Genomic DNA, 282,729 nt, shown 5'->3' with positions numbered 1-282,729 from the left:
ACACCTTGCCATACATGCTTTTAAATTTTCTGTATTTTCTAAACCTTTAAGACAAACACAACAGTCAAGAAAACAGTATAAGCAGGGAATGTGCTGCAATCACTGTTTCTGATGTGCTATTTTTCTTTTTGTTTCCTGATGCTTGTACTTGACTGCTCTCCCTGCCTTGCCCGCTCTCAGAGCTTCCTTCCCCACTGATGGAGGACCAAGCACACAGCGGTTGCACTGTGGAGCTGCAGCTCTTGCTGGACGCACATCAAAGGGTGATGAAAGAGGCAGGCGCTCGGCTGGGGAGCTGGAGGCAGAATGGACACTGCGTCCGGATAAAACAGAATTTCATGCTTCTCCTGCGACTTGCAGGGAACACAGAGGCAGGTCTGGGGTTTTGTGGCAGGACCTAGCAAATGTTTCAGTGCAAAGGCCAAGAGGAGCTCCACGCTTGCCACCCCACACCCCTGTAGGTTCAGCCCTAATTCAGCTGCAGAGCAAAAGGTAAAACAGGAACCAGTGTACTTTTCAGTGCTGTGGCAGGGCACAGCTATCGGAAATGAGAAATGCCAGCATGAGGCCTGAAGGGAAGTGCATACAGTGCATATTTTTAAATTCTATTGCCACCTCGTTAACAGTACCAAAGCCATGTTTCAATACAACCAGGACCCACTTTTCAAATATGCTGATCATCTCCCCTGCCTTGGGTGGAATTTGGATGTTCGCATCCCCAAAAAGTCAGTTTACTACATGCCAAAACAGGAGTTAAGCTTTAAATTGAGGCTAACTCGAGACCCTTAGCTTTGATCATTTTGACTACAGAGTATTAACCCGAAAAAAAATCATGGATGTGCAGACTTGGATCAGTAGCACTGTGCTGGGCTCTGATGAAATCCAAAGGAGTCCGCAGGAGAAATAAACAGCCAGAGGTTTACTCTGGGGTGTTATCCCACAAGTCAATGTTCCTGGAGCAGCAGCACCCATAAACCTGGATCCCTAGAGATTTGTGTCTTTTCTCCTCTGACCCCCACGCTCCCCGTTAGCAACAACAATGTTCCTCTCCCCGTCCTTGCCCCCCTTCACCACTCCTCTGCCCCCAGGGAGGAACTGTGCAGGTAAGAAGTAATCTCTGCTGAAACCAGTCTGGAGGCAAACACGCTTCCCAGCAAACGACTCCCACAGAACAAGTGCCGGAGTTCAGCCTGCTTTTTCCTCGGGGACTAATCTGGGTCTCTCCTTCTCAATCTGATGCCAATTTTTACAATTAGCTTGTGGAAGCATAATTTTCCTTCTATCTCTATTTCTAAAGTTGCCAGCTGGTAACTGGAGAGGAAAACGACCTAGCAATAACATACATATTGTTTCTTTCTTTCAGGAGCTAGCTTAAAAATGAATTTAAGATACAGAATTTTTCACTACTGTAGATGAAATAAAACAGAAGATATATATTATGGGAGCACAAATGCGTGCTGAAGATCAGGTTGCCTCATTGCTTCCATTATGAACTCCATTCCCTGAGCTGTCATCACTTCTTCACTGAGATCTTGTTGCCTACTGAGACTTCTACGGTTGGAAATAAGAGAAGCAATACTCCCCACACAACTTACTGCAGGGAAAGGAATGAGACAGATGCCTAAATCATTTCCGGCTGGCCTGCTAATTCCTTCTTCTCTTATCCTACTTATGGGACCCCATGTCACCTGTGCAGCTACTGCAGTCTGAATGGTGGCTTTGACTTCAGTGACATCTCCTCTGTTTTCAAAAGCTGACTGTACACGCTTTCAGATACAAAATACTACTAGCTTTTTAGCTCTGCACACAAAACCCTTTACTTTCAAAATGCTCTCTCACAAATCCAGCAGTTCTTTCTCTATCAAATTTCTAACCAATTCAGCCTATCAAATTTTCCAGTTTCTCTTCCGTGAGCATCACTTCCCCACTCCCATTCCACCACACGCAATCAGACATTCCCGGCGCTCTTCTCCACACCCTGCCAGTCCTGACGACCAATTCACACGCCTTGGAGAAAAAGTCATCCCTTCTCACTAACAATCCTTACCGCTTCACCCTCTGTCAGGACACAAGTGTTACAGAACAAAATCACTAACATCATCCTGGTGATCCGGGATTTCCTTATGCAACACCAACAGCTATGGCTAGGTGATGGAGAATTCCCAGGAGCTGCTTTGAAATGATTGTGCCACGTTACCTGGTATGTCAGCTGGTATGTTTTTGTGACACTTTTTTTGCTTGCTTCCTTCAATACTGCAGTCATTAACACACTAGTCCAAAGCATGCACGTATGCACACAGAGTTATACTTTTATTTCTAGTTTATGTTTAATGAATGAAGCACACTGAAGTGGACTGGGATTCAACCTATCCAAATAACTTGCTCTGAGGGTGCTAGTCTGAGCTTCAGCCCCTTGTGCTTAATGTTATACGAGGGATTACTTGTAGAAATACAGTGAAGATTGCTTCTTAATTGTGACTTCTTTTCCTTTCACGTACAACATTGCCATTCAATGTGTGTTTCCTTCTTCCATTTCACTCCACTTAACTCATAATATACAACTAAAATTTCAACAGGTTAAAAGGATTTAATGCACTGTTTTTTATTTGCCTTTTTGTTCCTTGTTTTAAAAGCTTGGTGTTTCTCGATGAAATTCATCCTGTGAGCAGGAAGATGCTTAAAGGATGGGCAGAGTTTCAAAAGCTCCAAGGCTACAACTGGAACTACACCAGGGAGTATTATTTATGCTAAATATTGCTGACTCTATTTGGTCTTTCAGCCAAGGCTGATCTAGCTCAGTTCACCGCTTCTAGGACTCCTGCCAAAGCAGAGCTTGCTTTTCTTCAATATACTTAGTGTATTTTTATTATCACATTGATACTGTATCCTTAGCCCTACTGGGGAGCTTTATTTCAGTACCAGCTTGTTATTTCCTATGTACTGCTGAAGGTGGAAACCAGTTATTTCTTGATCAACCATACAGGATAGCAAAATGAAAGGACAACTTTCATTGCCCCATAGCTCTTACTACAGTAGCTGAGTAACTGGTTTCAGTGTCAAAAGACCTGGGCATTTGATAATTTATTGGTAAATAGTTTTGGTGGTCAGTAAAATGATTTTTTGGCTACAAGCCCATGTTACCAGCTGACACAAACACTACAGCCCCAATTCTTTTTCCTTTACTGTAAATCAAGAACAACAAAAGTAAAGGCAGCAGATCAGCACAGAAAGTGGCACCTGAATCGAGGTCTATTTTCATCCAAATGATAAATCCAAATAAGTAAAAATTTAACTAATTCTTTAAAATCACATAAGTCTTCCAGGTAGCATCCTCTCCATCTCACTTTTCTTTCCCCATATATCAATTCTAAACAGCATATGCCAGATACATACATTGAATAAGATTCATAATTACCTTCTATTCAGAGCTCCCTGTATGCAAGCACCCTAGACATGTTTGGACTAAAATTATAAACTAGTATTGATGAAACAATTTACTTTAGCTTTTATGTTCACACTCAGGGATGGATGAAAATAATCTCTAATGGTCAGATTTCAAAAGAAGTTGGTGTGAGAGCTCCTGCTGGGAACAATGACAGCAACTAAATGTGCAGCTCCTTCAGAAATGCAGACTGATGATATCCAGCACTGTGTATCCTTCAGAACAGTGTATTTTCTTCTTTTTGCCTCCTTTAAAACTACATAAGCCTGTGTTTACTAGCCTGTTTACAGTTTCCTCTACAATGTACTGTGTTGTCTTCTGGCCAAAATCCATGTAATCATTAGATGAATTACCCGAGCATTGAAATAACTGTAGAACAGATGCTGCTCCTTAAAAAGAAAAAAATACCAACCCGAAACAACCAAAAATCCACATTGCTACTGTAATATAATACACTTTCTTTGTGTATCTGTTATTTTTGTAAATACTGCTGGAACAATAATCTTGCATTTGCAGTGCACCTTTTTCTTCAAAAAAAGCAAAATAAATTGTTTTAAAAGGTACTGAAATCTATTTCTCTCTTGGCTAAAATGCTGTTAATACCTGGTATAGAAGAGGTCAAATAAAATGGAACATTCAGATTGTAAATAAAGAAAATATGAAGAGTAAAAATTTTAAAAGTGCTTGGGGGACTTAGGTTATGGACCCATTTTCAAAACACCTTTGGCTAGATCCCCCTTCCCAAGGGACTGATGAGCAATAGCAAGATACACCCTGCTGGTCCTCCGTGAGAATTGGACCTTTACAGTTATTATTTTTTTACAATTTAAATTTTCATGCCAAGGCCAGTTTGCAATAATCATTGCTGATGAGAAAGCTGTGTTTAATTTGCTTTGAAGATGGCAACGACAACAGTACAGGGATCTATCAAAAGGTCATTGTGGAACTCTTACCAACAAAAACAGGCACCTTCCCAGACATTTCCACACACTGCGCCTCCTTTTAGTCATTTTTGGGAAATCTCACAACGTGCTGTTCCTGAAATGTTTCATTCAAAACATGTAGTGTTTAATACCTGGGGACCTCGTGTTTCTCACTGTTCTACGGGATTCATGCAACGCAGCAATCAGCAAACGCAAAGAAGCCCTCTCTCTCTTTTTATTTCTTTTTCCTTCTATTCTTGATGGGTACACTATTGTAGACAATAAATAGTGATATTAGCCGTGAAGCCTTGCTGAAGTAATGTCAATCGCAGGTAAATCACACTTGACATTTTTAGAAGTTATGTCCTTGCTCTAGCAAAACACTCACTAAGCTGGTTGGTTTCTACCCCAAAAGATTACTAGGATCTGGCTGCAAGTGGCTTCCAACAAGATTGTGTAATTTTGTTTCCTTTTCACTTTTTGCAAAGTGCTTTTAAAAGTCAGTTCAACAAGAAATTCCACTGTCTAACGAGCCGTGACTGTTCATGATAGGATTTCATTTTAAATCCAGTTCATTACGCTGTCATTAGGGAAGATATGACTTGTCTTATTGCATCTTATCATTTACCACGATTTTTATGTCCATTATTAGTTTGCATTTTCAAAGTAAGATACTCACTCAGCACCTGATTAAATGCACAGCATAAGTCAAAGAGGAAGATGGATTACCTTACGGCAAAAAAAGCAATGAACTGAATCTCAACAAATGTGGTCATTTTCAAACTCTGCCCCATTCTTACTCTGAACGTGTTGTTTTACCCTTCGTGGTAAAGCTCCTTGTCAAATGCAAAGACAAATACTGCATCAGTCTCACCTTTTAGCTGATCATTTGAGATTTTAAATTTTTCAGGGAAAAGTCTCTCCCCCTGCATCACGTGCAACATGCAGTGTGGCAGAAACGCAGCCTCGCTAAGCCTCTTGAGCTGTTCCAGCTCAGAAAGGTCAACAGCAATGACCAGGTTTGTATTGCTTTACAGCTTGGTCGTGCTCACTCTTTACCTGCTCTTCACAGACCATTCACTTCTGCATTACTTCTTTATTTCTATCAGAATGGTAGAAAATATGAAATTTCAGCTTTATGGACTGCCTTTTCTTCCTATGTCAGCCATCACTGCAGGATCTGACCACCCTCCCCTACTGAGACCACTGCAGTTTCAAGGTCAACTGCACTTCTTCTAAGCAAGCAAATGCTCCCTTAAAAAAACTGGCTACTGTCACAGTGTCAAGGTAATCAATGCTATTTCAAAAATACAATGTTAAGTCTCAAGAGATCTTATGGAGAAATTAAACTTCTCTTTCTGTTGCACTTTTAGAACACAGAGACAGCCAGACACTGTTTACTTAGATTTATGGCGGTGCTCAAGCCACAAGAAAGAGATAACAAGAATGGACTATTTAGGAAAGATGCTTCACAGATCTTTAAGTCTCATTTCGGTGGCAATGTCCTCTTAAAGCTGACCAGTGTATATTTTGTTGTGGCTGAAAATGTAGCTTACTCACCAAACTTTTGAATAAGATTTTAAAAGCAACAAGACATTAAAGGTTCTATGCTCCTTTTCTTAATAGGAGAGTAACAACAACATTTATCCATCTCCCACCAGCTCTGCCAGCATTCTTCAAGGTGAAGGTGGGCAGACTATGTCTAAACAAAAAGTTAATTCATCCCAAAATAGTAATTCAATACAGCCAGCTAAAGCTACTTGCAAAATCTGATGAAAACACAAAATAATGTCACAAAAAAGTGGATTTTTTAAAAACACTTGAAGATTTTTCAGCTTTTCATTTTTAAGTGGCATTTTTAATTTTAAAATTACTTTTTTTAAAATGTTTTAACAAAACTAAGCCAACCTGCCATGAAATTCAAGTATTTTAATTTGCATTGAACAAATTGTTTCAGGTTAACAAAAGCAAAGTTTGTCCAAGCCTGGTTACTACTTCTCCGTTCACTGCAAAAATAAAAAATATCAAGGATAGCCACCTTGCTTTGATCCAAATTGATTTTTTTTCCCTTTAGTTTCTATTTTGGCTGAAACACTGAATAAATCTCCACATTTGGCAAGCTCTATTCAAAGACAAAGGATACGGCTGAGTGCTCTGGAAACCTCTCTAGGACTCTGGAAGATGAGAAGTGTATTTGTTTGTACATGCCGTAACAGAGTTGGTGGACACCACATTTCAGTATCACATATATTTGGGGTACTCAAGGATGTTCTCCAGGCAGTTGCTGAAGCTTGTTGTGGCTTTTGAAGTATGTGAGGCTTTTTTTTATCAGGTTTTCATGTATTAGGATTGAGGTATCAGAGCTAGAAAAGACGGAGATTTGTTCAATGCTGAACTCTTTCAAAAAATCTGATCTACATTTCTTAGATGATGAGCTGATACTGCAGAAATATTCAGCGCACCAGGCACTTCAAATGCCATCTCGCACAAAACAGCAGATCACATCAGTATGCTCTTTTGGATCTATTACAGCAATATCAGCAGTCCTTGATTTCTCAGAATGGTGCTATTTGTGCAGGTAGAGCAAGCTGTCACAGTTTGACAGGTTTAGATTATTTCATGGGGGACACCCCACCTCAAGGTGCAGACAGTAATTGATTCATTTCTCCCCACGCATGGGGCTCACCAAACTGCCGTCGCACGAGCTCAGTGCCTTGCTCGCTGCAGAACAAAGCTGGTTAATGCAAAATTAAAAGTTACCATCTTTGTGCGATCTTTATTCACAAGCCATAAATATAGAGCAAAGCCCCGTTTATTGTTCTAGTTTGCATTTTAAGTGCCTTACTCTTTTACTGCCAATTAAAAAAAAATTTTGAGGGCTCTAAACTCTAAAAAAACCTGTGCTTCTTTATTCCAAAGCAATCCTACATATTTTAACCATGCCACATACTGAGCTGACTCTTCACTTGAAGAATCAGTGGGTCGAGGCCAAGCACAGGCAAGTACTTGACACGGTTTTGCCCCCCAGTGATTAATTACCACTTGTGCCTCTCCGCTCCCGTCTGGGCGAACGATGCTCCAGGATTTTGTCTGCTAATTAAAATTTCCACACAACTTAACTCTCGTAATAATGATTTTCATCCACCTTTTTTCCTGCATTTAGATGTTGTTAAATCACCAGAGAAAGACACAAAAGGATCAATAATGACAAATATCTGTGCATACTCGTGCACACGCACCCTCCCACGTGTGTGCACAGGAGAGTGCATACCTGATTTACTAGTTTTGCCCAGAACATCTAATATCATTTATATTATGACACTTGGGTAAGTGATGTTCTGAGATGTTGCCAGCCAGCCCTACTCCAAATAACTACCCATCGAAGGAAAAGGTTTTATGCAGGATCTTGATCTTCAACTAGACCCTCAAACGAGTTTTGACAATCGCATTCAAAATGAATAGATCACACTCTTTTAAAATAACCTTTGAGAAACATAACCTAAGGTTTTGCCTTAATTGTTTTTTCTAGTGTGCAGAAAGCGTTGGTGTTCTTCATGGCTGTGTTTGTCTCCTTCACCATCTGCAATGGGCCTGGTTTTAATTGTTTCTGTACCTCTGTGACTGCAGCTTCCCCATTGCTTTGGGGTCTGTTTTTGATTTTTCAGTGTGACTTGTGTCAGACAGCATGGAGGAGAGAACAAGAAATCTCCTGGGAAACCAAAATACATAGGCCTATCTGGAACAACTTCTATTGATTAATTTTATGAAGAAAATTAATAGACTTGTACTCCCAAAAATGCTTTCACTCCAGCATATAATACCGTAAACAAAAATCATTTCATTTGTCTGACTTGAAGAGAGCAAATCAGAAATGTTTTTCACCTGCGTTTACAAATCCCTTAAATTCAAAATCTAAGGCATCTGAAGGTCAACAAAGAAAAAACCTCATACTTCTTTAAAAACAAAATCCTGGACAAATAGTTCCCAAATGTAAATAAATATGACAAAACCTTTCACCCACATGGAAAACCTGCATTGTGCCTAACCACAGGACATACTGAATGACGACAACAGAAGGAAAAATTATCATCTCACAGCTCAGCCCTGGAGTGCCACCCCTGAGAATGGAAAACTGCTCATCCTCTGACCCAGAACTCCTCCACAGTATTTGGCAAGCACTCATCTCACATGGGACCACTCCTGGTTTCCAGCTGCCTGGGCTTGGGCACGGGCAGTCAGATTGGCAGGACGTGCTGAGTGCCATCCGCTGCAGCTGAGATCAATCAGAGCTATGTTTTAAATGCTAAGATGTCCTCAAAAAAAAAAAAAAAAAAGAAAACTAAAAAAGATCTCTACATTTCAGTCTAGAAACCCCAGATGGGGTGACATTTCCTACAAATTTAGAATTTTAGACCTGACCTTTCTGGGCTTCAGCTCCCCCGATGTAAAAAAGTAATGTCACCTGCTACTCTGAAAAATGTTACATGTTCATTTATGTCCATAAAAGCTTTAGAAATAATATTGAAAACACTAGAGAAATGCAATGAGTAAGTGGTGTTTTAGCAATGGAGCATTTGGATAGCTAGTAAAAAGTCAGTTTTCAAGGCCACACACTGAATGTGGGGAGTGGAAAGAAATATTGTGTGAATCCCCACAGAACAACATGAGAGCAAGTGGAGAAGGCAAGAAGCGATATTTCAGCAAAGACCAGAGACAGTGCAAGCCAGGAGCTGACCTGAAGGTTCATGTGCAACCTTAATTCTGAGCTTTCCCATCTAAATATTTGACTTCTCATAAAGCATTCTTAAAAATGCTTTTTTTCTTTTAGTACCATAAAAGCTATTTCAGTCAAATTGACTGAAACAAAACAACTTGAGAGTAAAAATACCACATTATGCATGTCAGGGAAGTCCAGCTACTGTGGACATGATTTATCACCAATTACTATGGAGATGATTTGTCTGAGACTGAGGTCTCTCGATCAGGGAAGAAATGCTGGTGTAATGAGCAACAATAAACAGAGGAACAAATCCATCAGTGGCTTCTTGGAGGCACTTCCAACACTGCACTGGAGTTTAAAGCTTTGATGCCAGCTGTTCAACCTATGATGTTTCTTCAGAAAAAACTCTTAGGCCATGGTCAACAATTCTTTAACTGAGCATAAAAGAGATTCGGCTGCTGCTGATTCTTGGTTACATTAGCAGGGCGGGAAGATGATGTGACAGTGAAATACTGAATGCGCCCCGCTCTTTCCTGCCTTTCACCCAAGGGAACACTCAGCATGTCATGAGATATGGTTTGCTCTACAGGTCAGACGACTTGCAGTCCAAGTACATTTCCAGTTTCTGTGCTGAATAACAATTACAGCAGTGACTCTCACCCAGGCTTACGGCAAGCACACACCCTAAAACAGTCACACAATAGTACCAGGTGCCCTTGCTGCTTGTGTGCTTTTGACATTGTATTTCTCCCATCAGAAGTTTACTGAAGATGTGCTCGAGCATGCTTATTGCCCCCAACAGTTTATAAAAATCTTCACCTCTTCTGTCCTCAGCTCCCACCTAATGTTATCAACTACACATCAGATACAGTCGTTTCTTTTAGTGGGACCATCCAGAATAGAATTACAAGTCCTATCACACATCTGACATTTAATCCAACAGAAAAGACAGCAGGAATACCCCTGCCTTTCTACTTTTGCATGGCGGTGTTGCCCTGTCCCTGCACCACCAAAGCTCCGCACAGCTACACTCTTACAGTTTATATCTGTGCCACTCTGAAGACAATGGAGCCCAGTCTGAACACAAGTATGTCACTGAACCCTGGGCCAACATAGCACTATGTGGGGGAAAGCGTATAAATTTGCTTACCGTGTCCCAGTAGATCTAAGCCTTCTACCATCCTTCAGAAATAGAGTTGGATTTGCAGGTAGGCAATGAAGGTAAACAAAACTTCAGACACTGGAAAGACAAAAGTGGGCCTGAAGAAAGCAAAAACCACAGGTGATGTATACAGATAAAAACTAAATATCAGTTGCTTTGCAGCCTAGATACATTTAATCTGCCAATCGTAAAATACAATAAATGCAGAATTTCATTTTGCCTCATTTGCAGACCCACTATTCCTAACGCAAAAGCACTTCAAAAGCAACTTATACATCACGAAAACCTGAAGCTTTGATGGCTTCTTGCCAAGATAAAGGCAGCTAAATGTCATATGATTTATTGCTTTGAAGGAGTGGCTTTTGCCTACCACACTCATCACATCAAATAACACTTAGCATTGTTGATTCCGGTGAGTGTTTTCACAGCGTGTGGGACCATTACACAATATCTGACTAAGGATGACAGCAACAGGCACTTCATTATTTCATGAGATACACCGACTTACATCACTGTCTTGTTTTCAATCCAGAGACTGGACTGCAGCTACTCCTGACTAATGCGTGCACAGCAGATTTCCTTCCCACCAGCCTGCCTGGCAGATGTAAACAAGCAGGAATTATTGGGCACAGCTGAAGGTTAAATGAGACTTTTCCCTTCCTCTCCCATCACCATGGACTCTGCATTGTGCCTTGTGGAGGCCACCCCAAAGCTCATTACTGACCAGTGTGAGAAGAGGCATGAGAGCAGGATGGTTCTTACGTCCGTGCTGTGTGGGACAGCTCTCTTCCACTCTCCCTCACAGGCTGTGTTTTTAAATGGTTCCTTTTGCCAAAGCTCTCGTTTGACTTTTCTCTTTAGAAACCTGGCTTAGCCCAGATAAAATCAAACTATACTTCAAAGCTGTCTATTTTGGTTTTAGGTTATATTCTCTTTTTCAGTGAGGTAGAAACACATGAGCGGTTCCATATCTTAAGGTACCTGGTTTTGTCTTTTGGATCTGCACTGGCTTCTTCCTCTAGTGTGGCACAGATTCTTCTGCGTTTCTCCAGCTATGCTTCTGCTGAGAAGTCAAGCTGCCTAACCACAAACTGCAGAAAGTTTTAGCTATAGACCCATCACTCCATTGAGCAAATCTCCTTGGAAAAGACAACACAATGCGTCTTTGTGTGTTTGATGTATTGTCTTTTTTTCTAAATTGTCATGGTTTAACCTGGCAGCTGGCAACTAGGACCATACAGCTGCTCACTCCCCTTCCCAGTGGGATGGGAAGGAGCATGGGAAAAAGTAAAACTAGTGGGTTGAGATAAAAACAGTGTAATAAGACAACAAAGGAAATAATACTACTAATGGAATATGCAAAACAAGTAATACACAATACAAATTTTTCTCACCACCTGATGGCCACTTTTCAACCAGTTCCCGAGCAGCGATCATGGAACTCACAGATTTCATGCAACTAGCGGGAAAAGACCGAACTCGGGGAAAAGACCAAACTCACAGAAAAAGAGAGGTGAACTCCTGGAAAAGAGATTTCTTGCCCCCCAGCCGACCCACATTTATAAACTGAGCATTCTGTCTATGGTATGGAATATTTCCGTTGGCCAGCTTGGGCCAGCTGCCTGCTGTGCTCCCTCCCAGCTCCTGCACACCTGCTCATTAGCTGAACACAGGAAACTGAAAAAAAAGTCCTTGATTTCTTAGCAACAACTGAAAACATCAGTGTATAATCAACACTCTTCTCATACTAAATCCAAAACAGCAGCTACTGGGAGGAAAATTAACTCTATCCCAGATGACCAGGACATAAATCAATTTGTGTTCCTATCCTGGGGTCCAAAAATCCATTAGTTACCTTCATTGCAGCAGGGCAACAGATGCTTCCACACACCTTCCATCAAATAGACCTTACAGTATCGTCTGTTCATTCTTGCAGTGATCCAGGGTGCCTAATGGCCAAACCACAAGACTCTCTTTCTCCCCTCTTACCCAATTACATTCTGGCTCAAAACTGTGCTATTCCTAAATTATGAATTCTATCAATTTGTTGTTTTCTTGTGAAGTGATTGTTTTCTTCTTTTTTTTTTTTTTTTTTAATTCTAAACACTGTTTGTTGGACTATTTACCAAAGCTACATGGTCTCCATGGTCACTGTTTCATTCCAGCCAACTGGTATCAGAGCAAATTACCAGAATTGGTGCCATATGGGCCATATAGTATTAGGGCCATAAAGAAGTCTTTGCTTCCTCTAATATTTTATCAGTCTAAAATTTGTGTTGAGCTTTGGCCAAAGTGCAAGAGTGCTGAAATTTTATTTTATTTCTAGAAGAAAAGAAAATAATCCCCCAAAATGGTTTACTTTATGGCATGGCATAATTTGCACTAGGAAATTGAAGAAGTGCAAAAATGGCAATTGACCAAAGGATATGGAGACATTGGTCAAGGTAGCAGAGATTTCTTTCTAAAATGTGCTGGCCTGGAACAGCAAGTCCTTTTTCTAGTTTTTCAGAAAGCACACAAACAGTTCCATAACATTTTACTTCAGCTGAATGTCCCTTCCATCCCCTGCTCTGATAGCTATTTTAAGAGCAGCTTTGCTGTGATACTGTCAGTTTTTCTGTACCACGCCTATCATACCCATATTTCAATTATCATGTTCCATAGGACAGCAGCAGCAAACAAGTTCAAGCAGCTTTTTCCAGCGCAGTTCTGTGGGCACACACAGGCACAAACAGTGATGACATCAAATTCATTCACACTATCATTGTGTGCGACGAGAAACAAAACTCAAGGGGACTCAACATGGAAGCGAATGCATTAATTGTAATCTGTACCCCTCCAAAGAACTGAACGTTCTTAATATAAAAAAAGCTCTGACAGAGAAGAGCCATATTGCTATTATATTCAGTGTTAAAATTCTGACTGCTACTGGCACATTACGGTTTACTATCTAAATCCACTATGCTCAGAAACCTCTTCCTTTCTCATCTGTCTCACTTTATCACTGAATTGCTCTCCCTTCCATTGCTGAAACGTTTTTTGGATAAATTATTCTAAACAACAGGATGGAGGACATCCAGACAGCAAGTGTCTGACAACAAGTTCCTTCCTGCATTAATTGTACAGATATTAACTTGATCTTATTTGCACAGTATATCATATGCTCAATTTCTGATTCATCATTATGTCCTCATAATAAATTATGCCTGACTTTTTAAATTACATATTTTATTACAAAACCATACCTGGTACACATAGCGTTCCCTTTGCAATAAAAAAACCCTACAATTGAAAAGCTGATGCTTTTCCATTGCAACAATTTTTGGTCATGGCTGAAAGGTTTGCATTCAGAAATAAGCCTCCAGTGCCAACAGAATCACAGAATCCCAGCATGGTCGGGGTTGGAAGGGACCTCTGTGGGTCATCTAGTCCAACCCTCCTGCTGAAGCAGGGTCACCTACAGTAGGCTGTAGAGGACCTTGTCCAGGCGGGTCTTGAATATCTCCAGAGAAGGAGACTCCTCAACCTCCCCTCTCTGACCTAACATTCATTTTCCTTCTTGAACCGTGATCAAAGACTGTCAGGATGTAAACTCACATGGATGCTTAGTAGGGAAGGAGAGCAATGTGTCTTGGAGCACAAGGACTCAGACTGAAATCCCGAAGCACCAACAGAACCCTTGCAAGAAGCTCTTCTCAGATCCAGATCAAAAGCCTTTGGCTGAAAACTGCGCTATTCAGTCCCATATTTCTCATTCTCAGTTTCTTTTTTTTTTTTTTTAAGCAGGTAATTATGAAGTCCCAACCAACATTAGCCTTGTAAAGAATATGAAGTAATTTTGCACTAAAGTTGCCGGTAAGATAAAAGATAAACAGTGATTAACTCACAGCTTAAATAAGCACTGCTGGTGCTGCCTAGGCTCTGGTTACCTGTTGAACTTCCCCATGTTCTGGTATCACCTGAGCTATGATAAAATGTGTACACCAGCCCAGCAGTGAAATTTGGTCTCTACTCACCTGGGAAGGCACAGTACTGGAGAGGGAAGTAGCTTTGAACTAAGGAAAGCAAAATGCGAATCTTCATTTCTAAAGGACTAGTTTGAAATGAACTATGACAAAAACCCTCCCATCTGATCTGCCAGCCACATTCTCCATACTGCAAACAGTACTGTTGGATAAAACAAGCCAATACTGAGCACACTGCTAATCCACTTGGTGCTGCAGCCCAGCAGTGCCACTATCCACCTTAGTGCTTTTAGGTAACACGAATCAGAGGGATATGCCATACAATCTGGTCCAGCAGTTGCACAGGCGGTGAAGGACTGGCTCCAGCCTGCACTCCAGCTCACTCAATATCAAGTCCTTGTTCACAAGTGTGTCAGACAGTCTTTTGGAGTGTCCCACGTGCTGAAAGAAGCCAGTTATTTTCTCCCTCAGATAGCTTTTTTTTTTTTTTATTTCTGGTTCTGGCAACCCTAACGTGAGGTTACCCTTCATTCCTGTTTCAGCCTTGTGTTTCCACTTCCCTCCCACACGTGTCATTGCTGGCTGAAGTGTTGCCATCCTACATTACATAGAGTCATAGAATATTTTGAGTTGGAAGGGACCTTTAAAGGCCATCCAGTCCAATCCCCCTGCAATGAGCAGGGACATCTACCACTCAATCAGGTTGCTCAGAGCCCCGTCCAACCTGGCCTTGAATGTTTCCAGGGATGGGGCATCTACAACCTCTCTGGGCAACCCGTGCCAGTGTTTCACCACCCTCCCTGTAAAAAATTTCTTCCTTATATCCAGTCTAAATGTACCCTCTCTTAGCTTAAAACCATTAACCTTCTCCTATTTCCCTAACTTTTATTCCACTACGAGTCTAGCATTTGTGGAGATACACACACCAACTCTCGTCTATTAACTTTTACCCAGTAAAAGTCAAGAGAACCCTGAGTCCATCTGTGCTGCATCTCCCATACTTATTTGCGAAACTATGTCATTTATCCTCCTTCAAATCCTTCCTGAAATTTCCCTCTTCACTCCCTGCACCTCCAGCGGACCGGGAAACCACCTGGCTGGGCAGCAGCCCGTCCTGCCATCAGCAATGCTCCTGCTTTCCCGTATATCCTCATTTGTCTTAGATCATAGGATCTTTAGGGATGATTTCTGTTATGTATTTATAGCATGTCCAACATAATGACTGCAGTTCCTCTGCGATACCAGGGGCAATCTATGTGAACATTTATATTTTCTTTTCCCTTTAAGTTTCAGTTGGTTGCTTGATACTTCCATTATATAAAATGCTTCATACACCCCCCTGAAGAATACTCTCTTTGCACAACTTTCTGTTTCCTTATTTAAATGAGTCAGTGCTGATCTCCACAGGAATAGCATTTTTTGTAAGAGAAAGTAGGAGGGTGAAATCCACCTTTACGCTGCCATCCCAGAATGACCCGATGGTCTTTTACCAAGCTTTTCCTAATGTCCTCATCGCAGCCTCTCTGCCAGGCATACTGTTTCGCCTAAGGAAACAAGTAGTATGTGACCACTCTGGTCATCAACTCATGTGACCAGCTCCTATCACTTGCAGATCACTTACTCTCCTCTTGCGCCCCAGCTCCTCACCCGGAGCAGAGGACCTGCAGGCAGTTAGGACCTCAGATGGGCAGCATTGATCATGAAGAAATCCTTCTTTCCAGCACTCATCCCCCTGAGCAGTGGGGGGTTGCAACCAATCCTATAAGCAAAACAAACACGGTGTTTGATTGCATTAGCAAAAAGAATAGAATTTAAAGCCACAGGTAACTGGATTTAAAACAACAACAAAAAAGTATCAATTTCTAAGAAATTGTGTCTATCAGTTCAATTATGTTCTTATGACTAATAAAAGTAATACAAAATGGAACAAGATGTAGAGTACTCTGTCATAATTCCATGGAGGTAAGAAAAATGAAGTACTAAGCTAATTTAATAATGCAGTTGTAAAATATCTGTGTCTGGGTGTGCAAAGGGATTACCAGGCTCATAGTGACAGGAAAGCAAGAAGTCAGCAGGACATTTGAGGAAAAGGAGTGTCATCTTCTTTCCACAGCTGCACTTTTTGGTTCATTGGGATGCCACACTCTAAACTGAATTATTATTTGTGTCACTCAGTAGGAAACATTTCACACAAAGAATTTTGCTGAGATAAACCTGCCAAAATGTAGTGCCCTGATTTGTGTTTTTAGCTATGGATAAAATGATACCCTAGAAACTCAATACCAATTTAATATGTTTATATAAAGGAGGAGGGGGAGGTTGGTCAGAGGAGTCCAACAGCAGCAAACTCACAAGAAACTATGAACTGCAAGGAACAGGTGATGTGAGTTTTAATAAGTTACGTCAAACAAGACACAAGCACTTGGGACTAAAGTAGCAAAGTGAGGGCAAACAGAGCACTTCCATTTCCACTCTGCCACAGGTCATCACACCTGCAGCTTGGTGAGACAGAAAACATTTGGTCAGGGTCTCGATTGCCAAGACAAGACAAGACTAGCATCGTTTTCCTTCTTTTAAAGTTGTGGAGCTTGTGGTCAATTATTAGAAAGCAAAACATGGAAGGGAGAATATAGGTGCATGCTAGTGCTAAAAGGAAGGTCTTTTGGAGACTAAAATTTCTGAGACATACAAGGTAGATGCCTTTAGTTCATGTAAGTAAAACCATCAGTTAGAACGACAAGCAGACACACAGAAGATTAAACTCCCCATAATGATGCAGACTTTTTCCTTCCTTCCATTTTGCTGTTCATAAGGATCTTTTTATATTGCTTACTAGGAAAACAGTTGAGAAATTATGTGTAATAAATATTTCCTTAAATTGAGCTGGAAGAATCTATTTCTTCTTTTAAAATATATTGTTCCCAGTTTACTTATTACTGTGTGCTGGGACTTCCCTCTTAAAGAGAAATATTGCTTCAGGGTCCACTCCTCATTTAAACAAGTGCTATTAAGCCAGAGTATGAAGATAGTACGGAAACTACCGAAAGGCTTCTCTGGCTGCACTAAATCAAAGCTAATGGCTTGAGATAAAGTAAGTGGAGTTGTTCTTCTGTTCTTTGTCAGTATTAATATTTGAAGTTACAGCTCCTCACTAGACTCTCTCTGCTTCTATCCCCCTTCTTTTAGGACAGGAATTCCAGAAGTCTTCTCTTAGGCACAGGTCACACTTTTATTCCTTGTGTTTGGCCATTGTTTCCAAACTATCTCAATTGCCTGACATTTACTGAGCTTGGAGTAGTGCCCACGTGACATTCAATTTTTCATCTGAATGCCATGTTAATCACAAGCAAGCACCGGGCCAACTGCAAGTGCAATTTACCTGGAATATGTGGTCTGGTAAACCAATTAGGGCAACATGGAGTGCTAATGCCCTACTTCACAGAGGGTAATAACATCAGGAATGAAGAGCTTTCAGGAGCTTTTGCTGTTGAACTACAAATTATTTCCTGACCTTTAATTATTTTTTAGCCTTGCAACAAGCACGGTTTCCATCTCCGTAGCCCACATCTCTCTCGATTGCACCCTGGAGTTAAGTATTCTCATGACTCTTTCCCACTCTCTTTAACAGGAAAAATCACTTCAGAGTTTCTTTCCTGAAAGCATTAGATGGCCTTTTTGGCTGTTTCTGAATAAAGGATTTTGCAAAGACCACAGAAACTTTCCCCCATATATTATAGTGCGTCAACCATTTCCAATAATGCAATTAGATCTGCGTAAATTCTTTTCAGAAAGCAGTAAAACCATTAGACAGTGTGGCTTTAGGGGCACAGAAATACTCATAAATTCATTTCCAGTTTAGGGAACAGATTCTGCCAAATTGAAAGAAAGGAGACATTTTTAGAAAAGTCTGAGCACTAACTTTCATAATTTGTTGGGCATCAAAATCACCCAGTTTGGCAGGCACCATGAAACAGTTGCCTACAGTGAGCAGCTCTTGACTCTTGGGTGGAGGGGAGGAGGAGAATGGAGAAGATAGACCATGGAGACACAACTGTCAGGAAATGTCTATGGTGTGGCTGAAAAAATAGCAGCGTCATGTAAGCATGGGAGGAGGACAAGCCTGGACAGTTTAAGAAAGACTTGAAAAAAGAGAAGTGTTTAGAGATAGAGCATTTTCTTTTTTTCCTTACATAAATTATTTTAAGTAGTTAATGCTATAGAGAAGTTACAGATAGCAAGAACCAGATGAGATGTTTATAGTAGAGTCTAAAAGAGAGTGTATGGACAAAATCAGAGAGACCAAGGCACACAGCAAGATCTAACTATTAAAATATGTGAGGAACAACAAGAAATCACTCTAAAGAAACATCAGGCAGAGAAGGAAGACCAAAAGAAAGAATTTGAGAATGATGAACAGAGGTAGGCTATCTACAGAGGGGAGCCCTGTGATTTTGGTGGCTTTTCTGAATCAATCTTTACTCAAAATGTCACCTTGCAAATAAATGATCAGCACAATTAATGCTCTTGAGAAATGAGCAAACTTTCAGACAGACATGGCCTGATGAACATTACCGAGGGTGCTGAAAGAGTTGGCTGAAGCAATTGAAGACCTATTAGCATTCATCTTTTCAATCCTATAGAGGATAGGTAAGCTACTGGAAGACTGAAAAAAGATCAGCATAGTGCAGTTCTTTACAGAGAGAAAAAAGGCATAGCTGGGAAATTTATAAATCAATCAGATTAACTCCAGTTCCTGCAGAAACAAACCAAACCATTTGTCAGAATCAGGAAGATAATAAGGAGATGAGATGCAGCTGGCAGTAGATTTGTTAAGAGGAAAGCATGCCAAAGAAAGACATTCCATTTCTACAGCAGGTAACAAACCTTCTAGAGGTGAGAAAGGGTAGATACCACCAATCTCAAAGTAAAGCTTTCAACACTGTTTTACTCACCAGTCTCCGAAACAAACTAGGCAAAAAAAAATCTTCTTAAAACCTTTTCCATGTGATAGTGTTGTGGTTTAAGCCCAGCCGGCAACTAAGCACCAGACAACCACTTGCTCACTCCTTCTACCCCCCCACCGTGGGATGGGGAAGAGAATGGGAGAAAGTAAAAACCTGTGAGTTGAGACAAAGACAGTTTAATAGGAAGGCAAAGGAGGAGATGATGACAATAATGATAACAACAGCAGCAATAGTAATATCGACACAAAACAAGTGATGCACAATGCAATTGCTCACCACCCAATGAACGATATCCAGCCCATCTCCTAGCAGCAATTGCTGCCCTCCGGCCACCTCCCCCAGTGTATATACTGAGCATGATGTCATATGGTATGGAACATCCCTTTGGCCAGTTTGGGTCAGCTGCCCTAGCTGTGTCTCCTCTCAGGTTCCCATGCACCTGGCAGGCCAGCATGAGAAGCTGAAAAGTCCTTGATTATTTAGCAACAACTAAAAACATCAGTATGTTATCAACACTATTTTCATCCCAAATCCAAAACACAGCACTACACCAGCTACCAGAAAGAAAATTAACTCTATCCCAGCCAATACCAGGACAGATAGGTAAGCAGATGCTGACAGGATGGCTGTATTCCAAAGAGTGATCACCCATGGTACGATCTCAAGAGGATATGCTGATGGGTGATGGCCTGTCCCAGGCTGCGTATTGTTCAGTATTTTCTTTAATCATCAACGTGAGAGAATGGGGAGTGCGTTATTAATTTTCCAGGTGAGAGGAAGCCCGGAAGGACTGCAGTCATACTGAATGACACATCCAGAATTCAAAACGATTTCAAGAAATAGGAAAAATTACCTCTGGCATTCAACCAAGAGATGTACAGTGTTCCTTACCTTAGGCAGGAATAATGAACCGCTGAATACACTTAGAAATCCTTTAAAGAAATGAAATCTAATGAATTTGAGAGTTGTGGATTATCAGCTGAAGATAGGCTGTGGAAAAGCAAGTAGTCTGCTGGAAGAGTGTAACGGGAGGACAGTCTGCAAACAGTACCCTGTAATCATTCCCCTCAGTACCTTGCTCAGCATTGTTTAGGTCTCAGCTAGAGCGCTATGTCCACATTTGTGCCATATGGATACCAAATGATTAAAGGTCAGAGGAGATACAGAATAACAAAGAGCCTAAGAAAAGCACTCCACAAAGACTGGACTACATGAAGCTTTTTCATTTGAAGAAGAGCCTGCTCTGCTGTGGATAGATCCAGGGGTAATAGATTTAAATCACAGCAAAGCAGATTCATGTTGAATATTAAAAAGCTCTCCAATGGGAAAAATAAAACACTGAAACAGACTGCTAGGGGAGCTGCAGTCTTCATCACTGGATGACTTTAAGGCTGTTAGACAAACTCTGTAAGGAGTAGCACTGATGGAGCTGATCTGCATTACGACACGGGTCATGAACTAATCAACCTGTTCTCTGGATTCATTTGCCACAAACCTATAATCCAGCAGGTTTGCTGTCTGAACACACACACATGCAATGAGAAGAGGAAAGCAGAACCTCGCTCACGCCCTCCAAGCTGCGCACTACAGGCAGCACAGAAATGCAGGGGCAGGGGCTCCAGCTCAGGGCTGCAACCCCCTTCTCGCACGCATGGGCTGTCACTTTGGCAAGGTCATACTCCACTCTCCACCTCTTTCTTCTTTTATGATAATCAAATTTCCTCTTATGCTAATTAGGTAAGACTAATAGAAAGTAGGTTTGTTTCAGAAGCTCCTAGTTGAGGCCGTAACACGGTGAGTTCTCTTCTGGTTGCTGCCTCCAGGTATTATGAAATATAGATAACAGTTATGCCTAAGGCCTTGGAATATTATCTAGAGACACTAGGTAGAGCAGGTGAGGATGCCTCAATACCAGGCCTATAGACCAAGCAGCACCTCCTCTGAACTCTGAGCACCACATTCATTTTATGTCCTACGCGCTTTTTGCAGATGATAGTCCCCCACCGTATCAGTGAAAGAGCACGTCACATTCCCCTGCTTTGCGCTAGTAGCACCTGAAAGACTGCAAAAATCCTACAGAAATATCAAATCCTCAAATTTTTCCTTTTGTTTTTTTTAAACATAAGTAGAGCATAAAACAGCACTGACCTGGGAGCAAAGCATTTCTCTCTCTCACTTTGTTCAAGTACCAATTGCATTTCCATGTATGTTGCTGCTGTGGTCCCCAAATCCCCCATTTGCAGTGATCCTCAGCCTCGTCTCAGGTGGTTGCTACAGCCCAACGACAATTTTTCTTCTGGGAGATGCGTTTGCTGTTTACTCCAAATTGATAGAAAATAAGTATGTTGATTGAAGACTAAAGAAAGCAAAAGATTATTGGAAAACAACAAAAGAATTTTCAAGAATGCAGAAAATTTGATAATACTGAGATTCCAGACACAAATAAAGCAACCAGAAGAAGCACAAACTCAGCATGTGACCTGAGCTGCTGATGTGTGAAGGACATACGGGGCAAAGGAATTACTTGATTCTGGTATTGAATTACTTTCTGATATTGAAAGCAACTAAGAACTGCCTAAAACCTGATTCCAAGTCTTATTATTCCAAGTCTAGTATAAATTACTAAAGCAGGAGAGCAGCGTACTAATCCTCCCTTTTATATGAACAAAGAACAACTCCTGAAAGCAAAGTCAATGGCATAGATCTATCACTGGGATACGTGTTATCCTGTAGCGTAAACATGAGCTAAAAGGGATGAGCATCACTTACAGCCCTGTCCTTGCTGGAGACACCAGGTTCCATTTCCCTGCGAACAAGCTCTCTCATGTAAAGTAGGTGATGATACCACTTATCTCCTCTGAGGAAAGTTTTAGTCTTTTTCTCTGAAGTATTCTAGGCTTTGCTCGCTGCAGGTAGTGCCACAGCAGTGCTGTCCTGGTCGTGGTTTGCGCCAAGGGAGATCTGGTGTGCCTGAAAAAAGCATTTTTAGAATGTGTCCAAACCAGCCTAAGCTTTGAAGCAGAGCAAAATAGATCAGCTTCTTTGTGGATCCAAAATTTGCATACAAATGATTAAGCTGAGACACCGAACCCCTTCCGAGTTCAGAGACATCTATGGTTACACGATTGCTAACAGAGATTTTTCACGAGCTGGAGTGCAAACTTGCAACATCCAAGTCCCAGTTTAAGCTTTTTTGGCTCTACCGAGGAGTGAAAAATATCTGGAGGCGTTTTCACAGCTGCATTTCCACCACATCCAGCTCAAATACAGACCACACTGTTTTCAATGTGAGTGCGTGCTTCGACACTAGCACACACTTGAATTCTGCTTCACCAGATGAGACCCCTTCCCCACGCTGGCATTCCCACCTACTGCTCAGTTACAGAAAATTTAAAACTTCAGTGCATACCTATTAAAACCAACAATATGCCTAAATGCAGTTGAATAAAACAGCTCTTGGTTTGTGTCACAGCTTGACACTGCCTAGTGTTAAAGGACTTATTTTTCACAGATGCCTGTCCCTGTGAAATCGAGCCACCAGGCTCAGCTGTGCATCACGAACCTTCACCGCTTCAGCTACCAGAGGTTCTTCTTGATTTACTGTTAGAGACTCAAGGATTCGGAGCACAAAACTTCAGCTGCTGCTACAGCAGAACTCAAAATGTCACGGAGCAAACAATATGACCAATGGCAGCAAAATTACATGATATTTATGATTTGCTGTGCAAAGCAATAATTCTAACCAAGCATGAGCACTCCTATTTTCCTTTATGGTCTAATCTATAGATTCTTGTGCAGGAACACCAAGTCAGTAACTGAAAGGTATTTGAAAACAATGACTGTGTATTTTGTTTCAGATGAAGAAACGTCTTTTTGTTTATTTTTTATCCAAGTCTCCAGCTTGGGAATTAGCTGTGAGAAAAAACTTTTAAAGACAAATGACTTCTTATGACAATAAAGTTAATACAGTATTGTGCTGCCTTCTGTTGCCAGCTGGAAGACCAGCTCAAAACACAGAAAATGCGATGCTTCAGAAGATAGTGCATTGGAAATGACTCCAGGTTTAGCCTGTTCACATTGATGGGAAAGCCTTTACACATATTTGAAAGAGCCTGAAAGAGAAATCCTGTGGGAAGTAACACAGGACTATAAGAAACACTGAAAGTTGTCCTAAAGATCTAAAAGAAAATCATTGCCGCAAAACAATATTCTTCTTCCTAACAGGTTTAAAGGAACTGTCATTATCTTATTAAAGTGATCCCTCTGTTCCTTCAGGACTGGCTTTGTGGCAGTGCTCAGGATTCACGCTGATGTTATGAGGTGCAGTCTCCAGTATAAACCTAAAAGAAAATAGCCACCAAAAATATTTCTTCAGCAGTCTCTGAAAGATGTGCTCAGACATTATCATACGGAGGATACTATCAGCTTTAATATCACTGTCTCCAGCCTGGTGGAAGGGTGCATCTGTGCAAACAGGGTACCACCAAGAGATACAGCTGAGAAGCAATTGAAAAAATACTTCAGAGAAGTTGCAAAAAAGCATTGAATCCAATATCAGACATGCTTTTGGCAATTTCTCACCTTTCATAGCACAAAAGTCTCAAGAATCTTAGCTGGTAAAAACAGAGCTTTGGAGTAAGATAAACCCACCCAATGTCTTCTCTGGGCCAGATTTCAAAGGAGCTTTCTTCACCGTAGCATCGCAGGTATCTAGGCCACTTGTGAGATCCGGCCCTGAGTGTGATGCTTATATGAGAGATGGGCTCTTCTCCAGACCCTGTCCATTCTGTGATTCTGTGTGATTCTGTAAAGCACAGGAGCATACTTGTCTTAACACGACTGAGATAAAGATTGGCTGCAGGTTGCAAGGTAATGCTTACTAGACTCTGCACCACACTACTAGAGTAAAAATCCATTTAAACTTCAGTCTTCAACTCTTTTAATCCAGTAATTCAAGTTTATGAGTCAAATTCTTATATCCCTAAATTTAGGTGGGGTATAGAAATTAATATTCGCTGAGAATCTGGCCTGGAGATGGGGAGATAATCAGTCTCTGAAGAGAGCACCATATGTTCAGTCAAACGTTTTGCATCTCCTTTTCAGAACCTTTAAGTTAACACTGAAATCAGAATTAACCGAGGTGCAATGGTGCATGTGGCATGCAGGACAGTGCGTACCTGCACTCCATGAGCCAGCCTGCAGGTTCAACAAGCATAGTTTCGCTGGTCCTGGGAACCATTAATCAGACAAGTCTTCCCTCCAGTTTGGTTTCTTACAAACAGCCTGACTAAGCCAGCGCTAAATACAGCACACTTGCAGCTATGACAGCCCTCTCCTCCTTCAGCACAAGAAAGCAGGACAAGACAGGCTTCATGAATTTAATGGTATCTTTCTATGTGAAATGCTGAGCTTGTATGTGTGGACCCTCCCTACTTTAGACGTCTGCTTCTTCTCCACAGCACAATTCCCAGAGGCCTTTCAGTAGCCTTTCCAAGTCTTAATATCAGCATAGCAGTTATCTTGTTACACGTGAAGGATAATGCTATAATAGGGAGTTGGGCTTAAAGGAAATTAAATGTGAGTCTTATGTGTGCAGAAGAGAAAGGCTTTTGTTTGATAAGATGCACACTGCACTTAGCATTGTTAGTAAGCAATTATTTTAGAGGCTCCAGCAGCCTCGTTTGTCCTCGGATGACACAGCTCAGTCAAGTGTTCAGCATCAGGCTTACATTTAATAGCAGGATTTTAATTTCTTCCTTCCAACCTATTGTCAGTGCTAAAAGCAAGAAGCCCCCTGCACTTCCTTAGAAGAAAAGGGGCCCAACATGCTCCTTCCTACCGGGGACTCTACAAGTGCCAAACCCCAGTACTCCCCTTGCGGTACCACAACCAAGGCTTAGCTACCCTCATTCAGACCAGAGTGATACCATCCAACCAGCACACTGCTCTCTGTATTTAGAGATGTGTTTCCGAGTCTCTGTCCATTGCAGATGTCTTCTGCAGTTTTGGGCCATTCCTTTAGGACGACGAGCACATGTAGCACACCTATAAAATAATGAGAATAATACCGTTACACAGGACATTTATCCTCCTAAAACAGTAAAAATTTTAAGCAGATCTAGTGAACTAGAAAGGAACCCAGTTAAACAGAACGATTTCATTATCAACAGTCTCTTGATGGGGGGACAATTACAGTGAAATGTAAGAGAGCATGAATTAACTTTTCATTATGCTTTTTTCTTTGTAAATATCTTTACTATCTATATTTATTACATAGAAAATCATGACATTATCTTTCTTACTCTGCAATGCAATTAGCTTCTGATATTAAAATCGCATAGATGCATACTCCTGTCCTGTGGTCTGCAATTCCTCATTGCTTCCTGGAGCACGGCTATCTACAGACAGCCATTTCCTTCTTATCGTTGCCTTCAAGATAAGAACTATTTTAAATGCTTAAGACTTCAGCTTACTTACTAACAAAGATTTCTGTGCCAAAGCGAGCAAGTTGGCCAGACTGCTCAGATCCCCTATTCCCATCTCATGAGACTCGTGTCTTTTATAATCCCAGAAGTGCCAATCTAATGCACCTAAAACTGGCAGGCACTTGCACTTCTGCCTGCTGGCATCCATCTCCTGTGGGAACCACGTGAAACAATGTTTGGAGGTAGACAGGGCATAATAGAATATCCTTGGTGAACGGCAGTGTACTTAGGGTGACATTTGGCCCTTGGACTTTCCCGCTGCAAACTGAGATATCAGCTTGATTTATTTTGCTGTTCTTCCATTTCCCTCCTGGTCGCGAGTACTCCTTTGGTTTCACCAGCAAATGAGTGTTTGGACTTTGATTTTACCAGGGACCAGAAATTCAGTGCTTGCCCTGACTGCTCAGCTCTGTCACTCAAGTGTTCAGAGAATATTAACCTTTTCCAAGTCTCCCGCAAGAAAATCTTACCCGGGATCTTGGCAGCAGAAAAGCTATGATTTGATTAATACTAAGCATGGAGTGGCTATGGAAGGAGCTTTACTTGTAAGGAAAATCATCTCTTTCTTGTCAGTAAATGAATGCTAATACTCTTTCCCTATTAAGGCAGACTCCTGCTTAAAAACTATTATGTCTTCCATATATCACATTTTTGGAAGAAAGTTTTGCTATTTAAATAGCTGCCAGGGTGTTACAGGCTTATATGATTGCAATTTACAGCACTTCATAAATCAGCAGGCCTAAGATGCATTGGATAGATGAGACTTTAAATTGACATCCTGTCTTTTTATGAACATTAAAAGGCTTGATCTCAAGACATATTTACACAGAAGTATGCCTGCTGCCTCGGCCAAATTGTTCCTAAAGTATAAAGTACTTTACATGAATGAACATAACGACAACCTGAAGCTTTGCACATTAAATTGTCTAAGTGTTACAACTAGTCCAGAGGGGTTAGCTCAAGACCAGGAAAGATCTCTGCAGTTGCTCCTACATTAAAATGGTCCTTTCCATAAGAATCACATGCAGGAGTCCCATGGGCCAAGGTGACCTTGGAGACTGGACGAAATACATCCATCTTCACTTAAATAAGAGCTTGTAGAAGGCTGGGGCATCCTATAGATAGGACCAATGGACCAACTCCCAAATCAACACATTTTGGCATGGCACTATTGTGATTGATAGATGCAGACACGTCAAAAACAATGGCATACCTGAGCCATGCCTCCCTCTCAGCTCCCTCAACCACACAAAAGAAATCTCATCTCCTCTGACTTCCTAGGTGGGGTTTGCCACTGCCTTCAGCAGACCCTCAGCATCACCAGCCTCGCCGAGGCACCATTCATTTCCTGCACAGCCTTACTCTGTACTGATGCTATTTTCTTACAGCCAAAGTGGAAAATTACGGTAAAAGTTCTTCCCTCCAGAGAGGCTGAAGATGACTCTGCGAAGACACAGCACTGACAGGAATTATTTTTTTTTAAATAGAGTGAAAAGGAATGTGTAGAAGTGTTCAGCTGAAAGAAGCTGAAAGGTCTAGCACCTCTGACTTGAGGGTGAAGATGTCAGAAGCAGTGGAATATGCCCTAAAATAAAACATTCACGCTGAAAAATAACTTCTTATTCTTACCCAAAATGTTTCAAATAATCAGACTGAATTTCCATATGAGAATGATTTCTTGATACTTCTGGAATGCCTCTGTGGATTGACATATGTGAGGAGAGTTGACCTTGGATGCTGGGGAACCCCAATTCAGGTTTACTCAGCTTTTCCTTCCTGGGTTATTTGAATGAAGAGGAAGCGGTACAATTGCAGGGGCCCCCCCCAAGTAAAAGGAACAGTGACTCACATCATCAAAACACATCTTAGCTATGTCCAAGAGCCAAGTATATGTGCTCTTTTTCTAATTTACTTGGATCTTCCTGGATCTCTCTGCAGTTTAAAAGTGCCTTTTCTGCCTCTAGATGACAGCATAACCTGTGCAAACATCCCAGGTCATTGGAAATGCACAACCCTCTGAGGCTTAAAAGACCGCATTTCAGTGCAGAGGCATAACACAGAGCTGGACGTCATCAACCACACTTCTAGTAGACTAAGAAGACTTTCTTATAAAGCTTACTATTTTGAGAACATAGCTTTGGTCAATGCTCTCGCCCAAATCCTCCAAACACATACAGACACAAGTAATTTCATCTAGCTACGAAGCTCTGCTGAAGAAAATGAGATTACTTATATGCATACTAGCCATTTTAAGAAATATGGGTTTTGGAAAAAAAAGGATGGTGACAACCACAGGACAAACTCCCTTGGATCAGAGTACACCTTGAAGTTCATGGACACAGCAACTTCCCTCCAGGACCACAGTTTATTGCATGCAATTGCTGGGAGTCATATCATTTCAGGCCTTTGCCTTGAAGTCGCTTTTTTTGGGCAGCTCTGTGGAGCCAGAGACTAAATGTTTACAGACTGGGATTACCTCAGAAGAAAAATAATTTTGAGCCCCTCAGCATTCAATTTACCCACTGATCTATCTGATACATTTCAAGTGGAAACCAGAGTTGAACATTTACATACCACTAGCTCACTGGACTGGCCATATTTTAATTACTACATATCTCCCAGTGAAGACAGAGCCAGGTATTTCGGAGCTTCTTTCCAATCAGAGGGCAACAGTCCACTTCTCATCACGAAGAAAAATGAGCAAATAAGCCAGGAGAAAATCATCACATCATTGGAAACAACCCCAGGAGGTAGACGACTGCCTTAAATGATGCGACTCATACTGGCTGTCTGTGAAACGATACCAAAGAAATTATCTGGCTATTAAACAGCACCAAGCAAAAGCAACCACCCTCTGGACTTAGTTGCCAGCTCTAATCAAATAAACATTCATGCATGTCCCTTATCACTCAGCCACACACTCTAAAAGCTGAAAGAACAAAACTAATCAACATTAATAACAAACTCTAACTTGCTCCTGGTAAACCTCACTCATTTTTTTAGTTATACTTCCCCACTCAAAAAAGTATTGCTTAAAGAAATCTTCTCCTCCCTCTTCCCTCCTGCCAACAAACACTGTTTACAGAAGATGTGTAAAATATTACGGCTATCATTATTGTCCTTGTATGAGCCAGCCGTCCTGAAGAGCTTCCCTTCCCTACAGCAGCAGGGCTGAACGGTTACAGCCAAGAGAGGAGAGAAGAGCAAGCTCTGCTATTAGTTACGCTAGTGCAAACGCCAGCAGAATCTGAGCTTGTCGTTAACATCAGTGGAATTGTTGTTACAACCAGTTCGTCTCAGTGTCAGGGTGTGGGTTCATTTCTCTAAGCACCGTGGAAAAAACAACTCTTGCTCACAGCCTCTTCACTGACGGTGATGTGCAGAAGTTGTACAGCATCACGGTACACCTCAGTCTCAAAACATGTCTGAATTATGGATGAGGGAATTCAGGCGCAGAGATGCTGGAAGACTTAAGGTATCCAAACGTACAATGAGAACGAGACTCTTAAATATGAATACATTTATCTCCCCCACTCTCCAGTTGGGTAGGTACATCTGCATTGCCTCCACTACACAGCAAAACTATGGTGTAGATGAAAAAGGACAATGCCTTTACAGGTATTTTTGACATGTCAGTCTGGGTCTGCCCTACCTAGTCTCAGGCACCTGGTTGAGGGTCTTAAATAGTGGCTATCTGGCCAACTAAATCCCCTCCACAGACACCCATCTCCCTCTGTTGACCACAACGCTCCTGACCGCAGTCACCCCTGTCACGTGTCAACGGTTTGATGGCAGAATATCATCCCTGACTTCCCCAAATGCAGTCACATCCTAATTACCCCGAGCTCAGCCAAGTGGCCTTGCCAGGACTGAACGGGAGCCAGGCTTGAGCCCGCTCCCAGCCACCTGCCTGCTGAAGGGCTCTGCCCCAGCACGCAGTCCTACCCAAACATCCCGCCCGCCAGAACAATCTGTTTTCTGCCCCTGCTGTCCATTTCCACCGGGCAGCAGACGATGCAGCAAGGTGGCTCACATCATGTTTCACCCATTTGCTACTCAATGAATGTAATATTTGCATTCATATATTTAAGTAATCTCCGGATAAGGCATTAAAAACATAAACTCTAATGCTGAGCATGGTCCCAGGCACACCTATGTCATCATGCTCTTGCTCACACCCCAAGGAGAGCTTTTTTACAAAATTAAACTTGGCAGAGGTGCAAAAGGACCTTTCTTTCCTATAAATATGAGTTCAGACAGCAAGTATAAGGAATTATAATTTCAGTAACAAATACACACCCTAAGAAACAGTAGAATGAGTGAAAACTCAGTACATATTTTGGATAATTCTGTAGCACAGAGGTAGCAAGCAGAACAGAGAAAGTAAGAATACCAGTGCAGTTTCTCCTCACCTCGATATGGAAACTCAGCAAGGCAGTCAGTGCACACGCTTTTTGTATTTAGCGCTAATTAGCAAGGTTCATCCAAGATCTATCTTGATCTTTCCAACTGCTGTGAAGTACCTTCATTGACTCTGTAACAGTTTACAAAGCATTGCCAATATTCAGTGATCAAAATCTTGACTGCAGTTGCCCCAGCATCACAGTACTATCTTTAAAATCACGAAGTTAAAAAAAAAATTAAAAATAAATCAATAAATAATAACACGATTCAACAACCGTTTGTGGATGGTGTTTGCTTTTCTGGGTAGGAACTAACTTCTGATCTTTGAAATGCAGGGTCATATTTGCTGAACGTTTTAAACTTTTCTCTGGCTCAGGAAGAAGACAACCTAACCTTTTCTTTTCTTTTTTTAACGAAAGTTGAGATTTGCCTAAAATATTGTGATTACAGCAACCAGACTATTTTTTATTATTGGAGTATTTTTAGTTGCTAGACCAGGTGATATGGCTGCAGCAGAACCACTTCGGTGGCCCCTGTTCAGTTTATGTTGTTGCGTTACAGTCAACAACAACCATGTTACTGCTGATTTACTCTAAAGCCACCTCAGTGACCCATGGCTGATGTCAGGTCCCTGTTCTGCTGTAGCCACACATAGTGGCAGCTGAGTTTCTGTCCCACAGGGACACAGCAGCAATAATGCAATGTAATGGGAAGCTGGAGAAAAGACATTTAATTCCCTCTTCGTTCCTGGGAAAGTATGGCACAGCAAAAAAATATTCTGTGTCATTATTGAGCTCTGCTATCAAATACGCTGTGCTCATGCTCAGAAGTGACCGGACTCAGGTTAGCTCTCCAGCCATGGCCACAGAATGTTTGCTTAAGCCCAGCATCATGTCCAGGTCTGAGCTGGCTCCCAGCTAGGCAGATCAAAGTTTGGGCAGCATTGCCTCGCAACAGCCCACCCCAGGCTGTGCTCACTGAGGAGCGGGGACTCCTGCCAGACAAACTGGCACTGCTGCTGGCATAAGCAGGGGCAAGCCCACAATGCTGGGAAGATCCCTCAGCACACTCCTCTCGGCTAGGTGCTAGCCAAGCTCTGCACATGGAAGGGCTGGGAACACGAAAAATTGCCAGCAAAATGCCTCTCAGTGTTACTGTGGGAATATTTTGTCCAGCTTCTCAAGTGAGCGTTGCTGTAGCTCTGCATCCGTTGTTCCCAGGGCCATGCTGCATGTGTGCAACCTGCCGGACTGTGACCATTGAGCCCACGGGTCTCACTCCAAGTGTGACACTTCTTCTCACTGGAAGTGTCTTGCTCTGATCTTCAGAGGCCTCTCCATTGAAAGGAAATCTTGAGGACAGGAAAGCAAATATTTCCAGGACATTCTCCTCTGCAGCTGTCCTGAAGGGGTTCCAAGAGGGATACACGGACGCTGAACTGCCCTCAGGAAAGCCAAAAGCTAGATTTCCCCTCTCAGCCAGCCCTGAGGGCACAACGGTGACTGATGGGGTCCTCGCCCCAGCACCAGCAGCCCTTACGCCTGGTTTCAGACAAGCCAGAGCAGGATCCTGCACAACAGAGGAGCCCTGGAGAAGGTCAAGTTATCTGTGTATACATTGCCATGAGAAACATTCACACAAAGTAAGTGCACTCACAAGCAAACTCTGAAGGGCACTTGCCTGAGCTCTGTTTCTCTTCTTCCCAACACTCCAAGTTTATGTCCTTCTGACAATCAGAATGGGCAAGCCTTTTGTCATTCTAGTGCAAACTTTATGAAATTAAGTGGTTTACATAGCTACAGCCAAAGGTTAAATTCACATATTTTCCTACTGACTTCACTAGTTTTAACCTTTGAAGTTTGGTTGTGAAATTCCCTAGCCCATCCACATAAAACAAACAGAAAAACTCAGAGAGCAGTACTATTTGGAATTACTCTGGGATGTTTGAGAAGGTATTATCTTTGCATCTCTCAAAGCGCTGCAAACATGGTTTGCCTCCCTGTAAAAAAACAACTTCCCTTTCCTATGTGCTCGCAGGAGAGAAGGCCAATGGTACCCTGGGCTGCATCCCAGCAGCGTGGCCAGCAGGTGAGGAAGGGGATTCTGCCCCTCTGCTCCGCTCTGGTGAGACCCCCCCAGGAGTCCTATGTCCAGCTCTGGAGCCCTCAGCACAGGACAGACCTGGACCTGTTGGAGCGAGGCCAGAGGAGGCCACAGCAATGATCCAAGGGCTGGAGCACCTCTGCTGTGGGGAAAGGCTGAGAGAGCTGGGGCTGTTCAGCCTGGAGAAGGCTCCGGGGAGACCTTAGTGCAGCCTTCCAGTATGTGAAAGGGTCTACAAGAAAGCTGGAGAGGGAGTTTTTACAAGCACATGTAGTGATAGGACAAGGGGTAATGGTTTTAAATTAAAAGAGGGTACATTTAGACTGGATATAAGGAAGAAATTTTTTACAATGAGAGTGGGGAAACACTGGAACTGGTTGCCCAGAGAGGTGTAGATGCTCCATCTCTGGAAACATTCAAGGTCAGGTTGGACGGGGCTCTGAGCAACTTGATCGAGTTGAAGATGTCCCTGCTCATTACAGAGGTATTGGGATAGATGATCTTTAAAGGTCCCTTCCAACCCAAACTATTCTATGATTCAATGATAAGTTTTGGGGTATGTCTTCAGTAGGGGAAAATTTGTTCTTGAATCATGTCAACAAAACAAGCAAAAGCCTAAAGTCTAGACTAAGGTTTCCATGGTATTCATGGGGCCAAACGTAAGCCTAGGAGGGAGCTGAGCATTCACAGCTGCCTACAGGTTCTTGTGAAAACTCTGTGCTGCCCTGTCCCTCATTAAGGGTCTCCTCTTGCATCAGCTCAAGAACATGCTTGTGCTAATAAAGATAAGGTCTTGCATGCTGCATGGGATGAGCAGCAGAAAGGGACAGAGCTCTACAGAAAGGGCGTTTTAAGAACTATGCCTCAGAAGAGAGGGTCTTGGAGCAGGCAGGATTGTAGTACATCTAATTATATTTTATATTCTCCAGTGAGGGCTGCCATTCAGAACAACAAATGCATTTTTTACCCAGTATAGTTGCATCTGTCTCCTTAATTTTCAGCATTTTCCTGTCAGGAGCATCAAATGCCTACAAAATCAAACATACCTGAAATCTGCAGAGATCTGCAGCATTGAAAGTTGAAGGCAACGTGCCCCATGGTCTGGATCTGTGCGAGTGCTGGGCCCACTCTGATACCTGTGCAGAGCTCGAGCAGCTTATTGAGCTGAGAACAGCCAAGGGCATGAGTGTCACTGCCTTCTGCTCAGAAAACATCCTCATTATGGAAAACGTCAGTAGCAAACAATCAATTAATAGAACAAAGAAGGAGTTCGGAGCCAGGACTAGAAACGCATCTGCATCTGTTCCTCTTTTGTCATGAGTGTCACCTTGTCCTTCCGGAGGGTCTGATCCTGCTTTAGATGCACGAGCACTGGCGAGAGCTGCATGCACATGGCAAGGAGAGAGTGAGAACCCGTGAGCAAAATCACTCAGCATCGCTGCAGCACATCTCGGGCTGATGACAATGCACAAAGGAAGAGATGCAGAAGCACACCCGTAGATGCAGTAGATAGCATATGTCCACGTCAGCGCTTCCCATGTTTATGAAAAATTTGATTGAATAAAGGGCCCAGCAATAAACCACATGAGTGACTCCAGATTGCAGCACGCATATCCATCACATGCCTTTTCTCCCCCAGAGTATTATATTTCACCAAATTGGTGACATGTGTTAAGTGCCGCAGACCGTCGACCACCCACACAGAGCAAGGGTTCCCTCGCTGCTCGCCACTGCCCCTTCCCAAGAACAGCGATTCCTCCAGGTTTCCCAAAGCCACCGCATTTCACATAGGTACCTTCCATGGCCCTTGGCGGGAATGCAGCTCAGGTACATGAACCTGTGATAGTAAAACATAATTTGTTCAGATCTTTGCCTTCAGGGTGAACACTAAGATGCTGCCATCAGCCAGAAAATTTGTGATCTAATTTAGAGGCAGTGAGGCATGCCTTTTCTCCGAGGCTTTTGGAAAACAGCTGGGTTCCCACTTTTACATGATCCAGCAAACATTTTTTTTTTTTTTTTTAAGAAGTGCTAAACAATGTTCGTCTTTTTTCCATGCAGCAGCAGGCTGAGACAGAAATGAAGGCAGGCCACAGAGGGGCTGTTTGCTGGGGGTGCAGCCCCATGCTCCAGCCGTGACGGCAGGTCCTGCACTGGGACGTTGAGTTTGGTGCTGGGGTCCCTCAGCCCCGTGTTCCTCAGCTGCTGCTGGCGATAGTCATTCACAACCACCAGCAAGGGGGAAAAGTGAGGCGTTTGTTGGGGTTTGTGATTTGTTTTTGTCACAGCTGCCCCATTAAGTGTTTTAGATGGCTGTTCTACAATTTTCCCTGTACCTTCTCCTTGGCCCTCAATTGTCAGGAGCGGTGCAGAATAATACAGCTGTAATGAGTGATAGGAGGTTTCAGCTGCAATTTTAATGCACAGCTTCCCATCTCACCTGTTTAACCCTGCGTCCTGCAGAGTGTTAGAGATGGGCTTAGAAATATCACACAAACAGGCCAGGGATCTTTTTTCTCGTCTTTTAGAAAATATCTGGTTAAAGTCTGCTTCTTCCAGTCAAGCTAAAAATACTGCGGAGAAAGTCTTTCATTGTGAAGCAGCACTTGGAAAGGTTTCCTAGAGGTCACAGACTGGGACTGAGAGTTTGAGCTCCTGAGATTTACACTTAGCTCTTGCACTTAACTGTTATGTGTTATATGGCTTTGCTCTCCTTGGCCCCTGGTGTACTCGGACAAGTGAGAATCGCAGGGTCGGAGATGCCAGCATGTCCAGCTTGCCCATGCCCTGTCCGGCTGCAGCTGGAGCCCCAGGTACCACCACACAACCCCGGGACAACAGGCTTGCGAGGGAGACATCACCTTGGCCCCTGGTAGTTTGGATGAGGAACGTTTTTCTTGGGGAGGGCTTCCAGGGGTGGCACCGCCTCATCTCCAGTTCGTCTCCCATGTGATATCTTGTTCCAGCTCTGTCCCCAGGAGACAACCCAGTAGATGAGCAGTATGGAAGTATCATTGACAGCAGAAAGCACTGGATTTGGGCCAAAGAAACATAAAGATACCCCACATCGTGGCAGATCCATCCCTGCTCCTAACAGGAAAAGTTATCCCCTTCCACCTTTTCTTCCCAGGAGCAGTTCCCTAGGGGTACCAGGAGACTTACCAGCGAGCTGATGCGTGTCATCTTTGCTCACTAAGGCAACACTGTATGTTTGGCTGCAGGCATCTCCCAGCTGCACCTGTCACCAAAAGACTGGCGTTTCACTTAAAATCCTTACCATTCCCCCTGGCCCTCCCAAGACGCCTGCAAGAGAAAGCTGCAAGAGGACCTAATAAATGCTTACAAATATCTCAAGGGTGGGTGTCAGGAGGATGGGGCCAAACTCTTTTCAGTGGTGCCCAGTGACAGGACAAGGGGCAACGGGCACAAACTGAAGCAGAGGAAGTTCCACCTGAACATGAGGAAGAACTTCACTCTGAGGGTGATGGAGCCCTGGAACAGGCTGCCCAGGGAGGTTGTGGAGTCTCCCTCTCTGTAGATATTCAAGACCTGCCTGGACGCGGTCCTGTGCAGCCTGCTGTAGGTGACCCTGTTTCGGCTGGGGGGTTGGACTGGGTGACCCACAGAGGTCCCTTCCAACCCCTACCATCCTGTGATTCTGTGAGACATGCAGATCCAGGGCCAAAACCAAGACCCAGAGAGCAATCTTTCCCCAGCTCCAGTACAGCTCCTTGCTCCCACCTTGGCCGAGCGTCAGGAGTTCCGCACCAACCTCACTCTGCTGGGGTAGGGACAAGGCTTTGGCCGTAAGGTCGCTGTCTGACCAGAGCCCAGCTGCCATGCGGGAACCCGCGCCCCTCTCCCCACGCTCGGCACAGCTGGACACCAGCGACCGCTTCGGCGTCCCCCGTTCGGGGCTTTCAAGCCAGGCAGGCATTCGGTGGATTTGGAAAGCAAACGCCAAACCAAGTCTCTCCCGCGAACACCGGTTTCCAGCGAGCTTCCTCACTGTGCAACAAAAGGGTTTTCCAGGCTTTTTTACATTCCTCCCCGCAGTCCGGCAGCAGCGCGGGCAGGAAGGCAGAGGCGACTCTGGGCAGCGCAGTGCGGTAACGCGTTGACCAGCGAGAAGCCAGGGTGACCCGCTCGCTGGGCAGACCCCTTCCAACAGCCCCAGCGCCCACCGCGGGCACCCACCGCCCAAATACCCTCTGCGCAGGCTCCCGCGGCCACGCGTGAAACCGCGGCGGGAACGCGGATCCGCGCGAAACCCCGCGGAACAGGGTCCCCGGCAAAATGCAGGAGCCCTGGCTCCACCACCCCGCTCCGCGCCTGCGGGGTGCCCGGGGGGGGTTCAGGGGCTCCGCGCCCGAGGGGTGCCCGAGGGGGGCGGGCTCAGGGGCTCCGCGGGGCAGTGCGCCGGGCGGGCGGGCGGCGCGTCGGCGGGGCGCGGGCGCCACCTGGCGACGGCGGCGGGATCCGGCCCCCCTCAGCGCGCCGGCCCCAGCTCCCTTCCTCCTCCGGCCCGGTCTGGGGGAAATTCAGCCGGAATCGGTGCCCGGCGCCGCTGGAAGCCGGGGTACCGGCCGCGTCCCGCTCGAGCCCTCCTCCGCCGCCAGCTTCACCTCATAAAATAAGGGCAAAGGCCCCGTAACTGCTTTTCTACAGCCGGGGCCGCGGCAGCACCGTGGCTGCAGCGCAGTCTGCAGTCTCCCCGCAGCACCGGCGAGGCCAGCAGCCACTTACCCACCTCCCTGTGTAATAATTTATATTGCTGCAAATAATACTAAGATATCAAACTCTCCCATGGAGATTCTTGCCTTTCACAGCCGCACAAGCCAGGGAGGCCCTGGCAGCCTCCAAAGAGGCCTCCTGAGAGAGGCCGATGTCACCGTCGGCTTGAGCACGCGGGGTCTCGCTGCCGGGATGGACGCCTCGACGCCCGGAAGGGCCCGGACCGCTCGCGCTGTGCCTGCAGACGCTTCGCCCGCTGGCTGAGCGGCTCTCCTGACACAGGGCTCTGCGCCCAAGCCGCGGCAGTGGGCTGGGACCGGCTCCTTCAGCCCCACCGGCCACGGGCTGGCAGGCTCGGGAGCAGAGGTGACTTTGGGTGTTGGGGCTTCAACACCTCCGCTGGAGAACCAGCTGCGAGCCAAGGCGGTGAGTTCAAGTGAGCTGTGTGATGCCCACTTGTTCCCAGCCAACTTTGTCTCATCCAGAAAGCACCAGGATAAGAGCTGGCAGAAGTGACTGTTGCAGGCATTTATGTTCAATTCCTGCTCTGCAGAAACTAAACTCTTCCAGCAATTAAAGGGAGTCAGCAGTATCCTGGATAGCGTAAGCATTTGCAACCAGTAATTACAGATACCCCTTCCCCATCTGAGCTGCTGAATGACTGCTGCCATCTGATACCCCTCCACCCGCTCCACTTTTCCACTTCTTATAAAAAAAGAAACCAAACATTTTGCATTGCTTGAGCAATCACAACCTGTCATCTGAGACATGCTGGATGGTATCAGTGTTTAAATCATATCAGGAAAGACAGCATGAAAGGTACTGGTTTAAGGTACTCACGTACAATGGTGTTGTCCTGTTCCAAGGGATAGAAGAATATATAGTCCTCAACTGAAATATCTTGACTATGCAGCACGGTTGGCTTTTGAGGTGAGAAGAGCTGGAACATAAAAACGGAAGACCATATTTAACTCTCAGCCATTCCCTGACCCTCCCCTGTCTGATCTGAGACCCTCCCCAGCACCACAACCTGGACATACAGATGAGCTGATCCACAGGGTCTGGAGTGAGTACTGATGATTTGGGGTGAGCTGCCCTGTGGCTCTGTTTCCTAACCATGATGTGGGATGACAGATGTCCGCTGCAGAGGCTTGTGTGAGTCTCTGATACATGTATTAAACCAGTCACAAATTTTTCCCTTCAGCTTCTCACCCATCTCAGGGAACAAACGTGCCACCGCAGCACCTTGCTGCAGCCTGAGAGAGCACAGAGAAGATGCAGGATATGCCCAGGAGCAGCCTGCTCCTCACATTGGCACAAGCTGGCTTGCAGCTGGGAAGACATGAACTGGCTTTCGCAGATGTGTTGAACAAACATTTACATTTGCCTGCAGACCCCATTCGTACTCATTCGTGTATTTGAGCTTTTGTGTTCTAGCCAGTTGGGAGGGAAGAGGGTGATTCCAGACCTCACAGTCCAGTGCCACTAGTGCTCCAAGCTCACAACCCAAAGCAGGATCACAGCTAGTGTGGGGCCAGGATATTCAGCATCACCGGAGACTAAAGTGAGCATGAAGCAAACAGGATTCAATGCTACATAAAGGTCAAGCTGTATACTTCAACAGTGCCTTACCTCAGAATTGCTTTTTGGGGAGTGTTAGCCCAACCTCAGGGCCTCCAGATGATGCTCCGAATAACCAGTGCTGTTGCTGTTTGAACAGGCGGCTAAGTGAGACACAGGCAAAAGGACTCACCCAAATATCACTCCACATGTCCCGTCAGCAAACTCCACACCAACAGTCCCACCCAGGAATTCTCAGGCCCTAAATCTGACTTTTATTCCAGCTGTTTTTCACCAGGGAAGGCAACTAAAGTACTGAAATCTCACCAAAGGAGAGTGACAGAGGGTTTTCATGTTACAGGAAAGTTTTCATCCGATACAACATGAAAGCTCTCCAGAAAGCTGAATTTCTGGATTTCAGAGGAAATACTGATATCCCAAAATTTATTTTTAATCACTATTAAGAGAAAAGCAAGCTCTTTCATGAGACAGACACAAAATTGTTCCGTTTCCACAATGTTGAAGCATTTCATTTCAATAATGTCAAAACATCCTAAAATACTGTCTTATGTAAAAGAGTAAACAGATTGACCATTATAATAAGCCAAAATGAAATTAATTTACACAAGCAAGTGAAAATGATTTGTTTTGAGTTCCTTCTTTAAAAATTGTCAAATTGCCAGAAACCTGAGAGTTCAATGCTAACAGTACTGCCTTTCCTACAAGGTAACTCTTCCAGCCTGTGTTTTAGACCAGCTCTGCACAGAACAGCCAGACTGAGACGGACTTGAGCCCCAGCAAAACCCATTGCTTTACTGGTGCATGGTCCAACTCCTACTCTTCTGGAGCTCCTGGAAGGGAGACAAGGCTGCGGCGACAGAGCTGACCACAGTTAGATGTGTACGACACCCGTGCTGTACCCTTGGGGCTGCCTTTGCTTTGCCTTCTGCAGGTCCCAGTGGCTGAGCGGCTAAGACTAAAGAAACTGGCACTCAGGTGACAGCTCGAAAGAAAATTGTAGCCATCAGAAGTCAGAGCCCGGAAAATAATCATTATCATCTCTGTGGAATCACCCAGTGCACATACGGCTGAGACCGATCACTTCAGTCTCGGCTTCTAGAGCTGTATCACACCACTCAGACTGTGCTAATTTGTAATCACAAGTGGGTGATTTATTGCACATTGAGAGCCTTGTAAATCAAGCTGAAAAACTGGGCCTGTCAAAAGCTGTCTGTTAGCATTTCCATTTCTTTCTATGCTTACTACTACCAAAGAAACTTCAGACTTTGCTATTCCAGGTCCCAACTTTCTTCGGCATGTCATTTTCAAGTATTTCACCTCCCGTGAAAGGGCTGTAAAATCTTGGTTTTGATGCTATGGATCATGGCCCGAAATACTCCCCCAAAGTCACTTCCTCCAGAGAGCACAAAAAACACCATGCCCTTCTACTGCAGTTGATGTCCTGTGTTTAAGGAACGCACAAAACTTCAAATACGCTTAGAGATGAGCTGGCTACAGCTCCCAAAAGCAGCAAGGGCAGCCAGCTACAGCACAGCACGGGCGCAGAAAAATGAGAGAAAATTTTAGTTTCCACAAAACTGCTTGCCAGTCTGTCTGCAGGCAGCCTGGCTCCCTGCACACACCACACGAGTTCCCCACAGTGGGTTTCCCCAGGGTGCCAGCCATTGCACGCACCACCTCCCCTGTCTGAACTCACTGCTGCGCTGTTACGAGGTTTTCTCCATCTATCTTGCAGAGAGACAAAAGAGAGATCCATAAAACACGTGGTTAATACATTTATACCAGGTAACTTCTCCTGCCAGCCAGTCTGGTCACCTAGGCTGGTCGTAGGAAGGACCACAAAGGTCCAGGCATCTCTCCCCTGTTGCATAGTCTTCTCCATGCAGAGCAGCATGGCCTTTTCCCACTTCAACACTGTATTTTACATTTCAGGAAATTTCTTCCTGACCCCATCAAGTTGTGCCCTCAAACACAAGAATAGATAACTTTAGAGAGGACAATCTTGTTTCAGACTCCATTTTTTGTTTTCGTAAATGTCTCCTGTTCAGCGCTCTTGGCTGTTAGCATACTAAATAGCCTGCCTTCTTTTCACTTTGCCACATCTTTGTATTATATTATTTTTACAGCCGACAAGCTCCGTTAGACTATGGGAACGCTGTAGTGTCAAAAGCAGATTGAATTTGCTGATTGCTGGAGTTCTTTGTGCTGCTCGCACAAAATTTCTTTCCCCTATAATACATCTGTTGTTTGTATATTCGATAAAGTTAATATCTGTGAAATCAGTCATTTCCCCTAGCTCTAAATTATACCACAACAGATAGAAGATCGACTTCACCGTATTGACAAGAGAGAACTCTCAACGCTTATTATTTGTGGTGACTTGGAGAGACTACAAAAGCACACCGAATGGCTTTATCAGGGGACTATATTTCTATGAAAGCTGATAAGGTGATGTATGCACATTAACAGTGGGAATAGTTAGTTTTTAACAAACTTCAACTTTTCTAGCATTTTGGTAAAGAAGAACTAAAGAAATAGCACAAATCAATGTGTCATTCCCTTCCTCTCTTCATGCTCGTATCCTGTTTAACACTGATCTCATGTGCAATATTTATGTCTACATAAATAACTCAGGAACTAATTAATCCAATTCTTTTATAATTACCTCTTATAATGGCATACAGCCTAAATCCCAGCAGCTTAATTGCTACTTAATGGAGGTATTTATGACACCAATACTAGTAAAGAATATAGGCGCTCTCACTTATTTCAATTAGGGATGAGGCTTAAGCTGCTAAACTCCTGATTTGGATTTCAAACACCTCTGAAGTTCTGGCATTTGAAGACACATGTTTTTTTCACTTCAGAGCAAGAGGCTTCAGCAATCCTGTTTCACATGTGACTGTGTACTGGGGCACAAGAATTAGCACTCGTTTACTGCAAGGCAATTTTCTTGTTTTTCACATGCAAATACAAAGTTTAATAGCAGCGCAACCTTGCAGTAGGTGCAGGTAGCAGCTTAGCAAGTGTGTATGATAGTTACCTGCAAGAAGTGGATAACCAGCTTTGTCAGCTAACAGTAGACTAGAAAACACTTGGAAAAGTAAAGAGCATATAAAGGGATCTTTCAGGGCATAACCCTGTGGAGCTTTTGCTCTAGTCACATCTGTCGACGTCTTGATGTCTGATTTATTTTATGGGGTCAGGTTAATAAGGGATTAACATCATAAGAAGAGTCCATGAATAATCAGGTGTCACTGGTCACGTCCTCTTGTTGTCATTTATGTCTCAATAGGGGAAAACTGCCTTGATTTAGAAAGAAAAGGAAGGGTAGTTCTCCCTGTTTCAGCTTAGCAGGGCTGCAATTTTTCCCACCATCCCTTTAGAGGAAAAAGTGAGAGAGAAACCTTGCAAAAGGAATGAATGTTTAATGGGCTATCTAATTTGGTAGTCATACTCTTAAATGGGATTTCAAGTGAGTAGGATATTTCCAGAGTACCGTTTGACACGCACTGCCTGCTATACGAGCATCTTGTGAGGTTGTCTCACACATCACTTAAAATAAACCTCCTTGAAAACACGAGAGCATTCCTTGGGGTGCCATATAATCAAATACGTGGTGCCTTTTCCCTTGCGTACACTGCACGTCTCTCGGGCTGGCTGTGCACGTGCCCCGGCGCAGCTCAGCATCCAGAGCGAGGGAAGGGGAAAAGCCTGGAGCCCACACCCTGCCATCAGGGATGCCCCACCTTCACGGCCTGTTTTAAGCAACATGTTACAAGCTCAGCCTGGGAAAGGCGCTGGTATTTGGGTAGTCAGATGCGAGTGTGGCATTTCTGAGTAAGCTTTGTCTGTCTTGGGTGGCTGCATCAATCTGGTTTACTTCAGCCTCAGAAACAATGAAGTTCAGGCAGTAGAAACAGCTACAGCGATGTATGCATTCTGCATCCAAGGGACTGCATTTAGTTCAACTTGAATGAATTCTCAATTGATTTAAATTAAGGGAAAATCAACAGTTCTTAAATGAAAAATGAACACCCACAAGTTGGCTGGTGCTGGTTTAACTATACTCACAGAAAAAAGAAATCTCTCCTTATCACAGTGCAATTTTCCCATTGTGAAGGAGTTCTAAAACGTTAATGGCTTTCAACTTACAAAAACACAATGCCCTGAAACTTTTCCCTGTTACTTGTAAAGTGTGCTGTACCAAAAATTACTTGATAATTAAAGGGAATGTGCTGGTGTGAATACAGAAATCTCATTTTAAAGTATTTACAAGTTTAAGAATACAGCTTCAAACTGAGAGTCACTTAGTTTTTATGATTGCTTTTATCTTTACTAGCAGCTAAAGACATCCTCTGAAGTCTTTAACTAGTCTGAATTAAATGTTTTAGTCAGTGTATTTTCATGAGACCTGGCAAATTTATTCCATTATGCTGCTATTAACTGGTGGGTATTTATGCATCAGGATGCAAAGGAGCGACTCCTACAACTAACATTTCACTAAGGAACATTTTGTAATTACACCAAGAGATTGGGAATTAGGATTCCTACATTTCTTCTGAGTTGTGGGACAGACACAATGTGCTGTCACCTCAAGTGAGTCACTCGGATTCCCTTATTCCCTGAATGCACGATAATGTTGCTAAGAAATCACTGTGAAGTGTGTCAAGACATGTTCAATAACAGGCTGACTTTTTTGGCATTTAATCCCCTCACCTGCATGCTCACTCTAGGGCATTTTACTGCTGGTAAGGCTCTTTGAGATTCTCAGGTGAAATGCACTGTTAAGGGTACTTTTATTGGTGTTTACAGGTGGGTAATGAATGAATCCCTTTCTCCCTGACCTGAGTCACAAAACTGGGAAGCTGAATTCGAACGAACAACATGGGATAAGAGGCAGAACAGAGACTTTTACCGGAAAATTAAAGAGAAATTGAGTTGTTACTGCAAGTGTTTTCAAATAAGCCCTTTTTATTTGGAGCGAGGATTACATTTTTCCGGAACTATCCAACTTCTTAGAAAGAAAATGAAGCCACCTCTACTCTAAGGCCCAAAGATTGAAAACCTCTATATTTCTAATAAAATCTTCCAGCTTTGTTGTTTTCAATAAAAAAAAAGAAAACCTGACCTTCTATGTACATGCTGCTAGATCCTTCACTTCCAGCGCTTGATGAGCAGACAGGGCAGACAAGGATTACAGATGCCCTGAAGAAACACCACGCAGCAGTGAGCAGAGGTCTCAGAGGGTCACCGCTGCGAATGTCTTACAGAAATCCTAACAGGTAGCTTAGAGGGAGCTGGAGGAACCCTCAGGTTTCCTCTCCTGTACCTGCAGAGAGCTGAGCATACAAGTCTTGCCAGTTTTTGTTCTAATCTTAGCCTCTTGTTCTTTGTCTATTTCTAATAAACTTGTCCCCAAAGACAAGGATGTGAACAAGGCCCTTGGAGAGTCCCATATTTTTTAGCCTTATAAGCCTTGATTGCTACTCGTATGAGAACTTCATCACCAGTGGGACTGTGACAGGACTGTACCGTACTAGTACAGTCTTAGGGGGCCAGTGCTGATCTTCAGTGTCCTGGCTTGTCCTAGGGACCAAATAACCACTATAAAAATTCAAGATATGTGAACAAATCTGAGCCCTGTCAAAACCTTTCATGCAAAACGGGGAGAATCCCATTCCAGGACAGCTTTCTGCTGGTCTCCTCACTGCAGTCTGCCACGTGCCAGGTGGGCAACCCGACGTTTGACTGCCACGTGTGCCAGTGTAGCCTCGAACGCAAGAAACCGTTGGGTTGACATTTTCCACTGAAACAGCTCCATCTGTCTAGAATGTTCAACAAAACACTTTGCAGAGAAAGATATTTTATCCAGAAGAATGTCTTGAGTTTAGTAACTCCACTAACTTTGGTGGAAGAAGTCTCCTTTCTGAGCTGACGGTGATTTATCTGCTCTATTAAGTCCAATGACAAAGTGCGCGGTGCTTTCGAAGGGACCAGAAATTACACCGTCTGAGAAAAGGCAATGGACGGAGGTTCCACCTGAGTTACTCTCATTTAAATACAGAGAAGCTCCTGTGACTTCTTTTGTGTTATTTCAGCTCTAAAGGAACGAAATGGAAAGCAGAGCTGCACCACAATTGCTTCAGCAGAAAATAGCAAATAGTTTAAGCAGAAGTATTTTCTTTTATCATGGAATTCCCAAGTATATTTGGGAAATTACTGATTCATTTTTCAAAAGTAACATAAATTCTTTTCATTTCATGAAAAGAAAAACAGCAAATGAAAAAGCCACACAAAGCCCTTTGCCACTTCTTCCTTATTTTAAGGATATTCTTACCTGGACACGCATATCTTATTCCCACATTTCTCTCAAGGTGCAATTCAGCTAATAATAAATACCAATATCTCATCCCCTGTATTTAACAAATAAAATTCTATGGTAATTTCACAATCAACAATGCCTGGTGTTAAGGATTTCATTATTAAATCTGATTGAATATGATTAAATATGGCTCATGCTTTCCAAAATGGGTTGCATGATAGATTTAAATGAACTCATTAGTGGTTAATGCAGCAAAGCGCTTTCTAAATGTTAATGTTTGGCTGCCTTTGGCTCGTTAATTAATTTGAAGATTGTGTAATTATCAGAGCTTTCGATTAGCATACGTCTACTTCTTTTTATTCCCAAATGACAGTTGTTTGCGTGTAACTATGGGAAATTCAATTATATTTATAATAAAAATAGAACATCCAACTGCCCAAACAAGCACACGCTGCATGGGAACAGCATCTTTTCCTTTAAAGTCTTTTTTTATTACTGTTATTTTCAAAAAGCACATAGGCTCAGCAGCTTTCTCTCAGCACAGAGAAGGGCTAGCAAAGTACATGGCTTTGCCAGATAATTACGTACCTCTGAAGAGTTGTGCAAGATGCACGAGGTCTGAAAAGGGCTTGGAAAGAAACAGGAGCAGAGCCTGGCTCGCTTGCTTTCTCTTTTTTTTTTTTTCCTTTTTATTTTTAAAAATTTACTTTGTAGTTTAAAGGCCAGTAGCCATGAAATGAGGGAATATGGCACAAACGCCCCCTGCAGAACAGATGAGCTGGCGTGTGTGTAAGGACACAGCACAAACCTGGGTTGCTGGTGGATGTGCAGGACCACGGGGCCACAGGCTTCCGCGCAGGCTGGGAGAGCGACACCTGGGAAAGAACACTGTGCTGGTACTTAGGGCAATGGACGAACCGGCATCTCTCCTTGAAGTAGTAGAAAAGCACAGAAATAAAACAGAAATAGTCTCTTAAGCAGATATTGAAGACAACGATGGGGCCACAAAGCAACAGAAACTGAGAACTGAACAAAGTCTTACAGTCAAAGCTTGTAAGAGAAAGACGTGGGCTATGAGATACAAGCACTTCAAAAGCATCAGGGTGGACTCACGAGAGATGCCACAGGGATTACTTGTGTCCAAGTTTCCTGGAGATATAAAGCTCCCGGGTGGAAGAAGAGAGCCTTATCTCTTCCAGGCATTTTGAATGACAATAACTAAAAAATCAGATTAACTGTCTGGATCGTTTCTCCCATGCCTTTTACAAGCACGTCTGACTTCTGTAACAAGCCTTATGCCTTTTAACAGGCAAAGTTTGTCATCAATAGATGTTGTTTCCACTAAACATGGGATTCTCTGCTGTAGTTATCCAGGGCCACAAACAGCTGGAGTGGCAGCACAAGTGTACGAGCCAGCAAAACAAACCTTGGTGTTCGTTAGCACGCGTGCCATCGCCTGGAAGGAGCCCTTCTCTGCCAGCAGCTGCAAGAGCAACAATACATTAACATAGGCAACAATTAAGCCCAATAAGTAAGAATTACATTTTCTGGTGGAATAGAACAACTTCATTCTCTCAAATAGTCACTTTGTGTCTCAAAGAAAACAGACATTCATTACTTAGATAAATCATCTGATGAGTTTGTTTTTTGAATTGCTATTAATCATGGATGTTCATCCTGTGCACTTTTATATGGATACTTATTATTAAAAAATAAGCAACTAGGCGTGATTAAGTAGATAGCACTTTGTACCCCCCAAAACACCAACCCCTCCAATCCTTCATTCAAGGGAATAAGGCAAGGAATGATTATCAAGCAAAATGCGTCACCCTTAACTCCTAAGCTATTGCTTGTTTCAATGCAAAGAATTGGTTAATTCTTTGGTTTTCACTAGAGTAGCTGCCTCGCCACACAATTCCTCTTTCAGGCAGAGGTCTACCTCAATCAGTGGCGGGGGGATTAAAAAAGATAGGGCTTGATTCTATTAATAATTTACAGTGAAATAGGGATGCCGAGATGGATATCTTAGAGAAAAATCGCACTTCCAGTGGATGCAAAGGCCTGTCGCCATTTACTGTCGTACGGCAGCACAGGCGTATCACCGGGCAGGTCACCCCGTGCTCAGCCAGTTTGATTAATGCCTGCGAACCCCCTCAGCGCCTGCTTCCCGTCCCCAAACCACGCACACCCCGGCGCTCAAAGCGTGTCCTGGAAGACGGCAGTGACCCCCAGCAGCAGCTCGCTGTCGGGGTCTGCTGCACGTGCAAAGCCGCCCTCTTCCCTCAGCCTCCGCCACCAGCTTTTGGGACAGCAGTCACAGACAGGCCAAGGCAAAAGCCCACTCGGGAGCAGAACACGCAAAGACCAGCTGGCTGGGCTGAACGGCTGCTGCTTCCCCCAGCAGCCCCCCTCGTCCATTGGCCTGCCAGGGAGCCACGAGGGTGCCGCAGAGAGCTTCAACAACACCGGTCTTAAGGCCTTGACCACCTCCGCTGCAGCAGCGCGTTGGTGTTTCAGGCATGAGATTACGAATTCAGTCTTAGAGATGAAGTGCTGCACAGAAATGTCATCTCTTAAGGCAGCTGGAAAAGAGAAGCACCAGCTCAGCAGGCGTCCAAAACCAGCAAAATAAGCAGGAATATGAACGGGCCCATCAGAGAAACAGGACAGTGAAGAATATTATTGCTGAAGGGTGCGGGGACAGGCAACAAACAGAAAAATCAACAGGGCTTTTGCCGCAGCCTCTGACGGGGAAGGCAGGGTGCGAGGAGGAAGGAACTGCGCTCCCAGGCATCTCCTGGCACCTGTGAGAGTCTCCTGGGATGATGAAAAATAGAGGAAACAAAACCTAAACCGTGGCATTGGGCTGAGGGAAAGGTGCAGCACAGTTTAGCAGGACACCACTGAAAAATGACAGGAAAGTAGTGGATTTTAATGAAGAACTGCAACCGCTATCTGAGGCACAGGTCGCGCCAAATGTCTGTCATGAATATTCAAAGCCAAAGTCACAGACACAGGGATGAAAATTTTGCTGTAGTGAAGTTCCCAGATTCGGCTACTGACTTACATGGCGCCGGCAGCCACCCTAGAAATACCTGTAATACCAAGATGGAAGCTCCTTCCACCCTCCTGGTGTACGACATCTACGGATGAGAAGGGTGAAACGTGGCATTGCTCAAATACCCTTCCCAGTCGTTGCTTGGGAGACTGCCTCTGTTATTAATCACACAGACATCCCTTCAAAGCTTGCGTTTAATGCTCGTGGCCGTGGGCTGTGCCCCAGGGAGCTCCAACAGCGGAGGCCGGCAGCGCTCCCACACGACACAGGGATGCAAGGGACCAGGAGGAAGGTCTTTCAGCACACAGCAGCTGACCCTGATCTCCAGCGACCACTGTGCCTGTGGAAGGCCCTCCGTCATTCTGCAAAGCTGACACCACGGTGCTCTTCATGAGGTCCCACCCTTCCCTCCCTTCCCCTGTGTACCTCCACACACGCATGTGTGTGCTGTAACAGCAGAGTTCGCTTCGGGAGAGCCCTCCACCCACCCGGCAGTTGCTCGGACCATGGTCCCAACACGTCACCTGTGATATCTGCCTCTCGGTTTCCGTTTTTCCTCTGCTTGCAGCATACTCCGGCATCTCCACTTCTGCAGATAGCAAAGGCCTCTACACTATTATTTACTCAGCGGACGATGAATCTGACAGTCTGATCTTAACTTCTTAACAGCTGTGTTTATTTACTAAAGTAGCAAATTGTTTCCTCTAAAGCACAGAGGGGTTGGTTTGAACAAACTAACATCTCTGCAATTTGGTGAGATTTGGTACTTGAACACGTTCTCTTGAAACTATACATTTTTCTATCACTGAAGTAACTGAATTACAGGCAATCTTGGGATCCAATCTTTGTTTTAATGACTCCTCTGGCTGCTGCTTTGTGCAGAGGAGCAGGAAGGCTAGGAGTGCAGTAAATGGGCTCACAGGAAGTGGGGAAATTACACCTCTTCTGCTCTGAATCGTACTGACTACATTTGCTCCCGTTCCAAGACACGTTTCTGTTTCCTATTCACAGTTTAGTTCAGATGACACAAATCACAGTAGCACCACGTGGCTCTTTTAGCCTGTTTCTGCACTTACACCACCTGGACACCTGATAGTTCAACAGAATCACAGGGGTTGGAAGGGACCTCTGTGGGTCATCTAGTCCAACACCCCTGCCGAAGCAGGGTCACCCAGAGCAGGCTGCACAGGACGTTGTCCAGGCGGGTCTTGAATATCTCCAGAGAAGGAGACTCCACAGCCTCCCTGGGCAGCCTGTTCCAGGGCTCCGTCACCCTCAGAGGGAAGAAGTTCTTCCTCGTGTTCAGACGGAGCTTCCTCTGCTTCAGTTTGTGCCCGTTGCCCCTTGTCCTGTCGCTGGGTGTCGTTGTGTGTGAGCAGCAACGCTCCGCGTCAGAAGGGGTGTTAGGAAACCTTAATGATTGTCACACGCTTGCACCCTGAGACTTAAGCCCCAGTCCTATTAGTCCAGACGAAGTTGCTATCAGAGTTTCTGGGAATGGCCTTCAATACGAGGCGAGTGTTGCCGGGGTCCCTGGCAGTAGCTGTTGAGCTGCAGTGCTCGGCTTGCACCGCTCCGCCAGCTGCTCTGCTCTTGCCCCAGGCCTGTGGCTGCTTCGGAGCCTGTACAAAGCACAGCTACTGCCCTAACACCGGGGAAAGGAAAAGAAGAAAAAAGCCTTGCAGCTTATCATGCACCAAGATAGCATTGCTACAGCAATCCCAGCTGGAGTATCAAGTTTTGGAAAACAGTGGAGATGCAGAAACCTAATGGGAAAATAACACATCCCTCTTGCTCAGCATCACCAGTAAAATAATGCCAATAAAACCTCGTCTTCTAGTTTGCACTTCTCCTTGGGGATACGGAAGCAGCTGAGAGTACAGTACATACCTACTCGCTCCACCACCACGGAGACTGCTGGATCCTTAAAATTTCTCTCAATTAGGGCCAACTGATAAAGGAGATGCCTGTTCTCCTGACTTACGCCCCACAGCAGCAGCAGTCATGCGCAGGCCCCTAAGAGGAAGGGTTCAGGCTGCTCTCCCAACACAGGCAAGAGCAGAGCAGGTAATAGCCCGAGCTAGAAGCGATGTGCATACCAAAAGAACAGTTTGTACCTCTTCTCCCTTTTTCAGCCATTCCCCACATACTCGTAGACACGAGAGCACCCTCAGGTGCCCATTTGCAGGAGAACACATCCAGAAATCTCAGCACACATCAGGCTTTCGCTACGGGCGCCGGCAGACACGGCAGCTGCACTGGTCTGACAGCCCACCCTGCTGCTGGGCGATCCCGCTGCCCCCACCTCTGCTGTTCCACCCTGGAAAGGGAAAAATGCAAAACAAAACCAGCCAGTGCCTTCCTGCTGGGTCAGTGAGCTGAAGCAGCTTACAGAGAGGAACCTTCTCTCTCCTTTTGGGAGCTTTTAACCGTTTCTGTACCCAGGAACACGTGCTGGATGCTGTCTTAGCTAGGACTGGTAGATGCCATGTAAGTCACAGGCCTGGAGCTGGCTGCTCTGGTGGGCTTCCTAGGGCTGCTTCACAGTGGTCAGGGCTGCAGCCAGCTGCGACCGCTCAGCAGAGTGCTCGAGAGAAGTTGCAGACACCCGATCTTTACAACTTCAGATTTTTTCCTCAAAATCTCCGAGTTGAAATTTTTTACACACAGTTTCAGTTGAGCAATGACATTGTGGTTAGTTTGTAGGCATTCGGGGTTCTCCAGTTCTAGAAAGTGGTATGTGTTTAAAGCTTTTTCTTTGCAATAGATTTGGTTATTTTTGAATCTGTGTGACATTGGTCTATTTAAAAAAGAAGCTCTTTGGGAGACAAATAGCTGTGTGGTCAGAAATCAGGAATACGTAGGTCTCCAAGAGACAGAAGCAGCCTTGACTGAAATATATTTCTATCACATTAGAAAACATTTACTACCTGAAAGCATGTTTACTATAAAGCAGCAAAAATTCTTTCTCTCTTTCTTAGTACTCTTACCAAGTGTATCAGCAGATCCTTGGAGCATTTTATGAATTCACTTGCCTGTTTGGTTTCAGCGCGGGCATCCCGTACATCTCCAGTCCCCCGGGTGCCCTTCCCCATTCTCATCCATTCTGGAACATCTTTGTAGCAGTACTCGTTTGGGAGGTGGGTCCTAGGTGGAAGCCATGGGCAGATACAGCCCTCAGCCTGGCCCTCTGTCCCATTTTGGGGGCAATGCCTTTGGAGTAGGAAATTTTATTCCTATCTTTGCTGTAGACCTGGTGGGCAACTCGGCATGAAACCTGTCACTAGCTGAAAACCAGGAAGGGGGAACAGCGCAAACAAAGGCTTGTGGAAGAGAAAAAAGGTGTTTTATGTAAAACTTCCATGAACAATGGGGTCCCATCTTTGCTGGGACATCAGTAATACAAAACCATAAATTATTGAGCCATTGTTCATATTTATTATAGCAGAATTGCAAAACTGGGAATCGTATTTCATTTTCACAGTTCCCCCCTCTCTTCCTCTCTCGTGCCAGAGACCGTATTTCTTATAAACAAGATTCTTATTTCAGTATTCATTAGATTGTTTGTCAAGAAGAGCAGCTGGTGTTGATGAATTGATTAAGATGCACTGAGGACGGTTCAGCCTAAAGAAGAAAAGACACAACAACAGATTTCAAATACATAAAAGGCTGCCATGAACAACAAAGAAACATCTTTTTCTCCATTCCCCCCCCCCCCCCCATTCAGGGTGGACAAAATAAGTTTTTAATTGCAACAAAGAAGATTCAGATTAGACAGAAAAGTGCTTCAGCATTAAGGCGCTCTCAGTATCAGAACAGATTGCTCAGGAAAGCCTCTGAGACCAGACGAGCAGCTGTCCGTCAGGAACAGGGCGTGCAGCCTGTCGGACTGCGAAGCTCTCTTCCAGACCTCCAGCTGCAGCCGTTTCCCCCTGCCTTCCTCATGACGTGGTGACCCCGCTGCTTTCAAACTTTCAAAATCTCCAAAAGCAAAAATATTCAGTTTGATCCTGCTCATCGATAAGTCCTTCTAAACAAAGTGGAAAAAAATGGCTGAAAAGCTGGAGGCAGAACTCTCCTAATTCCCGTATCTGTGCATTTAAAATTTGATCCAGCCATGAACGACACAGAAATCCATGCAATGGGCTGATGTGCAACCTAACAGGGCACCATGGGCACAGATTTCCTTATTCTTTCTTATTTCTGATCCATTTCAGAGGCACAACTTACCTGCAACAAGAAAAGCATCCGATGGAAAACACCAAGTTGATTTGCCCACCCAGCCAAGCAAACAGCAGCAAGCCAGGAGATAAAGAAGTCAATGGGTCAACAAGTATTGCACACCTGAATGCTCCAGACAGGTAATCACACAGGTAAAGCCAAGCTCAGAGGCACGCCCGCTGTCCAGGCAACCGCAGCACACCACACCTCTATGTAACTGACATTTCGAATGGGTACCGAACAGGAAATTTCCCTGCTTTAAAAACACACAGCGTAAAGTTGGAATTTGTTCTCTATAAATGCTATATTGAATGATTTCCTGTAAAATTAGCTGCAGGAAGTGAACATTTAATGGAATAAAATAACAGAATATTTAATTCAGCACTCAGAGCAAGATTTACTTATTTGAGCACGAGATGGTAAACAAGGCAATTGCAACCAACTACACAGACTCCGACTTCTTTGTCCTGGGAAGGGGCTCCTGGCTTCGGCTTGCTCACTACTAGGAAGCAGCTTCTTCCTATCCACCTCATCAGCCTCTGACTTTGCTGCAGTGTTCAAGCAAACTGAAGATAGATGAGATGTGGCAATAGCAAGTGAAAGCACTGCAAAACTTTCAAATAACAATTTAAAAAGTAAACTAAGCATCAGTAATTGCAATCCTTCACTATTTTCCTGAGGTGGGAATTTCTTACCTTACAAAATCATTCACTTACAAGAAATTAAGTGATATACGTCAGGATCTACTGAGGTTCTCGATTTCAGTATTAGGAATGCCTGGTTATTATATCATAAAAAAGTCTTTTTTCCGTATTGATAAAGTGCAAAGCCACAATGCAGCTCAAGCGTAACCGCCAGCAGACATGAGGCTCGCTCCTAGCAGCTTTTGTCATTGCAGATGACACAGCGCCACAGCTCTGAGGAAGGAAGGGATCGTAAAGGCCGAACACAGCTTTGCAGAACCAACAGCCATGTTCAGACAACCCACACCCCACCTCTGCGCCTGCGCCTGGCATTTATTGAACGTTGACACCTTCAGATGTTCTCGTCAACAGAAGACATCTGCAGCAGGGACAAAGGAAGAAATTAAACTAAATGAGGCCTGCAGATTTAATTTTTGTATCAAGGTTGAGTTAACATGCAAGAAGAGCAAATGGTGCCTTAGATATGTTATATCTATGTTTTGACATAGTGGAATGGGAAACATGGTCTTTAACAGATGGATTTTTAATATTTGTCAGAAAAAAACCCCCTTCATCCACCAACAGTTCTTTTCAGAAGGGCTGCCCGAGCTCTGCTTGCACTGAAGCCCCTGGAAACTTCTCCTCAGCACCGCTGTGTGCAGGGACCTTTCGTTCTCTTAACGGGAAGGGAGAACACTCAATCCGAGCTGTTGCCAGACCAGAGAAGAAGTCTTGAAACATTCAAGAACACATAATTCCAAAAGCTCGAAATGCAGTGCTCTCAAGGTAAGAATCAGGGTTCTCAGCATCTAGAACAGGTCAGAAAATATCTGTGGGAACAAGAAAATAGTCTGTTCAAAGTACCTGACCTCTATTGAGACTTCTCGACGTCTTGAGACCAAAATCTTCGCTTGGTATCTGAAGAATGAATCCAGGAGCTGCACATGTTCACATTACGTCTGTAAGAAAACCTGCGTCTTTTCCAATCCTTCAAACAATCCCTTTCAGTACCAATTTTCAGTTAGTCAAATCAATAAGAAAGCCTCTGCACTGCAGATCTCCTGGGTCCTTAAGGACACGTTGTGCTAACTGGAGCATCATCATTCTCTACAGAACCACCAATAAATCCCTCCTGAATTATTATTCTGTAACAGCTGCCCTCTGCTAACATCAGGGAACCAAAGATGTTGCTTAGACTTCCATTAAATCATTTCCCTACGAGTCAGGGGACTTTGTAATTCTGTAGGAACTGGTGATCTCAGGGATTCATAAACACCAGATAGGTCAGTTACCCTCAGGTTACAGCTAAGGCACCCGGCCATCTCCTCCTCGCAGAGCAGAGGTGGGCATCACCACCACGCAAGCGTACAGTCTGCGCGCTGCCACAGCGCTCTGTGGTTCCACATCTTGGGGCGGCCGCGCTCCAGAGGCGAGCGTTTGTGCTGGCAAAATGTCAAGACACAGAAGCTTTCTGTATCGTGACATTAGTTGGTACAAACAGCCTGTCTCAAACCTGTGAAACTGCTTCAATATCGCGCTCTCAAAATTCACATAACAGAGAAATCCCGAAGTGCACTCGGGCTCCAGGGGAACCCAAGACTGGTTTTACACTTGTAAAATAAAATACAGTCCCTCCTGCATTTTCAGTCCACTGTGTATGCTTCAACAGCAAGCTTCAACATATTAAAATGAATTGACTCTGATAATATTACTGAAATAAGAAAGCTATTACTTTTGCACATATTATAGCCAATAACTCGTCTACGCGAAAAAGCAGTAATATCACCATAAAGTTCTAGTGACACTGAAAACTCATCCAGGTTCGCTCTCTTGGCTCATGACATGACCCACAATTCTAAAGGAATTAAAACATCATTATGTATAGACGGATGCATATTATTTCTGGTGCAAACCTAAATGGTTTCAAATGTCTGAAATACAGGAACACAAACAACATTCCTTTCCATAACCAAACTGAACCGCTCCGTAAGAACGGACCGCTCTGACACGGGATGGTGTCACCACACAGGAGCCTGCTCCGAAGTCTTCTGTGCAGCTGGGGGTAGCTGTGAGTGTCCCCAGGCTCAGGTTCTCTTCCACAACGTACGGGGAAGGAGAAGGCGAAGCACTTAAGAGACACGCATCAGAAATCAGTTCGTCTACACCAAAACGCATGGCGGTAAATAAACGGCGGCAGGGGATGGCGTCACTGTTTCAGAGGTTCTACTGGGTGTTCACAGAGAGTACACAGCTGCACAAGGCACCACCTCCCGCTGCTTCTTACATGCTGCCTCACGTGAAAACGTGCCAAAAGAAATATTAAACCCAGTGTTTCGTCTCTCACTTCCCCAACTTCATCATCTGTAAATCTTCTGTACCAAGCATTCAAAATTACTGCTATATAACATTCAGCCAGAGTAATATCAAAATATATTTTATTCTGGACCTCTTTCAGATCTGATTCAAATTACAGTTGTCAAAGCAATACAATGCAAAGGGAAACTGCAACAGAAAATGTGCCTAGAAGGGGTATAAGGGCCTTGGGGACAAATCATTGTGATGTAGAACCAAAATACATCATAAAGTGTAATTAACATGGTCCAGGACAGTATAGAACATCTATATCAGTCTTCTTTAGACAATAATCATGAAAAACGAACAATAAAAGTCCTTTAAACAAGTACAAAAAACTGTCATGGGCTGGTTTACACTTTTACAACAGTTGTAATTTAACTGGATAACTGAAGAAATGATGCAGACATTTTAATCCAGTGCTATAGGTAGGCTCACAGAATTAGACCCAAAGGATTTGTAACTCCAAATGAAACCATTACAACTACAATGTCAATGTCAGGAGAGAGAGAAAATTACTTCTGTATTCTAGAATTACTGTTCTGCACACCGCAGTCTGTTGAGGACAAGATTGCAAAGTACACTGGACTAGCAACAACATGCAGACTGTTTGCTTGGATTTACCCACAAATGTCAAAAAAAGTTATGAAGTAAAAATGGTTATTTAAAAAAAGAAATGAAAACAAAAACAAGCCTCAAGTTATTGTCAAGCTTCAAACTTAAAGGCAGAGAAAGCGAATTACGTACTCGAAACTACTGATCTGAAGCACTATTAACACTACGTCTGCAACCCGCCAGAACCGGCAGATTTCCCTGGCTCGCCTGCCGCCCGTCAGCCTGACAGTGAAGACAGCCACACCGGCACAGAACGGGGGGTTGTTTCGGGGCTTTCTCCCGAGGGAGGAGTGCAGACCGCTCCACGGCTCGCTCCCTGCGCAACACGTCAGGGATCTCGACGGAGATTTACTGCTGTCTCCCCAAGCCGTATTTGCTTCTAACATGCCACAATGTTGCTTCTGCTTTCTTCAGACTTCTGGAGGGTGCAAAACCGAGCCCCACCGGGGAACGGCTCTACGGGACTTTGTGAAGGGAGAAGCTATCGCGCTTGTCAACAAGAATGGAACACCGGGCTGAACCCGGCGCAGCCCCGCCGCGGCCGAGGGCAGCCACAGCTCGAGCACGCCGCGGCTCGTTCCACCCTCGTGGCACAACGCAGACCCAACACCTCCAGCGCTTGCTCTGGCAAGGCTTGCTCACAAAGTGAAAGACAACGGGGTTTCTAGTTAAGTAAAGATTGGAAAACAAAACTGCGTCCCAAGGCTCCTCTTTGCTAAACAGACAAAAAAACCGTACAACCTTCTATTTACAAGCTGAAAAACCCAGTTTGCGAATTTAATGAAGTTCCTTCATTCCACAGAACCAAAAGCGTCGGCTGCTACGATGGCTCCGGAGGCAAACTGGCACCACTGCCCTCTGCCACCTACTGTTCTTCCTAAACACACAGAACACTTTGAAGGTACAATGTCCCATTAAATACCCTAGCATGAGGTAAGCAGTGTAAGGAAAAAGGAGTGCTTTTTTTAAAATTAAAATTAAAATTGGTAGAAATCTTTGGCCTTTCTCTCAAGATGCATTAAAGTGTCGTGAAATCAAGAAACGTGCTTCCAAATGCCATGTCATTCTGACTCTGGTAACTATTACCTCCCTCCACCCAACCCAGAAAAAGAGGCACTTTTAGTGTTTCATATAAGATTTCCAATCATCTAGTAGACACGCTAAATAACCCTGCACAATTGTAGTCCCAGAATAAACTGACTTTATCAACACTACAAAGAGTCTAAAAAAGCTTTTATGAGGACCTAGATATTCTCTTAACTACACTAAAAAGTCCACTGGTTGGGAATGTTTACATCAATTTAAAAATGCAGAAAAAGGTAAAGTGAAAATAGAAAAAGAGGAACTCTGCAGAAACCTGGACCTAATTATGCAGAAATGATAAACACGATTCTGAGATGGATGCATAGAAAGACAGCGAACTTAAAGAGCAGTTCCGTTCTGATTCCATCATTAATTCTGAGCCCAGTTTTTCTCCCTCCTTTCATCCTCTCTTTGGATATCCGCCCATTAGCGTGTTGAACTGGGAAAACCAGGAACTGTAATGTATGCAAAGGCTTATGCACACGTTTGCCTTTCCAGCTGGAAAACAGGCGCGACGGAATTACTCGGTACGTACGACTAAGCATGTGCATACGTTTACACCAAGTTAGGGTCTTACTGACACTTGGCGTACTCAATTTAAAGGAACAATTTGGACAGACTACCTCACTATTGAACACGAGGCCTTTGTGCTACAAAAGATTACAATTAATGTGTTGGTTCTTTTTTTTTTTTCCTTTTTGCTTCACAGAATCACAGAACCTAGCACACCTTGCATGCATGCATGGACAGCGTACCAAACCAGGGGCGAGCAGAGGTGTGAGCAGGAGCAGCACTGTGGCATGCTAGTCAAGGACAACAATAAAACATCTACCGGCCAGCTCCTTCACGAGTGGGAGCCGGCACCGTCCCGCGACAGTGGGGCACTGCTGGTTCACGCCAGGCTGGGGGTCTCCGCCTGCACGTCCAGAGCACTCGTTCCAGTCACCGGATCTGACGGTCCGGCGGGACTGCGCTGCCAACACCTGAAAGCCCTGGACCCGCGGTGCTGCAGCTCCGCTTCAGCTACTTCTGAGCATGTGATACTATGCTTAAGCAACTCGGATTGCAACCAAAACGGCTGATGATTGAGAAAGAGGAAAATGGCAATACCCTAAAACACGGCTGTGTGGTTTTGCAGCTATGTCACAGAATTCCACCACGATTGTTTAGATTGGCTGAAAGAATCATCCAATAACTTTTATGAAAATCAATAAACTGTCCATATTAAAATACAAAAGTACTATCAAGAATCACTTCTGACTTTCAGATTTAAATTCAGTGCAATTGACAAATGCATTGCTAAACGAAAAATGCAGCTTAAACATACTCAAAACATTTGTGTCTATTCCTGGGAGCACAGTTTAAAATTATTGCACAGAATTTTTTTTTTTTTTTTTTTTTTTTTTCATTAAATGACAGAGGTCAGCCACAGTCATGGACCTCCAGCAATAAAAGCAGTATTTCAAGTGCCAGACACTCAATATATTAGGTTTCCTACATACTGTAACTCACAGGGTAATTGCTCTAAACACTTGTAATATGTTCCAAAACCCTAAAAATAGCTGGCACCGAACCACCGCGGATGACTGTCTTTATGGATATGAGTTTTTCTTGGTTTTAAATGCTGTGTATGCTAGTATTATAATCCTGGGGTATATATAAAGAATGCTTTGCTGACTTCTCTTTACCACTGGCAAATTGCTACCCTACCTTAGCCAAACTCAGACTTGCTTCAAGTCGTGTTTATTCCATGGAAATAGCAGAAATCAATGCCTAAAGAACAATGGTTAAAATGTCAAAGCTGCATTATCTCAATTAAATCAATTTATACGTAACTTGGAGGGGGAAAAAAAACAAAACTAAAAAAAAAATAAAAAGGTTAGAGACTAGCAATCATAAGCCACAAAATTATTTGTGATTGAAATAGTGTTATAAAAACTGATAACTTTGCAAAGCTCTGTAATATAAACCATTCCTTAAGTAAAATGCCTGTGACATAAATTTGACAACCTCTCTTTTTATAAATTTACACTCTTGGAATCTTATGCAAGACATGATGCAACCTTTTCGACTACACATACGCGTAAACACAACCTCATGCTACCATTTACAAATAAAATCACTATCAGTATACTTTTAATCACATGAGCAGAAAAAGGTTTGCCATATACATCTGTCATTGTAAGAAAAATACTTGATATTGTAAACAGAGTAAAAGACACTATATAGTAGTGATTATTAAAAAAATAGCAGCTTACATCTACCCTATATTTGGAAAAAAATGTAGTCACAAGATACAATAAACCGCAGGACTGGAGCAGCAGGGGAATTAGTGCAAGTATTCATCTTAAATAAGCTGAATCACTGCTATTACAATAAACTTGAAGCAAGTCCTCTGTTTAAGATTTTTTTTAAATCTAAGGTAGTAAACATTTTGCCTCTTAATGGCAGTGTTATCAAATATATGCCAAAGATTTTATTTTTAATAACGAAAAATTACATGAGATACTTTTAATACTGGAGTTTGGTTACAATTATACATCTAAGCTCCTACAAATAATGATGGGCAACTCTCAGAGAAGCTGTGGTGTGAACTCTTGTCCAGAAAGATCTTAACCTCTTAAAAACGATCCCCCAGCTATACTTTGCTCCTTTTCACAATAGTGCACAATTTAACCATATTTTAGCTATGGTCTTAAAGCAACAGAGATGCGTTTTTTTCCTTTTTTTTGTATTTTTTTTCCCGCATCCCTGTGTTTTTCTTTTCTGTATTTTTGTGCCCTTCTGTTCTTGAGTTTGGCAGAATTATGTCCCAAATAAGAAACTACTGCATTTCAGCCATGTCACCAGAAAATAAAACACAGCATTATACCCATTACTGTCATACTTTGTAGATGAGCAGGACGTGAAGTATCACGCCTCGAAGAAGGATTTTTTTTTTCTTCTCTCTCCATAATCCCTTCTCCACCCTCCCTCTGTTCACAAAATTGTGCTCTGGGAGCCACAAAATGTACCAAACATTATCAGATTCGATCTATCTCTTCAAAGAATGCATTAAAATATGTTTCAAAGAAACGTTTTTTCCCAAGGTGAAAAAAATATAAACAAGAAACTAAATCACTCCCTTACTTCATGCATCCGTAAGCTTAACCAAAACAACACAGAAAACCCAATGTTTAAAAGCAAAGAAAAAACTACTGCTGCAGATTTCTGTAAGTCCATTTTCTCTGTACACACAAACTGCTCAACTACTGAGAAGGAAAACAAAAATACCCCACAATCCATTGTCATAATGGATTTAAAGGGGGGAAGGGGTAATGAAGGCTGCCATTAGTATCTTCTGAATTTGGTATGTATATGGGTCTGCTCTTGTACACGGTATATTTCTCTCTCTCTCGCTCTCTCTTCTGTTTTTCATATCCAAAACCTTTAAATGTTATTTTGGGGCACAGCAGATTCCAGCACTTGGTGAACAGGATTCACAAGCTGTGACAAAACTCTGTCATCCTCTTCAGGGTGTAATTTTTTTTTTTTCCTCTTTTTTATATACAGTATATGTATATATTTCTTTTACGTTTGGCTGTAGTGGACTGGCCATGGTTCAATTGGGACTATAGCAGTACATGGGTCAGGGACAGTCATTTTGGCTATGTACACATTCATAGTCGGTCCATGGCTTCCAACTAGTAGCGCTATTTCCGTAGGTCTAATACACAAACCTGTAAGAAAAAGAAATACAAATACAGAAAGGGCACATTGCACAATATTCCACATCTATACAGTTCTGTGTGAAATACCTGAGCAAAACCTACGAAATGCATTGTGCGAGCTTGATCTTGTATCTCTTCACAATAGATTGGGAGGAAAAAAATCACCAGGTGAGCACTTTGGTTACGAGCACCCAGCCAGACCTGCCAAAGGCACTGCTGCCTAATGAATCACTATCAGAATATTAACAACTAGTTGATGTTCTGGTTCTAGTTCTGTCAGATGCAGAAATCTACTAGTAGAATACAACCATGTGCCTCTATTTGCTTAGTTATTATGAGCTATAAGTATATTTAAAACGAAGGGGATGAGGAGTGCTTTCACTAGCAAACAATGTAAAACTAAATAAACCCAACAATTTCAAAAGAGCGAAAACTAAATGAAAACCAATCTGTTGCAAGTGCAATTGGCCTCTTGGGTCAAATTACCTGGAAGACTGGAAAGGTTACAGCACGTATATAAAAGGGTCATCTAGGGTGGAATGTTTATGTGTATCTACTCAGGATATGTCTTGAGCTTTTATTCTTTTATGATATTGTCTGTACTTACAAGACTAAAATGATATGAAAGACCTATCAAAATTTATTCTCTAGAATTTAGTCTACTTTAAATTCAGAACTCCCTGTTTTCTGTTCTGCACCCTAACAAAGCGATTTCGCTGCAGCACAGAGCATGCAGGACAGGAGAACACTCAGGCACCTGTGTTAAGATACTACCCGAGACTCTGGACTACAAAGCGACTAGGACTGCTTTTTGCTGACATTTGTTACTTTAATCTACAGCGTTTCAAAATTCAATTCCTTTACTACTCCTATTTTATTGTAATTTTGCTGTTCCTCAGGCTCTCTTCTCCTTTCTTCTAAAACCATGGCAAAAGAGGTGCAAGCAAAAAGAGACCACTGTACTTGTTATGAAGAACCGCATGCTAATATTTCATTGCAGTACTTCGCAGGACAGTGTCAGGAGAGCTACGAGGTGATGCTACCATAGACTGCTACGAGGTGATAGAGGGTGCACTCATGATTAGTTAACTATATGATTTAATTCCCTGCTTCTTCTAAGCAAAGTAAGGAGACTGGTATTTACATATAGCTCCTGCCATTTTTAGGAACTTCTTAAGTCTGTTTTACTGCTCTTCTGCTAAATGCAATGCAGAGATATTTCATTCCCATGCATTACAATAGTCAACTGCACTGAACATTTTCACTGGAACAGGGCAGAGAGGCAAAGCCAACCTTGATTCCAGACTGTAATGAAAAGACCAGCCACAATGAACACATTTCCACGGTAAGCCCCAGTAGGGGCAGAAAATTTAAATGAAAGGCATCTTCACTTTCTGAGATTTCTGGAGGGTTTAGAACAGTAACGCATTAAGCTGGAATACAGACATACTCCCCTTTCAACACTGCAGCACCCTGCTATGGAAAATCTATAGGTGAGCTGGCTGTATTAAACTTCAGCTAAAGAAGGAAATTTTGTCTCCATCGTTAGACAAAAGACTTCCAGAAGATGCTTGTTGTCAGAATGTCAAACAAGTCAAGCAGCACTTACTGAACCATCTGAAGCACTCGCTCCAACTTTGTCTCCTGCTGCATTCCAGCAAACCTCAAAAATCCCTCCTGTTCCCCGATAACTGTGAACTAGGGCACCTGTCTAAAAAGGGACAAAACCTGTAATTAATATCACAAAATTCAAGTAAACAAGTAAGACTTCTACAACACGTAAAACTTCTCCGCTGCTTTTGAAAGCTGAAATTCTCAGAGGAAACGGTCCAGATGAGACTCGTGGGCAATCTCAGCAGCGTGTTAAAGGACGTGACAAACACAATTATTGTACCTTCATCTCTTATATTTGATAGGCAAAACTGAGGACGGTCTACTCCTTCGACTACTCCCCATTACTAAAATGAGCCTTTCAAAAACTAATATCCAATTACCAGTAGCCAGAGCTCACATTTTGCCTAACAGCGTCTTTATACTTTCATTCACAATCAGCCCTTTTTTTGCCAGAAATCCAAAACAAATAATAGTCTCCATTCATAGAAAGTTATGCAGAAACATTTTGTCGTCATTGTCACTTCACATTCTCTTGTTTTTCAGTGAAATTCAATGAAATAGCTATCAGATTTGTGTGTCTACATCCAGTCATCATTTTTCACAGCAAACCTGTTTTATCAGGAGCTATCAGGGGTTTAAAGTTCAGAGGTTACAAAGACAATTATTGGATGCAACACGTTATCGGAGACACTTTGTTGAATGCGTTTTGTTGTTGTTGTATTTTTGGTTAGGGGCTTTTTTGTTTGGGTTTTGGTGTTCCCCCCCACCCCCACCCAGCAGTAAAGACAATGTAAAGACAATTAGTACTTCACCACAGGCAAACATTCAAAGAGAGAAATTAAATGTACATCCATTAACAGAAGTAACCTTAGAACAAAGAGAAAGCGAATCAGCATCTTAGGAACGGCAAAGCTCTTTGTGGCCGAAACACGATGGAGCAACACAGTTTGGCAGGGTGCTGACGGAAAATACCAAAACACAAACTTCTACGCAGACAGAAGAGCTATACCTGTGTATTCCAGATGTGTACACATTTATCAAAGGAGCCACTGGCCAGGTACCTGCCATCAGGACTGAAAGCTACACTGTACACAGGTTCTTGATGCTTTGTCAGAGTATGAATACAAATTCCTCTGTCTACATCCCATAACCTAACGGTAGAATCAAAGGATGCACTGTTGAGGGAAAAAAACCAGATTAATTACATTTCAGTTTGACACATTTTTGTTTCTAATACAAACAGACTATGATAAAGTATATTACATGCTTCAAAACATTCTGTGAAAATAATGCTTAATGGGCATTTAAAAACAGGATTAAATAGTACCTTGCTAACATAAGATTGGCATTTGGATTATTTGTTCCCGGTCCTGTAGGACTCCATTTGATAGTATAAATTTCTTTGTTGTGTGCTTGTAAATCATGGACACAACTGTCTTGTTTCATACTCCAGATCTATGATAAAACCAGAAGAAAACATCAAAGACATTTAGCGCAATGTTGTACTAAAATACATTTCACATCTTTCTTCTTTATCGTTTGCAGCCTGACTGCTGCCTTTTTTAGGCCACCCAAAACATTTGATGACTGCTGGGTTTCTATAGTAATTATGACAAGTATTACTCCAGTACCCACCGCTCTTTGAGTTGTAAGTACCCAATGGGGTTAACGAGTAACAAAGGTGCTGTCTACAGAAACCAACCTGCGCACGTTAACTACGAGCCCCTTGCAAAGTGCAGGGATGAGAACAGATGCTAAAATGAGAAAAGCAGTACGTATATCTTCATGTTTGAGTTGACAAAATATCACAGTCCTATTTTTAAATGAACTACTTGCTACACAGACCGAGTGACATAAAGGGATAGTTGGCAAAATTTGTGTTTTAATACAAAGCGATTGATGTGCACTGCAAAAACCACTCTGGCATTTTCCTGGCTTACTAGGATTTGCATTGCCAGGTGTTTGTTCAGTACTTCACACAGTTCCTCAGGACTCCAACTCCTGCATGATAACCTTCAACAAACTAACTTTATTCAGAGTTTGTATTGCCACTACAGAAGGGATTTTGAAAGGCTTTTACACCTTTTCCTAAACGTGAAACTTGATACGGTAGCTAACCATCTGAATGCATTTTTTAATGGTATTTGTTTCAGTAGTGCTGTTAGCTCACCTTTTGTTAGAAAACAGGAGCATGTTTAAGCCCAACTGTATTTAAGAAGTAATTGAGCTGTACGTTTAAATGAATGATGCTTTTCAGAACTGGTGCCTCACTGAAGGGGAAATTGATTTTCAATGTGCAGACAGAATTAAAATTGTATTTTCATTTTAAATTGATGGGATCAAAATCTACCTTCTCTTTCCAAAACTAGTATAGATGAAAAGAGTCCATATTAGCTGCCCTAGAGAATATCAAGTCGGCATCACAAGACAGAAAAATAAATCAATCAATCACTAGGCATCTTCCATATGCTTCAAAATCTGACATTCAGTCCTACTGCCACTGAAAAGTAACTGATCCACAAGTGATTAGTGATGCATAGGCTTATCTACAAGCAATTGGTCTTCCAGTTAATCCTGAACAAAATGATAAAATTCTTTCCAGGCCAAGCTGAATTCAAAACAACACTCAAGAAGTTAATTGCCTGAGCCCACAAATGGTGACACGTTCCCAGTTGTCACCTCTCCACTCACTGAGAGGCAGCTGCAACAGCTTGAGCTCTAGATTGGAATTCATCTCACCTGAGTTTGAGCTGCCTAAGTATCAAACACCCAGCTTAAGCTGGCTATGTTGACTCCATCCATTGCCAGCGGAGAATGACTGATCCTCTCAGGGATTTACTCATCACGCCTGACTTGGACACTGAACTTCGGCAAGGATGAATTGCTCTTCAGTGGTGCTAGACACCCTGTTGACTAAAGATGTCTAGACACCTAGGTTTAGACTGGAGGCTTAATGCTTAAATGTTTATATTTAGATAAGGTGATTTCCATTGCAAGTGCCTGACTGTGCCAGCACAGGAGGGGATATCTGGCTCCTCATTCAGCTGTTCCCTGTCTCTGATTAAACAACAGTGAGCCAGATGGAAGTAACTGTCCCATGGGCTACCAGTAGGACAGTGCTGTCAACATAAAAAACCGTATCCTGAAACTTTACCAAACATAGTGCTAAAACACCCACTAACTACAAAGCAGCATAGGGGTAATGGAAAAGCATCTGTAACATGGAAACAGCACAGGCCTGTCACACGTGAACAACCTCATTTCTTCTGGCGCATCTAACCTGGTTGCATTTTTGTCTGGATCTTTAGTGCCCCTTGAAGTCACAAGTTACAGTATCCTCTGCATTCACAAGTTTGCCCCAGTTCTACAAGAAACTATGTTGCCTTTAATTATTTGGAACTGCAGAAGGACTCCTGCTGAACTTGAAAAACCAAGGAGTACACACCGTCTCTTAAGCAACAATATGCCAAAGATTTTAACTAGAAAGGGGAAAAGAGCAGAAAACCAGGCAGGGAGCTAGTCACCCGTTCTCGTATGTGTTACATGACCTGCATTCCAACTCCTCCTTTTAACCAAAAGCAACCATCAAGTGTGACAGCTTAAAGTTTGATGACCTGATTCTGTAAACAGCTAAAAGCACCTAATAAATCACGCTCCAGGTCTCAGGGTGGCAGCCCATAACAAGTTCTCTGGACCAAAGCTTGGCTCTGAATTAACAAGGATTTGCTAGGATTGCCTAATCTTGCTATATTAAAAAAGAACAAATATTAGAAGACACAGCAAGTACAGTGATAGTGCTGGATTGCCCGAGCTAATGGCGTGCACTCCAGAGTCCTACAAAAACAAGAGCCAGTACCAGAACTCCCGTTACCTTCAGAGTCATATCATCAGAGCAGGATGCCAGAAGATTACCAGTTGGATCCCATTTGATTGCGTTTACTTCATTCTAAAAGTGAACAGTGAGAATAAGTTGGAGTCTTCACTTCCATTACAAATGACAGCTTACGAAGGATAAAGTTGGACAGCAGTTATCAGCATTTGTATAACTGTCATATTTTAACATTTAGTTTTCATTTATTTTCATTCCTAGCTTTGCCTTCAATATCAACAACTTTTTGCTACCTGTTGATCACATTTCCCATGCATGCTCTTACACAACACAGGCTGCGCATAGCTAACTCTTGAAGTTACGTTTCTTCTTCTAAAGTTCACTTTTGCTACGCCACGTAGGCACCGGTAAGGAAAGCTGCACGTAGGAGTGATAACTGTTCTAATAATGATAGAGACTACAGCTGCCATATGACCTTCACCACAACTACCTGCCTAGGCACATCTACTGCCTGTTGCCAAGACCAACCACTACATAAGTGCTGTGGACTGGCAAGTATACTGGGATGCCAGCTAATAAAAACATTGTATAGCAACCCCCAATTTTCCAGTACTTACTGTGTGACCCTGGAAGGTTTTGATAGGCCTGTCTTGTCCTAGTTTACAGACGTGAATACACATGTCTGTACTGCAAGAGGCAAACGTGTTGTTACTCTGCCAATCAACATCTAATGCTGGTGCTACAAGAAAAAGAAAGATATTTTAAACTATCGTATGTATTCTGCAGGAGTTTGATTTGCAAATTTAGCATGCACCACCCTAGAACAAATGCCATTAATTTTACAGCAGTTGTGAAGATAATCAAACACTATGAACAGTGAGAAATGCAGCCAAAACCAGTCTTACACAAAGAAATTAAACATAATTTAATAGGAGTCGTCGTTAAAACATGGAACGTATCTGAAACAGTTATACAGTAGACAGTGCAGCAGGACAACAAGCTGTCGTTAAGTCATCTATAAATAAATCTCAAGAGTCAGCAGGAGGAACAGGTTCCCACAACTTAACACATCGTCATGCATGAGCTCGTCTCCACTAACAGTCCATGCTTGTGCTGATAGATGGCAGCCACCAAAAGGTAATGATTTATTTCCTTTCTTTAATTCCAGCATTATAAGGTGTGGTAACTTGAAGCTTAATCATGGGTGACATATTCCATTTGATCGAGCCAAGATATTTATGGCAGACAGCACACAGAACTGCTCGGAGTAAATCAAGAATTGATGTTTTTGATTGTTGTCATGCCACTGAAAACGTAGTGCGAGCAGAATAAAAAGTGGAAAAGAGACACTTTTCTTAAAGGCCTTTCCATGACAGGTTCGTCATCCTCTCTTTTCTATTTTCCAGCTGATTCTGGCAGGCTTGCACAGCATGCAGCCCACAAAGCAATTTGTCTGACCTCAGGAGAGGCTGTGCTCCCATCCCAGCTGGCCAGGGAACAGCCTTTCAGCTGGTTTGTGGCCAACCAAACTGGGGACAGCGCAGCAGGCAGCGCGGAACAACGGGACGCGGAGCTGAGACTACTGTAGCAGGAAGATGACAAATGCCGTCCTTAGCTGATAAACACAAATCCTTCGTGGCCCACCCACCTGATTTGTCTGCCACTGTACTACACAAAGCCGGTAATATTTGGATTATCTCTTACGACTTTCATAGAACTGCAATAAAACTGTGAGTTATGAAGTTATAAAATCAGAACAACCCTAACTTCGTTTGCATTCTCAAAATTCATAAGACTACGAATACGGGAGTCAGTATCCAAAGACTGCCTGTAAGACTTTAAAAGGGTGTAAATAAGCTCCATAAACTTCAGATTCATTTAGTTTTTTAAATAAATAAGACTTTTTTCGTCTTTTCAGATGACGATCCCGAGTGATCAAAATCAAGACTTACCAGAATGAAAAGGAAACTGCTGCTTGGCTTCGCCAGTGTGGGCATCCCAAATAATTGTGGTCTGTATTAAACAGATAAATAAACAATAAACAAAGGTGTACAAATTTCTAATTTCTCCATAATTATCACCATTCACATATTCCAGGCTACCTAGCCTACTCCCCACAGCCCAAACCTACTCCCGATTACATATTTCTAGTGCTTTACCCAGTACTAAAGGAAATGGTAGTAGATATGCTGACAACAGTAGAAAACCTTAATATGCTGTAATATTAGAAAGGTGTTTAATCACAACATTTTGGCATCTGGAGGGAAGAAGGGGGTTGTGGGCTTTTCTTTTTATAAATGAAAATTAAGTAGATTTATCTCCTTGATCCTATTTATATTCTTCTAATCCACTCCATGCACCTTTTTTAATTTCAAATACTTGTATATTCAAATTGTAATCTCAAATACTCACTTGTCCCTAAGGAGATCTTTATAAACAAATAGTCTCATACTTCAGAACCTGAAAGATTTCATTTAAGAGTGTAATTTTTTTCTGAGCTTTTCTCTGCCAATACTTCTGATATCTTTCTGATGAAAGAAATCTTACATGACAAAATTAGTATTTTATAATCACTGTATTATATGCCAATATTCCTGACCTACCTCAACGATCAATGACAATTTTGACATTGAATCAATGGAAGCATGAACTGACCACAGAAATTATTTACGGAAAAGAAGCATAAGGCTGGGTCAATCCTTCTGCTAATGCAGACTATTTTTCAAAGCGTAATACCAGTTGCCTTGTCCAAGGAGTTTTATTGACTGAAATGAGGCTTCTATCTCAGGAATATTTTTCTGCAAGTTAAAGCTGTACCTCCACAAATACTTAAAAACTGGCATTAGCCACCACAGTGGCCAAAAGAAGGAACCCATCCTTTCCACACTTTAAGACATTTACTTTTCCTTCCTTTGTGCCAGCACAAACATTTATAAAGCTGGGCACTAAAACAAGGTTAAATGTGCGTAGGAAAAATCAGCCATATAAATAAAGGAGGAAATCTACTACTTTAGAGTGGCACTGCCAGTTTTAAGTATTGTGGGCCTGTGGTTTTACTGAGCTTACAGTTTGCCAGTCTCACTAAGAGAAAGTCTGTGTTCACTTCTGCACCTTGAATCAGTTACAGGGGAAAAAACTAAACTCTTCTCACTCTTCGAATTTGTTGTGTTTATTCTTCATCACTACGTGCCCCTCCTACCATCCATAAAATCTCTCACGCTAACAACAACTTTGAATTTAAAGACCTTGTGAGTCTCTACGTTTGTTTAGAGACGTGAAATAAAACACAGTTAAACAACGAGCTTCACGGCGTTATACTACCGGCACCTCCCCAGTCAGATATATTGATTTTTCTGATGTTTCAGCTCTAACCTATTTAATCATTCTCAGGCTTGACCGATACCGAAATCAGCCTAAATCTATTCCTCCAGTACGATTTTTTTCTGAGGCTTCACATAGTGCTTCACTAAATTTTAGATGATCCAGTTTTACAAAGGTTTAATGCACCTGTGTTCAAAACTTACACTAACCTGATGGGGAAGAGATTCAGAGACACTGAATTCTAATAAACTAAAATATCTCAATAAACTACTATACAACACAAGGAAACACAGCTTGCGTAACACGTTCTTTGTAAGTATGTATTTATGTCCCGTGTCTGTAGTTTAATTTACTTTCTTTCTATAGCTCTGTTATTATGCTTACAGTTAGATTATAACGGTGAAGGAAAGAATTTTAATTTTACCAAAGATTATCTCACCTTGTCCACTCCTGCACTTAAAATGAAGTTTCCTTTCTTGTTCCATTTTAACGCAAATATAGGACCTTTATGTTGCCCTAAGGTGCTGGCAAGATTACCTGAAAATTTATATTGATATGAATACATTAAAAAAATAAAAAACTACGCTGTGAGCCACAATACAGGAAAATATACTGAAAATGAGAAGTATTTCTCTTACCATCTTTAGTCCATATCCTCGCAAAGCCATCGTAAGACCCAGTTGCTAGAAGTGTACCTTCACTCTGCCAGAAAAAAGGTTATTTATTTATTTTTGCTGTAGAACTCGAAGCTAAAGAGCACAAAGCAAATTTCAGTATAATACATCTGCGTAAGATTGGTGATGTTTATTGACTACAACTTACTACAAAGAAGTCTACGAAGTACAAGAAGTCCCCCAAATACAAGAAATTACAATGCAACTCAAAACCAGCAGTATTCCAGTGGTGTAGCACCGGATGCACAGTTGCCGTCACTTCAAATGTGACTACGCAAAATTACAGGTATAGTTTTTCAGAGTATTCTGAGCACTGCCATTTCTACTTACGTTCCAATCCAGTGATGTCACGTCTTTGTTGCTGGGTACATCCTGCCCTCCTTCTCGTATACAGTGTCGAAGTACCAGCTGCGTCGAGCCGCTTGTGCTGTTTTCACTGAGGTTCCATATCCGTGCTGTCGAATCTCCAGATCTACAGAACAGTTAACGAGAACATAACCCTTTCTCTCAATGAATTCCATTTAAAAAGGTGTTCCTTTCAACAGAGCAAATTTCGTGGCATTTCATGTAGAGGGCACTGGGGTAGGTATTACTTTAACTTGTTTCCATCAACATAGAGGTATGCCAATGGGTGTTGATACTCCCTACACACATCGTTAACGCACATACCCTGAGGCCAAAAGGTCACTAGTGGGATTCCAGGCACAGATGAATACTTCAGATTCATGGCCACGCAACACCACTGCCTTGTTGGGAGGGATTTCAACGTCTCCGTCTACTTCCATCATGTCTGTGTGATTATCTACATTATGGGAAACAACAGTAGAGAGAGGTGGATTTTAATATTTTGGGACAATACACTGTAACTACTGTATGGTTCATATTCTTCTGGAACGACCACAACAATTAATTCACAGTTCACGTGGCTCAATATTTTACAAAGCTGCACTGTTTCTTTATTTTTCCAGTTTCAATTTGTGAAGTACTACAAACAGATGGGGAGTTTCAAAAATATGAGAAAGCTCTTGGCCCTTCTAAACCTCAGCATCCAAATGGATTTAATTTTGAAACTTCAAAATTGAGGCCAAAAGTTAATTTTCTGCTATGCTAAAAAATGAACGCTGATGTTAAAAGTACTCGCAGTTTTTCTGGCACTATACTCCACAGTACAATATGGTAGTAGTCTATCTTGTGCTTTAAAAATACACTTATGAACATTCATTTTCAAAGATGTCTTTTTTTCACCAATTACAGTCAAACAGGTTTTAAAACTACATCTCAGTTCACTTACAAAATGGGTTTAATTAATATAATAACATTTGGCGATACAGTAAACTGATAACAGAGCTTTTTAAACTGCATCGGCAATTACCGTGGAGTTGTGGCAATACATAGCTTTCTGCGTGGAAGTGATGTTGAATCCATATTGTTCTGTAAAACATACTGGGGGTAATTCAACTGACAAAACAGTTTTCTTGGCAGCTACCATCAATCATATTCTATTAAAAATACATTCACACTGAGTGTAAATGCGGAATATAAAAAATGCCGAACAGTTCACCTGCTCCGTATTTATTCACTGTCGTTAAACAAACCGTTTCACATCTATTGCTTAATTGAACACTAAGGGTTTCTGCTGCTGTTTGTATGTGTGAGAAAACAGAAAAGGCTATTAGAACATGCATATTTTTAAAAGCACCACATAAAACATTGCTTCAATCAAAGAGAATCAATGCCAGTACAACTTGGTGTACCAGCCAGTAGGGGTTGCTGGTGTATCACATTTAACGGTGGCTCAGATCCGACGTTTATGCTTACTCTATCCAGCTCACAGTTAACAAGTAAATATTCCTTTAAAATTTTAAAATGAAAATATATAAGCCAAATATATTATTTCCAGTTTATCATATATAACAATGAAAAAACCTAGTAAAATCCATCTGTAAAATGCAAAACTTGTATACGGCTTGATAGGAATATCCTCTCAAAAGTGTTTCTTCTTCAGCTGTTTTTGCAGCAAGAGCTGTAACTCCCCCTCTCAAATGTGCAATTCAGACTTCCAGAACAGTATTTTCAAAATCACATTTTAATGCCTGAGCTGAACTTTTCTGTATTAAGACTGATTGTAAGGTATGTCACTTGGACCAGGGATGACAAATAACACTCACTTGTTTCACCAAGCACAACTGAAACGGAACCAATGACTAAACCAAACCTGCAAGCAGCTGCATCGAATAAATCTGAATAGCAGATCATGAAAACTGATACTGTTAAAGGAGACAAATGACACAGGATTTGTCTCAGCAACCACGATGATCTCAGCACGAGAAGGAAGCCTGTCCTACAGAGAACTGTTTACAGCTCTCCAATTCATGGGGTTAGCAGAACCCGTCAAAAGTAGTTTGTGGAGCTTCACAAGCAGTGTTCAGTTTTAACCAGCCGCGGACTAGCTGACATCTCCCCTTCCTCCTCACACGAGGGCCAAAGCTGAGGAGATGCAATATTTGAAGAGCTGTCTCCAATTTTTTTCCTCTCTTTTTGTGCAAGAGGTCTCAGAGGGTCCTATGAAACAGTAGTGGAAGTGAGACCGGTCAATGGAATATTGTGAATTAACAAATTCTGAGATATGCATCTCCTCCTGCAATTCCAAATATCAAACTAAGGACAGTCCAAGGTGAGACACCATCTGTTAAAGCATCACCTATGACAAAGGTATTCTCTGCAAGCTGAAGGGTTACATTTACATCGTTGTCTACTAGCTCACACTACGAGCTCATACTAGGATGACTGACAACGAAATGACGTTAACAGACGTTAAGGTCATTTCTGTCTCAACTTACTTGCTATAGTATGTGCTCCATTCTCTTCTCCATTTGCAGTATTTTCTCCATTTTTCGCTGATCCCTGTTGGTTCGTCGCAGCAGCAGCTGCAGCAGCTGCTGCCTGCTGTTGTGCAAGTTTATCTCTGTAGGCCTGTTGTCTTGTCTGTACCACATCAGGCATTACTGCATCTATCAGTGAGAGAGACTCTATCGGCCTACCGTCAAACAAGGTACCATCCTAAATTACAGCAGAGGGAGAAAACAAAAATAGACAACACCAAGTACAAATTAATATTATGGGCAAAAAATCCAAGGAAAACTAAAGCAAAAGTTTTGATTTAATACAATAAAACAGTTCACAAATGGTGCTGGAAGTGATATCTCATCATTGTTGCCGTTAGGATCGGAATTTTAGTCTAAAGTTAAACAGCCACCATAAATACGCCAAAAAAGCCACTGCAGGCCTTTGGCAGAGCTTCTAGAATCACAGCTTTTATGCTTTGAGTTTGCTAAATCATCTGCTAAAGCAAAAAAATACTGTAAGCTATCTATGAATATGATTTCAAACATGAGTGGCTGCAACAAAATCTAATGGTTTGTTTGAAGAGCTGCAAACATTGCAAGTCAGGTCACTGGCTCGTGAAGTTATTCTACCTTATTAGACTAATACTTTCCATAAACATATTATCTGGAGAGCTGACTAGTTTTCTTCCTTTTTTTAAACAGTGCTGGCATGCTTTCAAACAACAAGGAAGAATTTTATCCTGAAATGGACAAGACCCAGTTAAAAATACCCTTATACATATGCTAGGGCTTTGTAAGGATCTATTTTTAGGAGCTAGAAGGATTCCTTGCGATAAATATAGGGTTTCCTTCTTCTATTCCAATCACTGGCTTTATTTTTCTGAGGCTTCCTAAGGGAAAAGATTTGCTTCACTGGGACTATGAAAATGACACATAAACAGAAGACATAAGGGAGACTGGAAAGCGAGCAGAATTATTTTAAAAAAATTGTTTCCTTCTGTAATATAACTGACATATACCAAGGCTGCTAACCTTCCAGGCATAAATGAGAATGGAAATTGAGGATGAGTATCTGCAGCATCCGACAGGAAGATACATGGCTTTCTACACTGCCGAAATAACCATTTAAACATCAAATTTAATAGATCCTGCTCAAGATGAATTAGCCAGCAGAGGCAAAAAGCAAATTGGCATTTACCTTCACCCTTCCTGCCACAAACTGAAACCCTCTCTCTATGTGGAAACCTTGCCTTTGGGCTCTCGTGACTTTATTGTAACAACACCTCACCCAAATGAGAGCTGCATAGTGCTCTCCCACCTCCCTAGTGCAAGTCTAGGGAAAATAAAAATTAAGCGGTTACTTGTCTCAACGATTATCTTATTGCACTTGTCTGGATTTACTACAACATTACATTAGGGTAAAAACTCCACAGACAACGGACCTTTAAGCAATGAGCCAGAACACCATGCCTGGTGTTGTGTGGCTGCACTGGGCAGAACCCCTACCCAGTTATGTCACTCCACTCTGGTTCCACCACTGGAGTCATGGTGAACACCAGCAGTAAGGAATCTGAAGTAAAAGTAAATAAATAGGACACAAGAAAGTTAAGAAAAAATACTAACATTCAAACTTACTGCAAGCAAGGACATAATGCTCCTGCAGGCAAAGCCTCCTTACCTCATTAATACTGACTTCTGCCTCTACATACTGCAGACCTTTCTGGATGATGGAAATCAGAGCAGCTGGTGGCACCAGAGCACCGTTTATATTAGACTGGCTGATATGGCTCTCTATACCAAAGGTAAATGCTGAATGGGAAAACCCTAAAGACAATGCAAAAATGTCAGAATTGATTTATAGACAACGCTATTTGCCATACTACTGTAGGATCTTCTGCTTACAAGTCTAAGCAAGTTATACACAGTTATAGCATGCCTATGAACTAAAAAAACCCTTATCAAAACACCTCTGTTGCTACCCTCTTCTATGTTTCTAGTTTAAACGTACAAAAAGACAAAAACTAAGTTTATATATAACAGCAATTATTCATTATGGTGTCACTGGTAAAACATTTGTGCATAAGCAAATATAAAAATATAAAATAATCAATATGTAATAGTATTTGCATATATTTATATATACTAAAGCTATATATAGTATTGTATTTAATAAAATACGTATCTCCAAGACACCAAGATTCACCTGTTATTTTTACTCACTGATTTGTTGTCCATGAAAGTGAAATGGATCTGTATGTAGAACAGAATCCACTTTGTGGTACAGTGCTGTCATAACTGTGTATGATTCTGCACTTAGAACTACATCAGTATTATGCACTGATTACAAAGTGGCAAGCATGTTATGGTGCAGGACTGGTAGTTGCTTGCTACTTATTTGATGACCCTGAAAAGACGAATTTAACCTAGAGAACAACAGTTGTTTCAGCAAGTTAACTAAACCATCACAGAATTTTTTCTTAAACTTTTTTTCCCCCCTTCCGTCAGGCAACCAGGAAGCTGCCTGCAAACTTTCAGGTGAAGATAAAGCAATTGTAAGTTTGGTTTCTGTGACAAAAGCAATCAGCAACTGGAATAAGAATGGATAACAGTTCTCAGTAAATCCAGGTGGAACAATGAGTTTCTGCTTTCATCTGATAAGCAGAGATCGAAAAACTCTGCCATCCACCAATGCTTCTGGTGCCTCTTTGTCTCAGTCTGAAAAGTCCACCAGCAGTAGACATAAGCTGTGGGTAGATGTTGCATCAGTCAATGCATTTTCAAGCAGCCCGAAGTTTGTTTCCAAGTTCGACAATATTCATCTGGCTTTTGCTCTTCCTCCTAAGAAGCAGTAGGCTTTGGCTAGCCTAGCACTGAAGAACAAAATCCTCCAAGAAAGTGTCCTGCAGGGAGGGAGGCTTCTAAGAACCCAAGAGTCATTGCTGTAAAAAAAATCTGTTCATCTATGTTTAGATTCAAACGATACACAGGTCATCTGGTCACAGATGCCACTTCTTCCTTTGAAATACAGCAACATCTGTCCTGCCACGGTCACACTCAGGCCATGCAACACCAGCCTGCAGGAGCACCATCACTCCAAGAAAGAACAGGAAAAAACAGTATTTTGGTGGTCATCCTTTTTTCTTCTTCGAGTAGTCCCAAAGAAAACGCTGCAAAGTGTCATTGTCAACCTGTAGATAAAAGTGATCTCCAGGAAAATGCATCTCTAGCAATCGAGTGAGTCCTTAGCTGGTTGACTGCCATTTGAAAACTCCAAATGACTAAATCTGATTAAATTACAGAAGGTAACTTGGCAGGAATTCATTCTCTTGTTGAGAGGAAATACCAAGAAACAGTTCAGACAGAAGCACATGCCTACTGGCAAAATAATTAAATGAGTCTGCATTCACTAAAGCCAGTTGCAGATGAATACGAAATAAATTATGCATTGCTTAACAACCAGAATTGTACAAACTCACCTGACTCTTGCAAGTATCTATATACCAGGAAGTTAACCTCATCACTGCTTATACTCATCTTTATTCCCAGTTAAACCATGAGGTCACAACAAAGGACACAACCCTGGGGAAAAAAAAAGTAGGTCAATTAAATATTTTTAGTACCTAATACATATTTCTCAACACATGCTATATTTATAAAGTAAGTAGCTCCCTGGCAGCATAGACAATGGTTTTATTTTATAATGCAAGTAAGTCTACTGTAGTCATTAAAAAGTCATTTGACTCACCACAACATAAAGGTCAGTAAATTAAACGTTGAAGGGCCAGATTCTCAAATGATGCAAATTCGTATGGACTGGGAACTACGCACGCCACTTAATACCGGTATTAAAAAGGCCTCATTTCACAGGTTTTTTAAAAAATAATAAAGTAAGTTTTATCTAATTAACTTTATTGCTATGGAACACATTTTTCAAAATGCGGATTTCTCTCTGCCTGGCTAACAAAGACTGAGAACTTGGTTGCATGTTGGTATCCAGACAAGTTCTCACTTTTACTTTCTGATCTACTCCAATTTTCAGGTACTTCTGCTCTAGTAAAAAGGTGCAATATGGGCTATAACACTGTATCCGTTCAAAGAAAGCCCAGCTATTTCCACTAAAAATCAGAAAATGTCTCAGCCACACACTTCAGCTTTGCAAAAGGAATTCTTGAAATTAAAGATGAGCTTTAAACAGAGCATTTTTACTAAAATTTCTCTAGACTTTCAATCAATGCTTTAAAAATATATACACAATTTTCCCTTGATTTTATGAATTATAAATATTTAGCAAGACAGACAATGTATCAGACTATACATACTTCTGATGACAAATTTTGAAAACACGAAGCAGCAAGAGTCTTTAAAACACGAAGATGAACAGACAGAACACAGTACTTTTTCAAACTTCAGACCTCATTTTTGAGAATATTCTCGTGCCTTATGAATGTTTGAAAATCCTGATCTTTCCATGACATCTAGTAAACAAGTAAAAACATCAGCTTCCACAAAACAGCATGAAATAAGGTCCACCTCCTGTTGCCAGCAGACCTTCAAGGCTTTTACCCAGCTGCCCACCACCATCGTTTTCTTCTATGGAACTGGAGTGTGAGAAGGTAAGCAACTTTCCTACTGTTATCTGACAAAGTGTGACCTGGATCCGATGTAAAAAAAGGGAGAACAGGTCCTCTTGTATTGTTCAAAACAAAGTTCTTGCTGTTAACGATCAGCTACATGGCTGCATGGTCAGGCCACTCGCCACTGTTGCTTGAAGTGAGAAAGTGGTGAACGCAGCAGTAAGTAACAACTAAAAGGTTATGATCGGCATTGTAAGGCTGCCAAATAGTCACAGGCTTTACATATTCTTTCTAAGCATCTTTTCCTAGCAGGATTTCGGAAAACAGGAGAAAATGACCACTCTCTTTCTTATCATCCAACATTTGAATTTTACTTGTCAGATGCAATTAGATTTGACAGTGGGAAGAGCTCTCCGAGGACTGACTTTCCTGCAAGTCCCATAATGTTGTAAAGGAAAGACCCAGCTACACTCCTCAAGAGGAGGAGAGGCTACAGGATGGACTCCGATGTGCAAAAGAGCGTGTTTGCCCGCTGATGGGCATGTGGACACCCCCAGAACCGCCCCAGCCGCCCGCCCAGCTGATGGCCGGGGGCAGGAGGGAGGGCAGCGCGCAGCCCCTGCTCCATCTGGGGAGGGCACAGGACCAACGACGCAGTCTGAGAGCTGCGCGGAGAGGGTTCAGACCCAGCCTGGTCCAGCGGGACCCGAGTGGGAGAGCCGGGGCTGTCCTGCATGGGAAACGGGGGGATGTACACGATGCTGGATGCGCCCACAGAAACTCAGATCTTGTGCTTATCGAGCAGCTCGAGCACCCTGCACTGCCAAAGCGTGGAAGATCGGTTTGAGATCGGAATGTTCTTGATCAGACTTACAGGCCACGTTATTCAGTGGGTTCTCCAGCAGTGAAAATAAGAATAAATCAGCTGATAGGAGAAGCTTAGCACAGCATGGACATCTTTAACTCCATTTAACTGTTTAATTTCACACAATCATAGAAAGGGTTGGGTTGGAAGGGACCTTATAGATCATCTCATTCCACCCCCTTGCCATGGGCATGGATACCTTCCGCTAGACCAGGTTGCTCCAAGCCCTGTCCAACCTGGCCTTGAACACTGCCAGGGAGGGGGCAGCCACAGCTTCTCTGGGCAACCTGTGCCAGGGCCTCACCACCCTAAGCGTAAAGAATTTTCTTAAGGAAATAAATAAAAACACAGACCTACTTAAATCCTTCTCCTTTCTAAAGGAGGAAAAAAAATTTGCTCCAGTACAATAACTTCTACTGCAACACAACTTGCAAAGAAACGTCCACTGGCACTAACCCTACCCCACCCAGCCCCAGCGATGCCTGACGCAGCGGGTACACCTGCCAAATTACAACATCCTTTGAGGGCTCGTTTCTTGAGCAGTGTGTGAAATGAATGTCATTTTTAGCCATTTCACATGTTAGCAACGAATTCTACACCATGTGCACGACCAAACACTAATTTTATTCAGTTATGTTTTGTTGTCATACCTGGCACAAATCATCTTTATTTAAGACTGCTTGTTACAGAGAAGTTCTGCAGGAAGAGGAACAATATTCTCCTTAAGCAGAAAAGGTAATTAAATTTAAAAAGAGTTGTAAAGAAGCCTTTTTACATTACACACACAAACAGTAGTATCTGTTTCATGGGTTTGTTTGATTTTTAAAATGTTGCTTTACCATACAGAAAGATCAAAATGCAGAAATTCAATGAAAGTGCTATTTGCTGCATAGAGACGACCTGCGTTATTAATACAAAGAGGTCTCCCCGCTCAAAGTGGAATTGTGGAGATGTCACACATTCACCTGTTCTGTCGCTGGATAGCTAAAGCAAAAAAGCTAACATCCGGCTTGTCTGTTGAAAGCGTTAGTCACCCTACCCAAGCCAAACAAGTACCATTTTTCAAGGCTGGTCCAAAGTGTTTTCCACAAGACGCCACGGCACGGCCAAGCGCTGCCCCGTGCCGTCCTGCCCGGCTATCAACAGATGGCACTGCAACACTGGCTTCTGCGCCGCAGCAACCAGAAAAACACAGAGATGTGCTCAACAAACACACGGCTTGCCTGATGGGACATGAAACTGAAAACGGTGCAAAAGGTTCCAGCTTTTTACCAAGATATTGCTTTACCCAGTTTTTCAGTGCTTCTTTAAATTTTCTGAAAACTCATTTCTGTATTTAGAGACAACCAGAGCCCGGCCAAGGGACGTGAGGAACGGCGAGAAGAACAAGCAACACTAAACAACCTTCCTTCCTATCCCAAAAGCCAACTGTCGCATTAAAGAGAAAATATAGCAGAAGTACAGACAGGAGAGGATACAATAATTCTTTTCCTTTGACAAATTTTGAATTGATGCCGGGCTTGACTCTGGCAAAGCCAGCCACCGCCCAGCACAGGGCTCTGCAGCGTGGCCACCTCCAGCCTCGGGAGCAGGCTCTGCAGACAGCCGAGGAAGCTGCTCGGAGCTGCGTGAACCCCACTGCAGGCGATGGAGAAGCTGCTGCCTCCCTCCGCCTCGCTCATAGCTTCCCGGGAAGTGACCAGCGGGAATGGCCCGAGGCAGCAGCAGCGAAGGAGCCGAGGTGGGATGGGGAGGGGACCCATCGACCCCAAAGCCACCGGCCGTGTTGCTCTCAGTGCTCAATGCACGGCCACCCCTTTGCTTCACGTCAAAGTTACAACTTCCCAAGGATGTCTGCCAAAGAAAAACAGGACTGGGAAAGAAAATAAACCCGCTAACCTACGAATCACGTGAACTCCATTTTCCCTAATGCCCCAGCATGGCCCCAGGGCTTGTTTGGGAGGTGACGGAGAAGATTTCCTACAAGTGGTGCCATGTAAATGGAAACGGAAACACGAACAGAGGAGCAAAGCCTGAAAAGGACAAAAGCAGAGGAGAAAACAAAAATTCACCTTTATGTGTGCACTCGGCCATGTACACGCACACACCACATGGTAACAAATCCACTTCATTAATGCTGGTTTATTTCCCCCAAATCCACTATCTCCACATGCAATCGACTTCTTACTTTGGGCACTTAATATATATTAATATTGCTCTTTATTTTACATACAGCAATTAAATAACCAAAAAGAGACAGAAAAATGACCCAAAAATATGTAGAAATGACACATAATTCCTACCAGTCTTAGAATTCAAGCCTAATTTGCAAAGGGCCCTTTAAAAATATCTCAAGATATTTGCACCTGTATGTCCCAAATCTATTCTGAAAACGTAACAAGATCCTTGAGGCTCTTTTATTCTGACACTTCTAAAAATTCTAGGTCTTCCTCAAAATATTCTGTAGATTTACAGGAAATATGGCAAAGTACGATGCACCCACACTACTGTTTCAGCTCCTAAGTGCGCTTTTAAAGGAAATCTCTCCCACCTGCCTGTATTTTCGTTTTGCACCTTTGAGCAGTCGCAGTGCATGTGAAGTAGATTCCTTACTGGTAAAACTAGGATTAAATAAAAAATATTAAAATAAAAAAAACCACAACACAAAAAAAAAACCAACAACAGGTAAAAAAAGGCTGTGCACGAGGGCTTATGAACCATCCCCAAACTGCTCACGGGCTTCCAGTCCCTGGGACCACACCAGGACTGATATTCACTGCTCATAAACAAGTCCACTTCAGCACGTCTCTTCTCAGGCTCTCACCTGTCCCTGTGATGCTCGGCAATGCCGTAGTGCCAACGAACCTGCTTTACGCTGTAGATAACCCGTCACCCTGTTCTTCCTCAATCACCCAAAACCACCAAAAGCCACAGGCCCTGCTTATCTGTAGGATCCCCTTCCTGGAGGATGAGCCTGCGGTTTATAACACCGCTGTTCAATTAGACGCAGCGTAGTATCAAGATATCCCAGGTAATTTTTAATGACGTTATAGAAAGTCCCTGAACTCCCAAAATTTATCAGGCAGAAGACACATCAGCCATAAAATAAAAGTCAACCATCTATACAGACGCTGACCTCCAGACCTGCTGAAGAGGGAAATGTGCCACACATCAGGAACAGGCAAGGCGCACGTCTGTGCTTCAGCCAAACTGACCCTCTCATTCCAGCTCTGAGTCCACATCAGAAATCACACACAAGTGATTCATTTGGGAACTACCTTTTTCAAAGGAAATGAGGTTTCTTGTCCCAGAGCCAACACACCAGTTCTGACTTCACTTCCCCACAGGAAAACTGTGCCTGTATCTCTGTGATGTGCCTACCGTCACCCAGACACACCAGGGTGCAGGGTCTCACATGGGCTGCTCTGCCTCTGGCGACCACGCACACGCTCTCATACTTTGGGTAAAATTTACAACTAAAATCTGTTATAACGAGATTAAGTTCCACTATCATGAACACCGGTTCTGCAGGCTAATGGGTGCCCGACGGTACGAATCTGATTGTGGTTCTGACACATTATCCTTCTACTCCGCACGTTTATGCTAGCTTTGTACACTTCTTCCAGGTTCATGCCAAATGCTAGCGAACAGATGCTGCCCAATATGGCTCCTGGCCTAATAGGGTAGTTTGGTTGCAGTCTTTTTTTTTTTTTCTTAAACAAACCTGAACTGGCAGAGAAAGTTTACACATCAGATTAGCACTTTATCTCTTAATCACAGGTTTATAACATATAGTAGGTTAGCTACAGTTAGATTTATTGTATCATCAAACCACCGCCTAAGAAAGCAATATTTCTGCAGTTTTAGGTGGGCTCCAACACATCCTAATTAGGTAGGATAACAGAAAAACCTGGCAGGCTGCTGTGAATAATAATTCCCCCAAACATACCAATCATTAGTTTGATACCAAATACGATACGTTAAAGGGAACAGCTAATGCTCTGGGTAGCTCTGAAAAATGTTTAATGTTCAGACAGAAACAGACTGCTACATTTATCCATGGAAAACAGAAGTCTGGCTACAGAAACAATAAATCTCCTACAACAGAAATATTGTCACTAGTCCTTTTGGTTTTTCCTCTTCCACAAGAAATCCGGACAAATATTTTGCCAGCATGTGTGCACATAGACAGTGATGCCATTTTTAATTGCTTCTTAAGAATCTTCCTTTTTTTAATGACCATGACAGTTAAAAAAATAAGCTAATTATATGACCCAACCTGGGAATGCACAGCTTTTTAATTCCACACAGAGAATCCGAAGGTGCGTACAAGTCCTTTGGAAAGTTTTATTACAATTCTGCTTCACATCTGTATTACCTCTCTTAAAAATAAAAATCCAGTCCTGCGTGTGACATGCAATTCCTCTTCATTATGCTTTGCAGCCAGCACTGGGAGTCCCTCAGCCTGGCAGACCCACCTGCTGAACTCGATAGTGATGTGACGGCTGTCGCGGCGGCTCAGGGGACAGACAACACCCCACAGCCCAGGAAAGCGCCGATCCACTGAGCTCCACCACTCCTCCCACTGCATCCAGTTCACTGGAGGCACCAATGCCACCAGGTCTGCTTTGATTTATCAACTCAAGACGTGCTGAAGAACGTGAACAGGCTGCTGTGTAAATCCAACCACTCGGACCAGGCAAACTGCTGGATCCCTGGGGTTTCAGCAGGACTTCATCCAGGACAAATCCGCCGTATGAGCAGCTTGCAGACCTGGAGTTTCAACCCAGGGCTCCACAAAATGCTGTCGCTGGTGGCTGCTGTTCTACTAAAGCATTCTCCTAAGGCTCTTCCCCAAGATGTGGTGGGTCTGTCCCAAACGGCTGCTGAACCCAGTAAGACTACATCCACAGAAGACTTACGTACAGCCCATTACAAACGGTTTGTAAAGGAAAACTCATAAATTAGCAGTTCCTGTCTGTCAAGCATGCAGTGTACGACCAATGTTGTACATTCTTCTGCGTAAGAATTTATTAAACACCAATTTCAATTAAAATGAACATTTTCTCATAGTTTAAAAAGAAGAAAAAAAGTTGAGTTTTCTTGAACTGTATCAACTAATTGCTCTGAACACTCCTGTTGGCTCTTTCACACCTTCACTTGAGACCGGGTCCAATATTGTATTGGGCACAATACAAATGAGCCCTTATTAAAGTTCTCCTACCATCTGACAATCTGCAATTCAGAATTCTTTCTAACATTCTGAATTTAGAGAAAAACTTTTTTTTTTAATTTAAATGCATAAGCTTTGTTGCAATATATTTCAAAATGAAAATTGTCTCATTTCCTGCATTTTTACCTGTGTCTATAAATTGCTATTATTTAAATGTGCCCTTTTTTATTTTAAGATTCAATAATATTTCAAATGTGAACTTGCATGAAAAATTATCTGTAATTCTACCTAATGAACCTTCTTACTGATTTCCCATATGATCAAGCTTTGCTAGTTTTCCTTCTAGCAATTTAAAATAAGAGGGCTTCTCATGTTCATCTTTTAACTCTACTGCTTTTAATCTCAAGAATACAGCTTCATTTCCAAATACTAAAAAAAAAAAATAAATAATTTTCCCTTTCCTCATCTGAATTGTTTTCCTTAGCTCAGGCAATAAATATTTGTACCCTGTACTTCAGTTTTAGTGACCTAATTTATGGCAACAGTCTCTGTCTTTCCGTGCCAATTTGAGAGCATGAAGCATACAAGATGACAAAACCAGTTTGAAATTTTCTGAAGAAAAAGAATTACAACCCTGAAAGGGAAGGGGGGGGGGGGGGGAACAAACCCAAAACCACTCAAAACCTTCACTAAAAATAACAGTTACTCTCTGCTTATCTGAGTACTCAGTCCCAGAAACACCAAGAACAGTCCTGTGTATTATTACAAAATAAGCTGCAGATGAAGCCCATTTGTTGGTTTTGCCTGGAGCAAAGTAGTATTTAATTACTGAACTATGAATCTCCTCCCCAAAGTCATATGCTGCGTGACCCAGGAGACTGGGATTCCGGATGTTACAGCAGAGAGGCAAGCGACAGCATATTCGGTATTGTATTTCCAGGGCTATGGCTACAAAGCTACAAACTTCTGTGCTTTCTAGAGTTAAAAATACATCTTCCTGGACAGCCATAGGGCATCTCGCAGCGATTCTTGGCAGCCATATTTTGTAAATCCCTAGGCTGACTAAAGAAACAGGGCTATTTCTGGTACTGACAACCTGATTCAACACTCTTTAGGTTCTCAAACCTCTTTTCTTCCTTGCTACAGTGCAACACAAGAAGAAATTATGTGTTTGGGGGAGATTTTTCTGCTTATTTCCTATATCAGATTAGCAAAAAGGTATTGTACATTAGTATTCTAAAGACTTACCAACTGCTTGGGGAACAATGAAAACAGGCATCTCTACCCAGGCACAACTTCTCTGCGTGATAACAACAACCTTGTCGAAATGGAGGTAGTTCTGATACATCCTTCTTCATGAGCAAATATGTTTTTCCTTCAAAACTTGAAAGGCAAAGCCAGCTGCTCAGAACACGCACCCATATGCCAGTAACACCACGAACAGAAAGTCCTACCTCAATTTTACTACTTCATGAAAGCCATCCCTCCACAGCTCCGCACAAGACCCCAAGTCCAAACACCCCACCTCGCCCCACCGAACGCCGCCAAGGAGAGGATTTTTAATCACCGAGCTCAAGTCCACCGATGCAGGCAAACTAGGATTAAATGAAAACTGTCCAGACGCAGTAGCTGAAAAGTTAAATCACCACCCTCCTTCAATATTGAAATAATTTTCAGAGCACGCCAGGAAATATAACTAAACATCATGAAATTCTCCTTGATCAAGTGCCTAATCCAGACCAAAGGCATTATTTGGAAAAGAAGCACCTGTGGCTTGATGGGATGACCTTCAGGGTTACACTGTCCTACCTGCACACTAGCTGGGCAGATGCCTATAGCAGTAAAACTGGAAATGCAACATTTCTAAAACTGATCATGAACAGATAGCTTCTGACTGATGACCAGAACTAGTACATTTACCTGGGGAAGCAGTAGTATACATTTGCCCAGTATGGGTTACTTCACAAGACGACCTGCAAAGTCCACCTTCTAGGCTCCATAGGCTAAATATATTTAACTCCGTAATGGAGAGGGAAGTACCAGACAAATGCTCATCATTTCTCCAGGGAGAAACGATGTCTGTCCCCTAAAAGAGAAAGTCTTTTTGTTGGAGTGGCCATCACAGGAACAGTTGTACGGACAAAGAAGCTGTAGAGTTTCCATTTTTAGGTCGTTAGAAGGATCTCCCTTTAGACAGAGCTACAATCCTTCAGGAATGCCGACTTTAAATAAGACTTTTGCAATCAAACTTACAGACCCTGTCTCAAGACGGCTTTGTAAAATTGTTAAAAGACTTATATTAAGTGCTAAAATAATGGCCTACTAATATTCTCTGGGTCTAGACGCAAAACAGCGGTAAGTTGCTGGAATCGAGTGCAAGACAGAGGAAAACCGGAAGAAGCATTATCTGCTACGTTGTTTAAAATCCCATGCAATGTACCTCTTTGGCATGTACCTAGTTTTAAGCATGCAACTATACAACTGCTAATCTCTCGTGCTGCATTAAAGCCTTAGCAAAAAATTAATTATAGATGAATGTGGGATCACACCCATTAATCCTCGCTTGGATCACGCTGTGCAAAAATTTCAGAGAAAATAACTGATTGAGAAGAGCTCCTGAGTCAGTCAAAATGAGCCCTATTGAAAGCCTCTGCTGAGACTAAGGTAGGGGAGGGGCAACATCCAAAAAAACGAAACGTCTTCTGTTTGTGACCACACATCATTGAAAATAAGCACAGGTACTACCATACAAGCTTCTTGATCAAGAATCCACCTGGAGTCCTCTGTTCAGCTCTGGGGCCACCAACATAAGAAGGACACGGACCTGTTGGGGTGGGGCCAGAAGAGGCCACAGCAATGATCTGAGGGCTGGAGCACCTCTGCTGTGAGGAAAGGCTGAGACGGTTTGGGCTGTTCAGCCTGGAGAAGAGAAGGTTCTGTTGAGACCTTACTGACACCTTCCAGTACCTCAAGGGGCCTACAAGTAAGCTGGAGAGGGACTTTTCACATGGGCATGTAGTGATAGGACAAGGGGTAATGGCTTTAAACTAAAAGAGGGCAGATTTAGATTACATCTAAGAAAGAAATTCTTTACTGTGAGAGTGATGAGGCCCTGGCACAGGTTGCCCAGAGAAGCTGTGGCTGCCCCCTCCCTGGCAGTGTTCAAGGCCAGGTTGGACGGGGCTTGGAGCAACCTGGTCTAGCGGAAGGTGTCCATGCCCATGGCAAGGGGGTGGAACGAGATGATCTATAAGGTCCCTTCCAACCCAAACCTTTCTATGATTCTATGAAACTTAACAGTTAAATGGAGTTAAAGATGTCCATGCTGTGCTAAGCTTCTCCTATCAGCTGATTTCTTCTCATTTTCACTGCTGGAAATCCCACCGAATAACGTGGCCTGTAAGTCTGATCAAGAACATTCCATTTTTTCCAATATGTTGTTCCTGATGTTCCCACAATAGATCATTCAGGGCTCTAAGGGACTGTCTCGACTGAATTGAATGATGTGGTCGCCTGCTGGTACATAAATGCAAAGGCAAAGCTGTGGGGGTTTATTTTCAAAACAGAAGACATTGATCCTGTGACAATGTTCCATTACCCCGACCTTATTTCTATTAGAGACAGTGATTACATCTACATCAATCGCTTGAGCTGATGGATATTGGTGCACTAACAGTGACACAGTTTTTCACTACGCTGCTGCTGCTGACCTGCATACTGATGGCTTACAAAAAAAAGATTCATTCTGAGCTTGGACTAATGCTATTTATTTGTCAATGAAAAACTACTGAAGTTGAGGCAGACTTTTGTAATCAGTCGATTTTCAACTGTTTGTGGTTTGGAGTTTTTTTTAATGTTCTGGAAATCTTATTGTGGAATGGTGATTAGTGACAGTGTAGCCTGGCACAGATTCTATTTGTTATGATTATAAAGTATTTATATTACTACCTGATGGTAATAAAACAGCATACGCAGTTCTTAGAAGTGTCTGTGGAAAGATATCTCTGCACTTGGCAATAGCATCCCTATCCTGACCAGGGATTTCTTCACATGGGTATATGGACTCCACTTCCATTTCCCTGTACCATCACCCTTTTACAGCTTTTATCTGCTATCAGTTTCTACTTGCTATCTTTCCCGAGCTGGTGATCCATCTTCTGGCTTTCATCTCTTGATCTGACATACGATCTTGAGCCAGTGGTCACGCATTTGCCCTGGTTTTCACCTCTTCGCCATGCACACGTTCTCTGCACTCTTGAATTCATCTCTCCAACTGCTTTCAAGAGCACTGACTTTATCTGTACTTCCTTCAGTCCTTTCTTTTTCTACATTCTTTTTACTACTTTTCCATTACAACATATGAGCTGCTAACATTTTACACAAATAAACTTTGGTAGTTGAAAAAAATTCAATTCATCTCCAACAACAGAGATTTCTATTCCAGCTAAGCCCTCTTCATTTTATTTGTCCTTGTTTGTTTAGCCTTGTGCCCTGAGTCACGTCCTGAAGTGCCTGCAGGAGAAGGGCCTTTGTCTGGCTCGCTTCGGTGTATTTACCGCAGCGGGTTCCCTCCTTCTCATCAGGAAGGTCTTTTTAATGCTGCCATAACAACAACAAATTGAGGTGATCTCGAGTTATACCTACGCAGAGTAACAAAGCACAGCAGAGATGGCAGTCAACAGCATCCGAACGAGCGCCGAACCCGGGCCAGCAGCACGTCTGCCCGCGGCAGCCCCCTGCGCCGTGCCGACAGCCACAGCTCATGGCAGCTTCAGCCCAGGCACCTCCTGCCTCAAGTCCACTCCATACCGCACACATCTAGAATTTTTCCCTAACCGAAAGTAAGACAAGACGACCCCACATCTTCACCTGCGGTGTGTGCTGGCACTCGCAAGGCTGAGCCTGCAGGGACCCTGCAGCCCTTGCCGAGGAGATCCCAGCATTTGGCTGTACAGCAGTGAATTTCGCTGCAGTCTGAAGTCTTGAAACGCTCATTAGAGGCCACCGCTGCCTCATGGTTTTGGATTGGGTCCTTTTTTGTGAAATGCTAAGTTTTTATGTTTCATTAAGGTTGCTGCTGTTACTCAGGTAATTCCTGCCGGCCTCTGGGGCCTGGCTCGCCTCTCCCAGTGAACAACCAAAGACAAACTGAAACCAAATGCACCTACGTTGGTCTGGACACAGCCAGCTACACGAACGCGACCTTCTCCAACAGAGGATCCACTCACCCATTCACCCTGTCCTTGGGGCATGAGTCTGAATATTCTCATCTCACCTTTATAGCACCTACTAAGCTAGTATCACCAGCAGGTTTTACTTTCAGCACAGAAGTTCACAGAACTACCCTATAAATAATAATTCTTATCGCACAAATGGAGAAAGAGAAGCCTTGCCTGCAGTGGAGGACCCAGGAGAAGGGGTGCTCGCTCTGTGTGTAAGCTTCTTCCCCAACTCCAACATTATTTTAGAAAAGTTCTTGGATTTTCAGGCATAGCACAGAACTTGCGCAGTGTTGGGGATATAAACATGCGATTTGATGGGGGGGGGGGGGGGGACACGACACAGTAAGAGGTGCTCTGTTCACAGAGCAGGTGAAGAGGATTTGATCTATTCTAAACACCAATAAAACCAGCGTATTTCCCCACTGTTAAGCCTAGTCTTCTGTGCCGTTCTCATGAGAACAGAAGTTTTGGAATTATGTTCTCTGGCTGCATCTAGTTTGGGGATAACAAATAATTTTTCTGCAATTCCTTTTTGAGTGCGTGAAAGCTGCCAATTTTTTCCTGAGGCAGATGTTTGGTTGCATACTAACAGCTCCAAGTCCACTGTTTCTGAAAAATGAAGGATGAAACGTAAAACCCCTGTGAGAAAATATCATAATGGGGTGGGGAAAAAAAAAAACACCAACCCTAACAACCTCACAGGACACAGAGAAGATCCTTCGGTTACAATTAATTACAATTTCAAGTCAGGAAAACATAAACTGTTAACAATGAAGGATATAATCTCCAGCCTTAGTGGCCATTAATCAAGAGCCAAATACATCAGAACCTGCTACTTACTGAAGAGGAGGCCAGGTCTATTTATTTATTTATTAAATCGGGATGAAGAAAAAGCAAATGGTGCCCTTTGGACAGGGAAAACAATGAACCAGTTATATAAGAATGCAGGGGTTTGTTTTGGTTTTTTTAAATAAAAAACCTGACTACTTCTGACTGCTTGGGAGAAGGCCAGTATTACTAATGAGTTGTGGCCTGACGGCAAACAAGTAGATTAGCACTTAGGAACGCTGACAATAGAAATACACCGTGCTTTAGACATGTTTTTCTCTATTAACCCAGATATTAAGCATGTTGAGAATCTAACTGCAGTTGGACAGCAGAATTTGGTATCGAAAGTATGTGCTAACATTCATCGTATTTAGTGTTCAAGTTCTCTGCAGCCCGGAAACATATCCTAAAGCCTGGAATAAATTAAATGTAAACTGTCAAGTTCTTTCTCGCTCCACAATGTTCACCTAAAAGATTTAAAGATGTGTAACTCATGATTGACTGCAGCATTATGCATGAGTGGAGAGTTTTAAAGGAGGCTTAAGGCAGTTTACCCTCAGATTAAAAAATCAAGCCTTTCCTTTACCCAAGCATTTTCACATCCAGCCCTGTTTACTAAAGCAGCCTGAAATGAGCCTGTGGGAATCTGCAGGTAAATAACCATTATGAGATCAGGACCTTAAAAAACAAAAAAACCCCCCACCTTTCACAAAAGAAAAAATAATAGGTAATAGGTTTCTGCAATTGGTCATTATGAACGTAAAAAAAGAACAAAGTGTGAATCTACGTTAGATATGTCTACTGCCACACTCCTCCACTATCCCTGCCTTATTAGATTGCTAATCTGCAAAACAAGACATCCTTTCTTCATAACCACTCCACCAATACCACCTACAACATCACTTTCTTTTATTCCCAAATGAAACCAAATGCAACAACAGTACTAAAAAGTGTAAACCGCAGCTCTGAGTCTTTAGAAGCTGTCTTTTGTTCAAAAATAATCAAATAGCAGTGTCTGAGCTTAAAATGCCAGAAATCAGTTACCAATGCAAACAAGATCACCTGCAAAAGGATGGCATGAAACCATCTTCACCTAGGCTCTTCTTTTTTTTTTCATTAAAGACTAATTAGCAGGAAGAAATTATTAAATCAGAGCATTCTTCAGAAAACAGAGATGTAGTAATTAAAACGAATTTGATGCTTACAAATTTATTTTAGTAAAAGGACCACTGAAGTCGATCAGAAACCAACTGTACTTTCTTTACCATCTCAACATTTAACTTCAGGTCAACTTTGAAATTAGGTAGCTAAATTTTCCAAAAGCACCTAAATCACTTAGAAGCCTTACTGGAACTGACTTCTAAGGAAGAACAGGATGTGAAGTACTTGGCTTTTCTAGGTACTTCCTAAGACCAAGCTGACGCATCTCTCAAAACCCATGAAATAAATTCAGAAAAAAACTGTCTGACAAACATTATTTTTGGTATTCAAAGAGGCAAAGCTCTTCTCATCTGTTAAATTTAAATCAAGTATTACAGTAAGAGTTTAATATCCATGATCTGAGCCCTCCTAAGGAGACCGGGCATGGCCACTCATGAACATTGCCGACTAGCCGCAGACAGCACGCAATGACTCATTTGTCTTGGGCCATGACACAGCATGATCAGCATACTCGTCTTATTTTCTATTTACAGCCTAAAATAACAAAAATGTGAGACCAATGTAAAATTCTTCTTGCACTGCACTATACACCAACCTGCAATATAGACACGATCCACTGAGAAGTAACAGAGAAACAAAGCAACAGCAACCCAAGCAACATCTCGGAGATGCTGCACCAGCCAAGGCAGCCAGCCAAGCAGGACTGTGTGCCTGAGACCGCTCTGGAAATGGCAGCCCAGAGGCAGGTTACAAAGGCTGCTGGTGCAGGTTGTAAGGGCAGAGCACTGATTTGCTTTTACCGAAATAAAAAACTGGGCACTTCTGGGCCACCATTCTGTCATCGCTGGTCATTGCCTCTGCCATATACGGCTGATGATGAGGCAGCAAGGCAACAACCAAAGAACGAGGGAGGCAATGAAGGTACGTGCATAGCCCATACCCCTGCTTCCACTGTGGGACTGGACACTCCACAACTCAAAGGAGTTGAGCCGAACACAAGACTCTCATGGGGACACGGGCAGCTCCGACAAAAACACCTCGCCCCCAGTAACTCTACAGCAAGGGACAGATGGTTTACCAAGCCTTCAAGTATCTCTTTCCCTAATTCACACAGTTTTTAGTGTCTGCTATAAGAACCACCTCCAATGCAGGCGTTCAATTGCCACATCTCTACATCCCCCTCTACCACATCTCAAAGTTTGACTGTGTAAGTTGTCATGAGCAAAAGCCTGTGTAAGGTGCCTAGGCCTTAGTGCCATGTATTTTGCCAGAGAATGTCACCATTTATATTCATTATATCAAAATTTCCATAAGAAATCGTATCGATTTTTCCCTTCCTGTATATACATCTAACAAAAAACTCACTCATGCCTCCAAAGGTTGTCTAGACGTTAAGCTGGTCCCCCTTCCTACCTTCAGCATCTGCTTATATTTCTCTCTAAATGAAGCTGTATCAAGGGTCTTTTGGCAGATTATTAAGAACAGCGTATATGCTGAGATGATATGCCTCTAACACATAGAAAAGACATGCAATACAGTCCTAATCCTTTACCAGATTTTCCATACCCTGCAATACACACTTTTTTTTTTTACTGGGAGCTGTTCCAATATCTGAATCATCAAGAGCAGTCTTTTCTTTTACAAAATGCCCTAAAAAATAAAAACAAGCTTCTTTCCTTGTCTGTTGAAAATGGAATATTTTACCTAACTCAAATTATCCTAGACTAAGGCCAACTTTGAATGAATGCCAAGTTCTGATACTCCATCAGTGTTTAAGTCTAGAGGCATATTTATACTACTGTGAAGGAAAAATTCCCAGAGCTCCGATGAACATGCCTGCCATAACACAGCCCCAGACGGCTCCTACACATTGTAGAGTCACTTGCATCTGTAGAAGTAATTGCATTGTTGATCTCAGAAGATTAAAGAATCGCACCAAATGTTGTTCTTGCTAATTTGGCACTGTACAGAGGATCTGACTAGCGAAAGGAATCTGAACACACCTGTAGAGGGATAAGCAATGAGTTTCAAAAAAATATTAAAAGACAGTTCAAAAGAACACTCTTTTTGCTTTTCTCTGTAACACACGGGATATAAAAAAGCTATACCAAAGCAACGTGTTGCATACAAAATTCCTGTTTTGTGAGGGAAGCCATCCTTCAAAGCTGTATGCAACTACTTGCATGAGTGCCTATACACACACAGGATAACCTTACAATTTAAAACTGTTGGCTTTGTACAATAGAAGCAGGAGAGTCTACTGAAGAAACTCTTATCAAATGGGCTGAAGGTCACAAAGGATCTAATTAAGATAAAAAGTTCAAACCCAGGACATTTCCTCTTTCTTTCTGACTGCTTAGGGCAACATCAGACATCTGTTCTCACTAATTTTTGAATTAATTCTTTAGAAGCAAACTATTCAAAAATCTGAAAATACATCATCTGACCGATAAGGACCCCCCCTCCATTAGAAGGTGCTGGAGAGGTGGGCCTGTGTGAACCTCATGAGGTTCAACACGGGCAAGTGCAAGGTCCTACACCTGGGTCGGGGTAATCCCCGCTATCAATACAGGCTGGGGGACGAAAGGATCGAGAGTAGCTCTGCTGAGAGGGACTTGGGGGTACTGATAGACGAAAGGATGGGCATGAGCCGGCAATGTGTGCTGGCAGCCCAGAGGGCCAACCGTGTCCTGGGCTGCATCAGAAGAAGCGTGGCCAGCAGGTCGAGAGAGGTGATTCTGCCCCTCTACTCTGCTCTGGTGAGACCTCACCTGGAGTACTGCCTTCAGCTCTGGAGCCCTCAGCACAAGAAGGACATGGAACTGTTGGAGCGGGTCCAAAGGAGGGCTACAAAAATGATCCGAGGGCTGGAGCACCTCTCCTATGGGGACAGGCTGAGAGAGTTGGGCTTGTTCAGCCTGGAGAAGAGAAGGCTGCGGGGAGACCTGATTGCAGCCTTTCAGTACTTAAAGGGAGCCTATAGGAAAGATGGGGACAATCTTTTTAGCCGAGACAGCAGTGACAGGACGAGGGGTAACGGTTTTAAATTAAAACAAAGTAGGTTTAGGCTAGATATAAGGAAGAAATTCTTTACAATGAGGGTTGTGAAACACTGGAACGTGTTGCCCAGAGAGGTGGTGGAGGCCCCATCCCTGGAAACATTCGAGACCAGGTTGGACAGGGCTCTGAGCAACCTGATCTAGTTAGCGGTGTTCCTGCTCGCTGCAGGGGGGTTGGACTAGATGACCTCTAGGGGTCCCTTCCAACCCAAAACTTTCTATGATTCTATGATTCTATTTTGAATTAAACAGTCTCCTCTACTGGTACAGTTGGGCACATGATCATAGCTTTGTGCAGAGAAAACAGTTTTGCTTAGTCAAGTTAAAACATCAGCAGAGATGGAAATACACCACGTCCTATAACTGCAGGCTACTACTAGACAGGCAGCTGCACTGAAACAGTCCTCAAATTGTCCCACAAACGACCTGTACTCCATTTTCTGCAGAATTAAGCAATCACAGTAACTACTTCTGCTAGTTCAGATATAAATAAATTAGATAGGATGGCTTTTCAAAAAAAAAAAAAAAAAAAAGGAAAAAACCCCCACCATGTTAGGTTATCTTTACCTTACCTCACACATTAGAACAACCTGAAAAATTCTGCTTGCCCATTTCCAGTAACAGAAGCATTATTTGAAAATAAGGAGATGAGAGGAAGAAGTCCATGACTTCTCCATATGACATTATACTTTAATAAGTACTGCATAAATTGCTCACAACATTTTGAAAAATTTTCAGTATTTCTCAGACTCAAGAGCTCCCATCATCTTTCTTTTCTTACAATATTTATAAAGCTGTGATGTCTTTACTTTGCAAAATTGCCTTTTAACGTTTTTGAGTAATGCTACTCAGAACTTCACCATGCTATTTCTCTCACATACATCTGAAAGCCCATTTTCTTCCACTCCAAGATCTAGAAACTCTAAGTCTACATGCATGATTTGTGCATGCTCAAGGTTCTACATACCTATAGAGCTGGAAACCATACAGTGTGAATAGCACACGCCCAGATATTTCAGATAGACCAATCTAATGCAATGACAGCAGAGAAAATGGCTTCAGTCTTTACACCAATTCACTCATGTCTTCAAAGAGCATCCTTTCGATTCCTTAAATTCATCAGCTTCCAGAGCCTTCTCAAGCAAGCCTCTTCTCCCCCCCCCCCCAATACCTCCAATACAGAAAGACGTACTGCTAGTTCCTTAGGTTGACTAGAGAATCCCATTATGAAGTCCTAGTGCACCTCACCTTGTTTTCAGAAAACCAAAAAAAAGCTCTTGTGAAAGTATACAGATCAATCCAGAAGAATATTTAAACATATTCTAGCCCCATTGACTTCAATTATTTAAGTGATTTGTTGGAGCAGAGCCAGTCCAACAGTTCCCTGAAAGAGCAGGGCCATAAAGAACAGTCTGCAACATCCCGCTCTACCTTCTGGGGCTCTACTCGCAAGATAAGGTTTGCCAAAACAAACTCCCTCTGTCTGTAAGTGCCCTCTATAGACCTAAGACAGTACACAGAGAGCTTGCTAAAAACTTTAAGGGATTGTGAGGTGTTTTTTTTTAAAAAAGGGGAAAAAAAAGACATCTGCTACACCCACAAGACATTTGTTAAATTATGGCATATATTAAAAATTCTACAGATACAAATGTGGTATCAGTTATCCCCTGCTGAAAGAACAAACACTCAGTTGTGCTCTTGCACAATACTTAAGCATGGCTGTTAGTAGACTGGTTCAGAATGAATTTTCCCTTTATTAGAAAAAGTAAGGCAACCTCGTCTCCCTTGTAACTCTAGCCATGGAGAAGAGATAAAAAAATATGTTTGAGGCAAGTATGCAAAATCAAAAGAAATGATAGAGGAATTGCAGTTACTTAAAGAAAACAACTGCAAAATCGTGACTGCACATGGTCTGGATATTTGCCCTCTGAACAACATATTCATATTCTCCTTTAGCAAGCCAAGACTTTAGTACTTGAAAACAACATACTATAATCCAAACACAGTAACTTTTACCCCTTTTTAAACAAATGATGCACGCTAGGCAATAGTGACTCCATGCTTCAAGCAGACGTTGCCGTTTTTACAAGGTGTTTTGTCAGAAGCTCTATTTATTAATATTTCCATGCTGTGAATGGACGTGTTATATCACAACAACTCTCAACGAAATGAATATGGATTTACACGAGACAGTAAGAGCTCCAAAAGGAGCTGTTAGAGACCACTGAATAAAAGAACACTTAATGTAAAGATTCAGTGGACTGCAGAAACCGATACCTAACAAATACTGTAAATGCACGTAATTGCAATTACTAAGTTGTTCCAAACTATCAGTCCACTTTTATGACAAACAAATAGATAAATCATTGAGTGTCCTTACCAGAACTACTCTCTGAAACCCCACAAAATTGTGATGTGGCAGCAGTACAGCCCTTGGTATTACACCACCTGTAACACAAACCATATTATGATAGTTTCTATCAATATTGACTTTAAAGGATGAAAAAAGGATAAAAGCTATTTTTCTACCAGTCTTTTTACTGAAAGCATTAAAACGACATTGTTTCCTACTGATTACAATATATGCTTAGGCTTAATAATAAATGAACAAAAATTAAAGACCATCTTCTGATTACTTAAATGGAATGTATTAAAAAAAAAATTACAGGCACAGTTTAAACTCTATCCTCTTCTCGCTCTTCGTTGAAAACAAAACCCTACCACAGAACAGAGCATTCGCTTTAAAGGAATTTCTGGTCTTTTTGGCCCCCCCACATTGACAAAGGGGAACTTCACAAGAATCCAGATGAAAGTTAATAAATGGCTAAGTATGGATGCAGTAACTTTCTTCAGTGTTAGCTAAAGTATACAGCTAAAATGATTCAATAGCAAGATGAAAAATAGGAAGCACGAGGCCATGATCAAATCCCCCAGTGTTTTCAAAATTGACCATCTGGGATCTGAATTTAACACCAACAAATTAAAAAGAACATGTTACATGAAAGAATCGTTAAAACGTCCTCATGGAGCTAATTTCCACAAGTGACTTCAAAACTTAAATGCTCCCTAGGAGTTAAGTATGTTATACACCTGTGATCAGAACAATTTCTGATCCTATATTTGTCACCAATATTAATTACAGATTAATCGTAAGAGAGTGATTTTACGCAAACTAAGGGATTAAGGAGAAAGGTTTGAAGGTAAGAGTGCAGGAACACTGTCTGGGCACCACAAGAAAAGAATCCACATATCAAAAAAATAATCTGTTTGAAGCAGGACATACTTAACAGTAAGACAGACAACCCTTCCCCAAACAGAAGAGGATCAGGAAAACAAAGAACTATTCTCCAAATACCAAATTCCAGCCACGAAGGCTCACAAAATACATTACAAGTAACACTGAAACTTCCCAAACACCTTCTTAAAACAACGACTAAAACCAAGGAAAGTAACATGTGCCTTAAACAGCATGTAGCATGTAAGACTTTCCATCATCTTAAAAATAATCATTGACCTCTAAGAAACGCTCTGCTATTTAGTCTGTTACTAAGTTGAGTAAGACTTAAAAATGTTTTTTCCTTGTTTTGACTGAGGAACTACAGAATATTTTGGTCAGCGATCATTTTCCATGTTTAAATTCCCAAGGGATTAAAATAAACTTCTCCTCCCTCCTTCCCACAGAGCCTCCATCAGCTGAGTGGACATCGGTCTCCAAAACCATGGGAAGCGCCCCAGGTGAGAGAAGGGAGAACGCCCTGAACACTGATGGCACTACACTCCTCCACATACAGGGAAAATGCAGCAATTGTTTAATTAATATTTAATTATTATTTAATACTTACATACTAATGGTTCTCCTTTTCAGAATGAGAAGATATAAATACCATGACCTAGAGGTGCGAGAAGTAAATGCTACAAAGCATCACTTGGAGATCATCACCTTCCTCATAATAAAAGTCAGTTTATTCATTACTACGTTTCTAAGAAAAACACTCCAGCACCAGCACCCTGGACTTGAAAAGAGTCCTGGTCCTGTTCTGTAACAACACTTACTGACAGCAGCTCACAAGACAAGTGAGAAGGTCCTGACCCTATATTAATGTAATTTTAATTCTCTGCTAGGCTATTATGTACTGCCTTGATTATTTCTCCGAACTTGACTGTATATATCAACTGTATTGCTAAAATTTAATTAAAAAAAAAAATCAGAAGCAAAGTTTAAAACACTTAGAAAATTTTAATTCCAAGATGAACGATAGCGCAAAAGGTCATTAAAAGGGAATGTTGGCCATGCTGGCTGAACAAACAAGAGGGAGCAATAAGTTTCAACACTTACATGCTTTGAACTTTGTGCATTCTATGTCTACATTAAGTATTATTCATTCATTTAGAGTAAACTCTCTTTCAGGTATTACCCCCAAAATGATGCCAAATAGGAGAAGGAACCAGGAGGCCCTTCGGGAGAGCAGCGTGCTGCCGCACCTCACCAGACGCTGCTTTAGGAGGAATTCCTTTCCTCCCCACCACACAGCATGCAGAAAACCACTGAGCACTAGAAATCCACCACCGCGTTAGCCTCCCTACAACAGCAGCAGGCAACCTGTTCACAGTGAACTCACTTGCCCTGGGATGGCGAGGGCTGAGGGGCGCACAGCAAGAATCAAACACACGGCCCAATCTCACAGGTCTTCTAAGAATGATGAAGTGACAAAAGTAATTTTTCAGGCAGATCCCAACAGCCAGCTACTTCTGCAGTCACGTGCATCACATAATGTGAACGTCACAGAATCCCCTAAATTGTATTTATCCTGGAAACATTTTCATCTTGTTTCACATTAATAAATACAAGTTCTTGCATGTGCTGCAGAGACTTACACGTTACATAGAAAGAATACGTTCACTTTTTTTTTTTAATATAAATTAGTGACGTGCACAGATTTGCAGCACGCAGGATAAAAATTTCACATTTAATTATACCCCCACCAAGCAATGTGATGAAATGGAGCACATCACAGGGTGCTCACTTATAACCAATTTCCCTTACTATATCCACTTTTCAAACTTTGATTCTGCAGTAATTGTCTGGATTGCGTCGTAGTTACATGCTCAGTCTCTCCCCCTCTCCCCCCTCACCAGATGCCTATCTACATTTTAGAGAATCTGAAAAGAATCAAACTGCAAATCTACAGTCTCCAGGAAAAAAATAACAGTTGAGGAGGAAGGGGAAGGCTAAAGAGATTTACCAGCCTCAGGGAGAGGACAAGAACAGAAAACACTGCAAAAATGTGGATGATTTTGAGAACCCAATGTTTTACGTGACGCTAACTGGCAAGTTTAACGACTGTACCCGTTACTAAAATGCTCACACTCCATAAGAATGTGTGCATCATCAGCATGAAATCTTTCCCTCTGCAGCTTAAAATATCTATGTATTTAAAAAGCACATACAAAACTATACACTACTTCCCCACTTCAAAATTAATTACAGAGCAGGAATTTTACCACACTATCACCACTACACGTGATGATGCCACATGTAAACAGATTGCACTTGTTTTGGCACAGGACAGCAATAGAAATGGTAAATTTAAAAAGATTCTGTGCAAATGTTACTCTCTTTCTCGAAGTAGTTGATTAACATCGGTGAAGGAGGAGGCCGGGGTACCCGAGACGGCCACGCTGGGTTCACCTGCCACTGGGGGTGCTCCTTCATCAGCATCAACTCCTGTTCAGCCATTTCATGGGTGGGGGGCTTTCCCCACCACCGTTTTCATTTTGCTAACTGAAAGAAATACAGGGAAAAGCATGTCTTGAACTTCTCTAAAGGAATATAGCTATCTAAACTAGACTGACTCACTCTCTTCAAATGGTAGCTTTGTTCGCAGCCCTCCCAAGCTTTTGGGCAGCGGTTTCCATTGTAGATTCTTCTCTTCCATGACTTGCAGTTGAAATCCTTACTGCTATCAGACTGGGACTTCTTAAGTCAACACAATTTTTTTAAAAATAATCAAAATGGATTTTTAATAACCAAGTAACATTTCTTTTTTGAATTATTATCTAGGGGTTTTGTTTGTTTTGATATTAAATCATGTATAGTTACGGAAAAAAAGACAAAAAAAGTAAATTATATGCTCGTAAAAAGTACTGGTGCACATTTTATAAATTGAATGTGGCCCATCAGGGAGAGAGAAATGATCTGCTTTCAGGAAGTATTGTTTACTGCTGTCCTCCCCACTGGACCACCCGTTAATACTATTTGACGTTGTTCTCTTTCTGTATAATGAGTACGACTACAGCAAAGACTGCTACCAAGGCGATGAAATGCGGGAGTACAGAAAAAGAATGCAGTATAAACTGACATTAAACAAAAATGTAAGTCTCTCTCTTGAACTTATAGCAACGCACGTGTTTGGATCTTCAGAGAGCTCAACGCATGAATAAGGCCTTATTTTTAGTCGGGCCTCCGAGCACAGCGTTAACTTCTGGTCTGCTTCTTCCTCTATTTGCATAAACCCAAATGTTACCTCCGTGACACTTGATCTGCTCGCTACCACTTATTCCTTCTAATCCCTCTATTTCAAAGAGCATCTGACCAACAAATGTCACCAGCAGAGAAAGTAATCCAAGTAATGCGTTAATGAAACAAGGGTTGATTCATCTACAAAAACAAGATTTGCTTTTTTCCATTTTGACTCTGCAAACAGCACCACAGATCCCTTTTTGCCACACCTGAGAAAAATGCAACTAACAGGAGAGGTGGCTTAGAAAAAAAAAAAAAAAATCATGGGCTGAAAAATTCACATTGGCCTCTTAGAAATGCTCTACAAAACGTAAGCAAACCTGTATAGTTTTCAAGTAGGATCGCACTGATTGCTAAATATGATGTTGTAATTCAGAACCTTACACACAGCACAACCAAACACAGCATCAGAAGCTAAGCTGACAATAAATCATTTATCACATGCAAAGTTTGAAATCGCAATTCACTAAATAATATTTATGATCACAAAGTAAACACAATATAAGTGGCATTTCCTTAGTAACAGCAGACACAGTAGTTTCAGGAGAAAACAGAAATGCTCATAGCAGAGTAAGACTCCAAAACTGCTAACAATCCTCATCCCGCTGAAAGGCACTCTGAGCGACACTACTCAGGTACTCAAAAATGTATGCAGGGAAGTGTGAGCATTACAGAAGTTTACAAGTCTTTGGGTCATAACCATACTCAACCAAAAAAAAAAAAAAAAAATCCAGGAAAATTTTATCCCGTAAGCTCACAGCCCAGACAACTAACATTTTCCATGAAGCTCTCCAGGCAGATGACAACCAGTCATGGATTAAAACACGACAGACAAGCAAAGCTTCAGCTGTATTGCATCTTCACGTGTAATTACACATTACTTGTTAGTAAAACAGTTATTCCAGGTTCTGAAAATGCAGCTATGAAGTTTAAGGTCTTTATCTGTATAACACTAATGTTCTGCTACCTCCAGACAATGTCCCAACTGAACGCCCATCTTTTCTTCTCTTCCTTTTCCACTGTCATTTCCATAGTTCATCCTTTTAATGATGTAAAAAGTCATACATTACCAGCGCAGAGGATATTCTCAGAGTGCACTGATGGTGCTCAAATTGTCTTGTATTTGACTGGCTGCTGAGGGCACACCAGGGAAGAAGCAGTGTGTACATCTATATGAGCTCTGACTGGTGCGTATACTGAGCAGACAGGTTTTTGAGCTTTATTGTGTTGTGCATCCTTCAGATGAGATATGTCTTTCAAACAGTAAATGGAAACAATGCAAGAAGTAGAGAACTGCAGCAAAGTGATTTCCATTTCCTATTGTCCCATTACTCTTCATGCACAGAAGACAGGCTTTTTTCCCTTCCTTTTTTTTTTTTCTTTCCTTTAGTATTTTGTCGCATATCACCTAGAAGCTGACGCGTATTGCTGTTTTTTTATAGATTCCTTATGTACTGTCTGTCATAGGACACTACATATACATTTCAGTAAGTTACTTGTTCAGACTGTCTTGGAAACAAGACACTGAAATTCTCATTCTTTCTATTTGAGAGATATTCCAATTCTTTTTTTTTTACCTTGCCATTCTACACACAATCTCTAGCAGCTTACCTCACAGCATCAACCATCATCATTGTCACCATTCCCAGAGCAGAAGGCTGCTACGTACTTTGTGCCTGCTTCTTAAATGATGACCAGAGGTTCACCCACACCACAAATACAGAAAACGAGCAGCCTTCATCTTTCCATTTACCCCCATTACGCCAGTGCCACCATATTCTCCCAGAGGAAAACTGCAAGAGCTGAAACACAGCCAAAGACACTCAGAAAAAAGGTCTGCCCTGGCTGTTCTTAGACTGTGAGAAGGGAGGAGCCAAACGGCCAGACAGTGACCGTGTCTTGCAGGAGCCTTGGTTCCTTTTGAACAAATCTCAAGTGGCACTTCTGGGATGGAGCACACACCTCAAACTGGGCTTTCATTTGCTTGGATATGCATGTAAAAATAGTGGGACTTGGTCCTAAATTTGACTAAAAGCTGACTATATCACAATTATTTCATATCTAATTAAAGCCCATATCACTAAAATAAGATACTTGCCAATGTAGAGTGTCATTTGGCAGCCACAGCGGTTCTCAAACCTGCAGCTAGAACATAGCTCAGGACATGAAAGCATAATAAAGCTCCTGACTGAATATCCCAGTTTCTAGAATTTAGGTAGTTTTTGCTTTATTTTATAGCATTGTAGTAACACTTTACTAGAAGGAAAGACAGGTTCTTCGATGTCAGAGTTCCAATTCAACAGGTGTATGGAGTTACAACATAGATAGCTCTTGCACTCTCTCAGGAGACTCGAGTTAAATTCTTTGCTCAGGTTTGTAGTGAAAATAAACAGGCAGCATTAGTCACCATTTATTCATACATTACATTAAAAAAACCCAAACCTTAGTTTACTAAATGCCAGTCCAAATGACACTGAACACATCGGTCAGGACTAACAGCAAAAAACAAGGTGCCTGACAAAGCCTTTAAAGTAACTCTTATAATCCGTGTATCATTACTCATGGAGACAAAAATCATCTTGGGACAGACAGATTCACAAAGTCAACTGAACAACTCAATCCGGGTTTACCAATATCTGCGGTACTACTCTATGGAAAAGATTTTGACAAGGAAATAAGAGTCTATTTTTCTCCAATTTTGGAAGCATTGCAGCTGTGTATTGCTTAATAATTTAGTTTATTAAAGGCAACAACTGTCAAAATCTATACAAACTAATTTGTCATGCAGCAATTTTAGATTATTGGAATCTTGTTATAATCTGACTAATGCATGCTATCGCTTTCTAACCATGCCTATAATTGGTTTCTTGGCTGTATTGGCCTAAAGACAGTAATCCAAAACATCTTCCAATTACACTGAAAAATATCCAAGTTACATTACTTGATTAAAAAAAATGCTTGCAAAGAACACTAATTTTTGATGCTATTCAGAAAGTTACATGTTTGTGTAGGAAAATACCATCTTGAGACCTGTAAACACTGAAAAAGGACGTACTGAGATACTTACAGAACACGAGATGAACTCAAGAAAAAAAGGTAAAAAATTCATTCAGATGGAAGAATATATTGCAAGCCTATAAATCCAAACCAAAGAAGAAACCCAGCCATTAAAAAGTCCGATACCTCAAACTTTTGTAGGTGTGGCAGTTACTCATGAACTTGCTTACTTCCAACACACGCACCCGTCCATCGCCCTTGCCTGCAATCCTTCACGGGGCATTTGGAGTTACTTGAACTTGTTGGTAGGCTGGCAGCAGTTCAATACACAAGAACTTTATACAACACTCATTGCTTAGTATTCCCAGAGCACGGTATTTGTTAGATACTTTCACTGCAGTACCAGGATTGGCATACAGGTAATTTCGAAAATGCTTCAAGTGTCGTGCCCTGCTACATTAGTACTTTGACAAATACAGTTTACTGCTTTTGGTAGAAAAGATTAACAAGTAAATATTACAAGGACAAGCAGGATTGCCCAGATGCAGATATGCTTCTTAGCAGGGGAGAAAACCTGGAACTTGCCACTTGAAATGCAAGATGTGTACTTTAACATATTAGAGACTTTTTTTAACTACTACAGTATCTTGAAGTTTGTCTATAAATCTTGGCAGATTAAGTGTGTACCTTGTGACGGATTCTCATGATTACAGTGACATCAACAGGACTACATTACATACAGGACTATACACAATAAGCAAATGGATAGAACAAGTCTTATGGATAGAATGGATAGAACAAGGCTTACGAGGAGCGGCTGAGGGAACTGGGGCTGTTTAGTCTGGAGAAGAGGAGGCTGAGGGGAGACCTTATCACTCTACAACTACCTGGAAGTAGGTTGTAGTGAGGTGGGTGTTGGTCTCTTCTCCCATGTAACTAGCGATAGGACAAGAGGCAATGGCCTCATGTTGCATCAGGTGAGGTTTACATTGGATTTTAGGAAAAAATTTATTCACTGAGAGAGTGGTCAGGCATTGGAACAGGCTGCCCAGGGCAGTAGTGGAGTCACCATCCCTGGAGGTGTTCAAAAAATGTGTAGATGTGGCACTTCAGGACATGGTTTAGCAGCCATGGTGGTGACGGGTTGACAGTTGGACTTAATGATCTTAGAGGTCTTTTCTAACCTTAATGATCCTATGATAGATATAATATTCCCTGAGTCACGTGGAGCTGAAAATAATAAGTACTGCCATGCAAAAAGTCAGAAAAATATACAGAGACAACAAGTGTGAAACAAACCACTGACAGTCACCCCCAACATGCCTCAAACTGGATGTGACATGAGAGAAATCACGCTTCAAGTGTCCTGCAGAGTTTAAACGTGGGCCTAACTATCTGCCTTCACATACAACTCTCATCACTGGAGCAAGTGAGTGCTTCAGCAGTGTCGGTTCATCCTCAGAGCACTGTGAACCCGACCAACACCACCAGCTGCGGTTTATCAATGGAGAACAACTGAACCTTAAGCACTTTTTGAAACGGCCTGGATCCCAAGCGATGCCTGAAACACCAATGCCTCCAGCTAAGCTCACCGTATCAGTAACACAGCAAGTTGTTCTCGTTTGGTTCTCTGCCCAGAGCTGTACCGTGCACAGTGAAGTACACAAGAGCCAGAAAAAAAACACCACCTTAAAATTGAAATCTTTGGATATCTGCAAGAAAATGGAAGCAAGAAGCTTGCTGCAAAGAGCCTGTCCTTCACTACTATGATGCTATGAACTACGCTGAAACACATGCACCGACACAGCTCTGGGGAGACCAGCCGCAAAGACAAGATGCGAAGAGCTCATCACCTTTGGGAGGGCACCGGCAGTTGCCAGGAGGGCTATGGAAGCTCAAAGCCCTGCACTACGCTTCTTCTATCATCAACAATCGTGCCCTCCAACAAGCAAATAGCTGTAGCACCCTCCCCTCCAAAGTACACAGTATTAAAAGGCAGAAAAGTACATCTGCCCATTGTTAGACACCTGGCACTAACATGGGTTTTTTCCTCACTCTTGCAACAAATGCCGAGAAGACCTTAATGCAGAAGATGCAGTGCGTGGTCGAAGGTACAGCTGATGCTTCCACTACCAGGTGGGTTTCACAGATAACAGCCAGGAGAGTTTTAACCCAGCAATAGCAAACGCTTTCCAGGACACAGCTGAAACCTCCTAGGACAGCCAGCTAAATGAGTAACGTAAACTCTATAGATAATGGGGAAACAATTTTTTTTTCCCTGTGAGTTGAGGACTCACAGCAAGTTACTCTCACAGGAGGGACGAGATACAAAGACACCGTACACAAATTCCACAGCAGTCACAGCCCAGTGTATCGCAGCACTGCTCTATCAAGTCTGCTGAAATGCATTTTAATATGTTTGGATATACGACAAAACAGAACTAAAGCCACAAAGCACATGCAAAGTATAATGCATCTCTCATATAATCTTCCTGCCTTATTATAAATTCATGTAAAATCTCATTAAAAGGACACGTATCACACACAGTTATTAATTTACAGATGACTAAGTGGGAGAGAGAAGGCAAGAGGCAAGGTGAATAGGTAGCTGAGATGCAAACCTAGGTGGAAATTTTTCCCATCAAAGCAAACCAGAACATAACATCTCTGTGGTACAGTAACACGTGCGCTGTGAGAAGTGATGTGCGCTTGAATGCTGTGTTTCACTCTGATCCCAAAAGATCAAGCTCCTTGTGAAATGTCTCTTCTTATTTTTATTCCTCTTCAGTTTGTCTATGAGCTACCCACTTCCAACAGAGGCCTAAAAACTGCCCTGTGTTTTACTGTATACACAGGAAAACACATCGCACAGGTGCTGATTCAGGACTCACAAATTAAGGTGATATGTCAGCAACGCACCATCGCCTTTCCTTTTAGGCCTTGGTGCGGGAGGGAGGCTTTTCTTAAAGTAGTTTAAGTGCCTTTACTTCAAAATCACCATCCTCAGAAAGTGGTTTTGAGAAATACAGCCAACTCTGCTTTCAAGCTTTTGATTGCAAAGGCACATAAGCGTGCCCATTACTGAAGCAGAAGTTTCAGAATTAAACATGTATGCAAAGAAGGATACACAGCACAGATGAATAATGAATGCCTATAAATAAGCAGAAAAATAGACTTAAAATATCCACATAACTATTAATTAGTTATTAATATTAGATCTCTGGTCTATTTCCCTTCAAATTAGCAATTAGCCACCCACTAGCAAAATGTCAATTGCAAAACAAGAGGCTGTATTTATAGTACAACCTACTTTGAGTTTTGAGAGACATGTCAGCTACTGCTAAATTACAATACCCCTATTGTGTGCCTTCCCAAATTAACACCTAACTTTCATTACAGGCAACTATACGTACAAAAGTCATACTAGATTTTAGTTGTCTTTATTACATCACACGAGCTGGTGCAAACATTCTTCCACACAGAAGTCTACGCAGAGAGAAAGAAAAAAAGAGTAGTGTTAAGTAATTCGTTGGTACAAAGCCGCGTCGGACACTGGCACAGCCGTAGCTTAGAAGGTCCTCTGCAGCAGTGATGCTGGGGGGAGTGAGCGTCCAGAAGACGGTAGTAAGAAATTCTTAATCTGATTCTATTATTTCCCATCCAGAGACTAGTTTTGCTTGCTAGTATGACAAGCAACACACCGTGAAATGCAACACAGCACACCAGTCCATCTTTAGCCTGTATTCACACGGAAGAGTTGCCAACAAAGAGCAAACAACCTCTCTAATAATCTATCTTCTCAGTCAGTGGGGGAAGGTGTACACACCTGCATACGATACCCTGCACAAAACCACGCTGGGCCCAGCTCAAGTGCCCCGGTGAGTGCCAGCTCCCCGCGGTGGAAGACGCCCTTCACACGTGGCTGCCTACCGAAATGCAGAGGTGCCTCTCCGGCTTCTCTTCCACATCAGAAAATGCAAGCAGAGTACAACCTGTGCGAGACACCTCTTCCCTGAAGCTTTTGCAAATGATTTAATTCAGGACTTTTCTGGCAAAACTAGACCATGTTGCGGATTTCAGAGGAAGTCAAAAGTTACTGCAGTGAGAGTATGGCCTATTCCACCCAGCTTTCTTCTGGTTTGTGTTCTGTGATTTGCTTTGAAAATGGTTCTCCTTCCTTTCCCTCTCCAGACACCTGACTCCATCTGCAGAAAAAGCAGAAAAAAGAGCACCCTGCAGAGGTTCACCGAAGATGGCGAGCTGGCAGGAGGAACTCTGGCAACACACACTAAATTGCCTCAAGCCTTCTCCTGAGAGAAGCAGGACTCATTGCTTTGGGTATGTCTGCCATAGCGAAGACATGGAAATAGAGACAGAATTACACAGGAACGGTTCTCTACACAAACTTAAGTCTAAGGAACCTCAACAAGAGGCGACCTGTGCTCACATTTTGGTGGATAATAGTCTATTTTACCATTTCATAGCAGATTAATTTTGAATATTCAGAAATGTCTGACAGACAGACTTGAAGAGAAACAGCGTAATCTTTGCTGACCATCTTTCCTCTTGGTATAAAATCACACCGGTTTCCATCAGCTTGCAGAAGCAGAATTCTCCTAATAATGCCTTTGACAGAAGTTCCTTCTACAGTTAGCTCTTTTATTCTTGAAAAAAAAAAAAAAAAAAAAAAAAAAAAATCCTCCTAGCCTTAAGATTTGCACAAAACCAGGGGCCCTGCGCCAGCTGTTTAATTTCTTATGTATTTATGCATACCAAAGTATTTGTGCAAAGAAATCAATTGTAGCTGCAACTAATTTTGCACGTTGCCGATTCACCTTTAAATCCGTGGGGAGTGAAGAGAATCCTGAATTATTGAGATCATCATTTGCTATCTGGAAATAGGATTATCTATGTCTCTCCACTTCCCAAATTTTCCTTTTATCCTAAAATTCACTTTAACACTACAACTATTAAAAACTAGAGAAGTCAAAATTGAGAAGAAGAAACGAGCTGCAAGAAGAAAGAAAATACAAAACCAGCTGGGATCCAAAGCCACTTTCATCACATGGGATATTTTTATGTCTATTGTACATCTTATTTTTTTCTAATAACTGTCACACATGTAAGCAGAAAAGCTGCAAGGTACTTTAGAAGGAGATAAGAAAAAAAAGAACGAGGTCCCATCCATCCCTTGCTGTGCTTCTCCTTTACATATGCTGAAAATATTTAAACCTTAAGGAGATAATTCAAAAATTTTCAGGATTAGGGTGGGCTTGACCAGCTAAGTGAAAGTCTCCACTATCAGCAAATTTTATTTAAGCAATGGCTGTGGGGATCTACATGTCTTACAGCTATGAATAAAAACTGGAGCCCAGCTATCAATAAGCAAATTTGCCTCTGTAGCTGTAACACGGCAATCAGTCTCACACTGCCTGCTTTATACCAAACCAGCACCAAGTCAAGACCCAGTTCGTATCTTTTGATTTCTCTCCTATTCCAAATCAGTTTACCACAACAGCTGATCTTAAAACCTGCACACACTATCCACAGAAGGAAAAGATTATTTTCATTTTGAAATTATTTTTCAGTTACACTTACCCTAGGCAAAGCTGGTATTGCAGAGGGAAGGCCATTTGATATGATTTTTGACAGTTTAATTAATCTTCATAGAAATAGGGATAGTGTTGAGAGGTTTGGGTATGTTGTGGAGATGAAGGCGAGTGGTTTGCTGGGAAGTCTTGGCTCATACAGACCACTTCAAAAATCCACAGCAAAAACCTCTCCAAACCACAGAAAAAGAACAAGCCAATAACGGACACTTAACCCCCATTGCTGACAGATGAACACTCATTTCCAAGTACCATGCCTTCAGACGATTACTGCACAGCCCACGGGTTCCCTGCCACTGACTGCTCAGGGCTGCTTTCCACCAGACAAACCACAGACTTCACAGTCAACCTAGGTGCATCTCCTGGTAAGAGTATTCCCCCTCAAAGGTGCAACTGAAGCTGCCTTTAACCAAATTAACTCAGTTAATAAATTGATGGAATTGAAATTATTACAACTGAATACTCTGCCATATAACCACAGAAACAATAAATTCTTTGCCATCACATCCTTCACCTGAACTGCAGTTAAGAAGAGCGCCAGATCGATGACCCCGTGCAGTACAGCAAGACAAGCAGGCATGGTTATTCACTTCTACAACCTCTGTGGATAAAAAGCAGGGCAAAAGCATGATTCGGGCTATGGAAGGCAGGCAGAGGCAGAAGCATGAGGTAGCGCTGTCAAGTGATCATGGACTTTAAGTTCAGCTCCTAAATCTTCTAGACTCAAAAAAGCGTTCATAAAAATATATCGAAAATGTTATTTTCTGCCTCAGGTGAAGCAAACTTGTCTGTCTATTTAGAATAGCAACGCTCAGATGTGAAAGAAGTTCACTGTAGATATGCCACAAGATATATTACTGGAAATAAAAAAAAAGAAGAAAGAAGCTAATTTTGTCAAGAAGAAAACTGAAAGCACTTCCAGGTAGTTAAAGGTTTGTAGGGCTTTCTAGACTTACTGTACTTTACATTTATACATACATACATACTATATCTTTGTAAGTGCTAGAAAAAGGTAATAGCAGATCCATTTTTTCCCTTTCATACTGTGAAGCAAGCTATTTAAGTGCTAACTACCCCTGACAATGCAATTAAAACCTGACCTAATTTCTAGACACAAACAAGCTGCGTTTTTCACAGCGTGGCCATATGTAACCGAGTTCATCCCTGTTTACTCTGCCCCTCGATTACGTTTGTAATACTGAAACCTGAGAAAAAACTCAAGGCTACTACAAATCAGCGCCTTGGAAGAAAACGGGCAGGTACGTATGCAGGGGAGTGGGCGGCAACCCACGCAGGCGTGCTTCGATGACTGGTAGAGAAGGAAAAGCCAAACGAGTCCACGTGCAGAGTTTGTATCACTTCTCTGCACTGCAAAACAGACAGCAAGTAAATGACGAGGCTGCAAGGCCTCTGCTAGCCATCATCATTACTATCTAAGTGTAAATCCCAACATGCGCTGATACAAACCCTTGTAAAAACTCTGATGTGGTTAGACACACTTGGCTACAACGGAGCTCTATAGAAAAATCTACAAAACACACACACTCAATTAAAAAGCATCACATGCAACAGATCATGGGGTTTTACTTATTTCACTTAAAATTCTTCTGTTCTATTTCAGGCACCTCTCTTTTTGCTCAAGGAACCTTCACAACAATTAAAACCAGACATTATGAACATTATTATTATTACCACTATTTATTTGAGTAGCAGCAGTATCCAAAAAACCCTTTTTCAAGATGGGGGCCCCATTGTGCTAATGTTGCATAAACATGTAAGACTTTGTTCCTGTGCTGAAGAGATTGTAATCTAACCAGAAAGGGACGATAAACAACATAAAAGTAAAATGTGAACAACTACTACAAAAAAATCCCCTGTGCAGGACTTTTGTTGTTTTGTTTGAATATATTTTCGTTAGACCATCTGCTACTCTTTCTTACCGACCAAGGTCCTCCAGATAGTCTGCATCCCTGCTGGTGCTGATGCTGTGCTCCTAGCACATTGCATTTAAAAAAAAAAAAAAAAAAAAAAAATTTCCTCCTCTGTGGGAGGCAAAAAACACTGAAGTGTCTTCAAAGATAATGAAAGTGCTGAGATGTAACATAGCTTTTCTAGCTGTTCCTGAAAGTGCTAGTTGTTTCTGAGTTCGGATAAATACAATGTTGAATATTGCCAACTTTATCTAAATTCAGTAACTTCTCTGGTCAGTGAAATGAAATGTTCGTAGTACTGAACAAAGATTAAATGCTAGCCCTTGGTTCATGTGCAAAAAACCTAGATAAAGAGCTATATAACAAGTCTATTCTGTGTTTGGGGAAAAAAAAAAAAAATCTATATACAGCTAGTACTTTTTCTGTTCTTGGCCCTGGCTGTCGGGCTGACTGAGGGAATGCCTTATTAAACAGCTGAAGCTCTAGAAATTTGCAGCCATTATCCCCAGTGTGAGGCAAAACGTTACAGACGCACTTCTGCCTAAGATTCTTTCTTCGTTCAGCAAATATTTAGTAGATTTAATATTCCCAAAGCAAATTATTTCTCTAGGTGTTACTAAAAAAATCCATGCAGCTTGCTTGGATTTGGTTAGGAGTGATAAACAGATGCATTTCCTACAGTGAAGTCCACGCTTTACAGGTCCTACAGTCGCTTCTCTCATTGCAACTTCGTACAGGAGAAAGGAAGCAAAAACCCCTCTTCAGAATGCTCCGTTTTGGAGGATTTTTTGGCATTCACCTGTTACTATAGAAACAATTGTCCCCCTCCCCCTTTCAGTGTATTCCTGCTTTTTGACAGCATTGCTCTTCTCACGTAACCCAAGACGTCTATCATGAAATTCTTCTAGGAATACGCAGCAAGTCAGGGAATGCTTTACCTTTTGACAAATCCACTATACTTCAGGAAAATAAGTGCTTCCCCCACCCAACTCTTCAACTAAGCTTCCCAATTATAGCACTCTTATCACAGGATTTCAACAGATGATAGCAGAGGCTCTGTATAGCACACTGAATGTAAAGTGGATAGCCACAAAATTGCTCTTCAAACACACTAAAACCATGCAGACGGTAACAGCACACTCGTTTCTACACCTTGACACAGTGTGCAGCAAGTTGCTTGCGTAAATGAGCCACAGCGTTATCTTCCAAATCGTCCCCAGTGATAACTCATCTCCCAAAAACCAGCCAAGGAAAGGCTACCAACACCCCTCACCCGGCAGTCGCGTTCCACTCACTTCTGTTCCCAGACAGGCCCTTTTAGGTGACCTCTCGGCAATTTTCATGGGTGTAGCCACAAGAGATGTGTGAGACAGGACTAGATAATTTTTTTTTTTTTTTTTTTTTAATATCTAACTACTCTGACCTGCATTCATTTTCCAGTGGAAGATTCCCAGGGAGGCAGCGCTGTTCAAAACACAAATGACGTGCTGCCAGGGTGCGAGAACAAGGAAGCAAGCATGTTTTTCTCTGACCCAATCTCCTCCTGGGATCTCCAAGCTCCTCTCCCTACCAACCGCTGTGCATTTTCCACTGGATGAGTTATAAGTCACAAAAATACGTGGAACAATTAACTCTGTTTAAGCTACAAAGCTTTTTTCTTCAAAAGCAAGCACTGGGGTTCCTAACTTACGAGTCTTGCATAGCTGAGATCTTTTTAAGCAGATGTCACCCACCTCAGCTGTAACTTGGCACTTCTAGTAACGCTCTCCTCAAGCTTTGCCTGTGCTGACGTTTCTCCACTTGAGCATTGTGCAATGAGTCCCAGATCAGTCTTGGGGTAACAACAGAAGCTTAGGAACGCCAGACAAGTATTTTTTCCATAGGTTTGCTATGTATAGATGCCATGAGCTCTCCTTAGAAGGCTTCAGACTTTACACACGTAACACTGCTTTCAAAGCATAAATTTAAAGACATTTACATAACAGATTAATGTAAACTGTTTTCCACATCAGACAAAAACATGAGTCCAAGACCTATTTCACGCTTCTGAATTTGCTGAACTATAATGTTCGTATTCATTATACTGTCTTCTCCCAGCCGGCAGTTTTTGTCCTATGTCCCTAACAGCAGGGTGTGATTTACTTCTAGACGTGTCAAACTTGCTAATCTGGCAAAACAGAACACAGCTGAAAGATCGCTGATGTTCTCTCCAGCTTACACAAAATTAAGCTTTCTTATCTTTCAAAACCAAAACTGTTATCCCACAAAAAAACTGTGCTTGTTCGGAAGGCGACCGGGCTCGTCCCTGGAGCCCAGTTTCTATTAACTAGCATCCGTCTCAAAACCAGCAAGGCTATCCTGCCGCCCATTATATTATGGGAAGATTATCCCAAAATCTTACTCCTCTGATGGATAAGATCTGTTTTCTAATTTCCAGCCTAAGTATAATCCTCGCTAGGATATGCACAGTTCTTCTTGTCCCAGTGCTGTCTTCAATCTAACATAGGACATAGTTGTACTCACTCCAGCCTTTATCAGCCTCTCATGTATTTAGAGAAAGCAATTGCATCCCCTCTCAGACTTGACTTTACTGGGATAAACCAACCTCGCAGTGTCCTCTTGCAAGGTGGACTCAGCTCTTCTGTCACCATTTCCATAGTCCTCTTCTGCACCTGCTCCACTTGACATTCATCTCTTTTGAACGTGGGCTACCACCGCAGTTCAGTGTTACGCACAGGGATTTAGCAGTGCTGCCTTGCACTTGAGCAGCATTAACGCTTTCCTGTTTCTACCATTAAGTACCTCTTCACCTCACAGACCTCAGGAGCACCTTTCTCAGAGCTGCACGGTACTAGTGAAAAGATATCCTTTGATTTTACTGGCTAATATACTCAAGTCTTCTGTCATTTTCAAGAGATGAGCACCCAGGTTGGGGCAAAATTCACACCTGTCCAGAAGCGCACAGCCATGCATCACGTGCTACGCAATTTCAGTCCACCTTTTCCACTTGAGTCCTGAAGATCACCCAGCTCTTCCTGTAGGATACTCAGTTCCTCATCTGTACTGACAGCACCTCCCAACTCTATGTCACTGGCAAATTTTATTGCACCCTCCTACTTTTGGTGCCAAGTTCATTGCTGAATACCTTAAAGGCAGCCCAAGACCAATTCTTCAGATGACCAACTTCCTTTAGGTGCAGCACATCCCCTGCGAGCACGAAATGATGCGACCTCACTGTAACACACTCCTTATTCACCTCACAATGCCTCTACAAGATTTTGTCAGTATTTTAACAAATAATTTCCAATGCATTGCTGGAGCAAGCACCATACCGCAGTCTAGACAGATTAGCTCTAATGCATTCTTTTGTCTAAAACAAAAACTGAACAACTATATGAAAGAAAGACAACACAGATCCCACTATAGGTGTCCACGAAGTCTATATGCTTATGTCTTGTCTATTGTGATTATAAATATATATACACACACACAATACAGAGTAGCAACCCCTCCTCAGTTCCCTCCCAATGCAAAGCCAGAGCTCCCGTGATGTCCAGACACTGGAACATTAGGACTAAGATATTTCAGAGGATTGCAGTTACGTTACACCGTATAACATTCATTGTTTTTCCAAATACGCTACAATCACATCCGACTGGATGGCTGAAAAGCAGTCTGATGAAAATGAGAAGCAGTAAAAGTCCAAGAGCTTTTGTCAATCTGAACAGAGTAATCCCTGCAACTGCCATGACACAGTCACATTGCACAACAAAAATCGGTAGTTTATTTAGTTTCTGTTAGGAGAAAAAAGAAATTCAATTGAAATATGTGGACCACCACAGAGACAACCACAGCACGTGTGAATAATAAACAAACAAAAGATGCACTGCTTGTTCCTGTAGGCTATGAGCAGGTAGATACACTGAGAAACTTCAGCCAGCTTCGGCAAAGAGAATGGTGGAACAAAACTGGACGGGTCAATGAAAGTGACTTTGCTCCACAACAGTCGATTCACCACAGCTTTCTGCCTGCGCCAAAACCCAGGACACACAAGAGCCTGCCCACTGACTGGGCTGGACTTTGAATTGGGAATCTAGGAAACTGAAACAGCATAGAGAACATCTTAGCAGTAACTAAAATTGAAGGCTTCAGCACAAAAGAATTAATTTAAGTTAAATATAAAAGAAATTGGGAAATTGGGCTGGTGGAAAGGTATGCCAACAACCTGTTCTAAAATGCATTCACATGCACAAACTCATCAGCAAACTAGTTAGTTGCTTATTGTAAAAAGCATGAAATCTGTAGGAGAAAAGGCAGTAATGATCTTGCCTAGAGAGCAGCACCATTTGCAACGTTTGTAATTAACAGTCACCTCCCCACAGCACTTCCTTGGGTTCAAATACCCTTATCGACTCCCCAGGTTACTTCCCATTTCCCAGATGGTCAGTCTCCAGAAAGTAACTTCTGCACCTCAGCCACTTCTTGGTTAAATCCATTCTGATGGCTCATTAGTGGAATAATTTATCAACTGTTGCAAGAATAGCTGTTATAAATTTCTTTTCGATGTAAATCAGGTTCCATGCAAGTAGGATGGAATTCCAGCCTTTTCAAATGCATTTTAATGTGAAATGCTGACATGAAGTCTTAAGTTCATTTGATTTTTTTTCTGTTTATGTTATTAGTAATCAGTTTTTCTGGCACTCTTTTCTGTTCCAGTTCAATCACTCAGTTGAATTGCTTGAACTCCTGGTGAACTGCACCAAAAAAAAGGAAAATTAACTAATGCCTCATTTGATCTTGTGACCATAAAACTTGTGTTTTCATTCCCTCTTTAACCTTTGACCATCTATTTTTCCCCTTAATTTGTGTGTTATGTACCTGATAGTTTTAAATTTGTTTCTTTTATTCATGAAAAAAGAATCCACTCTGACAGCTGGTCTGCCCTCTATTCATTCTAACCAACACTGACTTTATTCTAGTTTCTCATTAGTAAGCACACACTTAAAATCACTTCTTCATAGTCCATCACACATGCATGTTATTTGGCTTACTGTATTCTCTTTACCAGAAGAGCATGGCTGTTTTCACAAAAAAAAAGTGGCGACTATGCTAACAGAGAAAACAAGTGTGCAAACAAATGAAATGGCTGATTTTGTAGAAGCTTATTTGCCAGTTTATTACTTTATTAAAGTCCTCTACTTTTCATATTGTTATGATGGACCTGAACTCAATTTATGCTACTGGGTTTGTCCTTTTTTTTTTTTTTGAAACAGATGTCAAGTACCTGAACACCTGATAAAACATTTTTAAAAGACACATAGGCCATAACGAAATATGGTCCATCTACAGCCAAAAGAAATTAAATGAAAGGGGAAAATTCTATGAATATCACTAATGAGGAGAAGTATTCCAACTGTGGCTCACATCTGACGTCAGTACCCTCCATTTGTGTGAATATCAAATTTATGGATATCGATCCTACAGACATATGCTCAGTATCAACCCCTGAAGGATTTAGACCCCTTGTCTTGAATAGTTTTTTATATACGTTCATTAAATCACAGCAGGAACACCACACTTGACCTTCATTTACAAGCATGAGTGCACTAAGCTAGTTACTATGGTCTTTATTTCTACTCATACGGTGAACTAGAGACTTGGCATGTAAGTGCAGGCTTCCAGATCTGGCATCCATGTTGATGGCCATGCAGATGCCAAGTTCTCTGGTCTCTGGTGGCCAGCAGGTCTCAGCTTCTCCCGAGTAAATAAAAGTTGGTATATTCAGCATCGCTTCCCCCAGCCTACAGACTTCCTGTTGTTCTGCAGCAATATTCACTATCTCCCAGCATCAACACCACTGAAACTAAGGGCAGCTTTTACTTTTGTTGACTTGAACTAGTATCAACTGTCTGTTGACAAGAAGGAAACCAGCATCAAAACCTGATGACACAAGTGTGTCATGGTTTAACCCCAGTCGGCAACTCAGCACCAGACAGCCGCTCGCTCACTCCTTCCAGGTGGGATGGGGGAAGAGAATCAGAAGGGTAACAGTGAGAAAATCGTGGGTTGAGATACAGACAGTTGAATAGGTAAAGCAAAAGCTGCACACACAGGCAAAGCAAAGCAAGGAATTCATTCACGCCTTCCCATGGGCAGGCTGGTGTTCAGCCATCTCCAGGAAAGCAGGGCTCCGTCACATGTAATGGTTACTTGGGAAGACAAACGCCATCACTCCGAACGTCCTCCTCTTTCTCCTTCTTCCCCCTAGTTTATATGCTGAACATGATGTCATATGGTACGGAATATCCCTTTGGGCAGCTGGGGTCAGCTGTCCCAGCCATGTCCCCTCCCAGCTCCTTGTGCACCCCAGCCCGCTCACTGGTGGGGTGAGCTGAAGAGCAGAAAAGGCCTTGGCTCTGTGTAAGTCCTGCTCAGCAATAACTGAAACACCCCTGAATTACCAACACTGTTTCCAGCACAAATCCAAAACACAGCCCCATACTAGCTACTATGAAGAAAATTAACCCAGCCAAAACCAGCACAAAGCGATGCATTAACATGGTCTTTTGCAAAATCTGCCCAGCTCTCCTCCGGATGGTAACACTCGTGGGCCTGGACACACAAGAGTCCATCCTTAGGCTTTCTCTACAATATCCACTTCATGTACACCTAATACTCAGTTTAATTTTTTAAATATGCAACAAACAGTCACTGAGAAGACCATTTAACACTGTATTTCTAATTCTTTCATATAATTGAGCAGGAAAAGGGTCATTTCAGGTTACGCAACTTCACCACAGGCATATGGCAGTGAACCCAGAGCAGAAACACAAAATCTCCCTCTCCTCTAAAGCAGATGGCATGCTGATCAAGTAAGATACAATCTAATGCTAGCTGCACTACTACTGCTGCTATTAACTGTTGAACCAAAACCAGTATAAACCTGTAAAGACAGAAAAACCCAAGGCAGGGGACACGAAGGAGGAGGAAGAAAACAAGGGGAAAAAAAACCCCACAGAGTAAAAAAGCTGTAACACAAGACAACCTACTGCAGCAGAAACAGCCTCTTCAGGCACATTTCAGATTTAAAACCTAGGAATGGCGACAGGCAAGGAGCAACAGTGGCCCTCGCCCTGTCGCCTAGGACGTTCCCCTAGTCTGAGATCCTGGCCCAGCTCCCCTTGCTCTGGCGACTGCACCGCACTGGGCACCTGCCAGGGGCCACATATCCCGGCTGCTTAGGTAATTACATATTTATGATTCTGCCGAGAACTCTTAGTCAAAGCTTATTTCTGAACTGTCAAATGCTTAGAGAATCAGCAGAAAAAGTTCTCCGACAAATGCTATGTCAAAACAGAGACAGCACTTCTTAAAATTTTTTAAGTAGCTTCCCTTTCAGTTGATTCATTCGGTAGCGAACTTCAACAAATTAGATAGAGAAAGGTAGCAAGAGGTGTTTTCCCTCTGAATCAGAAAGGGATCTTACTAGCGTGTTTAACTTGCTTTCTGCATAAAACCAGAAAATTTAAAAAACATCAAAAAAAGGATCAGAATGCAGTCGTACATGAAATTTTTAATGCTTAGCACAGTATGCACCCTACCACTCGACATCATTTTTCTTCTATATCATATTATTAGCACATCCTCTTCAACACATATACCACTAGATCAGCTAATTCACGCTCATCCAATAAACAGAATTATGGATGAACACTCTGAAATATAATTGTTCCGCTGTAATCAATTATCAGACAAAATACATTGCACTGCACCTTCCCTCATTGATAACAGCACCTGTTGATTTTAGAAGGAACAGAACAGTCCAAAATTTCATGTTGTCAGAGACTAGTTCAGAAACTGCTAGAAATACCTTTTTTCCCCCCTTTTAAAGCTGTACTCCATAAACTGCACAACCAAGAGCCTCAACAATAAATTTCATGAGCACTTTTAGGTCCTACTGTTGAAAACACTTTCAAGCTTGGTTAGCTTTATGCACGCGAGTACTCCTTATTTATATCTCAAAAGACCTATTCCTACACTTCAAGATACACGGATGCACATGCGTATGTATTTCAAAAATAAGGGCGTTAGTCTTGCAGGGTTATTTATTTTGAAGCAACTATTCATGTCTCTTGCGGCCAGCATTTGAAGTACTGCCAAATTTCAAAAACCCATGCAAGCAGGAGTCCCTGTTCTCTGTGTAATGAAAACCAACCTCCAGCTATACCAACTTGCAAAGGTCTGCTCACCCACAGATATTTTCTGTACATACTTCTAGCTGTGAGATGACATTCAGCTCCTGTTGAAACAAAGTCAGCTTTACAATTCCAGTGCAAACCCCGGAGCTAGTGGCACGGACCTCCCGCTGCCCTTGGCAGGCGCCAGCAGAGACAGGGCTTCCACACCAAGCCCAGCTCCTCCAGCTCTGGCTGCAGGCTCCTACCCCATCCCTTGTTTGCCTTCCTCTGCATGAAACCATTTTAACATCACAGACTGGCAGAAGATTAACCTGGCAGATAGATCAGCATTTAGATGGGTTTAGCTGTTGTGGAACCACAGGCTAATAGTTAGATTCATTTCTTCCTTCAGCTGTCTTCTAAGGAGTGGTAAGGTCATAGGACGACACCACAGAAGGCACCACAAAGGAGTTCAAATAAATTGTCTTGCAGAAGTTTTTGCGGACATCTTCCAAGCCCTTCCCCGAATGTCTTTTTCTGTGGAGTGACTTCATCCTCCCCAGCTCCTCCAACCATTCCTGCCATTTCTGGGCTAAATCCGCTGGGTAGACAATCACATCGAAGTGCTGTACCCGTGCAAGTTCCTGGCCCAAGAGGTTCAGCGCCTGCAGAGTTGTTCTCCTACAACAAGTCTCTTACATGTAAGAGCAGCTGACGTAACACATAATGGGCGTGACAGACCTTCAAAACACAATATGAGATATTCACTTAAAAGTAGACAGCATTGAAAAGAATGGATTTAAAACACCTACTTTGTATTCCTCTCCAGAGACTACAAGGACATGACTTAGCTGTTGATGACCTTGCTTTCCTGGAGACAAAGTAACTTCGTGCTCACTGCCTATCCTCAGACTTTGTCTGTGTCAGCTTATAATAAATGGTAACATCCTCTGTTCTCTTCTGCAGGAGACCTTTTCAATCAGTGTGTTGATCTTTGTCAACCTAACCACATAGTAAAAGACAGAGCAGAGAACCCAGGCACAGTGTTTTTCAGGACGCCTCTTGGAAGGCCACCACGTTGCCTTTCTTGCTCAATTCTTCCATAGCCCTTTTTGGTTGCTTCCTGAGAAATGAAATCCATCACAGCAAGCTGTTGTATGACAATCACAAACTGATACCTCCCAGCTCACTGTAAGTTCCTGGTTTTTGCACATTCCTTTTTATCTATGTAGACATACAGATATATGTATGTCGATACAGGCACACACACCAGCACACCCACATACAGACCCACGTATTTATGCACACACACAGGCCTGCCTCTATGACTTGTAGGAGACAAAGGCAAACCGTTTTGCTTCTAAAACTCACAAGAGAGGCCTTGCAAGGTACGACGGAAAACCTCTCAGGTAAGCCACCTGTTCCATCAGACAACAAGAAAATTAATTTGCTAAAGCCTTTGCAGAAATCCTGATGTGACCTTTTGCTTAGGCCAAAGGTTCAGGACTTCCAATTTTTATTTCCAACACGTTCATTAATCCTTGTGATGGTGGATTAAGTACCCAGTTACCAGCCTCTAAATGAACCTTCGAAATCCTAGAAAAAGTAGCTCTATATGCCTCATTTTCCTTCACTTAACAGGCCTTTTTAGTTAAGCCGTTGCATCTTTCCTTTGAGACTCTGAGGAATGTTACAGTTGACTGGAAGAATGGGAAGAAGAACTTACACCAACCGGACACAGCCATACAGTCTGTTAGCAGGCTATATCACACTATAACTATTTTATCTAAAAAAAAGCGAACAATTACAATATGTTTTTAAGGAGTAACTGATATTTTACACTATTTAGTTATCAGTGAACATATCATATATGATGCAAAAAAAAAAAGCATCTTTTAATTACCTTCAAAATAGAAATAATACTAAGAAATGGAACTGACAATCATGATTTAAAAACTGATCAAAAACGCTAGTATCATTTCTCAAGGGAATCAGAAATGAATTTCTGATTCAAATATATGTATCAAACATGAGTAGCCAAGTTAAACCAAGTCGTGTCTGGAAGATGAACACAAACTGCTTTTTCAGGTCAAACATCAGACAGAAAAACAACATAATAAAACCATATAAAAATCTTTTTTACTGTAAAGCTCCCGGGGGGAGCCCGAAACACAGGCCTTCGAACCAACAGGCCTGCTGAATGACGACTGAGACCATCAGACCTCTAGACAGTTGCACCCATTCAGCAGGAGCGTACACAAACAAAACAGTTATGGTGACTTTTGGGATGATGAAGAATGTGTCTAGCTTGTCTTTTAAATCTACATTCAAATTGCTTCAAAGTTAATTAAGAGATGATTAATTGTTTAGAAATCTCTAGAATAATAAAATATAACAACTTATAGCACAAAAGCAGCCCTTAAAGAGTGGGGACGATTTCACTTCACTATAAGTAACAGTTGAGTATGTTTTATGACCACTGTAACAACTAGCATGCCCTTGAGACTGCAATTCTAAATTTCTGATACAATTTGTAGGGGGAAAATTAGGACAAAATGCAGTAACACTTCAAGTACAGTCTCTCACCATTTTAAAATTTTATGAAGTATAAGGACTAGGTTAATATGGAATGAGTCATGTTTTTAAGAGAAGTAGTAATACAGACCTGTATTTTAAAAAGTAACTAAAAACATGCTCAACTAACACAAAATAAAAAGAAATCAGAGTAGATTTTTGTTGGAAAAAGGTCAACAACCACAATGAAAGTTTAGCAAAAACAGAAAAGGCCATGAGCACTGCTAGTTTCAGGTTTGGAAAGTTAAGATACCAGGCTAAGTGACCAGGTAAGAACGATGCCTTCTTACTTGACAAATCCATTCCCACCAGCTGAAACTCACCCCAAATCAATATAAACTTTACACACATCAACTCTAAACATCAGGCTACGCAACGACATACACACCCGCTGCAGATCGTCTGATTTCGGAGTTATATTTGCTTTACTTAGTACCGAATATACACTGCATTACATTTCACTCCATGATGTCTTTGAGAGTCAACAGAATTACCACATTTCAAAGTAAAGCAGTCACATCCAAGCAAATTCTCTAGGAGTGCCATTTTCCTCACAGGGCAAAGACAGCGGAGTTGCAAAGATGTAAGCGAGGCTATAATTTATTTATGTATTCTTTAGAGCCATGCCCACATGCAAACCAAAGGAACCCAGCTCAGCTCACAGATCCCAAATTGAGTTTTCAAAGCTAGTGGTTAGAAATACTATAACTTCTGTACCGAGCACAATGATCTAGAGATGCTTGAAATACAAAACTGAGGCTGGCACTCGATGCACTTATTTCTTTGGGCTAACGCTGCAATTACCACTCTTGTACACCTCCCCTGTGACAACGCAAGATACCAAAAATGCTGAAAAAAAGATTATGTGATCAAATCTGAAGCAGTAAGTTCCAGTCCTTGTCTTTAGACCTCACCTCTGCTTTCCAACTGCACAACTATCAGAAAGTACAAGAAAACCATAAAACCAGCCTGCAAATACTAACTTCGGGTAGTCTATCACACTGAGTAACATTCCAGAGATGGAATAAGAAGATCGCATCAACCAAGTCCCTTCCTGCAGGAGCTAAGATCTCAGCTTCACTAGTCTTAGGACATCACATGTGCTGACGCAAAATACGCCTGGGGCTGCGTAGGTTTTTCGTAGGAGAACCTGTCACTACAGAAAGAAACCACAGAGGGCACCCAGCTGGTGCAACAGAGCACTCGGCTCGGCTACAGCTTGCCCCAAGCAGGCTTTCAGCCAAAAGAGGAAGCAAAACCAGGTACCAACAGGGTGAGCTGTGTTATTGTCAAGTCACGCTTCGCGCTTCAAAACTGACATGCTGCCCTGCTTTCCACAGGATAAAATCCAGATATGATTTTAACATTTTTATCAAACAGAATAATGGTCTAGATGTTTATTAAAAAATTAAAATAATCCACTCGTGTACTAAAAAGTAATTATTCTAAAAATATTGTTTGCAATACAAGACAGGTACGGTACGTCTGCAGGAAGGAACCACACCACCTTCAGTCAGTTAAAAAAGGTGCTTACCATTGGCAGTGCATTGATATGCGGAAGTTTTCCTTTCAGGTGCCTCTTGCCACAGAAGAGTGATGCTGGCAAGGAAATAAGGAGACAAAATAGGAAACATTAATATTTATGATTTTGAAAACAGTGGTGTTAACACGATAGAACGTTATCAAGCACGGGCCTTCATGGCTCTTGCAGCCTACTCCGTCCAAGGAGCCGAGTGCTTACCACCGGGTTTGTACACAGCCCGGAGCACCAGCAGCGACGCGGCACCGACCAGCACGCAGAGCTGGGGTTGTGCATATATCCTGTCGCTACCCACATCACACGCTCGGCTCCTGCAGGGAGCCCAAAACACAGACCTTTGAACAAACAGGCCTGCTGAATGATGACTGAGACCATCAGACCTCTAGACAGTCGCACCCATTCAGCAGGAGCATACACAAACAAAACAGCCTGCGTGTAAAAATCCTGATGGCTGGGTTTTGCCTGAGCTCTCCAGAAAAGGCTCTGGGAAGTTAACCAGGCAACAGCGGCAGCTTACAGTATCTTCTGCCCATGCCAAATTTCTTCTGGAAATAAACATCAGCCACTGACTTCTAAACACTCTGAACAGCCCCAAACAAAAATCAACATTCCAGCGGTTTAACTTCCAAAATGGTTACATCCACTCAAAAGCAGTTTAAAAAAAAAACAACAACAACGACAAAAAATCTGTTTCCCTAACACGTCTAAACTAAATAACTCCACTTACATACACAGGTGTGCCCATGCACCCAGATAGTTACCAACTCCTGCAGTGATCTCAGTAATTAAAAAAACAACAACAAAAAAAAAAACACCCAAACAAAAAAAACCAGCTCATACTAGGTGCTGGCTACATTTGATAATATGTACATAATAGAAATCTTCCTAGGGCAATATTCATGAGAAATCTTTCCCATCTTCAAAAACTGAATAAAACCATAAATCCAAAAAAATCCATGGTCTCCTACATTTTAGTAATTTTCTTTACATATCAATAATAATTTTATGCATCTAACAATAGAACAGTTGAGTATAAACTGACACATTTTGATGTCCAATGCCATGCACAGTGATATTCATTTTTATTCACCAATGACAGCAATTTTTATTCACTCTAATATTTCTGAGTGATCGCTCTCCATACAAACACTTGCCAGACTACTTCTCTTGTTAGGAAATAATCTAACCGCCCACTCAAAGAGCAGAAAAGGGGACAGATGGACATGAGTGACTAATAAAGTATTATCCGACTATTTTTAGATTAAACTATTTACAAAGCATCTGCGAACTGTGTTCAAAATCTTTTACTAAAGAATAGTAAAGATAGTAAAGAACAACTATCATTTTCAAGGCTCATGATCAACACAAAGTTCTCGTGTGCAAATTTCAAGCTCAACCAGTAGGAAATGGTTTATTATAAAGCCTTTTTTGGGCCCAGCCAAAAGAAGAGCTGCAGCAGTTGGGCTTATTCTTAGCAGATGCCAGCGCACCACCAACACCGGCAGAAACGGAACCTGCACAGCGCAGGCGAGAGACGCTGCCGAGGACGCTGAACAACGCTGGAATGCTGGGAATTGGAAGAATCTGCAAACATGCTCTTGTTTCCTTGCTTAGTTGGACTGGTGCTGCAGAAATTATGTAAATAGACCGAGGAAAACTCCAGTCCTCAAGTGCCACGGTTTCCTATGTGGAGCTACTCAGAAAGTTTGTTTTTTCCACAGCCGGAGTTGCAGACCAGCAGAGAAGAGAAAGCTTCATCACCCCGCTCGGCAGAGCCCATAAACAAACAATACTCACTCACAACAAGAGTCTTCCTTAAAAACAGAACAAAACACCAACCAACCGATATTCTTTTGAGAAGAGACTAAACTGTTATAAAAGCCACTTGTAGAGAAAGGCAAAGGAGGGCTCTGCTGCCCTGTCTGAGTGTGATGCTTGGTTTGGGTTATTTCATTTGGGAAGGAACATGGCAAACATAAATAAAGGGATGACTGCACAAACATAAACCACCTTCTTCAATGAAAAAAGGCTTTCTTCAGTATACACTGCCCAAACTGCCTCCTTCCAACACCTTTGCCCTTGTGCAATCTTCCGAGTGCTGTACTTATCGTCAAAGCCAGAGAGGGAAACCTTTCCGTCTGATCCATGGAAGAGGCTTCTTGTCCTTCACTTTACATCTAAATAGGGCAGTGACACGGAAAGAAGCTGGAAGCAAAGACTCAAGAGAGCAGAGAATTGAGAAAAGAAAGGGTTCACTGACTCCGCTTCATTCCTCACTCCTGTTAATTGGTCGTAGGCTCCAGTTTTAAATAAGAGTGCTTGAAATGACACACAAACATTTAGAAAACTCTGCCATGTCCTTCTTCAGAATCAAGTACTGAGTACAAATGCCTCAGCAGCAGCTTTTTTCTTTCAAAATCTATCCTATTGGATTTTGCCATTTTGTCATGCACCTTCAAACAATGCAGGTGATGGCTCTAATTCATTGATTTTAGACTATCTCTTGCCTTTACATACTGACCTGTTACAGTGACGTAAACGGGCAACCAGGTGTAGTAACAGCTACACTACGTGACTCTTAACCATAATCCACCAGATGCCCTTGAAGCTGACAAAGCACACCCAGGGAATGCACAGTAGCTTGTGAGTTTGGATCCTTCATTTGGGACGGGCTGAGGGTTCACCATCACTGACTGATGCCTTCAGCGCTGCCTGAATACTGCTGCCCTCCTCTTAAGAGGTGAGGTTTCGCTGCGTGTGTACTGACCTGCTCCCAGACAGTGCTCCCCAGCTTTGCCCACACCAGGTTTTTCTGCAGAAGAAGGACACACCCGATGCCCACGTCCCCAAACGCTCGGCACGACGCCCAGCATCACCTCCTCAGGAGGAGCACCCCGCCGCAGCGCACGGGGTGGCAGCAACGCCTGAAGCCATGACGCCTCGAGACCTGCCTGCACGCAGCGGTGCCAGAAGGGGCCAGGCAAACAGGCGCCTGGGGACGGGCAGCTCCCATCGGCAGGGCCAACACCGACACCCCACACCAGCGACCGAGAAAGCAAACACCGATCCGTGCGGCTAGCACCGACCGGGCTGCTGTTATCAACAGAGCAGTAACTGTGTGGTACGAAGACGAAACCACAGATAAAAACAACCATGGCACTGCGCAGTGACACACCTGGTTATAAACACACGTACACGAACATTACTCCCTACCTGCTTCCAAACATAATCAGTTCAAAACAAGGATTTCTCTAGAAGCTATTTACAAAAATGCTTAACTACCTGCTTCTAGAAACACCATCATTTACACTGTTTTCTCCTACCCATCCATTACACAAGGAATTACACTGGGTTTGCTCTACGGCTAAAACAATGTTTTCTGCGTGAGCTTTGACTCGCTTCTGTTCCTCATGTGAACTTGTGTGCTCATGTTTTTCTTCTAATCCTCTTAGGATCACAGTGTTTATACCACTTTCTGAGATTCTGGTGCTATTTGAGCTTTAATAACAAATCTAGTCATTAGATGTGCTCTGTGAATTACAAAAGCCTTCTAAGGACACAGTGTCTTTTCTTCTCAATTCTCCTCCAGTATCCTGCTTTTATCTAGATTCAGTATCTGGAAAGATTGTCCCAATCAAAACAGAATTAAAAGTAACTAAATCCTGGATATTCCCCTCAGTAACTAGGCTGCAAAAAGCATCAGACAATAGCTTTAAAAACCTAAATTGAAAACTAATCACTCCATTGAATCCTTCCTTTCATTTGGTTAATAGGCACATACTAAACTAGCGGTGATTCTACCACTGCCGTGCTCGGAACATAAACAGAGAAAATGAAAGTTATTTCTTCTAATCACAGTTCCACAGCGAGTGTGGCAATTTTGTAAAAATAATTCAGCACTTCTACAATAACACCTGCTTTTCAGATCTAACAGAGAAGCTGAACTGAGACAAACACCAACTCAAAAAATTCAAGAGAAACACGAGTGGAGGAAAAAAAAAAAAAAATCAGAACCACACACAAGGCAGCACTAAAAACTGTCATTACCTCCAACCAGTTGGTAGCAACAGGGCTCCTAGTGACAAAGTGAAACCCACAGACTGCTCCAGCACTCCGCTCGGAGAGCGCAGCACCGGCGTGTGCTCGGATGGAGCGGGGCATCACCAGACAAGCGTGTTTCACATGAAGCCGCAACAGGGAACACTCAAAGTATCTGAGACCTGCCCAGGAATACATTCACCTGTGTTCCTAAACTCGAACTGAAATGGCTTTTCTCTGTCAACTGAGAAATCTTTATTTCCTAGTCTTTGTTGTGTCTTTACGCCTTTAATACATCAGAAACATGGAAATATCTGGGCGGTTAAAAGAAGAAATGCTTAATGTATATATTTGTATCACACTAAAGTTGCGCAACTTTCCACACATCAGAAATTCTCTTTGATGTACCGAACGCCTGTATATCTATGGACACACACGAACCAACTATTAAAACATAATATCCGAGGGGATAAAGAGAGAACTGGGTAAGCAGACAACACTATTCCAGAGAAAAGATCGTCTGGACATAGGAACCACCACTCTTCAAAAGTGCACAGAGCGAGGATTCACTGTGGAATGAGAAACACCAGAAAAGTCAGACCAGCGCAAAAGAAATTGGTGGCAGCTACGTGCAAGTTGAAACACCAGTTTCTATACAACCAAAAATTGAGGCAATCGCAGAAGACAGCTTATAGCCCACTGAAAAGAAAGGAAGCTAAACTGCTGGAGAGGAAACCATCTTAGCCAGCTCTATTAAAAACACATAACACACCAGAGTAATCTTGTCAATACCAATTAGTTTGTACCACTGGGGAAGGAAGGAGAGCGATCCATGCTGCAGCACGATTTCACTTGCAAGGCATTTAAATGAAATTCATTAGTAAGTAACCCAATTCACATAAACTGAAAGCTAGAAGAACCTAAGGAATGAAGTTAAATCCAGTCCAGAGTAGGAAAGAGTACAAACAGTTACTACTCAAAGCGCTGAGTGTCACGAGAAGTGACTGTGTCCTCTAGAGTAGTCACAAAACCCCACCTTCACAGACTGCTACATATGGGATGGGGGAACCAGCTATGGAAATTGAAATTAGTTTCTAATTTGTGTTGTTCGTTTGTCTTTTGAAAATAGTGGCTGTGATGACTAGCGACATATTAATAATAATAGTAGCATATTGATAAATCATTTTTTGTGGTTTTATTCTAGAACTGAGTTTTAAATTTAAATTCATCACTGCAGGATTCAGAGAACGGACTGAGAATAGCAGCCTATCAAACTGGGTGCTCTCAGCAGAGTCACCTCAAATCGGAATTAGCAAAACAAAAATTTTTCATTGTGTAAAAAAAAAAAAAATCTGATATGTAGCATTTAGAGACCATTCATTCTCAGTAAGTTTATTACAGATTTCAAGTACATACCTAAAAATTGAACAAAAACACAAACAAGATATATCACTTAAAAAAAAAAAAAAAATCAGAATACATTTTTTCCATTCCCTTTCCTCAAGGTAGGAAGAGCTGTATTTCCCGTGGTACTAATTCAGCCTGCTGCAGCCTGCCCAGGGGACCCAGCCGCAGTGCCCGGTGACCAGCCTTCCCCTCACCACGCAGAGCCCGCAGACTCAGGCGAGCCTTCAGGGTTGACAGCAGGCAGGTACCCACTCTGTCAACACGGCAATGTGTTTGCACAGAATCAACAGTTGCAAGGTTACCAGGACTTTTAAATCGGTCTCCAATTTGGAGATCTGGAACCAAGCTCAAACTGTTTCCCTGGGAAAAATACTTTCTTCCCTTTCTCTGCTTCTGCTGACGGTGCCTGCCCTGTCTGCGTTTTTAGACATTCAGGATGAGAAACTCCTCTGCCTTGGGATTAATGGTGGCCTCGCAGAAGAACCAGTCCAGACTATGGCAAGCATCAGGGACCGTTACAGTGGGGCAAAAGCACAACTGTACACGTTTCTTAAAGAGCTTCATTTACTGAATTCATTAAAATTCTGTCTCAAATGTGCCATGCTTTGGGAGGTGGGATACAGGTTTTAAGTAGACATCACATCTGGATCTGAGCTTGAAATGTTCAAATAAGGAAATCTTGGAAAATAACAAGAGGCCATGACCATACTGTATTATTTTCAACCCTAATGAACATAACCAGTATGCAAAACCTGTCTGTGTTCCCTCAATATCAGCACCAGTGTCACCATTACTTTTTTGGGCAACTGAAAGTCAAATGAGGCATTCTTTCAGAGTAAAAGCTCAATCCACATTTCCGCTGAGCCAAGCTAATGAGCTGCAGAGGACATTTAGCTGATGCAGCTGGACTTGGGTTCCACTACCAGACGTGGCGCCTGCAGACAGCTTGACGTCAAGAGGCTCAAGAAGTCCGGCTGCGGCCACTGACCCTGAACGCGAAGTACACCCAGTGTTGCTGAAGCTGCGGCTCTCTCACTCTCTGAGAACATGTTAGGAAAGCCAGTTGCCTTCCGTCTGCCTGCCGCAGGAACGCCTTGCGGGTTATTCGGCCTCGCAGCAAAGTATCAGGTTTAAAAACAGATATATACCAAAACGTTCTAAAAATCCACCTTACTCGTGATATTGGGCATGTAAAAGTAATTGCGCAGTCTGAAGAATGGGATCCAAGTATTCTTTTAATGTAGCCCTCAAAATAATGAGTTGCTTTTAATACTCCAAAGCACTTAAAAGTCCATAGGTATGAGAACAGTTTTCTGAAAAGTTAAAGTCATACCAGAGGTCAAAAGTAAAGTTTGTGATGGAGCTTAGGCTCATATACTCCAGATGTTCCTGGGATGCAGCTCCCCTAAAATAAGGTGTTTTATAATGTGTTCCAGATCCTTCCTAAAAATATTATTACTACTACTATTTTGTGCAAAGCCAGACAAAAACGTAAACCTCTCATGCTGCCAAAAAAGGTAACAACGACTGCCCTGAAATCATCCATTGAACGGACCAAGGAATAATTATTTTTTTCCAAAAATACGGCTCATCAAAAGCTGATGCACTTCAGCTTACAGTCCCCTCTCATTGCCCCAGAATTTTTCAAAACTGGGTGACATTTGGTGCATAATGTACTCGTGCAGTAGCACAACCTTTCTATAAAAATTCTGTTTCTTGGTCGTATTTTCACACAAATAACGTACAGATTAAGATCTTTCTATACGGTTAAACCCTGTGATTAAGCAGGGATTCACGTTGCTAAAGACCAAGCAACACACAAGGCATGTTTCCCTTTTCCAAATCTCCACACCCTACCACCGGCAGACAGCATCATCTTTCCTACTCGCCCTCCTGCCTCTGCCCTTCCCAGCCTCGCGCCGTTTCTCTGACGGGGTAATTTTGCGGCACTATGTGAGGGCTCTGACTCACAAGGAGTTAAAACCTACCCAGAGAGGGCTGCTGTTGTTCACGCACTGGTTGTCCAGCCATCCCTGCTAAAAGGACAACTTACTCGAACAGAGCAGCTACTGAACTGTGACAAATCGCAGACTAGACTACAGGAAAAAAGACTGCCTCTCATTGCCAGGGCCAGCCTTCCCGCTTCACCGGCAGGTTAAGCCATCCCCACAGCAGGGGTTAAAAGCTTTGAGCCTAGAGGAACAGCACACTCGTTCCTAAACAAGCTGCCTCTTGTCCGGAAGAGCTCAGAGGATGCAGCTCATCTGAAGGCTTTGGTTTGGTTTTATTCTCAAGCCACACTCCAGCCAAAACCTACCTGCTATTGCTCAGTGAGACCTCGGTACCCCCATGTACCCACTCCCAGCTGGGAGTTCTCGACACCTCCTATCCTCTAAAAAATAGAAATTAATTGTTTTCTACCACTCAGCTCCCAAAGCATCTCGCTGCAGGGTCAGAACAGGACAGAACTGGCTCAGGAGAGTAAGAGGAAACACAGCCCTGAAAGGGAAGAAATGCGGGAAGAGCACTGCCCCGTACCTCCGTCGTCAAAATACACCTCTGTTTCCAAGGGATGCCCGGTGCCTTGGGCGACAATGGGGATCCCAGCACAAAAAAACTCACAGGAAGAACGGAACGATGCATTAGGTAATGGGAGTCATACCAGAAATAACACAGATGCTAACTGTATTCAAAAATATTCTGTTGTCTTTTCAAACCATTCAGATAACAGTGCTGAGAAGCTGTGTCTGTCACACTCATTGACTAGGGACATACCTGCATCGATATTAGGCTTATACATGCAGTAAGAGACACCAAAACCTGTTCCAAGGAACAAGCAGCCTACAGCACAGATAAACATAGCAAAATATTTACTTTAGCAGCCTGGTCAAGGAGAATAGCATTTATTAAATAAATGGATTAAAGTCATTAATCAACAGCAGCAGTAGACTAATCTAATCATGCCACTTGTTCTTCACCTATTTATTTTTTTAAAAGCAGGACCTAAGCGTGATCAAGGAAAGCAAATACATTTGATTCATCAATGACAGCATATTCAAAGGATTTGATGAGCATCAGGAAATGAAGCTACAGGACAGAGGTCTCGCATAAAGACCGTCACTAGGCTATGATTAATTGATAACAACCTAACAGCGCCCTTCAAGTCTGTCGTTAAGTAGTAAAGCGGGGCTTATCTACATGTCTACAGTTCAACTATTAAACCATGTACCTCCCACCCTAGCTGGTCTATTCTGAAATAAAAAAGCTTTTCTGAAAAATGCTGTTCATTATGTTAATTAACATTTCAATTATGTTCGGCTTTCCTACTGTAGGAAAATGTTTTTCCTTATTGCAAATAGGTGAAGAAAAAAAAAAACAAACCCTAAGCAAATTTGATTTGTTGCCAAAATGAGTGAAGTCAGTATTTTTATTTCATTGGAAAAATTTTGTTTTGAATTTCCTACGGTCATTGCAGCTGTATAGCTCAGTTTATAGCTTCTTTGAACTAATGCACTACATGTAGAGCAACACATAGCAGGTGTTTGTCCTACAAACAAGCGTGATTACATAACCTATTATGCCGCTTTGCAAACAGTTAGAAAAAGTGAAAAAAAATGCTAACGTTAGTTCCCCAGCACCTTGCACTTTTCCTTTGTACAAGAGAAAAGATTCTATCCAAACTAAACAGCAAGGGACCTGACTGAGACCTGCAGAGTGGGCACACCGGATCACGCCAGCGGGCTCCCCGGCCCATTACCCCCTCTCCAGCAGTGACCCACAGGCAGATACCCACAGGGAAAGTGATACCAGCACCAACACGATCTAGTCCCCTAAATAATCTCCTAGCCTCCAGCTATTTTCAACTCAGATGACTTCTCAGAGCACTATTTGTTTGGTTTCTGTGTATTTAGTAATCTCAGAGGAATTATCTTCCATTAACGTTTTCAGTCTCATAAATATTTGCCATCTACCTCTTCTGGTAAGTAGTTTTCCAGGTCCGCTCCCCGTTAGGAAAAAGAATAGCTTGTGTCTGTCTTCACAGTTTTATGTATCTGCCTCTTCTGAGTTTAACGTGACATTCTGGTAAGAGAAAAGGAACCTCTGACCCCCATTCGCCCTCTCCACAGCTCTGGTGACTCCTCAGACCTCAATATACCCCACTCCCGTGTCGTAACTACTCCTTAACCAGCTGCTGCATGGAACAGTGACCTGGTCTCTATATTACGTTTTGATATGACAACTGCACACTTTGCATGCAATTAACTGAAGTCACCTACGGCACTTCCAACCCTCCTGCCCTTTCTGATCTTTCTAGCATTACCATCTTGATAGGGCGGTCAGTAATACAGATCCCCTTCTAAGGGCCATTCATATACTACACCCCCCCACCCCCTCCAAAAAATAAAGGAACTAATACATTGTTATTGAAGTTGCTCATCTATAAAAGCGTTCATCTAGGGAGCTGAGCATCTAACACAGTAAATGTTAAAATAATGCCATTAAAATTCAAGACTATTTTTGAAAGAGCATCAGACAATACATGCTCATCAGCATAAGCTCACATCTACAAAAGAACTCAGTTTCTTACATATTAGTTTTTCACTCAGGAAGCTATTAACTTCTAAATCTTATCTCCACAGTAATCTGACTAACACTCTTCTCAGTGTCTCACCTTTCCACTCTTATTTTCTCTTCTGTTCTTCAGTAGAGTTCCCTGTAAACACGGTAAATAGCACGCTGTTTTCTCTGTAATGGGTATGTCCTAATAGTAACCGTAAAGGATGTGTCAATGCTATCAAGAATGACTTGAATTTAAGCTTTCTTAAGCTTTTCTGAAGAACCGACACTAAATTCACCGTCTTCAAAAGTACCACAGGAAAAATGAGTTTTGTCAAGCATGTTATTTATCATTTTCAAAAATCAATACAAAAATGGTACTAGTTACCACTCTCTGCATTAAATGTCTTTCTATTCTCAGTGAAAGTCTACCTGATAACTTGGAAAGCTGTTAATGGATCAGGTCACAGGTACAGGTAAGTAAGATCTCCAATCAGGAGAAGAGACACAGCAATTTAACGAGCAAGAAAAGATCTAGGTTTTAGATAAATCTACTGAAGATGGTGTAGCTGGAAACGCACTTTAAATAACCAGGAACAACTTCCCCAAAACAAAACCACGCAGCTGAAGAGTAGTTACAGGAAACAGCCTATGCTATGGGGATCCTGGTATTTTAAGCAAGAGTAGTAAGGACTCTGGAAGGAGTAATTCTGCCTAAGGAGACATCTAGGGCACAGCGTTTGATCTATCAGGGCTTCTCCCTTTCTTTACTTCTTGATTCTTATCTTGATTGTTTCACACCAGGAATGTGAAATTGGCTGAGCCGCCCAACCTGCAAATCTCCTCATCCTGCACATCTCGCTGCTCAGACTAGAACAGGCTGAAGAGAGGATTTCACCATTTGGGAATTTCATTTACAGTACTCTCCGCAACTGCTGTTAGGACTTCATGATAAGGGCGGGTTGGCAGGTTTGGGGCTTCTTTTTTTTTTTTTTTTTTTTTTAGTCAACTCACATTTATCAATGCAATCTACTAGACTGATCAAAGAAAGTAAGAAAGACTCAAGTCCTCTAGTCTTGGTCTTTCGAAAAAAAACCAAAAAAACAACCTTCTTTAATCTTCCAACTTGTGAAGGATATAAAATTTACCCACACCGTAATTTTAAGATATGATAGATAGCTACCATCATTGAAATTACTTGCTCCTTACTGCTCCAGTACAGATTTACTGAAGCATCCACAGACTAGTCCGGTTTTAACTTTTTAAGAAGAAAAAATAGTGATGAATGTCTATAAATTAAAAAAAAAATGAAAACAAAAAAAAGCTCTACCTCTATTTTCAGTTTGAATATACAGATATTTAGTTATTTTTATTGATTAAGCACAAATTGGAGGTCTGTACATTTTGCTGCTTTCTTTTGTGATCGTGCTAACACACGCTTGTTAACTGAGGAAACAACTGACAAATGCTCGGGTGAGGAATATCAGACAAACACATTTGTCAAAAATACTCCACCCAGCAAAAATATTTCCCCTCAGTGTCAGACATGTCAAATATTGGGGTCTGGCTCATCTCCAAACTGAACACTGTAGATATTGTTTTAGTCACGCCTAGTCAAAGGCTCTTCTTCCCCCTCTTTTTTTAAACCTGATTTTCAAGCATGCTTTTTTGCCATGATTTTCCAAATCAGCAGCAGGAATTTAAAATGAAAGAATATGATGTATTTAGCACTATCTAACAGATACGCAAAAACTATATACCACTATGTAATAAATGCATGGAACTTGACAGCCCAATAATGTATCTTCCATCAGCCCACAAGTAATAACAACCTAGGTTTACAAGCTGCTGCACTTCAGAAGATTGTTTACCAGATCAGATAAAAACAAGGTTCAATACATATATATTTTGTTGCATGGCACTGTACAGCTACAATCATTCATCAGACTTTCTTGTGTCTTATCATTCTTATCACTGCCTAAGGAGCAAGTAAAATCTTGGACTTACAAAAATGTCTCAAAAACCAGCACTTCTGACCCATTTAACACATAGCAATTTTTTTTACACTGAATTTATCCAGAAATAAATCCACTTGCCATATTCTCACAGGAATACTGCAACTAGACTGATTCTGACGCCTTTTCAGAGAAGTCTCATTTGACCCTCTTGGACTGTACACGTAGCAGGCTACGTGTGCACACCACAGACATGCCGACTCTCCCCCTCCCACAAAAATGACAAGGATGCTATTTTGCTAGCGACATTTGTAGACTAAATAATCTAAGTTTAAGAGCATTTAGCAGTATTTGTTCTTTTGTCAAGTTAAGATAATTTCCTTGGGGCATTTTTAACTAAATAATTTGTTAATGCAGCGATTGAGGAAACATTGCTATCTTTTTGTTCCTAGTAATATCCTCCTGTAAAGTAGTCTACATTCATTTATTTCAGCCTGCATGCGAAGAGTTATTTTTTATTACTTCAGTGTGTGAAGACTTCACTACAAAATTCTTACACAATTTGGACTATTGCCAGTCCTCAAAATGACAGGTGCCAAAGACTCTTACCACATTTTGAAGCTACTGGCTCCACAGACCCGCCGCAGACCACCTGTGGCCTCACAGGGCGAAGATGAGTGTGGATGAAAGCATGCAGCCAATGAAGTGCAAATCTTTTACACCAGACAAGCAACAATAGTGTAAAACGTTAGCAATACATGTATGGAAGTGATCTACAAAGCCTCCCATCACTGCGTAAAACTCCACCGTCCCAGCTTATGAATACAGCATTTCTCTAGCCATAAACGGTAAGATAAGGAAACAGCTGTGAATTCTAGCAACATGGCGTAACGAAACTCAGCGTATGCACATATATGACGGGAAACGTAAATAGAGAGAAGTTTACTTCTTGGCTTGCAGTTGCAACCCAGGGATTCAGCTTTTCACTTTTGTCAGCGGGTGACAAGACTGCCAACAGGGCAATTTGATTTCACATGTAACTCTCCATGTAAAAATCTCTCATGACGTATTTTAGAAAGAGAGATGTATTTGCGAATTATTAAAGGCAATATTTGCATTTCTTTCGAGTAACAAACCAGAAAGGTACTACTGAGGATCCAAACAGCCCGCTCATCCTTAGTTACCAGCAGACTTGACCTGGTGAGGTCATTTCAGCAGTCATATCTGAGGCGCTCCACCCAAACCCTCCTGCAGGTTTTTTTGTTTTATAAATTAACCATTTCTCACTGCTAACTATGAACCAACCATGATATAAATCAGGTTTAAAGGAAAGCCATTTCTTAAGTCTCCCAGCAGGCAGATACAGTACTGCCATTGCCCCGTCAGCTGAACAGAACCCCCACGATTCGGACGGCATTCGCTGCGGCTGCCCGCAGCCTGGAGGTGCACGGCAGCGTTCCCAACGCACCTCTCACAACGGAAAGGTACATGCACTGCCAGAGATGGCGGCTGAGTTATTCACAGCCAGAGAGACCCAAAAAGCCAGAACTGAGGTATGGTGAACTTTAAAATTCTGGTAAAGATAGAGCATAGACACTTTTATGATATCAATATTATTTCTGTTTAGAATTAACAAGGTTTAAAATACAAACCTTACAGATACCACACAATAAATTTTAAGCCCCGTTGTTTATTATTTTAACCAACTAGAACAAAACAAAAATAAATGATGGTACATAAACAGAACTGGAGCGCAGTTAACTCCAGCTGCATCTTCTGCCCGGTACCACTGCCTCGCCAGGGAATCACGGCATGAGGGGAGTAGAAAAGAAGAGGGAACACCACAGAAACATTTCTGTTTGTTCTTTTTAAAGAGTTATTTTTTCATCTTTGCCAAAAAGTTCTATTAAAAAACATGAAAAAAAAATTCATTACTCTTTAATTGAAATTCTTCACTGTGTTTTGACAACAGCAGAACCCCACTGCAGCATCTTTGGTATGCGTACTATTATTCTCTTACGAAAACAAAGTTTTTGCAATGATACAGCTTGTCTTGGCTCGTATAATTTCACGGTTAAAATTAAAAGACATTGGCCAATACCAGATCAGGGAGAAAGAAAGAAATCCAAAAATCTCACTGATGCCCTAAAACAGCTGGCCGAGTCGGACGGAGAGCTGGCATGTGCTCTGATACACGACACATTTCTTGTGAAAGCTCCTTGAGGGAAAGGCTGCATCGGGTCACACAGAAGATCCTTCAAGCACAGGAAAACCTTCAAAACTCAGGAACACAACCCCAATTTACAGGAAATCAAAGATCGCTATTCCCACAGAGTAACATGGACTGCTAGAGACAAGCAGGCAAAAACTCACTCAAAACCCTCTCTCTCATGTCTTTGAAAAGTAACGATGGTCAGAGTACAACCCAGTATCAATTTATTTACCGGTTCAGAAGTTAAAGTTGGTATTTCAAACTGACCCAAAACCACAGACAGAGGCAACGCACTCAGGAAAGCTCTAATTCACGCGCTCAGCAATGCCGTACACTGGGACCACTGACCCACACACCAGTTCAAGGCTGCACAGTAGGGCTGGCAGAGGGTCAAGGTGTGTTCTAAGGATGTACCATCTGTTCACACGGACTTTAAAAATTTTAAACTCAATTTCAAATTTTGGCAACCCATACCAAAATTTAATTTACGCCACTACAGTGATTTCAGACAAATGAAATATTCAAGTAATGCACTGAGTTTTAAAGAAAGCTAAACCACTGATGGAACTGCTGGAAATCACAGGCATAGCGTTCCCTAAGAGCACTTATTAAAAGTGTTAAGTGGCAGGCTTTTACAGTGGCATAGAAATTATTTTTAATGCCACAACTAGTTTGTATTCAACTAGCTTCAGTACTTTGAATGTACAAAGTACATTCAAGGATGAGAAGTTTATCTGCCAATCGTAACAGGGCAAACCCCCACTAAATCCGCAATCCTGAAGAACAACATCAGTTCATTTCACTACTTACAAAATAGTACTTTTTTCTAGTTTTAAATGCAAAAGTTTATCCAGTACACTGCAATAGTAAAAACAAGTGAAGATTTTGTGCATTAGATACTCACTTCCATCTAAACGCAGTTTGACACAGTAAATAAGAAACACGCAATTCAACAACTTGCAACTTCATAAAGTCATGAAAACTTGAATTATCTGTGTAACGAAGGCTAAGTTATGTGCATTAAGAAAAGCAGAGCAAAGCAGTAAATCTGCCTGATTACCAAAAGAAATAACAGTTTTACTACAACAACTCAACACTAGCAGCAAATCAAACATTTTAATAGATAGTAGCACAGTTATTTTCTTGACAAAGTTTGATTTCCCTAAATCCAAAACAAAATTACAATCAATTACTTGAAACAATTACTTGAAACAAGGGCTTCTGTATGTTGATTAAATTGTTTTCAATTTGATCCACCCTGGGCCTAGCAGACATTTCTTTTGGTATTAAGTACTCAAAGGTGTAAACTAAAGCTTGAAAGACCTCCTTAAAGCAACAGCTATAATAAGCCTCAATATTCAAAGAGCAATCGAATACTTCCAAAAGAGAAAGATTTTAAGTAGGGTCGGAAGAGCACGCAGCAATAGATAGTCTCTCGATTCCTGGATGCAAGCCCCTGAAAATGGATCCAAGGAAGACCCTAGCAGGACATACTCCCACCCTGAGGTGCCTGGGCTCCTTCAGAGGTAAAACAGCGAGTACCAAATGATTAGGGAAGTTTAACTACTCTGTTCTGACAGCCAAGAGACAGATCAGGAGCTCCAAGATGCTGATATTCTGGAAAACTCTAACTTCTACGCTGCTGAACAAAAGAATGTAATTTATATAGTGACAGCATCTATTACAATTATTTGTACTGTGATGGCACTGGGGTCCCAAAACAAAGATATAACGTCCTATAAATTTTAGGATAAAGGCAAATTCTGCAGCGAGCTGTAACAGAAGGAGCACAGAGCCACCCCGGTGAAGCGAACGTGGCAGCGAGAGGTACACGGGAGGCGATACGTGCCCACGCCACACGCCGATGAACTCTCGGAAGCCACATGGGTAGCACGGCTGCTTCTGCTTCTCAGGTCAGCCCGGACCTCTCCAAACCGCCAGCGCTGAGCACTGCTGCCAAACTCGGGTTTAAACTCTTTGATGTAAGGGCAGCCGATCTCTCAGCATCCCGTACGGCGGGCAGGTCTAGAGGCCACGCAGAACAGAAAGGAGAGGGTCCTCAGGGAGGGCATCGCTGCCCTCCTGTGAGGTGACGTAAAGGCCATGTGCCATGAGCCTATTGATCACGCAACGACAGGGCTCCCGCTGGGACTCACGCTGAAAAACAGAGAGATTCGGAACATCCTCTACGCGGTCATGTTTACGCTTGGGGAAATCAAATCAGTACTTGAAGAAAAAGAGCAGGCACTGAACATTACACAGTACCTGCAAACTGGGTTCGAAAGTTCTCAAGGGGTGGAATTGCTCCTCCTCCTGTCCTGGTACAGTGCTGCTTTCTATATGAATTTTAACATCTATCAGATCGAACAGCCACAATTTATAAGCCTCATCTATTTTGCAATAGTCAATTCTGCAGCCTTATTTTCAGTGATTTTTATTAACACACCACAGATCACAAAATTAGAAATACAAAGGTCAATATTTAGGCATTACCGATAATCAGGAAAAACAGTCTTATCTTCTTCACTTTTTTTTTTTAAGTTTAGCTTTATCATTTAATTCCAATACAGCAAACACTCAACATTTAAATAAAACACAAAATTGTATCCACTCTACAGTAATCTTCAAGTAATTACACTGAGAAAGAAAAGGAGGAGAAAATAAGAGGGCAGTTGCCACATAAAGTCGCCTATCTTAATCGTACCCGCTATTATTTTTGTATTCTGTATGCATCCAAACCTAATCTTTTTCTACCTCACTTCGATAATTCACATGCAGCAGTGCTTCTGTGGGCAAGCACTCCCCAAAAGTTCACTTCAGTTATCATACAATCTCAACTCATCAACAATTAACTTGTGCGCCTCATCCAGAAGTTTCTTTACAACTCCTCCTCTGTATCCCTTCTGGAACATCAGTGAGAAACACACACCAGTGACGAGAACAAGAGGATTGATTTTAACTACAAACAATGTCAGAAGAATAATTAAGTTGCTCCTATTTGCATGGTGGCAAACAAGGAATCAATAACAATATAAAGTATATACGTCATAGGAAACCTCAGAAGCACCCTTATGAATTTAGGTTCCATTCTTTTATATACTTCAAAAACACGACGGACCCTGAAAGATCAATACAACCTATAAGACACTACAGTGAAGAAATCAATACTTTTTTTTTTAATATGGTAAATTGTATGGTAGCAAACACTGAGATAAACCAAGCGGATCTTCACACAAGAAACAAAAGAGGTTATAAATCAAACATTTCTAAACCTCCTATATCTTCAAATAGTCAATGTGGTAAAAAGAATTTATGCTACAGAAATTATTTTCTAGTGGGCATTCAGGTTTTTCTCATTTCAAGTTAGAACTTTTATTAAAGGAATGAGATCTCTAAGGATTTATCTCCGCGTTCCCCCCCTCCCCCCTTTCTTAATTTTTAAAGAGCTTTCTGAAAATGCGCTTTGCATTATGTATCCCCGGTTGGGGATGCCACAGGAACAGGGCAGTACCCTTTGATCAGCAGATACAACCCTTTCGCTAGTTTTGGAAGGATTTTACTTACAGTAACTCTAAAAACCCTTAGACTGCAGCACCAGTCTCCTTTCAGATCATTCTTGGTTTGGAGACATTGGGGATTTGTGTTCTGCCAAGTCATTCCTTCCGTGAAGTAACTGAGCTCAGACACTGGAGTCCCTCAGCAGAATGTGCATAAAAGGATCCAGCAAGACGGGGCTGGCATCTAATTGCCACTCTGGCTCCATCAACTTGCTGTCGGATTCACTTTTATTCAGTTCAGTGCCCGAGAGATTTCCAAACAAGGCAGAACGAATCTGCCAAACCCTGATGTACGCCCACACCACACGGACACTTACTGGACTGTTTCTAAGAATGGGACACCATGTGGGAAAGCCAAGAAAAGAGCTCATTAGAGCACCAGGAGAAAATCCTTTGCTCCCAGGACACTGCTGTGCCATGTAATAGAAAATGCTATTAAACAAAAATGATCGACTGCAAACAAACAGGGATAATTTACTGAACAAAAAATACCTTGCAGTTAAAGAGACAATATAGATTATCATATGTGGACAACTAGCATGCCAAAAGGGCAGGGGGCTTGCTATCCCACAAAAATAAAGCAGCAAATGCAGAAAGATGATCACTGACTATGTTTTGATTTTAGCAATACAAATTTAAAATAATCCAAAATTGAGGAAGTAATTGCCAAAAGGAAGAAAGAAACAACACAGAAAAAGAATAATCAAGACTGGAGAAAAGGAGATTATCAAAGGCACCTGCTATCACAAGAATAGAAATGAGATCTTTAGAAGCCCTGAAGGATTCCTTACAGAAAAGAAACAAGAAAAGCTATAAAAAACCCCAAGAAAGCGATCATTACTGATTTGCTCATTTTGGCACACAAACAGAGATGTTCTAGAGATGGTAGACACTGCCAAAGGGAACAAAAAAAAAATGGGGGTGGGGGGTGGTGTCCTGTGTTCATGTTGCCTGTGCCATGCTAGGCACATTCCCCATCTTTGCCGCCTGCATCCAAACCCCTGCAACCTGTTGGCTCTGCGGCAGGGGCATCGCACTCACACTCCACAGCTACAGTGCTCCAGGAAAACAAAGACACCGCGGTGTAAACGTCTCTGTCCAACTAATGCATCATCTTCTAAAAGACTTCCACCGACTGCACTGTTGATGGCTCCAGACCCAAGTCAGCGTTATTTCTTTAATTCTAGCAGAAAACACACAGCGTCACAACACAGCACGAGCTTCACTGTGCTTTTGCGCTCAGACCAGAGCGCAGTTTATTCCAGCCTTCCCCCTTGCCCCCACAAGCACTACCAGAGTACTCCGCTTGCCTCTCAAAGATTACGCTCCCAGAATACAGGCTGATCAAACATAGCGAATGCACTACTGACTTCCACAAATTAAACGTGTGCCTCTAAAACCTAACAGTTTCTGTAAGAGTTTTACTTACAGAACTTAAAACTCCCATAGCCGGAGGATCCTGTTTGATGTTTGAATTCTCTACTGTAGAAGACAGTAGAGATACAGTGTAATACAGAATACAGTGCAGCCACCTACCCTGGGACCTGGTCCATTCAATGCCTCTATCAATGACTACAGTGAGATACAGAATACTGAGACACAGCCTAAACACAGCTTTAAATCAAACAGAAATTCCATATATTTCTACTCATTTGCAAGATGATCAAAACCAACGAGAAGTTCTAAGGAGAGGACTTCAATTTTGTTCATTCACCCTCTGCATCTATCAACTCTTTGCGCTCACATAGGAGCTCCCAAAGCCTTTGGAAAAACCAGATAAGCCCGCTGGGTAGGGATGAAGAAAGCACACATTATTTAACAATCAGAAACGACGTACAAGAGACCTTTCTAGTTTGATTTTTAGCACAACGTATCTGTTGGTCAAAAGATTGTATTTTAACAGTGGGAGGAATGTAATGGGAAATTTATTTTAAGCATACAGTTCTAGCAGGTCATAAAGATTGTATCATTATCCTCCTCGGACAGTAATTGGCAATAAGAATACACGGTCTTCTCTTAGTCTTTGTTTCATTGACGAGTTGTGAGGAAAGAGAAATGCTGTTCATCCAACATGCTGTTTATTTAATATCCAGCTTTCCTGAACTCTTCTTATGCAAAGCACAAATGTTGATGATCAATTATTTTAGCAATCATAATTCAAGCTGAAATTTTACACTCTGTAAACACATCATCACGACCACCACATAGTGCGTTTGAGAAATTCCAGTTGCAGCAACCCATACAAATGAACACACCGCATCAGATTTACAGTAAAATTCTGTTCTGGCTAGACGTACAAGGGTCTTTTTCATAACAGTAAAATGAATGAAGCACACATATGCCGAATATTTTTCTATGTGGTGTACAAATGCGTACATTCATACACTAAAATATTCATACACTTGCTTTAAATTTTAAATAAAAATGGAAAATATTTATACTTATCTCTAACAAGAATTTACTTCAAATATTTGATTTTATGTTTCTAAAACAGGAAAAAAAAAAGATATGATAGAGAAGTCAAAGGAGAGCTGCTGTCCTTTTTGCAGGAAAATGTCCTGTAAACTTCATCAGGTTGATGACAGAGAACCAAGTTTTCCTGAAGCAACTGGTAGATTTTTGGGAGCAATCTAGAATGCCCTCACACTTTGTGGGTGGCCTAATACATTCTGAAATGTAAGTCTATAATTAAGTAAAAATTTGCAAAATTCCATTTAGACTTTTTAAGAGAACACTTAGCACACATATAATCGGGGTACATGTAACACATGTACTGCATTACATCTCACTGACAAACCATAACTTTTCAAATCAACTTTTCATGAAAACGCTTAGCAAATAGTTTGACATTTAATGCTGCAAATAATATCAGAAGGCTAAACAAGGAAGAAGTGGGCCTGTTGCTGAAGGAGGTGGATGGCATAGTGACAGCAGATGGAGATAAGGCGGAGGCTCATATCAGGGATTATTTGGTACAACCTGACTCATGGGACAGATGGGTTGCATCCAAGGGCGCAGAGATTCAGTGCCATAGCAAGGTCACACTCATATTAGAAAGCTTGTGGAGATCGAGTGGGTCTGCGATGGCTGCAGAAAGGCAGGTCTTGCGCCATCTTCAAAAGAAAGGAGAGCAGTAGATGCTGTTACCCAGACTTCAGCAAGGCTTGACACTGCCTGACACAATATTCACATATCCAGCTTGGGACGTTGCCGTATGGATAAGAGACCACTAGAAACCTGGTTGGACGGCTGAGCTCAGTGGGCAGTGGTCAATGGGTTCTTCAGTCACTGACCCAGAGGCCAGCAACACACGGGATTCTGCAGCCACCTATCCTGGGACCTGGCCCATCCAATGTCTCTATCAATGACTTGCAGAAAGCCGGGAAGCACGTTCCCATCAAGCTTGCAGATAACACTGGTTTGGGGGCAACCACCAGCTACGCTTGAGGGCAGGGCTGCTGACCAGAGGGACCAGGAACCCACTCAGATGCAGCAAGGACAAGTGCTGAGTGTTGAGCTGGGGAGGGACGAGCCCCGGCCTCGCCGCGGGTTGGGACCGATGGCCAGGGAGCCGCTCCACCAAGAAGAGCCTGCAGGTCCTGGCAGGCAGAGGGCTGAGCACCAGCCAGCGGCACGTTGTACTTGCTGGCCTTCTTGATCTTACAGTGCTTTATGCAGTCTATTCACACTGCCTTCTGAGCATTTGACTTTGAAACCTTAATAACTTTATTTCAGCAGTTCTTTTATAAAATAAAGTAGCCCTGGTAGAGAGCATGACTCCAGCACGTCCACGTCCAGCAGGTACTGCCAGTTGCGGATTTTTTGTTTCCATTTGAGAATGTGCACTCTCTTCATAGACAGCCAGTGCAGAGGCTTCAGCAAAACAACTGGAAATTGTGATTCCTGTGTCTATAATGAAGCCACGATTGGCACTTTAAGGGGCACATTCAACAGGGCTTGCTGCAAAAGTAAATGCTATATACACGAAAATTGCCACGTGGTGACTGCAATGAGCATCTATGCTCGTTTGACAAAGGAATTCCTTGAATTTGTATTTAACTCTGACTCCTTATCAAGCATGTTAAAAATCAAGCAACTGCAAAGTCCCATAAATACAAGTCACTATCTGAATTTTCATTAATATGGTACTTAACAAGCAAAACTAAATTAATTTATTTCCGCATGCAAAAATCTGAATGCGTTGGAGAGACAGCACATGCTCACACACGCTTGGAACTGAGCAAACTGTTACAAATTTACTGGAAAAATTGTATACTGGGCATATGTAATAGGCAATTTGTGAACACATAATTGCTATTTCTAACCCAAACCAAAGCAAATCCATCCAAGCCACATGTTCATATAAACACATTCTTTTATGTATATATGTATGTATGCACACACACACTTTTAAATATTTTCTATGGAAGCACATTTTGAAAGCATGATAAACAAAGCAGAGTGGGGACAAAGAGCCCTGCTTCATTTCCCCTAGACGCAAGGCGAGCTAAGCACGTGTGCCCATACTGTAACCAGTGCCCCCACCGAATTATCTTCTGTCGGGAAACAGAGCAGCAGCTGCGCAAAGAGAAAGCTAGAGGTTCAACCGTGAGCATCCGGAGGGAAGAAAAAGAGGCAAGAAACTTTGACATTAATGTCTTCCCAAGCTTGAATAGCAGCCCTACCTTCAATCCATTCCATCTTGCTAATATTCCAAGATATGCTGTAACATTCATCATACAAGCATGCTGAACTGACATATTTTAATTGTATAAGCACAAGGCTTCAAACATTTATGTAGATAAAAATCAAGTTCAGAGTTGTTAAAAGGAATTCTCAAAAACTAAGGTTTAAACCACAACCTGAGGTTAAAGTAGATTTAATTTGACAGGGTGATGTTTATAGTGTTCCTAGAATTTTTAAATACCTGAAAAATTCCTCTCTTTCCTCTTTAGGTAAATATCTGCTTAGTGTAGAATTTCTTAGCACAGTAAAACTCAATCTCCTAACATAAAAAAGAAAAAATACCATCAACAGTCATAAATTAAGGTTTAAAAAAAGAGCCTATGACATGTACCTGAGCAATACTTGGCAGACCACAACATACTCTCATATAATAATCACTCTGGAAGAACAAAGGTTAATTAAAGCATATACTTGGAGTATTAGCTGAAAGGCTGACATACACTACCACTCAATTTCCATCACTCCTCAGCAGAAATCCTCTTAACTAAGCCTGGGCAATTAGAACATCTACCCCTTAAATAATCACGAAGAAAAGCGAGACCATTTTACTTCTTGAAGTCTCAGTGTACTTTCCAGGGCTCCTTATACTTTAAGCAAATAGCAATAAAAACCAAAAGTATTCTCATTTTCAAAATATTTTTGTAGGCGTAGAGACTGTGATCGTACATCTTCAAAATGCTCAAGTATATGCATATACACGATGCAACACATCAGTGCCACTAATTAAAAAACCCACACTTTTTTACTGGTCTATATGCCTCTATATAGACTACAGATTTCAGTAGGTTATATCTAAATTTTGCAATTCTTTCTGCACAGCACTTCTAAAACGTGGCCTATTCCATCCACCCAACTGAAGTTCTCCTCCAGACTTTCATTATCTCATGGCTGAGCTTACGCTGGTCCTGGCAAAAGCAAGCTTGCTCCACTCAGATCCACTCCAGATCCTTCTGAAAAGATCATTGTCTTTTGTCTTGCCACATCTCCCTGTACTCCTTCACCAGCTTCACTTTCTAATACCTCCAACATCACACACTTACCAGGCTTCTCTTTTAACGGCCAAGAAGGGCATTTCCAGTTTGCTTATCACCGATTTGCTACCAAAGAGCTAACTTCAGCCACCTCCAAATGGCTAATGATGCACTTGATATATTTTCAAATGAGCATCAGCGTGCTTTCTCACACAGCGCTCATTATGAGATGTGCTCACAAATTCACGTCTCCTTTGAATCCCTTTTCAAAAGTGTCTTTTTCCACGTCAGCTACAAAAACAGTGTGCTCAGTAGCTCCAGGTGAATTTTTATTCCATGAATATATACAATGGCTTTCTGAATTTTCATATTACTGTGTTCCGAGGCACAGAACTCTGCAGGAATACTCTAGGAAAAAATATCTAACTGTGTTTATTTTGGACATCACTTTCTAGTTTCATTTGATGCCTTTAGTCTTTTAGAGTAACAACAATCACTCCCTGATTACCTTCACCATAATGCTCCTGATTTTACAAACCTCTCTCATCACCTCACACAGCCGTTGCTGAGTTCCTGCCACCCAAACTGGAGACTACTCATCCATTTAATGCAACCCCTCCTCTGCTGATTCTGACTGCAGAGATGACCTTACTTGCAGACCCAAGCAGACACTTCACTAAGTTTCTATCAGAGACTTAAAAAGAGGTAAGTGTGTTTTCTCGTTAGCAGAACAGGCTTCTGGAATTGTTCTACCTCAACGACATAAGATGCTGAGTCCAGTATACAAAGAAAGGTGTCAGCACTACTAATTTGTGCTGCCAGGAAAAGAGAGATGCTCTGTATCGGCCATGGCAGCAGATCGGAAAGGACAGCGAGGGATCCTTGGAGGCTGTCAAATCCTCCCTCAGCTGCTATGGTTATTCAGTCTCCACACCTCGTCTTACTACCGTGAAAAAAGAATTAGATTTTCTCTCAAAGGTTGAACTTTACTGTGGATGACAAGGTAGCTGTGACGAACCAGAAACCTGCAGGGAAGCCACAGACCTGGTTCCTGTGCGCTTTGGTAGCAGCTCTAATGCAACTGTTGTTAGAGCCTAATCTGCCTCCTGGTCCAATTCCTTATTCTGCAAGAGCAGGAAAACAGCGATCAAGCTCCTGCTATAGGCAGCAAAAAGGAATGGCTGTGTAAGAAGTTCAGCCTGCATGCCTCCATTAATTCACCAGACGAGCAACTTCCTCATCATATACACAGCACAGCAGTTACATTCTAATAAATTCATATTTTTAACTTTAAGTCAGGAAATCCATTTTCGGTACAGATTTGAAGCTGACTGAGACATAAATTAATGAGTTCTCTAGTACTGGTTTTCTTTCCTTTAAGCGTGAACCTGTTAAGAACTTTTTGGCCAACACACTGAAGGGTTTTATGGTTTCACTGCTCTATGGTTAAACAATTTTATATCCTTTTCTGAGATGTCTCACATCTGTTTAAAGAACTACTGCCTACTGAGTCACAGATATTTCCAAAGCCCTAGCCACACTCGACCACTACTTTTCAGTCTCCAAAAGAAGCAAGATATTCTATGCTCGTTAACTACAGCATCGGGGAAAACAAAATCCATGCCACTTCACTAAGTTAACATTGCACATCCAATAAAAATAATCACTTCAAAAATTATAAACTCATTCAAACAATTTTACCTTTGACGTTTTCCATAGTTCCTCTTACTACACTTTACCATTTTTTCATGTTTCTCTTAACAAGGCTTGCATGAGATGACCTAGTTTATTTGCACTCCTCCCAAACTGTGAAGTAGAATGTGTTAACATAAACCAAATGGTCCCAGTCATTTTGAAACAAGCTTCTCCTCTGCCAACTACTCACCCTCTGCCACCTCTACTGACACTTTCCAGCCATTTTTCCTCCCAGGCCTTTGCTGCTGTCTCCTTATCTCCAAATCTTGCCATCCTGAATGCCTGATACCTCCTTGATTCTTTTTTTCTTGGGCTGGTGCCACTTTCTTCTCCCTCATAGGCAACCCTGGGCAGTTGGGTTCCACCTTACAACCAGCTGCTCCTCACCCCTAGCGTCAGCAAATGTCACCATGCAGGCGTCGGCAGCTCAAGCTCCTGTGAAGCCAAGAACTGCTCATCAAGCACAGGGTGGCCAGCTCTGCCCACTGTTTCAGTGCACGCCGCTCGCTTCCCAGCCACGCAACCAAGCACAGTCCAGCAGCCACCACCAGTTAGCACCACCACTCCCCATCGTGCGCCCGTAGAGAGCGATGGAATGCCTTAGGCATGGGAGAAATCCCAGCCTGGATTTAGTGCCAAAACACAGCAGAGAGGTCGATGTATCACCGATACCGCTGCTCAACAGGAGAGCGAGAGCTTCAGTGAAGGTGTCAGTGCCATTCCTGGCATACGGTATTACTCAGGCTACTATTTTCATCTTCGCTAAAGCACTCTCTATGGTAAGGTAACAGCCCAAAAATTGCATAATATAACATGAGGGGAAAAAATAAAATAAAAAAAGGAACAGACAAGTAACAGCAGTGAGGAAAAGGCCTTTAAAACTTTTGTATTGTTGTGGCTTTGTTCTGCTATTCAGAAAAAAAATAATACTAAACCACCTTGCAATAAGCTGCCTGAAGCAAGCTATTTTCGAGTTTCCTCTAGTTTAATGACTACCCATTTCCTCGCTCCAGAGGCATACCTACAAGTGCCACAGGCTGTATAAGAGCAAATAAGCGCCTGGGGTAGTTAGGAGGAGAGTAAGCCGTGAACACTCGCCCATTAAGTGCAAGCCTGAAGGACAGACTGCGAATTGCCAACAGGGGATCCAACCAGCAAATCATACAGAGATGTAAGAGTCCGCCATTCACACAAAATAACTTTCATTTCTTTAATAGCACCTTAACTGTGCAATCCTCTGTCAGAAGTTCACATCCAGTAAACACTGTGGAGTTTGTTTCTGTATTAAGGAAACTCTCCTCTCACTTATCCTCAAGTTTAATGGAAGTTGTTTCAGCTGTCGTGAAGTTTCAGAGGACACCAGATAAATCCACAGGAGCCTGGAGTCTTGGAGCCCAGCACCACAGACTACCACCATGCCAAGGGCACAGAGGAACCGTTCTAGTGTGCATGACCCACGCTTGTGGCTGTAAAATACATCTCACCCAGCAGCCGCATGAATAATACACCAAATCCACAGCAGTAGACTGGTCCACCATAGAAGGACTGCAAGGACAAACTTCAACATGCATGTCCATTTTACATCTGAAGACTGAATGGCTAGAGAATGATACTAGAAAAGTATGCCTTATTCTAGTACTGGCTACCAGAGAACGTTTCCCCTCACACTTTGCACTGCAGTAATTTGAAATTCTTACAATGACAAATACTGTTCCTTCTATCACAAGGTTTTTTTACCACAAACATGAGCCTTTTCGTATTCTCCCTGCACCCACGCTGAGGACTCCAGCTGAACCAGGTCAAGGGCTCTTTCAACTGAACATGAAACACCGCAGCAAACCATCACACAAGACAAAGTGAGGAGCTGGTACAAAATTATGTTGCCAGATCGAATTTGCACAAAAAAAGTAGCCCAAAAAGAGCAGCTGCGGTCTGGCATACGCCGGGTTTGATCAGACACTGCCTCTCCTCTAAGGCAGCGTGTCGGTCATGTCATGCCATTGCCAATTTCCTGGAAATAAGACGTTCAAAAAGCAACTGCTCGCTCGTGCATTAGCATGAACATGGAGCCCTGGCCTAAGTCTAGTTTTGTTTCGGGTTTTAGGCAGTTTAGGTAACTTATCTGATCTCCACATCACACTGAAACAGAACAGATTAGATAATGCAGATAGGATTGTCATTTCTAATTTGGCTACGTACTAAGAGCAACTACTGCAAGAAGCTTTACCTGCAGTGCACAGATTTGGGGTTCTTCAATACCTACGCTCTGAAACTGTACAGCTGTCCACAGTGGTTGCTCAGGATAACTAGAAAATCCCGAACTCCCCTACTGCCACTCAAAGCTTATATTTCCAGGAACACGCAGCTCAGTGAAATACAACAGAAGTCATTGCTGATCAAAAAGCGTCCTGCCTCATGCCCAGCCACACGCTGCTGCACAAGACAGCCCGGAACCAGAAGTCACAAGCCAGAAAAACAAATTCATTCCCCTCCACACATACACAACACCCTGTGTGCTGGACTGAACAAGTCTGGAGATCCAGAGTCTCTCTCGGTTACCACACTTCTGCCACGGCTCTTCTCTTAATTATTTGGGTAAACTGACCCCTCTCGCCCCAAGCCATAACTGAAAATTATAATTAACAAGATGATAATATAGGAGGAGAAATCTGGTCTCAGTCAGTACTGAATTCTTGCATTCTTGCTCGTTGAGAAAGGAAGGTAAATTTAACTCTGAATTTTGCACCAATAACTGCAACCATTTCGCATGGCCTCCTGAGACTTTGCTTTGACTAGCATGACATAAAAAATGCATTTCCTAAATGAAATAAAAAATTAAAGGAACACTCTAACGAATGGGAGCTCAAACTGTACTGGCAGGTAACCAGGATAACACAAGATCATGCTGCAGGCTCTGAATCTGCACTGACTTCCCTGCAGCTTGTTCCCCACTTTTGAGGGGAAGTCCAGTGAAAGCAGCGTGCCTTCGCGCAGAAGTACAACTCTGACCACGCGTTCTGTGAAGGATCACGATTGTAACGCACCTAGGTCTGAAACTAGACATATAAATGAAAAATAGGCTATGATCAACATAGGTATAAAATAAAAAGCACCAAGAATTCTCTCCCACAAACACTTATTTTAATCTCATATAAATTGAAGCATGGTACTGCCATCATCAATACTACTATTTAACTGCTGCTGTTAAATAATGCAACACATTAGCTCCCAAATAGGATTACATTTTTTGCCTTAAATTTTGACTATTTTGTCCAGCTCAACAAGCATGAGGACAATGAAAAAGCCTCCAAAACAGCAAACAAAAACTGCCACCCCAACTCACTATCTCCAGAACATACTCCAGAAATAGACTCCTCTACAAGAGAAACCTTGTCTTACAGATTGTCTGAAATTCTGACAAATGGGCAATCTGTCCCGGTTTCGGTTGGGATAGAGTTAATTTTCTTCCCAGTAGCTGCTGTGTTTTGGATTTAGCGTGAGAAGAGTGTTGATAACACACTGATGTTTTTAGTCGTTGCTAAGAAATCAAGGACTTTTTTCAGTTTCCCATGTTTGGGTAACGAGCAGGTGTAGCAAGAGCATAGCCAGGCAGCTAACCCAAGCTGGCCAAGGGAAATGTTCCACACCATAGGCATCATGGTCAGTATATAAACAGGGGTTGGCTAGCGGGCAGAAACTTTTCCAGGAGTTCGGCCTTTTCTGCGAGTTCAGCAAGCTCCGCAAAATCCCGCAAGCTCCGCGATCGCCGCTCAGGGACGGGCTGCGCAATCAGTTGTCCAGCGGTAAGAAAGACTGTAATGTGCATTGCTTGTTTTGCGTATTTTCTATTACTATTCCTTTCTTTGTTGTCTTGTTAAACTGTCTTTTCTCTCAACCCATGAGTTTTACCTCCTGTCCACTCTCCCCCCCATCCCACCGGAGGGGTGGGAGAAGTGAGGGAGTGGCTGCGTGGTCCCAGCTCCCCACGGCTGGTTAAACCACGATACAATCTCACACGCCGCCTCTCAGATGTGGAAGATCGCTCTTTAAAAATCCACTAGTCTAAGCCTAACAGTGAAACTACAGTGTATCCTGTAAACCCGTGTTACCCAACGTCATCTAGAAATTAATGGGGTGAATTACATTTAAGCAATATTCCCCTAGCTCTCAACAGTTTTCAATGAAACCATTCAATGTTCTTCTCAGCGGAGTCCACTGTGAGCAAACACGTGCTGAGAACTTACCCTTCCCTTCCCACTTTGAAACCTCTGCACCGGGTATTACTTAAGTGCCGGACCATTCATTCTCAACTATAAAAAAACCCGAAACTGGCTATTAAACAGACACACCCTCTGCAATCCAAAAGGACAAAAAGTGATTTCCTTCAATTGTGGTGTAAAGATAAGGTACAAGTAAGAAAACACTCAAATACCATTTAGTTTAATGAAAGTAAAATGTTTCACATATCCTCCAGCAATAACCCACAAAATATCAATCTTCACAGCCTTTACTTGAATAATTTCTCACTGCAGGGCCGTTCCCAAAGCCAACTCAATTCTTCTCATGAGCTATTTTCCCTTCAGTGATACCTACCCTCTCCATGCTCAAAACCTACACCAACTGGTATTTCTGTCAATTCCAGCCTGACCAGCTATGAAACACAAGAAACTGTCTCTTATCAGATCTGCCCACAAGCCACCCAAACCGTTAGAAGATTTTCTCCCAGTCAAGGCTGGGATCAAAGCCAATGAACTTGGACACAGAGGAAGTCAATACAAGATGGGACTTCTGAAGCTATGACATACATCTCATCACAACGAGCAATAAATGAAAACAGAAGTCCTTTCTCCTTTGGGAGCCACTTATTTTCACAAGAAGTGAAGTCTGATTTTAAAAGATTGCTCCGGGTCACGGTCAGATCTACACTTCAATATATGCAAGACGCTTAATATCAGTTGAGGACAAGACATTATTCTGAGCTTCAGAAAACACAGTGATGCGAGGAAACTGGACCTGGAGACACTCGAGAAAGGCACGGATCTGGCTATAGTTTAATGTCTCACCTATGACCAGCGTCCTACAGAGCCTTCCTTACTCCTCTGTGTATCAAAAACCAAGTACGAGTTCACTGCATAACTCAAACCCCACCTTGACGCTCTGAGTTTGGATTCTTCCTTGCTGAGCACGGGGGATCGGAGCTGCAGCCCTGCCCGACGCCGAAGAAGAGTCAGTCAGCTTTCTGACCCCAGCAGTTACAGATTTAAACCATCTGAAGCCTTAAATCTAGGCAGCAACGAGAACAGTATTCTCTTCTCCAGGCATTTCTGAAATCCTCACGGTCTCATTACTAGAAAGACAATCCGGGTTATGTTTCTAACGCAAAGCATCGCTCCGGCTGCTTGACCCAAGTTGCCGCTGAACTTCACGCTGAACAGAGTGAAAGCAGGACACAAGCAAATGCAGCTGAACAACACCGTCATGAGGACTCCGCTTCGGGACACCGATGAGAGTCCAGGCATTTTAATTACCTCACTCTTATAGTTCCATGCTATTTAAATAATTATTTGCATATAATTTATTTAAATTATTTGCATGCTTATCATAGGAGTTGGGACATTTTATGAAATGGTAAAATAAATAGTATTTCACACAAAGCAATTTTATAGGAACCTTGTGGTGAATTAATTATAAGCCCATATAACGAACCACAAAATAAAAATTACCCCATAAATAATGAAGTCCCTCAGTCTTCCCATGCCACCTCCATTCCAGTAATCATACTGGTTCACTAAATACAAGAATAATTGCCACCATTCAAATTAAACAGAATGCAACTATTTCATTTACACACACAAATCAACATCTGTGTCCACAGAACATCAAAGCAGACATCCAGCCTTCAGTTAAAAAGTCACAGTTTCCTGGTTATGTTTGGACAGCATCCAAAATGTTACATTTTTTCCACTTCAAAATACACATTATAAAAATGTATCCTTTGAAAAAAAAAAGTTCACGCTAGAATGAATCACGGATCAAAAAACTTCTTGCCCTGCTCCTCCTGCTTGAGCTGTTCACAATCAATTTTTTATTATAAAATTTCTAACAATAACCTTAAAAAAACAAATAATAATACCAACTAGGGTCAGAACATAGAAACTGGTGGATGCCTCACAAAGAATCTGGTTTGGTATTAGACCTGGATAAAGCTGAATGGGTTGGGGAAGCTGGTTGTTAAACTGCAAGGGGATGAAGAATGGCTTTTTATTGAGGAAATCCAACATGAGAGAGGGAAGGGACAGATGTTGAGTTAACATTACTATCATCAAAACCAATTCTGCTCAGGTAATAAGGAGGAGTTTGAATGGAAAACAGCACAGCATTATTTCATGTTTGCTAAATAAGCAAAAAAAATCTTGAATCCAAATTTATGAGATGAGAGATAGATGGCGGTCAACAGAATAAGATGCAAATTTCAAGAGACAGATACAGCAGACAAACACCTAGTGGTATAAACTGAGTACAAGACATGTGAAACCATGAAAGAAAGAGTTAGGTACATCTTAGGGTAAAAAAAAAAACAAAACACAACACAACAAAGCAGTGATAAGAACTATCAAACCAGCCTGGAGTAGACCTGGTATAATTTCTAGGTTTCTCTTAATTTCAACCAACTGTTATATTAACAAGAGAAATACTTGCATCTATGTGTGGAACTACACTATGTGGTAATTGCATCTTCCGTATTTCTCTTGCTTCAATTGACACAACCATTGATCCTGCAAGAACACGCGCTCAGTCACACAGGGGACACTATCACCTTGCTCAGGCCACCAGTGACCAATTCAGGAGAGATTCCTGTCTATGTATTCCAGCGAACTTAGCTTCAAAACATAATTGGGATTTTATTTGCTCATGTTTAACAGCTTGACAGCATAGACAGGTAATAAATTACTCTTACTTTCAGATTTAAACCTAGACTATGACTCGGTTCCTCAGTAGCTTAGAACTGCACTACACAAGCAGGTTTTTTGAGAATTCTGTTGAGATGCATTCACTGTTTAAAAATAAAACAAAACCCCAACTAACCAAACAAAAAAAAAAGTCACTGAAAAAAAACCAACTCCCGCTACATCATAAGCATCAATCATCTTTCAAGCCCATATCCTGCAGATGTGCAAGCAGGACACATAAAAACCTTTTCTAATTTGGGAATCCCCGGACAACTGACCCAACAGTACCGGGAGCTCCGCACTGTTCGGACAACACTTGTCCTGCAGATGCAGCTCTCACTACCACTAGTCCAATATACATTAATCAACTACAGGAAAAAACACAATTAATGGCCTGATGCAAGGATTTCAGCAGTCATGTTTATTCTGTCACGCCCTTTCAAAAAGCACAAGTAGATAAAATCCTAAAACACTGGATATTCTTATGAACTACCTCCTTATGAAAATATATTCGAAAAACTCTCCCATCATTTGACTTCCACTGCTCATTTCATTTGCCTTGCTTCTACCCATCATTCCACTACTCTCCTTCCTACTTCTGGGATTTATTAACTTGAGTAAAAGTGATTTCAGTATTTCTACTAAAGCAATACTCAGCAGATGCCTAGTATCTATATTTATACAACTCTAGAACTAGTGATAAACATGATTTTTGTATTGCCACACTACATTTCTTTAATGAGACACCATTCCTTGTCTCTGTTTACCAAGAATTACACTGGCCACAACTGAGTCCTTATCCCAGATTATTACACCATGTAACAGGAGCTTGGAAGGCTGAACGGAAACTTCTCGTACTATATGAAGGAATGCTCAATGGCTAAGGATTGGTGTTATTCTCCCCGTGGCTGTGGACAGCAGGGCTCCTCAGACGTATGCAGGAAGGTATCTAAGCGGAGGGAGAGGCCTGGGAAGGCACCAGGCATAAACGCTCAGACTTTAGAGATTATTTCCATCCAGATCCCAACCACAGTGACTTTCACAGGACTGTGCCAAAGACAGTTCTCCAAGACTGAGTGTGTGGTTCCTAGATGACGTCAGATGTCTGGGCAGCCAGCCAATTTCCTATGGAAGTGATTTCAATACTGCTGAAGTTCAATCTAATTGTGTTTATCACATGATTACTTATGTAAGGAGCCATCAGCTTGCATAGGTAGCCTGTATTTTTGAATCTAATAGAATAAAATATGTTTTGAAAATACAAAGAAAGAGAGAGATTGAGGTAAACAGAAATCATACTCAAATTGCATGCCTTGATCTAAAGCCACTTATTCCAGAAAGGAACAGATGTTAGCCAAGACAAATACCATCCTGGCTCAGCTGGAACGTAGATAGCCTATGACGTGAAGCAGAGTATTTTCTCACCTGCAAACTTACAGTTGTTCCATACCCACAATTATACCGTAAACGTAAAGCCTTGCCCCTTCTGCTCAGGCTTCATAATAGGTTCTCACTGCCCCAAGGCTCTTCACAAAATTGTTCCATTTTTTCCCTTTGAGACCTCTCTCCTAAAATTTTTCTCTGACGTACGAAAAACTCTATCCAGTCAATCAAAAAGCCAAGCAAGCTCAAAGACAGTTGTGCTACAGCTTACTGAAATTACCGTTCCTCTTCCCGGACAATGTAACATCAGTACTTCCACACACACTTTCATATCTCTGTATGTGTCCACCTACCCCCTCGTTTTTTTAACTGAAGTCATAACCGCACACAGTCAAGCACAACTAAGCCCTGCCGCGTGACCAGAGCGCTGATGGCTCGCTGTCCCACAGGCAACAGGCAGTACCACGTCAGGTGGCAGTGCTCTGTAACGCACTCATGATCATAAAATAGTTGGTTGTTAACAATCAGAAACAGGAAGCTGGAGAAGCTGCGCCCATGTTAAAGCAGGGCACCGAACTTCATGTATTGACGTAATCAGCACTCGGAGCATTCTGAGATTAATATGCTCTGAAATATGATTTGAAAGAGAAGAGAAAGACGCTGGATTAATGCAAGTCCTCCCCTTCCTCTCTGTTCTTTCAGCCCCAGTCTCCTCTCCCAGTCCTCAAAAAGGAAATACGCATTCGCAACGCTCCAGTTCAGATTTCAGATTCTGGCAGAACGTTTCCAAGGTCTTTGGTGTCCTTTCTGATCATCCCTCTCTCCTAAATAACAGCTCAGAAGTTCAGTGACAAACAACAACAGAAGGACAGCAGACGCAGAAAAGGCTCTGTCCTTCAGCAGTGCCTTCAGGACTCACTGTGTGTCTGAAGGAATACACTAACCACAACCAGTTTCCCTTTCTGTTCGCTGCAATTTCACAACTTTTCCATGGAAATCTCCAATTTGTCTACGTAAATTAAACTTGGATCATTCTCTAAAAATTTAAATAGAGCAGACAAAAAATAAAATAAAATAAATCAATGAATCTTTTCCTCTGTGGCATTTTCTGCACAGGACATATTTGCAGTGCTGTTAATCACTCATCATATGAAATATATTGTGCAAAGTGTTTGAAAGCATTCTGAAATTTTGGAGAAACTGAATATAATGTGTCCATACAGGTATGCAATATGCGAAGTTTGAGTTCTTCATTACACCAGCTAATGGTTAAGAATCTCAACCCTTTCATCTTGATTAAAAAAGTTCTGTTGCAATTTGTTATGTATGTCAAATGTTAGATAAACATTAACATATTTTATTTCAAAGCTTATTCTGCTGTCTTTACCCTTTTTCTTGTGTACCAATTAGTGCTATTTCGTCATTTATAGCTTTTTAATAATATTCCACACAACCTCTCTACAGGAAGTGATTCACTAGCCTGGACAGCCTAATTTTTGCAAGTCTACTGCAATAAGGTTGCCTCTGTCCGACTTTTGTTTTACAGAATAGCCCCACCCAATGCTAAAAAAAAACCAAACCAAAACAAAAGAAAAGCAAAAATTGCCCCATCCCTGACACAAAGGTCACTTCTTTGCCAAACTTCAAGCACATGTTCTCCAACAGGAAATAACGCTTTTCAAGAAAACCTTTTCATAAGTAAAAAACCCAACTTGCTAGTTCTCCTTGCTGTTGTCATCACAACAGCCGACCTATTCCAGCTAATTTGGCAGGAAACGGAGCCTACTTGATACAAACCTTATCATGAAACATTTCAGCCTACTTGTATAAAAATAAACGTGATCAAATTTCTCAAGCTTAGCTGTTTTTACACAGCTTTTCCCCACTGCAGCCACATTTCCATTGGGATCATAACCCTAAGCAAACACATAAACAATGGAATTTCTGCAAGGGCCATGACCCCACGCGCAGCTTCCCTCGCCCGTCCCAAGTGACCACCTCTCCCTAGGAAAGCCCTGTGACATGGGCAGAGGGATGGACAACCCTACGCACAGGAGACCTGGGCATTCTCCATGTCAAATATCAGGCAACAAAAAGTATTTTCAAGTTTTGTCAATGATTGCCAAGATTAGGCCCAAATCAAAGTCCCAGACATAAGCAAAACCGAAAAGAGTAGGAATCAGGGTCTACAACTCCGGACTGGCTTTTACCCAGGGAAAATGCAGCTGTGACAAGCCTTATTTTGGCAAATTCTAACACAAATCGCCACCTCTAGCTGAGCCCATCTTCAGTCACTTGCGGTTATTTTGGTGCTGCTAACGCTCATGCATGGAGTGGATCACACACATTTATTGTATGATTCTTCCGGTAAATTAGTAAAAGTAATCCCTATATAGTGGAACCATCTTTTATAATAAGCATCAATAAATAGCGCCTTACAGGATTCCACATGATGAAAATAGGATACCAGATCCAAATACTGTGCTTTTAAAATACTTCTTGGCTAAATAAGATGTCAAGAAAAATAGGCCATGAATACAGTCTAGAAATCCTGAACTGCCTCACAACACAACAGTCACACAAAGGATGCCTCACAGGTAAACACAGAACAGCAAGCATTTCAAAACTTGTCCAGTTTGGTTTACAGTTGATTTTGTTAACCCATATTTTACTTTTGACTTAGCCTATTTTGGGACCACAGTTACGCAGCAAAAAAAAACAGATGTCATTTTTAGCAATTTATAGCCACACAGATACACCCTCCTTAAGAGCAAGCCCAAGGCTGTACGCACAGATTTGACTCTGCTTTCTCCGCGTATACGTTATGCAATGCAATGGGTTAAATACACAACCACGAAGTCACAGACTATATTGCACACAGGATACAGTACTCTCCAGTGACGCAGGAGCAGGCAGGCTACATCATGTGCTATCTGTGATTCTTTTTTTTTTTTTCCCTCCCCCATTTCATTTTCAAAATCATCCAGCACTTCTTTTGCAGATTTTTTATACCATCTCTTCTCTAAGGTATGTAAATAATTTAGTCAACAGTAATGCATTATGCAATTTATTTTGAGCCAACAGTCCTCGTTAGGTGCAATTCATGAGAAGAAGCAGTTAATTATGGTAATTCATCTGCAGACCTAGGTGAGCAATTTCACTGTTACTCTGCTATCCTACTTAATATGTATATTTAAATGGCAACTTTCAAAACTGACATCCCAAGCCCTGATTCTGTATCAAGCTCTGAACCCAGGCTTTAAGGCAGAGCTACAGTAAACACCGCTTTTGAGAGGCGAAGGAGTCCATTTACACATAATAACTTGCAAAATCAGGGTTTACGGTAGTCTACTGAATAGACCTCTACAAAATCCTAGAAATAATTCTATCCTATTGTATTGCACTATTTGTGGAATGGTATGTGATCATATAATTAGAGATCATATATCCACACAAAGCATACTTCAGGGCTTGCAAAGGGGGGGGGGGCGCTCTTTTAAAGAAGAAAATTACATTATCTGGAAACGCAGAGCTAATCTCAACAACTCAGAAATGCTACCAGAGAGCTTTTTCCTTCACAAACTTTAGAGGAATACATTTCAAGTCTGATGTCTGTCTGAGGAAGAATTAGTTCCAAACAAAAATCAGCTGAGGTTTTCAGTCATTAAGATGTTAAAAGTCTAAACAAAGTATTTAGGAAAACAATCTGAAATATGTGTCATTATTAAAAAAAAATATAATTTCTAAACTGCAGCTCTACGATTGCAATGACAGGGAGAAAAGATGGCATTTGGTTCAGAACCAACACCAAAAGAAGCGCTCCGGACAGGTGCAAGAAAAATACCACGGGTTTGGTAGCTACATCAGAGGAGAGGAGGAAACGAAGGGCAGGTCTCCACCAGACCCTAGGGAAGCTCTGTGCTCAAGCACGGACTGGGTAACCCCTCTCTCTGATGGGGCAAGGCTCCAGACTCTTCTCCTGCTGACCCGGGCTGGAGGCCATCCAGACCATCCTCCCTGTGAAACGTCCTTTGGGGCAGCTCCAGCAGCACCAAAGAACTTCTTCACTCTGAGGGTGACGGAGCCCTGGAACAGGCTGCCCAGGGAGGTTGTGGAGTCTCCTTCTCTGGAGATATTCAAGACCTGCCCGGACGAGGTCCTGTGCAGCCTGCTGTAGGTGACCCTGCTTTGGCAGGAGGGTTGGACTAGGTGATCCACAGAGGTCCCTTCCAACCCCTACCATGCAGTGATTCTGTGAAACACCCTGACCCAGCACCGGGCATCTCGGCACATGCCTTTTGGCAGCCTTGGAAGAAGAGTCCTTGATTTGGGACTCTTCTTCACAGCACCTTGACTCCACCCTTCCATAGCCTGCCTGCAGACTCCAGAAACCGACCGCTGAACAATCCAGCCCGCGTCACTCTGCAGGGCACGCAACCAGGGAAGGGCAGCCCTCCGCCAGCTCCCTGCCCTCCCCAGCGAAGCACACCAAGCAGCTCAACATCACCAAAGGCCCCCTGGCTTTGCAGGACGGGCAGTCAGCTCGTCAGGTTTGTACGTGCAGTGCTGGTTTTCAGCCATAACCCAAGCCTAGAAGCCTGTAACCCCCTGCCCAGTTAAAAGCTGGAAGTTGTAGTGACTTCAGACAGTCACTGCTTCAATGACAGAAGGCACAGAATTTTCATGGGAGAGTCCTGAAGGTCTCGGTGGAACACGGGCCCAAGAGGCACACACACAGACAGACGTTCAGACAGTTTTAATTTTAACCTTACACGCTTTGATACAGCCGCAGGACTAAAACGTCAGTGCTCTCTAGCTTGTTTATGACTGACTACATATGCTAGATCATGTTTTGCCAAAACTCCTAGCTAAAACGTTCAAACAGCAGAAAACTTCATACACCAAATAAACAACACACTATAAATATTTAACGCTTCCAAGCAAAGGCTACTTCCATAAATTTCAACATTAAAACTGGCAACAAAGCATTTCAGACACTGAAACAAATTACTGGCTAAAAAACACTACCCCATTGTCAGCATCATTTTAAACGGTTAATTTTTCTGTTCTCCCAAAAGACGCATGGCACTCAAATTATAACTGAACAAATGTACATACCCGTAGCTATTTAAAACAAAACAAAAAAATTGGAAACATTAAATCTAAATCTTTTTGCTTAACCCAAGACTAGAAAACTGTCAGCCCCGAAAATTAGTTTCGGAGAGCCTTAATGCATCTGAAAATGGCTTACTTGCTAAACATGACAAGCAAATTCCGAAATAAAGGGAAACCCTTTCCCTCAACACGCACACTAATATTTTTCTTTCCTGAAGGCTGGATCGTTTCCAGAGAACCTGAATTGACTTCAATGGAGTGAAAATATATTTCTTATGAAGAACATGTAGACTGCCTGAGAATACAAGAAAATGGTTCAACTAAGGGCTTCACTCAGCTCTTCTAAAAATACCCACAGATCACTTTTAAAAGTGGGGGTTTTTTTTAACGATTAGGGCTTGACTACACCAACAGCTGTATCTGCTGATGTATAGACATGTATTACACTAAACAGGAATGAGACACTTTCATTCTGAAGTCATTCCAAAAAAATGCAAACGCACTGTAAATTCATGCTTTTAACTTCCAGCCATGCTACCTAGCGAGTGTAAATACATTCTTGTCAAGTTTAAGGGATTTATTAAAGCGCTAGCAGAATTTTCTTTTTAAATTAACCAGAGGATACTTCTCAGTGTAGAATACGGTGAAAGTAAGAAAAGTCACAATATAAACACACAATTTAAAACAGCAGAACCCAAATATATACAACTTTAAGTCCTATTCCCAAACCAAAGAGGTTTCCCAAAATTAAAACACCCCATAAAATTTAATTTTCCAGCAGATGAAATATTTCCAAACAACATACAAAACCAAGACAATGTAACAGCAAGCTTGTAATCATCTCTATCACCAGCACAACTGTACTCGCTAGGACTGCGATGTGCTCTAGGAGACACCTATACTGCCAGGGAAAACTCTCACCAGAAAGCAACATCCTATGTTTGGACTGCACGTCTTGCGTAAACTTTTCTCATGACAAGAGCTGCAACACTCTATCTGCCCGGGGCACGCAGCTCTGACAAGGAAAATACCACCAGTTCTCAGTAAAGGGCACAAAAAAAGATTTTCATACAAGCTTATAAATTTGCTGAACTATAAATTTATAAACAAGAATCATTTAGGAAGTTATTAAGGAAGACTTGCCCACATTAAATTGTAAGCACATGACAAAGATCATGTCACCACTTATGTCTATTTTATATATGGACAAATCCAAGCAGTCAAGGCAGTCTGAGTAACACGATCACTACATACAGAAAGGCTGGTGTCAGGCTACCTTAGCTATCAGCTGGCCCACCACAGTCTGTGAAGATTTTGTCTGATAGCAAAGCTGATACAAGAAGTTCATGGCCCACCCTTAGCTTTTATAGATAGGTTCATTCCCATGGATAAGCTATAGTTTACCGCCACCTCCATGGTAACAACGCAGGCGTTCGTGGAATCATGCTGTAAATTGGTTCAGCAAAACCACTTAGATTTTAATATCCCCCCAGAATAGCAGTACATTTTAATGCAATCCTTCCAAAGATGATGTTTGCAGGACCAATAAACCACTGTATCGGCATGGTGGTGAAGTCAATAAACCGTGGCCAAGCACAAAAACTAACTTTCCAGACAGAGGAGTTCCCAGAGCCCCACTTGCAGCTCTCATCCCGCGTCCTTCCCTGTTCCACTGAGAGCAGGGGAGGCTCAGGGGTCCCTCCACCCCCCGCTCCCATCCCCACCACTGTGCTCCAAAACCCACCCCTCAAGGGGCTCCATCAAAAGACTTCAGCCTTTTGCCTACCCCCAAAGAGCTGCTGGGGTCTGGAAAAAGTGCGGGAATCTTATTACGTCACATAAGGTTGCATTTCCACGTTACTAAGGACACAAACACACCTAACTTTATGAATCACGTAGCCTGCTTTCAACGTGATTCTTCATCACATACAGGCGCTATCAGCCAATATTTCCAGTGTGAAGGGCCATGTTTTGTCAGACATAACAGAAAAACTAGCAGACAAGCACAAAAATCTACTAACACAAAAGGAGCACTTGCCTAAACTAAAAACTTCAAGTAAGCAGAGGCTGAAAAATAAAGCAAAAACCACTTTACACTGCTAGGCAGGCAGCCATGCACCAGAAGATCTCAGGGCACTGAACTGGTTTGAAAAAACTACCAGTAAGTATTAAATCACCGGTGCATGGGTAAATTTGTTAATCCATTTGCTAAGGTCACACAGTGGCAGAAATAGCAGATAATCCTGACACCAGCTTTCTGTCCTAATCGTTATGCGGACAGAAAATCTTCAGTGATGTAAACTAAAAATAAATACTGTTATCTGTTACATACATGTGTATTAGGCCAACCCAGAGAAGCAAAACTGTGGGTGTGGGGATCCACTGCAGATCTGGACAAGCCCGTGAAAATTTAGTGTGAGAATTTATAACCAGACAGTAATTCCATAATTCCCTCTATTCAAGCAGTCCCCATGAAGGGACTATGGAGACAAACTGCAGCTGTACTCAAAAAAATAAGTCTGAAAACCTTGAAGAGTAACCCACAGGATATATTCCATTACTGTACAGTACCCGTGTACCAAAAGCTTGCCATTCATTCTGTACTGAAATTAAAGCAGTATTTTAAAGATTGCCTGTAAGCTACCAAAACTAGGGACATCTTCTAATATCAGAGGGCAGACAGACACACAGCTGACATTGTCGACACACAGCCAAGAGAGCTATGACAATTTCTACCAGCTTTAGTGCCATTACACATTAAAGTATCCCGGTAATACCCGCTACGGAGCTCTGACAAGTCAAGACCACTTTGGTGAATGCTCTTGTATTGGCATAAAATACATTGCAAGCACCAGTTTCCGAAGAGGAAAAAGCAAACCCGTGAGCTGACAAAAAGAGAGAAACTTATTCTACAAATTAAAAATACTGAACCAGACAGTGAGCTACATTGGCATTATTAAGATGTACTAAAAACAACAACATAATAAAATCACTGTAGGCAGGGAAGACTAATCTTTCTGTTCTTCCTCAGGCAAAACTCACAGCAATTTCAACGGGATTCTCCCCCAGATATGGCTGGATGACTACATCCACAGCCTCCACGCGCTAAGTTTGCTCCTGCAGCCAGTCTCTATTGCATCCACCTTAGTTACACTACACGTACCCTGATTACAAGGATTTATAATCAGCAAGGGTAATTAAGAGGTGATCCACAAAACTGCGACTTCAGTAGAGACGAGGTTCGCTATTCTGATCTCAAGTCTCAACAGTTTTGCGGCAAAGGACTTTGCAAGACTTTCAAGCAAAAATCTTTTACTGACTTTCTCAAAAAGACATCTTGCATTCTCTCTGTCCCAAGCACATCTATTTCAGAGCCAGATCACAAGCCTGCTATCCATCTGCTATCACAAGCCTGAACAACAAGGTGTGAGAGAGTTTACGATGCACTAATCTCTTCCGTTTATTTTCTTAGGTTTTGGACAAGACACCAAATAAAAATGGTGTTTAAATACCAAGCAACAGAGTATTCCACATACTACGCAGTTCCTAGACGTGAACTCTCTCAAGTCGATCTCTCAACCCCGGCGCCGCAGTTCCGCATGCCCGTCGGCGCAGCCGCACAGGACAGAGGTGCCCGTACCAGCCCGCAGCCTCAAAGCACTGCTTGTTCACCAAGAACAACAGGGCATCTCACTTGCCAACCCTGCCCACAACAAAAACAGTAAGATAAGGTTGCCACTGATTTCCCAACAGCTGACTTCGGTTTTGCTAATTTTAAATAATGCCAATAAAAAAAAACTGTTGTATGAAATCCCTTAGTTTAAAAAGACCCGAGCGAACCTCACAGCGCGCTGACGTTTTCACTCAGACTTCCTCAGCTTTTTGCACTCGTGCTGAATACCCAGGCCAAGTCCCCCCGCCACCTCCCTCCAACTTCACCAAGAGTCGGATCAACGTTTTACGCCTAAAGCCAAGAGTGTTTTTATCAGATACAGGCACCGTCAGCGCTTGTCCCCTCCGTCGCCTGCCCAGCCACCCCTCGGCCCGTGAGCAGGTCCCTCGCTCCCCAAAAACGAGACCCCCTCGGCAGGCCGGCAGGTCTCGATCTGCCACAGACCCCGGCCCCACTGCCCAAACCCACCCTACCCCTCCGGCTCAGGAGGGCTACCCTGGATCAAGCCCTGCATGTAAACTCAACTAAAGCTAGGGGAAAGAGGAAGAAAGCAGAACAAACCCAGAGAGCAGAAAGAAAAAAGCACCAAGCTGGTTTAAAGAATGGACAAAACAACAGACAGGGAGAATGCAAAAGAAAGTCCAAAATTACAAAAAGAACTGAGGAAACCCAAGGAAAAAAAGACAGTTGAGGGGAGAGTAGAAAAGTCAAATAAAGCCTTAGGAAGGGATAATAATTAAATGCTGCAAACTGCCAGGACTGAGACAAAACACCCCGGTAGATGACATTAGTTTGCCACGTTCATGCTACAGCACGGACGAGGCAGCAGAGTCGAGCGGAGGAGAGGGCATGACCACACTGACCGTTGGGAGGGATTCATTTTAGGAAGAAAAAAACCAGCACAATCTCACACCATTTCAAATTTCAAATTTTCTCACACCATAAACAAATTAATTTGTTTTAATTACGCAAAGGAGGGGTTGGGGGGTTATTTAAACACATAGACCAGCAGTAGGCCCAACAGCACCAGACTAACAAAAGTAGGTAACAACAGGCACATGGAAGTACATTACTGTTCCAAACTTTCACCATTTACAGTAACGTTAATGCAAATGAAATCTGACTAATCTGATCGCTGAACATGTGTTTTTAAAAACAGTGCCTTTCTTTCTTTTCATCTTGAAGAAACCCTGTTCCACAAGCGGGTTGTTACAAACCACAGCTGGGAAAGTGGGAGGCACATAAAGCACACAAATAGGATTTTACATATTCTAACACCATCCGTGCAGCTTTCTGGAGCTCTTCAGCAATGTCCAACATGCACACAAGCCTTGCTGCTGGCAGTCTCGGCAATTTAAAACAACAGAGAATCTCAGCCTACAGAAGGGACGTACTCTTAGCCGGAGTCTGACGTTGCATTTCACATGCCCTCCGAGTCTCTCGTATGAAGTCATCCACCATGTCAAGGAGCGAGTCACAACACATCAAAAGTGTTTTCCATGGCTATCTCTCAAAGTTTTCATCCCTTTACCCTTCTTATAATTTTTTACATTCTTCTTAGCATTTCCATCAATGCACACAGGATCTTCAAACGCCCAGTTTCGTTCCCCAGTACATACAAGAAAGCAGTATCTCTCTAAATGGGATGAGAGGAGACTGATGGGAATATTCACTTTGGTGCTTCCTCCACCAGCCACAGAAATACACAGGGAGCAGAGGTTTCATTTTTAGAACACAAGCAATGCCCATCTATTTTACCAGAAAGTAATATATCTTGGAGGGCCTGGTGCCCAAGCACCCCAACGGGATGACCAGATGGTCAAGGAAGCTTTTCATTTGTTTTCAATGGAACAGACTCTTAGAACTTAATTTCTAACATATTTAGTGTGCACTACATGCACTGTAAGAAATTACAAAGGGCCTTGATGAACTAGAAATAAATAATCCATATCAAAATAATCTTGCATGTGTAGGCAGTAGAGGAACCAACTAACATGGACTTTGCCAACAGTAAGATAAACACACTGATATTTCTAATGTAATCAACAGCCATTCAGAATCTGCCCTGAAAGACAGTCAGAAATACAAAGTATTTTTCTTACTACTCAAATAATTGTGACAAATATTTACTATAAGGGTGAAAGCTGTTAAAAAAAAAAGTTGGTTTCTATTAATCAGCTACATTTAGATATCCGTTCTTGCTATCAGATTAAGCTCACCAAAACTGCTTAGTAGGCTGTTTCATTGTGTTTTTGTTTAAGTTTTATCACAATTCAACACACTGAAGTTTCATATTCCTGAATTTTTTCATCTTGCACAGTGCTAGAAATTTACAGTCTACACAAGACACACCAGATTGTGAAATTCAGCTGTGCACTTGAAATAAAATGAAAAGCCAGGTACCACATCTGCATCAGCAAAACATTCATGTTATATAGCGAGTATGGACCCTGCTGCTCTAAACCCCAGATCTGCTGCATTAGCCATGAGAAACAGCTATCTTTTCCTACACAAGATATGTTTCTGGCACGATTTATTTGATGTCAACACTAATAGATGGTTTGACAGCACTGTTCCTTCCTTTCCTCCATCCACATCTGTGCTAACTTTGAACCCCAAAGTAAATGTGTTACAGATTCACAAGTATCATCATGGCAAAAATCCATATTTTTACAAAGCACTTCCTAATTAAAATTTATCGCTAAGAGTCTGTATTTAGGAATGCATATTTGTGTTAATATCCAAGCAAAAATTTTCTGCACTAGAGAGGAATGTTGACATCCATACAAAAATTAGCAGTGATTCATTGTTTAACAGTTGTCTTCCCTTTACAGAACACTGCAGACTGAAGGACATATTGCCAAACTGAAAGCACCAATACTTCCTTTAACCTAATATAGGACAAATAAACACACTTCAACAGCTTCTAAATTTTGCACGTCCTACTTATTTGACCCAGATCGCTTGTTATTTCCCCCATAGGTCTATGCAATATCAAAACTATTTTTTCCCCGAAATTTAGACTTCACCTAAAAAACAAAAGTTCTCATCATTCCTGGGAGCTAAACAGACCTGGAAGCGGGGGGGTAGGGAAAACAGACAGATTCATCTCTGTCAAGATCAACTGGTATCTTAAGGTTAAATTAACACTTAACACTTCCCCAACTGCTGAAACTAATGGCAAAAATTCTCTGTTGTTCCAACAGGACTGTAAGTTAGACCAACATCAATGATAAACGACAAAATAATGAGATCTTTTAATTACTATTTTTACAAGGCAAAAATGTATTTTCAGAAGTCATGCTGACTCTCGAGCACTAATCAGCCTGTCCAAAAAACACAGAAGAGCTATAAAACTTGTTATTCCTCTCCTCGGCCAGCCTGGACAACTCCTCCCAGGAAATCCAGCTGCCTCTTCTTTGCCTGGTACTTTCAGGGAACCATCAGGGTGTTGAAAAACACCTCACCTGTGCTAGCAATCATGCGAATTCCCAGCTCAGGGTTTGCCGGTGACAGGTCACCCACATGAAGAGCCCAACGGTTCCACACAATGTCAAACGGACGCAACTTTTAGGATAGGTTATATTTAGGGCTCTAAACCTCGACAATTTCTGTGGTTTTGGCACTGGGCACAGTATTTAGCACTCCATTTTCATGAATAGTAAATATTTGACCCTTCACTCATAAACTTGGAAAAATGCTCCACGAATAGGCTGCACAGAGGTCTTCTCTGTATGCTCTACAGCCGCTGCCAGCAGGCACGTAGCTGCGTACGGAACAGGAAAGCTTCCAGAGTCACTTTCACAGTCCTAATTCACAAAAATCTACCACCGGCCTGACGTCAGTGGGAGCTCTGCATGCAGCTGGGAAGCGACGGAATCGTTCCCCAAAACCACCAAGGGGTTAAAAAGAGCACTAGCATTCGCTGCAGAGACAGCTGCTTGCCTCCCTGGCCAGGTTGGCAAAACTACTGCCCCGCTGAGGGGGAAGGGAAGGCCTACTACTCACACCACAACAACTAAAACTTCTAGTAACACACCTCCAGCGATCTGCAGTAACACTCTGTACATCTGCATATGGCACACAGTTGTAGAGAGCGTCTCTGTAACACAGGCTTATACTGAACAGAGACAGAACTGATTCTCAGATCACAGGAAAACAACTTAACTGGTTTTTCTCTGGATGATTTTGATTTTTTTACTGCTAGATGTTACTAATAAACAAGATTGCTCCTTTGCAACACAGAGACTTAAGAACCACAACAGTAAACACAAGTACGAGTACACAACATCGCCTTTTACTAACACTGCTCCCAGAAAGAAACAGAAACTACACCCCAACGGGAGTCTGCAAAAGCCAGCAAGCCACACGCAAGGCTTGACTTTCAGAAGCGCTAAGCACACACCGCGACTGCCAACCTCACACGCAGCGGCAGGGACTAAGCATCTCCCAAAATGCGACGGTATTGACACCTCGCTCCACAGATGCGGGCCCCAGCACACACACTTGAGCAGAGCCACGCTCGCACCACGCAGCCGTGCGGCCCGACGCCGGGGCCGCCTGCCCAACCCTGACTTGCTCAGTACGTATCTCTGCGCCACACAGAACTGCGGCACATACCCTCGCGTTCGAAGGCCGAGAGGAGAGTCGGTGAAAGACAGTTCTGTAAAACTCCTCCTCGCCACTTCCGATGTTCTTCCAGTAGGTTTTTCCAGAAAGCTACACCAATTCACCAAGCCTTTTTATTATTATTTCTACAGGTCAGAAAACATTCTCAAGTGTCTCTCCAGCAGTCATCCCATCCAAGACAGCAAGCCAGCAAGGGTAAGCTGCAACGCCGGCAATTTCGCTCCTTGGCTAGCCAAGCCAGCTAGGTCCTACGCACCCGGGCAGGGCGTACACTTTCCCCCGTGGTTACACATCCTCTGGCGCAGAATGACTACTTATTTCTTATCAAGGAAGAATTTTTTTTTAAGGCTCCTTATCGATATAAAAAGGAGAGTCTAAAGCATGTCACAGAAAACTACGTGGTAAAGTATTAAAAAGCAACATTTCATTGGGTAAGTTGAGTTACGGCTCTAACTCAGAACCAAAGGAAAACTCAACTTACGCCCAAATGCAGCCGTTAAGACTTCAGGCCATTTCGGATAAACGATTTCAGCCCTGTTTTCATTACAAGAAGGAAGAAAAAGGGCCTTCTCATCTCGGATTAGATACCACAAGGCAGAACCCTAACGAGGAGAAGCAGTTCACAGTTTTCACACAAACTGGCAGAGTGATTTCTAGACCAGACCTCCACACTTTTTCACTCAACGTATCAACTCTCATGAAGTGACAACTATGCTGCCCCGTCTTCACTACTTTTTACCTCAAGTTAGCTAATTCAATTTTGCAAAATTAAAAGAAAGCCACTATATTCCCCTACAATTTCATGTGAAGAGATATTTCTTATTCTTCATTTCATTGTCATACTTTTATCTTGGAGGAAACCAATTACAAGACGAATAAAGCAGCCTCCATCTATTCTGCTTGGGATCACCAGATGAACCTTGCTCTAGTAACGTCACTCTTTTCATTAAGCTGCTTTACAGAAATGAAGATCATCTAACTTCATACTGCAGTGCTTCGAAAGCTGCATGTATTTGGGACAGGGGTAGCCAAATCAACAGCAGGAACACAGGAACTGTTTCTTCATCACCCCTTAATTTGAAGGTATTACATTAATGCTGCAATGCAACTCAAAAACACTGAAAAGAGCTGTCAATCATAGTTCCTCATGGAAAACTTCTGCCACTTCTTCACCTAACGCACTCAAATTTATATTTAAAAATGAGCATGCAATGAGTATATTCTCGCAGTAGTCGCTTTTTGTGGGAGCTGAACATGCATAATTACAGACCGTGCACACATACTTTCACTTCTCTTCCAACCTGCAGCCACTCGCATGAGCTGATGCTGAGGGCTTTAAATATAGTCACTATTACACCCTGTACTCTGTGTGTATACGCATGCGTAAACACACACACACAAAGGATGGCCACTACACAGAACAGTATCACAATTCTCAATATAAGCACAAACTAGATTAAAAATGAGTAGTACTTCAGTACGGTACATTCCGGTACCACAGCATTGCAGCCCTGACACAACACAGCCCTGCAGTACAGCCTGTCCTTGCCCTCCTCTCCAAAGCAGAGACTGGACCACTTTACGACCTCCCCATCCCGGTCCAGAAGGGGAAGAGCTGGTAGCAGGTTCGCATCACTCTCTCTTCTCCGCTTGCCAGCAGTGTCCTCTCCAGCAAGGTGTCAGAATTCACCGGGCACCACAATCCCGAGCGGCTGCGGGTCCGGGGGGAACCAAAGAGATAGGCAACTCAAGCAAAAACCAGGAGGGTGGCTACCTCTTGGGCCTGCCATTGAGCAGAGCCACAGGATCAGTGACGGAAAGGCGTCACGCCTCCCACTGCCCCAGCTTTCCCCAAAATGCTTAACAGCGCTGTGATACCAAAGTAGTTTCAGTGTCGTGAAAGATTCACATCCTCTTGCCCATCGCTAATACAAAACACAACTTCTGCGAGCGGCTTCACAGACATCTGCAGAGCTTACTCAACCCAACCAGACCACTGATGTTCAAAGTTGTGTTTCTTTACAGGACTTCCTGCCTTCTGCATGATTACATCCTTGTAGGATGTGGGTCTTTACTGCCACTACAAAATTTGTAACAGCAAACATGTTCTGACTCAAATGGGAAGTCCACGCTAAATTAAATTCCAGAACCAAAATCAAGTTAGGTAAAATAACTCAGTTTGCTTTACATTATTCAGATCTGTTCTTCCTTAGTTAAAAAAATATTACCTGAAAACAACATTATAAGCAATTTTGACCATTTCCCCTAATCCATCCAGAGCCTCTTAACGCTTAGGGCGGTAGCACTTCTTAGCATCAAACTCTTTCATGATGGGAAAATGACTATGAAGTTCTGCTGTCGGGTACTTAGCACTTATACCGTGCCTTACAACTTCAAAGCATTACACAAACATCAATAATTACCATATATAGAGTAAAACTGAAAGAAGTATTCATATAAAGAAACCTCACAGGAAAAAAAAAAATCATAACTACCTGTTTGACGGGGGGAAAAAAGCTTAAGCAACAGAATCTCCTGTAATTATTGCATTCTTTATGCTATGCACATGCATCATGGCTATGCACATTGAAATGAACAAAAATCAAACTCTTGCAGTGTTAAAAAAAAAAATAAAGTTTAAAAGCCTAAAAGCCAACCGCCAACCCCTTTCACACATTTAAATTACATTTCCTTTCCCTTTCCTCACGGAGTGAGAACGAAGCCTTCTTCAGGTGCTCGCAGCACCAGTCTGGGAGGATGCCACCACGCTCCCAAGGCACAGCACCACACGAACCCTGTTCTCATGGAGACAAATCCACCTTCCCCCAAGAAAACTGAAGACAGCAACAGCGCTCGGGTGACCTTAGGTAAACAGTGCGATGCATTGCTATTCCATTAGGTCTGAACCAAAAGAAAAGAAAGAAGAAAGATCCCTGCGAGGAACCACAGAAAGTTTGCTGGGATAGTTTACAGGGCACCACCTGCACCCCAAGCACCATCAGAACAGCGCGGTCCGTTTCCTCCGTGGCTGAGAGGAAGAACCCTTCCTAGGCTCATCCACAACCACGCACCCACTCGCTTAAGCTCAAGGCCACACACAAGAGTTTGCAGGGTCGGTCCACACTTGAAACGCGCTCTGAGAAGACGGCGAGCACACCCGAGTCCCAAGGCAGGCCCCAAGCCCGGCACCGGCCACGCGCGGACCAGCCTTCAGGTCGCTCAGAGGGAGACGAGGGCCCAAAAACACCCAGCACACCGAGAGCTGGGGAGCACCTCCAGCCCAAACGTCCACCTCGCCAACGGTGCCCTCCCGCTCAGCGGGGCACGAACCGCAGTGGGCACCCAGCGCGCGGAGACCGCCGACGCCAAAGGGCCTTGTCACCACGCTCCACGTGCTCAGACAGTTGTTCTACCACCGCAGCAATCAAACAAGCCCAGAATATATATATATGTGTGTATTTTTTTTGCACAACAAAGAGGTGGTTCTCCTGATCACACCTCTCACACTGTAGTAATGAAGAAGGAATACGCTTTGTGATCTCCCCCCCCTCCATAAATCAGTTAGGAGTCCGATTTACAGAGACAGGAAAGGGAGGAAGCCCAGCACACTGGAGAGCAGTAAAAACTTCACCAGCCAACTTCGCGTCCCTACGCGGCGACCCACAGACCCAGCTCTGCTCCGGCCTCGCGCGCAGCCACAAGCCCCAAAGTTTGCTGCTCGGGGGGCAAAGCCAGGGAGACGCGGGGGGAGAGGGGGGGTTCATCCTCCCCAGCTGCCTTAAAAGGAAATGCGGTGATGAAAAATGAAATTCACCTGGAAGAACAGGAGGGGGTTTAACCCTTTCGGGGGCGCAGCGATCCCCACCTGGCCCCCCCGTTACTGCGGCACCCCCGCGCTCCACCGAGACCCCGCGCCGGGGCTGCGGGCAGGGTGAGCCCTGGGGAAGCCCCAAAAACCCGGAGTTTTCCCCCAAAGCGGGCCCGCTCCCCGCCCCCAACTTGGCGGGCAAACTGGTCGGTAACTGGGCCAACTGAGGGGGGGGGGGGCAGGCGGGGGGCACTGTCCGGGTGTCTGTCCCTCTGTCCGTCCCCCGCCTCCCCCAGGAAGCGCCCGGCGCGGCCCCTCCCCCGGCGCTCTCCCCCTTCCCCTCCCCCTCCCCGCATATTTACTTGCGGTGGGGGAGGGGAGGGCGCTTCTCCACACAAATCGGGCTAAAAATAGCCCGCTCGCCCCCAAACTCCCGCGTGCCGCTCGCTGCCGGGGGCCGGACCCCTTCCCCCCCCCCATTAAAGCTTTAAAAAAAAAAAAAAAAAAATGAAGCCGGGTGGGGGGAGGGGAGGCCAGCGGCGCGGAGGGGGGAGGGGAAAGGGGTGCCGTTTGCTTTTCTTTTTTTTAAAAAAAAAATCTCATACACACAACACCCCCCTCCCCGCAACGCAGACCCGCGGGAGCACCCCCACACCCCCCGCGCGTTAATTAATTAATTAAAGGAGGGGGGGGGTGGGGGGCGCGGCGGCAGGCGTTAGGCGGGCGCCCATCCCCCCCCCCGCCCCCCCGCCTCCAACCGCCACAAACGGGGCCGGGGGGACCCCCTCCCCTCCCCCTCCCCGGCCCCTTCCCCCCGCCGGCCCCGCGCCCCGCTCCTTACCTCGCGAGCGGCGGAGCGGCTGCTCCCCCCGCCTCGGGAACGGAGCCGCCAGAAATTCACCCTGGTTTGTCTCTCCTCCTGGTTTGTTTTTTTTTTTTTTTTTTATACAGCCATGCACGTATATCTACACATCTGTGTGCCCCTGTGTCTGTGTGTGTACACACGTATGTGGATCAGTAATATTATTATTTTTTTTTTTTTTTTGAGCTGAGGTGTCCACACCGAGAGGAGGAGGAGGAGGAAAAAAAAAAACACACACCAAAAAAAAAAAAAAACAACCTCCACACACCACCACACACACGCACACAGGAGGAGGAAGGGAAAAAAAATACCCAGCGAGTAGTGCTGTGATATTCAATTATATCCGCGCCGGGGGGAGGGGGAGGGTGGGGTGAGGGGGGGGGCTGGAGATTAAGTCCCGAGGAAGGGAGGGGGGAGAAAAGGGAAAAGAGATAAAAAAAAAAGTAGCGTGTGTGTGCTTGGGGCGAGCAGGGCCGGAGCGGGCTGCGGAGCGCGGACTGAGGCGGCAGCCGGCAGCGGGCAGCGGCCCTCAGGCGCGCCGCGCGGGGAGGGTGCCCGGCCGCACGGAAATGGGCGCCGCCGAGGGAAGGGAAGGGAAGGGAGCGGAGGGAGGGAAGGGAAGAAGGAGCCGAGCCGGGAGGCGAGGCCAGGCGAGGCGGAGCGGGGCCGGCCTGCTGCGGCCGTCCGGCACCACAAGCCCGGCAGCCCGGAGGTCGGCGGCCGGGGCGGGAGGGGGGGGGCCCCTCCCTGCCTTCCCCCGCGCTCTCCGTGCGGGAGGGGAGGCCGCGGGCCTGCGGCGGGGGGTGAGGGGGCCCGGCGGGCCCGGGAAGTTTCTCTAGGAGAGCCGTTAAACGCCGCCGAGGGCAGCGCGGGGCCTGGCACGGTGCTTTCACCGTGCCCCGGCAGCGCCTCGCCGCTGGCGATGGAGCCCGGCGCTGGGGATCCAGTCCCGCCGGGTCCGTTACTGCGCCTACCCCGTAATTTCATTTAATGAAAATAATCCTCCGCAGCCGCCGTGTTGCGTCCTACCCGGGTGCTGCTCGTTTTTAGAAGCCGAAATGCTGTTTGTCATTTATCTGGCAGGTCTGCTTATTTTTTTTAAAGCCAGCTTTGTTCATCGGAACCGTGTCCGTCGCTAGGCAAGGCCTTCCCGTCTCAGAACCCTTCTGCAGCAGCATTTCCCACGCGCGGGCGTTGGGCCGACGCGGCCGGACACTGGCACTCGCGGGGCATCCCAGCGGCCTCGGACCACGCACGGATCCGACAGCGACAGCGGACGTCATCCCTGCTGCTGCCGCGGGCTCTCCGCACTCCTCAGCCCCGGCCCGAGGCTGCCCGAACGCGACCTCCCCATCGCCCCGCTGCCGCGGAGCGTGGTTCAACTGCAGCTGGCAGAGCGGGAGAGGAGAGAGGTGGGCCACGAATGGAGCTCTGGTTTTTCTTCCTTTTTTGTGAACAGAGCTCGGCATGACTGGAGAATTACGCTGGTCCGAAGACGGCAGTTCTGGAGCTGAGGGTGGATTTTGCTCTCAGCCTAACGACTGGGGTGTACCGGCGGCAGATTGCTCCTACCCGAGCTTCATCTCGCAAGCGGATGGGGCCCCTCGGCTCCGCAAAGCCTTGATGAAAGCAGGCGCGTGGGTCTCTGGGTGTAGGATCACCTCACAGCGCTCGTTTTTTTCCAGGACAGGCCCATGCACTTTTTTTTTTTATGAAGAATAATTTTTAAATACTTGCAGCAAACAGATATTTTTGTGTTGCAAAATCATTAAATTCTGAGGAAGCCCTGGGCCTTCAGTCGCTTTGCTTGAAGAGGCATGAGTTATATGAGGAAACCAAAGTCTCCCTAGAAAGCCAGGGAGCGTAGTTGCAGTTGCAGACCACTGGGTGTTCAGCATTTGTTTCTGTAATGATTTTGATGGTCCAAGTGGGCAGCTTTCTCTTCTCAGTAATGGTGTGTAGGTTGTCTGCTTTAGGTATGTAAAGCTGCAGTAATTTTTGAAGACCATAGACAGTCCCAACTCCAAATTTTGAGTGCTTTGCTGAACGTTGGGACACTTAAAAGGCAGGAAAAAGCTGGCAAGGGACTCATTAGTGCTTTCCTACATTATAATCGTAGATGTGTCCATGCTTCTAAAGAAGTTTAACCTCCTGATACTCTGAATTATTTATTTCCCACGTAAAAGAAGGTGAGCAAAAACAGTGGGTGAAGGAAGGGGGAATGGGAGTTTGCACGTAGCCTAAGGCAAGAGGAAGGAAGATAAGGGACCTCTGACATGGGACTGCGGGACCCCGGGGCCCGAAGAAGGGTATGGGAGCAGCTGTGAGAAGTCCATGAAATAGGACCCGGAGGTGTAACGTTCAGAAAGTTTCTGTGAGAAACGGAGGAGGGGAAACCCCTCAAGTGTGCGTTGTTTGGCCCACAGGAACTATGAACACCGTCTTCTCATCCGTCTGCTGAGCAGCGACGGCATGCTGAACTGAAGTCATCTGCCTGAAGGTTTCCGTGGTCTGGTGTTCCCCAGATGTTCGGTCATGACTCGGGGGTGCCAGGCTTTCGTTTTTAACATTACGATGTACTCGAGCGGGTGATTACCCGAGTATACGTTCTGCTCTGCAGAATCTATGAAGTGCATTCTGGCAGATATATGCTTTAATAATTTCACCCCATCCATTTTATTCTGGTTTCCCTCTCTTTATGAAGGCAAACACTTCACAGCACTGCACAAAGGCATTACTTTCCATGATGAGCTTTAGACTTTGTGGTTCCGTTGCCCAAACTTCCAGAGCGTACGGGAGGGAGGCTCTCACTTTCAGAGGTTTCCAAGAACAGATGTTGGGTAACACCGGGCAGTTGAGCAGGTTATGGTTTACAGCGGGTTGTTCGGTGAGTGAGCCCAGCTTAGGGAGTTGGCTTTGCCTTGAGCCGGGAGAGGCACTTGTCAACAATAACTGTTGTTACATTTCCTTTCCCAAAGCCTCCCGGTAGCAAGAAAGACGGGATCAAACCCTAACTTTTGGAAGTAGAACTGGAGCGATCTGAGGTCTCGGTTCATCCACATGTTTGAATAAAAGCGTGACTTCCAATTGCTGCAGTACCACAGCTGCTCACGTTCGTGGCGTGCCCATCGCAACTGCTGGCAGGTCTTCTCACGGCCATATTTGTAGGACACATCCTTAAAATTGTTGAAATTACTTGTAGCAGTGAGTGCTCGGCCTACTAAGCACATATAAGCAAATATTTGCAGTAGCTGGACCAGTGTTTGCACAGCACCAAGCACACTGCCTGGACTCCATAAATAATAATACTTGGCACTCACAGAGTGTTTTCCATTTTCAAAGCACTTTAGTCATAACCTTTGACACCTGTATGCCCTTTTACATCTTTACAAGAATTAATTAATCCTCACAATGTCCTGTGAGATAGGTATGCATTGCAATAATAACAATAACTACAATTAATAATTCATTCATTCTACTCAAAAATCACTTCAGGGATTAAAATGCATCTGTAATACTTGTTTTTTATTAACATTTTCCAGAAAACAATAAAAGCTGTGGTATTGTGTTAAATCTATGTAATACCTATCCATAAATCTTTTGCAGATTGGGGCGAGACTAAAGGCCCAGTGAGATACCAGTGCATCGGCAGGAGTCACATGACTGACTGCAGAGAAGCAAGCTCAAGCCCAGTCCACCACACAAGCGAGGTGCCCAAGTGCAACTCCCCACGCACGGCAAGACACAGATAAATACCAGCGCACCAGGAAGACTCTTTGTTCATTTCTAGCTCTTGTTTATGCAAAGGCTCCCCCAGTTACGGCGTGCGTTACGGGACCCCACGCTGTACAAACACGGCACCAAGAAAATGCAAGCGCTTGCTGGGTGAGAAACGGCAGTGACTCAGCACCACGTTGTGCAACAGGGAGAGCAGGGACAAGTCTGGCCAACACCGGGGCAAACCCTTTCCCTCGTAAAAATTACCATACTGCCTTTGATATGCAGGCAAGCCCCAGTTAAACCTGATATTTAAACACGCGGGACTTAAACCCCGTGGACTTACAGAGCAGAACGGGCAGGGTCCCGCCGGGGGAGCGCCCTGGCTCAGGGCTGGCTGGGGCAGAGGAAGGACAGCTGCTGGAGTCGGGCTCCCCGCACCCACCGTCCTGTTCCCCACGACCATGCTTTTCTCAGTTTGTGCCCCAAAGCCGATTAGCGTAAACCACAAAGGCACCTTTAGTCCTAGTAGTGCTGCCACACCAGAAAACAGTGGCAAAGAGGAGAGATAGGTACACCCACGCCCTAGCAATTTCCCCACCACTTCCCCATGTCCATAGACTCTAAATCTGGAGCACTGAACAGTTAAGACCAGTGGCCTTCACACTCTTAAGCCTTCTTTTTTTTTTTCTCCTTACTATGAGGAAGATACCAACTTAAAACAACATCTAATTATTTATGTTCTACATACCAAGAAAGGAAATGCAAGTTCACCAGTTTGACAGGACTGGCTTTATTCTTTTTGCAGCTGCTGACAATGACTTTGCGGGAGAGGACATGCTGGGGACTTGAGGGACTTGCTTCTGAGTAGGGAGCATCTCCTGCCACTACCTTGGCGTACAAAATCATTAGGAATTGATCAGTGGACACATGGTAAAAAATGTCTAACATTGGGTGATTAACATGCCTGTAGCGCTACTTTTTACTTTCATCAGTTGCTTTAAAGTATACATGCACAGACACGTTGTACATCTCCATACTAGAGAGGACTGGATCCCAAAACAATCGTCTCGTTGATACACTTACCCAGATCGATCTCGGAGGCTTCCGCTTCCCAGAATAAACAGCAGGAGCGGAGGAACAGTGTGACCAGGTGCATAGTCCCTCATTCATAGGCAGCTGACGAACCGTGTGATCCGAAGCCATGAAGCGGCTTTCAGAAATTTCAGGACACAAGTTTTGCCGCTCGTGGCACATTTAGCGCTGCCGTAAGTCGGTGGTGTTAAGACGCGTGGACCAGTTAGCATCTCCCTGGTATACAGAGCTTCGGCAGGGCGCGGGCTGCTCGTCCTGGCCCTTCTGCACAGGGGCAATTCCATGCTTCTATTTTTAAAAGCTACCAGCAGGCCCCCAAAAAACAGCATAGCCCGCAGATGACAAAGTTAAGAGCTGCTGCTGCAAGACTGGGATATTTCCCAAACAAAGCCATTGGCCTTTCTGTTTTATTGCTGCTGACCTCCTACCCAGAGGCCCAGCATACCCTAAAGGCTTGAAGAGGAACACAAGTGCGTGTGTGAACGTGTCACACCACGGAGAGCTTTCAGATCAGTGCCAGAGGAACATATTTTTAAAGGAAAAGTGAGAGAAACAGAGGAGAAGAGATGCCAGCTGCTTCAGTCGCCTTCAAGCGAGGGCTCCTGCACCTTGTCTTCTTGCAGGGGAACGGCCGCTCCCACTGGGGCACATTTTCTCCTTTTTTTTTTTTTTCTGGAGAGAAAACACAATGGATTTGTTGCTGCAGTCCCAGAGCCTCCCTGCCCGCAGAGGGCTGCCATGGTGGGCAGAGGATGCCACCGTCCCCCCTGGGCTCCCGGTGCGGTTCCTGGCACAAGAGGGAGGACGAAGTGAAAGCTGGCACGATTAGCGTCGTGTCGAAAGCCCTGAATACCATCCCTTGCTACCCAGAGTCTGGTTCCAGGAGGATCTGTGGACGTTTCGCACAATTGTGGAGAAGAGGAGAAAAATGAGCGAACAACTCGGAAAGATGCTGATGCAGACCTGACTCCGGAAAGCAACGTGGGCTGAGCCCCGGCAGGTTTAGCTATCGCAGGTGCAGAGCTGTAGTTTCAGCGTGAACTGGGGTTGTTTCCTGGAGAGGCGATGCTGACAGCGGATACCATGGCAGCAGGCAGGCTGTTGTTAAACAACCGCTGTGCAAGCACACCCAGCAATGCAAGACCGGGCTGCCCCAGAGTGCCTGTAGTAAGGAGTTTAGACACGGCAAGCTGAGTTAGAGGCATGGGAAGAAATTTATTTTTTGGCTTTTATCACTCTCTAAGGATTGTTTTAACCTTTTTTTCTTTTTTTTTTTTTTTTGCGGTTGGATATATGAATATCCACATTTCTTAAAATGGAAAAAAAAAAGCGTTACTTCTCACACAGAAATACTGAAGAGGGCCCTGTTTACTCCATGGTTATGGCAAAGCTCCCTTCACAGGCGGGTTGTAGCTCAGATGTTACATCCTACAATGGCTAAGCAAATCCAAACTTGTTTTATTTTAACAAGGTTATGAAAAAGGGCGTGTACCAGCTGCTATCGCACACCTCTGAAGTTTCAAGCAAGACCTATCTGGCTCTTGTACAAGATCAAAGCGGATTATCTCACAGGGACAGGATGTGGCTGCAAAAATTCAGTATTGTAAGTGTCATCGTGATTCATAATATAATCTACATTACCCAGTGTAATTACTGCAGAGTAAATAAAGGCACAAGTACAAAAGTTATAATATTTATTAGATATTTACCTTTATCTCTGTCACATACTGTTTTAATATTTCCTGGCAGCTCAGGAATCTAGCCAGCTTGAAGAGGCTTCCTTTTTCTTGCCCGTACTTCAAGCCCCACTTTTCTTTCATTAGACCTACGTTGTTCTGGTTCTTAGCGTGAGCGAGGACAGAGCCAGGACTGTTTGCTCCCTAATCAGAGTCCTGAAAGACTCCTCATGTGGCCTTCAGCAAGCTGTTCATTATCAGGGCATGAGCTTCCATCTATAAAGAGAGAGGACTAGCACAGCTACTAATGATGATGATATTATTGTTAACACATAATTATCTAACAAGAAAACTGGGAGGGTAAATTAGTGTTTATAAAGTATTTTAAATATTATAATATTATTTATGTGAGGGCTATACTTTGTGTCCTGAGGACAACAATTGTTGAAAACCACCGTCTAATTAGGTTTTGCTAATGATAGTGTCAAAAAGGTTTAGAAAAAAATATCAATATGTACATTCAAAAGTCCCTGCTTCTTCTTATTATTATATTATTGGTAGCAGCTGCTTTCCTGTAGCTAGCGATGCTATATCCACATCTACAAGACGTTAAGCATTGTTTTCTGGCATATTAAACGCAAAACAAATGAAGTACATGGTAGTGCCAGAGCAGGCCTTGCAGTCTGTTGTTAGACAGCCTGCTCCAGTGATGAAAACCCTTGAAGTCAAGAGAGGTTTTGCAGTTGTTGGGGTTTACCCCACCCACCCTGCTGAGCGAGGATCTCATCCTGGATCTCCAGCCTTGTCTTCCACTGCACATCACTGACGTGCTTAACACTCAGTTAAAGCACACCCTGGATGTGTTTTATACAGTCCCTCAGCTGTGAAAGGGTGATGGGCACTCACCAGAAGGAGCTGACTGTAGTGCAAGTCCAGTCAGCAGGACGACTTTGCCGGGGCCTCCCGTACTTCCCCCTTTTCAGTCAATTATCTCCATTTCGTTGAACATCCACTTCTTTCAGTTTTATTCTTGAGGACTTCTGATAACGTAATCAAACTTCCCTGAGCCGGTTGTAATCGTCACCCCCTCCGATGCACACCACGACAACATTAACTGTGAATGGCTGCAGGAGATTAAGCAGCATACTTCCACAAAACATTTCCAATACGGGGCCAAGTTTTATGAGCTGTGTGAGCATCCTGTGTAACATTTCTAGCAGGTACATAAAACACTTTGGGGTATATACAGAGAGAGACGTTTGACTGGGTAGACCAGTGCGTTAGAAATAGCTCTCAAGCTTTCATGGTGCTAGATGTGTGCCATAGCATGAGACCAAAAGACCAAGAAAAAAAAAAAAAAGAGGGACACAGAAAAACCCAAAGCACATGGTGGAAGAATGAACTGAGAATTATTTCCTCAGCTGAGCCAATATTTCCTACAACACGGCTTTCTGTGAGTCAGCCTTTTTGTGCCACAGAACTTAAAATAGCAAAAGTGAGATAACAGTAGGCTTGTTGGAAATAGAAAATTTCAAGGGATACGAAAAAAAAGCACAACTTTCGGACTGAGAGAGTGGTGATGAGCATGGTGGTGATCTGCAGGTAACAGATTACTGCAAGAATATGTCAAATAATCCTAAAAAGGTGATGTTTATCTGAGACCGTAAGAGGTGGTAAATCCCAGATACAAGGGGAGCCCACAGCTGGGGATTTCAGCAGCTCCTCATCCCTCTCGCAGTGCTGAGGGCAGAGTGCGCAGCACCCCAACTCCTCTGTTTCTCCCTTTCTGATAAGCAGGAGCAGTTTCATCCCAACACCAGCACCTCCTTTAATTTCGCTTATGCTGCTGAGAAGCTCTGGGCCAGCAGAGAGGAACCTTGGGCAAATTCCACACTGATTTCACATAGTCCAGGACAGACCTTAATAAATATACACAGAGGAGGAGAGAGAATATTTCTAGAGGCAGAGCGAAGGGGGTAGGGGCTAGCAATTATGCAGACTTGCTGGCCACATCCCAGCCTTCGGTGGTTCTTCAGGGGCTGTGCCTGCCAGAAATAAGTTTAAAGTGTGGATGAAATACGTCTCCCATTGAACCCATCAGCTTCCTTCTATGCTTACATGATGTGCAGCGCACCCAGGTAGGAGAGTTCCCACTGAGAGCAAAGACCACATGCCCGCCGGTAATTCCGCACTATCAACTAGAAGCAATTAGCATGCAGAAGGGGTGGAGCCCCACTGTGGCCTGTATAGAAATTAAGATTATTATTAAAAATGGACCTGAAAATGAAAGAGGCACCCCGGTTTTCAGCAGGGCTGGGGCTGTCTCTGCCATTACTGGCTTAATGAAGTCTCCTCTGCAAGTGCCCTGTCTGCCTCATATTTCGTCCACTTGCTCACAGTCTGTAAGGATAATTCCCTCCGTTTCCCTACATTTAGGTTCAAAATCTAACCTTTGCTAACTTAACTGGACACGGGGCATTTTGCAAAGAAGTGGCCCCACGCAAATACATGGCATTCATTTGTCTTATTTTTCACTTCTTCCTATCAAACGCGGGTCGTGTCCTGCAAGGCGCTGGGCAGAGACAGCTGCACCAGATGTGTAACGTAAGCAAACAAAGCCGAGGAGCGGATAGCGCCTGGCTTTACACAGCAGGTTATTTTTAAAGCTAAGAGCAAAACCTCCGTCTCCTGAGCCTCGTTGAGGGGAGGCTCGCTCTGGCCAGGCTGCATCTCAGAGTTCAAACCCAGGGTTTCTGTGCAAGCGCCTTCTTCCCCTCCATTGCACAGGAATTTTTATGTTAAAAAGTCTACGAGGACATAAAAAACTTTTCATTTCCCACATCCTGTCATTAAGCAGCTGTACGCTGAACAATGAATGATGACAAACCAAAGCAACAGTCTTAACTGAAGCAGGATTACACTTGGCATCGCTATTTGTTATGTGGCTTACTGGACAGCAAGACAAATGCGTGCTTCTGCTACCCTTTCCCGCTGCCAGCTCTGTCCCCTATTAATACATAAAGGCACGACTGGAGACAGCACCATAGCCAAAGCAGCTTCAGGATGAGACCCCGAAAATCTGGGGGTCTGCAGACCCTCGGTTCCTCTGGGCTGGATCTCACCTCTGGCACCAACCCAGCACTACCTAATGCTTCAGCAGGAAGAAAAAGACTCACGCAAGGCTTCTGGCCCGCAGTGCTCTTGTATACCTAAGGAGAGACAGCCGTCCTGACCGGGGGGGGGATCAGCTCACCACAGAATTTTTAACAAAATCCTGCTCCATTACATTGCGTTATTCTCTACTGAGCAAGGTGAGAACATAACCAACCAATGCCTGATTAATTACCATGCAGTACTCACAGAGGTTTAAGCAATATCACACTTTGCTCGTGCATCCTCTAAAGCCTTGCTGGTAATGATGATACATTGCTGTTAACAGTAATGCCATTTAGAAACTGGAGGTACAAAAATATTCGCCGAGGATGCTGCCAGCTTTACACAAATTGACATGAATGTATAATCGCATTACTCCGTGCCAACGTGGCACTTGTAAACCAAGAGGCTCAAATTGCTGTGCTCGGCCGGGCAGACAGCTCCCACCTCGGCAGGAGGCTGCTGAGCTCCCGTGCAGTGGGTGCGATCCCCGTTGAGGGGCTGCGTCCTGCCTGCAGAGCGGGCCTGGGCACAGGCAGGATCCTGCTCACACCACCTCCTCCCCGAGCGCGGCCCCAGGATTGCACAGCAGCACCCAGGAGCCCAGAGCCCTCGTGTCCCTGGGGTGCCCACCCTCACCGGTAACCCAGCTCACGTCTGAGGGGACATACTCTGTGCCTACATGGCGACACGTAGCAACGCCTGCTCGGAAACGTTCTCGGTTCCTCCTGGACCATCTTTCCATGCAAACACAAGACCCATTCAGCCCGGGCCGCATCCACGGGCGATCGGGAGTCAATGAGATCATTCATGTTCCGAAAGCCACATGCACACTCGAGTTGTTCCTTTGGCAGTGGCCCGGGCTGACACTGCTGTGTGCTTCCAGGCCAAATCATTCCAGCATTTGCACATATTCCACCTCCCGTGAGGTCCACAGAACTTCTGTAAACATAAATAACGGCAATATCAAGGCCCTGTTTCAAGTCCAAGATTGAAAATTGTATTTCTATTTACTATTGAGCATCTATTTACTCATCAAATGCATTAGAAAATCCATTAAAGAGGAAATTAAGGACCTAATGACCTGCACCATCATTCGAAGTCAGTGTTTCAGATACAAGCACCAAACACAGCTCAGTGCTTGCACCTCACCCCATCTGATGACTCACTCGAGGTGGGCAGCGGCGCGATGAGACAGCCTTGTCCACCCTCCACGCCAGTAACCGGCTGGCAGAAAACACGGGGCAGGGCAGGAGGACCCGCAGGCAGCAGCAGGCATCATGTATGTAATATGTGTATTTAGGAAGCGGGAGTGAACTGCAGCAGACGTGACTCGTAGCTGCAGCTCTGCCTGTCCTGTGGCCGCGGCAGGGCAGCGACTTACCTCTGGCTCTGCGGGGAACTGCGACTCAAGGGCGAGGCGATGCCCACAAATGGCACTTTGCTATAGCCAGAGCAGAGGTTTAAGCAGCAACTTAGCCTTGAGCTTCAGCAGCAGCTATGGGTTGGCACGTCCCCAGCTCCTTCATGTTCTGCCATCACAGCACTACAGCAAGGGCAGGTTTTCCGATAGGACTTTCACTCCCAAATCTCCCTCAAGCAGCCGAGAATGGCCAGGCTTCCCCATTTTATGATTTGCAGTGAGCTCTGTGAACTGTTTGAGTGCCAGTGCTGTTGTATATATAAATCTATACATGAACTGTGTCTTTGTGCTGCTCCATTTCATTAAACAAGCTGAACAATTCAGTGGCTGTTTTTATGCCTCTAGGCACTTAGGTCATCTTTGATTTTTACTCGTCTCAGAGTTCATGCTTGCAATGCATGGCTTTTCTCCCTGGCAGCACAACAAGATAAAATAAACCATAAAAATGGCTCCCAGCAGCAAGGAGCAGGGATGGGGCAGGGCTGGGACTCCCCTTGCATTGCACCCCTCCCTTGGCCAGCGTCTACGTCCAGGGAGCGCTGCACCATCCCCAAATCTCCACCTTTAGTTCTGTCTGATGGCAGAAACCAGGCCAGAATTTATCCCCCTTAGCACTGCTACATCCTTCATTGCCCTTCCAGAATAAGAACACAGCAAAGTCCTGCTCTTCCTTGTCCACACGGCAGCAGGGCCGTTTGCTTCCTCCACACCCCAGCAAGGAAGATTTTACAGCTTTTAAGCGAACTGAAAAGATCTCAACCAGGAGCTCAGTTCGGCAGCTAAGAGCTCGTCACACATCAAATCCCCATCGCTTTCAACACGGTCTGCGACAGTTTTGCGAGCGACTAACATATAGCTGCAAAAGATTTAAAGCTTTCTAACAAATGCTGTGCTCCCCCCTCTTCACTGCACACAGACACACAAAACTGCATTATTCTAATTCCCTGCTAAGCTTTCTAACTCCTCCTTACATCATACGATACAATCAGCCATTTGGCCCTGAGTCAGTATTTCCATGAAGCAGAGTCAGTGTAAAAAGCTTTCAAGGCGCTGCGATTGTTTTTGCTTCCGTAATGCTTTAAAAATGCTATATCTTGGGACTGAAGAATATTCGGTGAAAACACAGCATTTCTGGACGCCTTTCAGCTCTCACACCAGAAACACTGGCATCAAGAAGAAAATTGTTCCCATATTTGAGCTTGGTACCAAAACATCAACATGAATTTTTTGTTTGTGAAGTTTATAAAAACAAACGACTATAGACTTGAATATATGAATCATGGAGAAATGGAAACAGCTCGATCGGACCATCAAGCAGCCTTTGTACTTCGTACAAACAACCAGAGGTTGCTGTTTACCAGTGGCCATACCAGATGAGAGCATTCAAAATTCAAAGCTCACGTGTATTCAAAGCTCAAAGCAGCGTTGGTGCGCGGCCATGCACCCACCGGCACTGGCTTTGTGCGCAGACACAGCAGCTGCTGCTGCCCACAGTACGCTCACCCAGAAACGTGCCCAGGCACCCTATACCTAGGCTATAGATGGAATAAGTGTCTGTATAGACAAGGTATCCGCCTGAGAGCTGCTGGATTTCTCGTCAGGCCACATGTTGCTGCTGCCCTTCACCAGGATCCATCCCCCGCCAGCTTTGGCTGTTGTCGGGGACGGATGAGCGCGCCCCATGGCAGGGGATGACGGCAGGCACCCGGGGACCCATCCTGAGCCCATCGGGCTGCGGCCAGCCTGGCACCGAGACACCAGGGTCAAGCCCATGGGTGAAGGAATCCCTTTAGGGGATCTTCAGGAATCCCTTTAGGGATCCCCTTCCAGCTGGGCTGCACAGACGAACTCCAACTCCTCGGCAGACACCTCCCAGCACCCTCTCCTTAGCCATAACAATACTTCTGTGCCGTCGAACATGGCACGGGGACAGGGGTGACACATTGTCCGCGTTGTTTGACTGCTTATAAACACATTTGTCATCCCTGCTTATTGCACATTATTAGTCACCGCTGCCCAGGTTTATTTTGCTTTCCAAGGGGAGGAACAGTGGAAACACCGTCAGACCAGCAACAAGGAAAGCAGTGCAAGGGTACTTCTGTGTATTTATGTCCATTCTTAGCCATCCTCTTTCTTTTTCTGTGTTTAGAAGCCACTGTGAAGCAAGAGAGCAGTTTTTACATTGGTTACAAAGGCTCCACGACACCAGTTGTAACCACTGACAGGTTTAAATGTCATCTGAGAAAAGGAGCGGCGAGAAAGGCTGCGGTGTGAATTTTAATAGGGAACGGGAGCTGGTCGGATATTGCTGGTCTGGGGCACTCCTAGGGAAGGACCAGAAGGTCTCCCTGCTCTGAAGGGATGGACGTAGCCAGCAGAAATGATGTTTTCTGGCAAAATAGGATTTTTGTAACCAGAATCTTTACAAAGACAGGTTTGTCTTTGTAAAAGACAAGTGCCCACATCAAAAGGCACTTCAGGGTGACACGGGAATTAGGGCCTGGCCAACAACCCCCCGCCCCAGCGAGAAACTCCCGCTGGGGAAATTTCCCGGTCAGAACTTTGAGCTTTGAATTGAAAGGTTTTACCCCAAAATTTTTAAGTTTCAACTTCTCAGTAAAAAACCTATATTCTTTGGAGTTTTTTGTTTGTTGGGTTTTTTTTTTGTTTGGGTTTTTTTCTTTTGTTTTTGTGGTTTTGGGTATGTTTTTTTTAAAGCCCAGTAGAAAGGACTGCTAATCATTTCCCTTTCTTCTTAGGATAGAGGTGAGCCACGTGTCATCTCAAAAAAACTAAATAACAGCCCCCGAGTTGACATCTTCAAAAAACTCTAAACTCTTTTGCTGGTAGTAAACAACAAGTTTTATCTGCTTTTTACCATCTCAGTACTAAGGGGGAAGTTGAAGAGTTTTCCAAGAACTTCTTAAACTGCCAGTGAAAACTAACATTCGAGATAAACTACGGTATCTGAAAATCAGAAAATAGCTTCTCTCCAGCTGTCTTATCAAGTAGCAGCACAGAGCTGTGAAGTGCACGTACTGCGCAGCGACTGCAGAAAAAGTTTGGGGAAAACACTGTGAAGCGCGAGGCGTGTTTTGGGCACCCACTGATGTGCATGGTCTCCATCTGTGAAAGGCAAAAAAAAAAATCCCTAAGCTATATCAGAATTTCTCCAGATTACCAGAATCAAAAACTGGAAGAGATTGGAAAATTACATTTTTTCCTCATTAGAAATGCCCACCGGAGCCGCAGGAGAGCGCTTGGCTGGTCCCAGGGCAGGAGCAGGGACTGGCCGTGGTCGCTCTGCCCAATGCGTGTCAGCACCGTGGCCATTGCGTGCAGCACAGCAGCCTGTGTTTGCCCTGATAATTTCCACACATAAACCCACGTAAGAGCAAATCCGAGCAGAGGCTGGGTTCTCCACCCAACACCGCTGACTTTGCACAGGGGGGTAAGCCACGATGCGTGTCTGCCCTCCAGCTCCCCGCACCCACGGCACTTGCCCGTGGGGCTGCAATGGTTTCCAGCCGCCATGGCCCCGACCAGCTGGCAGAGGTTGTCCCAACCTCAGGTTGGTTGCCGGCCCACTGCTTCCCTGGCCCTCAGCATCATCTTGAGTATTCACAATCCTCTTACTCTCCTTTTGCAGGTTTTCCCAGAGTTACTAGGGCTTTTCCCAAGCTTAGCTCTACTCTTTTGAGCCCCTCTCCTTTGCCTGTGCAGGCAAGCACTGCACCCCCAAACCCAATGCCCAATCCACTGGATGATGATCGAAACCGCAGAGCACGTTGCTCTGGTGTGGAAGTATCCCACCACTCTGGGTTTGGCACTGGCTTTCCAGCCTGCGTGGCTGGAGATCCATCCCATCCCAGGCGTTTTGTTGCTTTTCATGGCTGCACCACCCATGGCCTCCATGGCCATCTCCAACTGAAACCCGCTAAAAAAAAAACCTGGGCCCATGGAGAACCTGTCCCCTCCAGGAACACCCGAGTGACCACACACAGCATCCCTCCCGAGCCAGGACCCCGTGCACCCGACGGGCCCCGGGCTGCTCGTGCGGTCACCCCCCGGCTCACGGAGAGGCGGCTGAGGCCGGGGGATGGCGAGCAGCCATCGACATCTCGCACGCTCCCTCCCGAGCAGGAGAGGGGACCCACTGCTGACGTGGGAGCCAGGCAGCGCAGCACAGCCTGCTCGGCAGGGACACACACGTGATTCAAGAGCTGCCATCCACAGCAGGCCAACACACTGACACTATATAATATTTCTGTAACAAAGAAGTAGAGTCCTCTGAATTTAAACCTCGACATTTTTTGGGGGCAATGAATTCTGGGGGGAAGTTTGCGGGGCTGCGATGACCCCATCTAGTTACGGGTGCGGCACGCAGCCAGCCCAGTGGAGCCGCTTTATCCACACGTGCGGTCTGGGAGGGCTGGCGAGGGTCAGCTCTGCTGCACGGCTTCAGTTCTCACCCGAGGATGAAAACAGCCCCTGCCAGGCACCAGCCAGCTCACCAGGAACAGAGAGAGTTGGGACTGAGCCTGATGGTGAAAAGAAAAGACCCTTGTGCTCCCCTCACGTTTAATCCCAAAACAGAAGGATTTAGAATTTAAATATCTGACTCAACAGATGTCAACCCTACTAACAGTAGTAACACTGATTTTTTTGTTGGTTTTTAAGCCAGGCCTGCTTTTTTGCCTTTCAGTATTTTTCTGTTAATTTTTCCCCCTCTAAGCTACTGAAAACAAGATTGGGAAGGATAATTACTGGGCTCTAAGGATAAACCCCAATTCAGCATTAACTGGGCGAACATTATGCCTGGCAAATGGAAAGTGAAGCTGTAGTGCAGAGGCGCGAGTTAAAGATCCAGCTGGACTCTGATGACAAACCAGAGGGACCAGCACCTCGCTCGGCTTCTGAAAAGCTCACCTTCACGCTGCTCACCAGAGCAGGCCGGCCCAGTCTTTGGAGACAAAGAAACCACGGGATCTCACGGACCTGTAAAAGCCATTTCCAGACCTGGCAGTCCAGATAAACACAAAAGGTTCAAGCAGCAGATTTGAGAGCAGCCTGAGCCCAGGTCTACCCAGCGTTTCGGAGGGAGACTGAAGCGGAGCAGCGAAGGAATGCCAAGCTGCATCGCCCGCAGCGCAGAGGCAGGCGATGGCTCCGACCCCGCCAGCCTTTCCTCTCCACCAGGTCAAAGGCAGACAGCTTTCAGCGGGGGTTTGAAGCCAGGCTCAGTCTGAAGCCACAGGAGTCATCTTGCAGCAGCATGCTGCTTAGCACAAGAGTGGAAGGTGTAGCCAAGGAGTGTGGCGAGGGCTTTTTGGAAAACACTGGTGAGAGAGAAGCTGTATTTACTTTGGTGGAGTTAGTCTGGAGCTATAGTAGGACAAATGAGACTAAGACCTAGTTTAGTTGTTAAAGCAAATGTATCTGAAACCATTGACTTCAATAGACTAATTCCAGATTTATATTACACTGAACCTAGAGCCAGTGAATACGCAGTGCAATGATAATTACAGAGAGCAATACAGAAAAACAAATCACCGTGTTAAGAGAAACAAATAGATCCTGGAAAAGTGCCATGTTTTTAAACTGGGCCTCAGTGACTTGGGCTGGTCGGTGCCTGTTAGATCATCCTCATGTCCAGGCATTTCTTTTCTGTATCTTAATCATGTTAAGAAGCTCAGGCAGAAGAAAGAAAAAGCAATTATCTTTCTCTTAATAGAATGGTGCATTTAAATAATAATAACAATTTTAAAATGCCAGGCCAAATAAAAGCCACAGCAAAATCAAGGGAAAGGCAGATTCAATCCAACACAACTTTGTCAGGCTTTCAGAGCGCATTTTCTCCTGCACTGCAGACCTCTCTCCCTTAAGGCCTCCCTCCTCCAGTTTCCCTAGTCCACACCAAGCGAGAAGTTAAAGGTAAAACAGCTGTTTCTGCTTGCTAACCTTTCTTTTTTTCCTTAGGAGGCTCTTACTGCTGACAAGGGCACTGCACATATTTCACTCCGAAAGATCAAGTGAGGATAAAGGGAGCGGTTTCCTGCTCCTAAAAGCAGCCCGTGCCAGCACAGTAATGCTGTTTAAGCACGGCTCTTCGTCATCGCCAGCATGAATGAAAAGCCAAGGCAGCCCTGGGACGCAGCGAGCAAGATCTCTTATAAATCAGGACAGCGAGCTGACCTCCAGCCCCGACATCGCCAAGCCACCATTTCTGGCCTGTTTGTCATCCCTCGGTCCTCCGGGCATCGTCTCTGAGAACAGGGGGAGGCAGAAGGAAGGACCACAGGGAAATGATTCCCCCAAGGAAGCGTCCTTGCCCCACACACATGGACACAGCATCTCCCCAGCCCGGCTGCATCCCTCCTGCCCGCTGTGGCCCCTCACCCAGGGCACTCCGGTGCTGCCCCCTCTGAGCTGCCCCCCGAGCCCCGCACTTGCCTGTTTATACAATGCCAAGTGACAATTTACTTCGGCTGTTTCGGAGGAGCAGAAAGAAAAGACTGAATTTTATGCTTTCCAAACACCCTTAAATCATCCTCTTTCCACCCGTATTTTTCACCTCGAGCAGCGGAGCACAGCAACAAGTACCCCACGTCCCCGAGACCTCGCTTCACTTGCGCAGACCCCATGCCTCCCCCCCATCGCCCTCCTTCCAGAGCTGGGGCGTCTGCCCGCCGCCTCCAGCTGACCCGGCACAGCCCTCACCCTCCGAAACGCTGGGAGAGATGAGATCACCCGGAGCAGCTTGTAAGACAAACATCCTGACAGCTCTCGCTAACATTTTCCACAGGTTTCTCGTGCTCCATTAGCTCTTGCTAGACCGTATCGCGAAGCAGTCGCCGTAATTAATGGCTTGTGTACTTTTGCACACACGGGTTCTCATAATCCCTCTGCTCCTTTCTAAACAGAGTCAAAATTCACTGGCTCAAGGCAGCGAACGCGCTCAGTAAATACATAATCTTGGCAATCACTTATAACCTGTTGTTTTGACAAATTTTCCTCCGTTCCTCCCACCTATATGTATTTCTTAAAAAAAAAAAATAAATGTGGCCATCTGCCTTATAAGGGGTGAGGCATAAACAGATGTTATAATCCACCTCAATGATTTGCCCACAAGGCTTGAGGACCAAGGAAGCAGACCCAAATTTTCTTGCCTGGATCCAGCCTTTAGCTAAAGCTGTGATGAGAAGTGATGGAAGTGAGAGGAGAGGGGCTTCCCTAAGCAGCCAGGACCGAAAAGGGAAAGAGAAAAATGCAAGCTGTAAGTGAGGAAGTCTTCCCTAGCAGGAGAAGCCCTGAGGTCTGATGGAGAGGAAGGTCTCCCTTGAAGAGTGGTGGAAACCCTTTCACAGCAGGGACTCCAGCACAGACGAGAGAGGGCCCTCACCACGGCTCGGGCACGGCAGCTTCTCCTCCAGCTTTGACCTCTGGAGAGCTCAAAGTCCAATGCTCACTTCATTTGGAGTCTTGGGGCATTTCCCTGCCGAGCCCAACAGATCCATGATTTCACATGCAATTGCAGAAGGATTCAGGCTGGAAAGAGACGCCCGAGCACCCTCTGATCAGGCCCCGTCGGAGCTGGGCTGTTCACATCTTTGCTTCTGCCAAACATCCCTCCGGAGCGCTGCACCCAGGTGAGGAAATCCCAGGGGCTGAGCCTGTCCTTCACGGGCAAAGTCTGACCGGCTTCCACGGTGACCAGGAGTGAGAGTTGTTCAGACCCGGTATGGAAACTATGAAAGTCAGCGTAACAGCATGCCCATCACCTCATCCAGAGCTACCAAGAGATCTGCAGCTCCACCCCAGTCTCTAGCCGTGTCACACTCAAAGGCAGACACAGAGCCACGCGTTTGCTCCATCTGCATAGAATCATAGAATGGTTTGGGCTGGAAGGGATCATAAAGATCCCTGGTTCCAACCCCCCTGCCATGAGCAGGGACATCTTCCACTAGACCAGGTTGCTCAGAGCTCCATCCAACCTGACCTTGAGCACTTCCAGGGAGGGGGCAATCCCAAAATAAGCAGTGCCATGTCCCGGGCAGACGACCTGTGTTCTGCACCCTGTGGACACCTCCTTTTCATAAACAAGACTTTAATTTCCACACTTTCAGACAACCCCTGGACACCTTCTTCCAGAGAAGATCAACAGTGGTGCCACCAGACCCTTCCCCTCCCCCAGGCAAGGACCAGCGCCTCTCCCTGCCCCAGAGCAGCATCTGACCACGGCCCCAGCGTCTGCACACGCTTACTCTCCTTGTGGTAATGGCACGGTCACCGCGGTGGGATGTTAATGGGCACATAAATACTACCAACAGAGTCGTTATTACTGGCACCGCAGTTTGGGCAGGCGTCGCTGATATTTACAGTGGAGTACAGTGGTGGTTTTAAGCAGTATTTGGGTTTAGGAGCCATTACATTATTTTGAAATATGCATGCTGTTTGGTGGATGCTGTTGTAGCTCTGCTACACTGTGGCATAAACTTCATATTAATTTTGGCTCCATAGAGGCGATTGAAAATGGTGCCCTTGAAATCATTATGCTGAGCGAATTTCAGCAATAGGGGAAAAGACAGCCTGGAGGGAAATAAGAAAATTTACTTCAGGCAGCTGAAAGACCTCATGGGACTCACTCAGCCCAGGCCCAGGGATGCGCAGGATGTTGGGGGCAGCGTGGTGGGGCGGGGGGTTCTGGCAGAGGGGCCCCAGCCAAATGGTCCCCCCCCAGCTGTCCCTGCAGGCACCAGAGCCCCACACCGTGGCTGCGCCTTCCTTACTCCTAGCTGACAGAAACCCCACGAGGCCCTGGGGACAAATTTCCACCTGTGAAGTGTTATTTGCTCTAATCTTAGCCCTGTTTATGTAACCTCTGCGATAGGAGTAAGCTGCAGCGTTCCTGGAGGGAACATGCTGAGGACAAAGCCTGGACCCACACCCCTAGAGCAGCACTCACGTCTGCCATGGTCCTTCTGCCCCGAAGTGCTGGATACGGGCAGTACTTGCAAGGATGCTGCCCGAGTCTTACAGGCTGTATCCTGACAGAGCAGCAGATATGATAAATGAAACCGTTTGGTCCAGTCGGCCAGTACCCAAAGCACCATCACTTACTGTGCCTGACGCAGGCAGGGCTGCACATCTCTCTGCAAACCCAAAGGGAAACGTCACACATCACAGCCGCCGCACGGCAAGCTTCTGCCGGTAACAGACATACAGATGGCAAAAGTGGGTGGGCCTGCTTTTATATATATATAAAAAATAAAAAAGCCCACTTCAGTTGCTACCCCAGAAACATTTCCCCTTCTGACTCTGCATGTCCTGACCTCGCCAAAGAGAGCGGTGCAGAACCTGAATGACCAGCCCTGGTCTGTAGGTGCAGAGGATTCAAAGTCTATTTGAATGAGCATCAGAAATAAGTGGGGTTTATTGAACTGAGATAAATTCCTGGATCTCATCCATGTAGAAAGGAAATACTCGGAATTCATCCGAGAGTTGACTCAGATCTGCCCTTTCAACCTCATATCCTGATACCACAACTTACCTATATAAAAAAATAATAAAAAAATCTCAAAGCTATATTGGGGCTTCAGGAAGTAGCGAAACAGCCCAGAGCAAGAGGAAGAAAACCCCAAAACCTTTGAACAGCTCCACGGGAACAACTGCCAGTGCATGTTCTCCTCCTTTTTCTCTGGCTTAGGAGAGCGAAACCCCGCAGCTGGAGTAGAAGCGAAGAACCATCTCTACCTGGGCCCCACCGGCAATGCTTGTCACCAGCACCAGCCAGGCAACGACAGAGACAGCGTCTGCTCCCGCTCCCCCGAAGCCAAGCTGCGGGGATGGCTGCATGGCAGCAGCAGCCCCGGTCTCCAGGCTCGTCCCCGCGGCTGTCGAGGTGCAGGCCAGGACAGGGGCTGCCGCCGCCACAGGGAGGGTCTGCCCTGCAAGCCCCCACCAGCTTTCGGAGGAAAGCAGCAAGCAATCGGTGGATTTTCTTGTTCTCTGCAAGGATTTGCAGGAATGGAGGCCTGGCTGGGTATGGCTGGGATTAGTTTTCATGGGTATAAAATTGTGCTGGCCACACAGCTGCCCTTTATTTAACACAGATTGCCTGTGCTCCCCCCTCCCAGTCTGAGCAGAGCAAGCATTACCTCACCCACTGGATATCATTTCTCAGCTCCCTGACTTCAATAAAAATTCTAACACCTGCAAACTTTTTAAACAAACCATGTATATTAGAGCAGAACCCCCCCCTCCACATTCTCCTGGACTAGCAGCCATGTGTCTTGAAACCAAACCCCCTGGAAGACATCTGGTCCATGCTGGTGTCGTTATTACAAGGCTTCCCCGCGGCGCTGGTGGCAGAGAGCCCACGGACCTGCTCCACAAAGGCCACTCTGTCCCCCGGGCTCCCTCTGCCAGGCTGAGCTCCCGGGGAACTGCGCATTGCTTTTGAAAGTCCCTGAAAAAAAATTATATATAAAATAAATCTGTTTGTAAATGTAAAATGAAACAAGGGAAAGCAAAGGGTGAATCCTCAGTTTGCTCCTGCAGGTGCCGATACCGAAGCGGTGTCAGAGGCTGAAGCAGACCACGGATGGTTTGATCACAGATCTGTGCACAGGGATAGCAGGAAAAGTCTAGGCGCTGGAGAGACTGTGGGGCAGGGGAGAAGGAGAGGTCTCCAGCTCACATTCCTGGCTACAATCCTCTGAAAAGCTGCTTTCCCTCCCCACCCCAGCAATAAAAAAAGCATATAGTTGAGCTTTTGAATAGCTGCTAACTAGGAGCGGAGTGCTGGGTGGGTTGAGCACAGCATGTTTTCACCAGACCGAGGCCCAGGATTGCTTAATTCAGGTGTGTGCAAACAGATTTGCTAGAGCAGGTTCCAAGAAAAGGCTCATTCATCTAAAACCCCTCTGTTTTCTTTGCCCCCAGACCTTCAGAGCACAATTCCCTTCCCAACCATAATGTGAAAGAATGAGAAAAGACGCTGCCAGCCGGCGCCTCTCTCCAAAGCCCTGCGCAGCAGAAAGGCCCCCGTGCCAACCTCATGAGCAGCCTTTGTGCTGGTGACATTTCCAGCCCAGTCACTAGGTCAAAGAGAGCACGGACGAGTTTTAATTAAACATCCAGACTGTCTGGTGTTGCTTTATCACCACCTGAACCTTCCCAAGGCTTCTCAAGCGAGACCTGAGGCACATAATCCTGACAGTGAATTAACTAGTTTATTTTGGTTGCTCGACCCAGACTTTGGAGCCATAGGAAGAAGGAGGGCTTGAAGCTCAGCGGAGCTGGGTGCCAAGCAGCACTCCGAAGTGACAGAGCTCAGCAGGAGCACTTTGACTTGTCTTACCCAGCGTCCTGTCACCAGCAGCCTGTGCAAACCACACAAATGCAGCAATTAGTATCAGAGATAAACCAGATCCATTAGTAGATGGAAGGGGAACTCAATCTGTTTTACAAATGGAAATGAAGTAGCAGCCTCAATTACAGGATTTTAAAAAACATGCAATTTAGCAAAATGTTGATTTCCTTTTCGTTTACTTCGTTCTTTGTCTTTTAGATACTTCAGCTCAAGTAGCAGGCAGTATATTAACCGACCAGATTTTGGCAATGTATTTAATAATCAAGCTCAAATAAGTGCTCTTAGGAAATAATTTTATTTACAGTTCAGCTGGGGAAGAATATTAAAGCTTGAGTATCTGGCTAAAAATATTATCCCACAGTAATATATTTTGAAGGCATTTGGGCTGTAGATGACTCGTACTCATGAGTCAGAGCACAGCATTTGACCTTTCGGAGAATTCATCGTTAATTTGGGACACAGAGCAGGATTTTCCCTCCAGCTTCACCCAGCCAGGGTGGGCAGTCGCGGCCAGCAGCAGAGTTTTAGCACCTCCCTCACCCCTCCCGGGCCCTGCCTCCAGCAGCAGGTTTTGGGGTTCCCAGCAAGCAGCAGAATCGCTCCTAAGCCACCAGACTCCCTCCTCCATACAACTGCTTTACCTGTGGATATATTTTACCATTCTGCAGCAAGATTGGAGCTTGGGAACACTGCCTGAAGATATTTTAGCATGTACATGCCTGTATGATAACTTTGGTTTTTTAATTGGTCCAGCCCACGTTACTGTTTAAATAATTGAAGGTGCTCAGCATTAAACATATTTTGCCATGCTTTCCCCATGGCACCTTTCCCACTCCAAACTGTTTGGAATCGGAACAGAGACTAAGCATTAACTAATTAAATTTCTCAAAACAAAGGTTAATTAGCGTGTTTATTTTGGATTATGTGCATACTGAATTATTAAACACTATATGGTACCATAAAAAAAAAAAAAGGAAAGAAACAAAGGCAGGATGAAAGAAGGAAACGTTCCTAAGCCCACGGAACAGCTTCTCTGGCTGCCATGCAGCCATGTCGACCATTTCTTCACGACTTCAGCGACCACTGCCTGGGGAGCTCTGATGACTAAAAGCGTAAACCCTCCCAACCCGAAAGGAAGGTCCATTCGCCCTGAACTGCGACTACAGCAGATTCCCGTCATTTTAGAAGGACAGGTAGGGGAGCTGCAAAGAACCCGTATCTGGCTCAGGATAACGCTACGCCAAAGGCCCCACCCAACACATGTGCACGCTCCTCTTGTAATCCCCTTTGCTGTGCCAGGCGCAGCAGCCACCGAGGACAGGAGGTCCCTCACAGGGCCCCTCGGACAGGGACATTCCTCTTCTCCCTTCAAGCCCCCCGTTTTTGGTCCCAAGGTAGAAAGTTCGCAACGTGCAACCTATGTTCCAAATACCTAAATTATGTCTAGACCAAGCTAATGACCGTCCAAGAGTCAGATCAAACCAAAAGAAACAAGCTGGTGAAGATTCACCCAGATTGTAGTTTTTACCCATATGTTGGCCCTATGATGGCAGCATCAAGCTACACAGGACACATGGATAAACCTCTTGCAACACATAAGAGATACGAGCTAATACCAGTCACATTGTAATTACCTGACAGCATGCGACTATCCAGAGCTGCCCTGAAAGGAGGGCACACAGGGCACTATTTTAAAAGAACAAAGGATTGTAAAAAGCTTTCATTCTTGCTCAGGCTTATTGTGTGGAGCAATACGTTGTATATGCTTGGCCTACAGCAATGAGAACAGCGTCAGATTTATCCACTTTGGGCATTTCCAGCATGCCTGTCACAGTGGCATTTAAGATCCATTTTATCTGAAGAGTCTTATGACAGCTGACATGAGATCCTTTCTTCATCACCAGAACAAGTCTCTGTATTTCAGCTTTCAATTCATTTTCTATACAAACAGAAGTCCTGAGTCAGTTACAAAACACACCTCTTCTTTCAATGCATCCTCCATTACTTCAGTGAACAATAATCAGCTTGATAGCCCAAACAACAAAAGAAAAGAAGAGTAAACTCACAGGTCCTCCTCAGATGAGAGACTCTCCCCGAGTTGTGCTTATTCAGAACCCAGCCAACACCTGTAGAAGTTTATTCCTTGCTCTCTTGCATCAGTAGAACATAAACTTCAGTATAATGTTAGAGATGCAGTTTCGAAGGACGCGGTCAGACAAGCTCTGCTGGCACTTGCAAGCAGGCTGAAAAGGACAGTGCGCTGGGGATGGGTGTCAGAAGGCAAAACGGGGCAGTTCCTGCTTTATCACCTTGTGATTGTTGCTCCTCTCCGGAGGAGCCATCAGGGCCGCGTCTAGCACCTTCAGAGCAGGCATAACTAGCATCAGCTGCTTGCTCTTACCCTGATGTCCTGTTGCTATCCCTCCAGGTCAGGATTCCTCCTGTCCTGAATCCTGCCTAGATTGCCAATTATTTGCCACCAGACTTTGTTGGATTCATTACCTGATCAGGGGACCAAAATGGATAAACTCATTTTACAGCCATTGCTTATGAAGGAATGAAAATAAAACTGGCTCTCTGATTATTTTTTCCTCTAATTAACATTTCTTCAAATGCATTTTATTATGGAAATATTTTTTCTGTAGATCTAGGAAGGCAAACCTAATTAAAGTTACTTTATTGAGGGACCTTATACCAACGCTTGCTTTAAAGAAGCAAGTTGTTACAGAGAAAGCTCCTTTTTTTAAAACTCAAATATTTTTGTCCTGCTGTAGAAGAGAAAATACATCTTTGAACGATGGGTGTCTCAGAAATTTGATTTTGTTCCTCTTTTCTCCTTTCCTGTTGGTCTTATGTTTCACGTTCATACCCTTTGGGAAAATTGCCTGGGAAACTTCTGATGATACGCTGAAGGTCATCTACAGTAAATGTGATACAAAGTGAACCCAGATCTCAGGCTTTGCAAATGTTCATTATGTAAATTACAGGAGCTGTGAAGATGGAAATGAGGCATACAGATGCTGTTATGCACGAAAAAGCAGAGGGGAAACTTCAGATTTCCCTTCACTACAGAGGCGGTTGGTGTCTACAGGCACTTTCCTCCCTATGGTATTTCTAGCATGAAAAGGTCTCAGATTCTCTATCGGTGTCATTTCAGAAATGACTTGCTCCATGGTCCTCAGTGTAGGTCAAGGACTGGGCTGCATCTTTAAATTCATCACACACCTAGGGAGAACTGAGGGCCAAGTGCAGTTGCAACCTGGATGGGAGGAAATGGGGAGGGCGTCTGTGCAGGGCAATCGCTCACCGTTGTGTAATTCGGAGCATGGAGGCTTCCCAGGAACCACTCCTTTCCCGCCGTGCCGAGAATGCCTGGCCAGTATCCTCATTTCTGGGATTAGTCTTGTCAATTGCCGTTAGTCAAGGATAGTCCCAAGGAGAAACGCATCTGCATTGTCTATTGCAGTGCAGAGACGCACAAGTGGAGGAGATACAGATTCGGCACTTGATTTCACGCATCCTTGGGCATACCGCTGGGAGGCCAGATTTTGAAAGGTGCTTGAGATCAAAGGATGAAGAAAGACAATCAGCTTCATTTTCAGATCTATTCCTGCGTGTGTATTTCCTGCACGTTTCAATAGGAAATGGGCACCCTTGAGCTTTTTTTAAAAATTACTAAATGCCCTTGGGTAGCTGGTTTCATCATGAGAAACCAACATACCTTTAAATGGGAGACCTGAAACTACACTTTGTTTCAGTTTCCCACCTGAAAAGAACGGAGGGTGAATCTCCCTTTCTTCGGTTTCTCCCAGGTCCTGCTCAGTTTTGAAGCACAATTCTGCACTAAGAATTCTATCTATTAAATACCATGAAGAGATACTCTAGGCCTGATTTCAAGAAGTGACGAGTACTTAGCAGCTAATGGGAGCTACTCGTGTTCAGCAGTGTTGAAACTCAGCTGCAGTGTCTCAAGTTCAGTTCCTCAAAAATGAAGGAATCAAAAGCTCGTGACCAATTTTGGTATTTTTGGCTTAAAAGCTCATTAGGGAAGCTGGGATGCAGACATATCGATGACGGGGTGGAAGGACAACGCTGAGTCAGGGGCTGTCCCGTCAGGGGACTGGCACTACCCAGGGCAGATCGAACGGGAGAGAAGGGCTGAGCCTTCCCACACCAACCTCATTATAGATCTGCCCTGACCTGCAGCAAAACAAAAGAAAAAAAAAGGAGCGGAGCAGTAAGACAGCACTGGAAGGGAAATTCCAATTCCCTGACCCTGGGACAACCTCACTCTTCATGTTAACAGAGCAACAAACAGAGGGAAAATGATGAAACTGCCTCAAAACGAAAAAAAGAAACAAAGACAAGATTTGTTGAGTCATCCAACAGTGTTCGCATCAAGATATTTTGTTAGTGACTGCGCTGAAACAGTAAATGTAACACATTCTGGTTTGGCTCTTCCATTAACAGCGAGACTGATTTGCATTCACACATGGAAATCTGGTTCGCAACAAGGTTTTCTGCTGCCCCTTCCTTTCTTTCATTGTTTCCATCATGTATCTTGGCTAGAAAATCCGCTGGCGTGAAGAAAACCACACCAGACAAACCCAAGGCAGCCCATTCCCCACCATGCACACGTTTTCTTCGAGAGTTTTTCTGTTTTTTTCTGAAAGGCCGTTTTGAGCAGCAGGAGGGTTTCGCCCTCAGCCCCACCCGGCTCCTGCGCCTCCTGCCTCCCTCCCTGAGGAGGAACTTGTCCTCCACCAGCCCTGGGTTTCGCAACGCCCGTAGGAAACATCTTGCGCTGGCCTTGATTTATGCAGAAATGTTAGCTAATCTCTTTTATGTAATCACTGATAGCTGTTTCTAAAGGCTACGTCCCCAAAATGGAAGGATGAATTAAAAGAGACAGATGCGGCTTGGCTGACTCTTTGTTCCGATTACAGCCTCAGAAATAACCTCGTTAGTCCGTGCTGATTTATGCAGGGGTTCAAACACGTCGCACACCCAGCAGAGGGGAACGTCCAGGTTATTTGCTGGTCAGCCCAGTCTCGCCATCCGATCCTGCTCGCACCAAAGCTGCTGGAATCGCTCCAGGTTTATTCTGCTGAAATGCGATCAAAGTCCCATCAGAAGTCGCATAGGACTGGGTTTTCGTTTACCCTGGATCCCCTTGCTTGGCACCACTGCAGGCTCTGGGAGCTGAAGGCGTGCCTTTCCCACCCCGAGCCCGCTGCCTTCAGTCACCCCGAGTGACTCAGGGAAGGCAAAATGCCTGAAGCACCTTCTGCAGCATCTGCAGGTCGGGAGCCAGCCCGCGGCCCGGTGACCCACTTGGCTGACGCGGTTACGAGCTGCCCCAGTCCGCACACATGATGGCACCCGAAGGAGTGATGCTCCCGGCACGTCCGGACTCCGGTCATACACAGACCCGTCAATCAGACATGCATTTGGGGGTGGGCAGGGTGTGAACGAGCCCGGCGAGAGATTCAGAATCCTACTCCTGGGAGAGAAGAAGATACGGCGTCTGCTCAGCCACCCCGCCTTCCCTGCCTACAGATAAAGATGCCTCTTGTTTTACGGACGGGGACGTTGCCTGGCTCACGCGCACTGGTGAAAGACCCTCCTCTTTACTTTTTCCCCAAGAAGAAGATTGCTGAACAGGGCTGCGTTTAGGTTCCCTTCCTCCACCAAAGGCTCCCCTGCTGTGACTGACTTCAGAGGTAGCTGGAGCAGTCCCACGGGCCTCAGATAATATTTTCCCATTTTATGTAAACTGAGCACCGGCTCTGTAAAAAGGGAAAGATTTACGCTTGGCAAACATTTCCAAGGAGCCAATATTTCCCCGTTACTTACTCATGGCTTGTGAACACAAACCTCACACAGCTGGTACCTCCGCTAATGATCCCATTACAATATGTATTGAGCTGATACTCTGTGATATCTCATTGAGGTATTCATCCATGTCGGAAAGGATTTGTCCATAAAAACATCTCCTCTTGTACCGTCATAGGATGCTGCATCCATTCCTCCTTCCTCTGTCATCTGATGCTGCCTAATCCCACTCAGTGACATCAATCACAGGGGGAAAATAAGACAATTAACTGGCAATTAATTAAATTATAAACTGTAAGGAAGAGCAGAATATTTGTAAACCTTAATAGCCTTATTAACATGCACATTACAAGCTGGTTGCACAATCTTACGGCTATGGATGTCTTTATACACCCATGACATCACACGGACTGTAACCACGAGGTAACCGTTGTTCTCCTCGAAGGGCTGTGCAGCTGCCAACGGATGCCACCCAGCCGGCCCGGAGCCGTGACAGCACAGCTGCCTCACACCTCCCCTCCTGTGGAAAGCCAGAGAAAAGGCCCACCGGAGCAAAGGATTGCCGGAGCACGTGCCGTGCTGCACCGCACCACAGCTGCAGCTCCCGCAGTGTCCACGCCGCGTTCGGGCCAGAAGAGCGCGGGGATGGCGATTCTCTACAGACAAGGGTTTTCTGCAGCAAACAGGCGTCTCGTGGGGTGCGTAGGCAGCGGGGAGCTCTGCCCATCCCCGAGCTCTTTGATCCAGGCTACGGGTATACTGACTCGCATCAACGCAGAGGCCTGCGGTGACAGCCACCCGGCCCAGGGCTCACTGTGGGATGGACCAGGTGCCTGACCATCACGAGTGGTGAGCCTCAGCTCCTTCTCCTCTCCCCTGCTCGGCCAGGCGGGCTGCTGGCTGTTCTGTCGCAAGGACACATGTGTGTTGGGCAAGGGCTAAAGTCTGAAAGCTCATCAGTGGCAGTAACAACAGATTATTAGTATATACATCACATACGCAATGTGGTTTTGGTTAAAGCAATTTCCTGTAGGACTAAAGGAAATTAAGTGGGAAGAAAACAACGGCTTAGGTGAGGCACCCTCTGCAAAGTCGCGGCAGCTGTTACAAGGCAACAGCAGAGGCTCCGTCACCGAGGAACCGGGCTCAAAGATTAATGCATCCAGTAATGGTGCCTGACCTTTGTTTACAAGACGTGAGAGGATGAAAAAACCCAACCTAACCAACGTAGGAGTGAGCGCATGAAGCCATAGCCAGCCCCAAAGCAGGTACCATGACCTATGGCACTGCAACAACCACGTCGCCACAGTACCACTACATGGTCCTCAGGTCCCCTATCAATAATGTTCACACAAAAACCTCAACCTTCTCTCTTTATCGTACTATTTCTATAATATTTTTGACTAGGAAAGGTGACTGAATCAGTCCACCTAATATACACCAAACCTTTGACTTTTTTCCTAGTCTATTTGTTCTGGAGAAGTACCTTGTGAAGTGGCAGAATGACCTGCTAAAGCAGGGAAATTACAGCGTAGAAGACGGATTGAGCTGTAAATCAGGTTTGCCTCCAATGGCAGGTATAGCCTAACTAGGCTCTGCCATCCTCCCTCTCTCAAAATCAGCTCCATCCCAAATCTCAGCTGTGTTAACTCTGGTTCCAGTCCAGTGTTATTTCTGTAACATGTGAACTGGGATGACACGCAACCAGTCCGTTCATTTATCTGTGGAGTGTGGACTGCTAACCGATAGCCAAGTGCCAATAAAAGTGGCGTTCTCCCTCCTGTGCCATTCTGCGCCATGTACCGGGGCCAGGCTGGAGCTTCAGGCGTACGGTGCTCGCTCTGAGCAGCCTGGGGTCGTCAGCCAGCAGTGGCTTACGATTTTCATTCTTAATTTTGATGGAGCTGCATTGCCACATTGTTTTCTCTCCCAGTTCAGCACTATATTTAGCCAGGGATTCTGTCCTCGGCTTATATTTTTCCATCAAGATTGGTAGCTAATGCTGCTCTGCTGTCGGTACGCCTGCCTCCCTTGTCAATGCGCGGGCTGTTCTTGGGATGCATGAGGCAGTCAGATGTGACAGAAGCTGAGAGGTTTCTTTCACAGCTACGAAGGGAGAGGAGGGAGCCAAGCATTTCCATACCCACCCCAGTAGCTCCAGTCCCCGGGGAAGGGCTGGAATCTGATGCCGACTGGCACTGGGAACACCCACGTTCAGCTAACCTGACTGCAGCGTTCACTGCAGGATAACAGGCTCTGAGGAGTAATTACAGCAAGAAAAAAATAGATTAATCAAACAAGATGGGACAACAGACTTTTTAAAAATAACCAGGAGTGAAGCTCCAAGAGACTGTGATGACCAGGGGCCAGATCCAGATTCCCTAAGCCCGGCTCACGTCTGGGGTAATTCTGACCGGCGCGGTTGCCTGGGCTGGCACTGAGGCCAGTGAGACCAGAATCTGGCCCAAATCACTTGGCCTCCTGCTGCACCCCACGTTGTAACTATCCACAATGTTGACACATTCAACTTGCCACTCATTTGTGGGACTAATTACACACTCGCATTTGTCTGCGCTCGCTCGGCTCCTAGCAACTGCAGTCACAGTCCTAATTAAAATAATAGACTGAGATTGGTAACATTACTGATTTAACAGGAAATTAGAAGAGTTACGTTCACAGAGCTTAGGTAATTGACACCAACAGCGCTTTTCTCGTAATGTGCATTCTGTGATTGATTTCGTTCCCCAGTCAGACCTAAAAGCAGCTTGGGAGCACATCCCACCATCAGATTACAGTACAGAGGAATTAAATGACTATTACACCACTGCCTGCTCTAGAGCTGGCAGCTGTGGGCTCGAGCATGGCTTTGAGTTTCCAAACCAAACATCAGACCTAAAATTATAAGCCTAATGTGAAACAAAACATGTTTGGCACAACATGTTCAGTTCCCCTTTGAAGAGCTTCCCTGCAAGGCGCTCATCTGACAGTGCTCCTGCCCAGGAAGAGGGCTGCAGTCGAGACAGGCATGGCTTGTGCGTCCTTGGCTGCCTCAAATACTGACTTCCTTAAAACAGGGCACGGCCTAAAGATCCTATAGGTTCCCGCAGGCAGATGGAAAGGCTCTGTGCACACCACTGGTTCTGCAACACACGGAGATAGTCTGGTCAGACAGCGGCGGAGCTGAGAGCAGAGGGTGACAGGGAATGTTCAAGGTGCGTAAGATTTCATTGTCATGTTGAAGAGAGAAGGCTCCGCCGTGCTCAACCCATCCCGCAGCTCACTCCACATGAAGAGGTTCTGTGTGCAGATAACATTGTAAGGCAGTCATACTCCCCTTCTTACAGAAGGGAAATCAGATTTCTGAAGGTGGCTCTGCTTGTTCTCACGGTGGTGTATGTCAAAATGGGTCCACGCCAGCCTGTGAAAGAAGAAACTATCTTCCTCTGTTGAGGAAGCTTGACTGAACAGTCTTCATATATGTTATTCACGAAATAGAACCTGCCATTTTCAACAAAACAGGCTGTCATAACAAGGTAATTGTCTCAAAAATGAGGTGGACTGGTTCAGTGTCAGTAGTCTGCACCTGGGGCTGGTATCTTGGTATCACCTCTCTCCCCGGAGCTTGGGGCTGCAAAGGCAGATGGGTTTCTAACCTGACCTCCTGCATGTCGCATCTCCTCCTGTTCCCTCCAGTTACAGTGCTGTGTTGTCCAGTAAGTTCCCTTTACTGTGCTGCGCTGGGGAGTCAGTTCCTTTCAGAAAGGCACATACAGCCCCATTTGAAGGCACCAAAGTGGAGAACCCATCTCTGCCCTTGGTAGTTTCGTCCAGCTGACAGCCATTTCCAAAAATGTTCTGGTCAGCTCACATCCTTCTCTGCTACTTGAAGGCAGTCTATGATCGCTACTAAGCAGCATCTACAGTAAACAAACGTTCCTAAAGAATGAGGAGGATGAGAGTGGACAGTGCAGGGGACCTCCGCGGTGAGGACGGGGTGGGTGCTTGTAGGGTTTTATGCAATGCCACTGCTGCAAGGAGGTGTCATGCCTTTTTAGATACATCCCCATGGCAGGGCACCCTGCAGCACATTTTGGGTAACGCAAAACCATTCACTGGGTTTGACCAGTGACTTTCTGCATAAAGTTGTATGCGACACTGACTAATTGCTTTTATATGTCAAGAAATATTATTTGTATCTGTACATCTATAGATTGAGACACCATCTTTGGAAGCGTACATAACTGCTGCCTGCTTCTGAAGAAACGCATCGCCTGTAAATTATTGTGAAAACTGTGTATGAAATGCTGAAATTGCATCAAGTTGCAAGAATATTAGTTACTTAATAGTCATATGCTTCTGTGGGCTCCTTTCTATTTGTGGACTCAGAAATGCGCTGGGAAGAACAAAGTGCACGTGGTCTGGACTGTTGTCTGATATTAATCCCAGCACAACAGGGCTATAAAACGTTTTCATGAACATATATGTCTTCTGCAGAGAGCTTCATGGAATAATACTGCCGAGAGAGCTGCAACGTAGGAAATACCTATCCACGGTTTATAAATCCTATCCATCTCGGCATGTCTCAGGGAGTATTATCAGGGCCCTGGAGAGCTAGTGCAAATGCTACTCTTGCAGCTTGCATAGATAATTGTTTATAAAAGTCTTCCTCTCCTTTCCTTCTGCTGTGCCTGTGAACGATTATATCCAGAAGGTATTTGTTGTGTCCGTCTCACTTGGCTCCAGCAGCTCCCAGCGGCGTCGCACACGGGACGCTCCGGTAAAGCCCCTGCCTTCCTGTTGGGCATGGACAAGAGGATTCAGCTATGCTGCAGCTATCTCTCCTTGTGCTTTATGCTGCGAGAGCCAGCTTTCGGGTGGTAAATGACAGTCTGGGCTTTAATCACTCTGCATGTGCACTGAAATGGATACTGGGGCATTTGCTTTCGGAGTGTTTCCGTATCCCACAATTTAAACCTCCCTGCTATTAGCAGGTATTTGATCCCATAAATATTGGCCAAATGCTCAGAATGGCTGCCTGCTGTTCACAATGATAGCATCGAGCTAGCCTAAAAATTAAGTGCCATCATCTTCTCCCCGTGTCCCTTGCTGAGCTGCGTTGCCGCCTGTCACACCCCACCAACAGGGCAGATTGCTCTGAGTGCCGGCGATTCCCACCACCGCGAGGGCAGGCACCCCGCATGCAGTCCTGCCTCACGTGAGGAAGCTCCGAGTGACTTGGATGGTCCGAGAAATTTATACCCTACGGGTCTGGGTTGGGGGAGAAGCCTCAGCTCTAGACACTGAGATCCACTTGTGCCTGACAAAGCCACGGCACTGCTCACAGCTCCTGCCACCAGCCATGGCTTGCTGGGCAGGAAAAAATACTGTGGTAGTGACCAAGCGCTACAGGCAGAGACCGTTTCCTGCTTAACCCTTTGGTTTGATCCAAGCTGAGCAGGGAATCGTGCCCCTCGCCCAGCAGAGCTTCCCCGTGCCTCTCCCTCAAGTGACAAACACAGCTCCCCCATCTGAAGGAGCTTCCAGCCAAGATACGAGTCCAGAGGCACAGCGTGGGAGGAGGCTGATGGGACAACACAATGCGGCAACGCTGCAGAGCAGGGCAGGCAGCAGCCTGGTACTGCTGCGATCAGCTGTGAGCCTTGTGGCAAAGCCGAGTTGGAAACGCATGAGAAAAACGGCTTGTCTGAGCACCGGAGAAGCGACAGATCCCGTTCGATCCTTAACGAGAGCGCATGCGGCCGCGGCAGGGAAGGCGAGGACGAGACGCGCATGGGCGCTGCGACGCGGCAGGCGACACGGGCAGCGGGTGGGCTGAGGAGGGCGACCCCGGCAGCTGCCATCGCGGTGGAGCGGAGTGAGCTGGGACGCGCCAGGGCAGCAGACAAGGCCCACAGGCTCCGGGTAACATCAGGGCGTTCATCGCCTGCTGGTCACTGCGCGATGCCAGCGCAAGGTCCTGCTTGGTCACCAACAGCACCAACGCTAAGCGGAGCCGGGTGCACGCAGCAGGTGCCGGTGCCGGTCCCGGCCCCGGCCTCATCACGCCCTCACACCTCAGCTTCGACCATCGAGGAAGGCGGGACGGCCTAACCCTGGCTTCCACACGCCCGCAGCGCTCCCCCACCCCACGTTTCCAGACAGGAAGGGGCTGCCCACCGCCGGCAGCCAGGCCGCGCAGCCCCGGGCGCTGGGGGGGGACCCCGGCCTGGCCCGGCCCGGCGAGGAGCGAGCCGCAGCAGAGACCAACCGCCCCCTCCCGCCCGCCGCCATTTCGCAGCGCCTCCCGCCCGCGGCCCAGCCCCACCTGCCGCGCGCCCCTCCCCCGCGCCCCCATTTCCGCCTGGCCGGGCGCCGCGCGGCCTCCCCGCCCCGCCCCCCCCTCCGGTGCTCCGTCATCCAGGCTGGGAGAGTCAACAACACGCTGACGTCACCAGCGGGCGCGCGGGCACGGCGCGGGGCCGCCGGAGGGGGGAGGGGCGGTGCTGAGGGGGGAGGGGCGCGGCGAGGCACCGAGGGGGACGTGGCTGAGGGGGAAAACCCGGGGGAGAACGGCGGGAAGGGCGGCCGAGGGCAGAGCTGTGAGGGGAGATGGAGGGGGGGAGGAGGGAGACCCCTGAGGGGAGATGGCCGCGGGGAGGGTGCTGAGGGGAGACCCCTGAGGGGAGATGGCCACGGGGAGGGAGACCCCTGAGGGGAGATGGCCACGGGGAGGGTGCTGAGGGGAGACCCCTGAGGGGAGATGGCCGGGGGGGAGGGAGACCCCTGAGGGGAGATGGCCACGGGGAGGGTGCTGAGGGGAGACTCTTGAGGGGAGATGGCTGCAGGGAGGGTGCTGAGGGCCGTGGCTCTTGTCCCTGGGTGGTGGTAGCCTCTTCTCCAAAGACCACCAGTATTCATTGTCAAAGACTTTCTTGGCTCCTCCATCAGAACACCTCACTGCCCTCAGTTTTCCTGCAGAATCAGCTGAGGGAGCTGGCGTGGGTGGTGGGGCCGTTTCTGCGGGGCTGTGTCACCCGCAGCCCCTTGCACCGGGGGTCCTGGCCCCACGGCAGCCCCCAGAAATCCGAATAAACCTGTGAGATGCGCTCCTACAACTAACGGGAAGGACACCGGGGCAAACATCTCCATAACACTAATCATTTTTACTGAATATACCGAATCCGTACTGGAACTTGTGTTGTCCGCTGTGCCCAAGGCTGGAGGGGGAGGGGAGGGTGATATAAAGGCATCTTCAGGCTGTGCCTTCCCATTCCTGTACCAAAGATAGAGAATATTATAAATTTAATAGATCTCCTTCATAATTCATAGCTTGCTTGTGGAAAAAAAAAATCATAATAGCTTGGTGTGATATGTCAGGCATCTATAATTCATGGCACTGAGATCACACAGCCGCCATACAGCAGGAGTTCGCTCCACGGAGTGCAATGGTTGTAATTAATCAGTGAAAAGAGAAACAAAGGCAATAAACCAGGAAGGACAATAAATGAGGGACAGATCCTGCCACCCACACTGACGTGGAACACTACTCGGCCAGAAAGCGTGAATAATCCCTGGCGAAAATCAATAAAAGTAGCCAAGAAGTGGGGTAAATAGTAAATGTGTCACTGGGTGGTTGGTTACAATGCAGTCCGATAGATGCTGTGCCGCCCGTTTGGGCAGCGAGGTGCTGAAAGCAGCAGGACGGCCTGTGCTTAAGCTGTGCTTGGATGAAGGAGACAAGAGTGCTTGAGTCCGGTCTTGCGGCTGCGGAGTGAGGGAGCCTGGAGACTGTGTGGTGGGGACTCTCTCCATCCTGCCCGTCCCGCAGGCTGGGGGACGCTGGCATGGGGAAGGCTGAGAAGCTCATGGTCCGTTCGGAGAGCTTGCGGCAACCTCAGTGACTTCAGCAGGGCTGGGGCACGTGCTGAAGCGCTTTGCTGAGCGGGGAAGTTTCCTTGAATCGGAGCCTGAGCGAGGATTCGAGCAATTTGTGCTGCTAACGAAGGCTGGCTGCAGCGGTGGAATGAGCCGAAGTCGCTTCCTAATTGGAAACAGTTAGCTGGAGATCTCCGGAACCCCGTTCCTCTCGCTGTTGTCTGTTTTCATCCTGGTGAAGCGAAAGCTGGTAACTGCGATGCGACAGCTTAAAAACTCCCTGTGGTTTCTCACAATAGACCAACCGTCTACACAGGTTTTCAGACAATGCAGGGAAGTCGTGTAAGACTGCATGGCCAATCGGGGGGGGGGAGAAATTAATTTCTTCTAAAGTGGATGCTACAAGGAAAATGAAAAAAAAAAAATCCTCATCCTTCTGGGAGTCTGCCTAACGTATGGCTTTAACCAAAAATAAAAGCCCGGTTTTCGTGGTTTAACCTAGCAGCCAGCAACTGGGACCATGCAGCCGCTCACTCGCTCCCACCACGGCAGTGGGATGGGGAGGAGAATGGACGAAAAGTAAAACTCATGGGTTGAGATAAAAACAGCTTAATAACACAATAAAGGAAGGAATAATAATGATAATAATAATAATAATGATGAATGTGCAAAATGAGCGATACACAATACAGTTTTTCCCACTGCCCAACGACCAATTGCGCAGCCAGTTCCTGAGCAGCGATCGCAGAGCTCATGGATTTTGCAGATCTCCCGGATTTCGCAGAGCTTGCCAAACTCATGGAACTTATGGAAAAGGATTTTTCTGCCCCCCGGCTGACCCCCATTCATAAACCGAGCATGACATCCATGGTATGGAATATTTCTGTTGGCCGGCTTGGGCCAGCTGCCTGCTGTGCTCCCTCCCAGCTCCTGCACACCTGCTCATTAGCTGGGCACGGGAAACTGGAAAAAGTCCTTGATTTCTTAGCAACAGCTAAAAACATCAGTGTGTTATCAACATTGTTCTCATACTAAATCCAAAACACAGCAGCTACTGGGAAGGCAACAAACTCTATCCCAGCCGAAATCAGGACGCAGGTCCATCGGACAAAGCCGTGTGTCACAATTAAATCTTTTTAATCCGAGATAAATCAGCCACAGGGTAGAGGGGGACCACGGTGAGGCAGGAGGGACTTCAAAAGGAAGCCCAGGCCTTGCTCCCAGGGAGCTGTGATAGTGCCAGTGCGCGGATGCTGGAGGCCAGAGGCATTCATTGTTTTGTTTACTCATTTGTGACTCCCTCAAAAAATAATTGGTTTTATTTTGTTGCTTGTTTGTTTGTTTGGCTGTTTGCATACTTTGGATTCGATTTCTCCTGCAATATGGCTTTAATTTGCATTGTGAGGATCCACGTTTGTTTATGCATCTATTTTGTTCACTTATTGAATTTTATTTTAATTACTGCCAGGTTGCTGCCCCTGCAGAAAGATGACATGGTGACGAGGAGAATGAGGAGGTGCAGCCCCCCTCTCCGCTGCCCGTACAGCTCCCATCCCAACCCCAATGCCTGCACAAACGGGATTGCTGCTGCTCTTGGCAGGCGGCTCTGTAGAATGGTGCCCGTAGGCTCGATGTACTGTTAACAGTGAAATCCATGAAATTCCCTTGGACGTTGTCCCGATAGCATTCTCGGTCTAACCCCAGCGTGCTCAGTAATGCCCGCTGGTGACCCGGGCCCACGGGAGCCGCTGGCAGCACACAGGTCCTCCTCCAGTGGGGCCACAGTGGGTAGAAAGTCGCACAGGCGGGCACTTTTCCTGCTGTATAGTTCCTCAGAGGAAAGTAAGTAGGAACTGGGAGCTGATCAGGTTCTACAGCTTCGACTGAGCCTGCTAATCACTTTCTGTTGTGAGAGTCCCTGCAGAATCCCGGGATTTTTCAGCATCTGGGAAATAGCTTAAGGGAAAGCCTGAGCGTCCGCTGATTCACACTGACGTAGTGGGCAGTCAGGGAAAGGGCCCCGTGACCCACAGATTCAGTGCCCTGACGAGCTGATCCAGTTATCACGCAGCAGAACACACTGGAATTAATGAGTTGACCTTAACTGGCTCTGAGATAGACGTCCAAAAAGTGTGATTGTGCTAATCCACCCCAAAGGAGCATTGTGAGGCCTGATTCATTGTTGTGGGTACAACGCTGAGAGCTCCTGCCGCAAAAGACTTTGTGTGAGTGCAAAATATTTTCCTCTGCATGTTGTTGGTTTTGCCTAGGAGCCTCCTGTGGCTGAAAAGAGCAGCCTGGTTACCCAACCTGCATCTGACAACGGGGCCAGGGCAGCGTTAAACTTCACGCTGCTATTTCTCCTGCGGTGTAAGTGTGATAATATTCTGTGAAGGAAATGATACAGAGATCCCTATTATAAAAGGAAGGGTGGACAAATGGGTACAGGAGGAGGACTGTGTAATTGTCTTTTCTGTCTACAGCCCAGCAAACACAACACAAGCTTGGACTGAATTACCCCAAAACATCACACCCGAGCTTGCCGAGAATTTAATGACGGGGATCCACAGTGCCTGCACGGATCAGATCTGACAGCGAATAGCAGGAAAGCTGGAGGAGCAGAGATGCTGGTCCCATCCAAGCCCAACAAATGACATCTGCACCTATCCGCCTGGCTTTCACAGCAAGTGCTGTCTCAAAATGTGCCCTTAAGCCTTAACGAAAGGACTGATTTTCCAGCCTTAGCTCTTAAACCCTTGAGAAAAGCCCAAACACTACGCTGCTCTCCCATGGCTGGACTGGCTGGCACCTCTGCGGCCGCGGTCCTCCTCTTCATCCCCAGTCTTCCCCTCACCTCACGTCCCGGTGGCGGGGGTGCTGCCTCGCCCCGGCTCCTGCACGGCAACGTGTTCTGGAGGTTTTGGTGGGAATGGAGAAAATGCTCTTGGCTGCATCCAGCCGAGAGGGGAGACAAGAGTTTCAAAAAGATCTTTTGAATTTTCACAACCTGGTTTAAAATAAAGGTAATAGGCAGGGAAAGAAAGCCAATCTGGGTGTATAAATAGCCAGTAAATGGCAGGGTGTTCACCCTTCCCACACTGCGGATTACCTAACGCGTCGCATTGCTCACTACAGCTCGAGGTGGGGGAGCTGCCAGCAGAGCAGTGCCGTGCCTGATAACCGGAACAGCCCACAGGATCGCAGGCTAGCATGCATGCTCCGAAACGTAAACAAGGCAGAGCCTCCTCCTCGCCGCTTCGAATGCAGTCACCCCACGTCCCGGGGGGCTGAAACAGCCCACCGCATGAGATTATCCAGGCCAAATCAAAGAACAGCCAACGTGTCGGAGGGGAGTTATGGAAACACGAACAAAAATGGGCCAGGCTTCCACATTTTCTCAGTAATCGGCTGTATGAAAAGCTCAGGGATCCTCTTGCTTACCCAAGCAGTCAGGGCAGTGCAGGAAAGGCCGTGGCAGAGGGCTGTAAGCCACGGCTTGGCTTTCTGTGGGCTCACAGGATGCAGAGTTCAAGCTGCCCCTTGCTTGTCGGGCCTCCTGGTACACATCTGCTCAGCGCCTGTTTTTCCTCTGAGCTCAAAACCTCCCCAAGGGTCTTCCTTCCCCGTAGGACAGGGAATTAGCAGAAAGCCAGCAAATTGCTGCGATCAACAGTAGTAATAACAGCACCTTTTTTCCAACAGTCTCAAAGTGCTTGGCAAAAATGAAGCGACTCATATGGCCTCCTCTCTGCCTGGCGAGGCGAGCGAGCACTATTATACATTGCACCGTGGGTGAGCAAGGCCGGAGATGGGGAGGTACACCTGTGTGGTGACATGGTGGCAGACACAGCAAACAGCGCAGCAGCCACAGCCTAAGCAGCATCTGCTTATGATCACTGATCGCTCTGAGTTGGCCTCTGCATTCAAATCAGTTGCCAGGCTTTTGATACTGTGATTCTTTAAATAGAAATAAGATGAAGGCAGGCACCCGTTTTTCTTACCTGTCCCTTTCCTGCAGTGGATTCATATCCAAACTTCTTGATTTAACCTTGTCTTTGTGGTATGTTGAAATCAAAACACTCATGTGAACATCCTGAAACACAGGGGATTTTCAGCTCAGATCTGAACTTGAAGCTGTTCTCCCAGGCTTTGCAGCGCTTGCTATTTTTAGTTGCATGTCAAAAAGTTGAAGCAGCACGTGTTACGACTCCTAAAATTACTGTAAAAATGTTCCAGGGAATGGTACCAATTCATCAAAGTGAGTTTGTTGCATGAGATAACTTTTTGACCTTTGGTGTTGTACTGGATTTATGGGTCACTAGCTATTAACGGTGCTGCAATTTCTTTAGCAATAACCCAGTGATTACGGAAAGGGAAGTAGCTATTAATATGGTAAAAGGCACACCTAAGCGAAGATGTTTACTCGTGTAGACTGAGAGGGGGAGGGCTAGACACTCTTCAAGATGTTTTTGTAGCTCTTCTTTATGATACTAAAGATAAGGACCTGTTCGCCCTTCCCCCAAGACCTGACAGAGTATTGCAGTTGGAAAACAGGGCCCTGGCTTTTGAAGCAAAGGATGTGAAGGCAGACAGCAGGCAAAAAGAGCCCTCTTCGTTGGCCACGAAGCGAAGGCGACCTGCTTACAACACACACGGAGGATGAGGGATGACCTCCCTTTAACATCCAGACATGTCAGGTCTGATCCGTGTTTCTGAGGCCCTCCCAGGAGTGTCCTGTAAGAAGTCATAGATGGTTTCATGTCCTGGGGTGGCAGTGGCCCTAGGAAGCTGAGGACGAGGGACCCCTCTCTGCCTGGAATCCTATCTCACCAGCTGATCATTGCCCCACGCAGGGATGTCTGTAAGCCAATTACCTGCTTGATTACAGCTGTTGGGACTACTGTCAGTCAGTTCAGCTTCGTGGTTTTGACACTGGGATACCCCAGGTTAGATCCCTGATGCTGTTGATATGAGCATTGTGCTCAACAGGGATGGGGAGATTCCCGGTAAGAAAAAAAACGAGGAGAATTTGCCCTATGATGAATGGATGGGGAGAGGAATACAAGGCCAGAAGCATCTTCTACAGCACCAAACAGAACTGCACACCTCTGCAGTAAGATTCTCATCCTCCCAAACCTATGGACAGTGAGTACAGGTAACCAGCCACATCCAGCGTAAATTCAGGCAGACTACGCTTTGCTCTGCTTCATTTCTGCAGAAAAGTCTTCTGCTCCCTCTGTGAAAAGCTGCTGTATTTAACAAGCCCAAAAGCCCTCAGAATAGACTGTCTGCTCAGAGAAGCACTTCAAAACTCAGGTAGGGACAAAGATCTGGACGTCAGGGAAGAAAGTGGGGGGGGTTTTAGTGGCCCGGCCACACCACGGACGGGAAGGGAAGAGCCGCGGCTCTTCCTGATAGTGGAGGAGCTCATGAGTTCACTAGTGTGAGTTGCCACAAACCCCTACCAGTCACAGGCTGGTTAGGAAAGTGTAGTGCTACCTACACTCCATTGTCAGCAGGATGGGCTGATTTATAGTCCCACATGCAGTTATGGCTTAATAATAACAATAAAGACAGTTCTCAGGCACTCCAGCCCGCTACACCCACATCACCTTCTTGACTTTGCTAAATTTGCTTCTGATTTATGGTCGCATAAGCAAGATGAAAATCAGTCACCTTGGTTTCCAGGCGAACTGGAGCTCACAAAAGGGAATAAGAAGAGGACAGTGTCCAAAAATGGCCTGGGTTTATCACTGCCTGCTTTCAGAAGTGTCTATTTTGGAGCTGCCATGACTAGGTTAGCTGTAAGTACAACAGTCCTTGCCACTTTGTTGGTAAATACTGAACTCCTGACATCCCACCTGGCAAGTTTTGTGAAGTTTCGTTGATGTAAAGCTCCTCAGTTTATTTTGTGCTGTGTAATCATCCAGGTTTCTGGGACTATTCCCTGCAGGAACACCCTTCTGCTCTTAGTCTCGTCTCCCTCACAATGTACGGCTTAGTTTCTTTAGTGCTTCACTCATTAACACTTTCTTTCCAAGATGTTGAACCTCAGCCATATTCTTCACATTTAGTTCACAGGAGAGTTGAATCCTCACGGACTGCTAACGGCCATGCAATTAATTAGCTATCCTCAGCTATATTTTTCACCTAGTTTGGATGCATGCTCCTGAGAAACGGGCAGGATTTTAGAGCCCATAGTCCCGAGCGTTAAAGCAAACGGTGCATCTGCTTCTCCCATCCACCTTGCAGGGCTTCATTCACCCATTGAGACTGATGTGGAGAAAGCAATTAAACATTTATAGCTCTGTAACCTCCTGGCATGTCTGTGGGGCAGCATCCTGCATCTGACCTTCACAGAGCATGACTTGGCTGCATTTTCTCTGTCAGCTTGGCGTGGTCTGCAGCCTCCTGACCAGCAGATCTGTCAGTATCCCACACTGATAAAACAAGCCCCTTAAAGGCTTAGGGCAGGAGGCAGAGTCCTAACCGCACCAAGGCTCGTGCTCTCACCCATGTCCCTGGGGTGGCCGAGGTGCACAGAGGTCTCATCACGGCAGACATCCCTGCCCAGCGCGACAGCTCCTTGTGCCCGCTGCAGCTTGTGTCAGTGGTGTTTTTCTTGCTTTTCCTAAACAGGTTTTAAACACTACTCACCTGAGGCCGAAGGCTTCCCTACTGCACTAAAGTGAGCAATGTGGGCAGACGTTAGGTGACTTCGGGCTCTTGGCAGCCTCAAGTCAGCTCCATATGCTTCATCTTGCTGTGAGGACACAGCTGCAGAGAGTCACCAGCATTAGTTATCCCCTGGTGCTTGGTGTCACTACGGGCAGCCTGAGCTTTGGTGCTCCTGTGAAGGCCACTCTAGGGCAGAGGCCCTCTGAAGCCCCGTGGAGGGTAGGCTGGGTGGACTGCAACTGTCTTGTGAATACTTGACCTAGGGATGCTAAGGGGAGGGGTATTCAAGGGAAGGGAAAGAGACAGTGGCCTGCCTTTGGGTTGTCTTTGGGCTGCTGTTCCACCTCCCAATGCCTCTACTCTCCCCTGCTGGCATTAGCGGGGGGAGCTCTTGGCCTTCAACCAGGAGTGCGGCTGGAGCAGGAGAGCTAGATGTGCTAGTAAACATTTTGAAGATGGAAAATAAATCCATCCATCTCTGTAAGAAATGCTGCCCCCAAGAGAAATTTCTGATCATAGGCAAGGCTAAGTGCACAGGCACCAGCAAATTCACCACCAGCATTGATTATTTCATTATAAATTGCTCACTTATTTTTTTTACATTTGCTTCTGAACAGAAATGAAACACTGGCTACTGAAAATAACACAGCTAATACACAACCAAAAACCTGACTTGCATGTGAAAACACTGGATTTTCTGCAGGGGCTTTCCCACTGTTTAAGCTCCTTTAAACTTTAAAGCACGAGCTCCATTAAGATTATAAAAATGTACTGCCTTAGCTGCTGGATTTTTCACAGTGCTGAAAAGAAGACAACTGCTCAGAGGCTGATAGAGAAGAGCAAGCTCAGTGTTAACAAACAGTTAAAGCACCGACATTGTTGATTGATGGCAGAGATGAGGATGTAGATGGAGGAATCGGGGACTTTCCAAATTGTAAAATGGGGAAAAGAAACCAGTTTGCTCTACCAGGGCTGGAGCTATGTAAGTCAGACACCTCAGGATGCCCAGCAATGGCCTCCTCAGTGACGCTGAAGTCATGGGTGACCTTCTCCTTGTTTTAGAGTAGTGGTTTAGTGGAAAATATTCTGAAGGATCATTTCCGGAGAGTCTTTTGCACAAAGCACATGGAACCCTACCTACATGGCGATAGCTGGTGTTCAGACACCACTAGAGACGATTTTCCTTCCTGGGGCTGAAAGGAGTCTGGTACAGGCAGGTGGATGCTGAGTGAAGAATGTGAGTGGAGACTGAAGAGTGGAGCAGAGGGGGCACATTGATCCTTGACCCCGGGAGTTAAGATGGCCTCGGCAGCACTGCTCCTCTCGCATCTCATACCTGATGGCTTTGGCAGTGGCTGGAGGCTAGCAGAAGACTTCCAGTGTGATGATGCAAGGCCCAGGAGCAGTAGGAGCAGGAGACAGGACTGATCCTGGAAGAGCTGTAGAGCTCTGTGGCTTTCCACGAGGGGGATGTCACCTTCTTCGCCCTCATGGAGTGAGTAGAGAGAAAGCTATTTAGCATATTTGACATTTTCTCAGTACAGGACTAGTTGGTTTCTTGGGGTCTTCTCTGGTCTATGAAGGAAATTTCTCCAGGAGACTGTAATTTGGCCCATTGGTGGTTTTAGCTTTTTAATGAAGTTGCATGGTACTGTAGGATTAACAGCAATCTTTGCATTGAAGCTGAGCCAGGCAAATCTAAGGTACAGAAAAGATGCTCCCACCTAGGCAGGACATTTTTCTGTTTGCTGTCCCATGGCCGCTTCCCCATGTGACAAGCCATGTGCAGTTGCTGACAACACATCTGGTATGGGGCTGGATTTACACCGTCTCTTTCTCTGTTTATAGGGGAGATTCATCATCAGAAACACCGAGTAGTGGATGCCGTTAGAGGAATACTGCCCACGATGGCACGCTCCATAGTTCATTCTAACCCTTGATTTTCTGGGTGATGTCAAATGACGGGAGTGGGTTTTTATGATCACCTGTATTTGTACAGGCAAGTACGAGAATGAGCAGATAGACGGGAAAAAAACTGCGTCTCATTTGGTAGAGAGGAGGAAAACAACTCCACAAGAAAAGAAAGTAGAAGATAAAAAGGTAAATATTTCCTTTCTCCCAAAGGCACAGTCAAGAAAAGCCATCATCATTTTGCTCAGACACTAGTATAACCTCATGTTTCCCACAAAACATTATTTCCCCAAGATCAGTTGCACATATCAGGTTTTGCCCATGAATACTCATGAGACACAAATCAGTCCCTTTAATCCATGATTAGTATGTCACCCCACGCCTGGTGGTTGCATCATTATTTGGTGTTATTGTTGAATGGATGCTGTGCTATTTAATTGTTTTTTGCTTAGTGATCTGTTCGCTCTGTTAATATTTAATTCTCTTTTTCTGTCCCTCTTTCTACCCCCAAAAGGCCTAAAGAATAGGAGAACATCTTTCATTTTCTCAGACTTCGTGTGCTATTGTAAGAAAATACCTATTCATAATCTACTGTAGGTGATAATGATGATATACAGCCATAATGCTGGAATTCTTAAGTGGTTGCCACTGCTGCTTTATAGCCGAGAAAAAGAAAAAATTGTACCGATCTGAAATAAAGCAGGTTAGTATGCTTTATTTGCCTTTTCCAATGGTTTGGATAATGAACAAATTGTCATCTTTACATATCCTCTGCCAGATTCTGAGCTGAGTGCTGCACATGAGCCTGAATGACAGTAAACAATGCATTGCCTGGAGCTTTGCATGCTTTGCAGAGGTGAATTCATGAGAACAAATTAGAACTTTGATTGATCCTTTAAACAAAAAGAAAGGAAAAGAGTAACATTAATTTATATCAGCTCTAGCTGCGTTGCATTTTTTATAGTGATCAATATTCAGGGCGTTGTAAACAGCAGCTTTACATAATAAATAGCTGCATTATGTAATGCTAGTTAAATTTAGAAATGGTTATTTTATTACCTTTAGTGCACATAAAATAGAGAGTGAAAGAGCTAGAGCCCAAGAGCTGCTGCTGTCTGAGGATGCAGAGAACAGCTGGGCCTGGCTGTGCGCAGCGAAAATAAAACCCAAAGGCCGATCAAACAGCTCAGCTCAGGCTGGGTGCTCTGGGTCGCTGACAAGCATTTCGGTGGGGGCGGCGGGGGGCGGGCCCCGCTCCGAAACACGGCTTGCTCAGGAGCAAAACATCTCTGCACAATAAAGATGGGAGATTTATTACGAAGGAATGAAATGTGCTACTTTTGTTCTCCCTGGTATCCCTGTAAAGCTTTTGTTTGACAGGCTGGTTTGGGCTCTGGTTAGCTGCAGTCTCTGCTGTGTGGCTACTGGCTGCGTTGAGACCGCTGGTGTGCAGACTATAGATCAATTGTCTTCCTGCTAGGGATAAACAGTGTTTTCCTTTTTCCTCTTCAGTAGCGTTCACTATTATCCTGGAGCATAGGAGCCCTTTCTTTTCCTTCCAACCACACGCACACACACACACAGATGGGCTACTGGAGGGAGGGGATGGAAGAATTCAAATTTGTTGCATTAATCTTAATAGCCTGATCCTCTTGCAGCCTGCTGCTGCTAGCTTAGCAGTCAGTGTGCTGCCCATTTACAACAGGCTGGAAGGATGACCCTTTTGTTCTAAATGATAACGAGACATCTCAATCCAATAAACGCACTGAAATGAGAGCCTCTGAAAATGTGAGTTTGGAAAAATACAGCTGAAGAAAGAAAGTCCCATTGTGAAATCTTTAGCTAAGCAGAAACACTCTAGTTTGGGTGTTTCATAATGCCCCAGTGTGGGAAACGAGGGGACTGTAATTAGGACATCAGCTCTTTGGTGTTTCTTCTGCTTACTGTGGTTGGCACCCATTTACGGGCGCTGAAGCGCTCTCAGAGGGAGATGTAGCTGGAGCCAACCTGCTGATGGAGTTAAGTGCTCTCTGTGGCCTGCACTCTGCATTGCAATTGCCGGGTTCTGAATTAAAAGTTAATTTAAAGCAGCATCAAACTTAAGCAGAGTCGAGATCTAAGTCATAATTTTACAAGGAGACTCCATAGGTTCTTAACGGACTGAACCAAGATCCTGATTCAGAAGAGCATCCAGCTTTTTAAAAATATGAATTTGGAATGATATCAGGAATGTAATAGTTACATGTTTTTGATTTTTCTCAACTGCTGTTCACAGCTTTAGTATAAATAAGAATCCTGCCCAGCATCTGTTGTGCCTGGAAGTTTTCAGACTGTTGAGCGGCACGTAGCCGCTTCAGAGCAATCATTAGAAATTATTTAGCTGAGCCGGTGTGAGAGACAAAGAGTTAAAGCTAAACCCCATTTGAAAGTAAACTTTGCAAAAGCAATGAATTTTCTCAAAGGCTGACTGCTCTTGATTTACAAGGATGTTGCCAGTCCTGATTTCAATTAGAGAGAAATCCTCAGGCATTTCTACAGTTCGGTGTTGTTCTTCATTCCACATTGTTATATATTGAGTAATAAACAAAACAAACAAAGGCCGTATTCTGCAATGAACTACATACATCCTGCGCAATCTTGGGGAAATCAATAGGTCGGAGTCTGGCCTTGGATTGCCTCAGTATCAGTTGTCAATAATTCCCCCAGCTTTAATGAAGCTTATATCTGTGTAAATAAAAAATGAAAGTGGAGATACAAATCTGTCTGTGTATTCCCCTAAAAAAGAGAAAAAAAAAATTGTGTAGACTCCACTCCTTAATATGGAAGGAGAAATAAATAAATAGGTGGCTGACAACTCTGATTTATTTGCCAGGCTTCCCACAATCATGAGAGTACCTTTTAAAGAAAGCATGTTAAGCCGGGCTTTGGCATCGTTTTCTTTGCTTTCTGCTTGCTGCATCTCTAGCTCCTGGTTCTCTTGCTGGGGTCTGCAGTTCACAAGGACCAAGACCTTGTGTGTACAGTGGTGGTTGAGTCTCGTTTAACAGTGCGACAGCGAGCACTGGGTCTTTAAATAGTAGTGGTGATGATAGTGATGATGATGATGATGGTAAAAATATTGTTGACAATTTGGTTTTATTTGCAAGCGCTGAATTGCTGATTTCTTTCATACTGCTCCTGGTAATGTTTGAATAAGTGTGTATGTTTTCCACGGCAGCAGGCAGTGCGGATGAGTGCCGAGGCTGCGCTGGGCACTGGGGCAGATGGGCTGGGTGTGTACTTCCTCCTGGCTGCCTCCCGCCCCACCGGCCCTGGCCCCTGTGGTTACGTTCGGCACCGAGATCTTCGGATGTGGATGCAGCTTTCCAGGTTACACACCTGGGGTTTGCGTCTTGCTCGTGCAGGAATGGATCATGTGGAGTTTGTGCTTGAGGCTGGGGATTTGTTTTCCATCTATTAATTAAAGCAAAAGAAAAGGAAGGTAAGACAGGGGCCTTTGTCACCCTGTGAGGTCAAAGGGACAAAACCCACACGTGGTCCCCTGCCTTGAGAGGGGAAGGAGGCAGAGGGTGGTGGTAAAAGCATCTCGGCAATGACTGTGGTCTCCGTGCCAGGGCTGTGTCCCCACCCCAGCCATCCTCCCTGCCCGAGGGCGAACAGGCAGCCTCTGGCCATGCTGGCTGTGTCTGAGCCTTATACCGCTGGCTCAACACTTTCCTGGAGCGATAAAATACTCACATTGGAGACATTTTAATGTCTCACTCTATTCCTGTTGCAACGGAGTCTTGTTTTTAAATAGATCAGATTTCCATCCCCATTTAAGCCAGCATAAATCAGGAGTTAATATAGGCAAAGTCACCCGGCTCTGCTGAAGTCCATGGAAACGCGCTCGCAGGAGATCGCAATCGAGCCTTGTGCTCACAGAAAACGCTCACCTCACTGAGAGAGCAAAACTGTGCTCTGTACCATAACCCACCTTTGGACGTGGGCTCTTCAAATCTCCCACCCTCTGTTACAGCCTGGCCGGAGCTTGCCTGGTGCATGCGTGAGGCTCCACACGCCCTTTAATCCTCCCCACAAGCTTCTTCCTAAACCTTCATTTGTATGCTCACACTTAGTAATTGCTCATTCTGGCCATAAAGCCTACAAGATTTTAAATTGAACTGAAGTCCCAAATGCTTTAAAAGAATTTATGTTGCATAATTGTGCTGGTCTGCCTGAAAACAAACAATGATGTACGGCTAAAATATCCTCTCAGGGAGATGACTCAGACCCTTCCTTGTGGCTTAGACCTTGCTTGGCTGCTGATGGTGCAACTTGTAATCTCACCTCTAGACGCAGGGCAAGGGAAAGCAAACAAACGAGTAATGCACGGAGCAGGGGGCATAAGATGAGAAAACACAAGTTATTTGGAGCTTTTGGAGACACTCAACGCTTTCATTTGTTCTGAATCAAGGCCACGCTGGAGGTTATGGAGCAGAAAACCAAGCGCCGCCGGTATGACGCAGCAGCCCGTCTGCGGGTGGAGGGTTGGGGCTGGCTTTGTGCTGGCTGGCAAAGCAGCTGTGTGCCCGTGGCTCCCACCCACGGGGGCAGAGGTCACAGCTGCGCCAGCGGGGTGTGCGGATCTGGGGTGGGGGTGTTCTCACCCCAGGGTGCCCTGCAGTGAGCAGCTTCCCACAGTGCTGCTACTTCTGCCTGGCCCCATGAATGGGCAGCTTTGGGTGCTCTGCAATCCAAGGAGGTGGCGGGCAGGTCCTGCGTGTCTGGATGTCTCGTTGCCAAGGGCTGCTTCGCCTGTACTGTGGAAACGTTTTTGTCACCGAGTCGGCAGCTCGTGTGGTTTTTGCTGTCACTATTCTCACTTTAATCACCTTCCCATACTTTGTTTTCTGTAATCATGCTTTATGCCCCAGGAATATTATCCAGCTGTTGATAATTAAGTTAATTTTTCAACCAAAGCTCTAAAAGATACATGAAAGCTTTACTTTACGGATGTGACAGTCAACCACTGCTTAAATGTCCTTCAGCCGGGATGCCAGCTGTCAGGAGCAGGAGCCCTAGGCAGGTGTGGGAAAGATCAAAGGAACCTCACTTCATGTGTTTCTAAAGATCCACGTTTGCTTGGTGCCGACATACAAGCCCAGTTTGCAGAGGTGGCTTTGCAGATCTGGGGATTTTGCCATTTTGCTGCCGTTTGTAGATTTGGGGATTTCCATTCTGAGCACGCACTAAAACCTCAGCTGCCACCGTGTGTGAGCGGGCATTTGCAGGAGGTTGGCCTCCAGTGGATCTACCCTTTTCTTTCCATCGTTACCAGCTGGGCAGAGGACATCTAAGGGTCTGTAGCTCCCTGTTAGCGCTGGTAGTGCAGTGCACGCTCCGGTGTATCTCGATGCACTTACAGCTATGCAGCCCTGCAAGCACCCTCCACCCTTCCTTTTTCTCAACCAAAGATATCAGGTATGAAGCTACCATTACGGAGCGTACTCACTCAGTGTGTCTGCCTTCCTTTCCAAGCAAAGCAAAGCAAAGCAGAGCGGTCTAATACCATCAGTTTGCAATGAAAGAATATTAAATATGGTAAAGAAAGAAAAAAAGAAGCTTAACTTCATGGCAAAGAATAAAATAAGATGTTTTTCTCTTTTCTGCAGGCAGCGCCAAGCACCATCAGGGAACACAACAATTGGTAACAGCTGTGGGTAGCTATTTCTGTCTCAGACTTCAATAGTTTAATTGGAGAAGCATGGTGAAAGTTAACAGATCTGTGTCCAGCAAGGTTAATTCTGAGGTTACCAGATTATGATGCAAAGGAAATCAGCCGGTGTTTTTCTCTCTTGCTATGAGTAGTGTAATTGCATTATTGCTGCTGGAAGGGTAGTCAGCTCTTCTCAATCTGTGGTCTCCCACTCTGGAGGGAGTAACCTATGAAAAATACAAACATACCCTTCTGCCTTTCTCATTCAATGCCTACGTAACCATAATGTTGAAGAGGTGGTTGCTAATATCACGACTGCTTGTGATCATATTTTGCGAGAGTCATTCTTTTCTATAAGTCCAACAAGTAATTTTTGTGCTGTTTAATTTTTTAAAAAGATGTTAAAAACCAAAAGAATTGTTAAAATGCTTTCAAGCACATTTTCTGCAAAAATGCTTGTGATTTTTACTTCCACTTTGTCACATCCTCAGTTCCGAAATGATTTCCATGGCTCTTTCACCCTGTAGCATTAGTGGCAATGGCAGCGGGAGGATTTTCCGGAGACTTTCTAGTCTAAATACACCTGGCAGCCGAAAGGAGGAGGAAAAAAGATGCGCTATGCGGAGACTTGCAAACGGCCCCATGGGGAGGTGGTGGCAGAGGAGTCTCCTGTTGCAGTGCTCTGTCCTGCCCGGGGGGCTGTAGGCAGTTCGTGCTGTCCAATTTTGACATGCGTCATGAGAAATTGTTTAGTTTCCTGACTATATAAGTGTAACCCGCAGAGGCCTACTGGCAACGGTGATTTAGAAGTGAAATTTTAAAATTTCCAGCTCAGCTTTGGAGAGATTGATCTAGAATAGGGCTAATGATATACTTTCATAATGTGCCTGTAGAAACTCTGGTGAAGATACCTGCAGAAGTGCCAAGTGCTATTAATAGAGCTGGTAGGCTCAGTCTGAAACTCTTTGCTAGTGAAATACCTATTTCCACCACAATGCTTTCAAAATCATGCACATTCCCCCAAATAGTAACCAGGTTAAAAAAAAAACAAAAAAAAAAACAGCAAACACTGTGAAATATTTTTTTCCCCACTCTGGAATGGCTTTCTAGTTTTATTGTTTAGTATAGATTATAAAAATAGAAAAGAAAGGAGTCTGAATGCAAATGATATGCTTTGATCTATCCAGAGTGGTCTTCCCTTTGGCTTTGAGAAGAGTTTCAGAAATTTTTTTCTGAATCAAAATGAAGCCAGACTTGAAGATGTCAGGCTCTGCAGTGAGCTGGAAGATGCAGCCCCAGCAGCCCAGTTTTGCAGTACAAGTTAAGTATGCTGTGGGGCTTCCCCGGGGTTCTGCTCCATTGCTCAAGCACCGAAGAGAGAAGATACCTCCCAGTCTCGCATTCGCAGCGCAAGTCTGACTCGAGCTGCCTTGCAGTTGCTACAAGAAATATGGACACTAGTCCATGAACTTAGAATAATGTCCTTCTCCTCCGACTGCGGAAATGCAATCTCAGTTCTCCAGCTGTCACTGGTTAATCAACACCTTCCCCGGAGCAGAGGGGAAACGAGGATCCGACTCATGACTTGGAGCCACATCCCCACACCTGGCCTCCTTCAACGGAAGGCTGCCCTTTCCTAAGTCAAAAGGCATGAAAATAGCAGGGTTTTAGGGTTGCTGGCCTTAAAAAGGACCTTCAAAAATAGTTTCCTTAGATATTATCGTGAGTGGTTTCTATGTGTATTCTTGCCAACAAGCTCTCGCTAGAATATTTGTGGAAAATAAACTCCGGAGAGCCACGAGCACAGCCAAGCAAATTAATTTAAGACAAGCAAATATTTGTGGGAAAGTTTGTGTGTGTTTGCACTATCCACCCAACACTATCACACAGCATTTTCCATGAGTACGTAACTTTGCTGAGGTGCCTTTTGATCAGCGAGATAGATCAATTACCTTGTATTTATTTCCATGTTTTTCATCTGTGAGGCACCAGTAGATATTTTGGTATTTCCTCCAAGAAGAATTTGGGTTTGGCTCTGAAATTCACTTGAAGAGTTAACATTTCTGGAGCCATGACCTCAAAACCACAAATAGAAAGAAAAATAATATGAGATAGATAAGCACAAATTTCTGGAAACCCAAAAGAGTGAAAAACAAATTTAAGTGTATTTTGTAACCTTCCTCTTGAGTTAAAGGAAAAGGACATTTTAATAAAACTGCACCCTAGAGCCCAGAGAGATTTGCTAGATACATCACAAACACACAACTGAATTGTGGGATGAAGGCTGGGTCTGTAGTCCTCCAGCTCTGAAAACACCTGCCTAACCATCTGAGCAAGAAAGCTGGTGTTGGCCGCTAGCTAAGCCTCCTGGACCGGTCGCTGGACTCTACCAGGACTCATTCCTGCGAGCAACTCAGCAAGCCTTGAAGCCCAGAAGCATTTTTCTCGTTGAAAATCACCCAAAAGGAAAAAAGAAGTTTTTCGTGCAAACAGAGCCACCAAAAGATTCAAAGACCCTCATACGCCCTGCCCTGCAGAAAGCGCAGACGAGGAGGGATGTGCTGCCTGTGCCTCATGTGTAGCTTGTGTCCTGTGTATTCATCTTTCACCTGTGGGCACAGGCTGATAGATTTATCATATTCTCCTGCCAGAGAAGCTCAATCCACTTCACAGAGGGCAGATCTTATCAGGTCCATTGATTTACGGCAGGTGACAGTCTGCTCTGAATTTCCACAGCACCAGCACACGAAAAAGTACATATTTTTATGCAGCATTCAACAAACACACCACATATAGGAGCCCAAGCAAAGGTCCCTTGACTTCTGTAGATTTTATTTCATGTAGGTCCCTCCATTTTTTAGCGAAGATATTGGGCAAATCATTCAAATGCTGAAAATCCTCCCACGCCTCTTTGCAAACCCCTGCATGAGGTGAGCGCAACAGGCAAATCCTTCCGTGGGCTGTGGGAAGATGCTGGGAGAGCTTCATTTTAGGGGTGAGCTGTGGAGCCCAATGGTCCCAGTGACCACAGTATCAACGGGGACACAAAGACTTTGCAGAAATCTCTCTTGAGGAGAGCAAAATGTCATGGCATGTGTTCCCCTCTCCGTGTCTGCAAAGCCCTGCTGAAGTGGAAGTGTTCATCCCTCCTCCTCCTCCTGTCTCTCCATCCATTTCTTTTCAGACCATCTTCTCCGACTATCCTCATGGTCACGGGGTTTCATTCCGGGCTGATGTCGCTTTGGCATTTCCCACAAATTCACTGTGACAAGAGGCCGTTATTTGGCTGTACTCAAATAAAAGGACGGAAGAAACCAAAATTAGATCAGTAATTCCACGTGTGGAAAATGCCACACAAACATTTCCAGGCTTTTGCAAGTCAGAAAAGAAAAGGGGAAAAATCAAGCAGCCGTAAAAATCAGTCCTGATTTTCTCAAGCTTCAGTAAAGGTATTGCAGCTCGGGGATTCCTAATCCTGCGTGAAGAGCTTGGAGTTATTGATTTTATTATCTCAGGAACAGGGCTTAGAGCTCAGAGTGAAATGCAGCTTCTGTTTGCATCTCCATGATGCCATAAAGGAGAATTATTCGAAAAACCATCTCTCATGACACGGACTGGCTCCTGTTTCTCTGCCTCTTAAATGAAGGCGGTCAGAGTAGAATAAAGCAGATGGGAAAGTGAGGGATGCCCATGCAACACCCAGCGAGATGGAGCAAGGATAGAGGGCATCGTTCATTCTGCTTTATGCCAGGTGTCCCCACGTCCCAGTGGTCACCTGTGCTGCTTGCTACACGTCAAGGGTGCTTGCGAACTCATCGGGAGGGTGGTCGGTGTGCTGGGTGGTGGTGCTTTATTGTAAAAAGCTATTTTCATAGCTGGGTGTGAATATGCACTGAAATGATTTTGCCATGGATTGGAGTCTTATGACTGGAAACAGAGTCATGAATTGCTGTGTCAGACTGGAAGTGTCACAGGGGTCTGTGTTAAATCCAGTTTGAAGATAACGCCTTCGTTAATGAGGAGCCACACTGCATGTATCATCTCTGCAGATGTTCCCAAATTACGAGGAGCGATGAGCAACGCAACTAATTGGCAGATAGGGCTTGAAAAATTTGCTTAAGGAAAAAACAGAAGTGAGAAACCCCGTCTCCTTGCATACAAGCAGACGGTGCTTTACATCAGCAATGCCGCACGCTCTGCTCGGGGCTGATGGGGCTTGCGGTATCCGGCTGCAATCGGGTGAAAGCGAGGGGAGACACAAAAATAGCTCTGCAGCCCACACTCCCACCCACAGAGAAGCACAAGTCACCCAGGAGCAGTTGCTTGCTGTATCGGCAGATGCTGGGGCACCATTCACTGCAGCTGCAACCTGCCAGTGCCCTGGGATGGGGACATGCGCCATCCCTCGGTCCCCATCCCAGGGCGCTGGCAGCTTGCAGCTGTGCTTGTGGACAAGGACCATGCTCTCATGAGCACCCAAACCTTCATGCAACAGAGGATTTGCTTTACTCCAGGTGCAACTGAAGCCATGTTTGCTCTGGCAGATTGTGAACTGGCCACCACTGCCCACCCGGTGGCCATCTCTCGAGCAAGCTCAGGGCATGGGCTATTTTCCTTGCGTGCTGCTTGCCCCAGTTTGGCCAAATCAGCCTCAAGCGAGGAGATGTGAGATTAACCACCCACTTTTCCCCAGGCTGTGTGTTGGCCTTCTTCTCATGGGTTTCTCATGGGGTTTCTGAGCAGGAGAGGTCTTGACTGGGAGCTGTCACCCTCCTCCCAAGCCAAGTTTCGGGTGCTTTGGTTGTTATCTCCATCACATCAGACCCTTAGGGGAAGTTTCTTAGAGTAGAAAAGATGATGCTGAGACTGACACAGCAGCAGCCATTTGCATTTCTCCAGCCTGCATACAAAACCTCAGCAAAGACTGAATTTGGTTTGCAATATAAGGTGAGCTGCCTCTCCTAAACTCGAGACGTGAGTACCCAAAGGCAACACCATACTGGCCTCAGCATCTTGTTCAGAGATTGAACGGGGGGACAGGGCCCTCCCCAAGTTGAAGGGAGAGCTGGATACAGTTAGGAAAGGGGTAATGTCACAGGCATCTGACACCTGGGACCGAATTCAGTGGCCCAGGAGGATGCGCCGGGACCTTTTTGTCTTTGGGAGCAAGTCCCGTGTCCTCAGAAGCCACTCAATTTTGTGGTTTCTCTCTGGTGATGCTCAGTGCCTCCAAGGATGGTGTCCCAGGGCTGTCATCCCCCAGTCCCACGGTTCCACCATTGTCCTCTTCTCCATGCCGCGGTCCTACTTACCAAAAGGAGAAGACATTGCTTGGACTACTCCAGCTCTGTTACTCCTTGTCTAAGCACTATGGATATTTTTGACTGTCCTTTTCAATTCCATCTGAAGTCGGTGCCACAGGCAGCTCTCTTAGTAGATTGGTTTTGTGATTTATGCAGGTCCAGAAGAGTCCAAGGATCATTTATCTTCAAACCAGGAGGGAGATGAAAGAGTCATGGTAGTAAAATTTCCTGCGGAGCTAGATCTGAGCATCAAAGGGGGGAAAATGTCATTGTTTTACTGAGACAAGACGACGTGAGACAGGTTTCAATGCTGGGGGATTTTTTTAACTGAATAATTTGCCTTAAAAAGAAAAAGAAGTTTTGGAAAATGAAAGGAGGGCAAACAAGCCTGGTGGGCAGTGCTGGGAAGCTCTCTCTGGGGAGGCGCAGAACAAGCTGGGTGGAAGCAGAGCCCGTGGGATGAGGAGGCACCACCAGGCAGGGCCAGGCTGTGGGTTTGGATGTCCCCGCTGGGCGGGGGCAGGTCGTACCCTGCGCCGTGCCCGAGCACCGATGAGGCCAGGGAAGGCATCCCGTCAGCCCTGTCCCACGGTGCCTGCACAAGGTGACCCGCTCGCGTGACATGGGGCTCTGCTCGAAATGGTGCAGGGCATGCTCTGGGTGTGGGGGTCTGCACAGCAGCATAAGCACAGAGAAAAAAGGTAAGTTCCTAATCTCAGCGAGTCCGTCTGCAAATATGGGAAACGCTGGCTGGCCGCTCTCCTCCTCCTTCGCCGCCGCGATTCAGCACGATGACGGTGCATCTCCTCGACCAGCTCCTGGGCTGGGGCTCTGCTGGAGCATCACCCAACAGCAGCAGCAGGTCCTGTGTGGCCGGGGAGCGTCTCCTGCCCTTGCCCTGCCTCGGGGCTTGCAACCGGAGCACAAATCTTGGGAAATTCGATCACGTCAGAGGGCTGGCAGGAAACCGAAGGAACAAGAGGGCTGGGAATGGGTCCGTTTACATTTGCAACAGATGCTATCTAGAGGAGGAAAATACTTTTATTTCCCCTGTGGACTGCCAGTTGAATTTCTTGCGGCAGGCACTAATGGAAAATAATAAAACCCATTTTAGTCAGACTGTATCCAGAACACTTACAGGTCAAGCCAGTACTCAAAACAGACCGTTATGGAACATAACACATTAGTTTGTCACCAGCGTCTATGGTGGCCAGGGGATTTTTGCCATTTGAAATTGAATTTTATAGGTCAAGGCCTTTGGTGGGTCTTGAGAAACGGTGCATCTCTGTAAAGTTAACATGAATGTGGAGGCAATTAATGTAAAGATACACAACCTTTGTGTTTGTTAACAGGGCAAAAAAATCAAAGGGGACCCGTGGTGAGAACTGTGATATGGCTATAAACCGCAGAATATCACCGTTAATTGTTATGGACTCAAATATTTCAGTATCATCTTCCTGCTGCTAAATCAAACCCACAAAATGTACAGGAGGCATTTTTCACTGAAAATTACGGTCTCTTGGTTTGTAATTTAAAATTCACTGATGACTCTAAAGGAAGCTTGGTCATAGGATCCCAAGTTTCTTAGAAATGAGTCAGAAGTAGATCGTTTGTTTAGGCGAGATTAACTTATTTCAACATTCAGATAACCTCAGACATCTTCCATGTGTTTTGTACTTCACGGAATAAATAAAGCAAGGACATGAGGTGGTGCCCAAAGCACCACACACACACATAAAAATGTGCGCACACACACATACGTGCGCACACACTGAGGTCTCTGTTTTATTCTCCGTCGCCTCCCCTTGCACAGCCCCATCCCCACGGTGCTCCCACCCCACTGACTCAGCAGGGCTGTATGAGGGCACCCAACATTTGTGCTTTCATTGCCCGAATTAGAGACGAAGGCCACCAAAAGCCCGGCACTGAGCATGCTGGAGGCTGAGGGTGGTTTACACGCACTGTGTGCCCGCACACTGCCCTTATCCCCACCAGCCCCATGGATGAGGGTCCCTTGTGCCACGCTGTGCCCCAAAGCCTGGCATCCTCTGTGGCATTCCTGCTTAGCAGCTGCCTGGCACCAACAGCTTTATCACGATACCAAATCCACGTGCCGGGGCGACTCTGGCGTCAGGTGTGCCAGGCAGCTGTCCCTGCACTGCCGGTGGGACTGGTGGGACCGCCAGTGTGATCTCCCGGGTGGGAGAGGAAGCCTCGGTGCTGGACTCGGTTACATGACACTGCCTTTTCTGCCATGGCGAAACAGGTGCCCACTGACTCAAGTACGGAATCGATTTTAATCGTAATTAATAACTGCAAAACACTCAAGCCCAGGCTGCAAACCTCCCCTCAGCTGAGCAGACCCTTGCGCAAGTGGCCGGGGGGTGAGGACATTTGCTGGCTCAGGGCAGGCGTGGTGCAGGCATCCTGTATTCGTCTCAAACACAGAAGAGCGAGGTATCATTATCCCCATCTTCTAGCTGAGGCATTTAGTGTGAGGTGTTGGCACCGTGCGCAGGAGCTCCCTACAGGCCTTGTACATCAGAACAGCATTTTATTAGTCCTTATCTGAACCACGCTTTGCTTTGCTGTTAATCCCTGCAGTGTTTTCTCCCTTGCCTCCCAGAGCAGCGTCTTCCAGGGGAAGAGGGCAAGGCCACAGCCCCTTGCCGAGGGGCTGAACCGGATCGACCCTGCCGCTTTGCCTTTCTTGCCAAGTCAGCAAGTGTGCCAATCAGCTATGCACAAATAATCACCATGCTTTTCTTTCCTTCCTTTATTTATTTTTAACCCAAAAGTTCAGTGTGCATCTCAGGAGTGAGGTATGCTGCATTGCTGGCAGCTGATGCTAGGTGGGAAGTCCGTATGGTCGCTCTGTTTCCCAGTAATATCCACTAAAGTCTGGAATCGCTACAATTTCTGCAGGTTTTTCCTGTAATTCAGCTTTAGTAAAACCCCCTCTCGGGAAGGAATTAATAGCATGCCATGACTGCGCTAATATTGATCGACTCTTTTGTCTTTATACGGAAAGCTGCACAGGCTGTTGGACATGAATCCGAGGAGAACAAATATTACATCTACTAGTGTTTAGATAATGACAAAGATCTCCAAAGGAAAATGCCTCTTTTCTGCTGTGTGAGGCACTTTGATGTACAGTAAGTGCCTCTGCAGAGAGGGCAGCAGTGTGAGCCCCTCCATGAGGGTGAAAAGAGAGCAATGGAAGAAGAGGTCCCAGGGCAGAGCAGTGACAGAGCTAGAAACAGCACTTGTAGCTCCAAATGGCCCCTGTGCAAGGCTGCGTGGTAGCTGAAAACTCCATTGCTTTTTTTTTTTTTTCCCAATGCTTTTATTATACTAAAGCTTCTAAAATCTTCCTTGTCTATGGAAGTGAAAGGTTACCAAGTAAAATTCACAGAATCACAGCATGGCAGGGGTTGGAAGGGACCTCTGTGGATCATCTAGTCCAACCCCCCCCTGCCGAAGCAGGGTCACCTGCAGCAGGCTGCACAGGACCTTGTCCAGGTGGGTTTTGAATATCTCCAGAGAGGGAGACTCCACAACCTCCCTGGGCAGCCTGTTCCAGTGCTCCGTCACCCTCAGAGTGAAGAAGTTCTTCCCCGTGTTCAGCTGGAACTTCCTCTGCTTCAGTTTGTGCCCATTGCCCCTTGTAAAGTAATTCAAGGATGTAAAGCTTGGGAGGGAAAAAAGAGACCAGTTTAAAGAGTATATGAATATAAGAAATAATAAAGTTCGTGTCTGTAGGCTGCTTTTGCTGACTCTGGCAAATGGCTGCTGATTTCAGGGACCTGTGGTTTCCTGTGGGTCCATGGAGCGCTGTGCAGCTCTGCTGGACCAGGTTCTGCGGCTCTACCTGCAAGCAGCATTTTGGTTATCCCATTTTCCAATGACAAAAAAATCACATGGGCTATTCAGGCCTGACTCCCCAGCTGATGGAGTTGGTTTTCACACTCAGTCAAGCACTGAGCTCTGCATTTTGGACGAGCTCGCTGTTGCATCCAGCTGATCCACCCTGCTGAGCAGCGGCGAACAGACTACACGAGCTGCCGTCAGCATGAAGGGCTCGGAGGAAGGACCCAGATAATAAGATTCATTCAGCTGCTCCCTTGTGGTGTTGGTCCCCACGTTGGAGCCATGCAAAACTACTGAAGGAAAAAGTCCTCTGGGAGATCACAGAATCACAGAATCACAGCATGGCAGGGGTTGGAAGGGACCTCTGTAGGTCATCTAGTCCAACCCTCCTGCAGAAGCAGGGTCACCTACAGCAGGCTGCAGAGGACCTTGTCCAGGCGGGTCTTGAATATCTCCAGAGCAGGAGACTCCACAAAGATCAGAGGGTTATTGTCCACTGGCAAGGAGAGATGAGCTAGCCCATGGAAGCGGGTGACTTTTACGCGGAACAGTGAATCTCCCTCTTGTAAAATGCAGTGACTACAGATGTCTCAGTGTACCAGTCCACAACTCATGGCGAGTGACAATGGGGACCACCTTGGCTGCATGTGGGGTGCAGCCCTCCACTCAGCTGGCAATTTCACCCAAAGTGCAAGGTATCCAGCACAGGGATTTGACTCCCATGGAAGTTGAACACATGCAAGAGCTTCAGGATCAGACGAGGTGATTTTTCCTCTGCTGCTACAAGCCTGTTGCATGACAACATGCCTTCAGCGCAGAGCATGGATCTCCACTTTCTGCACAGCTCCTGACCCCGGAGGGGTTTTCCTGCCTCCCACTCTCATTCCCAGCTCAGGTATTTTGCATCCATCCCGTTCCCTTCACCATTAACTTTTTTTTTTTGAAGACTCTGCTATTGCTGATTCCACAAAGGTCTCTGCAACATAATGAGAGAACTTTTCTAATGACTCAGAGATTTCTAAATTAAATGTAAAATGTTTATTGCAGAGATGCATGGCCATATATTATGCATTACTGTTTCAATACAATAACATAATTCTGGTAGAAATTATCCATGTGAGCTGCAATCAATTTTAGCTACTACTCTTTGCATGCTTGACAATCTGGTCATTGGGCTGTGGAAAAGTGCTTTTGCTTGATTGCTTACACTGTTGATAATCGCTGTGGCTTTTGGCAGTGCCGGGATGCTATTTCGCTCCTGAAGTTGCCAACACGATTTGCGGAGGGACCGGGCGTAGCTGCGGCCGCTCTGCCAAACCCCTGAGGCTTCACCGCACACCGAGGAATGCGCAGACTCTAGCGCAACCCTTGAAGACTCGTTTTAATGGCATGGGCTTTCACCACCGACCAGCATGACATGGCCAGGCGACCAGCATTGTCATCCCTCCAGCTCCTGGATCATCCCTTGCAATGGCCCATGGCTGTGTACCGGTGGCAATCACCATTTTGCTGATGCACCCCCAAAATCTTGTACTCTCTTTAGCTAGGTGGGCTTCAACATTTGCCTGTGTCCTGTGGGTTTTGCTTTGTCTCCAAAGTGAGTGTGCAAGAGCAGTGATGGGGAGGTATAGGTGTGTGTTGTGCAGGATAGAAAAAAAAGGAGTGTTCTTTATTTTGTGTGATAAGAAAAAATCCCAAAGGGGAGAGATGCTGAAATAATAAGCTCCCAGTTGGGATGTGAAGAATCAGAGGTGTGTATTCCCTGTGACTATGTTTGGGCGGTTATTATACCACTATCTTTCTTCCTGAGTTTCATCAGCCTGTGTTTCCGTACCAGAGAAGGATACCTAAAATAACTGTGAACCCAAATGTTGAGCTAACCCCATGTGCTCATGCGTTCCCACATGCTCTGCTAAGCAAAGCCAGGTCTTCTGCCCAGGCAGGACAGCAATGCTGCTCCATCGCACTCCTCACAGGAGCACTTGGTCACACCATCACGGCATGGGGAAACTCCGGCTGGGGACTGGCAGCCTGGAGACACCAGGTAGAGCACCAGCCTGACCAAAGGGCTTGTTTCTGCCCCCAAAGAGCTGACAAACCGCCCTGGCCATAGCCCACGGAGGAGGCATGTTGACCCCAATGCCACCCCGCTCCAGGAGCCATCCTTCTGACATTAACCCGAGGTGTCAAACACGTCAGTGAGAGGGGAAGGGCTCTGCCGTCGTTTGGCCACTGCTGACTTAGCGTAAAGACGTATAAATCAGGGAGACGTGGGAGTGAGGGCTGACTCTCACAGCTACCAGGTCTCGGCTGCGTTGGGCTGATTTATTTTGCGTGGGAGCAGCAGTAGCAGTTTACGCCTTCTAGTGCAGATTACAAGATAAATCTGGCTTTCAATGAGACCCATTGGTGACTGACACTGACAGAGCTTTTAAATCACCTCAGATGCCTGGATATAGCCGTGGGCCAGATTTGGCCCTGCAGGTCAGGTCTCTTTTTGGCTGGTGTAAATCAGCAGAGCTCGGATTGAGATGTAGTGTCAGGTTCGAGCACCAGTCTCATTTTTATTTAAGTGTCTGCATGGTAATTCCAGCTCAGAGGGACACCTGAGGGCTGCAGCCCTTCTGTGCTTGAGCTGCCAGTGTTTGCCACGGAGGATCTGCCTTTCACAGGGAAAACCTCAAGTATCAACTAGTAGTCCCCTTGTGGGTGCCACACAGATGTTCTTTTTAAGACCCACCTCACACTGCCAAGGTCCATCCATATGAAGATGAATATCCTCAACAGCAGTAACTTCAATGATCAGTAGTCCAGAAACTTTTCCACTGACTTTATTCTACAGACAGGTTGTCAGCCGGTAGAAGCTGGCCTGGCCTCCCTGAAATTGCCAACACTCTTTGCTCCTGGAGGTGCTGTTGTTATTTCTTGGCAATACTCAGAGAGGCTGGTGATACAGAAGAGCCTTTACAAGTGGAAGGAAATCTCTTGTGGGTTTGGGGTGCGTGTAATTTTTTATTTATTTAGCCTGCATTCTGAGGAATTCACTTTGCCGTACTTCAGATAAACATCCCTTTAAAGCAGAGTGTTCTATGGTTGCAAATTATCTTTGTGGCTTTCATTACTGTCCTGATTAGACCCCTGAGAGCAGAGCATCAGCTGGTGCAACAGGACATCACGCCACTGATGGGCCTTATGGCAATTAGTGATTGTTGCAAATTTATTTCTTCACGTAACTTAGTAGCTAGATGGCACTGAAGATATTTTGTGGCATCTACTGTCTCAGGTATGGCAAAGAGATGACTAATTTGCCTGTGAGTGGTAAATAATTGCAGAAATTTGTATTATTCATTTTTATTGCTGTTGGACCAAATTCTGGCTGCTACTATAGCTGTCTCACGTAGGTGTTGTGACTACGACAACATCCCAATGTGACAAGCAATTCAGACCCCTCGCTATCCAGCTTGTCACATCCCAGCTCCATAGGCACCCAGTGGGAGAACTGGTGCTAACACATGCTAGTCACCCATTCCAGATGGTCTGAAGACAGCTCAAGACTCCATGTAGATACGAGATGTAGGCAGACACGAGATGAGGAGCAATTTAAAAGAAGAGTAAGAGGAGACTGAAAAAGGCTTGGGGGGGTGGGGGGAAGAAATCACCATTTCTGGGGTGATTTATAATTTGTGACTGACTTGGCATGGGGCTTACATTCCTCACCGCAGAGGGGAGTTGCCAAACTTGGGAGCAGCTCTGGATTTCAGAATCTCGTGATTTCATCCCTTTGGCTGCTGGTATGAAACCGTGGTACTCCAGGACCCTTATTTATTTTATGATTCAGGCAGAAAGTTCTCAGTCAGAATCACAAAATCGTTGTAGCTCGAACAACGTGTTCAGTGATTCAAGACTATTTCTCACCCACGTTAGCACTACCCGTGCTGCTCCGCTGACTCCACCACGGTTTTCTGCAGAGTTTCTCCAGCTTCAGAATTACATTCTGGCACTGCTCCTGCTAAATGAAAGTAGGAAGCTGGATTGCTTCACAAATAATCTTATTTCCAGTTTGTTTCAATTATGCTTCTTTTCCAGTGGGTGTTCAGCAGTTGTTTTAGTCTCACTGGTTCAAGGCATGTAAAGAACACATGGAAATTTATGTATAAGAAGGCTCTGCATAGAAATAGAGGAGCCATTGCCCTGCTTGCTGCAGGTGAGGGGAAGGAGAAGGCACCCCAACACCCTAAGCGCTGGGAGGTTGCAGGTCTCTGGAGCAGCATGTGCCGCTGCTCGTGGACTGGGCTCCGGTGCAGGTGGCTGAGGGGCTGCTGGGGGCCACTGGAGCAGCTCCTCGCCGTGTCTGTAGTGTCCCTTGAAAGCACAGCCAGTGGCAACAAGCTGCACAGAAGGCGAGTGCAGCTAATGGGATATTTAGAAATGAGTTTTACTTCTAGTTAAGCCCAGACTGAGCTTTACTGGGGGTGCTTTAGTCCCCCCCTTCATAAGCCGCCACCTGAGAGCCCATTTCCCCCTCAGACCAGTGCTCAGATGGGAAACCACAGAGACCGCAGTGCGAGCAGGGGATGGGGATGCCTTTTCCTGGTATCCTGCTGATTTGGAGACTATTTCGGAGCTACCTCAGTGGATCCAGCTGCCTGACAGGAGATACTTCTGACCTACTTGACTATACTGTGGACTAGTAGGAAGGAGAGAGGGTTACATCGCTGCATAAAAGGAGCTGTGCATCTGATTGAACTAATTTTGGTCTTTCTTGCACTCTCTTAACTTCACTGGCTTCAGCAAAGGAGTGTTCATTTACACCAGAAGAAGCTGACCCAGTTTCCGTGGCCTGCTCTCACCGTGTGTTGGGGCCACGGTGACGTTGCCCCGTTTTCCCTCGGTTCAGGTTTCTGCAGCAGCACAGGATCCTGGGACCACACTGGGTCCAAGCACGCATGCAGCCAAGCTGGGACGTGGGGCAGCGGGAGCTGGGCAGCCCCCACAACTGGGCAGGCACTTCACAGAAGGGGTTGATGTGACCCGAGTTTTCCTATTTCTTTAAAAGTTCACAGAGCCAAATCATAGCCAGAAGTCCCACTGTGGGTTATCAGGGCTGCAGGGTGAGGCAAGGATGAGCTGGGGGTGGGAGGGGGATGCCCAGCCCCAGCCTGCTGTCCCTCCATCCCCTCTTGGCATAAGGATCCCGTATCTGGAGCCCATATCTCCCCTGTGGTGAAGGACCTGGAGACATGAACCTCCCCCGACATGGCAATCACCTCCCCTCCATCCTGCTGCACAGCAGCTTTGAAATCCTGTGAGAGCTGCATCAGAGGAGCCTTGGTGATAAAGTTTGTTAATCAGTATGCTACTGTTAACTGTGTCAAAAGCTTTCTTCAGATCAATGAAACGGCTCCTCACGTTTCCCTCTGATCGAAGGCACTGAGGGTGCTGGCGGTGGGCGCTGACAGTGTGGCAGCGTCAGGCGTGCTGGAGCGGGCAGTGCTTTTGTCAGCGGCTGATCGTGGACTGCCCTTTTTGTAATCACATATAAACCACTGGAGATGAACTAGTACTGCTCTGCTTTTTACCCTGTCTCAGCATCAACCTCCTCGTGCCAGCTTGACCTTGGCTGAGGTGACCAAGCAAGGACGCGGGATCTGATGTTTCATGATTAAATGGAGGTTTAGCTGCCTCAGGGTCATTGAGGGCTGGCCGAGTCAGCCAGTCGCAGATGAGGTTTCTGGCTTGGGCAGCCTCATCTTACAGCTCCTTGCATTGGTCTTGGTTTACAAAGCAGATGAGCTTCGTTGTCCCCATTTTTGTGTGGTTGGTCTGACCTCCAGCTGGAGATGTGACCACTTTCCAACTCGCTTGGTGGCGAAATAGGGAGCACAGTTTGCTGCTGGTCCAGCGCGCTCCTGTCTGGCCCTAACATGTTCCTTTACATGTCTGTGCAGACCTCACGAGTGCCTGGGGTTGGACCATCCTCCTGCTTCCATGACGTAAATGTCCAGTTTTAGGGATTTGAGCATGGGAGGAAAATCCGCTCCCCCGCTGCTTCAGTCCCAGCCCGAAACCATTCCCATTTGCCTGTTGCAGAAACACAGCAAAATGCAAAACTCTTGTCAGTGCTGTCCTGCACTGTCAAAATTCAGGTAAAAGGTAAAATTCAGGTAAAACAGGCCAGGAATGAGAAATGTTTCTGCTTTCTGTGCTCCACACCGCAAGGAAGAGACCAGGTTGGCTTGCGTGGGGCAGAGTGGATGCTGCAGTGCTGCAATACCGTCTTGCAAGGTGTCCCTGTATTTCCTGGCCACCTCTGCTTATTCTGGTTGAGGAAGGTAGAGTTTTAAGTGCTTTATCTAATACAGATATGCAATGACAACCTGGGGAACTCAAAACACCGCTGTACCCCGGAGAAACCCCTAGGAGTGCAGAAAACTGCACTCATGCCGGTCCCCTGAGGGAACAGCGATAAAATTAAGATTTAACAACAGCCCTGAATCATCGGGTTTCCGTGCGGACCCTGTCATTGGCAGTGAAAATAAACAAAGGGAATTTCTGCCCTCTGCACCTCGTCTGAATAAAACAGGCGGCTGGGGCTGGGCGGACGCTGAGATCGGATCGCAGGAGTTTATTGCTGCTGGCAGCAACCTCGTCAGTCCCGGAGTCTCCGATTGCCTTAAAATATCTACTTGGGGTTTCCGGAGCGGCTAGGCATCCTTTTGGGGTTGGGTGAGTTTTATGGCTCTAATCAGACTCCTCCATTACTCATTTCTGCTCTTTCTACCCAAAATGTCTGACAAGTTCAGCTGGTAAAGGCAATCTGTAAAAACCAGGGTCTGAACTGTCAGATCGCCCAAGCACTGCCTCGTCTCCTGCCTCGTCGCTAATGAGATGGGGTTGAGCTGACAGACGCCGACTGGCCAGGGAAGAGAAGGAAAGGAAAGCTGAAGTGATAAACTCCTCGATTTAAAGTGACGTTTTCTGTGTTACCGGCTGCTCAGGCTCTGACAGCCTTTGCAGAGTTAAAAGAGACACCGGGAGAGGAAAAAAAAATAAAATAATCCTTTCCCCTGCCTGATTTTAAGATATCTGGTCTATACCATTTATTTTTAATACTAATGTGACATGGTTTAATGTTCTGTCGATTAAATTAAACTGCTGGAGTGATGTAGACGGAGCTTGAGCTGAATCTCCAGGTGAAAAATGATCCATCCGTCCCAGCAGTTTTCCCAGATATCACCCCGCAGTAATGGACGTGGACCCGCTGAGTGCCCGCTTGGGAAGGATGGTGGAAGCGCGGGATACATACAGCCCTTCCCCACCCTGGCATTGCTGTTATTTACCTTCCCCTCACATGGGAAAAGTGCTGCGAGCAGAGTGGCCTGGGCGCTGCGTTGACCTCCCGGCTACTGCGTCATGATGTGGGAGAGAGGCGGTGACGAAGATTTGCTGTGTTATTGAGACGAAGTGTTTGAGTTGACCCGGAGTGGTTGTCCTCTCCTGTGTGTAATTTCTCAGGGAATTCTGCAGGAAGTCCTCAGGAAATTAGGGAATGGAAAACTTCCATCAATAGTAGGGGGAAAAAAAAGCAGATTTGGTTCCTACAAAGGTTGAATTTCAATATTACTTTGAAAAAGTACCATCTGGCTCCCCGCAGCCCGGATGATGGGTGTTTCAGGAGGCCACAAATAATAGCGATCTTGCCCCATAAACCTGCTGAAATTATTATCCACAGTGGGTTTATCTCGAAGGACCCTGTGGATGGGAGAGGTTAAAAACCTGGTTCCCACGGGGCATCTCCCAACGACTCAAGGCTGGCAGCACAGTGGGACTGAGGGCGCGCGGAGACATCGGGCATGTCTAGTGACAGCAGTATCTGTATCTCTGCCGATTAACTGGTCTCCAGGGAGGCCAGGCAGGCCTATTTCATAAACACTAAATCAACACGCGTGAAGGTCCTGCAGGACTGCCTCTATGGGAAAACATCTAACCATTTGTAGGAGCAGTCTTACTAATACAATTAAAAAAAAAAAACACTTTGCACAAAAATAGGCAGATGATCTACAAATAAATAACCTCTCAATATAAAGCAAGAAAAATTCATTAAGTGCCTTTTAAAAGCATTGGATTTGACTTAGCAGATCTTTTTCAGACATTCCTCTCAAGCAAACCTAAACATCAAATAATAATTGTGTAATGACGAGTACTATAGTAATAATAATAACACTGGAAATGCATTATGCATCTTGTCCTTTGATAAAGGTCTCTCTGCTTTTATGAAATGTTCATTATCAGTACTTTCCCCCTGTATCTGAAGAAGACAAACCAGCGCTTTAGAGTCTGAACACTTGAGCATGCGTGGCAGAGAACAGAACCGACGGGGCATTATTTCTGATAGACTGATGTTATAAAACTATCCTTCATGTTCGCAGAAAAAGTCTTTCTGTTATTTATTTGAAATTAAAACTAACTCGGAAAAAAATTTCCTTTTTTATAACATATTCAGCTAATGTTCTCTTTTCTTGTAATTGATATTAATAATGATTGCTCTAATCTTTTAATATATTTCAACAGTTTCAGCAGGTTTATGGGGTAAGATTGCTATTATTTACCTCAGAGGCTGGTTTTATGGAATAATTGCAGCTTTCTGTGGAGGTAGATCAAATGCTGAAATGAAGGAAAATAAAATATAACACTCTTTCTCATCGCTCATGTAAGAAGCAAAAATGCAGAGAGGGCAAAAAGGACAGGATATATATTTAAAATGCTAATACCAGCCACTCTATTTAGACTGACTGGAGTGGCACTTTTTTATGTTATTTACAATGGGTCTGGACATGGAGCAGGTCACATCAGGGAGTGATCCAGGATGGGTGTTCCAAGGCAGGACCCTTCTCTCCTTTCTTCCTCCTTCCCCCCACTGTGATTTTGAGGATACTCTGGGGTTTTCAAGTCTTATGCTGCTGAATACAAATGTGTCTCCTGACCAGGGCTGGCCAAACGCTGCCTTAGAGACTGGAAAATACCACAACAATTTTTTTTTCTCCTATGGGACGACATTTAAAAAAAACCCCAAACAACCCTTAAAAAGGTGTTGTGATCAGTGGGACTGGCAGACTGGTGCCAGGGACATCCCCCCCATCCCAGGCACAACACGGATGGAGCCGTGGGTACCAGCCCCTGCTCTGAACCGCTCCGGCACTGGAGCTCCAGAAACAGCCGGGGATCCCTTCCAAAGTCCCATGAAGTCAAGGGGCTTCTCTTAGCTTCAAAGCCAGGAAGTACATTCTTAAAAGCTGAAACCAGTTTTATAAACACTTAGGCCTAAATCTGGAAACCTCTAAATATGTAATTTTTTTTTTCTTATATGATAATTGGAAACATGTGTGCCCAGCTTCCACTGCGTTTAGAAGCATCTGCCCTAAGACAAACTAGCCCTGCCGCTTGCCGGGCTGGAAACTCCCCAGACCTCCACGAACATGCAAAAGTGAAGCTCAAGAGCTGGCAGGGTGAACATCGAGAGTTTCAAGAAGGCAGCCCCTGGTTTATGGCTTTAAAGATGACAATTGCAAAGGCTTTCAGATACCAAAGGATTTGGCAATGGGATTATCATAGCAATTAATGACATATGAAGAAATGATCAGAGGAATGTGATCTCTTCTTTCCCTGCTTGAAGATTTTCTGTAGGCAAAACATGATATCTTTATTTATCCTCTGTCAGATAAGAATTCCATTTTTTTCTTGCAATAAAAAAGGTCTGCAATGATTTCTCAGATGATTACAGATATGGGAGACGAGTCGTGATGGGTCCAATACATCACATAACACTTGTCCTTCCTGAACAGCAGAGTGGACAAGCACTGCAGAGCAGAGGCCAGGGAGAAACAAGTCTGAACTTCTAAATGTTGTTGAGATTTTAAATCTGAGACATTATATTGGGAAAACATGGAATAAACCAGGCAATTTTTGTCCCAAATGATGACCCTTATTTTTAAGCCAACTTGAAAGCTGGTTGAAATTTTTCAAAGTGTGAATTCTGAGAAAAAATTCAGTGCTTCCTTTGCTCCTACCAGAAATACTTGTTTTGGTGCACCAAAATGCAGAAGTATAAATGGAAATCAAATACATGAAGAATTCATTGAAAACACAAGCTGCGGACTTGCACAACACGGTTGCAATCATTTCCTGTGTTATCCTTGCAAAATTAAGAAATACTCAGAGCTCACCCTTTTGAGGGATTGCTACAGACACCACAAAGGAAATTTAACAGCAACATGGAAATTTTTTTGGTTTATGATGTTATTCCTTAGACACTTTACAAAAAGGATTGTTTTCCTTTTACAGAAGCATGAAGACAAAGATGAGATGCAAATAATTTTGTATTCAGAAGACTGTCGTCGTTTCCCCTCACACAGCTGTAAGATTTGTGCCTTTGGCACCTATTACACTTCATAACCGTACATTTCTGATGCTGTTTTTCAGCAGCGAGCTTACCGTCTTCAAAATTAGTCATTGCAGAAAAATCCTTGTAGTGGTGGGAATGATAAAACAAAATCGTGATGAGAGGGGGTGAAAAACCGAACAGCCTGAATTCAGGTCAAGAGCAGCACTGATGATTCTGACAGAAGTCCTATATTTATAAATCCTTCGCAGTGCCACCAACTCATTTTGTATCAGACAGTGAAATTAGGATTTTCTCTCAGATGAAGCTCTGATCCTAAAGAAAAATGCTGGCCTGTAGATTTAGTGCGTGTACACGTGAGCTCCTGTTGTAACTCAACCATTTGCGAAATTGGCTTTTCCTACTCTTGATCTGCAAAACCTGCCTGCTGGTCATGTCACAGCCTGTGCTGAGCCTTGCAGGATGGGTTGCTTTGATGTGATGAGATAAATCAGAAGAGCCTGGGTATGCCAGCTCTCCCCAGAGCTTTATTTCACTGTGGGGCACATCCTCTCAGGGCTGCCCGCAGGCTCCAGCCAGCCCCACTGTCATCGACACAAACTCGGGGGTTTCCAGAGGGAAGATTTCACAACGAGTTGAGGGTCAGGGTGAGGAAAGGTTTCCTGGTGCACTGCCATGTTGGCTATGGCTTCGCTCAACAGCAGCCACCTCTGTCCAACCACCCTCTTGCCCCTTGGACATTTCACTCTTCAAATGCGGTCGTGCAACCCTCAGCGCCTCCCCCCACCATGGCCAAGCCCTCTGCCCAAGCACTTCATCATTTTTCTTGCTCTTCCCTAATTCTGTCCAGTTTGTCAGCACATCTGAGCTCACGAGCTGCCCAGAAATACAAGGCTGATATTTTCAAAGCTGTCGAGGTTGATATTTTCAAAGCTGTCTGCAGGAATTGGATGCCTTATTTATTCTTTTTTTTTTTTTTTTTTTTCTGTTGGCATTAAAATCTCCAAGACAACTTTGAAAGCCTCAGCCTGTGGATTTAGGAGACAGGGACGTGGGTGACGGAAGCGCCCAGCCCACGTGAGGAAGGGGACACTGCCGCTCCAGGCACTGCTCAGCCCTTGGGGTGGCCATGCCGTGCTGGGGCGCGTGCAAAGTGTTCCCCCAGGGCTGCACTCAGATCCTCGCACTCCTGGGCATGGAAGCTGGAGAAAAATGGGCATTGCCGGGCTTACGTCGCATGCCACATTCATATCAGCCCTGCACACTATCACACTCCAGGTATGGTATTTATTTTGCAGGTATTTGCTGGTATTAAGGAGGGACAGGAAACACACAAAAAGATCTTAAACCCAAGAGTTAACTTTGCTTAAAAAGATAGTGACAAATCACATTTCTCCATACAAATCTGCGCAGAGCCAAAATCCTCCCCTGTGTAATTTCTGACTTCAATAGGCAAGGGCTGGTCACGAGCTGTAATTAGAGCTGGCTGAGGAACAACGGGTTTGTTTCATGGCAACTTCTGAGGTTTCAAAATCTGTTTATGTTCTGCAGAGGAAGCGAAATCAAAACATTTCTAATGTGAGACGGGAGTCTGTCAAAATGTCCGTCTTCTGAGCAGAGAGATCCTCATTTTTCTGCGGGTCTTCCCCTGCCCTCTTCGCCGTGGCTGGGGCACAGAGCATGCGTGCAGCTGGGAGCGATTATGGGGTAGATACGCCTGGGTGCCAAATGCATCGGTGCTCAAAGCATCCCATGTGTTTTGATAAAAATAGATGAAGTTGAAAACACTGTGACCGATCCTGCCTGAAATGTTCAGCTTGTTTGGGATCACGCTGACCCGGTAATGCATCGTGCCAGCACCCCAGTGGGGCAGAGGCCAGCCGCAGTGGACACGTTCGCCTTCTGTTTGGTACATCTGTCTAGAAAGACCTTAAAAATCTGGGTTTTTTTCCTAAGGTCTAGAAAAGGCTTTAAAAATATCTGCTCTGCGGGGATATTAAAGGCCCGATGGCATACTTGGCAGGAATGTACTTCTGCCCGGGAATCGCTGGCATTTCCTCTCCTGCCCCACGTGTTTGCTGGCCGTCTGCGCCTCTGCTGCTCTCCGTCCCAAGGCAGCCCAGCGCAGCTGTGTCTGCAATGTGTAGCTCACAAAGTGCTTTGCGATCCTCTCCGTGAAAGCTGCTAATCAATTATAGCGGGATAGTCTAGTCCTAACATCATCATGGTGAAGAAGTGTTCTTTGACACTGAAAGAAGGGCTTGAACTAGCGGATGTTCGTAATCGCTGACCTTGGAGCAGTTTGAGAAATAGCACCTCCCTATTGCTATGGATGCAGACTTGTCAGAACCCCTACAGACCGGTGTTTTCGTACTGGGGTCTATGCAGCTGGAATGATGCACAAGCGTGAATGTCAGCCAAAACCCAGTCGGATAATATAAATTTATAATACTTAAAAGTTTTTAAAAGCTTTGGAAAAATTTGTGAACTTCCAGATCAACTGCAACTTAAAAGCCTTTGAGATAGCTGTTATATTGACATAAGAGGAGACCACCTAAGGGAATCAACAGCCTCTACCCAGACAGATGTCAGCAACTCCCTTCCCAGCCTTCTACACCCAAAGAAATTTCCACTCTGACCTCAGACAGCATGAGCCGTTGCCTTCAATGAACAAGAAAATGGCTTAAAATACAGTCCCGCTTTCACGTACCAGCCCCTCGCTTGTGCTGCTGATTGATGAAGACTGCCTCAATGAGGCCAACTTCTTCTCTGTGATGTCCCAGATCCTGTGAACAGGAATAAGACAAATGCAAGGGCACTTGCAGGCAAAGAAGGACTTTCCGGGCATTGACATCTGAAATCTGGGCCCTTACAGTACTGCTAAGCCAGGGGAAGAGGAGCTGCTGTTTAGGGGTGAGACACAATACTTCTGCAATGTAGTATGTGCCCCGAAAGTTCAGCTTCTTTCTAAATAATGTAGCCCCTTGCTTTGCAGTGGGGCAGCCAGGAAGTTTACAACAAAGAACAGAAACCATTCTCCTCTGCCAGATTCGCCATCATCACGTTTAACCCCTTTGGCATGTGAAGGAGACCCAAGCGCTGCCTTTCCCATGTGAGAATACTTGGGTTCATCAGTGGACTCCAAAATACACAGGAAACGGGGAAATAGCAGCACAGTGAGATTACACTACTGCTTCCAGCTCTGCAGGCAGCGACAGCTGCAGAGCGAGGGCTGAAGCCCGCTTCGGAGCCTGAATTGCAGCTTCCTGCTGAGCAGGGGCTGATTTCGTTCGAGGAAAAGAAAAAATACCCAGCTGGTCAGATAACTGCTTACCCCTCCACAGCCCTGGACTCCAGACCTGCGTGCAGAAGGTGCCTGGCCACCGCAGGAGGTGACATGGGGCTGTGGGTGGCTCGGTGGCCCCAACAGCAGGCTGAGTGGTGCAGCCGTTTGGAGCAGGGTTTGGGGCTCTTGCCAAAATGGCACATCCCCTCTAAAGGCCATTCTCCAGGCAGTATTTTCAAGGGGAAATGTTCAAAGGTGGTGTTGAAAATGCTGCCTCCTGGTTTTCCCACTCCACCCTCACTGAGTCAAGGAACAGCCCTGGCTGATGTCCCATGAATGGGGATTATTGCAAGAGAAACCTCTGTGCTTCACAGTTATTCAGGTCCCTCCTGCATCAGTGATAAAGGACCAACCCCACAAGAGGGGTCGAAAGTCCTTTTAGATCAGAAACCTTGAGCTGCGGGACAAACTATATCCTCTGGCTCTTCAGGAGATAGGATACACAGAGCAACACTGACGTGCAAAGTTCAGTGATCATATTCGAGGGCTGCTGTGGATCACCTGCAGTTGCAGTGTGCAAACTGGCGTGTTCTTGGAGAGCCAGCTAAAACCATCACTGGCTGCTGGGGGGCTTCCACATAATACGATGATTCCTTCCACACTTAAATCTAGATGAGGAAGATAGGAAAACTTTTACAAAAAGAAGTCATTTTTCTTCTTATGATGCCAGTCATTGCTTTCTCCAGTGACGTACAAGAAGAACTAATTCCCTTTACCCACAATTAGCAAAGTATGACTAAGGTTCTGTTCTTTTTTAGAATATTTTGTGCCTCAGAAGTCTGATTAATTTTCACAGAGTGGTGAGCCTGACACCAAAGCAAAGGAGCAAAGTGAGGAAGGCAGAGAGGGATGGCCGAGGGCATGATGCTCTCTGCTTTCTGGCCACACCGCTCACCTTCAGAGCCAACAGGACTGGCCATCCCCAGTTGCTGCCTGGAAAACACATCTGCAAGCTGATGGAGGCTGACCAGTGCCCTCCCTCTTCCTCAAGTGCCTGAAAGCCATGGGTAAATCAGGTGCTGCCATCAGCGTGCTGATGGGCTGCTGCATCTCAAGGTGTCAGAAGGTATGGGGAGATACCTGCCCTTCTGCCCCTCTCTTGTCCCCTCTTCTCAGAGGAGTCGATGACTGCCAGCAACGCTTCATCGCTAATATCCCCCAGCAGTCCCACTGCCATCAGTCACACCTCTGCAGTGAAATGTGATTCAAGGTGACCAAGGGGCAAAACCCCCAGCTCTGGATTGTGTCCATACTGGCCATTATTGCAGTGCTAACTGTGGCCGGTTAGCCTATTAAGAGAAAGGAGTTAACGAGGGCACTATCTTCCTAATAGCCCGAGTGCCTGCCTTAGTACACTTCAGACTTAAAAAGCCTGTCTCCGAATAGCTCTCTGCTGGTTATATCACCAACAGAAAATAGCTTCGAGGGAGGAAGATGGGTTTCTTTTGCACGCAGACACACGCGTGTTTGTGTATCGCCTGGAGTTTGTCATGCCCTGACTTTCTCTCCGCTGTCAGCCTGGCCGGCGCTGGGAGCAGCAGCTATTTCTGGGCACTTCCCCAGGCACTTGCCAAACCAAAGAGACAAGTCACAGCACTGCGGGGTGGCGAAACAAGGAGAATGATCCGAGTGACTTTGAGCCATGAGTTAGAGGAGACAGAGGAAAATGAAAGGCTGAGAACAGGAAAACCTCCTTCCCCAAAGTGTTGGCATCTGATGTTAAAGAGCCTGAAAATTTCTTAAGATTCTTTACTTTTTTTTTTCCAGATAACATGTTTGAACTATGCTAACCCTTCCAAAAAATTACCTCAAGTAAGCCCAGGCCCGTAATCTTTGCTTTGCCATGAGCAGGCCGTTCTCTTTGAACAGCCTAACACTCGTGGAGAACTCTGCTCTCACAGGGAGACAGGTTCTTCGCAAGCGCCCCAGAATAAACCAGTGTGTGCAGGGCTGGGCATCACCCTCCCGTAAAAACTGTGTGCCGTCAATGTGCTCCTTCCAGAGACAGGCTGAGACCAAGATCCACTGAGTCCATGAAGGGCTTTATGTTTTATGAAGGAAGTTTTATAAAAGTTTTATGAAGGAAGAGTCAAACGTTAGCAGTATGCAATGAGCGGAGAGGACACACAGTGACCGCCGGCTGACAGGAGCTGTTGGAACTGTCGTAAGGCAAACAGAAATGGCGTGCTCATTTCATCTGGTAGCATTTGGTCCATTTATTTTAATTGCAAATAAATGCAAAGCAGAAAGAACGGTTTGCTGCTAGTGTTGGAGCTGGTAAAACATTTTGTGCAAAGAGAGGGTTCGTCTTCAACCATCCGAGTAAAACCCATTGCCTAAACAATAAAGGTTAAAAGATGAGCAAATTGCTGTTTATGGGCTGTCCCAGTTCCGTACCACTCGGGACTCAGCCGGGGTTGAATACACGAGCAAATTTGCTGCCTAACTTATTAGAACAATGAGCCTTGTGCGGGATTTGAGCCATTTTAAATCATCGACTCAGAGCAAAGAGGAAAGGCCAGAGCAGCAGCAGCCGGAGCGGTATTAGTGGGAACATTATCGGTCCAGATCTGCAAATGCTGGTGCAGGCAACACACATGTAAAGGACGTAGCATTAATGCAACTGGCTTGTGGTAGCCCAGAGAAATAACCCAGCCGGCGCTGTGTGCCAGGCAGCCGCCTCAGGCTGGGGAAGGGGGATGTTTCCCCGTGCGTGTTCTGATTCCTGGCCCGGCACGGGCTGCAAGGCGTTTGCTCGACACCCTTCTGTGCGCTGAGCAGCTGGACCAGATTTTACAAACTCAAGCTGGTTCGGGGAATGCAATGCCTCGTTGGCATGCGGCTATTCAAGCTGGTGCCTATTATGTTGCTCACATTAAAATGCTATGAAAACAGGCATTGTGCACTGAGAGGCTGAGCAAACCTTGTTATGCAGTAATTATGCAATCAGTATATAATCTAATTTCGGTGGCTGGGGTGTGGAAGGGAAGTTTTGGTTCCTAGATGCTCATAGGGGTCTCTACAATGAAATATGCATATAGACATATTTACGACTAGTGGCAATAAAAATTCTGAGCAATGCTAACTATATTGAGCTTCTGCGACGTCGAGAGCGACTTACAAAAGCCCCACACAGCTGGTTAGGCTCAAAAAGACTCTTTTACTCAATAGTCAGACTTTCTGCCATTGAAATGGTTTAGAATTAACAGCCCCTTCTGGAACAGGGCAGGAAAGAGCTTTCAAAACCCATGGAGGTTTTTTTTTTTTTTTTTGAGATTTTTGAAGCTCTACCTCTGAATTTGAGAGGAAGCCAAAGCTTTTCAAAACTATTATAAAACAAACAAGCAAAACCAAATCCCCTCTCCACCCTCCCAGCAAGAGGAACATCCTGGACGAGCAAATCGTCCTTTACCAAGACGCTTCCCTGGTGGTGAAAGTCCTACAGGCAGAGTGAGAACTGGAATTTGGGTCTCTTGCCTCCCCGTTTTTTCACATTCCTGGTGCTCAGCGTGGTCTGAACTCAGCTATTTGCTGTGGCGGGATGCAAATTTTGCTGGGGGAGAATTTTATGGTTCAAGCCTGCTGAGAAACTGTTTCCAAAGAAAGTTCAGTCAGGATGGGTGTGTTCCTGTGAAAAGGTTGACTTTCCCTGTCTCTGCAAATTTTGCAAAACAGTGTTCGTGAAAAAGCTGCCTTAGTCTTCCTTTCTAGGGACACCAAGTCCTGCGGCTCTCCGGGGCAGAAACTTAGAGAGTCAAAGAGGAGTCCAGCATTTCTTCTATCTGATGGGCCAAATTCTTTGCCCGTATAAATAGATTGAACCCTGCTCAGTGGGACTGTGGCCATTTATACCAAGAGGACTTGGCCTGCAGTCGCAGCCTGTTTCTTGTTTTAAACCACAAGTGACATGACCTGAACCCCACGGAGCCAGGTTCAGACCCCATCTGCCATCACTTTCTAGGCATGTAGGTCTATTTTGGTCAGCAGTCCCACTCGCTGCTTCAGCCTGCACCCAGGAGAAACTGGGAGGGAACACACAAGAGGACGCAGAGCAGCCCTAGGCTTGGAGAGCCCACAGACATCCCCATTTTCTGCTGGCTCTCAGGAGATGTTGCAGCCTGGATCAACACAGCTAAAACTGGAGGAGATTAGGAGTAGATTTAGACGGGGTCCATACATAGGGCTGTGGGCATACGTCCCGGCTTGGCTTTGCACGTCACAGATGTTCGTGGAGACTCCCTAGAAAGGACTTTCTTGGCCACTTCTGCTCCTGCACTGTCTGCCCCAAGCTGCTGTGTTTTGCAGCTCTCCGTCCCTTCCTCAGCCACCCCATGGCAGCTCCCCTCCACATGCACCTGCAGAAATTGCTGCCTGCTGCTTTTTTTCCTCCTCTCCTGGAGATGCAGATCTTCTCTGGTCTCTCGGCAGAGGGTCCCTGGGGACTGAAAAGCAGGGAGCAGTGATGTGTCCCCTCCACACAAGCTGTGACCAGGGCATCCAGTCTGTGCCCCACCTTGTGCAGAGCTCCCACAGAGGTGGCTGAACTTCACAGGGGCAGCTTTGAGGGGCTGAACACCTGCGTAGGGTGAGCATCGGGACCACGGGTTTGGGCTGGCATCAGAGAGCCCATGGAGGCTGAGCAGGCTTTCTCCGGCTCATAAAAATGCTCTTTAAAAGCAAATAGATTTACACATCTGTTTTTTACAGAGCATTTTAAAATGGCAACTCCTGACCCTAAAAAAACACCCAACTAACACACAAAAGAATTCAATAAATCATTAAGGTGCTGCATCCACTAGTGCAGCCATGTCTAACCCCTGAGCTGCTGCGTCTTTGGGTACGTGAAAGCCAGAGGTTGCCATTGCCAACCACCTAAACTCCGCAAACCATGGCTGCCTCCGGCCAGTCGGTTGCCCCTTAGAACCAGCACTACAAAGACTTTGCTTCCTGACTCCCACCTGCGGAAAATTGCTTTTGCTGCTGCCCCTGCGAAGGCGTGCAGGGAAAGCTCACCCGGACGGGGGCTGCCAGCTGCGCGACACCCCCCTGTGCCCTCCCCGGCCGATTTTTACGTCGGTTCTCTGGTAAAATAAAACTCGTTCAATCATGTTGGCTGTGTGGATGTATTTCTGGCTGCCTGTCCATCTGTCCCTGACTGATTTATGCTGCCCCTGGCCAAGTTCAGTGGTACCAATGCTGGCAGGGTGAAAGCAGGCTCCTCTTCATCCCGCTGCCTCCCAGCCCAGGGCAGCGCTTGCTCTGGGTGTTCCTTCCCATACACACACACAGCCTGGCAAGGGAAGAGATTTCCGCTCTCATCCCTCCTCCTTTTTTCTTGTGTGACATTTTTACTTCCTACAAAATTGTATAAGCCCTCCGGACAAGTGATTAAATTAGAAAATCAACAATACATGAAGAAGGAGTGGGATCCATTCTCAGAGAAGCGGCTGAAAGTGGTTTATTACATCTTTCATCTTTTTTGCTGGAAGATCATTTGCCAAATCATTAAAAGAAAAATCAAATTAACAAGATGACTAGCAACTAAAAATTGCCTTTTTCTTCACCAACTGATGTGATGACAATATTATTTTAAATAAAATAATTAAAAAAATAGATTATCTAAGACTCCTTTCGAGGTCAGATTCTGGTCTCAGTTACCCCAATAGTTCACTGATTTACTGTAGCGATTCAAGCCATCATGTTCACATTTACCACCAATTACGTGGACACGGGTCCCATGGCAGCTTGTCTGATGGCAGGCTATATGTGTGCACCCAGCGCCTGCTTACCAGAATACAAACCACCAACCCTTCCTCTGCTTGCACGACCAGATCAAGACTCTTAAAGAATATTGTCCATCATCCTGCAGGCAGTGTTACAACGCTTCTTGCACCTCACACTTACATCCACTTTCACCTCCTTTTACATCAGCAGAAGTACAGAAGGCAAGTAGGAGTAAAGCCCCGTTTCCAAAACAACCTTCCAACATGAGAGAAGATGCCAGTTTTTATCAAGTAATAATTTCCAGGTGCAGTGAGCTGTCAAAGCACAAGATGTGCTGAACTGGGCTGGGAATAACATTGCTGAAATCACCAAAAAATACTGCAAATCCCAGTGAAAGAAACCTGTAGAGCTGCAGGAGAGACGTCAGGCTTGTTGCCGTTTCCTGATTTTCTCTTGCTCTTTTTTAACCTTATTTGATCTGTTCATGACTGGCAAGAGCATCGTCTTCGGCTTGAATCTGTCTGGATTCAGGATATACGAGCCAGAGAAAGATCCAAAGCCTGTCAATTATCAGCAGACCAGAGATGATAACGCACTTGAAATAGGTCCAACATTTAAAAACCCTTGCTATAAAAAGGCAAAAGATTATTCAATCAGAGAAAATAACAGTGCAAGACCTATCAGAGCTGGGTCACCATGTTTTCATTGAGAGCTGTATCTTCTGCTTTTGCTCCATCGTCTGCTATTCACATGACTCCACTTAGCAACCGTATCTGGTTAGATCTGTTTGTGTGCCGGGTGCTATTATTTTTTGTTTGAATTAGTGCCTCCTGGTTTTTTTACTTCCCAAAATACAGCTGAATTATCTCCTTTCACCCAGAGCTCGGGTGCCTGGTTGTTCCCCTTTTGAGTGGTAAAGCCGAGCATCCTCACTGTTGTCATTTTATAGCTGGGATGGGAGAAAACAAACCTCATTTTCATGCAAATCCCCACTGTCTATCAGACACCATAGTTGTCAAGCAGGTCATTAGAAGCCTACTGTGTAAAATGAAGATTACTAATTAGAGCTGAAGAGCAACAAATAATTTATCCAGAGAATTTAAATTTTTTTCTCCTTGTGGAGTCTCTGCAAGCAGGTTGTTACTTCACCAGCGTTGGCCATTATCTGAAATGTTTTTAACTCACAACGCTCATTGGGATTGATTCTGATTTTTCAGTATTACACTTCTAAGCTAGGTAATTATTTGATGTTGGTCACAGGATATGGGATTTATCTCCTGGCTCAGGGGTCAAAATATGGCTGCAATGCATAAATGCCAGTATGTGCTTAAAAATACTGATTTGTGTTTCTGTGAACATTACAAAGCAAGACCAATTTGGGAATTTTCCATTAAAATACATTTATCTAGCAAAAAAAGTAACTGCAAAACCTAAAATTTTACCCTGAGCAAATCTTGCACAAGGCAAAAAGAGCCTCCAGCCTGTGGTGTATTATGCAAGTCTTGTGAATGACTATTATCAAAAAATAGGAAAAACGAGGAGTTTATCCTGCAGGGAAATAGAGAACAAATGCATCTGGCTGCTAACGTCCCCAGAGGCCCTGTAGGACCCTACACAAATCCATTAAATATAGAAGTAACTGAAAATGAAAACTCTGTGATTCATAGTCACAGGCAACAGGATTTAGCAAAATCTGATCAGTTCATTACGATGGAAAATGTCAAAAAATGGATTTAGGATAATTTTGATTGACCATTTCTCTTCAGCCCATGACGCATTCTGTTACTTTGGCTCAAAATGTTCATCTGATCCAGCTTGAGAAAAGAAACTGAAATTTTTTATCTATTTTCGTCCTATTACAAAGGTCAGTTTTTACAGACATTAATTCCAGTATGATGCACTCTATGAACACTCAAAGAAAGGTGGAGCACAAAGAATGGAGCAAAATTCACCCAGTGAATTAATTCCAGCACCCAAGCACATATTCACAGGAAACCATTTGCAATATTCACCATCTTGATTAATAAAGTGGGGCAAAGTCACACCTATGACTGATACTACAAAATCCTGGATTGCAAAGAAGTAGCTTGATTTTCAGCCCTGCTAATGAAGAATACAGAGAGCATTTCAATGAATTAAAAAAAGACAATTTGTACCAGACTCTTCAATCCCATCTGCTTCATATCTGGAGCACTCGGTGTTCCCTGCGCTGACTCACTTGCCTTTGTGTTTGCAGGCGGGAGAGGCAGTGTCACTGCCGAGGAGGGATGGGAGATGGAGAGATACTCAGCAGTAAAGGGGGGTCAAAAAAAACCAGTGAACACTCAAAGCTTGCTTGTCTAGTCTAAACAGCTCCCAGGGCAAAATAGGCAAGTGAAGCGGTGAAGGGTTTTTTGCTTTGTGGCTCCTCCACAGATCTTCCACCCTTCCACCAGAAACCTCAGGAAAGTCAGGGGAAAGTTGTGGAAACCAGGACTTTTCTCCCAGGAATCAGGCTTTTTGGAGTGGGGCTAGCCGGCATCAGGTGCTGGAGCCTTTTGTGGCTTTCTTGCCTATGATCACGGCTAAGAACAGCCACATCTTTCTTTGCTGTCGCCAAAACCGAAGATGACTTCATGACAATCACAGGAGTCACGCAGAAGGGGAGATGGTCTGGGATAAAAGGAGGTCTGAGGTTCAGCAGCATTTATGCTGACTGAATAGCACTGATGATGAGGGGACATGGTGGCCCTGGGGAGAGAGAACCAAGCAGTGTTAAGGGATATGGGCTGCTTTCCCAGCTCGGTCACCAGTGCCGTGTGCAGCCCTGGAGAAGTCTCATTTCCCTCTCTAAATTGGGAATAATTGCTCTTCTTCAAGAGGTGCTTCAAATTCCCCGGATAAGGAATGTTATACAAGACTTGACTTACTGTTTTGGTACACAAATAGCAAGCACACATAGAAGGGAGCTCGGATCAACCCCCAAACCAAGGAAAATCTTATCCTAGACATGTCAGCCCACCCCTTTCACTGACTATCTCTCTTTCACATGCAAAATGAGCACAGCCCAAGCAATATTTGACTTCACATCAGTTGGACCCACAACTTCTGTGTGGGTTTGGAGTGAGGCAAAATGGGCTCGACCAACTCTGCAGTGGAGGCCATCCCCTCTGACTGCCTCCCAGGGGGAACAAAGCCTTTCCCAGAGCCGCATCGCCACTGGGGAGACAACAGCAGCATGGCTGCAAATGCAGCACTTCTGTGTTTAAATACATTTTCCCCCAGAGTGAGCATAGGTTTAAAAAAAAACAAACCACCAAAAAAACCCACTGAAGAGAAAAATGACCTTATTCAAAGCTGGCTGAACTCAATGGGAAGACTCTCTCTGAATGTCAATGAGCTTCAGCAGGCCCGTGGGGCTGGATTAACATCAGAGCTGGGAGGAAGATTTCCAGGTGCTCCCCACACCCAGGGCCAGGTTTTCCAAGAAGACTCAGCCCCGATGTGTTTTGCCCTCCAGCTCCGTAATCTGTTTACAGTCAGGCAGGCTGGCAATGGCAAGGAGAGTTTCTGCCCTGTGTAGGAAACCCTGGCCGCCCGAGATATACGTATGTATTTCTAAAGGAGATTATCCAACTTTCCATCCGTGGCAGAAGAGGTGCCGCACAACTCACCCCAGATGTGCCCAGATGGCTGAGACACACACCCACGCTGCTGGGACCAGCACGACTTTTGCCTCCCCAGCCAGGCTTGATGTCTTCTTGTGGTCTCCCTGCACCATGGCTGGGAGAGCCAGGATTGCACCACCACTGCCAGCAATGGAGATGGGATGGAGATGGGAGTGGGATGAGGGCTGGATGTGGATGGGATGGCACGGGATGGGGAGGGATAGGAATGGAAAGGGGATAGGATGGCATGGGATGGGGAGGGATAAGGATGGGCTAGGATGGGATGAAGTTGCAGCTGAGGATGGTGGGGACAGGAACAGGGGAAGCAGCGGCTCCAGGAGAGACCTACCCTCCTTTGCAGGCATGCAGGTGGGTGTATGTGCAACAGCCCACAAAGCTGCAGCTCCTCACCAGTGTGGGCAACTCAGCTCCTGTGCTGAGGAAAACTTCCTCCCTGACTCCTGCATCCTCTCTGCAGAGGCTATACCAGCAGGAGGGACCTGGAGGTTCATCTCATGGCCTGGGTTGCAGAGATTTCCCATCTCAGGAGCCTCAGCACAATATTGCCCATCTTCTGTGGCCAGAACCCGTGAACACTAAAGAAAGAGCAGCAGTCACTCCTAATGCTGCGGTTACTCTTGTTTTTGCCGTGGGTGGGGTTTCATCATCATGCCTGGTTTCAGCTGGCAGAAAAACAAGAGCAAACCCCACCAAAAAGCTCATCAAACCATTGCTGGGTCTATCAGCAGGCAGCCAGCACGGCTGGGAAGGCAGTGACATTTGCAGGAGGTTTTATACAGCTGGGAGGTGTTTAACCCTTTCTCCCAAGAAGTTATTAAAAAAATGTGTTTTTGAGAGAGCTGAGAGAGCAGAAGACAAATCATGCCTGACTGTGCTAATTACCAAAAGCACAATAATTCAGTTAAGGTCTCTGAAGTAAGAGGCTGGAGCCTCAGCTCCCAGAGACATGTCCGTGTGTGTGCAATAGCTCTTGTTATTTTAATGAGGACTCGAATTTGAATTGCAATCCAGTTCTCCGTGCTGCTTTGGGTTGGATACAGCTGGTACCTAGCGGCAGCTGCTGCCACAGGAATCTCGCTAATGAGAGCAGGATCCGTCTCGCTTTGACTCCGAATCTAACACCTAACCAGGAGTCAGCCTGACCACGCCAGCCCTGGTGCCGTAAGTTTGAAGACATAAATGCTGCCTTTGCAACCTCTCTCTGTGATTTTATCCTTCAGCTGAAATTTTTAACGAATCCCTAGAATTAGCACATCCAAATAATTTATTTATGGGTTTATTGCGATGACCTGGTAAGACTTGAGGTCGATGCAGAGGTACCAGTGTAACACAAGGCACAGCCAGACCAGACCCTGGTGCTGGCCTTTAAATACCTAAAGAGGTTCTCGCCAGCATTACTTCTGTGTGATTTTTTTTAAATTCTGAACTGTATGTTTTAGAATACACAGCTGTCTTTGTTCAGAATAAACCAAAAATAGCAGATTTTCCTCTGCTTAGCTGGGTGTTAAATTATTTACATTTCACAACCCATAAGTAGAAACAATGACTGCATTTCCAGAGCCTGCTCCCGCTGTCAAATATCTTTTTCTCTTCGGCAACCTAATTTAGACTTCCTTTTTAGAGTTGTACTTCAGCTCCATTTTCAATTACATTAGAGGAACCAAGATTTCAGGCCATTATTTCATTTCCACAAATAGCAACAAGAGATGTTCCCTGCCAAGGCAAAGATAGCCTTCATGGTGCCCACGCGGGCAGTGGCCTGTGGCCGGGGATGCTCAGGGAGGAGGCGAGGAGGATTCAGCCCCCGTGGTCCCTTTGGGTTTGGGCCACGTGAAGATGCTTTTCTTCACCCATGCCATCCTTGAAAGGATGTCCTTGCCACCTCCAGGGGCAGCAGACACTGTCTCCAGGGTGATGTGGTGGCAGAGGGCACTGCCCATTGTGGCTTGTACTCCCTGTGTCCCTCTTGGGGCCACCGTGGTGGGTGGTGCTCCCCGGGGTGCTTGTGCTGTTGCGACACCAAGCCTGGCTGGGAGGACGTGGCCACTGAAGCAATCCAGGAGAAACCATGCTGCCATGGAGGGTACTGAAAGCCCAAGGAGAAACCCCAAGTCATGGTGGGATGCCGCATCCTGAAATGATTCTTGTGGTCAGGGCTGATGGATACCAGCCCAAGTTAACAAAGCTGCTTTGGTAGGGGTGCAAGTTGGGACCTGAAAAAGTCTCCAATATCACATAATTTCACCGGGCTGCTTCTCTGACGGGCTGGCTGAGCCTCAGCATTTCTTTACTAAACCCCAAACTCCCCTTGGCACCTCCCCGCTTCCCGCTCGCCCTTGCCAGGTGCTTTGCACTGCCGTTGCCAAACCCTTGTGCAAGTGCCAGCCACCTTTGCCCCGTTCCCAGTTAAATCCCTGTGTGTGGTACCGCTGACACAGGAACTGCCTGTCTGAAAGGCAGCAGGAGCAGAGCAGCAACGTGAACACCCTGGCCAAGGAACATAGATTTTAGGTCTTTTTCTGCGTTGGTTCACCTAAACTCATTGTATTTGTTACGCTTGTAGCAGACCGGCACCCTGGTGGTGCATACTCTTCTTGGACGCTTATAAAAGGAATATCCTGCATCTAACTGGAGCCTCAGTGTTGCCAGCCCCTGTGATTTTATTACCAGTCTTCTGATATTTGGAATTTTTCATAAAGCTGTGCTCTTGGATGCAAGTAATTAAGTGAGACTCTCAGCTTTCACTGAGAAATGAAAGGACATTTCTAGTCCTCGTGTTTTAGAAAAGCTGGAAAATATGCCTAGAGGCACAGACTCCAAAAGGCAAATTAAAAGAACCAATATGTTTTATTTCTTTTTAAAACAATTGTGATTTAGGGACAGGAATGGAGGTCTTGGTTCATGATTTATAGATTCTGCGCTTGGCAGCTCTCCAGTCTCCATGATGGCTCCATGCAGAGGGATCGGGGGCTTTTTGAGAGCTGCTTGGTGGTTTTCACCTGGTTCTATGCAGTACTTCGGAACAAAACCCCGGAAAAATCTATGTAAGATGGATTCTACAGCAGGCACAATTTAAAAACTCAGTATGTGTCATCTCATAACCTGGTTAGATGTGAAATCTCATGTATTTAGAGTCAAATGGGAGGCACTGCCATCTGCCAACACGCTGAATGACATGTTTAACTGGGGTGGGTGGCTCTGAAGGTTTGAAAAAAATGGGGGGTTTTTGTGTAGTTTGGAGGTCTCAGAGCTGGGACTGGCCCTTTTTAAATCCGGCTGGTATTTGCATCACGTCTATGTGTTATTTCCTAACCTCGCTGCGCTGCTGCTCCCTACCAGCCTGTGAAAAGCACCCCATGCCCAGCCATGGCTCCCCTCCATGGAGGCTGTCCCGGGGCTTGGCTGATCCGAGGCAGCCAAAATCCATGCAGATGCTGACTCCACCAGGACCCAGCTCCGTCTGCCGATGCGGCTCTCCTCCAAGTGAGTACGAATGATGAGACGTGAGTAGGCATTACCAGCTTTACACCAAATGCACAGTAAATGCCCTAATAAAAAGTTGCTCCTTGGGAAGGCAGCGCCTTTTCACTCTTACTGCTATACCCGTTAGACGTGTGCTGTGCTTGTTTGTGTTTGTTTTGAGGATAAACACCCAAACTGCCTCTCCCATTTTATGAGCTAAAAGACTGTGAAACGCCATCACATCGCGCCGGCCCTGAGTTATAGGAGCGCAAATAGGTGTCAGTAAATGTTTGTGAACTACAAACACCCCTGTCAGGGAGGCTGGGAGTGACATCTGTGTAACAGGAGAGCAAATTGGAGATGCTTTCCTTGCAGGGGTCTGGTTAGGGAGGCAGCTGCGGTGCCAGATGGCCACAGCTGACCCTTCCCCCAGAACTGCTGCCGAGTTATCTTTGGAGAAGGGCCCACGTGGTTTTGGGCTGAGGCTCTCCAGTGCTCCATCCCTCCCTGGGCAAGGATGGGGCTGCTGGCTGGGATAAGCATTTCTGGCGGGCGTCAGGCCCATCGTGTTATGCCAAGGCATCCTCTTATGTAGAGAAAGAGCACTGAGCAGCCATCGTCGCTTCAGTGCCAGGGGTTGGGTCAGGTCTCTGCATGGGTTGCCCATGTTGGTCCTGGTTTCTGGAGCAAACCCTTCACGACGGGGCTGCACCCACTTTCCAGGTTGGGTGCTGCCTGGCAGTACCGCTTTCCTGCTCCTCAACCTGTCCTGACGTTGACAAGGCCTTGTGCCTGTTTGCAGCCTGTGGACTCTTCTCTGGGTGTTTCTCAGGGTGTTTGTGCCATAGCACTGATCGCATCTCCGGGAAGCAGCAGGACCACACTGGTGTTTGCCGACCCTTGGGGAAAGCGGGGATGTTGGAGGCCACCATGAACAAAGCTCCTGCAGGATTTGGTCCCGAATCGCGTGGCTGCGAGCAAACTGTTATAGGTGGGCATTGCTCAACAGGACCATCCCGACCACATCTCAGCAATGGGGCCAGACTTATTCCTGCACTCCTTCCCTCTTGCCTTGCATCTAATTTAATTTTTTTTGGTGAAAATTTGACAGAGGAGGCTGCGAGCAAAAAAAAAGCCCTCCAAGGCTCAGCTTCCAGTGATCGCCTGCGAACCTAGAGCCTGACTTTGCTCGTCAGGCGGCGTAAACCAGAGCGGTGGTACGGCCAGTGGTAACCAGAGAGAACGAGAGGATGCTGCTGCACGGCCAGACCTGGGGCTGCTGGGGAAAGCCATGTCGACAGCTCCACCTTAAACTGCAGCGAGCACCTTCAGCTTTCTTCTGGCCTCCTGCCACCGAAACTGCTCCGGGCTGAGCTTTAATCAGAAGGAAGCCTGTGCTTTGCAGGAGGGGGGGAGGGGCGGCCAGAAGGGCATTTCGCTATTGATTTTTTAATTTTAAAAGTTTATTTCTTGGGTGGTGGTTGGCTTCCTCCCCGCCCGCCTCGACACAATATATTTCAAATTGATTTTGCAATCCTCTCTCCCCCATCCTTGTACTCTCCTTCTCAAAGGTAATTGGGCTGAGAGGTTTCATTTGTCCCCCTGGTCCTCTGTCATGCTTTACGAGGAGGGTTTCCACAGCTGGAAGGGACAAACTGGGAGGGGGCAGCTCCGTTGGCACGTCTTGGGCTCAAGGGTGCGTCTCCTCTCTGGAGGTCCTCAGATGGAGCCTGGATGCCCTTTGCAAAGCACCTGCAGCTCCCCCAGCCCAGGGCTGTGTCCCCAGCCCGTGGCTCTCCCTCAGCCTGGCCCATGAGATGGTCTATTTTTCACCAAGCCTTTCCTGCTAATCAGACCATTAGTCCTTGTGCTGATCAACAAGCCAGTTCGCAATTTAATTAAAACAGATGCTTTTTTTTGAAGCGCTAGAGGTTTCAATCATATTTTATTCTTATCGTTCCAGATCTGATTGGCATTAGCCATAAGTATCAGGGGGAAACCAAAGCAATTAACCCTTTCCCTTGCTGAGGGCGACATCAGATTTATCATTGACTGTTATCCCAGGGAGGCTGTGGGTTTTTGTAGCGCTGCTTTGCACCAGAGCCTGAAGATCTCAAGACATTTATCCTTACTTTCACAGCATTGCTGTTTCATTAACACACAATGTAAAAAATACGCCAGCAAGGAAGCCTAGCATGAAATCAGTATCATTATGCAGAGAAAACGATGTAGGGCCAGATCCTGATCGGAGAGCGAAGTGGATCATGTGGCTTAGGTTAGGTTTCTCTGCCTGAGCAGGGTCCACTCGGTCCTGCCAGCCCAGTGGACTGTGTTCCTGCGTGCAACCCACGAGCACGCACCGGAGCAGGTTCCTGCACTGCTGCAGCCTGGAAGAGCCTCTGCAGGTCATGCCGCTGTTGGAAAGTGGGAAACTTCAGCAGCCACACAGGAATTTGGGTGGGGAGAGACGTGATCTATTGCACTTAACCCCAAGCAGCGGGTGTACGACGACAGAAGTGTTCAGAAGTTTGTTTTACAGTGAAAAGAGCAAGCGCTTGGCTCACCTGCAGTGGCATGGCCGAACCCAGCTGTGCTCGTGAGATACGGGAGGATGATGCTGAGCACGGGCCAGCCGGCAGCACCACGACCCTCGAGCCCGGCTCTGCTGTGCCCGTGGAGCATCAGCCCTGCACGCCGCAGGGGAATTTGGGACAGGGCTCTTTTTTAAGTAAGGCTTCGGTATCTAATTACCAGCCCCCAAAATATTTGGCTATAGCTTACTTTTGAGGTTTGGGCTAAGTCCAGGGACGCCAGCAAGAGAAAAGTCAAAGCTAAATAAACGGGTTCAAGTTCAAACCTCTCCAGCCCCGGCCGCGGGGCGTTCCCCTGCCACCGCCCGGGACACCTGGGGTGCTGGGAGAGCCCTTCTGCAGAGAAACTGCTGCACAAAAGGGTTTGGAAAGTATTTTCCAGAGGCAGCTAAAGGCCCCTCTTTTATCTTGCAAAAAAACCACAAGCTAATAATTTGCTCCTCTGTGTTTCCCCGTGGTGGCAAGCTGCACCTCTTGGTATTTCTTTCCTCCCCACCTGATCGTGTTTCCCACGGCCCACGGGGACACAGCCCTCTCCTCGCTGTGCGTTTTATCCCCCCGCTAGCCTGGAGGAAACGGGTGCTTTGTGAAACATCTCCCGCTTCGCTTTTGCGTTGTGGTTCCTGTCTGAGGGCCATAGCAGTTTGCGCTCGGAGGCTGCTGCAGCCCTGCCCTGCTCCCCTCCTCGCACCCGAGGTTAAACCCTCCCCATGCACTACCCTGAAAGCAGAATCATAGAATCATAGAACCATTAAGGTTGGAAAAGACCTCTAGGATCATGAAGTCCGACCGTCAACCCAACACCACCATGCCTGCTAAATCAGAGACACCCTTGCAGAGGTGTGAGCTGAACCCTCGGTCATCCCCACAGCCCCAAGTCGGGGCAAACCGTATTTAAGCCTTGAGAATCACAGAATCATAGAATGTTTGGGGTTGGAAGGGGCCTCTGTGGGTCATCTAGTCCAACCACCCTGCTGAAGCAGGGTCACCTACAGCACCAAGGCGTTTGCTCTCTGCTTTGCACACTGCAGCGAGGGTTCCCTTCGGCAGGGCTCCTCCTGCACCTGCTTTCCCCAGCATCACGGTGGTTATAAATGGATGCCACAGAGTTTAGGGAATCGCACAGCCTACTGCTTTTTGTTTCGGATGTTGCTTCCATCAGGAACGGTTTCCTATCCATCTTCTCAAACACATATGGCCGGACAGAAATAAACAAACACAGATTCACATAATGGAAAAGATCTGCCTGAAATTTCTCAGATGGAATCACGTTTGGTCCCAGCGGGATTATCCATGCGGCAGCGCTGGGCGGCTTCTCGCCCTGGCGCTGGGGATGGCTGGCGCTGGAGGTGGCGTGCCCTGGCTCTCTGCTGTCATTTCAGCCATCCCCTGGGAGCTCCAGTGGGGTGAGGGCGGTCAGGGTGGTCCAGGTCTGGCAAGTTACCTTTTCCGTGGGTAAGATTTCCTAGCCTTCAGCATGCACACAAATTGCATTTGCACTGAAGGAACTGCACCACGGGTGTGCACGTATTTGTGTGTGCAACAGCAGAGTGTGCTCCTGTAGTCACAGCTCACTTTCTGTCCCCGCAGCAATGCCTGCTCCGTCACTGGGGTTATGGAGAGGGACTCCATCCCACCTCTCTCTGCATGGGGATGTGATGCTGCTGCCTGGCCTTTGGGATGATCCCCCCAACTGGTGCCTGGGACCTGGCGCTGGAGATGCTAGCTCGCACCGAGGTGTGCGTAGATGTTCTTGCACCAGCAGGCCACATGCAAGTGAGCTGCCTTGAAGAGAGTCATCTACAAGGGAGATGTTGGCTCTCTGTGCTGGTAGAACATTTTTTTCTGCTTGAATTGCTGTAACATCAGCTAAGGAAGGAGGGATTGCAGATAATTACAAAAGCAAGGGAACTCCTAGGGTTCAACATGCCGGGAATATCAAGCTACTGTCTGGAAAAATACAAAAAATGCTGTTGATTCATTCCTGCAGCCCCTGACATAAATTAGGTAACTAACCTGACCTGTGACTGTTTCTCCAAGAGACCGGCTGAGACATGACAAATATGCCGTTCAACATACCAGGGCTGGTTACTAAGAGCGCTATGGGAATAGCTCAGAGCCTCACAGTTACATTATGAAAAAAGAAGACACCACTTAAGGCAGACCATGCCGCTGTCGGAAAGCCCTCCGGTCCCATCCGCCCGGCTGCACAGGAGCTGTGCCAGGACCCCTTGGCACAGCGGGATGGGTGATCTTCGGGGTGTCCTTAGGCAAAATGCTCGCTTTCATTCATAGGAAAGGATTTTGGACTGGTCTTTGTTTGAGGGATGGGGGTTCCGGTTTGCGGAGGGTTCTTTGCTGGTCACTGGCATGAGCGCAGGGTGCCCCTCCAGCTCCTGGGGCAGGTGAAGGAGGATCCCCCCTCTCCAGAGCCAGGAGCTGCTGCACCCAGGAGTCAAACCTCCCCACCCCCTGAAGTCATGCCATCAGATTGCCACTGATAAAAGAGGTTTTCCAAGCATGCAAAAAAATTATTTCATTGCCTTCACACTGGATTTATTGCGTGTTGACAGCCCTTGGAGTGGGACAGCTCCCGCTCCCCTCGACACCACTGAATCACTCATGGGAAATGTTGGGTTCAGCACTTGCTGGGGAGGGGCTGGGCTGAAAATACTTGTTTGAACTATTCCCTGTTTGTGCTAAGGCCATAAAACCTGTATGTGTGTCTCAAAGCCAGAGCCATAAAGTGGCCAAGCCCCAGCCAAGAAGGTGGTTGTGGGGTCTTGCTGGTGGGGGGGTGCTAGGAGTGGGGCTGGTACCTGGTAGCCCTCTGGAAAGCAGTGGGGCTGGGGTGATGAATTCAACTGATGCTTCAACCCCAGTGCAGCGCCTTGCACCGCACTTATTCCCCACTGAAACAAGGACAGGAGCGTGGCACCGGTGACACAGCTCAGCTGAGACTGCAGGCAAGCGTGGCCACTGTCGGGGCTGGGGGAGATTTTCCAGCGCTCGTGGCCTGGGCGTCAGAGATTTACTGGAGCAGATTTTCACCTAGCGCCTGTTCACACCTATGGACAGCTCAGATGTTTGGGGCTGCATCACTTGTGTTTCCATCCCCTGCTCATCTTTGCTGCCTGCCCTGCTCCCCTGAGGGTGCCCTCCTGCGCCTGCACAGAACACGCCACAGCCTGGGCAAAACAAGCCTGCGCAAAACGTGCCATCGCCTGCCTGGTCCCCTCCACAGCCACATCCTCCACCTGCAAATTGTGGCTGGGTGGGAAAGGTCTGAGCCAGCCTCCAGGCATCCTGCACCAGCATCTCTCATTCTGCTTGAGGGCGCAGGTCCGGACGAGGCAGTGGTCCCAACGGTGCGTGTTTCCAGGCTGAGTTTTTCCCAGAAAAATTATCCAGGCTCGCTTCAGACTTCGCTAATGACTCCTATTCCTCTCCCATCTGCCTGAGCCGTTTAAATCCTTGAGTTTCAACATGCAATTTCACAACGCGTGGCTTTGTTTCAAACGGTGACCGAACTGCAAATCAGCCCCTTCAAATCCCCAGTCATGTGCTTTACATTAAGCAATTAAACTGAGCAATAAATATCACTTTGTTGTGAACGAGACTCCATTTCCTTTTCTATTTTAATAACAATAATGGTCAAACTTCTGTTTAAGAAGCAGTTTCTGGTTCTATTAGGAAATGTGCCAACCTATTCAAAGAGACGCAAGATTTGTATGGAGAGGTAATAGCTTTTATTAAGCCAAATTATAGAATTAGTAAAAAAACAGCCAAGCTTTCAGGCACACAAGCCCTTCTTCAGGTCTGGGGAGAGGCAGTGGCTCCTGGCAGATGCGAAACAGCTGTATGCCGGGTGTTGCTCTAGACCAGGCCTCTGATCAACACTGCTCTGCCTGAGGCATGGTGCCTGTGCATGCAACAGGCACCGGCTCCCACACTTGCCTGGGCTGGGTTTAAGGGGGGCAGCTCCAGTTCGGGCAATGTGTGTCCTCAGGTTATACTGAGCATAGTTTCAGGGGTCGGCACATTTTTTTTGCAAGTTTGAGTTTATGTTACGGCTTTTGGAAAGACCTCTGTCCTATAGCAGCCACATCTCATTCAGCATTGCAGCCATACAAACAAAAATCTGTGTTAAATACAGACTAGCCCAAATGGCCCGTGTCTCCTGCTGTACACAAAGACCTCAGAGTTTAAAAAAAAAAAAAAAAGTAATTTTCTGAACATTTGATATGTGCACATGGGATTCCCACAACATCTTCTGGCACAGCCTTTGCTTCATTTTTCAGACTGGAAACCTCTTGGGGCAGAGACCATGGTTTTAATTATAGAGAGCTCCCAGCTGAGCAAAGCCATCAGTCCCTGTTAAGAGAATAAATAATTACTTCAGTGAAGCACAACTCATTCTTGGCTCAAACCCATTACTGAAGTGTTCGCAGGTCATGGCGTATTTGTAAGGATAACTTAAATAAGATATGTGGATTGGGCAACCCATCAGCAACAATGTCAAATGAGCCTCCAAATTTTGTAATATATTTTGGTAGCAGATGCTTCAATTTATTAGTGACACACAACCATTGTTATCAGCCACTGCAGGAGCACAGGGCCCTGTCACTAGACTCCACGTTAAGAAGTCCCAATGCGTTCTTTGAAGATTGGAGGAAAAGTGCCAGGCAAAGCTGCTGACATCTCATAGCACAGCTGGCCTGGTCCAATACTCCTCAGCAAAGACGAAACACAGGATCAGCCCCTCTTCATCAAGGGATCAGATCCCATAGAAAGACACTGTAGTCCTGGACTGCTCCCAGCAGCAGCATCATGTGGGTTTAGTCTCTAATTTGGCCAGGTGCTGGGGAGAGTATCTCCATGCCCACGTGTCATCACAGCCCCATTAACGTGCAGAGAAGCCTTTTAACATTGAATTACCAGGATGGAGTGCAGGTTTCCCACTTGCTTTACTTCATGCCTGTGAGCTCCTGAACTGTGTTTATCCATGGTTTATTTGTGATCAGACCTTGGAATAATAAATAGACCAACTGCCCTGCTCCCACAAGGACTCATGCACTATGGGCTAAAGGTTTTCTTCACCTCTCATATCCAGCTCTAGAGAGCAACCAGCCTTTGGCACACAGCCACCGCTGTGGTGTTGGATGCTCACTCGGATTGGGTCCCAGATCATCTTCTCCCATGATGATGTCTCCTGCCATAGCTCAGCCTCCTGCTTCGCTAGCAATAGCTTTGTCAGGCACAAGAGCTGCCAGCCCCATTCTCCCCGCACTGTGATATTCCCTATTTTATTTCACTCCAAAGCTTTTGAGCAGCTGTTTCAGATCACCTTCAGCCAAAGCCTCCATGCCCAGCCACACTGGTCATCACTCCATGTGTCTCTGGACTACTGTGCCATCTCAGCCACACTTTCCTCTCTCAGTTTTTTATCACCATAGTTTTCCCAAAAGTTGCTGTTGCCTTTATGAGCTGCTGTGCATGATCGGGCACTGCTGGCTAAACAGCAAAGTCCCCAGGTGGCACCATCAATCCCATCAGTTACTGCTGACATCACCTTGCGTTGCCCAAGTGCCACATGGCTCTTCTCTGTAGTTCATGCATCTCCCTGTCACTGGCCAGACTGGCCATCACAAGCTTTACAGACAGATATCACCTTATGGATGTTTTAACTCGGAGGTTACACAGAACATCCACTTCATACCCTCCAGTGCTACCAGATGCTACATGCTGTATATTGCCACACGCTGTGTATTAGGCACAGGATTGTACAAAGAAAAAAAGGGATAAAAATCACAAATGCTGCAAATATGGAGCAGGCAGACATCAGAGAAATCTCAGGACCCACAGGGTTGGGAATCTTTTTGGGTAAAAAGGCAGTGATTATTGCAGGAAGTCTGAGAACAATGCTTGACTATTTAAGGACAACACAGTTTCCTTTCTGAACATCAACATCATTCATTTGTTTTGGACTCCAGCCAGATACCGTCTGATGTCTGCTCGTCTGTTAAGGTGGAAGAGTATTTGCAAGAACTTGCTCAGTGCTACCAAAACATAATTGACCTATATCTCTATTCAAGTGCATTAATGCCTCGTAAACCATCCATGATTGCCACAAGATGTTGTGGATACCAGAAATACAAATGAATTCAAAAAGCTGTAGAATTCTTGAAAAAAGGTCCACTGAGGACAATTAAAATCAAATGTCACAGATTACTGGCAGCTGGGAAGATACTCTCTGACCACTTTTGCCTTGTCCTTATACGCTTCCTAAGCCACCCAGCACTGGCCATTGAATAAAAGCAGGATATAAATGGACTTTTGCAATGATCCGGTGTGATGCCTTTACACTCACCTATGGAAGAGGTGTGTTTTCTAGCTCCGCTTCCTCCTGAGCAGGGCTGCAATCAGCCTCCATGCCAACCCTACCACTGATTTCCAGTTTTCTCTACCACGACATCAGACTTCAAAGCAACATCCAGAGCTAACCACACACCGGCTTCAAAGGCTTCATTACTGGCATATTCTACAAGGAATATTTAAGTCTAAATAGTCATCAGGCTAGCTGACAACTTGAGGAAGAGATGGGGAATACAGTGTTCCTCTTCTGCTTCTAAACAAGGAGACGCGTTTCAGTCTCTGTCAGTGCTGGGCTGCGGCATCTCTGCTACGGGAAGTTTTAACTGACCTCTGACTCTTCCTTTCAATCTTGCAGCTTTCTGTATCTTCTAAGACCACTGTGGGAAGGGCCTAAAAAAGCTATCAAGTGCCTATTTATTAAAATGACACCCTTTCAGCTGGAAAGGGTGGTATAGGATGACATGAAATAGGAATGTTACCTCTCAAAGCATGCTAAAGGCAGCAGTTGTTTTCCAAGTCTTTAGCTGAGTATGTAGGAGTTTTTCATATCCTACAGAGTAGAAAAGGGTCTTCCCTGCACCTCAGCAAGGCAACGCGATGCTGTGCTAGATCATACTGTGTTCTTTAAAAGAAGATGAGATCCCTGGTCTCTACACAGAGCACTGACACACTTCCTAAGAAAGTTACAATGAATGCATGGAAGCAAAAAAGATGTCAGGTCACTACGGTTTGCTCACAGGTTTGCATCACCACTTCCGTGGGGGATAATGAGCACAACCAGCCGAGCGCTTGCATTTCCACACTTTGATGTGGTCAGGGCACTTTGCTCCTACAGGAATCTCATTCCTGGGTTTGTGAGTCGTTAAGACTGCTCCTCCCTTATTTTTGAAAGATGTCTGCAAGTCCCCACAGACTGAGGAATGAGAAATAATTTCATAACAGCAGCACAGCTTTTCCTATGCTTTATCTCTGACCTCACCCATCATGTAAATACTTTCTACCACCCAATCGTAAGAACAGAGCAAAAAGCCTGAGATGCAATTGGGGAGTTAGGGGCCATTCGTTCGGGTTTAGTTACACAGACTTCGGTAATTCACGAGAAAGGACAGGGTAAGCTCCATTTGCATAAACAGTTAAAAGATTATTTCCAAATATTAACCACAGTGACAGAAATCACGATTGCTTCTCCAGGCACGCGCAACTCAAAGTCCAAGCTTTTTTCTGCAAATCAGATTCCAGCATGAGAAACAATTTAACCCTTTCCATTAGCCAGAAGTCAAGAAGCCAAAGCAATGAGGCTAGAGAGGGAGAAAGAAACAGATGAAGCCGACACAGCAATAGCACATTTGGGCAGCACTGCAGAAATGACACAAAACTGGCTGGATTTCAGTGTCTGGTTGCTTTGCAGCTTGAGGGCGGGTCTGGCCATACAGTCTTTATGTAGGAACCGAACTCTGCCCACTTGTCCCTCCAGGTTTTCTTACAGCAGACAGCAGTAGCAGGGAGTCTGCGGGCCAGATAAAGTTGCCTTGGCGCTTACTCCATTAGAGGCAAGGTGATTTTCTCCAGGTTTTGAATTAAAAGAAAAATCCCTGCCTCCACCCAAACATACATCTCCTGCCTGTGTGCTAAACAGCTTAATTTCTCCTTCACTCATACAACCCTGCAACTGCTTCTATTCGTTATGTCATCACCAATGACACGGTTTGCTCGAGGCCCTCAGTAATGAAGTGAAAAAAAAAGTATTAAAAATACAGGCTGCTTCTCTGGCTGACTGAGGGTTAGTTTTAGTGCAAGTGAGGGGAGAAGATGGTGTTTCTTTCTTCTGCCTAAATAATGAAAGGACTCCGCAGGGCAGCCTGCAGCATCGACCATAAAGGCTTCCTCCAGACAGCCCCCACAACCCCCAGTCTGAGGAACTTGTTGGCTTTGGCTTCATTTCCAGCTGGCCTGATCTGGGAACAGGTATCCCACAGCTTGCGCTTCTCTGATCTTGATTTACAAGGGCCTGAGATCCCTGATTAAAAAATCAGAAATCCTGAAGCAATACTAGCATTTCTTCACAGCAAACTTTCTTTCTTAGTCACCCATTAGGGACTGCAAATTGTTAACGAGTCTCCTGCTGCTTTTCCATACTGCTTTGTGGTCACAGCCCTTGAATTCAGATGGAGTTTGCAACCTCATTGGGTTTCTTTCCTGATTTCTCCTCATTTCTGGTCTTTTGAGGCAAGTTGTTGTTCTGAAGGCTAATACCAATTTGCAACATTTACCTCACTGAGGACACAGTTGCATATGAAAATGACATTTTTTCCTCTTTGTTGCATTGCTCATGGAAGTGCTTTGAGTGTTGCAAAGGATCGAGAGGTTCATAGTCCTTAAAAATTTACCTGTTTGTGTAAAAAGCACATTGAGTCTCTGCAGAGCATTGTCCCTCTGGCACTTCCTCCTTCATTTCATGCCCATGTTTGGGAGTTCTTCATCCAAGCATGCAGGAAAATAACAGATGGCTCTATGGTACCAACACTCAACCTGCTTGACGCTAGACCTCAGCACAAGATGCCATTCTTGTGTTACTCAATACACTGTCCCTGAGGGATGCTGGTGCCCTCACACAGACCCCTCCCTTCCCCATCACCACCCTGGGCAGCCTTGCTGCTGGTGGAATTGCTGAAGATCCCCTAGCACATGCTGGGTGCTACGAACCCTGGGACCATGTTCTGCCTCAGACTCATCCAGCAGAACTCACCTGGCCCCTCTGCTTTCTTGTCTTGCTAAAAGCAGGCATGCCTTAACACCCTCAAAAGAAAAAACTAACAGCATTGCCTTGAGCAAAAGCTAGAAAAACCATAACTCTGCTAGAAGACAAAGAAGGAGGGCCCTCAGTCCCTTTATAGGAGAAGTCTGAGCTGCCCTAATTCTCTCCAGCTGAGCTGGAGGCTGCAGCCCGTCTGCACCTGGAAACCAGAGCCCTCTGCATGTTTACTGCTTGGCTGGAGACCGTGGACTTAAGGTGATAGTGAAGTCTGTGGGGGATTACTGCGTGTCTGATGCCTCTGCAACTCTGCTGAATTACAAAGTGCAGGACAGAATTGGTGTGGGTTTTTTTTTCTTTATCTCCATTGTTTGCGGAGCTGAGGTTGCGTTCCTGGGGCAGAGTCTGCTTTTCAGATTGGCAAACTGTAGGTTAGGCTTTCAATTGATTTATGGCTTGTTTTCCTAGGGTGGTTAGCTAGCTAACGCAGAAAAGAAAAAAGGACCTAGACAACATATATTATCTTGTTTCAAGACCTTTCCAAGAATTTTGGCTCAGGGGCGAAGGGAAGGCCTCTCTTCCATGTAGGAAAAACACAAAGCAGCAAGAAAAGTGCAGTTGTAGTGCTTGGGAGTTGAGGATTGGGGTTTGGAGGTATTTTCAATTATTTGGGGGGAACTTTTGGTGTTATGATACACTGAGTAGCTCGCAGGTTTGCATGTATCTTCATAACAGCCCTAAGAAATCAGGAAATACTGATTCCATCCTACGCTCAGAGAACTGAGGCACAGAAAGAGCTATGTGAGGGCTTCGTAATGGGAAACGCAGAGCCCCGACCTGCACGTGGTGGAGCATCCTGCAGGAGAGTCGCAAATGACCGCGCTCCTCCAGGTTTCACTGCAGAACTCTGACCCTAAACTGCAGCTTTTCTGCCAATGACCGTGGTTCCCTAGCACTGACCCAAACCACAGCTTTAAACCAGAGCCTCAGGCCATCCTGAGAAAGGCTGAGTCTTTCTGATAAGGTGCAACAGGCCCTGCATTTCCCCCGTTTTCATGTGGACAGCCCGCTGACTACAGAAATGCTATATTCTAGATGTCTTTTGGCTAGATCCCGAGCAGCTCTGAGGTGACCAAAACCTTGGGTCATTGTCCTCTGCTTGGGTAGGATGCACAGAACTGTGTTAAGGAACATTAGAACAAAACAAAACCTAAATGCAGTAGATGTCTCCTGAGAAATACCATGATGCGAGTTGTAATCATCCAGCCTCTGCTGCGGTACCAGACGTGAGAATAAACAGCAGAGCAAGAGCAGTTGTTGGCCTCCGTACGAAGCTTGATGGCAGCCCAGCCATCCCGGGCCCTCGAGGCTGCCCTAAGATGCTGCAAGGGCTCGGGGGTCCCCACATTCCCCCTGCAGCCAGCTCCACACCGGAGCTGAGGACCAACACAGCGAGCCCACTGCTGGCATTACCCCACAAACGGGTCAAGGTGGATCACCCTTACTTGGCAGTCATGTAGAGCATGCAAAGGCTGTGTGGTGCCTGAACCAAACCCCCACCCTCAACGAACCTCATTTTTTCTTTAGGTAACGGGGCAATCATGACAAAGCATAACCCTACCTTTTCTAGATCTGTGTGATATAATTACCACTGCCAAAGATCCTGCTCACTTAATGGCTCAGTCATAGATGAGGTCGAGCAGATCTTGGAGCAAATGAATATATATAACTGAGAAGTTAGAAAATGGAAGAAAGGAGGACAAAAAAAAAATCCTATCACATGGCTCTTCTTAGCTTTTGACTTGGCCCCCTGAATGTTTCCAAAACAGCAGGAGTATGACTTGGCTGTGAGTCTGCATGATGTAATAGCAATTTCTTTGTTTCCTCTCACTTTAAGGTTTAGCAACGGGGAAGAAAAAAACCTCTCATATATAGAAACGTGTGGGGAGGGGATGTTAAGACGATGCTGAATCCCTGTGAGCTATTAATGGAGAATTGCATAACCGCTGCCGTGGGGTTGCTAGGTTTCACCACGTCCCTGCACTGTGTTAAATATTAACAGTGCTTTCGGCGGTATCGCTGCTGCCGAGCCTGGATACGGCCCCGCCAATCCCAGCCGCTGGCCAGGTTTCCATGGAGCTGATAGCAACCCCTTCTCTTCATTCACGGCGAAATCCTCCCAGCGCTTGGCTAAATCCATCTCTGAAAATAAGGCGTGTACAAACGCAGCAGAGTGGTTTTTCAGCATTTTCTCCATCCCTCATGGATGTGCGGGGGTGTGCTCGCTTCATCTTAAAAAAAGCAAGGTTTAGAACCGACGCTTATTTCGTCTTGCCTGGCAGCTCTGCAGAGCTGCATGGTGCTTTTAACCCTCGTGTCACCAGCTCTGAGACAGCTACTTGTGCAGCTGGATGAGGTATGCAAAAAAATACGTCAAATATCTCCTAAACTGTAGGTTTGCCTTCTTTTCCCCTAGTAACACATCTCTCATCAAAACCTTTCAGATTTACATTTAAAGCATCTTAATGGAGTTAATGGTGCAGATTTTCAACACATTGGCTTCGTGGGACCAGTTTACGCCTGTGCTAGGACCAGCTTACATCCGTGCTGGATGCTGAGAGGCTTTGCTTGCTGTTCCTCTTTGGAGAAGGGCAGCACTAGATGTGAGAGATGTGCATATTCAATATGCATGGAATCTCAAACAGCTTTTTGTTATGTCTCTAATTAGGCTAAGTAGGGTGTTGGATTCAAGTGCTAATTAGAAATGACCGCTCTAAAATACATTAGGATGTTTAGGGCTGTGTGCTGTTTGCGTATTCAGGTTCCAGCTCCTGCTGATGGGTTTGTGTGAGTAATGAGATGAGTCCATCCACCTAATCCTTTTTAACCTGTGACATTATTTATTTTATTTCTTTTTTTTTTGACAGATACACCATGTCCAAGAAAATGGGTTTCTAGTAATGGGAATCAGCACGCATAGGGCATGGTGTTATCCCTGGCAAAAGGGGGAAGGGAGTTTTTGGCAGTGAGAGGCAGCGACTGGCAGTCTAAAATAATGATGTGATTATCTCCCGTTACCCAGCACTGAGGAGGGGGTCCCTGGGAGTACCCTGGGGGGAATTTCAGTTCGTAGGGTCACAGGGTAATATAGGTTGAAAGGGGCCTCAAGAGGTCTGTAGCCTTGCTCGGAGCAGGGTCAGTGAGGAGGGCAGACCAGGGTTTACCCAGCTAGGTCCTGCAACCCTCTGAGGATGGGAACAGCCCACCCTCTCTAGGTAAATGTCACGCTGCTCCTGACCAGCTGCTTCACTGCAATTTCAAATCTGTGAAATGAAGAACTTAATGCCCTGCTGGCATATCCCCCCTCTTCCTATTGCAAGTGCAACCTGTAAGCCTACAGGCAGGCTTGGAAGCAGACACAAGCCTTTCCTACAATTGCTTTGCTTCAATGAGGACTTAAAGTCCAATAGAAATGGGGACTGGTAGCTCAGATGAGGGTATTGTCAAAATCAATCATGAGTGTCAACGGAGAGGGTTGTACCCTGAGCTGGGCCAGGGAAGATGGTCTCTGCTCTTCTCCTGCCTCCACTGCAGCCATCAAAAGGCAGGACAGAGACCAGCCCGTGACATTCATAGACATATGAATTTCCAATTAAGTGGCCTAGTAGGAACGAATTGAACAAAATTATCTGCTCTAAGAGCTTGACTTGAGTGGTACTGAGAATATCATGCCTACAGATCAGTTTAGGGATTGGGAGGCTCTTGGTACCTTCCAAGATGAAACTACAAACAGGAGTAGGAATGCTTCAGGTCACTTGTGCAAAATTAGTGGAAACAATAACAGCTTCTGCTTCCTAAACCTACCCTGCAGGGTATAACCAAGGGCAAGGCTATGCCCTCACAGTTCTGGCTTGGCAGCACTGGGGTGAGTTTGGTCAGTGCCCACACAGTGTGGCCCAGGTACTGTCTCTTAGGAAAGGTTGTAAGAGGGATGCAGACAGGGTGCTGCACATTGCCTGCTGAATGACTCCTGTGGAGCTTGTCCAGAGCATCCCTCATCATCCCATCATGCTTCATCCCAAAGAGGACTGGCTGAGATGCTGGAGTTCAGCTGCACTCATTATAATCTGGGTTATTCAAGGCAAAGACCTTGCATGACCCGTGATGCCCAGCACTGGAAGGCAAAGCACCCCTTGCTCCCCAGTGCCCGCTGACGGGAACCATACAGACATGGGGTCCGAATCCATCCCTTCCTGGCTGGAGAGGGTGCACCCGTCCTTAGGCCTGTCCAGCAGTCGCAGCAAAAGCCCATGTCTGCTCTTCACGCCACTGTCAAAGCCAAACTGACGTTAATTTTTCCGTCCCCGGGAGGAGAGGGCTGGGCTGGAAACGCCGCATTCCCCACCACAGGCAGCACAGGGTGGCAACCTGGGTGACCAGCCGAGCTGTGGGTACGAGCTGAGAAAAGATGTTTTAAAACATCTCATTAATTAATATGACACTAAGCTCCACACTCTTCTAATTCTGGGCAAGGAACTGTAGGGTTTCAAAACGAGCTAACTAGCGTTAGCTATTACATGTGCTACGTGCCAGACCAGTCCGGGATTAACCGAAGCCTTCACAGGCGTGACCACCCTCATGTACCGCAGGGACAAAGTCCTTGTGACCCTGTTCCAGCTCTGAGGTGTGGCACATCTCTGTACCCACAGCTGGGCACCGGCACCATGTCCCTGCAGCCCGGCCAGGGTCACCGTCCCTTTTCTTCCATCGGTGGACACATTGCCCCTGGCTATCCGCAGCCCCTTAGATTGAACAGGAGCCGCGTTATGGCAAAGCACGGCTTTAACACCCGAACGAAGCGGTCACATCAGGGGATGGGGAGGAGCAGAGAGGGCACAGATCCCCCAGGTGAGGTGCAGGGCAGGATGTGGCCGGTGTCAGCACCTCACATGGGAGCTCACCTTGATGCCATGGAGCTCCCAGACACGAGCTTCTTCATGGAGGCCCATGTGCGCAAACAAACACATGCCAGCTCAGTACTTTTGGAAGTTGTTAAGAAATGATTTTCAAGCACAGGGCTCAGCACACAGTGTCCTTTCTTTTTTTCTTTTTTTTTTTTTTAACAGACCCTTGGGAATAATTAAACTTGCCTGCGTGGGCAGAAGGGACAGGCTGGCTGCTTGCCTGGCAGACAGGGGGGCTCTGAGCCCCAAAGATGTGTCCCTGCTGTGGTCATCTCCCACACATCCTCAGTGCTCTGCAGGGACTTGGCCACGCGGAAAAATAACCATAAGATATATGGCCCCACTTGCCAGCCTGCAGCTGGGAGGGGGAAAACCAGGCAGCCCCACTGCTGCAAAGGCAACAGCACGATCTGAGCCCACCCTGCTGTGTGCGAGCCCACCTGCCCGGGATGCTCAGCCACCGTGACTCCCCGCCAGTCACCTCTCTGCCAGGCAAGGGGCCTTTCTCGGGTTTAATCTCCCTGCTCTCTACAGCGTTCTCATGGTGAGGTCCCACTGCACTCGCAGACTGTGATCACCCTGCAGATATCCTTCTGTTTGCTCTTGCACGGTATTGAAAACAATAATATAATTCACTGCATGCTTTCACGCCCGGGTCCTCCTCACCGATGCTGCGGGTGGGTGGCGGTGTTTTCCCAGACAGCGGGCTGTCAGGGCTGCAGCCGGCAATAGCCTGAGCCGGCGGTGGGTATTACATTCACCCCTCCAGGCTTTGAGACCTTCTTCAGCTACAGCCTCTCCCCGGTCCCCAGCCTGACCGCCTGGCAGCTCCGATGGATGTTTCTGACCTGCTCTGGCCCATTCTTGGGAAACAAATGATGTTGTTCAGGTGTTTAATGACACCTTAATGAACATCCCAGCAGTAGCTACTCCCTCTCCAGATTGATTACTCTTAGCTTGGTCTAGTTACCATGTTACAATATTAGGAGTTTTCACTAAAAATTCATAAAAGTTTGGGCAACACTGGGTTGTGTGAAGCCCCAGTCGAAACACAAACGGGCTGTGCCTTGCCTGAAGTCCCAAAGCAAAGGGTTGTTGTAAAGCTGATGTAAACCCAAGCTGGTCTAAGTCCAAGGTTTGCTTGGCTCTGGTTCAGATTAATTCCTGAAGTCAAACTGACGAACTTCCAGCCCTCAGGTGCATTTATAGGGGATGAACACGGACATATCTATGGCTTAACAGAGCCATAATTTCTGCCTGAATGCTTTATTATTTGAAAATCGTAAATAAGGTGAAGTGAAAAGGACAAGCCCCTTTAATCTATGAGTGGTGTGCTAAATGATGGTAGTAAATCTCTGCCAGCTCCGTGGCAGGTATAGCTGATTTGCACTCCCAAAATGGCAGTGATTTTATTCCACAAACCACACTGAAGGTGTGGAGATTAGCTTTTTGAGATAAAAAAAACAAACCTACTCTTGACCAAGCTTCGATGCAAATAGTCAGCAAGGCATTGCAAAGAGACTGGGCATATTTTGGCTTTCCGATGAAGGAAATGCCCACCCTGTGCCGGCCGTGAACTTTGTCAGGCTCCCTTCTTATCTCCTCTGCATTTCTTATCACTTCTGATCTATCTACCGCTCTGCTTTGCATGCTTTTCTAGCCCGGCAGACGAGGCCGTCTCAAGGCCAGTATGTTCGGGTGTCCTTGAAAAAGCTCCCACCCCCAGCAGCGTAGGGGCCGTCTGTGCCAACGGCCCCACGGGCAGCCCTGCTCCCCTCCAGCAGGGAGATCCTTCAGAGTTGTTCTGGTGAGTTTTATGCAGCGATGTGCAATCTTCAAACCCACGTGGCTGCGGGAGATGCTCACGCTGCTGCCGGAGCGCAGTTGTCACTTGAAACAATCCACGTGGTGCGTGTGTGCATGCCTAAGCAAAGGGTGGTCTACAGGCTGATGGACACCCTGTTCTTTCAATCTGCATTTCAACCGTGGTCAAGATGGAAAAACAACCCCAATAAATCCATACAGGCTCAAGCATAAATATTCTTTCTCTTTCGGGGCGTAACGTTTATCACTTGGTGGAGAGCAGACCTTGCACGTGGCGTTTTAGTGTGTTTTACTTGCAAAGCACCTTGAGGTAGTTTTACGGGGAAGGTGCTATATTTAATTTACTCACGGTGTTGCATTATTTTGTAAAACTGCAAATTGCTGCAGATCTGCTTGTCTCTGATGTGCACATATATTCAAAGTTTAATTTGTACACAGCCCGGCCCAGCCCCCCAAGAGCTTCGGTGCTGGAGAAAGCAGAGGGACCCACTGGGAACTGTCAGTCAAAAAAAAGGTCTGAAAAGGTTTTTCCCCTCTGTCCATCTCTTAATGGCTCTAGCTGAGATGTCTGAGCTGAGCAAAACTTCACCCCTGCATCTTCTACTTGGAAAGAGCACAAAAATCCAACTAAATCTCTTTAAAAAAAAAAAAAATTCATGTTATTCAGAAAGAATTTATGTCCTCCCTCCAGTCCCACCGGAGTTTTCTTGTAAGGCAATCAATGAGTAACAGCCAAGCAAAGACTTTTTTTAAAGTCCCTTGTTGCTGTCATATTTACCACATTGTGCATCCCAACCTCAAATCGGGCGACCTAAGAATATGAGGAAAAGGAGAGGAATGAAGAAAAATATGTAACGCTGATGCGGGTGCTCATGCACTCGCCTTCACTCACATTCCCTGCAGGGGGGCTGCTGGGGTGATGCATTTGTGCCATATAGCACCATCTTGTCTCTGCTAGAAACCCCAGTCCCCAGCATCGCATGGGGACCATCAGCACTGGGGTCCCTCACTGCCATGGGACCTGATGGCCATGGAGGTGTCCTTCACCATGGGACCCAACACAGTGGCACATCAGCATCCAGAGAAAAAGGTCCTTTAAAGAACTGCGAGAAGTTTAACAGAAATAAAAAGTTTGGGGTTCTTCCTCAATCCTTGCAAGTTTGTTTGTTTGTTTGTTTTTTTGTTTGTTTGTTTGTTTTTTATGAATGTGAGGGCTGGAGAAGTCTTTTTGAGTGAGATGATTGACTTTTTATCAGAAAAAAGGTTCTGGTCTCCTGAGAGAGAGATAAAATAGTTAGCTGGCAACGTGGTATTCAGCACATGGTCACAGATCTCCTCCCCTGTTCTGCCAGGGTTGCAGGCATGTCTGGGCTCAGAGAAAAGGGCTAGGGGAAAGGAAACCTGAAGGACAGACTTTCTGAGGTGGCCAGGGCGCACACTCCTCCTTGCAAAGCTGAAAACACGGGTGTCCCAATCACCCCAGGAGGCACAGTATTTTTAAATATTTTCCAAAGCTTTAGAAAACTCAGACTAAGTTGTACTTTGCACCACAAATTTCCTCCCAAGTTTTGGGTTTTCTGTTTCCAGCCGCTTTGTAAAAACCAACTCGTCATCTCACATGGAGCTGGTGACTCAGAGGTCTATTTCTAGTTCATTTCTGGCCAGTGAGGGTGACAAACTGAGGGTGTTTGGAGGGGGGGGGAGAATCGACTTTGTGGTTATTGAGGGCCAGAGCTGGAGACCAGCTTCCAACTGCACAGAAGCAATATTTGCAACTGTTTGTACACGACATTATTCCCTGGGTACCTGGCTTGTAGGTACAATTAAGGACTTGTAAATCTGAGGAAATCTTAAATTAAAGTACCAAAATATGCCTGCAAACATTTGTGCCTGCCATTTTTCAACTGTTATAATGGAAGTCCTGTTAAAGCGAGGATGAAAAATTGGTCCTATGTCAATAACTTTTATGAATGGTGTTAGAGAAAACTGGCAAGTCATCAAAAGACCCTGTTCTCTATTTAATTCTGTTCCCAGCTCATTATGGATTATCACGTTTTGTCTAGTTAGTGGCATGATTATGGAAATAGAAAAACCATTTCTCTCTGCTTCTTATCTAAAAGATGAATGAGGCACGTATAATTGGCTTAAGCTATCATTTAGAAGTGAGCTCCGGTGATGCAGGTTTTTTTTTTTTCTTTATCCTCAACTTGAAGTCCTGAGACACACTAAACTGCTGGCCTACGCCCCTAGTTGTTTTCTACCCCCAACGCCCACACGCTTAGCCAAAAGCAATATGCCTATTAAAGGCTGAAGTACTTTTTCCCAGAAAGATCAGTTGTAAATAACCCAGCAGGCTGAGATGATCATCAGGGCATAAATCACCACCAATACAAATAGCAGCTGAATGGCCTGAGCGTGCCCAGGAAGCTGCATCCACCCTCGCCTCAAACACAGACCTCATCCCACCACCCTTAACCCGCTCGAGCTGTTACTGCACCCGTGGTTTTTGCCGTCCCAGAAATATGACATGAGCTCCAGGCAACGTGGACTCCCACCTCCTGGAGTGTGCTGGAAAAAATGGGAGAATCTGAAATCAACAGGTTTCTTCTTAATAATATGAGAGGATAAAAATGGCAAGGGAAGGGGAGGTGACATCAGCAGAAAGGGCTTTCCTTTCCCCAAATTAAGCTCTGAAGTGTTGGAGATACTCTAAAACAAGCACTTTCCAGGAAGCTGAGCCTGACTTCTGGACGTGGTTACAGCTTCACCAGCTGATGGACACCATTCAGTCTGGATATATTTGGGCCCACGATACTTGTGTTTTGGAGCTTAAAAGCATCTGTTGAGGAGTCCAGCAGCCATGAAGATGGGGCCATTGGTCCTCCCTGTGCTGTCAACGTGTTTCCTCAAGCCTCAGAAGACATTGGCCAATGATGTTAATTTGAAACCATAGAACACTGGAAAAAGCCCCAGCAATTTGGAAACAGGCTTTTTTTCCCTCCTGTGTTCTCTCATATCATAACTAAAAGAGAAAATAGCATCTGAAAAAAAGATGAAAGGGTATTTGTGCATTTTGATTTTCATGGTGCAAAAAAAGAGCAGTGGGAAGGAAACAGGATGCTTTCCCTCTGGGTCATATTATTGGAGCTCAATTATTTTCTAAGTATTTTGTTCAAAGCCTATTTTTAAGAACTCCAAAATAATAATTGCTGAAATTCCATTTTTTACATGCAAAGCATCATTGGCAAATTTTTTTTCACACCTTCCATTGGCAGTCAGTCAGAGCAGCAGAGTTTTATGGACCTTGATGATTCAAAGGCAGAAGATGGCTTGAGAGGACATAAAACTCTGAGCAACAACTCTCTTTACCCAGATTGCCTCTGTTGTGTTCCCCTGTTGCCTGAAAATGCGCTG

The 282,729-nt window shown here is 44.8% G+C and overlaps 1 protein-coding gene and 1 long non-coding RNA gene across 4 annotated transcripts; one reads left to right on the top strand and one right to left on the bottom strand.

The window, feature by feature from the left end:
• Positions 1–55,183: 55,183 nt before the first annotated feature.
• TBL1XR1 (TBL1X/Y related 1) lies at positions 55,184–175,118 on the bottom strand. Of its 3 annotated transcripts, XM_075418299.1 has the most exons (17): positions 174,582–175,118; positions 123,039–123,103; positions 96,077–96,144; positions 76,291–76,393; positions 74,493–74,638; positions 72,809–73,028; positions 70,638–70,770; positions 70,299–70,440; positions 69,933–69,996; positions 69,734–69,831; positions 67,926–67,986; positions 66,591–66,712; positions 66,016–66,090; positions 63,472–63,599; positions 63,154–63,319; positions 62,140–62,241; positions 55,184–60,539 (listed from the first exon to the last, which is right to left on the bottom strand). In XM_075418299.1, the coding sequence occupies exons 4-17, from the start codon at positions 76,346–76,348 to the stop codon at positions 60,513–60,515; spliced, it is 1,542 nt and encodes a 513-aa protein (XP_075274414.1). In that variant the 5' UTR covers positions 76,349–76,393; positions 96,077–96,144; positions 123,039–123,103; positions 174,582–175,118; the 3' UTR covers positions 55,184–60,512. The 3 variants fall into 3 exon arrangements, with proteins under 3 accessions (XP_075274414.1, XP_075274415.1, XP_075274416.1); XM_075418300.1 differs by lacking the exon at positions 96,077–96,144; XM_075418301.1 differs by lacking the exons at positions 76,291–76,393; positions 96,077–96,144; positions 123,039–123,103; positions 174,582–175,118 and having other exon boundaries at positions 72,809–72,979; positions 74,493–74,552.
• On the top strand, positions 67,054–67,953 carry LOC142361135 (uncharacterized). The gene is made up of 3 exons (XR_012763672.1): positions 67,054–67,110; positions 67,380–67,654; positions 67,892–67,953. It is a non-coding gene; the product is annotated as an uncharacterized LOC142361135 (long non-coding RNA).
• Positions 175,119–282,729: the final 107,611 nt, after the last annotated feature.

Source organism: Opisthocomus hoazin, chromosome 4 (genome assembly GCF_030867145.1).
Source record: "Opisthocomus hoazin isolate bOpiHoa1 chromosome 4, bOpiHoa1.hap1, whole genome shotgun sequence".
In the NCBI taxonomy this organism is placed as follows: Eukaryota; Metazoa; Chordata; class Aves; order Opisthocomiformes; family Opisthocomidae; genus Opisthocomus; species Opisthocomus hoazin.
This window is presented reverse-complemented; position numbering and strand designations above follow the sequence as displayed.

Excerpts from the sequence above, each read along its gene's own strand:
- TBL1XR1 (XM_075418299.1), bottom strand. The coding sequence starts at position 76,348 with ATGAGTATAAGCAGTGATGAGGTTAACTTCCTGGTATATAGATACTTG. Across the intron at positions 69,997-70,298 it reads TGACATCACTGGATTGGAAC|AGTGAAGGTACACTTCTAGC; the intron begins GTAAGTAGAAAT and ends TTTTTCTGGCAG. Across the intron at positions 66,091-66,590 it reads AAACCTTCCAGGGTCACACA|AATGAAGTAAACGCAATCAA; the intron begins GTAAGTACTGGA and ends GTTCACTTTTAG.